Genomic DNA, 237635 nt, shown 5'->3' on the forward strand with positions numbered 1-237635 from the left:
TAGAAAGCTTTGAATAAGAAATGAAAATACAGTGTTACAGAACAGACCCGGGGTGGGGGGAGGGGAGTGAATGATATACTATTACCAAAGGGATCCCCTCTTTTTTCTCCAGGAGTCCCCCTCCCACCTACTAGGTTCGCTTTGCCCACTGCCAGAGAAAAATGTCTCTCAATGCCAAAGATTGGTGAAAAGGAAAGGAATTACTTATTCAAAAGTTCTACAGACTTAGAGTAATGACTTAATGTCTTCATTAAAAATACTAAAGTCCTTTAGAATACCCACAGATGCACACAGTCCTTCGTTCCCCCTCTGCCCAGTCCAGGTACCGTATCTCAGGAAAAGAAGTAGAAGTCCGAGGCTCAGGCAGCCCCTTGGTTCTGGCACCATCGGCTGTGTTGCCGCCGCGATCTCCAGTTAATCCAAAACCATGTGGCACCTTCTCACGGCCCACCAGCAAGAGTCCTTTCACCTCTTTCCTTCCAGGCAAGGTCTCTCCTGCTGCCTAAGCCACATGGCAAAAGGGAGCACCCCAAAGCCGTGAGATCCTAATTCTCACACAAGCCGTGTGGTCCCAACCTACTCCGCTAAGCCGCACAGTCCTTTCTGGCATGGCTGCGGAGCCCGGGTTTAAATCCCAGTGCTAGTCTTCCTCTGCAGCCCCATTTCTGACTCCTCCTACAATCAGTTACACCTGCCAGCATTCCCTATTCTTCCAGCTTTACTTTGCTGCCATAGTAAGTCCGGGCAGGTGTGGCCCCGTTGTGGAGCCAATCATCTCCAAGCTCTCACATAGGCGCTGTAACCAGAGGGAGTTGCCTCCCAGTTACATCTTGGGTGGAAGTCACTCCTATCCCTCTGGCTCAAAGCTTGGCCACAGCCACTTAACATATCCATGAAGCCAGTTAAAGGTTACAGATATGTTAAATGACTGTGCCAGAGGTTAGCTGCACAGCTGTTGCTGTACAAAGCAGCTCTCAAGGGCCCTGCTCCACGTGTCCCATCCCCCAGCTCAGACTGGTGGGGGTGAGGACATCATATATATATTTTTCTCTAATATTTCCTGAACACCCTGAGTTCTGGACCCCATTAAAAATCCCTATTTGGGCACCCCCCTTGGCTGTACCCTGTTACAATAGCATATTAAGAAACTTACTTTAAATGAGATAATGTGTTGGCTTTGTAGGAAAATCCTCTTATTTTTTAAGATGCCTACCGAAGTTGAAGAATAAAGGCAAAATAAAGGTATTTTCTGACACAGTTAAATTGAAAGTTTGTAGCTACTAGATCATTATATTTAGTAGGGGAAAAAAATGACTCCGAAGGACAGATGTGAGACGCAAGGAGCAACATAAAACAATGAGAGTAATACCCACAGTGGTTTAAAAAGACAAAAATCAGATAGACTTCAAATACAGACGTAATAGGTGGGGGATACAAACTAGAAAGAAGAAGAGTTCTGCGGGCCTCCTCAGGCCTTGCAACCTCACGTGGGCTTCTCGGAGCAGAGGCAGAGCCCTGGCGGGGGCTCCATCAGCCTAGACCCACCGCACCGGCGCCCCGTTTTAGCAAGGTCTTTGAGCACTTCCTAGGGACCTTAACTTCAAGACTCAGTAAAGTCGGGAAGAGGGTAGAGAAATTGTCAGCGGCACCCTTTGAAGTGAAGTATGTGTGTAGAAGTGGCTGATGCCGCCTAGCCAACTGAAGAACAGAAATTAGATCTTACAATTTCCAGACCGGAAGAGGGAGAAAAATGAAAAGGATAACTAACTCGTTGTTCCTGGGTCCCTGTGGCCCCCGACGACATCCGTGGCTCCTGACCACATGGGGGAAGTCTGCCAGGGTTTCTCAGAACTACGTCCACTCATTGTCTCCCCTTCTCTCCACCCATTGCTCTGAGGGGGACAAAACAACCGGAATAAACGTTGTGGCTGACTTACGAATTCTCTGTCTGGTGGCCAGTACAGATTAATGTTGGATTCCTTTCTGCATTTTATAGTTGCCTTGTTTGGCTAAGCTGTCTGATATTCACTCATATTTTGGATAACCTTTTTAGTCTGAGGTGGGGGTAGAGGTTTAGAGGATTTTATTTTACCTGACAATTGCAAAAACGCTCTTGGATAATCCTCCTGTTATGTATGTCTTAGTTGTCTATTGTGTAACAAGTTCCCTCAGGATTTAGAAGCTTTTAAGAGAGCAGGCGTCTATGTCACGATGTCTGAGGGTCAGGGGTCAGGGGTCAGTGTCCTTCATCGGGTTGCCATTAAGATGTCCTCCAGGGCTGTGGTCTTCTGTGTGGAGCTGAAGGACGCGCTTCCAAGGTTATCGCCCCGCTGTTGTCAGGCCTCAGTGCCCCAGGGGCTGCTAGAGCGAGGGCCTCGGTTCCTTGTCCCTCCGTAGGGCTGCTGACACCACACAGCTTGTTTCCCCCGTGGGGAGAGACTAGAGAGACTCAGAGAGGCACTCCTTTTGACCTGAGCAACCTGGGCATGGAGGCGACCTACCATTTCCGGTTTACTCTGTGTTTTAGACGTGAGTCACTAAATCTAGCACCTACTCACAGGTAGAGAAAGTAAGCATTACGTCTTGAAGAAAAGAATGTTAAAGCATGTGTGGATATACTTTTTTATTTTAAATCCTCACCCAAGGATATATATATTTTTTTATCGATTTCAAGAGAGAGGAAGAAAGAGTGAGGGAAACATCAATGGGACAAACATTGATGAGTTGCTTCTCGCACACACCCTGACCAGGGATCAAACCCACAACCCAGGTATGTGCCTTGACCGGGGACTGAACCGGCAACATTTTGGTTACAGGACAATGCCCCAACCAACTGAGCCACCAGGCCAGGGCTGTGGATATAGTTTTAAAGCCACCACAGTGTATGTGAAAAACTGTGATGTAGGAAAACGACTAGATATTCTGAGAATAAAAATGAGGATGCAGCTATTCTAATGTGAGGATTATAAATCCAAAAGTGGTGGGTAATACCATTTTTAGTCAAAATATTTTTCAATAATTTCATTTTCTAATTACGAAAGAGCTTCATGTTCATTATAATGGAAAGTACATGAAAATCTGAATACGACATAAGCTTCTATTTTGACAACAGCAAATAACTACTCTCTACCTTTTGACCATTTTGCTACCTTTTCTTCCAAACATGTCTATACATACACGTGTAGGTATACACATACACCCATAGGCATATGGTGGGTTGGGAAGTCTCCTCCACCCATCCCATCCCGTAGCCCTATTTCTTCCCAAAGGTTTACGATTTGCACACTTTCACACCTCAAACTTTCCTACTCCTTGAAAAAGAACAATGACTTAAACATAAGTCTGAAAAGCACAAGATTTTTCCTAAAGAAATAATTAATTTTCGATGGCATTGTTTTCCTTGAAAAGATAAATACATATGAGCTGATTTGTGATTTTGGCTGACTTCTTTTTTTACAAAAGTGGGTTGAAATGGCAGCTACTCTTATACATTTCATTCCAATTTGGGTTTAATTAAGACAGACCTGTCGGAAAAAGGAAGCCAGAGGAAATTGCCAAAGATGAGGCCTAAGCACTGGCTCTCGCATGTACACTTAGGACGGTGCCGACCTTCTGGAACACCCGGGACGGGCCGGCCTCGGACGCCTCTCAGTTGTACTTCGCCCGTTGTCCTGGCATTCCTGGCACCCGTCTCGAGAGGAGGAATTTTTTTTTGAGTCTTTTTTTTTAATTTCAAGTGAATCCATTTCAATTTTGAAAGAAAATCACTTTACAGCAGCTGTTGTAATCAAGACATGTGAAAGCTTGAGTAGGGGTCATAGTGAAAATACACACATTGTCCACCTTTAGGTTTCTGTCATGCCCCCGTCCGCTTACGTGTGGACTAGCACACACACACACATACATGCACACATACATACACACACCTACATGCATACGTACACACATACACACATGCATACACACGCGCGTGTGCATACATACACATACACACACACACATACATACAGTGGCGTGGTGTTTTGATTACTGCTATTGTTTTTGTTTGGTTTCTGAGTTGGAGACGAGAAAGAGAACAAATAAGACTACTTTATGGAGGATAGTGTATGCTAGGAGTTCTAGTGAGCCGCCTGGAGCAGAGACCTCAAATACAACGGCAGCTCACACTTCATTTCAGAATGTCTTCTTCTCCCACACACCATGAGCTGGAAAGTGGCTCCATAAAGCCATCAGGGCTCAGGTTCTGATACCTTCCGCTCCACTGTCCTCACTGTGTCCCTTCCACCTCAGGTTCATGACATGGGGCAAAACTTCCGGAACGAATACCGCATCCCAGACAGGAGGGCGAAGGAACAGAGAAAAGCCAAAGCTTCCTTGTCAGTTCCAGAGCTCTTAAAGAACTTCCCCCAACGCTCTCTCAACAAATGCTGGTCATCCCATTAGCCTTCCCCATAAGCAAGGGAGGCAGGAAAACACTGTTTTGGGGAGGGGTGCACTGCTGCTCCCAACGATGCAGAGATTCTTAAAGATAATCGAACAGTAGAGAAAAGATATTGAGCGGGCATACAGATCATAGAGTGGAAAATATGATTTTAAGCCAAATAACCAAGGGTTGGGGAGAGTGAGGATGAATATCCTTTAATTGCCATCATTTGTAATAGAAGCTTGACGGCTATAACTTCACATAAAACTGGATTTGCTCAAGTATTGAGGTTACCTGTAAATTATGCAAACATTATAATAGCAAACATGTTAAAAGCTTAATCCATTGTCCATACAAGGATGACAACTCAGGGCTGTTTCGTTGCGATCTGATGATACACACTGTATGTATTGTCTTAATACCTGAAACCCCCAACCTGCTCAAAATGAGCCCGGCGCTGTACCTGCTAACTGGTTTCAGGAAAAGGACGACCAGTAGAGGGCGCTCACTGAAGAGGCAGTGAAATCACAAGGCCATTTTGCATTTACGTACGATTTTAAACAAAAACAAAGAAAACCTTCTTACCTGTATGTTATATCTTAAAAACACAAGACTCCTGTGAGATGGGTAAGTTTTCTTATTCTCTCGTCTCTGATAAGGAAAACAACTTACTCTCGGATGACTAAATAATTTGCATAGCACCATAAAACGTATTTGTGGTCTCGCTGGTTCTTTCATACAGATCATCTTCCAACTCCATGATTCTCACAAGAGCTGCTAAAACTCAGATCATTCTCTCTAAGAAAAGGAGATTCAAGACAGAATCAGGTACCTGAATTCGTGGCTCCAACGAAACCATGCAAGGAAGGCCGGCGCCGTGCTGCCTGCCGGGCCGGAGCTACGGGAGAGACAGGCTCCTCGGACCTGAGTCACAAGACTCTTTCGGTCTCAACAATCACTCGGGACGTGTGTGCAGTCAGCACAGACGCGGAGGATCCGCTGCAAAGACCGTGGCAGCCCTCAGACAGGAAAAGACCCGGATCATGTTATGACCTGGATTGCATTTTCACTGTAATCAGTGATGGTCTCTGGAAAGAGAGCCTTTGTTTTATAGTCAAAATTTAATTTGATAGAAAAACTGGTTGAAATGTAATTACACCAATTATAGCAGACAACTGCTGTCACGCATTTTCCAGTGCGAATGTGGATGAAGAAAAACAGCCACATTTGTCAGTGGGACTGAAAGTTCAGCTTTTAGAAGGCAATGCTTGTGGCCACACGGCTCCAAAAGGACAGCATAGATGACTAATTATTTGGTTACCTCTTTTAATAGGCTGAATGCAAACTCCTAACATCTGCTCTTGTCTGAAACTACGGAACCCGGCCATCCATCACCTCATTTGTTGTTCAGAGAACAAACAGGCCTAACACAATTAATCAAGAAAATGACTCATCGGTGGCCATGAATCGGTCATGGCCGGCCACTGTTAAAATGCAAACACAGTCCACACTCAGGCCCAGGCGGGAGGGACACTGCATCATCACTTTGTTGCACTAGGGCTTACCGCGAATGCTTGACAAATACCATAAACAACTTTACACAGTACTCTATCTTCTGTGTGAGGGGGACTTGGAAAGACTACAGAGAAAACTACCATAATGATTCCAAGGGCTAGAAAAGGCAGATAAATGATTGAAGGTTGAAATATTTATTTAGTTTTAAGCAGAAAAGTTCCAAGAGTACCTAATTGCGCACAGTATCTTCAAGCACATTGTATAATCATTGATTTTGACCATAGAGTGTAATCTTCGGTGAAAGGAATAAAATATGCATAATACGATACATTTAAAATATACATATGTAGAAAGCTCTTAACTACAGAGCTATTAATGGGAATAGTTGCCGAGAGAATCTGGAAAGTTTATGTCCTCAACTCACCTTATAAAGAGAATAGATGTTCAACAAACTAGAGCTTGTTGGGTGGACGATTAAGTTTGCACTGTGACCGCTGTGTGGAATGCCTGGGGCGCGGTGACTGAGAACCTGTTGGGTGCCATGGTGTGAAGGACCCCTGATATACTGGAAACAACGCAACAAGCGGAAAGTACTTGCAAACTAGAGAGTGGCATGGCTGACTTTATGGTAGGACAGTAACTTCAACAGAACCTTAGTCATCCTGTGACATCTAGGATTTGTTACAGTTATTATAGTTGTCTGGGGTCTCGACAAAAAACCAGACTCTGTATAAGTCAAAAATTCTGCCCATACAGGCAGAATTGTTGAAGCCAACCACCGAGTTCATATGGACGCATCCAACCATTTCCCCATGCTTGCACGGTAACATTTGAGGCCAAAGAAGTCTTTTTAATTAAATTGAGTGGGGTGACATTGCTTAGTAAGAATATGTAGGTTTCAAGGGCACATGTCCATGATACACGATCTGTACGTTGTCCTGTGTACCCACCACCCAGGTCAAAGCATCTTATATACATGGTCCCCTTTACTCTTCCTACCCCTCCACCTCCCTTCCCTCTGGCAACCACAACACTGTTGGCTGTGTCTATGAGTTTTTGCTTGGTTGTTTTCTTGTTTATTCATTTGTTGCTTTCGGTTTTATATCCCACATATGAGTGAAATCACATGGTTGTTAACTTTTTCTGTCTGACCTATTTCACGTAGCATGATCTTCTCAAGGTCCATCCATGTGGCTGCAAATGGCAGAGTTTCATCTTTCCCATGGCTGAGTGGTGTTCCACAGCGTATATGCCCACATCTTCTTCATCTCGTCATTCATCAAAAACCACTTGTCGTTTCCATGTCTTCGCTACTGTGAATGATGCTACAGTGAACAAAGGGGTGCGCGTATTTTTTTAATAAATGTTTTCAAATTGTTCAGATGTGAAGGAGCCATACACTGAAAACTACAAAGCATTTAACCAAGGAAATACAAGACCTGTGCTCAGAAAATTATAGGACATTGAAGGAATTGAAAAAGATAAAAATAAGTGGAAGCATATACTGTGTTAAGGGACTGGAAGAATTAACATCATTAAAAATGTCCGTACTACCCAAAGCAATCTATAGAATCAATGCAATTTCCATTAAAATGCCAATGGTATACTTCAAATATTCTAGAACAAATATTCTAAAAATTTATATGCAACCAAAAAGACCCTGAACAGCCACAGCAATCTTGAGAAAGAAGGACAAAGTTGGAGGGATCGTAACACCTGATATAAAACTACACTACAAGGCCACTGCAATCACAACAGCCTGGTGCTGGCGTAAGAACAGGCACACAGGTCAACGGAACAGAACATGGAGCCCAGAAATCAACCCACACCTGCATGGCCAATTACTATTTGACAAGGTAATGAAGAGCACACAACGGAGCAAAGGCAGTCTCTTCAATAAATGGTGCATGCAAAAGAACGAAGCTGGACCACCGACTTACTCCATACACAAGAATACACTCACAATGGATAAAAGACTTAAAATAGAAGTCATGAAACCATAAAAATCCTAGAAGAAAACATAGGTGGTAAAATCTCAGCTATCTCTTGCAGCAATATTTTTGCTGATATATCTCCTAGGGCCAGGGAAACAAAGGAAAAAATAAGCAAATGGGACCACGTCAGACTAAAAAGCTTCTGCACAGCAAAAGAAAATGAACATCAACAAAATGAAAAGACAGCCCACTGAATAGGAGAACATGTTTTCCAATGATACATCTGGTAAGGGGTTAATTTCCAAAATATATAAAGAACTCATACAACTCAACACCAGGAAGGTAAATAATACAATTAAAAAATGGACAAAGGACCTGATGAGACCCTTCTTCACAGAGGACATACAGAGGGCCCATAGACATATGAAAAGATGCTCAACATCACTAGTCATCAGAAAAAAGCAAGTTAAAACCACAATGAGATAGCACCTTACAACTGGCAGAATGGCCGTCATCAACAAAGCAACAAACAGCAAGTGCTGGCGAGGATGTGGAGAGAAGGGAACCCTCGTGCACTGTTGGTGGGAAGGCAGACTGGTGCAGCCACTGTGGAAAACACTATGGAGTTTCCTTTAAAAAATTAAAAATGGAACTGCTTTTTGACCCAATGATCCCACTTCTGAGAATGTACCCTAAGAATCCCGAAACACTAATTCAAAGAAACACGTGCACCCCTATGTCTGTTGCAGCACTACCTACAAGAGCCAAGATCTGGAAACAGGGCAAGTGCCCATCGGGTGAGGAGGGGGAAGAAAGTCACGGCACATTCTCTCCTTTCACAACAGCGTGGAGGGACCCGGAGATTATTATGCCGAGGGAAATAAGCCAGTCAGAGAAAGACAAGTACCTTATGATCTCACTTACATGTTGGAATCTAGAGAGCAAAATAAACCGATGAACAAAATAGAAACACAGGCATGGATACATGGAACTGACTGACAGCTGTCAAAAGGGAGGGGGGACTGGATGAAAAAAGGGGAAGGGATCAGCCAAAATATACATATACATGACCCATGGACACAGCCCACAGTGTGGTGATGGCCAGAGGGAAAGGGGGTGGGGCAGGTGGGGGTGAGGTAAGGGGTGGGGGGCATGCAGATAGAAAAAGACTTCACTTGGGATGATGGGCACATGATATAGTGTGTAGATGATATTATCGTTAGCTGTACAGTTGATATCTTTAAGGTTTTGTGAACCGATATCACCCCAATAAATTCAATTCAAAAAGATACCATGGAGTGAAAAGATATTTTGCATTCATGAATTGGAAGAATCAGTATAGTTAAAACATCCATATTACCCAAAACAATATACAGATTTCATGCAAATTTCATCAAAACGCCAATGACGTTTTTTAAAGAAATAGAACAAAAAACTCATAAGACATGTGTGGAACCACAGAAAACCCGGAATAGCCAAAGCAATCCTGGGGGGTGGGGGAGAGAGCCAAAGCTATCACACTCCCTGACTTTAAATTACACTACAAAGCAACAATAATCAAAACAGCATCATATTGGTAGCAAAACAGACACACACAGAACAATCAAACAAACAGGATTAAGAGCTCAGAAATAGCCAAAAACATCCAACAGAGAAAAGAAAGCCTTTTCAATACATGGTGCTGGGAAAACTGGAAAGCCACATGCAAAAGACCAGAAGTAGGAATAAGACTTTTCTTGAAGTACTAATAGTCAAAGGATTCATCCCTTGCAATAGTCCCTGTGTTAATTTTTCTTTAAGTCTACCTGAAATGTACTTTAGAGTCATGAATTGAGGTTCTGCTTCCTTTAGAAATCATTTCCATTTAGATGCCAACACCCGTCCACCTTTACTTGGGAGCATCAGCATGTAGACTGTCATGCCCCAGAGATTTAATAAAGCTTTGTCTTTTCACAGGTTTCTAAACAGGATCTCAAAGATCTCAAATTTCCTAATATTCTACCCTCGGGCACTATGTGGATTATCTACTGCAAAATCCTAAAGACAGACATAAAGCTCCATTATAATATTGCATGTCAACTATAATTGAAAAGTCAATCAATCAATCCATCAATAGGGAAAAAATAGCTCTAAAACTTACCTTCCCAAAAAGGACCACGAAGCGTCAAGAAAAATGAAACCCTATGATTTGTCACCGTGCCTGAGGCATGAGATGACTCAGGGACACAAGTCTCTTACCTGTAATTCACCATAAGTCATTGAGAGATTTCCAAGGCAGATACCTAGAAGACAATTCTGGAGAATCTAGTTTTCACCACGCTTTTCGGACATTGGGTTCCCACCTTCTCTTTATGTCCCCCATGTGTGGCTGCCTTTCGCAAACTGAGGTTAGCTCTAACAGCCCCTACTCCAGGTTTGCCCGGCTTCAGAGACCTTTCTCTCTGTGCATTCACAAACCACACGGGCAGGCGTATAGCTGGTCAGTCTTTCTCTTGACCCATTAACAAAGGCTAACCCATCTCTCCTTGAGGTTATAGAAGCTGCTAGAAAACGCATGAAGGTTTCTGCTAGCATAATTTTGGGGTCTTTCAGAAATCCAGTGATCTTCTGACTGAATAAACTTTGTAACTTACTGAAAAATACTTCTTTCGCCACAGGCTGACTCACATTTCATGAATATTGTTATGTTCTCCTTTATATGTTACTATTTATCACAATAGCACATAATCACCATCTCTCTCCTTCTCTTATCAAAAGAAGAGAAACAAACTACTGCTTAGCATCTGTCTCAGAATTGTCCGTGCCCCTTGCGCACTTACTAGAGCCACCTCGGGAAAATCTAGACGTGACTCAGCTGAGCAATGGGTTAGACAACTAATGGCAGAAATAGGAAATTCTGGTCCGGCTATTACCGATCTCCCTTAATCCTCAGAATGTAATCCCAGAATGAGGGGCAAATCGGTTCAAAGGACAAAACTGATTGCCTTCACCAGCAGTTTCCAATTGGCCAGAGAAAGAAAGTTGATTTATAAACAAACCATAGACATGTGTCTTGTGTCGGCGACATTGAGACGCGTAGGGACTCACGAGCCTGCCAGGTCAAAGGCTGGGCAAGTCAAAGAACCTCTAGACAAGCGAATGCCGCGAAAGTCAGCTCCTATCACAAAGGTGCTTTCTAGTCATTAAAAACTGGCTGATCTCAAGACTAAGGGAAATATCCTGGCTGGACATTACACTATCAGGCTGTCCTTGCAAAAGGAATTGTGACAGTCCCCCAAACCAAGTCTTCCAGGAGTTCAAAGAAAGCGTTATAAAACGCACAGTTGTGCCTCAGCATCAGATAAAAATATCATAAACGACCTGGATAAAAACCCGCATTGAAAGAGCCCCCAGCAGCCCCAGGCCAGAAATCTGACTGTGGCGGAGGAAGTCACGTGGAACCTCGCTGAGATCTACCTGAGATACGGGCAGCTCAGCAGGAACAGATTGGCCATTGTTCTAAAGCAGCACTGGCAGTAAGCGTTAGACAAATGCACTGGCGGAGTGCGCCTTTCCTGCCGGCCTCCCCTGCCAACGGCGCCATTCCAGCAAAGTTGTCAAGGCGGGGAACGGACAGTCATCAGACCTGAGGACCCACATCAATGCCTTCAAGTGGCCTCTGCGCTAGGGCCCACCTCCACTGGAATATGAATGTCCTTTGGTTGTTGTCTGCTCATTTTCAGGATGGGTCAAGCCCTTCCCTCTTGAAGAGCTGTAGAAACAGCAAAAATGCTACTCAAATGTACGGCTTGCGCTTGGGAAATTCTTGCCCTCTTTAGATTTACTGTCATGAACCAAATCTACAAAGTACTACCACTTACTCAAATACTAATCTTTCTATCCCGGGGGTTGATAAAACAATGACCTAAGGGACAAATCTAGTCTGCCAACCATCTTTGTAAATAAAGTTTTATTAGAACAAATTCATTTCATATTGTTTATGGCGACATTTATGCTACCGCAGCAGATTTGAGTAGTTATGAGAGAGACCACAGGGCCCACAGACCCAAATTATTTATTATCTGACTCTTCACAGAAAATGTTTGCTGATTCCAGGTCTATACCATCCTCGACCTTCAGGCAAATGGAAGGAATACTCATATAAAACTGAGCCAAACTTTCCAAAAACAGTTAAAACTGTGCAGACCCAGAGTTCCAGCCAAGATGGAAGAATAGGCAGAAATGTTTCACTTCCTCACACACCCAAAAGAAGGACAACAAATTTGAAAACAAAAAACAACCAGAACTGCCAGAAAATTTAACTGTATGGAAGTCTGACAACCAAGGAGTTAAAGAAGACGCATTCATCCAGACCAATGATCTGTGACCAAAAAAAAAAAAAAAAAAGGCCCAATGAAAGAACAGCTCAAAGCTCAGAAAAAATACAGCTAAGTGATGAAGAGATAGCCAACCTATCAGATGCAGAGTTCAAAACACTGGTAATCAGGATACTCACAGAAATGGTTGAATATAGTTGCAAAACAGAGGAAAAAATTAAGGCTATGCTGAGTGAAATAAAGGAACACATACAGGGAACTAACAGTGACAGGAAGGAAACCAGGACTCAAATCAAAAGTTTGGAGCAGAAGAAAGAAAGAAACATTCAACCAGAACAGAATGAAGAATTCAAAAAAATGAGGAGAGGCTTAGGAACCTCTGGGACAACTTTAAACACTCCAACGTATGAATCATAGGGGTACCAGAAGGAGAACAAGAGCAAGAAAATGAAAACTTATCTGAAAAAATAATGAAGGAGAACTTCTCAAATATGGCAAAGGAAATAGACTTCCAGGAAGTCCAGGAAGTTCTGAGAGTCCCCCAAAAATTGGACCCAAGGAAGCACACACCAAGGCACATCATAATTACATTACCCAAGATTAAACAGAAGGAGAGAATCTTAGAAGTAGCAAGAGAAAAGGAGACAGTTACCTACAAAGGAGTTCCCATAAGACTGTCAGCTGATTTCTCAAAAGAAACCTTACAGGCAAGAGGGGGCTGGAAAGAAGTGTTTGAAGTCATGAAAGGCAAGGACCTACATCCAAGATGACTCTATCCAGCAAAGCTCTCATTTAGAATGGAAGGGCAGATACAGTGCTTCCCAGATAAGGTCAAGTTAAAGGAGTTCACCATCACCAAGCCCTTATTATATGAAATGTTAAAGGGACTTATCTAAGAAAAAGAAAGTCAAAACTATGAACAGTAAAATGACAACAAACTCACAGCTATCAAAAACCAAACCTAAAAAAACAAAAACAAAAGCAAACTAAGCAAACAACTAGAACAGGGAGAGAATCACAGAAATGGAGATCACATGGAGGGTTATGAGAGGGGAGTGGGAGAGGGAGAGAGGGGGGAAAGGTACAGAGAATAAGAAGCATAAATGGTAGGTAGAAAACAGGGGGAGGATAAGAATAGTATGGGAAATGGAGAAGCCAGAGAACTTATATGTACGACCCATGGACATGAGCTAAAGCGGGAGAGATGCTGGAGGGTGCGGGATGGCAGTGCAGGGAGGAGGGGAATAAAGGGGAGAAAAAATTGGGATAACTGTAATAGCATCATCAATAAAATATACTTAAAAAAAAAAGAACTGTGCAGGCCCAATGGAATGCCCATAGCTATAGTTACAAAGAGATCAGACCATTTGGCAGTTAATTGGCTTTGTATAAGTTAGAAAAGGTCAACTCATAAATCCAGGAATACCACTTAAGATTTTTGCTGCACTTTGCTACAAGGAGACATGGTCAGATAGTGCCAGAAACCCATACAAAACACACAGTCTAATCAAAATATATGGACTTTTCCTCAATATCAAACAAATCAACCTTTGCATGAACTAAAACCTAGCAACTTGGTTTTCTGGAATATATATCGAGATAAAAACAGCCCTCGAACCCTTTGAACAGAACCTTATCAGGTACCCTGAACAACTGAACAGGGGCAAACCTTCAAGACTCTGGTTTGCAGATCAGTAAATTCCAATTAAAGAGACAAATATCATCCTTGGATTCTTACAAGGCCAAGTCGACAGCTCAACCTTAGGTGAATGAAACTGTGCTTTATATTTGGAAAAGATCATGCATACTGTTGGCTGGGAAATTACGTGAAGGGAGGAAAAGGTGGAAAAGGGAAATCACTAAATGGCTGCTGCACTGCCCAGGCAAGAGAGAGTTAGGTCCGGGGTCGGTCGCTGCCCGCTGCATTCATGGTAGGAGGGAGTGTAGTCTCAGAGAGATAACTGGGCGATTTTCAAGCAAAGTATCATGGGAAGGAAAACCAGGAAAAACAAACAATCATTGGAGGAGGAGCTACATTCTGAATCAAAAACCAAATTTTTTTCCCGTCCTCCTACTCCAGGCCCAAAGTCACGAAGCCCCAGATATCTGAAAGGACAAGTTCTATCAAATTATCAAAGAAAAAAATAACCCTTATTGTCTATACACTACTGAGGAGAACTACAAAGGAGAAAGAGCTAGCGGCTTCATCTTCGAAAGGTCCTATAACATCGTTATGAAGGCTGAACGAAGACTCTGCAATAAAAGAAACTGATAGCTCAGTGTTATTCCTTCAGCCACGAGTAAATTCGACATAACATATTGCCAGCTAGGTTTCTGAAGATTATTTTTAAACCACAGCATGCCCTAGTAGTGTTTATTCAAGGTAAGGTATATAAGGACATCTAATTTAATTTATCACCTAAAAAGATGAAAGGAGAAAAGTTTATATGATCTTCTCAGAAGTTTTCATACATTTATTTTTTTGCTAAGATTTTCCAGTAATTACATTAGGTCACGAAAGTACCAGTAAATGCTTTCAAAACAGCTTTCAGCAGCAGCCCTTCCCCGTCATATGGTTAACATGGGAATCACGTTGATGGATAAAATGCAAAAGACCAAATGTGATGTGAGCATGAAGGGGTTGAAATAGAACTTCTAGTGCTGTCTGGTACCGTAGTACCCAGGCACTCCTCCTGCCAGGGTACCACTACTTCAGATCTCTACCTAGTGGTAGAGACACCAGTACAGGGTATCTCTACCTCAAATCTCACTTCCAATGCATCTTAAGAAAAATCTTAAGGTATTAACATTTGCCCTGGCTGGGGTGGCTCAGTAGGCTGAGCGCAGCCTGCAAACCAAAGGGAGGCAGGTTAGTTCCCTGGTCCGGGCACGTGCCTGGGTTGCGGGCCTGCCTGGTTCCTGGTGGTGGCCTGTGCAAGGCAACCAATGGATGTTTCTCTCCCTCTCTTTCTCCCTCCTTTCCCCTCTTCTATAAAAAAAGGTATTAAAACTTTTATGATTACCTACCTGGCAGGGGAGACATCGTGATTGTGAAGGTGGTTTTCCCAGAGCGAGGCTCATCCGTGGCACTTTGCACGTGCTGACCCCCGCGATTTCCCCAAACGTGGGGAACTCGATGCACAATCGGTGGCAGTGGGGGGCTGTGCTTGCGCTCTCTCCTGAAACGAGTTTATGAAAACATCGTCACTGTCCCTTAGCAATATGCCAAGATGAACGTGAACCTGATCTATCATTCCAATGTCAGTTTTACTTGATGCCTCAGAGAAATTAAATAATTTGTGTAAGATCACAAATATATAGTATTTCCTAGATTTAAATGTTTATACGCTCTGCTCCAAAGCCTATGGTTTAACTACCACCCTGTATTGCATCCCTTTATTACTATGACTTACACATAACATTAGTAGGAATTTTTAAATCAAAACTTGATCATTTTCATACATTCTCCCAATTGTCAGGCATTTTCATCAATTTTTATCTTTCGTAAACAGTACTCCAGAGGAAAAACTTTCAGAAGCAGCGGCTTAGGTAATTTTACTTTACAAATCTAAGGAATTTAAATATTAAAACCTAGCCCGCTGGCTCTGTGCAGAATAGACAGTTAATGTTTATGGCTTTTTCTCCATCATTTTTCCATTTTTAGATTCAGTGTAGATGACTTCTCGCTGCACAGAGCATGGGCACCTCCATTTATTGGCCTCTGAGTACAAGGCATCGTGTTACATACGTACAAATAGATATTTTATATAAGTTCTATGGCAGGCTATCCGGTAAGTGTTACTTTCCTTTTACAGAAAAGAAACTGAGGTTTGGGAGGTGAAAAAACTGACCAAAGAAAAAGTGAAGCACTGAACAGTGTGTATCTGGAAATACTGAAGCTTTAAAATGATATGTTACCTGAATAAAAATAAAAAATGTTTAGTTCAAATACAGTATTTCCTTACATTTTCCCAAAGGAAAGTAAGCCATTATTCCAGCCATCCAATTCAGAGAACATCGTTAAAACTAGTAAAAATTTCCAAAAGTAAACAATCTATTGAAAATTAGTGTGTTATAAAACTACATTTCAAACTTTTATATAAATTTTACTACAACATAACAAAGATAGGCATTGCACAAATGATAAATAAAATATACAACCATTCCCAAAAATATTCACACGTATTTATGAACATACTTGATGCCTTATACTTTTCTAACTATCAGAAAGCTTTAAAATACGCAAAACCTTTGTCTAGCATCTGGGCTGTATATCACATATGAGGTCACTTAATATCCCCAAATGGTATAATCTTGCCAACAAGCCTGTGACGTTGGAACTGTTATTCCTGTTTTATAAAAGATCAGCCTAGAAAGATTAGGCATTCTGCCCAAGGATGTCCAGCTAAACAAAACTGAGATGTAAATGAAGCAGACCAATTTTTAAAAATCAACCTTAAAAAATAAATAAATTACAAAAAAACAAAGAACAAACCCCCCCAAAATCAACATTAAAATTATACAACTCACAAACCAAGAATGGTGGTCTATTGTGGACAACATGCAAGGTTTAATCGTGTTGGCTTAGACTTGATTTCCATCTCATCTTGGGTTAGTGTCGTATCCTTCAGCGGAACACAGTCTTTCTAAGTGTGACATCTGTGACACAGGAAGCCGGGGCTGACCAGGCAGGTGTGGGCAATATCACACGTGACCTGCAAAGGCACTCGCACACCCATAAGTGATTACAAGGTTGTTCATATTTTACTGCTATTCATATCACTTTTGAAGTGATAGCTCAGTCTTCCACTGGAAAACACAGGCAGTGTTTTTAAGGGAGAAATATCAAAAAAAAGACAATACTTTTAAATAAACTGATGAACAATCCCAGGAAGGCGGGTATTCTGCCTGTTTTGCTGTTTCTCTCTCTCTGTTGTTCACCAGGGTACCTGGCGCTTGGTGGGCGCTCGATAAAGATTTGTCATTACGTGGACTGTTTTATCTCGTGAAAAGGATAAAGGACAGAAACTACATTTGTGAATAAAGCTTTGGATAGATTGGGAATGTGGTTACTGATTTCTCATAGGCATTAAGTCAATGTTGAAGGCAATTAAACAATAGTAGCCTCATCAGAAACCTTAGTGAGAGCCATTTAAATCTATGGCACTTCTTTCCTAAGAATGAAGTGTCGTAGAACTGGGCTAGTTCAACAAAGCTGAACTCAAGGATGCCTGTGCTCAAAGCTCAGCTCAGTCCAAGATTTTGTCAATGCTTATTTTTCAGGGTTCTAAACTCTTACCTTTCCTAATATTCACTTACAAAAACAATGAACTATATAATTATTAAAACAATAAAAGAAGAGGTAACGTCTTTTCAATCTAAAAGTAAGTACAACCTTCACAAGTATGATAGAAAACTAGAAGCCATACACATGGTGCATTTTATCATATAAAAGTTGAAAATTTGCCCTGTCTGGTGTGGCTCAGTGGACTGAGCACCAGCCTGCAAACCAAAGGGTGGCTGGTTCGATTCCCAGTCAGGGCACATGCCTGGGTTGCGGGCCAGGTCCCCAGTAGGGGGCGCGTGAGAGGCAACCACACATTGATGTTTCCCTGTTTTTTTCCCTCCCTTTCCCTCGCTCTAAATATAAATAAATAAAATCTTTTTTAAAAAAAAAGGTTGAAATTTTATTACTGGCTCATGTAGAAAAATCCACCAGAAATAAATGGCAAAAGATAAAAGACCAACCGGGGAAAAAATTTGCTACAAATATAAGCAAAGGGCCTTGTTTTTGTTTCAGTCCCCAAGAAATTTTATTTCTAGGAATTTCCCCCACAAGCAGCCTAATGATTCACAAAGGTGCTTTGCAACACTCCTCTGAAAGAAATAGCCTAGAAACGGGACCAGCTGGATAAATCGTGCCGTCTCTATACCATTTTAAACTTAGTAGTCATTAAAATAAATGCTTCACCTATGAAAAGATTCACAAGGCATGTCAGACGAAAATGGACTTCCTAAACGTCGTACAGCGTGCTCCTACTGGCGGCCTGGGGGCTCGGAGAAGAAACCGCAACCCTGGCAAGTGGCCCGAGAGTAGGACAGAAGATGTATAATATTTACATAATACATACTTGGAGTTTAAGATTTTTTTCCACTTACTTCCATGTATTTTTTAAAAGAATAAAAACCATCTGTCATATTAAGTGGGAAACAGCATTCTATTTTCTAAAGTATATGGTTTTCTTTGATGATTTTAAAGTGATGCTTATTTCTTTCAGCCACAAGCAAGTTTAGAAAGGTTTAACCTCAAAACAATATTACTATGAAGGTAAATTTACTATTCAGCACCCACACAGGGGCCTGAAAATAACGCAGGTGTTTATAGTGATGATTATTTATGACATTCAGTGTAAGAATTTCTCCAAGGGGAACAATTCTTCTCAAGTGAAAAACTAATTTGAAATACATTCTCTCCCACCTGTCGGAAGTCTAAAATGTCTCTGACATCTTTTGTAAACATCACAAAGAACTTAATAGAATATTTCCCTTGGTCTTAAATTGAGTTGACTGTTAATTCACTCGAACGTTATTGATTATTTTTCCTTGTGTAACAGGAAGATTAATAACCACAGCGGCTCTAAAATCTATCCTTATTTTGATTCCGAAGTAACTGGAGTTGTTATTTCTTCCATGAAACAGACATTCTTGTCATGAATACACCATAACACTGCTTAAGATCGATGCTTTCAAGAACTATTTATTGTTTTTGTTAGTTATATGTAGCTTTCTGATTATAAAAAACTATTTTAATTTTGAAAAATAAGTGATTTTAACAAAAGCAATACATTTTATAGTAGTTTAAAACACCTACTCTAAAATGTTGTCAAATATAAAATAATTCGTAGGCACCCTTTCCCAAGCTAGCACAGTGTCGTGAATACGGCAGCGGAATATGGCGACAGCAAGTGTCTTCTGAGAATTCCAGAACAAGAAGAAGAACACACGCAGTAAGTCAATGATTTGGGGGAGCATTAAAAGTGTTTGCTGCTGTCTCAAAGGTCTTGCTCCAAAACAACAGTTAATTTAAACCTTATAGATGAGCTGGAAGTGTGATATGCACTGGTACCCCTTCCTGTTTGCTGACTCCCTTGCCTGAGGCACCAGCTAGCCCTCCTGTGTCTTCCGAAGAGTGGGAGCCGGGTTCCCTTACCCTTCCCTTCCCTCTGCTTGTCTATTTCTTGGAGCTCCTTTTGAAGAATCGGCCTCTGAATGGACGGTTAATCTCCCTTAATAAGTTCCTCTGATCAACCCGCTTGTAATTAGGAGCGGACCGTTCCTCCTGCTTTGGAACGTTTCTGTGGGACTTAGAAAGTCTGGTGACCGTCACCCACGAACAATGAACGCAACTGTGTTGATGCAATTGGCATCACAAAACAGGTCCTCCGATTAACACATTCAAAAACTATCCTTTCAACAGGATTTTTTAAGATAAACTGCATAAAACCTCAGGATTATTTTCTTTTATGACTGTCGTTTTCTTCCTCCTCTATGTGAATGGAGTCCCATCTCTGAAAAGCACAGCCTCCTTCCATTGCCCCGACGGGAAATAAGAGCAATCGGGTGATGTTCGTTTGGTGTATTTACTGGATAGAATCAAAATCCAGCCGGATGAACTCCATTTGATCTGAGCCAGAGATTAATTACATTGAAAATGTTTACGTATAACGCAGAATGTCCGCTTTTTTTAGAGGGAAGCCAGGTGTATGGTTGGGCAACCAAGGCAGGGTTTAGAACGGGACTTTTTTAAGCACATGAATTAATAGCTGATGAAAGACATGCCAACCTTGGGCCTGGAGTCATAAGTTCTACCTCTGGACTTTAATTAAGTCCAAATGGCATCTCCGTGTTACGATTATTTGCCGCTCAAAAAGTGTACTCAGCGTACATTGATGAAGTTACATCAGCATAGAGGTTCAGCCAGCGATAGTTGGTTTCCCTTCCGCTTGTCAGAGTGGGTCCCCGTCTCCTCACTCCCCTTCACCCTCTGTTATCACGTCTTAAAAGATTGATCACAATTAGCCCTAATTGTTTATTTTTCCAAAGACATCCAAATACTGTGAGCTGCTTAAGCACAGGAACTATGGCTTGTCTCGTTTTAACATCCTAGCAACTGAAACATAGGAGATTTAATACAGTTTTGCTGATCTGGATAAAATTACATTTCCTACTTGTCAAATAGCCAAATGCTCTTTCTGCCTAAATAAAAAAGTGTATTTAGAAGGTCACAGAGGTAGAAGAAGTGAGCGGTAGAAGAAATGGCCTCAGGAGACAAGTTACAGAGGCTACAGAAGGGCCCTTGGAGCTCGGGAGAGAGAGAGAGGCTGGGAAATCCTGCCTGGGGAAGAGAGTGGGGGGAAACGTCTGTGGGCTCCAGAGAGACCCAGGCTGGGCCCTGCATCCTAAGGTATTTTAAAGGCAGGGATTTTAGGGGAGGCCCCAGGGGCAGATCTCAACAAAATATTCAGCAGCTTTCCGAGGATGTATTTTCAGGGTCCTGGTCCTCACTGATTGGTCAGCACTGACTAATGACCCAGAGCAGAGGGTCACTACTCAGTGAAGCTGGTCCCAACGTCAGCTGTCTGGTTTTTCTGCATTTCTGGGCCTGCAGCTGAAACACAACTGAGGCCTAGATGTTATCTCCAGGGAGGAATGGTCAGGAGGTCCAAACCACAGGACCCATGACGTGCTGGGAGAGGAAAGCTGCCCTGGGGGTGAGGTCCTCGCTTTACCTGTTTTGCTCATTGCTATGCGCCCAGCGCCTTCCGCCCAGGTGACCTTCTGTCCGGGCCCACCGTTCTTGCTCTGCTTGTCTCTGTCTCACTGCCGAGCACAACACCTCATTTCTTCTTACTCGAAAAGAGCAGGGGATAATACAATTTGCCCCTGGAGCTGTTAAACAAGCAGCCTACTTTCCGTCATCCCTCTCCAAGGTTAGGCCAGCTGATTTTCCCAGATCACCACATCTCTCCATTCTCACACAGGCGTTCTTAGAGTTGTCAAAGGGTAGTGGAGAAGTCCTCCAAAATCTGTGGTCAGAACACAAATATTCTGTGATCTGGTCTCCTTCCCAGCCTGCTGCAGCTCTCGGCAACATCGCCAAGAGTCCTTCCCCGCCCCCGCCCAGTCCCCAGTATTTGGACGGGGAGGCCCTGGCCCTGGCCCTGACCCTGGGAGAGGACGGCGTGGGGAGGCGGGGCACCTCACGCAGAGGGAGGCGGCAGATGGGTGGGACAGCCTGGGTGACTCATCCGGGTGCACAAAGGGAAGGGACAGAACAGGCGGTGGCAATAAGACCCATGCGATGGAGGGCTGTGCGCCTGGGGCTCAGGAAGGCAGCTCGCCAGGCACCATGGTCCCCCCTGCCTCACGGACACCCCCATCCTGACCCTGCCTCCCACCTCTCTTCCAGGCTGGAGGATGTAGGCGGCCTGCTTCAGATCCCTCAGCCTCCCGTAGCCCCGGATGGAAGCCCAACCCCGAGGTCTTCAGGCTCCCAGCTTCCCCTGATCCTTGAAGGCTTTTCTTGCAGAGAAGGTGCCTCCTGCCACAAATCAGCTCCTCCAAGCAGAGAAGCAAAGGGATGGGGAGCAATGGCTCTGTGTGCTCATTCTGCACCCTGGACTCTCAGGTCCCCGCCTCTCCTCACCACGCTCGGGGTCAAGCAGGGTGCAGGACCTTCTCTTCTCCGCCCAGGGAGAGACACGTGTCCATGGGTGCAGGTGTGGCTCTACCAAAAGCACAGGGGCAGCAGGGAGGAAAAAGCACAGGAGGCAGCCCAGGAATCCAGTTCCCGGGGCTCCTCAGTCTCACGCTGCCGCTCACCTACCAGCGTGGGACTCGCTGCCTGGGCCTGGACCCCTGCACAGCTCAGCCCGCCCAGTCCCCACGCACACAGACCCCTACAGTCAGCAGTGGCCTGGCAAGTACACCCTGGTCTCCTGGCTGAGGAACCTCCCTGACACTAGAGCTGCCATCCAGGGCCACTCAGAGGGCTGGGGACGTCTAGGCCATTTCCATATTTCTAGGCTCTCAGTAAAATGCAAATAGAAGAAATGTGAAAATAGTGTTTTAAGAACTATGGCATAGGAACCCAAAAAACCCCCAAACTGAGGTCCTGAATGAGCACTTCTCCAAAGAGGACACACACACGGCCAACAGACATGTGGAAAGATGCTCAACACCACTAGTCATCAGAGAAACGATGCAAATCAAAACCACAATGAGATGTCACCTCGCACCTGTCAGAGTGGCCGTCATCAATAACTCAGCAAACGCATCGGCGAGGGTGTGGAGAAAAGGGAACCCTGGTGCAGCGCTGGTGGGAATGCGGATTGGTGCGGCCACTGCGGACTGCAGCATGGAGATTCCTTAAAATGTTACAAATGGAACTGCCTTATGACTCAGAGATTCCACTTCGGGGTGTGTATCCAAAGAAACCCAAAACACTAATTCGAAAGAATGTACGCAGCCCTCTGTTCACTGCGGCGTCTTTAACAATAGCCAAGCTACGGAAGCAGCCCGAGTGCCCGTCACTAGCCGAGAGGATAAAAAAGCAGTGGTACATTTGTACAATGAAATATTACTCGACCATAAAAAAGAATGGAATCTTGCCATTTGTGACAACATGGATGGGCCCAGAGGGTGTCAGGCTGAGGGAAACAAGCCAGGCAGAGAGAGACAAGTGCGACAGGACTCCCCTTGTATGAGGAATCTGAAGAACAGAGTAAATGAACAAACAAAACTGGAACAGACTCACGGACACAGAGACAGGCTGGCGGTTGCCAGAAGGGAGGGGGTTGAGGGGCTGAGTGAAAAAGGTGAAGGGACTAAGAAGTACGGATTGGGGGCTACAAAATATTCATGGAAATGTAAACCGGAGCTTAAAGAATATAGTGAATAACATTGTAACAACTGTGGGCGGAGCCAGGTGGGCACTGGGAGCAGCAGGGGCAGCAGGTGGTGAGTGGATGACGGCCTGACCTCCGTGCCGTGCAGTTGAAACTAATACAAAACAATATTGAGTGTAAACTGTAATGAAGGTATATTTCTCCTAAATAAAAGAATCTGCATCTACGCTGTTGGAGCTTTCCTTTTTCATAGAGGAGGCCCTTCTGAAGTCACACAACTGGTTTCCCCTCTGCAGGAGAAAATGCTGAGGCGTTGGCCTCAGACATTGGATCTAGAGTTGAACCCCAGTCCCATCCCTGTGTGAGCCTGACAGGTCCCCTCACATTCCTGAGCCCTCGTCCTCAGTGCGACAAGACAGGTGATACTAACCCCTGGATTGGTACAGTAACCACAGCACCAAACACACCTGCGGTATTTAGAAATAGTGGCTATTGAGAGAGAGGCTCATTCACTCAGCAACATTAAAGAGTCTTCTAAGAACCGAGCCCTGGGCGAGGCCCAGAGAATACAGCCAACCTCAGGGAGCCCTGGTCTTCATGGAGACAAGTCTTTTCAATGGTTGGTGTTCAGGTCGGGTGGGGTTGGGGGGATGGACCACAGCTTGTTTCAACAGCGTGGGTCTCCGCTTGGCTTCATCACCTTTCCTGACAGAGGCTCTAATGAGATCCTGTGACCCCCACCTCTCTCAGCCCGGGAGTCAGAACTCAGGGCAGGAGCAGGCAGCCTCCTGACTGGGGAATCCTCGGGGCGGGGGAGGAAGGTGCAGCTGGGGCTGGAGCAGCAGCTTGCTGTCTGGGTGTGGAGCGGGCGTTCTTGCTGCTGCTGCTCAGTTGCTGTCTGCTACCCATCTTGCCTCTTTGTCCTTAAAGTAATAATGTTTTACTGTGCTGACATCCTGCTTTAGAGAGAGTGAAGAGACATTTTCAACACCTGTATCGTATTTATAAATAGATCATTATCTTCCTACACCTGCTGGCTCAGTAGGGCAACAGAGTCAAAGCCGTTTCCTCCCACTGAAAATTAGAACACAGCTCAGTCGGCCACGTTTTTATTCTTCCACAGGAGAAAGTGTACAAGGAGCTGGCAAGTGTGAGTCTCTGGAAATAAGAAAAGCCGGATTTAACTGCACAGCTTCCAAAAGGAAGCTTCACTCATCGTATTATAACCAATGGAAATGGTATGAAATTTTACTTAGTGAGGATGTGTCTTAAATTACTGGATAAGTATGGGGCTAGATATTACATGTATAAATTCTGAGTAAACTAAACTTTTCAGTACTCAAGGGAAGATTTGATACTTAAAGTCATATAATTATTGTTTTTAATAAACAAAACCATATCCCTTATATTTCTTTCATGTAAATTCAGAATTACATATGTGTTAACATTTGAGAGTCAGAATTATATTTCTAAAAATACTCAATAAGAAAGAAACAACTCACATATTATATGTTTTTCCCTGAATGCTGTTACTCTGTTTTTTTCCTTTTTAAGTATCTTTATGCCTCTATGTATTTTCCAGGGTCATATTCCAACAACAATAAGCATGCCTATTCTTTTTGTTATGATAAAGCTACTATAAAAATAAATAAATATACATATACATGACATTTATTTTTATAAATTACTCTAATTTAAATTAATTTCATATTAATATTTTCAAAAAATGTGGACCCTCAGGTAGATTCAAAAACAGGCTGGGAATCATCTGATCCAGTCTCCCAACCTTCATGCACTTGTACAACTTCCTGCTCTTTTTGCCAAATCTGTGTATGACCTTCGTCATGTTTACTTTAAATCTTATCTTTTTACTTCCAAAGATTCATTGAAAATGAAAATTTATATCCTAATTCCACCTCAAAAATAATCATAATTATCAAGGAGGAAAGGAAAGCATAAAATAAATATAATTAACATAATAAATTCCAGCCAAATACTAATGCTTATTCAAAGGTTCTGACCCTGAGGTTTCTTTACTTTTTCTTTTGAAAAGAAGAATACCAGGAGTCTGAGGGGTTTAAAAATGACCTAGCACCCAACTGAGAGTTTCTCTCTGTAGTAATTGAAAACGCTGAGGTAGAATTGGGAAGGGAATTACATGATGACAGTGTGAATCTATGTCAGTGTTGACACCCTTGCTGCTCACAAACACTTCCTGTGCTAATACGTCTCCCAGGCTGTGGGGACCTTTGGTCTAAGCCAGCGAGGGCACGTGAGTGAGTGCGAGCGCTTCTAAAGACTCCAGAGCCGCAGAGCTCACCATTCTGTTCACGGTGCTTCACAGGGATCACCGAGGGGAACGTACACCCCAGTCCCTCCCATCCAATGTCACACTCTTGTCCCAGCACGATCCTTATTCTCACATTCCCTTTTCCACTCCACCGTGTCCTGACTTGGGACACTCTGCTGTAGAGTCAGAGGGTTGATGGTTCACCTGTCCATCCTTTTCTGAGCCCCTGCTCTGCACCTGGCTCTGGGGTAATGACCAGAATACACAGGTGAGTAAGACAGTTCCCAGCCCCCACACACTCAGGAATGGAAGATCAGGGCAAGGAGGGGCAGGGGCCAAATAATGAGGACACCAAGTGATGTGCTGTTTGGATCACAGAGCAGGAGGACAGATGAATCCAAGGAACAGGGCAGGTTCCTCAGTGCAAAAGGCAAGCAGATCAGCTACTAGGTGACGTAAGAACAATGAATCAGCTCCCCAGAGGCAGGTAGGTCTTTCCCGTTTCAAATACTGTATTGACTTGCATGTCTGCCTGTTCGGGGAACTGGGGGGAAAAGGATGAAAGTGAAACATCACATACACTTTCTAAGTCACATTTCTTCAGTGGTTCTAAGATAACCTGCCCTGCCTGGTGAATCCTGTAACATGTAGAGACAGATAAAAGTGGTCGCAGAGGAAGAATATTCTCCACAATTGAGTAGTTTTAAAACTTAAATCGGATCATATCACTTCCTTGCTTAAAACCCTTGGTGGGTTGACCATTATTCTCAGAGTCAAACCCACACCCCTCTGGTGGCCCAGGAGCTCTGCCCTTGGTCTGAAGCCCCATCTCCTGCTGCTCTCACTCCAGCTCATTAAGCTCGGGCAGACTCGGGTTTGGCTGTTCCCTCTGCCTGGAGCGCCCTTCCTCCAGAGCTTTACAAGTCTGACTTGTATGGAGGGACAGCCCCCCTGAGACTGACAGCAGCCCAGAGGGAGGCAGCAAAGCCAAGAGGTCAGGAGAGGGGTACCTGCTGATGTCACAGAGCAGCCAGCCTATGGGCTGTGTGACAAGAGAAACTCTGCCTGCTTCACCCCCGCTGTGCCCTGGTGTCTGGAACAGGCCCAGCATGCTGGGTGCAGGCCTTTTCCCTGCAAAACCACATCTGTTACTGCTGGGAGTAACCCTAATAAAGCCCAAGTCCTGCACCACTACCTGCTTCTCAGACTACAGGATGCCCCGCCCCAATTCTGTGCAGAGAGGATAAAAACAGAATGTCCAATACATCTTTCTGGAGCATCTACTTTGTTACAAAATGTAACAAAACCAAGTCCTTTAATAAGAACCCCCACAAACATAGGAGCAAAGGAGAGCAGGGGAGGGGAGAAGGTCTGGGAGAAGGAGTCCAGTCTCTGAGGTTTCATTAGGTGGGGGCTGAGGGGTGGACCCCCAGTGAGGGCGGCCTCCCTTCCTGACCCCAAGGGGCTCCAGGCCATCCTCCAAGCTCAGCAGATATTCTGGGTAAGACGCTTCTAAAGGCCGAGATGCCAATACCCGACTGATGTGAATCCCGTGCGGGAACACTGCGGTGGTTTGCACACATCCATCGTCCTCGGGACGAGTCCTCTCACCTGCGCACACAGCATGGGTGTGTCTGGCAGTGCTCTCACCCGCAGCTGTCTGTGCTGCCTCTGGCTCATCTCCCGCCCCAGTGACCCGCCTCCTTGGAGCTGAGTACCTTCAGGTTCAGCATTTGAAATGCAGGGAGTGTGGCCCTGCTGATGTGACTCAGTGGCTTGGAAGTCGTCTTGCAAGCCACAGGGTCCCTGGTGGATTCCTGGTCAGAGCACATGTGTGGCCAGGCCCCTGGTTGGGCCCAGGGTCCTCAGGTTCTTGTCAAAATGTATCTGCTATAGGCCGTTCACAATTTTTACATGTTACATTGGTGTAACTCTTCTTTTCTTAGTGGACGGCCAACAGCAGATACACTTTAAGGAACTTGAGGACCCTCCCAGCCACCCCCTGCCTGCCGTGGCGGGGACCAGAGGGAGAGCCTGGGGTCCCACCACCCAGCTCTGAAACTTGAAAGGACTTGCTGCTGCTGCTGCTGTGGGTGGTGGGGGAGCCCTCAGGGCCACGCTGGAGGGCTGGGCTGGGAGTGGCGGTTCCAGACTGTGGGCCGGGTAGCAGGGTGGAGGTCCTTGCTTCCAGGGCCGGTGAGTAAGCCGAGGAGCTGGATTGCAGGCTCGGTGGGGGGGGGGGGGGGGGGTGGGCACCGTCTCTCCTGGGATGCAGGTGCACGAGGAAGAGTGCAGGCTGGCGGGGTGGGGGGTGGACTTTCTCACTTCCACTCTGGGTGGGAGAATCTTTCTTCCTGGCTTCCTTGCTGCCTGGGGAAGTGCTGGAGCTTGACTCCAGGCTGGATGCAGGGCTGGTTGAGAGAACGGAAGTCTCCACGTCTTGGCTGCAGGAAGTGCTGGTACTGGGGTCAGAGGAGGGGCAGGGCCCTACCTTTATGGTGCAGCCCTGCATCTTGGTGGTCTTCATCCTGAGGATCAGGTAGGTCCCCATGACCCTGTTACAGTTGGACATTAGAATAAGCTCAGGAAGGAGAAAAGAGAAAGAATTTCAACAAAAGCTGCCAGTCTATGAGCTAACTATATCTACTTATAAAAATGGAATTAAGAGTTACTTAGAAAATAATACCAATAGAATAGGACGTTTTCTTAGCATAATGATGTGATTTCAGCAAAGTAAATACAGACTCAAATGTACAACATATAATTTAAAGCTGTCAAGGCAAAAGCCAAGCTCTGGAGACCTCTACTTTGAGGCCCCCCCAGACTTGGGGGTTCAATCCAGTGAATCAGGTGAAAGGTGGAGAGCCTCTGAAAATGAAAATCACAAATTCGTGGATCAGTGCCTGTTCACCTTGCCACTCAGGGATTAGTTAACAATACTCGGTTGGTAATAATATCTCTTAGTGACTATATATATATATATATATTCCTCAAGAGACCCATCTCAGAATGAAAGATACACACAGACAAACAGTAAAGGGATGGGAAAAGGTATTTCATGCAATTGGGAAAGAAAAAAAGTCTGGGGTGGCAATACTTATATCTGCAATATTAGACTTTAAAACCAAGGCTATATAGTAAGAGACAAAGAAGGACACTACATAATGATGAAGGGAACAATCCAACAAGAGGCTATAAACCTAGCAAACATTTCTGCACCAAACATAGAACACCTAAACATGTAAAGCAACTTTGATGGACATAAAGGGAGAGACTGACAGAAATACAGTAGGAGTAGGGAACTTTAATATCCCATTGACTTCAATGGACAGACCTTCCAGACAGAAAATCAACAGGGAGAGAGCGGCCTCAAACGACACATTAGATCAAATGGATCGAATTCATACCTACAGAGCATTTCAACCTGGGGCAGCAGAACATGCGTTCTTTTCAAGTGCACAGGGAACAGTTGCTCGGACAGACCACATGCTGGGACACAACACAAGTCTCGATAAATTTAAGAAGACTGACATCGTAGCAAGCATCTTCTCTGACCACAATGCCATGAAAGGAGAATTCAATCACAAGAAGAAAACTGAAAAATACACAAAGACAGGGAAGCTAACTGATGTGTTATTAAACAGTGAATGGGCCAACAGTGAGATCAAGGAAGAAATTAAAAGATACCTCGAAACAAATGACAATGAGCACACAGCAACCCCAAATCTTCAAGACACGAGGAAAGCCATCCTGGGAGGGAAACGCACAGCAGTACAGGCCTATCTCAAGGAACAAGAAAAAGCTCAAATAAACGATCTAACTTTACAAAAAAGGAACTTGAAAAAGAGCAACAAAGCCCAAAGTGAGTAGAAGGAAGGAAATAATAAAGATCAGAGCAGAAATAAACAAAAGAGTCTAAAAAAACAATACAGAAGATCAATGAATCCAAGAGCTGATCCTTCAAAAAGATAAACAAGATTGACAAACCATAGCCAGACTCATGAAGAAAAAAAGAGAGAGGACCCGGCAAATGAAATCAGAAATGAAAGAGGAGAAATAACAACTGACACCAGAGAAATACAAAGGACTGTAAGACAATGAGAACAACTATATGCCAGCAAAGTGGATAAATTCCAATAACTGTACAATCTTCCAGAAGTAAATCAGGAAGAATCAGAGAATCTGAACAGACAGGTAACAGCTCGTGAAACTGTAATAGTAATTAAAAAAACAAAACTCCCAACAAACAAAAACCCGGGACCAGGGAGCTTCAATGATGAATGTTACCAAACTTTCCAAGAAAAACTAATACTGCTCCTTCTCAAACGATTTCAAAAAACTCAAGAGGAGAGAATGCTCCCCAGCTCATTTTATGAAGCCAGCATTATCCGAATTCCAAAACCAGATAAAGACACTACAAAAAAAGAAAAGAAAAGAATAGGCCAATATCCCTGAAATATAAATGCTAAAATCCTCAACCAAATATTAGCAAACCAAATGAAGCAATGCATCAAAAAGATCATACACCATGATCGAATGGGATTTATTCCAGAAATGCAAGGTTGGCACAACCTTCACAAATCAATACATGTGATTCACCATGTAAACAAAACTAAGAGTCCTTCTTAAAAGAGAATATTTGAAAGGTCTTTACGAGAAATAAGAACAAAAACCAAAAGTCAGTTTTATAACCCATCCTAGACTAGTCAATTGTACACAAGTCACACACACGCTAGTATTTTTTTTCTCTATGCCATTAGAAGCCTAGGTCTGCTGGTGGTGACACTCCAAAAATTCATTAGCATCCTGTAAATGTACTGTAACACCCAATGATGTAGGAATGGGAAAAAGCATTTTAGAAAGGGTAAATTGCACCATTTATAGGAAATCAAGGCCTCATCATTTTCCTGGCCGGGAGGAAGGTCATTAAAAGTAACTTAATAAAAAGGGGGGGGGAGCACGAGAACTGACTGGATGAATGAACACAACGTCCGTACTGGCAGCAGCCAAGGAAGGAACTTTGCCAAGGGTTCTGGGGTGTAGAAGTGCGGAGGAGGGGCAGGGAATGACTTGATGACAAACTCTTCCACACCTTGGAAATTCTTTTGTCCTGTCAGGTCCCAGGGGCCTGTGGCTGGGGCTGCATTTGCCCCATAGTTCAATTCCTCCCAATGTGCGTACATTCTCTGAGGAACAAAAGTGGCTGGGCGATATCTTCACATCATGTGGTTTTACCGTAAGCGCAGCCCTGCTCTCTGGTTACTGACGCTCTCCCATCCCATTCCTTTCATCCAAATCTGGACAGGAAGAAACACTCAGGAAGGGATATCTGTCCTGTGGGTGGGTGGGGGCCGGAATCAGAGATCCCCAAGAGGCCGAGCCTGGATTAAGACACGTAATGAATGAAACGAACAAAACAAAACTAGGAAATCAGGAGGGAGGTGATCACTTACATTGGTGATGATGTCTGAAAGGAGGAGAACATTCCGGATCAGAAGAGTAGTTTTCTTAGATGCGTCTTTCAGATGTCGTGCCAAAGGACGGCCACGATTGGAAGACGTCCCCGAAGTCGTTTTCTGCTGGAGGATTATTCGTATGGGGCTGACTATAAGATTTACCCACCAAGTCTCTTTGGATGGTTTGGAGAAAAGAGGTCACCCAGCACTTCTTGGTGATGACGATCCTAGCTGAAGGCCCGCCTGGAATAACAGTCTGGAGTCACCATCGGATTGCGGGTTTTGTTGGGGGGGGGCGTTGTTTAGCTGGTTGTTTTCCCCGGCTTTGCCCTGAGCTGGCACAGACTGTTCCGGCAGTTGCTAGCAGATGTATTATGTTGCTGTAAATCAGGACGTTGCCTGGCTTATGAAGGGCAGAATGTCATTATCACCTGCTCTGTATGGTTTAAAAACAAACTTCATTAAGTGTCAGTGTGTATGGGTTACTACACAAAACAGGAGGTCAAGGGATTATACACACAAAACGGAGACTGTTGCCCTCACCGTGATTTGCCCAAGGACATGCAAAAGGGGATTTGAAAGCCTAGGGCCACACTCAGAGCAGCAGCTAGAATCAGGATATACTTTACTGGTCACCTCCTGGGGGCACTTAATCTTTGGGGGGAGGCACAATATACTTAATGCTTTCTGAGAATTTCAGTTTCTCTGCTCACATTCCCATCTGCCCTTGCTTATGCTGTCCTTTTCCATTAGAGCCCTTAGCATAGTAATCATAGTTGTTCCGAATTTGTGGTCTGATTGCGCCAACCTCCCGGCCACACCTGAGTGTTGGGATATTTGCTCTGTCTCTTCCAACTGTGTTTGTGCCTGTTGATCTGCCTTGTAAGCATTAGGTAGAAGCCAGGCACGCTACACTGAGTTAGAGAAACTCCAGCGAACAGACTTCTAGTGATGTGGGGAGGGGCCGGGGGAAGGGAAGCATTCGCAGCCTTAGGGCTGTGTCTCAGGCCTCCAGTGAGTCTGCATGCCGGACTGCGGACGGCCCGCGCCTGTCAGTCCAGGAGCTGGAGCTGGAGATGTCCCGCCCCCTGGTTCGCGAGGCTGTGATAAAGACCCTAAAAGGTTCAGTTCTAGTAAAACAGTTTCTCCTGAGGTCAGGCCTTGTTAAGAACAGAACGCTCTGGCATATTACAAAAGGGGTCCTTTTGCTGTCCCCTCATACAGGCATGGGGGGACTTTTCTCTGATATTCACCGGGGAGAAACTGGTAGAGCTCCAGCAGGTAAAGGCACAAAAATGCCGGAGTTCTCCTGGGGTTTTAAACTCTCCGTTGCCTGCTCCGAGCCTCCAGCAATTCACCAGGTACAGTTCCTACCCGGGTCTTGGTTTCCACAGACGGTCCTGCGCCGGAATTTCTACTCTGGCACGATGCAATTCTCTGTGTCCGCCTGTCTGTCTCTCCACTTCTCAGGGCCCTGGTTTGTCCTTTGACCCCACTGTTTCTGGCAGCTCTAAGGAGAGTTGCCAATTTTCCAGATTGTTCAGTCTCTTGCTGTGGTTAGGTTGGAGTGGCGACTTCCAACCTCCCCATGTGCTGAGTGGGAAACTAGAAGTCCACCGCCATGCAGACTTGTACCTGCACCCTAAGAACCGGAAGCAAACACTTACTGGTACTTCACTCCATACTGCCCCCAAGACAGCGGGAGGAAATTGGGGTTTGGGGGACCGGTGTATTCAATCACGGGACTGAATCACAGCAGAAATCTAGCTCTGAAAAAGTTGCACAGGCAGGTCAACGCTTCTGGTAAAACCTTGAAAAAGCTGCCAATAATTATTGCTAAATGGGGTGAAAATAGAATTAGTAGAGAAATATTAGGAAGTGGTGAAGGGGTATAATCAAAGTTCATATGGATTGGTTTTTTTTGTTTGGTTTTTTACCAACTTCATCGAATAATAGAGGTTCTGGTTGTTGCTGATGTTTTGATGTTTCAATATATTTATTTTGGTGCAACAAATATTGTAGAAGTTGCTGGTATAAGAACTATAAGAAAAAGATGGAGGAAAAGTGTCAAAAATATGAACAAGGGTGGGGAAGAGACTGGAAGGAAGGGGTATCAGTTAGGTCTGTGACCTTCCTTCTAGCCTCAGGGACACCTGAGAATAACCCCTGACTGAATCTTCCTTGTAAAACTAACTCACTGAATTAATGTACCTACCGTATTTTGCCGTGTATAATGCGCACTTCCCCCCCCCCCAAATTTTTGAGGGGAAAGTAGGGATGCACATTGTACATGGGTATAATGATTACATACCATGGGCATAATCATGGGTATAATAATCCTGTGTATAATGCGCACAAAAATGTGGGTGTGCGTTATTCACAGCAAATACGGTATTTATTCAAAGTGTACCTTAATTCAAGATAAACCAGAATCTGAGTGAGGATAATGTGCCAAACTAAGCATTTGTACCTCGTTACCGACACTGTTTTTCAAGTAACGAATAATCAGTACTGATAAGACTCAGTTGCCATCGGAGGAGGGACAGTGGCCGCGCTCACGCGAGGATGGCTTGTGACCCCAATAATGCAAAAGCTGCAGTAGCCCCGGGCTGACGGCTTCCCTGAACAGAGATCGTCTGTGTCCACGGAGCTCGTGTCTCTGACCCCACCCCCGAGTGCTGGCCATCAGACACGTGCCGGGGTGTCACAGGGCCTCGGCTGCGCTGTCCTTCCTGCTCCATAATTTCCCTTAGAGCTGAGTGAGCTTCGTGCTGCGTGTAGCCGCTGTTTTGTGAGTGTGATTGTCAGTCACACTCCAAGACCCCTAAAGCTGAAAGAAAATTTGAGCAGGAGGATGTTGCAGCGAGTATATTGAAAATCCTTTCTGTTCCCAAGGTCTGGGAGAGTGATTGGACAGATCCGAAGTGTGTGGGATGCAGTCTGCATCCTCCGTGCCTAGAGGTTTGGCCATTCAGTCAGTGTCTCCTCAAAGCATGAGACTGTGATTATGGATCCAACTAATATTCATTGAAAACTTTCTGTTACAGTTACTACGACGGGTGTGAGAGTAAAAATGCAGAATAAGAGCGACAGGGTCTCCCCACGTAAAACAGGCACTCCAGGGAGGATTCCTTACAAAAGGAATATGCAAACCAATAAAATGGTTATATCTCACGGTATTGCAATGAACTTCTGTCCAACAGGGGAAAACACTAAATAGAACACATTCTCAAGTAGAATTTAATACTGAAATTTTAAACAACCACTGTACTTAATGGTAATGAGAAGTGAATTAAAATAAATCTGAATGGCCAACATTTTTGCAAACATTCTGAAACTCACTAGAAATTTTGCGTCTTTAAGATTTTTGTAAGAGGAATTCTTTTTCTCCCCTAAGCATGGCAAAAATTAAAGAATTCAATATAAAAAAAAATAGAAAGCCTTGACTGCTCGTTAGAGACTAATTAGTGTATCAACCTCAAGAACCGCGTGGCTGACCTAAGTATGTTGCAAATGCCCACTGGCCCAGAGGTCCGGTCCTGCGTCCAGGTGTGTAACCTAGAAAACTCTCCTTCTCTCACATCTACACTGGGGGACGGCCACACGACGCAGGAAACTGAACAATGTAAGTTTGCCAGCATTTGACAGCTTATCCTTACAGCCATATACGGTTGAAATACATGAGAAGAACATACACGTCAACACAGATAAATCTAAAAAAACAGCAGCGAGTGAAAAAAAACTAGTTGCAAACAAAATCTAAAGTACATTTTTTTTTATTTGAGAAAATAAAAATTTAAATGTACAACACTAGTGGTGTTTATAGACACAGGGCTATGTAATAAAAGTATAAAAACCTTAACAGGTGGATATAACACGTTTCGCTTTGTTTTTTTATAGACAGAAAGTGAACTAGAGTTGCTGGCATTCGGGTGCACGTTTTCAGAGAACTGCAAAGATGTGCACGGAGAGGCAATACTCCGTGCTGAGAAGGTGCTGAAAAGGATGCTGAAAATGAGCACAATGTTGTCCAAATGCATCTGATTCTCAAAACAACAACGCGACTCTCACGAGCAGGGTGACGTTGACTTGAACCTACAGGATCCAGAAGAGGAAATCAGCCACAGTTTTGTAAGATTTTACGTGAATCCATTTTAAAATGTGAATAAGAAAGTCAAAATTTTATTATTTTTGTATTTTGAAAATGTTCTCTTTATCTTCTTCTCCTTATTAAACAAATTTACTTTTCTGGATTGCTAGAGTATCTCTCCCTAAACTTTCTGAAGCAGCTGAGACTGGACTTTATCCCTGCTCGGTTTTTCCCTTCCCCCTCCTCGATTGGACTCTCTTATCACATGATGCTCTGAACTATGTCATTTCCAGGATCATATGCTTCTCGTGGCAATAAATGTTAGCTGATGTAGTAAAACGGACGAAATCATTCCATGTCCTTTTTCTGTACTTTGTACAGCAGTTTTTAAAAAGATTTTACTTATTTATTTTTAGAGAGAGGGGAAGGGAGGGAGAAAGAGGGGGAGAGAAACATCAGTGTGTGGTTGCCTCTCATGTGGCCCCCACTGGGGACCAGGCCCACATCCCAGGCCTGTGCCCTGACTGGGAATCAAACCAGCGACCTTTTGGTTCACAGCCCACACTCAATCCACCGAGCTCCACCAGCCAGGTATTGTACAGCGTTTTAATACATACTATATCTAATAGTCAAAAACAGGTATATAAGTAATATCAGAACTATTATGGCATAGAGTAAAATTTAATCTAAGCCAGATATCTCGATACCAGTTTTGGAACAAACAACAAATTCACCCAGTTTTGGCAAAATCTCAGAACAACTCAGATCATGACTTGCAAGAATACACAGGAAATGAAATGCCTTATGAATATAATATAAAGGATAAAATCTCACCCATCACTTAAGTAACAGTATTGTACTCTAATGCTGTAGAGTATTAATTAAAACACTCATATTTTTTAAATTACAGTAAAATTTCAGGGTACCATCCTGATATGCTTGAAAAGCTTTGAAAAGTAATCTACCATAGCTTTTTTAAAATTGTGTTTCAGTTACAGTTGTCCTGAATTTTTCCCCATTGCTCTCCCTGCCACATCACCCCCCCCCGACTCCCAGTCAATCCCCCCCATTTTCTGTGCCCATGAGTCCTCTATTCGTGGTCCTTTTTTTGCCCCTGCCCCTTCTTTCCCCCATTATCCCCTCTGGTCACTGTCAGTTTGTTCTTTATTTCCAAGTCTCTGGTTCTATTTTGCTCACTTGTTTGTTTTGTTGATTAGGTTCCACTTATAGGTGAGATTGTATGGTATTTGTCCTTCACTGCCTGCCTTATTTCACTTAGCATAATGCTCTCTAGTTCCATCCACACTGTCGCAAAGGGTAGGAGTTCCTTCTTTCTTTCTGCTGCGTAGAATTCCATTGTGCAAATGTACCACAGTTTTTTGATCCACTGAATTACTGATGGGCACTTAGAGTGTTTCTAGCACTTGGCTATTGTAAATTGTGCTGCTATGAACATTGGGGTGCATAGGTTCTCTTGAATTGGTGTTTCAGGATTCTTAGGGTATAATCCCAGCAGCGGAATTGCTGGGTCCAAAGGCAGTTCTATTTTTAGTTTTCTGAGGAAATTCCATACCGTTTTCCACAGTGGCTGCACCAGTCTGCATTCCCACCCACAGTGCACTAGGGTTCCCTCTTCTCCACAACCTCACCAGCGCTTGTTTGTTGATTTACCATAGCTTTTTATACAATCAATACATTTAAGGAATCAATAAAGTCCAGACAATGTAAAGGCTATGGTGAATGTTTTTTCAAAGCTTTAAAACTATATATATGAGCCCTGGCTGGTGTGGCTCAGTAGACTGAGCACTGGCCTGTGATTCCCAGGCAGGGCACGTGCCTGGGTTGTGGGCCAGGTCCCCAATGGGGGGCGCTGGAGAGGCAGCCACACATGGATGTTTCTCTCCCTCTCTCCTGACTAAACATTTGACCAGCATTCATCTACCTGATAAAAAACAAAAGCAAAAGAGACACTCTGAAAACCAAACTATACCACTTGCTAGGATGGGATAGGCCTTTCAAGAAGAAGTAAATAAAAACACAATGGTTTCTGTGTAACAAAGTTCTGGAAGACGACACCTCAAGACTGAGTTACAAGTCAGCCAGTAGAGAGGACCCACCTCCACTGCACCCTCCTGTAGCTTGTAGCTCCTCTCCCCGTCACCGCGATGGTCATATTTATTATTTCTTCCCCGAAGCAGAAGAAGGTGTCTTGCACTGCCCCGATTGTGAAATCCTTCCCTGAACTGGCAGGAAGCTAGTAGGAGACTTCGGATCCTGGCCAGCGGTCTGGGGAAACAACCAGACGGTGCCCCTGATGAGGCCAGGTGAGACAGTCTGACGGGTAGCAAGGTCTCCAAGAATCGAGCAGCCACAGCCCGGTAACAACATCCCTGTGAGCGGGACCGGTCTGCTATTTTCAGGCTTTATGTGCACCAACGACACACTTCAAACAGGTGGTTTTACGTCGTTTTGGATGGGAGAACTTTAGAGGCAGGTACCACCAGGTGGTCCCTTTCTTCGAATGGAGCCAGTGCGATTATGAAGATTGCATTGGTCATACTTTAAAATTGATATATTTTGTTCACAACTGTATAGGAACTAACGTTTGGGCCCAATTATGACAGATTTCATCAAAGTTTCACCACCTGGCAAGTCCGCTCCCTGAATTAGGCTGAGCCAAAGTATCTTGAAACATCAGGTACAATAAGTTACAGAATAAGTTCAGCTGATTGGACAGTTGCCTAAGACTCTGCTTCTGCAATGGGCTTGAATAAGAAACTCTTCATGCGATGCCTGCCAGCCAAATCATTTTATCTTCACTGGCAAACCGAACCATCGCTGTGCGTGTTTTAAATGTATGCAGAACAGCTACGTGATGCTCACAGCTTATTGCACAACACGGTACCACAGGCTGAAAAGCCCGAGTGAACGCCTCTATTGCAAATATTCAACAACACAAGAGAAAAACGTTAAACCTTGTTTTCTGGGACCACCTAACTCGTCGTCTCTTTCTCAGGCTGTTGCGATTCATTTACTGTGATGTTTTTTAGATGTAAAAAAAATTCACTTTTCGATTGTCATTGGACGGGGAAAAATGTCATTCATTGAATGAACTGCCGATCAAGATCCTGTGCTCAGTGTCCTTCAGGGAGTGGGCTGCTTTCTCGACTCTCCAGGTGGCGAGACTTGACTCCAGTGCTGAAATCTGCCATCATTAGAATTCGTGGAGCGTGTTCAAAACGCACGCCCCCTGGGGCAGCCCTGCACGACTCTGTCCGGGCCACAGTGTCGTGAGTCGCAAGTTGCGTTTGCCTCCTCGTTTTTCCCTGTATTTGACGTGACTGTGGGTTGTGCCATCTCGTGGCTGATCTATGATGATTAAAATTACCGATCGCTGGCTAAAAATTTTCCCCCATGCACTTGTGTACCTTCTATTTCCGGTCATGCCTTTCCCATCTGCACCCACACCTACGGAACCTTCATGCTAAGCACAGAGCCCACAACATCTCCTTTAATACTCACAACGTCCAGATGAAATGTTTTAAAAAGTGGCTCTGGGAAATCAAACAACTCACCCAAGGCCACGAATCCAGTAGGAACTGGTTGAATGGAATGGCGATTGATATCCAGACGGGTTTATTCCGGCAGAGCTTGCACTTGTAGAGACAGGCGGAAGTGCAGCTCTGTGAATTCTTCCACTAGCCATCTGAGCCCTCAAGACGGTTCTGCGTAGTGACTTAGAGTACAGCTTCCCCCAGCCACACGCGGGGCACTGCCTGTAATGGGACCCTGAATCAAACAAACCTGATGCAAATTCTGTTCAGAGGAAAAATGTGGAAATTGGGGTATGACCCGGATATAAGTTAATATTAACGAATTATTTTCTTAGGTGGGGAATGGCATTGTGGGCATGTAAGAAGGCTACTCTCGGGAAATGCCTGCTGAAGTATATAGGGGTGAAATGTCACATTGTCCAAAATTATGAATGTTTACAAAATTTTCAAAGGCATGGATATACAGACACATAGAGGATGCAAATACTGTAAAATGTAAAAGGTGGTGAGTAAGCAAGCATTTATTATACGATGTTTTCAATTTTCAGTATGTATGAAATATTTCACAATAAAAAGTTGAGCAAAAAAGAAAAAAAGAAGGAGGGAGGGAGGGAGGGAGGAAAGAAGGGAGAGGGGAAGGAAGGGAGGGAGGGAGGAAGGGGAGGGAGGGAAGAAGGGGAGGGAGGGAGGGAGAAAGGAAGGGAGGGAGGGAGAGAGGGAGGAAGAAAGGAAGGGAAGGGAGGGAGGGATGGAGGGAGGGAGAGAGGAAGGAGGGATGGATTCTGTCCCTAGGGTCATACTCTCTGAGCTTGAGTCCTTCGGTACCCTTTTCTATCTTGAGAAATGTTGTCTTATATTTATGGACTTTATTTCCTCATTTGCAAAATGGTGATAATAGCAAAAACTACTCTATGAAGAGTCTGGCGCTCACGTACCCTGCAATTCAGCATTCCCAAATTATTCGCAGTACGTGCTTGTCTCTAGAGCCCATATCTGTTGATTTGTGTTATCTGGAACCCCTTATCTGGTCTCCCTGGATTATCTCTAATCCAGAGAGACCCTTAAAAACCAAAGTTAAATTCGTAACAATGACTATTGGGAGATTTTGTTTTCCTTTAATTATGTAAGAACCCCGAAGGTACGTGGTTCTCTCTTTTTTTGTTGTATTTTTTCCATTACCATTTAAACCCCTTATACACCCTCCCCCTGCCGCAATCCCCACACTGTTGTCCATGTCCACAAGCCCTTTTTCCTTTTTGCTCGATCCCTCCGCCCCCTTACTGCCCCCCTACCTTAGCTGTCAGCCTGCTCTCCATCAGTCTGTCCCCATGTTCCTTGTTAGTTCAGTCTGTTCCTTAGATTCCACATATAATTGAAACCATGTGGCATTTATCTGTCTCTGACTGGCTTATTTCCATCAGCATAATGTTCTCCAGGCCCATCCATGCTGTTGCAAAGGGTAAAATTTTTCTTCTTTTTATGGCTGAGTAGTATTCCATTACATAAATGTCCCATAGTTGTTTTAGCCACTCATCTATTGAGGGTGACTTGGGCTGCTTCCAAATCTTGGCGACTGTAAATAACATTGCAATGAACACAGGGGTGCTTATGTTCTTTCGAGTTAGTGTTTTGGGATTCTAGGGACGTATTCTCAGAAGTGGGATTGTTGGGTCAAAAGGCAGTTCCATTTCTAATTTTTTTAAGGTATCTCCATGCTGCTTTCCACAGTGGCTGCACCAGTCTGCATTCCCAGCAACAGTGCACAAGGGTTCCCCTTTCTCCACATCCTCACCAACACTTGTTATATTCTGCTGGGTGTAAAATTCAATAATTTTGTCTACAGTTTTTAAATAATGTATAATAAATCATTTACATATAGAACTTGGATTAACAAAAGCTCTTTACTTCTGATGAGAAATAATCCTAAACCAGACAGGTAATTCATGCACAGTTCTGAAGGTGATGGTGACCAATTTAAGCTCCGTACAAAATCTGAACACAGGCTCATACCTGTGAGTACTCAGAAGAGAAACTGATGGAGCTCATTAACATCAAAGGAACTCAGGAGCTAAAGGAAACACAATAATAATTTCTACAACTTAGTATAACATTCTTCCATCTTCTAATCGATAAAGCAGTCTTTTTCAAATTTAATGGCAGCATTGTTTAAAAATAAAAACCCTGGATGTCAGTAATTATTGACAAGGTTAAGACTCTTGTACCAAGTACTCTTTTGCTACTTTTCCAACATTCTTTTCCTCCTTCACCTCTTCTTCCTCCTCAAAAATCTCTAACTCCTCCTTGGAGCCCACAGGCTCTGGGGAGGTTGCCTCCAGCCCAGCTCCAAACCTGGTAGAAGCCAGTCAGCCAATCTCAGATCTCAGTGACTGGACGAAGCCGAGCGTGTGACCTGAGGCGATTCAGGTGGGAAGAATGTCGGGCATCTGCTGTGTGTGTGCTAGGAACGCTGTGATTGGCGGCCTTGTTACCCAGAGAGCACAGGGAGCTGCTGGAAGCCACCTCAGACCCCCAGAAGGAGTCAGCCAGAAACAAGGCTGAGTTTTGCAAGTTCCTAACGAGCCTCATCTGAAACCAGCTCTGCCTCTGGATATTTCACTTACCAAAGGCAACATGAAGATGTTCATTACCTCCCCTAGTGGAGCCTGATTTGTCCTTTGAAACGTAAAGCATGCTGACTAACACGTGGTATCGGGCGCCCTCGGAGCGAGGGCGCGAGCACAAGCCACACGGCCTTGGCCTCCTGGGCATCCGCGCAATTACGGAAATCAGAGTGCGACTGAACCTCATCCTTATTCGCAAACGCTTTTCAAATTCAAGGGTTCAGCAGTAAACAAATCACTCTAAGGAAAACAGTTTATTTTCAACCTATAATTCAAACATTTACAAACACCAAAGTTTAGGATTAAAAAATAAATGTTATCCCATCGGTATGCCATCATCTGTCGTGCTGCTGGTCCTCATTCCCCTTCTGGGTTTGGTTTTGCATTCTTCAAACTAGTATCAACACAGGCGATGAGCTTTTGCATAAGCCTCTAATCAGTATTATGGGAACCAGTGTTTGTTTTAGCAAGAGCTTAACTGCTGTCTGAGTTGGCATTATCACTCAGCGATTGAATCAAAGACATCAAAGGCTGGCCTTGGATACAGAAGTCCAGCTGCGCACCTAGCTGGTGTCTGCATTCACGTGTGCCGGCTTGAAGTGGACGGCCGCCTGGGCTTTCCGTCCCTCCATTCTGCTGCACTCCGACTTAAATCTCCTTTCCATCGGCAACTGTCCCCTTTAAATCTGCTCACAAGCTGATGCAGAAAACAGTTTCCTGAGACTTGGCTCGGAATTCGTCAGGAGCGAGTGCCAGTGGTGTGGTAATTGATAAAACCAAAAGTGGTCGAACTGGTTGTCACTTCACTCACGGTGCACTTGGGTGTCCTGTGATGGCTTTCTGGGAGTTCAAAGGCATTTTTGCTTCCTCAGCTGAAAACAGCCTCATTGAAATACCTTTTTTCTTTTTAAATTCCTCTCTCGGCCCCACCCCGACCTTGCAGCCCCTTTGCACCCCCAGGAGACTAAATCAGTCTGCAGTCTGCCCTGCAGCTCCAGCTCAGCGCCACACAATCAACGCAGAGCAGTCCTGAGTCCTTCCCAACTCTCCTTGGCTTCCGATCACAGGAAGCTTCCCTAAAGGGGGGAGAAAATGGGCTTTCAAAGATTAGACTGACCACTTAACAGATAAACCAGGAGCCAAAACCCACAGAAGAGGAGATAAAAAAAAAAAAATGGCTCCTGGTGGCTCCACTTTCTAATTTGACCAGGAGTCATTCCCCACCGCTGACATAGTTACCGGGCTGCCATCTTATTTACAGAATGTGCTTTGAAGTTTGGGGGTTTTTTTCTGTTTTAGGGTCTCTTTGTTTTTAATCTGCGTTCAGCTATACCACTGTTCCTGATGTATCATAAGTAAACTCTCACGTTTGGATTTGGAGCTCAGCAGGCCACGTGGGATGCCATGCAATGAAGCCAACAGAAAGAGAAACCCCGCAGAGGCGGACAGCCCAGGTTCAGCTGCCCCGACCGAAGGACGTCTGGAGCACGGACTCTGCGTGTGGCCAGGGTCTTTCCGATTCACCGTCCTGAGAGAGAAGGAAGAAGGGAAGCAAGAAAACTATTGCAGTGGCCTTTCTTAAAAGTCTGTAATGACAATGAAGCTTTTAAAAACAATTAAATCATTTATCTGTGGTTTTCTTTTGCATCTGTTTGCTTATTGGAGCTTCTCCGCGGATAATATGTATTATTTAGCTTGTTCTCCTGAGCGTCAAGTGTGAAACTTTTATTTATCTTAAAAATAAAACACAGCATTCAATTATTACTAACCGCATTGAGTTAATAACGTTTTTTATAAGGGCATAAAATGATTACCTTGTTACTTTTTATTTTAGGGTCTCCATCCATTCCATAAATATTTACTATAGGTCACTTCTGTGCCAGATTTTGTACTGAGAGCTATATATAAATTAAGTGTACTTTCCTAACACTGACTCACATAATTTTATATCATATTACTTTTTAAAAGCTGGTGCGATATCACGCTTTCACAAAGTGTTTATTCAAATTGAGCAAGCATATTCCTAAGTTGCTGAGTTAGAACGCAATGTCTCAAAAGTTTAGAGTGATACGCAGAACGTTAGGAAATAAGACGGAACTCTGGTTTTCTGATTTTCCTAACAGTACCGCATTTGGGTGGGAGAGCCTTCATAAATATTGGTCAAAATAAGGTAAGCATTTATAGTATGTAAGTATATGTCAAAATAATGGAAAACTAATGGCATCAAAAATTATGTGATTGTATAAGTTTTCCCCGTCTTTTCCCTCCACCACAAATATGTGTTTTTCTGGGTCGTGGGCTCATTTCTTGACTTCGCATCTTTAGAGCATGCCAGTGGGGGCCTCGCCGCGTGAGAGACAGCGACGGCAGAGGCCAGGCTGCGGGGAGATGTGGAGAAAAGATTTCTGAGCAGCTGCCGTATTGCAAGGGAGTGCTCCCCAAACGGGTTTGTAACGAAGCTCCCTGCGTGACCCGCAGCATGAAACTTCTCTGGCTTCCCCCGAACAGGAGCCCAAAATATAGTTCCGTATTTTCAAGACTGCGAGAGATGCACGTTTCCTCTGAGGTGAAGCCACTTAGAAGAGAATCCTCACCGGGCCGTGGGTAACCGAGCACTAGCAAAAGATGAGAAGGTTACAACATTGGGTAGCCAGCGTTAGTCTGGATCCTGCACCGATGGGCCAGAACGTCGGCGCAGGCGTCCAGCCGCTCAGCCAGGGCTGCGGAGAGCCGCCAGCCTTCCTCCAGCTCCTGCAAGAGCCATGTGCACCAGCCAGTGTCGGAGAAGCCAGCTCCGTCCGCGTGTTATCTCTGCCACGCTGGCCCTGCTCCAATTTGGCTTTAATTTGATCAAATGTGTTGGGGTGACATAGGTTAAGAAGACTGTGTTTCCACTGCACGATTTTTATAACACATCACCTGTGGGTTGCATTGCGTTCATCACCCAAAGTCAAGTCTCCTTCCCGTGACCTTATATTTGGCCCACTCCACCCTCTGCCACCTCCCCCACCCCCTTTCCCTCTGGTAACCACCACAGAACGTTGTCCGTGTGTGAGTGTTTGCATCCACGCTTGCTCCTCACTCTAGGTTTCAGACCTGAGGCTGTTTTCCACACTTACGGGCTCACAGTATTTGCTCGGCAGCATTTGCCCAGACCCAACTGATTATTGCCTTAGACTCTAGTTTCTCCCACCCACTCCAAGGGCCCGGGGCTCCCTAAGTCAGTCTGGTACTTGAAGGGCGAGAGCTGGAGGATGTGTGCCTGGTTGAACGGAAACTTTCCTCCATTACATTGGATGATTCTGGAAGAACAACATTCTGCTCAATTACGGAACAATTCCAAACCACTGTCTTTTACTACTTCCCATGTATTATGAAGCAACAGTGATCTCCCTCAGATACAATGTGTGAAATCAAAGCCTGCGAAGAGTATGTGATAATTATTGTTGCTACAACACCAAGCCAGAATTTAAGGCAACGAGTTTTAGGGAAATATTCCAATCCAGTGAGCTTTCTACCGACTACATAAGGACCTTATACATAAGTGTGAAATTTTCTGTTTACTTTTGGCTTCTGCTTAAATTATTTTGACTCCTTTTCCCTGGTTCGAGTCTCTGTATCAGGGCATGCGGAGAAGTTTCTGACACCCTGGTGATTTACGGAAAAGTGGTCCCTAATTGCTACAATTACACTCTCAACTCAAGAGCATTCATGCGCCTCAGTAACTTCCCATTTTCTCTTACATGTCCAGGAGACAGTTCAGATTTACATTTTCCAGGCGTGATCTCTACATTTTTACCCCAAAGTCAAATCTACACAAATGGTGCCCCCCGAGATCCACTAATACAGTCAGAAAATCATGCTCTCTGTACTGTTTCCATCACAAAAAGTTTAATTTCACTTCCAAAGGGTACATAAAATCACCCACTTCCCCCAGTCTCCACTCGAGTTCCAGTTACGTCGCCTGCATCCCAGACTGCGCAGCCGTCTCCTTTGCCGTCTGTCCGGCTCGGTGCACCCTCGCCCCCCTGCCTCCAGCCGTTACCCACACAGCAACAAGGGCGACCTTAGAATGTGACGACCTTCCCGGCTGGGAACTCTTGTTTCCTTCCCTGCCCCGCACAGGGCGGGGCCCAAATCTTCACCGTGGTCAGCAGAGTCTTAAATAAACTGCCCCAGTAATCTTTCCGTCCTCGTTTTATTACGTGTGCTCGGGAGCTTGCCAGCACCCACCGCGCGGATTTCCTTTCAGTCATTTCAAGGCCCCGGCTCTCTCCCCTCAGCATCCCTAGTTCACGCTGTTCCTCCTGCCTGGCACGCGCACAGTTTTTACCAGACTGACTTAAAACGCCACTTCCTGCCATAGGTACTGTCTAGGCCATTTTAATATTTTTGACTAGTAATCCTTGCCTAAGGATATCCCCTGGCCATCAAAGGCTGACCACTCAGCCCAGGCTAGAGGCAGGTCATAGTACTGGGGAACTGAGGTTTCCTCTCCTCATTCCAGGAGCAGCCTTCCACCACCAACTGATGGGTGCTGGACCACCCCGCAGCACCCCTGCCCCTCGGCTGCAATGAGGGGCGCCCCCACTATCTCTCAGCACCCCTGGAGGGATTTGGCTTGAGCTGCCCAAGCGGTAGCCTGTTTAATAGCAAGTCTTTGAATGAATGCTTCCTCTGTTCCCGTTTCAGGTCCCCAGTCTCCCCGCAGCGCACCACCCAGAGACACTCTCCACGCCTTCCTCCCTGCCTCGGCCGCTTCTGGAGGACTCTGACGGGGCACAGGGCAGTTCATCTCGAAGGCGGAATCTTTTCTTACCCTCATCATACATACAGAAATCACACTGGGAAAAATTGCATTCCCGATGTCTATTTTGATCAAAAAGAAAACAATCGAAAATTTTAGAATTATTCAGTAGTAAGGTCCATATAATCTGCAGTTACTCATTCCCGTATGTGCACAAATACATGTATATGAGCTAAATGTACGACTCTTTTATTAGTTATGTACGTGTGCAGTAAGTACAGTTGGAGTTACCTGGGGCTCATAAAGCATTTATTGCACACATAATTTATCTAATTACTGATTGTATACATGTGTGAACAAACATGTTTGCATGAGATACCGATGTGACTATTTACATGGAGAGTTTTTAAGAATATTATTTTATTATTTCATGGTAGGAAGACAGAGTTTGAAAACCATACTAAATATACTTTTAATAAGAATATACTACATTAAATAATCAAGTTAAACATTGAACTATTGAGTCCCAGGTGGCCAAAACAAGTGATGTGAAGGCTGGAATTACTAAATTTTATCTCCCTAAGTAACAGAAAGCATTTGAATCAAGTTCAGAGGCAGCCGCTGTGGAGGAACCACTGGGGTCGAAGGACCAAAACACCTTTGCGGCTGCTGCTCCCACCGTCCCTTAGCAGGCAGGCTGGTCTCCAGAGGGGCTTCCAGGTCAGCCTGCATCGCGCAAGGAAACTCGTCTCCGACACTCATTGTTAGTTTGCTGGCCATGAAGAAGCTGGGTGTGGTCCCTTGTAAATGAATTCATGATACAAGCAGAATCGATGGGTCACCCTTAAATACAGAGTTAATGAGGAGCAATCCATGGGGCCATGAAGAGAGCCCCCGTTCCATGAAAACAGTATTTTATGGCCAATTGTATCTGTAATTAAATATCTACTGTTAGAGATGCACGACTTTGCCTTTTGATTCTCCCTGTTCCCAAAGGGCAAACTTTACCCTCCTCCCACCCAAGGTGGAGTATTGGAAAGCTTATATGTGGCCAGGCAGTTGGGGAAGAGACCCAGGTACGTGTGCTGAGCTTTCTTGTTGACCCCCAGCGCTCCGTGCTGATCCCCAGTGCTCTGTGCTGATCCAATGCTCTGTGCTGACCCCCAGCGCTCCGTGCTGATCCCCAGTGCTCTGTGCTGATCCAATGCTCTGTGCTGACCCCCAGCGCTCCGTGCTGATCCCCAGTGCTCCGTGCTGATCCAATGCTCCGTGCTGATCCCCAGTGCTCCGTGCTGATCCAATGCTCCGTGCTGATCCCCAGTGCTCCGTGCTGATCCAATGCTCCGTGCTGACCCCCAGTGCTCCGTGCTGAACCCCTGTCCTGTGCCGATCTCTAGCGCCCTGTGCCGATATCCAGTGTTGTCTATGATCCATACGATTCTTGGGCTTCGTGACTGAGACCTACCAACATGTAGCTCGTCCATCTGGCCTCTCGGACCACTATGCCAGCACTCATGGTGAGGTCTGTAGTCCGTAAAATTGGCGTCTCGAGATCATCTCCTTACATTGAACACAACCTTCGATTGCTCCGTTGCTTGTCTCAGCACTGCCGTGCCTCAGGAAAGGCATGCGTGACCCTGGGCCCAGAACACATTTTCTAGGCTGCGGGTATCAGGGCGCTATCTCAAGCCCACGCCCGTAGACACCAGCCCCTGCCCTCGCTCTCCAGCACCCAGGCCCTGGTGAACTTGACAGTGAAGTGCAGCCCCAGCTGAATGCCCGTGGTCTTCCTCAGCTCCTCCAGGGTTTCTCTCATGAGGTTTGTCATCTGTTTCTCTACTTTTTCCTAGCACCTCCCCCCCTGTTCTTCCCTGAGGTGAACTCCCCACATGAAAAAGCCTTTGCTTACACTATACTTTGACTTACTGTTAAACACTATACTTATTCAAGGGTTGTTTTTTCAAATATAAATACGATTCAAAGGGAAATCAAAACATGAGCACCGTCTCTTTATGTCTGCTAATTGCAACAGAACCACAGATGCTCCTGAAGCAATGGATGCCCCTGAGTAAGAGAAAGATCCCATCCAAGAAAAACAACAGTAAGAGCCAATTACTGTATTTAAAAAGTGTTATCTGTATTATTTAACAACAGAGGGCACAGATACGCGCTGCTATCGCCCTGCCTAGAGCTTGAAGGCTGCTCACTTTCGGATGAGGCCGTTTCTGAAAACCTCTCCGCTGCTGCTGCAACTCTCCTTTTCTCTGTCAGTTGGCAGTAACTGATGGAACCCAGGCGGTCAGAGAAAGACAAGTGCCCTATGATTTCACTCCATGTGGAATCTAAGGAACTAGCTGAACCGACAAGGAAATCAGGGACAGACTCAGAGAGCAGATGACAGCCCTTGAGGGTAGGGTGGGGCTGAGGGTGGAGGGATTGAGCCAGAAAAGAAAAAAGAAAGAACTCATGGACAGGACCACAGTGTGGTGGCTGACGGGGAGAGGGTGGATGGGAGCGGAAGAGGGGGCAGGGAGGATAAATGGTGATGCAAAATAATAATAATAATTAATAATAACAATAATAATAAATTACAAATGGGATGATGGGCCCCCCTTATGTCATAGAGCACTTCAGTAGTAAAGCGAAGATTGTCATTTCCATTAGTTACTGCAAGTTATCCACTTCTATGGAAGAGAATCTGCTAGAGAAATGTTACAAGGAAAAAAACAGCAAGAATGGTTTGTCATAACCTTCCGTTAACAGCGGTCAACTACAGGACGGGCTCTGAGTTTGGGTGGATGATGCGGTTTGGGAGGGAGAACCAGGTGTTGCTTCATTATTAATACCACACCCAGCTGTTAAGAAATTGGGAATAAGCTGCCATGGTTATCCACTAAAAAAGTTATAAGAGAAATATCTGAAAGACTGGGGGGTGGAGGGACTGAAATAAATACCTAAAATAACTTAGAGCATCACTCAATAAATGCACTTCTTATGAACCTGTGGAGTGTGATCACATAAAAAAAAACTTGTACTATCTCTCTAGGAAATATTTCCTCCCCCTGTGCAGACCTGGGGTTGTCCCCTTCCTGTTCCCAGGCAACCTGGCTCCTCAGACAGACAAGAAATGTAGGGACCAAAGAAAGATGACCTTCTATATCCATTATAATTATGAACACACACATCTTGATATGAGTTTCTGTCTCATATAAGACCTTACAGATTTTGAATTTCACCTCAAACCTGAGTTGACTCGAGAAGAATGGCTCTTTTTATTGAACAATAGAAAAGTATCCTGTTTCTTATAATGTCAGAAACGAAAAGCCAGCCGCCATGTCCTGATGAAAAACAGATCAGGGTCCTTTTAATCATGTCATCTAAAAAAAGTCTTTACTTTCTTGTTACATCAAAACTATGAAATGACTTTATAAGATCCAAATGCATGTGCTGCACAATAAAAGCTGCCACGTTATTGTGTCCCCAGGAATGGAAGCCAAATGCTTTTCCAATTATACTTGTAGATTCTCGTTGACCTTTCTAAATCAAATCTTGCTTGTGCACCAAACACAAAATTTGGATTGAGTGCTGCCTGATACTTCAAGAAATTTGATTGGATTCCATTGAGATTTTGCCCTGAGACTGAATGAGCACCTAATATTTCTATTTTTATTGTCTTTTTCTGGTTAATTTTTGGAGGCATGTCTACAAAAAATACACTTGTGTTATTTTCCGTGAAAATAGTGTAAGGGGCCTGGTATGCCGCAGGTCCAGAGCGCTTCACCCTAAACTCATTCTTCCTGGGTGGAGTTCAGAGCGGTCAAATAGAATCTTTCTCCGCTTAGCATTTTTAAGACAATGAATAACATAGGCCACCCTATGTTGTCACGGGGTGCTCAGGTGAGTTGATTTTCATGGGCTAGTGCAGAGAGCGGAGAGAAGAGACTGCAACTGTGTCAGCTGTGTCTCACTGGTCTGGCTGTGCCTTTCAGAAAGCCGTCTGCATGCGAAATAACTGTGTAGGGCACCAGAGTGCCGCTGTTGAGACGATGAGAGATGATACATCTTGTCATGTCCTCCTTGTTCCTTTTCACATAAAATCGGGGCACAGCAGGGGCCCTGAACGGGAGGGCAAGTGGAAGAAAAAGCATAAATGGCTCGCTGTTTAGGAGCTCAGCTGTGCAAGTGACCTCGCCTGCCTATTGAAGTGCTGAAGCAGTAAATGCAAGAAACCGTGGCGCTCCCCACGGCCCTGGTCTCAAAGCACAGGAACCCCGGGCCGCCTGGGGGGGGCGGGGTGGTCCCAGAGGGATACCTCAGATCTAACTGCCTCGGGGGCCTGAAGAGCCACTTCGTAGAGCCAATCTGAGCCCGTAAGAAAGTTAGAAGGAAAGTCTATCCTAAAACACTTAACATGTAAAACATCCTGAAAAGGCTATTATTGAATCAAAAGCAAAATCAAAACTTTCGTCAGAGTAAAATCTAAGCAAGAAAATGCAAATAACCTACATCTGAAGACACGAGTAGATCAGGTAAACATTCTTGAATACATGCCACATTATTTAATGTATGATACTAAGAGCCAAGATAATTTTACTCATTCATTCATTCATTCATTCGACAAATATTTATTTACCAAGTGCCTACTATGCACCTGGTATCATTCTAGACCCTGGGAATATATCAATGATAAAAAATAGCAAAGCTCATTGTCCCTATGCGGATTATTTTAGTGGTGGGGACAGTAAAGAAACAACAAAGAGTAAATTATGTAGATGATGATAAGTGTTATATAAGGGGCCCCCCCAAAATGGAATGATCTTCCGGAGGGCGGGCCCCTTGTAGCACAGGCTGCCCCCGCTAGGTGAGTGTTCTAGGAACGCGTCTGGATCAGCGCACCAGCGGCGTTGGCGTGAGAGGCTACGGTCAGCGTCAGTGAACTTTTTTGAAGACTCATTCAATGCATTTGCCCATCTCCTGACGGTGATCGATGAGCGCACCTGCCCACACCGCGCTGCGTGCGGCAGTTTTTGCCCCAAAATTGGAATGACCCCCATGCTCCCTACGCACCGCATCTCACCCCAAGCGACTTTTTTGGTTTCTTCCAATGAAAAAAGTCCTCAAAGGGAAACATTTTGCCAATGTGGATGGAAGAGGTAAAACAAAAAACAATAGAAGCGTTAAAAGGCATCAAAATTGATGAGTTCAAAAACTGTTTTGAGCAGCAGAAAAAACGTCTCAATGTGGCAAAATGCAGTGCATCCAATGGAGAGTACTCTGAAGGTGAGTGAAGCTGGACCATATAAGAATAAATACACAATCTCTTATAAATACACTGCAGGTTTTGGGGAGTCTCCCCTCATAGAGGATGCACAGCAAGTTGGATACGGCGGATAAGAGATGTTGTGGGAAGGGAGTTGAATCAATAGTTTTCATTGACCTAATGGAGATAAGCAAGACACGCGGACTTCTGTGGTCCAGACAGAGAGAAAACCAGGGGTGAAATCCGGATGCAAGAATGAGCCTGGCATGTCTGAGGAAGAACAGGGAAGCCAACGTGAGTGGGATGGGGTAAAAATAGGTGAGAGAATCCGGGTTGGAGACGTAGAACTTGTAGGCTCATCAGCTTCTATGCTGAATGAGGTAGAGACCAGTGGAAGATTTTGCTTCGATACGTGAGATGATATTTCTTTATAAGACCACTCTGGATGCAGTGCAAAGAACAGATTATAAGGAGGAGAGAGTGGAAATAGGGACTCTCCATAGCAAAAATTCAGGTAAGAGAAGCCGGCAACAGGAAGTAGTACAGGAGGTGACGAGAAGTGATCCAATTCTAGGGCAGCATTTCTCAACCTTGGCCCTATTGAGATTTTGGGCTCGATAAATTTATTCTGTGAGGATTGTTCTGGGCGTTGCAGGGTGTCCAGCAGCATCCCTTGTCTGAACTGATTAGAGGCCAGCAGCAAACGCTCACCTCATTTGTGACGACCCAAAATGTTTCCAAACATTTCCATACGCCCTGGAGGAAAAAAATTGATCCTGGTTTAGAAGAACTATTCTAGATATATTTCACAGGCAAAGCCAAAACGGATTCAAAACAAGATGAGTCGAGAACAAACATGTTTATCAGCCAAATATGTTTGTTGCCAGGACACACACACACACACACACACACACACACAGACTGGCACAAATAAAAGAAATAATCCAGAGTGGGGGGGGGCACTATTCAACAGGGTCACCCCAGGCCCAGCCTGGACGGGTCCCTGCCACCCTAAATATCTCATCTATTTAGCAGCTCACAAGAACTAAAGCCAAATTTTGCCTTGTGGGAAGCGAGAAAGAAAATATGGAGATCAAATGACACTAATTTTAAGAACACAAATCCCTGGCCAGCGTGGCTCAGTGGGTTGGGTGTCATTCCACAAAGTGAAAGGTTGCGGGTTCAATTCCTGGTCAGGGCACACACCTGAGTTCTGGGTTCAGTCCCCTGATCAGGGGGCATATGAGAGGCAACTGATTGAGATGTTTCTCTTCCTCTCTTTCTCCCTCCCTTCCTCTCCCTCTAAAAATAAATAAATATAAATAAAGAAAATCTTCTTAAAATTAAATAAAGTCTTTTTTTTTTAAAGGACAGGAATTCAGCAGAAGAAATGGCATGCTTCACTTTTGTTCAGATCTCATGGAGAAAAACCTAGCCATAAACACGTACCTACAAAAAGTTTGAAGCCTAGCCTCTAGCCCGCGAATACACACGGCCAGTCAAACCGTGGTTGGAGTAGAGTCCACCGCTAAATGAAAGAAATGAAAATGGGGGCCAGTCGGTTGTCCTGCCTACAATGTCTCCCCAGCTTCTCGTTCTAATTAACAGGAAGGGCCCATGTTCCCATTGAGCTCCCCGGGGAAAACTGCTGGTGGAGCTTGTTTGTCTGGGAGGTGGTTAGAGAGGAAGATGAGGAGCTTGGTTGGGAACATACTAAGTTTTAAATGCTTATTCAACACCTAAGTAGAGATGTTCATGAGGTCCAAAGCAAGTTTGGGAGCAGAGACAGAAGTTTGGGAACTCTAGCTTGCAAATGGATGAGCTCACCGTGGGAGTGCTCAGACAAGAGTAAATAAAGAATTCCAAAAGTCCGAAGGTCCTCTGATGCTTACAATTCGGGAAGAAGAAAAAGAATCAACAAATGAGACTGTGAAGCAGCAGCCGATAGCGAGAACATCAGTCGAGTGTCCCAGAAGCTTAGAGAAAAAGTGCTTTAAGGAAAAGGAAATAATCCGTTATGGTAACCTCTGAGAAGTCAGAAAGATGAAGATGGAAAATTAACCATGCTGGTCTTGGAAAGAGCAATTCGGGGGATAGTGGACGTGAACAGGAGAAAGCAAATGGGAGAAGGGAATTAGAAACAATGATCATGGCAACATGTCCAAGGTGTTTTCCTGTAAAACAGCGCAGAGGAAAGGAGCAGACGCCAGGGACGGGGCAGGGAGGAGGTGTGACGGCGAACAGCAGAGGTTCTTCTGCGTTGATCAATTCTGTAGCACATTTGAGCAGAAGAGAGGGAGGAAATTAACATTAATTTTTGTTAGCCTCAAAAGTCAATCAGCCCGAGTTCTGCTATAAATACTATTCTATTAATTCTTTTTGTTTAAAAAGTGAGAGAGAGATCATGGAAATTCTGTATTATCATTACAATTTTGTATGGGATTTTTATTATTCGTGAAATGGACTAGGATCCCATCTCTTGTCACTGAGTTCAGGGTTCTAACATACACCTGTATCACGGCAATATTCAGATATCTGTAACCAGAAAAAAGTTCTAAATTGTTTTCTGAAAATTTAACATTTGCGAAAACTTAACTGTGATAGGTTTGCCTCTCTCTGTCTTGGAAAGACTTCCCATTACCAGTCCAAGGTTTTAGAACCATTGGTCTATTTGTGCCTCCTTCTTGTGCCAATTTTGGCATTTCATATTTTTTCCCCAAAAATGTTTAACTCTGGATTTCAGTTATTCCTGTGTGGCTGCTCATAGTGTTCTTGTATAATTGATAACTTCTGTTCTCTGAATAGCTCTTTATTTTCATTTTGTAATATTTTATATTTTCTCTTTCTCAGTCAGTCTCAGAGGAAATTTGTCTCTCTGCATTAATCTTTTCAAAAAGTATCAACAATTTCCTTTTTAAAATAAGAGACAAAATATATATTTTTCAATTTTTTATTTCAAATATTCCAGTGTTTTTCATAAAACATACGATTGATTAAAATGAGATACATAAACCTCTAGCACACACTTAACTACAAAAAAAGTCAAACAATATTAATACCATAAAAACAGACTGCAAAATGAAAATCAAGAATATGGTCCTTGAAAACTATTATTTAATCTATCAGGAAAATCATCAGTCACGAAGATGCATGCACTTATCAACAAAGATTTGAAATACAGATGCACACTTTACAATAGCCAAGTACTGGAAGCAACCTAAGTGCCCATCAGCAAATGAGTGGATCAAAAAACTATGGTCCATTCACACAGTGGAATTCTACGCAACGGAGAGAAAGAAGGAGCTTATACCCTTTGCAACAGCATGGATGGAACTGGAGAGCATTATGCTAAGTGGAATAAGCCAGGTGGTGAGGGATAAATACCATATGATCTCACCTTTAACTGGAACATAATCAACAAAAGAAAAAAGCAAACAAAATATAACCAGAGACATTGAAGTTAAGAACAATCTAATAATAGCCCGAGGGGAGTGGGGAGGGGACAGTGGGGAGAGGGGTTTACAGGAACTACTATAAAGGACACATGGACAAAATCAAGGGGGAAGGTGGAGGTGGGGGAGGGAGGGAGGTTCAGATGGGGTGGGGGGGAGGGATGGGGAGAAAATGCAGACAACTGTAATTGAATAACAATAAATTTTTTTCTTGAGTAATACAGATGCCCTTCAACTTCCAATGAGGTTATGTCCCAATAAAACCATTGTAAGTTGAAAATATCATTAAGTCGAAAATGCATTTAATGCACCTAACCTACCAAGGATCTTAGCCTAGCCTAGGCTGCCTTAAACATTCTCAGAACACAGTATCTTCCAAACAAACAAACAAACAAACAAACAAAAACAGCTGGCAACACGGTACTGCCGAGTAATGTTGTTTCCCTGCGTAGGGGGGCTACACAGGCTGCCACAGCCCAGCCGCACTGCAGAGCACGGCGCCACGTCTCACTAGCCCAGGGAAACACAGCACTCAAACTTGGGAGTGTGGTTTCTGATGAACGCACGGCACATTGGCGCCACCAGAAAGTCAAAACGTCGATAAGTCAAGCCATGATAAAGCAGGCCTGGCTGTATACAAAGCTAAAACTGATGGGGCTGTTCACAGGGCTGCCCGGCCTTTTGGCATCTCTGGGCCACACTGGAAGAAGAAAAGTTGTCTTGCGCCACACGTTGAATATATTGCAACATGTAATCACAAAAAAAATCTCATAATGTTTTAACTAAATTTACGATTTTGTGTTGGGCCACGTTCACAGCCGTCCTGGGCTGCATGCGGCGTGTGGGCCTCAGGTTGGACACCCCGGTACTGGAAGACATTGAGAAGTTTTACTGAGCAAATGTTATATAAATCATATAAAGAAAATATAAGTGTCTAAGAATCACACAGGCTCAAATTAAGCAAGGATAAAGAGGATGTAAATAATATACTTAATAAGATTTACAGCTAACTCTGCATCCCCTAGGAAATACAGTTATTTAAAGCCTATGTCAGACATGGATAAAAATTAACCCAGTAACAGGCTACACAGTAAATATAAAACCCCCCAAAGTTGATGCAGACGTGACGTTTGTGCAACAAAATGAAAGAACATCAGAAATGCACAGAAAGATAGGCTCACCCGCATACATACTCGGAGCTGGGCGTGTTGTTGGCTAATCTAGGCTGGCCGCCAGGGGTTGGGGGGGAATGAGATGACGTGGTTCTGCTGTTTGGCTCTCCCGGCGGCAAGGCCAGGCTTGTTCTCAGGGCAACGGCAAAGGGCCTGGAGTCAGAGGACACTCGTGAGCGCCTCTCGAGGCTGCGCCTGGAACTGTCACACACTCATTTCCAGCTGGTGGCGTTGGCCAAAGCAAGCCCAAAGGAAACCCAGGCTCAAGGGCTGGGGAGGTGGACTGCCCATCTCTATTGAGAGGGGCTAGGAATTCACTTGGCTACGAGGGGCTGCAGGGAAGCGTGAGGAATTGAGACTATTAACGCAGTCCCGCTTCCATCTGAGAGCCTAGCAAAGAGAACTCAGCACTTAGCAACCAGTAGGAGTGCGTGCAGTGCTTGTTGAAAGGACATGAGAATGAGAAAGGCTACCTACCTGTACCCTCTCCAAGGGAAATACGACCCCATGTAACAGGGTGGGAGGCTAGAGGAAAGTACTTTTTGTGGGCGAGTCACCCCCACGTGTTTGTAACACTCCGGGAAGATAAACAAATGCAGGCCTTGTTCCCAGTGGCAGGAACATCACTTGGCAGACTGGTAACACGGAATGAATAAGATTTCTAGTTGCTCTGCTACCGTGTCTCTTTTCCTCTCTCCTTCCCCATAACTTTCCTCTGGAAGAACAGCGAAGGGACTTTAAACATTCTGTGCTATTTTAGACTTTAGAGGAGGAAGGATTATTTAAACTGCTTCAGAGGATTCTTGAAGAGTAACAGCTTTTCATCTTTGCCATATCTATGACTTTATAAATAATGCTATTTCCCCATCTGAAGGAGAGTATAGCAGTTTTTAACTGGTTTCCCGCTCACTTAATTAAACTCTCACAGCAAAAGCTTTGTATACAGTTTGGGGAAAGACGGAGAGCGCTGAATGTCATCGCTAAGCTCTGCGAGCTAATAAGGAACTTTAATAATGGCCGATGAATATGATACTATCATATAATAATGGTTGAATTATGTTTCACAGCACTGCTGCCTATGGACCCGTGGCCATTTTTCATTTATACTACACCTCAATTCAAAAAGGATTTAAAGTTTTGAATGGTCTTGACTCATGAAAGTAGTTTGCAATGTTAAGGGTCCATTGTTTTATGATTAACTCCTGATATGAAAGACTAGAAAGAAGGAGGGGGGAAAAGAAACGTTCTCAGTCGTTCACATGCCGTATTGTAGCAGAAAGGAAAACGGCACCTACAGAGTGGAGGCTGTGAAACAGAGTTCTAACAGTAACACGAAGCCGTGTTTTCAATTAAAATCAGAATGCTCTAGGCAGGAGAATTGTTTGATTTTATGCCCTTGAAATATCAAAATAAATGAATTGTACTTTAGTTACATGTAAAGAACGCTTTATTTTTAGCAACTCTTAAGCACCCCGCATAAAAGATTAATAGGTGCAACGAAATGCATTGGACAGATGTGGCTGCGGAACCCGCTCCGAAGGCCAGCTGGGTCCGCATCGGCATTTTTGGAGACGCTGGCCTGCGGGGCTGCACCGAATGCGGTCTCTGCCTCATGTCCTGGCAGTGAGCGCTACCCAGAGACTCTCCCTTTTAATTAAAAAGGACATATAAGTACATGGAATACATAATGGATTTTATTACATTTAACAAGCATTTTATCAATTAAAGAAGATGTACATCCTTCTATTAAACTGACATAAAATAAATCAATATTAAGTACTAGGAACAATTTCCTGACATTAAAAAGGAATAGAGATACACTATTTTTAATGTAAGACTTAATCTCTACCACACTGGCCTTAACCAGAGACAGAGGGCAGTTCCTAGGAAAGAAGAAGAGACAGAACTAGCCCACAAATTAGAGAAGAGGTTTTTAAAAGAGTTCGATCAGTGGCGCTGCCATTTCCCTCATCAACCCAGAGACTGGACACCTTCACTTGCCGTTTGAACAGATCTGTAATTGAGAGACGAGGGCATTCGACAGGCGGTGGGGAAGGACAGGCAATTCCAACGTGCATGTAAGAGACGCCCTTCAAAGCCAGCGTGCTAGATTTCCACATCGCTCACGACCGTGGGTCAAATTCAAGGCCAGAAGATGACAAGGATTCGCGGCTGCCACGATACATCTAAGGAAGTGACTCTTGGAGGAGAAGGACAATAGGAGAAATTGTAAGCCGCAGCGTGCCCTCTGCCTGCTCCCTGCCCCCAGTCAGGGTCCTCCTCTCCCTCCACACTTGAAAAGGGAGGGTGTTGTCTCACACGCGTTCTTTGGTGCCCCCCCCACCGTCAGTCCTACACAGCCCCACGGCCACCAGCTCGGTGGTCTGTGATCACCACTCACTTCACGGCCAGTGCTCACAGGGACACCAGGGCTGCCCCTCCTTGATGCGATGCCCGCGACAGAGAGGACTGTGAAGATGGTGTCATTGCCTTCGCCCCATTGAACTGCCTTCTCCAATACGGAAACCTCCACTTCGCTGAAACATTGGGAACATCTACCAAGTCTTCCATACGCATGCGAGTAGGAGACCCCTTTAAGACTGCATGCTGCGAACTGGGAGTCTTGGGAGTCCAAGAACAAAACGTTGTAGTCCTGTCCCCTTTTCTAGCTTTCACCCTCCTGAGGGGCTGCCCTTCACTCCGGCAGAGGGACTTCCGTTTTCAATCCTCCCTGTGCAAACCTCCACTCCTTCCTTCCCTTCGGAGGAACTTCTGGCCCAGGACTCTGCCCCCTCACTCCCCCAGGAGTTCATGCATTCCCCCAAAGTGAATTCCTGAGTATAGAATAACACCTCAAATGTGTCAGCAGGGTACGTTAGCTGGGAAGTGGTACCCTATACGCAGGAACCCCCAAGTCCGGTCTGCTCAAGACTCCCCACTTCCGTGAGATGATGGGGACATGCTTTCTTGGCCTTCCCCGAACAGGCTGTGCTGCCTCTTCTTTAACTAGACTCTCTCTCTCTCTCTCTCTCTCTCTCTCTCTCTCTCTCTCACACACACACACACACACACACACACACACACACCTTATACTGTGAATGTAATGTTTTTCCATAAATAAATCACCATAGTTTCCCAATGAAGATAACAAATCACATTGTTAAATGCATTCGAGTCAGTTTCCCTTTGTTCAAACTTCTTTCTTCGGACAGTGTGTTCAGTGGTTTGGGAGGCCTAGAGGTTCAGAAGGTCAAACTCTTTTGAACTAATAACTGAGGTGTTACGTGCCTTTTCTACTCTCATCTGCTGCTCCATTGCCATCATCGTCCCGCCACCCAATGAAATACGTGCTTGTGGGCCCTGCGTCCTCTAAAACCTTCTGAAGTAAGCTCTGTGGGGTCTTTGCCAAAGTTTTCAGAGTCGTAAAATAGTTCCCTATGGAGAACCACTGGCATATTACATAATAAACACAAACCCACTCATTTATACCCCTTTAAGCCATAGACTGCTCCATTTCTCAGGGACTCCCTTCAGGTGTGTCCCAGGCGCTGAGGGCTTTCCAGTGGCCACTTTCCCTCACCTTCAGAGAACCAGAAAAACCCTTCGGCACAGGCAGCTGGCAGAGTGGTTTCCCTTCAGCCAGAATGTGGACTCTGGTTTTCTCCCACCTCCGAAGTCGAGACTTCCCTCCCCTAGGAGATATCTGTATGTCTCTATCTGCAATATCTGTTGCATGTAGTTCCAAAATAACTACATATGCGTAGACCAAATAGAAAGCCTTGTGGTGTCAGCTAACCATTCTTGCAGTAGACAGTACGTAAGAAATCAAGGAATTTCTGTTGATGTTCTGTCGTCTCTGTGATGGGTAAGCATTTGTACTCTGCAAAATGATAGTTGGTCTAAGGACCTTTACTTTACAAACACAAGGGCCCTTTAGCTTGCTAGAGAAGAAAATGAAAAATTAAACCAAAGACATCGGATTTTAAATGCTTTTTTCTTTTTTAATCCAGAATGAGCTCTAGCAGGTCACCACTGAGGAGCTGTGGGGGCTGTCATTTGCCATGAAGTTGGGCCGCAAACAGCCATCGACATCCACCCTCCAACTGTAGTTTAAAAATAAGGGGAAAATTTACTTTTCATTTTTTTTAAATTTCTGTTGCGCTCCACCTATTCTGGCCTCCTTAGAAACAGCAGGAAGAAAAACAGCAGGAGAGCTGCATCAATAAGCTACATCTCACCTGCCCAGTTCACTTCCGGTGCTCCTATCCCCCTCACACGGCGTCTGCGTGGACCACGGGCTTTCCTGTCATTTACTTACTAGGAAAGCTTTTCTCCCCTTGACTGCAGGGCCTGCCTGTATTGTTTCATCTCGGATCTTCAGAGGCAAAGCCCCCCTCAGGAACTTACAACACCCAGCTTCCTGTTCACAGGTCCCTACCACTTTAAAAGTTGCCTCCTGGTGCCAGATGTACCGAGAAACTGCCCAAAGTGGGTCAGAACCCCAAATGATGGGTCTGTAGAAAAAGACTTAGGGAACTATGAAAACTGATTGGCCTCTATTTTATAACTGATGACTTTGAACATATTTCTAAAACCAGCTTTGTTTTAAGATCACTCGGGCATTATAAAACCTAGTTGGAAGTTACTTCAAAGTCGTTTCCGCTGGCTTTTCGTTTTGTTAATGTTAATACACAGAATAGAAATAACAAGCATGATTCAGAACTGAGGACGAACTCCAGAGCCTACGCAGGCCCCAGGTGCCTATATGTTGGAAAAAGACCAGAAATACCAAACATCCCCTCCCTTGTCCCTTTGCCCTCGACACAGCCGTTAAAACTAAAGAAGCTTCTCTGTGGACCTGCGTTGTGGAGCGGTCTCAGTCTGCATTGCCACGGACAGTCTCGGGGGCCAGATGAGCCAGAACACCCCCAGTTCTTCACAACTGAGCTTTCACAGACGCTCTCTGCTGAACGCTTGTGGCCACGTGTCAGGGTTATGCCTTCTGATTGCACTTGACCTAGAGGGTTCTATAGGTGGAGCTGGGCTGATCAGATATTATCTCCCAAGAATTTTGACTAAGGGGGACAGATGGACTGACAAATACAACAAGCGGAGGGATAGCAGCACCCCCTCTCCACACACACTCACACATACACACTAGAGTTTATGCGCAAGCGCAGATGAGGTGCATGTCTTGCAAGAAAATACCTGTCCTCCTATGAATCCACCCCACCTTTCCTCCTGGTTACTACACCAACAAAACCTCAGCCCAACTGAGAAAGTGCTGACCCTACCAAAAGATAAAGGGATTGCTCACATAAGGATCTGCAAGACCTCGCGAGTGGGTTCCAGCAGGAACTCAGAAAACACGCCAGGCACGGGACCTTAGGCCACTGAGCCAGGGCAGAAAGTACAGCTGAGTGACGGAGCATTTGCGAATACCCTCCCGTGACTTGGAAACGACGCACTCACAACAGCCCCTAAAGGGAGGCCTAATGAGGTGAAGGAGCGGGAACTGCTCTGGCATTGTCGGCAAAGGAGAAAGAAGCACTCACAGAAGTAGCACGCGTCCACGGATCCGCTAGGGAAGACTGAAGAACAGGCCGGATGACTGTGTTCACCAGGAGGACTAGTAGAACACGCCTTGCACTAGCACACGATGAGCCAGTGACGAAGTCACAACATCACTGACAAGCTCAGTACCGGCTGTCCCCTGCTGGACAGGATGGGCGGTGGGGGTGGTGTCACACAACTGGGATCTCTAGCGACAGTTCAGATGGTGGGATTCTGGAGCAGAAGAGGCTGTGTAGCTGCACTTGACCATAAGACTCCAGCCTGACGTGACTGCTGCAGCTGGCAGCAAGGCCAGATTGCTCACCAAGCGACATCGACCCGTGGAGACCCCTGATGATAGCTAGTGAACACAAGGGCAAGACCAATGGGAGACCGCGGAGGTGGTCTCTTGTGACAGGCTGGTATCGTTCTCCCAACAGAAAGCATTGCAACACCCTGCTTGCTCAGTTTCCACTCCTGAACAAGTTTTAAGAGCCAATGTGGCCCTGGCTGGTGCGTCTCAGAGGATTGAGCACTGGCCTGTGAACCAATAGGTCACTGGTTCAATTCCAGGTCAGAGCACATGCCTGGTTTGTGGGCCGGGTCCCTGATTGGGGGCAAGCGAGAAGCAATCAACATCTTTCTCCCTCCTTTCCCCTCCCTCTGAAAATAAATAAATGACATCTTTACAAAAAAAAAATAGAGCCAGTGTAACTGAACACTGGGAAAGTGTCTAGATCATACCAAAGCTTTTGTGTAAAGGGTGATCTGATTTATCATTGATACTGAAGTGCCCCAAATGCTATCATAGCACCCCCCCCCATTTTTCAAGGACATTTTGAGGTCAGGTGACAAAGTGATGGCCAGGTCCATCTCATAGTGAGGCCACTGGACCCCAGCCTCCACCTGGTGGTCATTTTCCAAATGCCTAAACAGGACGGATACGCTAAAGAGCTCGCCAGACCCCCACCTGGGCTCTTTGTCCTCTGGAGTGAGGGCTGTTGTTGTAGAATACCCCAAGCAGAGGTCTCTGAAACTGTCCCCTCTGATGCAGATCATTAGTCCCAACATTCTGGGAAAACAGAGACAGCTGCACTCTCAATAACTTCAAGGTCTTGGCTGTGCTGTGACATGCCCCTCGAGGTCGAGGGCATGTCATATCACCTGTCACTAGAAAGAGGCACAGAGCCTGGCAGACGGCTCCAGGTCTCGGAGACAGTCTGTGCGCCCGGAGAACACCCTCTAATTGATTTTTACTGCAACTTTTGAGAGAGGCGCAGAGCAATGGGAGGTGATGGCATTCAAGTGGGAGGCTCCTGGGGCCACAGGACCAGCACCTCCCGTGGTGCTGGGCACCTCAAAGCTGCAGTATGGAGGCTCCGGCTTGCTATGAGAGGCCATTTGCACAGACCTCTGGACTCAGAAGCGAAGCTATGCCTTCAGATAGTATCTGATCCTAAACACCAAGTGCCTGTGCCCCAAAGCCACCAACTGTGAGCCATCGTATCTGCAAAGTTTATCATCTTAGGTGGCCACACAGCTATTTGTTGCATAACAGGATCGGCACATTTGAGATTAGGCCTATAAGGTCCGGGGGACAGAAGTAACTTCCCTCCACCTGCCCCCAAGGCGTCTATCTCTGTGGCACTAATGACTCTCTGTCTTCTACCAATAATCTCTGGGGTCTGGACGTTCCTAATGGCCAGTTGAATGGAGGACGAGAACACAGAAGGCAGATTCAAAGACGGGTCATCTCTATAAACTGGTGGGACTGGGAGATGAAAGACTTAAATGAACTTTGAGTATTTAGATAAGATTCCCCTTCAGCAACTCTACCATCCCCAGCAAAACATCACATTTGCGCTGTATATGTTCACACTACGGATACAACATATTTGCTGTTTTTAGATTAACTTCCTATTTTTAGTATAAGCCAAGAAGCTTAATTGAGCAATTTGGTCCCTACAAATTCTATGATTAAGAACAAGGAGCCATTCTGGACGTTACATGGAGGTGTGTGAGGAGAATCAACAGGGCCTCTCAGGTCAGTGGGTTCCCACCGTGACACACGCTCTTCCTCACATTCGGGAAGATCGCATAAAGACGTGCTTCACAGTTCAGCCGAGGTTACTAAGAAGGCACCTTCACGACCAGGAGACGGTCCTTCCAGTGAAAACGAAGTACCACAAACAGAACATACACGTGGAGGAGAGGAATCTTAAAGAAACCTGAAGAAGCCAAAGGAAATTCTGCAAAGAATAGAGGACCTTGAAGGCTGACAGTTTAAAAAGGAAAACAAAACAAAAACAAAAACAAACCAGGCACCTTCTTAAAATACTTGTTAGTAATACTGCTCAGAAGGCAGAAATTTTGTTGTGTTATTGTCCTTATGTTTAAAGGAAATTACTTGAGAAATTATTCATAAATGTAGAATAATTAGTAGATGCTTTTGGTGATGCACCTGGACAGGGGGAGCTGATGCCCCTGTCCTCCAGCGGCTGTAAGTGCGGCTGCCCACAGCTCACAGCTGCACCTTCCTCTGCGGCTGGACCCAGGCCCCGGGAGCGCGCCCGCAGGCCCGGCTCCCAGCCAGGACCTGCCTGACCAAGGGACGCGTAAGCTGGCCTCCCGCCTCAGAGAGAAAAGCCCCGTGGTGTCGTTTGGACATCAGACTCCCTGTGGTATCAGCCAAGGCAAGACGTCAGCTGAACCCACACCTTTGCCTCACTGCATCCCGTCTTACTGCTTGACTCTTCCAGCTTGGAGAAGCTGCCCGACGCCAGCAGTCTGATGCCAGGTGGCACCCAGAGGCCCCGTCCTCAACCAGGGTCTTGTCAGGGAACAAGAAGGAATTCAAGCATGTGACAGGAAGATCTCAGGAAGCACAGGACGCACATCAAAGCAACAGCACACACCTGAGAAGTGAGAAGGGACAACCTCAGAGAACAAGATGTGCGGAGGGGCTCTAGGGGGAAGGCTCTTATTAAAGGTGGGCAAGGGGCAGGGGCAGGGTGGTCTTCTGCTTCTAATGCTGGTGCGGCGACTGCCAAAGTGGCCTGTCCTTGTCTTTCCTCTCCAGATGGGGATTGGGGGCAGGGGGGAGGGGTCTTCCCAATGACAGGAAACCGGGGAGGGCGGAGCAGTCCAGGGAACAGGTGGTCTGTGAAGGTCGTGTCTGTGACGTTCCAGCCAAAACAAAGACGGGGAGGACTACAGCTGGGGGCCTCTCCCCTCTATGCTAAGTCTGCTGCCTCATAAATCCCGAGAGAGCCCTATAATCATAAGGGAAGAGGAAGGGTTGGTGGTCAGTCTTCCGTAGTTGCTTCAGGCTGAGACGAGGCATAGACCCTGCCTCGCTTGGGCTGGAAAAGCTCTCCCTGCCTGCTCCAGGGCCCGAGCTCTAAACCCCCTGGATGATGAGATATGGGCTAGAATCCTTGCGGTGTCGCTGTTTTCACATGAAACCACCATAAGCTAGAAGATATAAGCACAACAAGAAGATTTAAAAAGACCGGGACCAAATAATAAAAGAAAGACAATAGTTATTAATGGACCAGGGATGGGAAAGGGCCAGTGAGAGAAGGGATGGCCTGGCATACCTGTCCTGGGCCGATGACATATTACTGAGGAGTATGGCCCCACGTCACTCCGAGCTTAGCTTCAGTCATCACACCTTCTCCCGCTAAGCCCCCTCCTCCCTCTTATAAAGACCCTCGTGAATGCATTGCAGACACCTGCTCGACCCAGGATCCTCTCATCTCAAGAGCCCTAACGAACATCAGGAAAGTCTCTTTTAGCGCGTAAAGTACAGCCAGAGTCACAAATAAATGGGTCACACATCTGGGTCATTTATCCAGCCTGCCACAGTGCTGCATGAAAACACAGATGAGACGTTAGCTTCTATCTCCGAACACTTGCTGTTTTCTTCTGAAGCGGCAAATGGCCAAATCGGAGAATGAGGGCCACAGGGGTGGGCAAAATTCAACCCATTTGTTCTGCTTAATCAAGTTCAAAGACACACCGCTTCCTCACCTCTGCACAGCTCAATACACAGTCGCACAAACAGCCCAGGTGGGAGAAAACCCTTCTTCAGGTTCAAGTCTTTTAAGAGAAAATGTTTCAGTGATAAATGTCAGAGGCCTGACTTCCCTATCTAAAACTAGAGTAACTTAGGGTATTTATCTGCTGGTTTTCTTATGATATAACATCTATAAAGGAAAAAAATGATCATGAGTTTTGGAAAGAAAATAATACCTAACACCACAAAAAAATGTTCTCCTGAGAAGCGTTAAGTGCTTCTCATATGTCTCCCTCAAGCATCTTGGTGTAGTTATCGCTGCATTGCAATAAGCCCAGAAAACACAAAAGGATCTTCCAGTATTGTTCAGAGAGTGAGCGATACAGCTAGAAATAATGAAGTCTCTTGCATCGGGTCTGTGTGTCCACTGAGTAAAAGAGAGAGAGAGAGGAAGGAGGGGCGGTTAGAGTGGGACGACAGGGAAGCAGCTGGCCGGCTGGGCTTCTTGTGCACAGTCTCTGAAGTTCCAAGACAATGAGGCAGACAGACTAGACAAAGCCCATTGTCTACATGAGAAATGAGAAATGCCCAAACCTGTAGAGAATTCCTGTGAGTTAATGTCAGCCAGACCGACGACAATCATCGGGAAGCAAAATCTCAACACGGTGTAAAAATGCTCCGGGTGACGGCAGGGTTTGGTTGGGTTTGGTTTGGTTTGAAGGGTGCAGGTGCCAGGAAATTGAATTTTGTGGAAATTCAGAAAGATTTTATTCATACACTTTTAAATGCTCTCTGAAGAACTTTCTTAAATGAACCTTTTGTCTCCTACCAAGTAAGTCAATGTCTTCCCCTGGTTCTTTAGTCACCGAAAAACAGAAAGTTCAGGATTTTTTCAGATAGTGGCATTTTTGCGCTTTGTTTTATGCACTACAGTCAAAGGAGGAGGAGGAAGGAGGGTCACATGAAATTCGTTGGTAGTAGATCGGGGACAGAGCAACGCGGGGTTGTCTCTGAGGTCGGATAGGAAGCAAAATGGATGGACACACCCTTCCTTCACGTGGGCGGGCGCAGGACAGGGAACACCTGCGGCACTCAGAGATGGTCTTCTCAGGGAAGAGAGAACAGCGGGGCTCTTGGTCTCCTGCTCAGGTGCAAGGCTGTGCCCTGAGGGGCCTGGGGAACGGGGGTCCCTCTGACATTCCAAGCTCTGTCATCGTAGATGCAGACCGACGACAGACAGGCTCGGTTAAGGGAGATACTGACCTTTGTCCAGGAAGATGCCAGCCTGTGACATGACTGCCCACCACGACTCGATTTTAGTTGGAAAGGTCTCATTTCAGACCATCCCAGGAGGTTACTTTGGCCTCTGAGTCTGAAGGCCACCGTGCAGGCCGCCTGAGCTGGTCCGATTTAGTGTGTGGCCCTTTTTCGTGCACACTAAACAATCCAACCTCTAACTGCTGAGTGAACAAAATACTCCCAGTGGTGAAGCACAGGTAACAGCTGCTGAAGTTTGGCAAATATTATTTACCCTTCTTACAGCAGCTTTGGAAGATGGTGAGACATTGACTTACTATACGGATAATGAGTAACTCTCTGCAGGAACCGAGAAGGAACACAACACGCACTTCGCCCAAACCTAACATGGAGAAGAGAGGTCTTGCCCGTCCCTAGGGACCAGGTCAGTCGCTGGGCTTCCGTGGCCATTTCCACTTAGGTGGTGTTTCCTAGAGAACACCGTCTGTGGGAAGCCACGAAATCCTCAAACAGGCTTGACTCCCTGGGGATTAATGGCATGTGAGTAAAATCTCAGAGAACACAAGTTCACTGGCCCATCAGTTCGATTCTCCTATTAATATGTGCCTCAGGAAATCCAAACACCCTCGTTTTTCCCTCCTTGCTCCCATTTTCCAGTCTCCGCTTTGCCTGAGCCATTCTCCGTACCTGTGAGATCCGCGTCTCAGTCTCCTCCTTTTCCTGCCCTCACATGGGGATCAGAGATCCCCGTCACCTCTATGCCCTTTCAGATCAGAACTGCGCAGTGGTCCACAGGCAGAGGCAGGAGTCAGGCGGAATTTGACACCTACATCAACTGCTTCCTGGTTAGGGCCAAATAGACCTTTCTCAAACACTGCCACCGTTTCCTCCTCTATTAGGTGGACATTAATGGTTTAACCTACTGCACGATTATTGTGAGGATTAAATAAATTAACGTGTAAGACACTAGCTGCTGATTGACAGATGCATAGTGTGGGGGGTTTTTTGTAAGGGTCAGGGGTCAAGTGCCAAAAGTCAAACTAATCGCTTCCTCTTCTGGCTCCTACTGCACTTTTTGTTCTTCTTCACCGATCTTCCTGCAGCGGCTTAGTTAACGCTGCAGCAAACTGCGTCTCCTCTAAGGGCGGAGTGAAAGCCTTCTTTACTTCTTATCCTCTACACTTCCCACGCTCCAACGTCGGCAAAGCTAGCCTTCCGGGAGCCTGCGGTAAATGCCATAACTGTGTGAGCTTTTATATGCACTACCTCATGTGATCTTCACGACACCCCCGTGCGGCAAGGACAGGAGTCATCTCCACTCTACAGACGAAGAGACAGGTTTAGAGAGATCAAGCAACTTCCTGGATGGTGCATGGTTCATAGGGACTTTCTGATTCTAAATCCCAAACTCTTAACCACTGTGTTATACAATCTCCTGGTTGTGACACCATTCACGTGTTGAATGACAACCCTGAGTGACCACAGTCTTTTTTTTGGGGGGGGGAGAATGGGAGAGAAACATCAATGTGAGAGAGAAACATCAGTCGGCCGCCCTTCATACACTCCCCCCACCGGGGACCAAACCCACTTAGGCATGGGCTCTGACTGGGAATCGAACCCGTGACACTTTGGTCTGTGGGACAATGCTTAGCCAACTGAGCCACACCGGCCAGGGCTGATGACCATAACCTTTACCATAAAGATTGTGTAGCCTCTACTGTGTCAGTGGGCATATTATAAACACCCACTGCCTGCCTGGGAGAGTCGTGTTTGACCATTTTTACTGTGAAGAACATGGTTGACAATAAAGTTTAGAGACTTGTATCGTGGAGTCACGGGGGGAACTGTGGTACCTTTAGTCCGCACTGCTGTTGTGTGGAGCTTTGCCACTCAGGGGGCCCGTGCACCTGCAGCCTCAGCGTTGCCTGGAAGCTGCTGGAGATACGGAGTAACCCCGGGCCCACCCCCACGCGGGGAATCGCAGTCTGCCTCTTAGTAAGCGCTCCAGGTCAAGAATCCTTCCTACACAGGTCGTGAACCGACAATTCATCCCTTCTTAAGCATAGAATAAGTCAAACTTGTTTGGATTTAGATTTTCTATCTAAAAGTAAATGTTAACAGATCGTAGAATAAAATATGGAAGGAAATAGGTAAGAATGCCTTTTTGAGAAGTTATTTTTGGATAATAAAGGGGAATCTAAGAAACCTCACTAGGAAAGGGTCTTAGTTCCTGAGCCTAGGAGAGATTCAAATTCTAGAACATAAGCTTCCTGAGAGCAGTGTCTTTGTCTCATTTCTTACTGTATTCTCAACACATAGAAGAGTACCCGGCACGTGGCAGGGACAGACATAAGCTGAATGAACAAATGTGTGTTCTTAAGATTCTTAGGGCAATTAGAGTATATCCTCCAAAACGGTAGGATTGGGGGCAGGAATAAGCTCTAGCGTTCTACGGGCTCCAACTTTACAGATGCAGCCTGTCTTCCGTGTTCTAACCCAGAGAGCTTTTCCGGCATTAAGAAGGACAAAAGGAGAAGCGAACACAATGTTCGCACCGTAGTGCGTCTCCCATAAAGGACAGTTACAGATTACACGCCAGGAAGAAAAACATCACCTTCTCTTGCCGGCTGGGTATCAGGGCCATTTCTTGTGTTAGAGAACTCTTCGGCATAATAAACTCTGAAGCTTGTTTCTGGAATGCTGTCCCAAGAGTTTCGCTTGGGACAAGATGATGCATTCGGCATCTATTTCTGGACGCAGGGACCACATCCCGGGAAAGGCCCGGAAGGAAAGTCAGGCAGACCTCTAGCTCATTGCAAAGAGAATACCTGTTGTCACCCCGGCGTCTCCTCAGAATGAGCTTTTGCAATGCGTGCTAGCCTCTTTCTGAGCCAGCCTCGAGGCCAGGGACACAAGCCTGACCATGTTATGAAGGAAAAACAACAAATACGTGTCCAGAGAAACCACAGGCAGTTTGTAGCTAAATAGGACACGTGTAGACACAAAAGGCCTGTCTCACTAATGACGTCCCGGCCAACCAAGATTTCTCACTGTCCTTAAGCGTTGGTGACACCTGATTCATTTACCGGTGTCACTGTGAGACAGCTACAAGAGTTGTCACCTTCGACCGTCCTTATTCGGCGCAGTGAAGGAGGAGCGTCCCACTGCGGAGTGACGAGGCCGAGTGTTCGTGTCCCACTGTAAGCGGAAATGCTGGCGCGCTGATACTGAAATGGAAGCAGGACGACTGTTGTCCCACAAAGCCACCTACGTTAGGGACATCGTCAAGACCATAGCCAAATTTACTTAGTTGGGTTTATTTTAACCCAACTTTATTTCTTTCTAAGGAAGCTAAGATAATTCTAAGATTTTTTTTTTTGCTTAGTTCATTGTCATGATAAAAGTGAAATGTTTAAGAAAAGGAACATTTATTTTGTAAGAATTTAACACCAGCAACGCACGTAACCAGGGGTATAGCTGTCCGAGCTGCTCTTGGCAGTGACTGGCGAACCCGCCTCTCAGAGCCGTCTGCTGACCCAGCAGGACCCTCGTGGGCAAACCCGGGGCGGCATTTCCTACGACGAGCAAACTGGAAAGAGCCACCGTGGAATGAAGCAGTATTTCAGTCCACTGAACAAAGTAATTCCAAAGGGTTGACGGATGAGAGGCCGAAAATGTCAAGTGTTCCAAAAATTCAATAGTTCACTCGTAAATCATTCCACCCAGACAAGAGCAAACATAACAGTGCTTGTCCCAACGACCACCAGAGAGAAAGGACACATTCCAGCCACAGTGACAACACGGCCTTCCCGGTCACCCCCAACAGCAGCACCTTTGGGAGCAGGGGCAGGACGAAGAGTGGAAATACCCATCTCAGTGAACAGGGCCCCTCGACGTGCTTCCAAAGGATAACAAAATCAACAGCTCGTGCAGAGAGCAAGACAAACCAAACCAAAAAAGAGTTAAAAACCCCCCAAATCCCAGACCTGCCTCTTTCCACAGGAAGATCCCTGACTTACGGATACAACTAGGAGAGCGCCACACACAGCGGTCGCCTGGGGCTAAACAGACAAGGGGGCCGAAGGACAGGCCCGTCTTTCAGTGACGTACACACCGAGAAACCAGAAGACGTTAAACAGGTTCCACACACGCAGATGGCGGCTTAGTCACACAGGTGTGAGTGACCGAAAGCTGCCCGAGGCGACTTACCTAAAATGCAAAACATCTCCTTACCTCTTGTCTGATCTTTCTCTGCCATTGAAAAATAACAGTTACTTGAGTGTAAACTGTAATTGAAAAAAGTACAAATTAAAAGCCGTAGTCACTGTTCCTGGCATAATACTCTAAACAGTGTGTCTGTGTGCACGTCCGTCTGATTCGTCAGTTCTCTTCACAGACGAAGGCGCTCATTATATACACACCGGTACTGCGCTGAGCCTGGTCTCTCTCGGCCAGAAACACTCTTTGGAGATATTTCTTCGTCAGCCCATAAACATCTGCCTCACGTGAAGGGACGAGATACCAGCGCCTGGATGGGCTGTCCCGTCATCTGTTCGGCCAGCCGTGAAAACAAATAGTTTGTGTTCTTTACAATGAAAAGGAATGCGGGGCTCTCTTTCTGAAGCCATCTCTGGACGTCTGTATCTCTGTGCACATCTACAGGATACATTTGCAATATTAGACTGCTGGCCAAAAGCTGTGCTCCTGGTGTTGACAGACCTCATCGAAGTGTCCTGTGAGGACATTAACTGGTCCCTTGGAAAGGGCTGAATCCACGGCCCAAACTTTGTGAGGCTGTCCGTGTACACACCCCCTCATGCACCCCATATCTGAGCTTCGGGGAGTCTGATAGGTGAAATGGCGTTTCGGCTTTAATTTTTATGTTCAAAATTAGAAACGCTAACACCTATTCATGCGTTTGTATTGCTTTGAATGCGGACTTTTACTGACTTGTCACAGCCCATCATTTTCTACGTTCCATCACCAGACATCTTTAATTAGAGAAAGAAAATGAAATCTCTGCCCATTAAGAAACAATGCTTTCTTATCACCTATAATTTTTAATTTGCACGTATTAAAATAACCCTTTTTGCACTTAAATAGGCAGATAGTGTTGCCACCTTTCACTGTTCTACACAGAGATGGGAAAAAAAGCAAATGCCTCCAACTCAGCATCTGACTCCTCAGAACCACCTTGCGACACGGAGCCCCCCACGCCTGTGCTTTTCCAGTAACAGTGTCTCCAGTACAATCATGAGCAGGGACCCTGAAGCATTTTTAGTGAACAGTTCCGCCAGGAACCGAAAGCCCTCAGAGCCGGGCTGGTAGGCTGCCGTTGCAATGAAGCAGACTAGCCTGCTCTTGACCCCTCCGGCCGCGAGAATGCTGCTAAACGGGTCTGATAGCCCACTCCCCTCTCCCCGCCATCTGGCTCCTACCTGAGACCATGGTAACAAGCTTCCCCACACCCCCATTCTAGAAACGTTACAATGTGGGGAAGATGTGAACCGCAATGAACGAACTCCTCCGCAAGTAAACTAGCCTTTGCATTGGAGGTTGTAAATATCTTTCTCAGTTTGGCGCTTTTATTTTGACTAATATTTTTTTCATTGAAAACATTTACATTTTTGTGGGGTTAAATGTATCTTTTTTTTTCCTTTATGGAGTATGCCTTTTATGTCTTGAGCCTACCCACACCGGTATTATTTTTTTAAAGCCCATATTTTCCAAGGAACAGTTTTGTTTTGTTTTTTTAACTTTTAAATTTGTGATCTGATTTACTTATTGATTACCTCCGATAAGTCAACAAACAACAAGTGTTGGGGGAATGTGGAGAAAAGGGAACCCTAGTGCATTGCTGGTGGGAATGCAGACTGCTGCAGCCGCTGTGGAAAACAGTACGGAATTTCCTCAAAAAATTAAAAATGGAACTGCCTTATGACCCAGCAATCCCACTTTTGGTAATATATATTAAGAATCACAAAACACCAATACAAAAAAAATGCACCCCAATGTTCATAGCAGCATTACTCACAGTAGCCAAGATCTGGAAACAACCCAAGAGCCCATCAGGAGATGAGTAGATAAAAAAGCTGTGGTATATTTTTGCACAATGGAATACTATGCAGCAGTAAAAAAAGGAAGGCCCTCTTACTTTTACAGCAGCATGAATGGACCTGGAGAGCATCATGCCAAGTGAAATAAGCCAGTCAGGGAAAGACAAATACATGGTCTCACTTATAAGTAGAATCTAAAAAAAAAAATCAGAAAAAATAAAAATGAAAAATAAATAAAATTTTTTTAAAAATCGTGATCTGCCCGGAGATGGGGCATGTGCAAGGTTTACGTTCAGTCAAATGGCTAAGGTAGAACTCCAGCTTCCTTCCTCCCAGATAACAACCCACCATCATCATACACTACTGAATGTTCACACCTGTGTTGGTTTATTTTATAATGTAACTTCTCTTTTACACATCCATCCATCGATACGCTCCTAAAGTACAACAAAATTGTCTTCTCTAGTGAAACTTTATGAAATATTATAAATCTAGCAAGGCTGGTGAGCTTTCATTACTCCTTTAAGTTTTCTGCATTTTCTTCGAGTGCTTATTTCTCTGGAGCTTTCTAATCGGTTCCTGTTACAAAAATCACTTTCCTCTTTGTACTGTCACAACATTGAATTTAAATAACTTACAGTTGCAATTTCTAGAATTCCAAATTTACTGTTTCAGAGCCATGAACTGATTCTATTTATTTAAACCTCATTCTGTAATTGAGTGAAAGCTTGTTCCCCTTGCCTCACGACAGCCAGTAAGTGGAGGGACAAGAAGCTCGGGCAAGGAAAGCAACTTTATTTGAAAGCCAGCAGGCCGAGCTCATAGCAGACTAGAGTCCTGCAGAACCGTCATGAGCAAGTCCAGAATTTAGGCTTCCTGAACGCCAGGGGAAAGCAAGCGGGTCTGAGGTCAGGAGGTGAGTGATGGACGCAGGCATCTGGACGTCCGCAAGGGCGGGCAGCGACACGTCTCTTCTCTCCTCTTGGCTAACGAACTCCAGCTGCTGTGGTCCCAGTCATGAGGTGCCTGTAAACCTTTGAATAAACAATCATTATTTTTGCACATACCTTCCTTTCCTCCTTGGGGAGGTGGTCTCAAGCAGGGAGATTGTTTCAGTAATTCCTAGGCTACGAGTTAGATTCCTTTTAATGATTAGCATATCTCCTTGCAGGACTAAGCAGAAGCTGCTAACTGACAGGTCAAGCTCGAATAAGATGGGGTCATGAAGACTGACTATTTTATTACACTTTCCCACCGTCAGCTGGTCCATTCCACAGTTCCGTGCAATTAGGGATAAAAGGATGTTGTCTCTCATCTGGCTACTTCCTGCTGATCAGGGTCGGCGAGGTGAGGTTGTGGAATGGAACCATTTGACCTGATCTATGAAATATTCTTTAGTGCCCCTCTTAAACAGGGGGGGTTTAGAGTTATCATAGGTACGTCCCTGTCTGTCTTAGTAGGCCTAGCCTTGTTAACACAGCACTTAATTATACAATATATGAGTACTAGAAATAATATGGCTACAAGAAGGATAGCGAGACCTAACTTGAGAATACCACCTAGGATCGAACGTGCCCCATTCAGCTTCCGTGAGAAAAGGCCTTTGAACCAGTTCTTCATTCCACCTAAACTCACTCCGCTCTGACGCTCTGCGGTTGGCTGGAGCCGAGCGGCTTGCTGTCTAACTTTAGCAATGTGAGTCTCCACCTGGGAGGAGGAGTTGATATACACGCAGCAAGCAGTGTCAGCGACAATGCAGACTCCACCTTGTTCGGCAAGCACGTAATCCGAAGCCGTGCGGTTGTCAAGCACGACTTTCGCGAGAGCACCCGAGGAGGATGCGTGCAGCCCAGAGAGGGCGGCCGCGGTGTCATTTGCAATAGTAGCTAAGGTTTTTGACAGGTTCCTAAGCACATGTTGATGAGCTGCCGCACCCCACCACGGGAGGAAGGTGTTGCCGAAGAAATAGCCTTCTCCAGCGGGGACACCAGGAGCAATGCCAGCAGAGCGTGTCAGGGCAGCTTCTGAAACATTATGGACAGAGAATGGGGTTACCATGTAGCCTAACAGGCAGGTTCCACCTATACGCCAACTGTCGAGACATTGGTAGGCCCACGCCTCATCACGGGATCCACAAACGAAAATGTAACCCGTGGGAGCACATAAGACTCTGGTCATATTCTGAAAATTGAGGTTATCCCCTTGGGGAAGGTGGCCCAAGATGCTCTCCAACCAGGGGTCCGTGCGAGGCAGGGTCCCGGATGGGGTCATACGGCAACTCTGTAAGGGGGTGGGGGCATCCTCCAGATGGGTGGCACCTTGGCCCCTCCAGGTTCTGCACAGTTTAGTGGGAGCATAGGCGGAGGACAGATTTGCACATCGTTGTCGAATCATAGGGAGAGAAACCGGGTCAGTGAAATATGTCTTATTATACCGACACTCAGTCGCAGCGCCTCCATGCGGCGTGGGCAGGTTAGCGCGCCCCCAGGATTCAGGCTTCGTACAGTTGTTACCTGAAACCACGGCCACAGATCTCTCGGGTGGGGCGAGGAAGAAACAAGGAACAGGAAGCTCGTGATTAACGAGCCTCACGCGGTAAACCACCTGGGGCAATTTCACGTCGTGAGTGACTTGGAAAGTCGGTATCTGAGAGAAATTTAAAACGGGCATGACGAGAGGGTCCCAACGACCCAGCCCGGAGGAAGGCCTGGGGTGGCAGACCCAGCAGCGGGACAAGTTAGCAGAGGAGGCTATGGACTGAGCGATTCTAATCAAGGAGTTACCCTCCCACGCGAGGGCGAATCCCCAGAAGAGGGACAGGACGCACAAGGCAGAGCCGATCTTCATTTTACTTATCTCTCTCACGAAACAGTCGCTCTAGGTCTTCAAGGGCCTCTCAAGTCCACCGTTTACTTTCTTCCTGAGATGGGGTGACTTCCGGCGCTGCTGCTTTTCCTCCGGTGGGAGGTGTCCACGGCTCCTCTCCGGCCAGCTGAACAGACGGGGTGCTCAGCAGAACCTCGACGGCCCGGACCGCCTGGCAGCCAGTGGCTGTTCAGGTCCCCTGCTCTCTCCGGAACAGTCCCCCTGTCGTCAGGAAGACTCGATCTCTCAGGCACAGGGGGAGCAGGGTCACATCAGCGAGAGGGTACACCTGCTGGAGGCAAACTCATGGACAGACGTTCGTGGGGGGCCCAAGGTCTTAACATACGAATGGTTACCTGTTGCTAGATCTTGCAAAGCATCAGTGAGTCACCTGCCGGGGCAGAGGCCCACCATGGCTGACCACACAGAATTTCACGGGGGCTTAATATGAGCCTGTGTGGGGAGAGCCCCCCATCCGCCACAGAGCAATTGCCAGGCTTTATCCTGAGGCAAATGAGTTTCCTGACATAATTTGGCCATGCTGCTTTTTCAGAGTGGGATTCATTTTTCTCAGGTCTCCCTGTTGACTGGTCTCCAGGAAGAATGTCATTTCCAGGTGGTGTGCCCCGTGTTAGATACCTGCCGAGTGATGCTGGGAATGAACACGGGCCCCTTGTCACTTGGAAGGGTGTTTGGCAATCCACCTGGAGGCATGATTCCTTGGAGGAGGGCCTTCACTACTTCAGACGCCTGTTCAGGTGGGGCAGGCTTCTACCCATCCTGAAAAGGCGTCTACAAACACTAGCAAGTTCCTCAAATGTACAGAGGCTCGAGCCCTCTGAGTAATGTCTCTCTGCCGGTCCTCAGTGGGCGCATTCCCTTTGTCCTGCATCCCCACCTGCAGAGCCTCAGCAGCAGGTGAGCTCAGGTCACTTAACCCTGAGGAAGTTGTTGGACAGCCTGTTGTAAATCAGACCCCATTATACCCATCGTGCCTTCGGGTCCACCACAAGGGGGCGCCACCTAACAGGTGCCATTGAGCAGGTAATGGATCACAGCACTCAGCAGGGTCTCTGGAATCCAGAAGGTTCCCTGTGCGTTACATGTCTGGCCTGATCCAAAGTAAATCCCCATTCCCTGGCTCTCTCTCGGGCTTCAATGATACCAGCTGGCACTGAGGTAAGTCAGTTTGAGGGGGAGAAATCCTTCCATGGCTAGATAGTCGCCTTCTCTTGCTGCTGCTTTGTGGCCTGGGCAGCCAGGTGATTGTCTTTGACGGCATGGGTTTTCACCCCACAGTGGCCAGGGCCACATACGGTGGCCCCTGGTGAGGGTTTGTGACCTGCGTCTCACAGCAGCAGAGTCTCAGAAGCAAACGTAGTATCTTTATTTGGGGCAGTGACTTGCCCTCTTTCTTTCTCAATGGCTCCATGGGCACGTACCACTAAAAAGGCTTACCGGGAATCTGTGTATATGTACAGGGCAGGCAAAAGTAGGCTTACAGCTGTGAGTATGAGGAATAGAGTTTGTCCCTGTACTATTATTATAATCATGACCTGCATGCCTTTTTCCATACAACTGTACACCTGCTTTTGCCCACCTGTGTGTGCACCTGTTTTCCTTCAGCCAGAAGAAGGGCTCTTGGGAAGCAATGATCTCCGCCTTTTTTTGCTGAACTCCCTGGGGGTAAGGTTTTTGCCTCTAGAGTTCTTTGCAAAGTCACCACAGCATACCCGGCACAAAGCTTACCTTGGTCCATGAAGCTATGCTCATCGGTGAAGTTCCAACTCCGTTTCAGCTGACTCTGGTCAGTCAAGTCCCACCGGCTAGATTTTTTCCCAGCTCGATGACGAGTCCTAGAGTTTGTGAAGCCTCATTCGGGAGCAGGGCAGCTGGGTTTAAAGCTGATGTTATTTGTAGCTTTATACTTTCCCATTCTTCCTGACGTAAGCCAACCATCTCCCTTCTCTTCCAATACGGAGTGGACGCGGTGAGGATGTCTGTGGTGGTGAGCTGCCCCAGGGTAAATTTCTAAGCAAGCAGCTGCCACGACTTGAAGGCAAGGGGGCCACCTTTGGCTGTGTGGCCTAGCTGCCTGGAGGAGTGAGGGACTGGCTGTGGAATGTTGCCCAAAGTTTGTGTCAACATGCCAAGACTTAGCGTTGTCTCCCGTGGACACACAGGTGGAAGGAAGGCTGAAGGGCTTTTGTAATTTCAGCCCTAAAGCTGGGGCTGGGATTATCTTGTCCTTAACTGTCAAAAGCTGTTTGGCATTCTTTAGTCTCAGTGAGAGAGTCCAGATCCCGTCCTTTTAAAGCCCAATAGAGGAGTTTGGCTCTGAGTCCCTAATTTGAAATACAAATTTGACAGAATCCTGCCATTCCCCCAAGCCCCCACCGTCATCTTCAAGTTTTGGGTGGGTTTGGGCCTGCAATTGGCCACTTCTGTCAGGCAGTGGATCCCTTTGACCTTCGGACAAGGGCAAAACCCAGGTAAGTAACTTGCTGTTTACATATCTGGGCCTTTTTCTGAGAGACGTTCAGCCAAATGATTCCAAGTCTTGATAGTACGTTGCAGGCGTGTGTCATACGTGGAGCTTGCTATCAATACGTCATTCACGCACCGAAGTATAAGTCCTTCACCTAAGATAAGGTCCCCAAGACCCTCAGCCAGCACTCCCCCAAATACAGGGGGAGAACGTTTTTGTTATCCCAAGAGCGTATCTTTATTACAGTAACATTCGGTGCTCCTTTGTACTAGTTTCCGGTGCTCAGCACGGTGGCCAGTCGTCCACTTCACCGCGTGTCCCCCCAGTATTGCCAGTGCCCACCTGGCACCACCCACAGTCGCCACAATATTATCGCCGGTACTCCCTGCGCTGCACTTCCCCTCCCCACGACTGCTCTGTAACTACCAACTTGTGCTTCTTAATCCCCTCTCCTTTTTCTCCCAGCCCCCCAACCCCCACCCCTCTGGCAACCACCAGCCTGTCTCCGGGTCCATGAGAAGGTGGGGGAGCTTTTGAATCCTTGTGGCAAAACCACCCGGCACCACCGCTGGGTTGGCCGTGCGTTTCTGGGGCTTGCCATCCAAAAGCAAACAACCGCTGGGATTCTCCGGCAGCCGGTGCGCAGGAAAATCCAGCCTTCGAGTGCTGAAAACCACCCAAATTTCCCGGGATATTGGCGAGCAAAGCACGAGAAAGGCACCACAAGATGCAGGTCCCCAACTTTTTCATTTATAGCTTTCAGCTACATAAACACTGTGAGCTTATATTAAATTGATGTCTCAGGATTTTACTACTTTATTGCTGTTGTGAATAGGAGGTTCAGCTAATATATTTTTTTAACTAGTTATAATAAAAATATAAGGAAGCTATTGATTCTGTGACCAAGCTGATCACTTCAAATTCTTCTTTTTTAAAATTAAATATCGTATTGTTGTTCTGTTACAGTTGCCCCAACTTTTCCCCCTTTGCCCTCCTCCGCCCAGCTCACCCCAGCTCCCACAGTCAGTCCCCACCCCGTTGTCCATGTCCGTGGGTCATTCATACATGTTCCTCGACTAGTCCCTTCCCCTTCTTATTTTTTCTATTTATTAGTGGGAGTTTTACAAAAATACAATCACATTTTCTATAAAAATTATAATTTTGCTTCTACTTTCAGTTTTTAAAACTCTGGGTAAAACTTGTTGAGCCCTGACTGGTGCGGCCCAGTGGGCTGAGTGCCAGCCTATGAACCAAAGGGTCGCCGGTTAGAGTACATTTGTTGTGTTAGAGAGAGAGGAAGGGAGAAAGGCAGAGAGAAAGGGAGGGAGGAAGGGAGGGACAGAGAGAGAGAGAGAGGTCAGTTGCCTCCTGTACCTGCCTGACCGGGAATCAAACCTGTGACCTTCTGCTGCCTGGATGGCCCTCCATCCAACTGGCCCGCACCAGCCAGGGCTCCTTCCTCTTTATTCTTAAGATCTTTGTCACTTTAATGAAAGACAAAAACTCAATTTTAAATACTACGAATTTGCATCTAAATAATTCAAAAAGGACCTTAAAGAAAAAGTAACCTAAGATTTAATTGGTATCATGTGTATTTTAAAGTCTTATGAGGTAATTTATTCCAAAGTGCTACAAAATTCATAATTTTCACCAGTTTTAAAACTATTCTTTTCCTATATTTTCTTTTTCTTTTGCAACTTGATGTTTTTATTCTGTTTTCTTCCAACGTCTTTAATAAAGCTATTCGATAGTAGATTGGAAGGTTGGTAGACATTCCTAAAATGGTAAGCAGATTTCCTGAGACAAAATCAGCCTCTGGGCTTAACCTTGCAAACTCCAACATAAATATTGAAGTCAAAATAAACACTTATCACCATAAAACTAGCAACTAGGAAGAATCACATTTCTGAATGATATAATGGGCTAGTTGCCTGAATCAACCCTTCACCAAAACCAGTAACTATTCTCGACAAAATATGAAAAATATCTTCCATGAAACATTCGGAGTTAGCAGGAGAGTAAGAAATTCTCAGATCTAAGAAAAGAAAGCCGGCGGGCAGGGTGTGAGCAGAGAGCTGGACTGCAGCCAGCCTGTGGGTGTGGCCTTTGAAAGAGTGATAATCCCAGGTTCCTCCAGATGAATCTGAGCCGCTGGGCTCTACCGCCCCGTGGGCGTTACCCTCAAATCCTTTTACTGCCTTCAGAATTACAAAGAAAATTGATTCTTTAAACCTGGGTAGATGCTGAAAAAGGGAAATATCACTGTTGATAATTTGCAACCAAAATCTCTTCTTTTCCTATTTTTTAATTTAATTTTTATTGTATTTTTTTCTTTACCTTTTAGTCGCCTTATGCCCCACTCCCCCCAGCAGTCACCACACCGTTGTCCATGTCCCTCAGTCCTTTTTCCTTTTTGCTCCATCCCTCCGCCCTCTAACCACTGCCGACCACCTTGCCCCAACTAGCCGCCATCCATGAAGAGCAAAATCTCTTCGGAAGACCAAATTGAAATGATTCTCACTGAGAGAAAACTCAGGCAAAAGTTTCATTGAGAAGGACTGAGAACCGTTAGCATGTCTGGGCATTGAAAAGAACAAATAAAAATTCTCTCTGGAAAGGACCTTTCCTTCCAAGTCTTCAAAGATGGTTCAAAAATAAAATTCTACAAAAAATAAGCATCATATCAAAAGTAACTGAACACTCCAGAGCACTACAAAAAGGTACAGCAATCAACTGAGCCGGGCTAGATGTGGCCAACTACTCAAAGTGGAAAATATAATTCATGTAATAAGGCTCTGTAGTGAAAGATGAACGACGCACACAAACAGCTGGGGGATTTTCACAGGGAGACAGAAAACATTTCAATGGATAAAAGTAACATATATGATAACAGATAAAGAATAACTTCACCAGGCCCATCAGTAGATTTCACCTGAGGAAAAACAAGTGCCCCTGAAGATGAATTGATACAAATGACCCAGGTGAACTGATACAAGTGAACTTGAAGATGAATTGATACAAATGACCCAGGTGAACTGATACAAGTGAACTTGAAGGTGAATTGAAAAGCCAAGAGAAAAGTGAGTGTGTCGGGGAGAGGCTTGGGGGGAAATACGGAACCGCAGAATTAAGAACTGTGGGAAAGTATCAAATGGTGTAACATACTCGCAGTTGAAGACCCCAGAGGGTGAACAGAAGAAACAATTGAGAGCAAAGACTGGGAGATTTTATTTTAAAAAGCCATCAACCACAGATCTATAAAGCTCAGAGCCGTCAACATTTAAAAAAATCGTACTTACTCTGCTGGAATTTAGTATAAAAAGAAAACCTTGCAGGCAGTCGAAAGAAAAAGAACAAGCACAGTGAACCCTCCTCGATTCTCGAACTTAATTTGTTCTGGAAGGCTGTCCGGGAAGCGATGTTCGAAAACCGAGTCTCCTCTGTTTGTTGCCTGAGAGATGTGTGACTGATCATAAAGGCGTTGGTGTGAAAGGCGTCGTCGGGTCGAGAACTGAAGTTTTGTTTGACAAGAGAGACTCGGTCAAGAACCGAATTGTTCAAGATGGGAGACCGTCGAGAGCCAAGGTAGAGGGACGAAGGTAAGAGTGACAGCAGATTTCTCACCAGGAGCTAGGCAAGTCAGTAATAAAAACTTAACTCAGCGATCTGTACTTAGTGAAAATATCTTTTCAAAACCCAGAGAAATTGACTTCTCAAAATAAAGAAAAAAACAGAGCACCCATTATTACCATCACTGTTCCACAGGAGATGTTGAAAGTTCCAGAAAAATGAACGTGATATCAGAAACTTGATCCTGGAAATGGGTAAAATGAAGATAAATATAAAGTGCATTCCTTCTTATGTGTAAATGCTCTAAAAGATAATTAATTATCTAGGTTTGAAAATACAAGACCAACATATCTAAATAAATAAGTGTATTAGCATGTACTAGTCATAAAATGTTTAAAATTAAAATATATATATATATAAAAAGACAACAGTCCCATTCCCAATTATACCAAAACACAAGACATACTTAGGTACAAATTAGAAACACACCTATGGTGAGAGGAATTAAGAAGGCTACATAAATAAAGAGCTAGACCAGGTTTATTTGGAAAACTCACTATCTTTAAGATGTCAGTTCTCCCTTAACTAATCTATAGATTCAACATATCACAATCAAATCCCAGCAAGAATTTTTTAAGTGACACGCTTATTCCAAAACCCATGTGAAAACTCAAAGGAACTGGAATACACAAAACAACGCTGGGGGAAAATTCACTGCAAGCCCTGGCCAGTAGGGCTCTGTTGCTTGGAATGCCATCCATAGCTGAAGGGTCAGGGCACGTGCCTGGGTTGCAGCTTTGATCCCAGATCCCAGCTCATGTGGGAGGCAAGCAGTCACTGTTTCTCTCTCTCTCCCTTCCTCTCTCTCCAGGAGCAATGAAGGAAAGTGTCCTCCGGCGAGGACAAAAAAATTAAAATAAAAAAAAAATCATTGCAAGACTCACAATACTTGATTTCAAGACTTACTGTAAATCTGTAGGAATCACAACAGTGTGGTATAGGGCTCAGAAGGACAGGGTGAAAAGCCCAGAAACAGACCCACAGGGGATGAGAAGAACCTCACATAAAATGGACCCAAGTAAAGCCTAAGTTAAATTCACTGAAATTTCAAAATACCATTAATTATCGCTTCTTGGCCTTTTGACCAAGATCAAGTGTAGTATCTGTTCTTATCAGTTTAAAATACCATTGATTATACCATCGAAACATATGCCGAGTATTGGGGTAGACCTAACAAAATAATATTCAAGTACTGCACAATTTAAAAATATTGTAACGACTCAGGCTGGTGTGGCTCAATGGACTGAGCTCAGGCCTGCAAACCAAAGCATCGCCAGTTCGATTCCCAGTCAGGGCACATGCCTGGGTTGCAGGCCAGGTCCCCAGTAGGGGGCTCACAAGAGGCAACCACACACTGATGCTTCTCTCCTTCTTTTTCTCCTTCCTTTCCCCTCTCTCTAAAAATAAATAAATAAAATCTTTAAAAAGTAAAAATCTTGTAAAGATATTAAAGATGATCTAAGTAATGGGGGAGGTATATCATGCTCACAGTTCTGAACAGTAATGATTATTAAGACATAATTTCTCTTCAATTTGCTATGTAAATTTAAGAAAATATGCCAATTTATCACACTTATTCACATAAAAAGCTGATTCTTGAATTCATAGAAAAATGCAAAAGATCTACAATAGCCTACGCACATGTGCAAAGGAAGGATTAAGTTGTGGGGATTTCATTATCTTACTCAAAACTCACGGTAACACTGTAGCAATATCAAGACTGCATAAAAATAGTCCCTAGATCAACGGAACATAACAGAAAGTTCAGAAGTTCATTCGCATATATATGGGCAACTGATTCTTCCATTGTGTTTTCAAGATAATTCAATGTATTAAGGAAAATATGCCCAGTAAATGGTACTGGACCAACTGATGATTTATATGCTGAAAAGTAATAAAACTTGACCTTTACCCTACCACACATGAAAATTAACTTTAAATGTAGTATAGATTTAACATAAAAGCTATAATTATAAAACTCCTAAAAGAAAACAGGAGAAGACCAAGTTTCTTAGACAGGAAACAAAAACAGAGACCAAAAAGACAAAGTAATTTTGCTCTTTTAAAGTCACCATAAGAACATAAAATGACAAGACACAGACTAGGAGAAAAATTTTTGATATAAATATCTGTATACAAGTTATAGCTCAGAAAAATTTATAAATACCTAAATAAACTTTGAAAAATAAAAGAAGAAGAAGAATATATTGCTGAGTTATTAAAACAAGTCAAAATGCACAGCAGCCACAAGTTCTTAATAGGTAAGGAAATGAATGAAGTCAACACTTTCCAATACTGTTGTATTGTCTGCAAGGGAACTTTAAAAACTGACTTCAGATTTTTATATAGATTAAGATGGAACCATTTATATTATAGAAGCAGATTTGATAACTTTTAAATCAGCATTATTTTTAAATTGAGAAAAAAAACATTTAATTATCCTAAAAAGTCAAGAAAGGAAAGGAAGAGAAACTTCCACTATTCAGATGTCAAAAATTACAAAATAAGTACAAAATTATGAGACTTAATCTTTCAAAAATCAGTGTTAATATACTCATAAGAAGATTCATCAAAACCTAAGGGTGGAAATAGAAGGATGGGACGAGTTTCACCATGAAAATTATCACCAGAAGGCAGCCATAGTATTAACGAAGACAAAATAGACAGCAGTGCAAAAAGCATTGCTAAAGCTAAAGATGATCACTCCGTGGTGAAAAAAACCAATCGTATTCCCTGGGGAGATATGAATTCTAAATTTTACATCTGGATGAACCTAGTAACACAGCAAAATACATAAAAACTTAGTGAGAGAGAAATAGAATTTATGTCCTTACCAAGTTGGTCAGGGCTCGATGTTCTAAAAATAAGTTTTGTTTTCTCCTGAAAAATGCCAACTACATTCTAGTGAAATCCGATACTCTGATTTAAGGATTTTCCCCGCTCACACAATGAATAAAGCATTTGGTGTCCACTTGGCCCCAATAACCAGGCACCCCCCCCCACCCTTCACAAACGCTGGCCAGATGGAGAGCACGCAGCGTGGGCGTGTTCCCCTCCATTCATTCCCTCTGCTCTTACCCCAGCACATTCCGGGGCTCCGCCCTCGCACACGGACGGTGCAGAACAGCGGCAGCAAATGACTGACGTTGAGGCACTGACGCCCCAGGATGAAGAATGGAAGTTGACGTGTTTATTTTGGAGTCAGCGATGAGCATAGCGAAAAAGATTTACCAGGTCAATAAAGTAATTTTTCTTCCCTGCACCCCCGTTTTGTAACAGGATGATCCCCCTATAAAACACGTGGTCTGCCTGAATCCGTCTGGCGTGTCAACCAGAAGACAAAGAAACTCGCCAGTTTGGGTGGGATCTTTAAGTGGCGTCTCTGCTAGTGGTGACATAAATCTGGAAATATTTGAAATCTTTACTTGTTCTCAATTTTTTATGGTTACAGTTTTTTTAGTTACTACAAATACATTCAACGTGATTACCAAAATTCAGCTCTGGCAGCAATAGTCTGTATGTAGTTTTATGCCCTTTAGATAGCGAACATTGCTGAAAAATTGAAAAATTTTAGAAAATTCAATATTCTAAAGGACGCAATGTCAGTGGTTTTTTTTTCTGCATTGCTTTTGGTAAACCAAGTAATTCATGGAAAATAAGTACTCACCCCGTAATGTACATAATTTTGATGATGATATTTTTATATTATGTACATACTAAACATATATTAGTTTCTGTAAACTGCCAGAGGCTTATAGAAGTATAAAAACAGCATTTAACATGAAAGTTCATGTTTAATGATTTAAACATTCCTCTGCTAATCGGCTTGATTTTGATGTGGTGAAAACAGAACTTCATATGTTTATAATGACAATATTTTCTTTCACGTGTGTGTATGAACTTGTATTATTGAGACCTTCCACTTCTTTCCCTAGAAAACATTTAGAAAAATAGCAATCCTAGCTTTCAGTCCTTGGGCAGAAACACGACTAAATTATCTCCAAATAACCTATGTTATATTGAAAGACACTGAGAATGCTGGTTTTTGCTCCCTCGATACACTAAGATTTAAAACCCTCAGAGTTATGAATTAATGCCAAGCAAGGCTCCTTAAACCCCTCACCTCTTCTCTGAGACGCCCGCGAGGAAGAGATCCCCAGCCGTGGCTGTGAATCAGAGAGTCAAGGGAATTTTAACCAAATTCTGTTATCTCTGGAAAACAGAGCCCAAATCAGTACCTGCCTCTTCAGCTTCAGTCAAACACTCTCGCTAACGCTAGCACTCAGTTCAGAGCTGGGACAGAAACACGGGTCAAACTTGCTCAGTGGGCAGGTTGGAGTCACCCAAACGTCGCAGGAAGGGCAGCTTTCAGAACCTGGGAGGCTCGCGTCCCAGGGCCCCCTCCCCTTTCTCATCTGGGCTTCTGGTGTGTGCCAGCCTCTGATCTCCTGCCAGAGATTAGCTTCGTGCACACCATCCAGGACATGCCACCGGGTCCCCGGGTTCATGCCTGAATTACAGAAGGAGTGTGTGAAGCCGGCAGAACCACAAAGCGTGACATGCAAGTGCAAGACTTTCTCTCGTCTAAGGGGGAAACACACAGGCGATTTCATCAGAACTAACGGACAATGGCCTCAAAAGTGGCACTGGGACCCTGGAGCCTGGCCAGATGAGTGGAAGGAAAGCACGCGGTTTTACTGGGTGAATGATGAAGACCCCTGAGTCTGCAAGGGGTGCAGATGAGGACAGGAGCCTTGAAGGCTTTCGACTTGTCAACGGGACCCTGAGGACGAGATGGCCTCACACAGCCCAACACCTGCAATTCTGTGCACGTGCAAATGATTGCTCACGACAGAAGACAGAATGAAAATATTACACAGTCAAGTAAGGATTTCTTTAAAAACGCTCTCCCGGGCTCTCTCTTAAGTATTTACCAGAAGACATTCTCAAATGCAGCGTGGGAGTGAACCAAGAAAAGGGGAAGGCACAGATTAGCACAACTTCTCATCCAGCGCCCCCACCTTGGTTTCCAAAGCTACGTATTCAAGGTACTGGAAACGGGCTTGGTGCAGGCCCAGTGCCGGGGAGCTCCTGCAGGAGCGGAGCCAGGCGGGGACCCGAAGGCAAGCTCTACAGAGGCCGGGCCAGTGCCGGGCAGGAAGGCCTCAGACCCTGCACAATCACAGCTGACAGGCGTGTCGAACCTGTGTGAGGTCACACGCTACAAGGTGTAAATGGCACATACGATAAGGTACTTGAGTGAGATGCGTGTGCATTTGGGAAAAAAAATGCCCTAAACATAGAAAGCAATCGTTTACCACACGAAGCAGAAAATTGCAAATGTCAGGAAACAGCTACAGCGCGTTCCTGGAAGCCCAGTACTTCCGTACACATGCAAACACTGAGCACGGAGTTCACCACAAATGGTAATACCACAGCTAAGCCTTTATTCCAAAGAGAAGCTTTAGGTAATATCTAAACACAGCAGGGAAAGCCTGTCCTTTAGGAAAATTGATGTGAATACAAACTTATAGAGTGGTTTGAGTTACAGACTGATTTACTCATCGATTTTTATAAAAAGTAAAATTCATTTAAAATAAGCAAAAAGAGTCTTTCCCACATCAGCCACTGACAGCGGCGTCTATTTCCCTCACTCGGGCACTTACCGTTAGACTTTACATAACACGCTTGCATTGCATGTTTCGATTTATCAGAATTTGAGATGATACATTGATTCTCATATGTGAAATATAAGGAATTCTATACACTTATGGTTTTATACACTCATTCTACCTTCTGATTCTTCGGCTCCTCTCAATTTTTACCAGTCACATTACTACTTATTCATATATTCAAAAATATTTATTGAGACAGCATCAGACCACAAGCAACCACCCCCACAAGCGACACACTCAAGGGGCGAATTCGGCGGCCTCCCGAGCCCCTCTGAAGTCCTGCTCTGTGGGGGGTGGGGGGTCCCTGCACAGCAGGTCACCCACAGTGGTCAGAGGTTGGTGGTCAGTGGTCACAGCCAGTCCTCACAGCTGACTGGCCTGGGTAAATCCCTCCCACTGACCTGCCAACAGCAACCAAGGCTCAACTACAAGAGGAGGGAGTACTCAGTCCACACGAAGGGCACACCTTGAGTACCCAGCATGGGTGATAGGGGAGGCTGTGCCACTGGACCCTACAGGACACCTACTACATTAGGTCACACTACCAAGACAGGGAGTCAAAGCAGCTCTACCTAATAATACACAGAAACACACACAGGGAGGCTGCCAAAACGAGGAGACAGAGAAACACGGCCCAAATGAAAGATCAAAACTCCAGAGAAAGAAGTGTGTGTGTGTGTGTGTGTGTGTGCGTGCGCACAAGACAGCAATTCTACAAGTGGGTCACCCCGAGGGAGAGTGAGAGGAGCCAGTCTTGCTACTGCCCTTTTGGTTCCCGAAGCAATGGGCTCCAGTTAATGGGAAAGCACCATTTCGTATTGGCAATTGGCTCACAGAACATAGGACAGCAACCCAAACCACCACGGTTTTATCCTCAGGCTAGTTTCTTACCCGAGCCTGTAACAGACCATTCCACCCGCCTACTCCTCAGTCATGAGATACACGGGAAGATAAGGCGACCCTGTGGTCCTGGACCAATTATGACATCTCTCGATATGCTTCTTTGTCTGAGACTACGCTGTATATAATACCCATGACAGTAGATCAGGCCCTGTAAACCCTGAAAAGCTGAGCTCACAGAGGCATGGTGGGCAGGCAAGAAAAATCCATATTCTTATAAGGGTGAATCGCTGCCCCCTCGATGATGGAAGATCACACAGTCAGCCCACCGCTAAGTGGCTGGGTTAAGCCCTCGAAAGACAGTGTTGTAAACAAGGAGCAGAGTGGTCTCTCTTACTGATGCTCTGGCAGCTCCTAGGCGAACTTTGGTAGAAGGAGTCCCTACGATTGGCCATCACGGGCACTGACGTCGAGGGGAGGGCACCGCACCAGCACTGGCGTAGCCAAGTACGAGGCTGACTGATCCCGTAGAACGAGTTGTCTATCTCTCCCCTTGTTGACAACTTCGCGGGAGTGGAGGCTTTCTGTTGGACATTAACCGCAGGCACAAAAATCTGCATCTGGTAACCATTTCCATCCACAACCCAAGACCATCCACAATCTAATTTCCCAGACATGCTGGAGGCTGAACTTCCAATTTTAATCCTTCAAGGCCCCTGACAAACCAGCCAAGCCACTAGTCACTTGCCAGGTGTCCACACCTCATGCCACCTCTTCATTCATGCGGAATGAACCTCCAGGGCAACTTCCCCTCTCCGGTTGTCTGAGTCTCCGCCGGTGCCGGAGCTGCCTGACGGCTGCACCAACGCTATGGTCAGTTTGCGGTCTGGGATCAGACTCGCTGTTTCTCTCTCTGTTGGCTGATCATGGGTCTCATGCAGAAATAGAACAGCTCCGTATCCCAGTTCACTTGGAATAATTCTAGGATGTGCCAGATATCCCAGAGTCATTAGTAATAGTGGTTATAAGCCTGAGTTCACAGTAAGAAGTTGCCATTCCATTTGGTGTCTTGCAGACATTTAGTCTTTACCAAAGCCCAGTGATATTCCGGAAGCTATTTTGGAAGTGGTGATTAGTTCTCTGCTGCAGAAGAGACCCCACTCTAGAATTCTAGAAGCCTGTGCTACATCTGTCTACTGGGAATGGCCACTGGTACAAAAAGCATCCTTTTCTGTCATGGAAATCTCAGCACCATCAGACATTCTAGGATGCAAAACCTATTGTAGATTCTTCTCCTTCCCCTGGGCCGCACTCACACTTGACTAAGTCACTCAACAAGGGGGACCGAGCGTCACTGCGAAGTGCGGTACACCCCGTCACTCTCTCGGTGGCAAGCAGGAGGAATGATCTGCCAAGCTACGGCCTTCACTGGCATGGCTCGCCCCAGGGTCTCTGTGCAATTTATCGCCCACCCTCTGAACGCACGTGCCTTCCCGGTACCTCTGGCATACTTGCAACCTCCTGCCCCTCATCTGATTGGTGTGATGCCGTCAGTGTGATAGCTTACCAGCCAGATGTTCTGCAGAACATCAAGAGGACGGAGGTCCCTGCAATCTTTGTCATGGCATAAATCAGGGAGAATTAGCATAGCCCAAGTCAAAAGTATAAATGTCTCTTGCCGCCCTTCCCAGGTAAATATAAATCAGTGTTGATCCTCCTCCCTGGAATTGGGAAGAACACGGCACGTAGCACATTGCAAAGGCGAGAGGCGTGGTGTGCTGTTTCAGTGAAAATATCAGGCCTGGCGTAGCAGCTGGGACTAGCACTGCTACCACATCGGTGTAAGCCCCCCCCCCAGCACCTACCAGAATTCTTCCCTCGGCGGGGGGAGCGGGTAGCACGCAGATAAAGTAAAAGGAGATATATTGGCAATCGCTACTCCTACATCCTTTCAGTCTTTGAAGATTAGAATAATATCTTGAAATTCCTGCCAAAACAGGATTATACTTCAGACTTAACTTTCTGAAAGGACGGAATGTTTTCCACTTGGCTCTCCTTACATGGCACCGATTGGCTGTGACTTCGCGGGCCAGCACAACTAATGAGTGACTTCTGCCAGTGACGCAGTCAGGGTGTGCATCCCTATTTCCCTACGACAGGTACGCACTAGAACCACTGTAAGAGTAACTCCTGTGCCCAAACTCTATGTAACACCTCGGTAGCGTCTTCCCTACCTGGAGAACCACGGCGGGGTGTCGGCTCTCCTCGGGGCAGCGTCAGCTCCGAAGTCATATGCCAGCATCTTCAAAGAGTCTAGACACCCTGCTGACTCCAGCGCAGAGCTCGCCTGGTGAGCAGCTGTGCGTTCCTTTGCGAATGGATCAGACCGATGTTTGCTGTACGGGCTCGTGGTTCTGGAAGGTCCTTCCAGAAGAAACTCCATTCAGGGGGCTCACTCTGGGTCAGTGAGCTGGCTCTGATCTGAAAACGGGGTGAAGTACTATGATTTTTTCCATTGCAGTGGCTGACATCAGCCTTCTAATCAGCAAGATTTTATCATTACTATTATTAATTATCATTTGGCCAGACAAGCCAAGTCACATCCAAATTAGTCATTGACGTATCTCACCATACATGCCCTAGTACCTATTAGCCATCTGAAGATATCTGAGGGCACTCACGTCCACCTTGTCCCAGATAGGTAAGTGCCACCAGCTGGCTTCTGCAAGTCCTGGTAACACCATGCCCATCATACCAGGAAAGCTGTGCGTCCCCTAGAGTCACGCCAGACTACAGAGCAAAGCCATTACCAACTTCTCCGAGACACGATGTCTCCCTCGGACGCTCCATCACCTTAGTGAATCACATCTGTACAATGTCCTGTGTGTAGCCTTTGTAGTTACATGGGTCACGCTTTGTTACTGGCTCAGCTCCTTGCTGACTGTGACATCAACTTCTCTGGGCATATACGGAGACAAAAGTGTCCACCTGGCAGTGCCCGAGACATATAGGTGCTTGAAAAATATTTCTTCCCCTTCCTTCTGTGCTGTTAACAGGAAAACCGTACCATCCTCCCACTTGCCGTACCCACCTTTACCCATACACACGGTCTGCCCACCCGGTCTGTGCATTTCACCTACGATTGTCAAAGTCAGCGACTCCTCCCCTTCTCTTTCTGGTGTCTTTTCCCAGTTTGGGGTTTTTTTCCAATTTTCACTGAGAGTACAGAAAAATATGCCAAATTTGTAGTGAAGGCCTTTCCTACAATTATAAAATTAGAAAACTAAGACATTGTTAGAATTTGCAGACATTGCAAAAGCTTATGTATATAACATATTCTAGAAAATCACCTATTTTCTAAGAAATGGGAAGCATTAAAATTGAAAAATTTATCCTCTTGCAAATATTAATTCCAATGGATATATTTTTCTAAATACTATAATTAATTCATAGAGATTTTTTAAAACCATACTCATCCCTGGCTGGTGCGGCTCAGTGGACTGAGTGCCGGCCTGCAAACCAAAGGGTTGCTGGTTCGGTTCCCAGTCAGGGCACATGCCTGGGTTGCGGGCCTGGTCGTCCTCAGTAGGGGGTATGTGAGAGGCAACCACACATTGATGTTTCTCTCCCTCTCTTCCTCCCTTCCCTTCTGTTTAAAATTAAATAAATAAAATCCTTTAAAAAAAAATCTTAGTCTTCCAACAGACTAAGAAGTTATCTTAAATATTGCCTTGCTCTTTTAAATGCCATATATGAATGTGAGCACCCCATGTGCATTGCAGCATTACTTAAGATAGCCAAGACTTGGAAGCAGCCCAAGTGCCCATCAGTAGCTGCGTGAATAAGACAGCTGTGGTCCATTTCCCCAATGGAATACTACTTGGCTGTAAAAAAGATTTTGCCCTTTGCAACAGCACGAATAGATTTGAAGAACATTACGCTAAGTGAGATAAGCCAGTCAGAGAAAGACAAGTACTGTATGATCTCACTCATATGTGGAATCTAATGAACAAACTGAACTAACAAGCAAAGTAGAGACAGACCCAGAGGTGGACAGCAGGTGACAGCTCGGGGGCGGAATTGGAGGGATACTTGAGCAAAGAGAAACAGAACTCATGGGCACGGACAACAGTGTGCTGATTGTGTGGGAAAGGGGCTGGATGGAGGTGGAAGAGGACATAAGGGGCACAAATGGTAATGGAACAATGCAATAAAAAATAAACTATTGAAAACAAATAAGTACCACACATGAACACTGTAAATAAATGGCCAATTCCATGGGAAGTTCCTGAAGCATACTTAACGAAGTTCTAGCACACGCTTTCCTTTGTAGGATCGCCATGAGCACCCTCTGTAACCACGGCTTAGACTCTCCGCCACTCTCTGAGTTCTGGGATTTCACGGGAGGCCTACGGCCAGTGCTGTGAAGGCTTCAGCACTGCAGCGATAACGCAGAGGGGCAGACCACACAGGCCGCTTGCGACAACTGAACCCGGGTAATTCATGGAAGTGCTTATCCCATTTCCACCCACCATGCCTTGAAACTTACCAGTAAGACTCCCATGAATAAAAACGCTGCCCCTTGATGCTCCTGGCTGAACTTGGCTTCTGGTGATTTTTTGGTAGGGACTTTTTATCCATTGTCATTAGCTTGTCAATCTCTTGGAAATTCTAATTCCCAATTTGGTTTCTATTTGCATAATCTCACTGGTTTTAATCCCATTTCTCGGCAAAGGCTTTTCCTGGAACACAGGCCCCTAAAATCCAAAGCAGGCTTGCTCTGGCGTGGTTTATGAGGTCTTTCCCTCCCACTTTACTTCATTCCCTCTCCTCCTGCCTCCCTTCCCTCACGTGCTTGCTGAAATATTACCTGGAATAGATAACATCTGTGAAAAGACGAAATGATTACTCAACAAGTCAAAACCCACATCTAATACCAAGTAGAGAAGACGTCACTGGTTTTCATCAGTCAACTGGCCGGCAAATAAGCGGAGTCGCCGATACACTTGCAGGCTTGGATGGTCAGGAGAGACGGATCCCTCACTCGCACGGTGGAGAGCTCTCTCAGTGTTCTGAGCAGGCAGTCACCCAGGTGCACCGCGCAGCGCCAGCGACGGCGTGGCCTCCTGCTGTCCGCGACAGTCCCCCTGTGAGAATCCCGGCAGCATCCGACCCACTACGACCTGCCCTCCCCACGAAGCCCACTGCTCTTACCTACTTCACGCCCCTCCTGATTCGTCCTCATGCATGTAAATCCCACCTGCTCCTCAAACCTCAGAGTGGCCTGACACTTTCTCCGACCCCTCCAGTTCGTAACTCTCCCTTCCAACGTACTTACGATCTTATTTCTCCTTTCTGGCATGTTGTCTGATGTCTGGCTTGCTGTCCAGTTTCTTCCCCGATATTCTTAGCAACTCCTGGAATGACTCTGGCTTTTTCTGAGCACACGAATCCTCCCTGCTGTGGTCCAGGGCTCATGCTCCCACCCCTCTGGCAGGGGAAGCGGGGCTGTAATGATTGACAGCCCCAGGGAAATGAAGTGGAATTGCAGAAGCCAAGCTCACAAGGGGGAAAAGGATGTAAATTCAGGCAAAACTGTCAAATGCTAACAACACACACAAAGTTCTATATTCAGCAGACAAATCCTTCAGTGTTTGAAATAAAATAACCAGAATTAAGAATGAACTCAGAGGATTTTAATGCAGATTCTTCAACACCACAAGTACATTCTCAGTAACCAAGAAATCAGTCTAAATGACTGACGGCATTTTAAGAGAGGAGCAAGCATGACTTACCGGTCGTAAGTAGCTCACCTGCCAGCAGTGTGCCAAGTCCAACCATCCGCCGAGCCGTCCACTAGCCAGACTCCCTGCTCGCCTCCAGTCTCCAGCCCGGAGGTGGAACAGTAAGGTGAATGAATTTTAAGGATGGAATAAGGATTCTAAAGTCCCTTCCCCCTTTTTATTAGTTTTCTACTGTTGCTATAAAAAAATTACCAAAAACTTAGCAGCTTAAAATAGCACAAACCTGTTATTTTACATTTCTGGAGGTCAGAAGTCTGACACAGGTCTCATTGGGCTAAAAATCAAGGTGTCGACAAAGCCTTATTCCTTTCTGGAGATTCTAGGGGAGAACCAGTTTCCCTGTCTTTGCAATTTGCAGAGGCCACCTTCCTTCCTTATCTGCGGCTCCTCCCTCCATCTGCAAAGTCAGCAGCATCTACAAGTCTCTCTCTGACTCGGGCACTCGATCTCCCGCCCCCCTCTTTGCTCAGGAGGGCTCTTGAGATTACACCCGGTCCCCCTGGGGAACCCAGGGTCCTCTTCCCATCCCAAAGTCCTTAATTTCTTCACGTGCAGAGTCCAGTTTGCCAAATAAGGTGACACACTTACAGGTAGATTCTGAGGATGAGGATATGAGTTTTGCAGGGAGGGGATTGTCCGTGATTCTGCCCACTGTGTACTTCACTCAGGTAAATTTTCCTGCTGCGATTTTGGCAAATGTTAAAGTTATTATTGTGTGTGTGTGTGCAATTGTCATTAAAGAAAGAGGAGGGGACACAAAAGGCTGACGGTACTTCATAGGACAGTTCTTGGGGTACTCGAAGGCAGAGTTGTGACAGAGCCATTCTTCCGAGAACCCTCAGTGAATAAGGTGTCTAGTTTGAATGTGCAGGAGGAAGCTGTTGGAGTGCGTTCGAGATAAACAGGTTTTTCAGGTAAGTGTTTTCGAACCCAGAATCCAAATAGACACTGAGCGAAATCTTCCTCAAGACTAAAACTTTCCAAATCCAAAACCCCGATTGGAAAAGATACACGCCCCCCTGTGCATTAACTGCAGGTTACTTACGGCAGCTGAGATGTGGAAGCCGCCCAGGCGCCCATTCCTAGACGAGTGAATGAAGAAGATGCAGTATATTGTGCATGGAATATTGCTCAGCCTTGAAAAAGAATGAAATCTGGCCAGATGGTGACAACACGGGTGGACCTGGAGGTTATTGTGCTAAGTGACATAAGTAAGACAGAGAAAGACAGATACCCTGTGATTTACTTACCAGCAAAGTCTGAAATACAAAATAAACAGACAAGGCAGGAGCGAACCGATGGCTGCCATGTGGAAGGGGGACGGGCAAAGAAGGCGAGAGGACTGAGCGGTGCAAACTGGCAGCGGCCAGAGAGGCGGGGACATAACGCACAGCATGGAGAACATAATCAATAATGTGGCGATACCTGCAGGCTGGCAGACGGACGCTAGACTCTCCCAGGTGATCACTTCGTAAGGGACGTAAATGTCTGCGCTCCGTTCCGTGCACCTGAAACCAATGGAATGTTGTATGTCGACGGCCACTGGAAAACAAGTTGATTTTTTAAATCCCCAATGAGGGATTAGAAAACATGGTTCCGTAGAAGAGGCAGCTTTGGATTGGATATAAGGGAGAAAGGAATTGAATTATTTTTAAAATGCTATCGTTCCTCTATGAGCCTGGCCTCTTATGTAAACAGGGAAAGATTAGGTAATGCTCGAAAGTCTGAAAAAGGATGTTTTTTGCTTGTTAAAAGCGACAGCACGCAGAGAGGGCTGGGATTAAGCTGGTTGTGGTAACAAGATCTCCCTCCCCTTCGTTCCAGGTTGTAGAAGGGCAGAGTCGGAAAACCTACCACAGCCTAGACGAGCATCTCACTCCAAGTCAGAACCATAAGGGGCAGGCCAAGCCTGGAGCATCAGCGCCTCCGTCTTCTTCAGTAGCCAGCTTGCCCGTGCGCTGCCTGACCTGCGGCCTGCAGGCTGCCATGGAGCAGGGATGATACGTATTTTCATTCTTTTAATAATTTTTACATAGCAAACAGTATGACATAAGCACTTAAATTTTTTTTCTAAAAGATGATTGCATATTTAACACTTTAATATCTGAAAGAAACATTAAAAAGCTTTTAAAATGCTGTTGAAAATTTCAGATATGGTCTGGACTTCCCGATAAGTGAGACATGCCCATAAAGTAAGTGGAAATTTATCTTCACACCCACGTGTGTATTGAACAGAGCCACCACATGCCAGGTAGAATTAGGGACGTGTGTTATCCAGGACCGACACATCGCGAGGAACATCAGACAAATCCCCCAAACCGAAAACTTCTCCCAGCCTCCAGAAACTGGCAGTTAGGGAGGAAGACAATGCATCAGAAATAGAAGGAAAGAGTGGACGAACCGCCTGTGAGACGTCCTCAGCTGCCCCGGGGTCCCAGGTAGGTCCCTGTGGGGTCCTTGTTGATCAAACATCCCCTAAAAGGAACATGGAAGTCTCTTACCAGGTTAGGAGAAAATAAATAACCTCAGAGTGTTTTCAGATGCAGCGCAGTCCTGCGCTTGGCTGGTGCCAGGTAGCGAGCAGCTCGAGTTTTCTCTCTTTTCCGTTATAAGGATTTTGGCTCCGTAGCTGCACTAAGCTTCAAGGATGGTGAAAATGTTCCTCGCATCCAAATCTTGTTCTCTGGGAGAAGAGACCACAGGCAGGCAAGCTCTGCTTTATTAAAAGGGCTAATTTTTAAGTGTTCCCTGGAATATAAAGAGTTTAGTACTTGGAATTAATTCTCATAGCCTCCGTGCCATGAATGAGATTATTCCCTTTGCAAGTTTGCAAAAGGCTTTTAGTCTAGTTCTGAAAGTGTGGTTTCAACGGCACTGTTTTAACGACAGTCATCTACCACTCGACGTTTTTGAATATCAATCTTTTTCTTTTGCCTGGTTGCAGAGGTATAGTGACATGAAGTGTATAGCGTCTGGATGTATTTCCCTACCCTGCTAATAGACTGTTATTGCCAAGAACAAGAAGTGAATTTATCTTTATCTGCGCCTAGGCCTTTATCTATTTATCTAGATATTCAGACTCTGGAAACACACACCTATGCAAGCCCACCCTCCACGCCACTTTTTTCCTGGGCTTCCTCAGCAATGGCCATCTGCGCACAGACTGGGAGAGTCACCGCCGCCTACCATAAACGTCGTACGGCACAGTAGTTCCCCGACCGGTGAGAGAAGACAACCGTCAATCATCTGTTTCAGAGGCCCCGTCAAGCAGGAAGCCAGAAGATTCAGTGAAACACGGTTAGACCTACATAACAGCCAAAAATGTCTTGAATTACTGATTAACATTTAAAAATTGGATTGAGCCCTGGCCAGGTGGCTCAGGTGGTGGGAGCATCGCCCACCATACACCAAAAGGTTGCAGGTCTGATCCCTGGTTGGGGCACATACAAAAGGCAGCCAACTGATGTCTCCCCCTCTCTCTCTCCCCCCTTCCCCTCTCTAAAATCAATAAAAACATATCCTCGGGTGAGAGTTAAAAACAATAATAAAACTTGGATTGAACTCATATACAATCTATCTTCTCTTAAGGAATTGGAAGGTTGGCCAGCCCTGGCCCATGTTTTGAACTCTCTTTGATATTTGGATGACCTTTGACCACCCCTGGATGTCACTGTGCTTCTTTCTCCTCCGTGGTGGTGGCTGCTCCTCAGGCCTCCACCCTCTGCTCTGTTCCCCTCGCTCGCTCTGCAGTGGGCAGGGTTCCCTGCGTTCGCGCTAATGGACTCAGACGGACCCGATTTGCCAGTCTGACTCTATTTCTTCTGCATCAGAAAGTAAGTGGTAGTTCCTCTCAAAGAGGAAGTGGGGGACTAGCCTCAGGGTTCTGTCCCCCCATTCCCAGGCACCCCACTTCCAGGAGCGCGTGCGCTTGGAATGTCTTCTACTGCCTGACTTCACTGCAGGAAAACTTCAAAACAACTTAGCGTATTCATCAGGCCAGCGCGGAAATGGGAGAAACACTCGAGAAACTGGCACGCCGTACTCCTGCTTGTTTGCAAAGAAGGGTCGTGGATGATTGGAAAACATTTTCCCTGGCTATCGGCCACATCTACGCTTTTAAAAGGTTTTTTTTTAATCTTCTGAAAATGAAAAAAAAAACCATGCAAATGGTTGTATCTGACCCCAAATGCAGTTGGCAGGGGCTTTCGGCCCCACACCATCCATCACGCATCCCCGGGCTGGTCGAAGCCATAACTACTCGCCCCATGAGCACACATCCAAAGGAAGCCATTGTCCCCCCATCTGCTAAACAGAGTAGCACCCTAAGACCCTCACACACAGAAATTCCGGAGCGACCCCTCAACCGGCACTTCGACCTCTCAAAGGAAAAGCAGGTCCTCTCTCTGAAAGCCCCGGCCCCCCCTCCTCAAGGTGAGCTCTCACACACTCTTTCTACCCTGCTTAAAGCTTTTCTTTCTTAATTAAATGCAGGACCAGGAAATCACTGGTTCAACAACTCAGGGGCAATAAAAATTGTAGTTTCTCTCTGTAGCTGATACAATACTTCCTCTAAACTTTCACCGGCTAGGTTTTCGGGGGCGTGGGGCAGATTTTAGTCTAAACCGGATTTGTAGGCTGAATTCCCTAATTTGAACAATCTCTTCCAGTGTTGCAGACTATTGAGTAAAAGGTCAGTCTTTGAGCTTTCGCACGCTTGTCCTTGGATTCCCGAAGATGTTTCCTGAACTCTGTCGCGACTGGGAGGCTAAGGGCGGCCCCGTGTGTTCTTGAATGGAGACCGTGAACTAAGAGCAGCCTTCACCCAGGTGACTCCGGTCATCCGCTGCCGTGCAGTTCTTCCCGCAGGGCCTAGTGGATTCATCCAGGGCAGACGCATTAGCGACTACACAAGGCACACCAGGCCCTTCTGTAGGCGCTGGCTGAAGTGGTAAACAAAGACCCCCTAAGTCACAGAGGTACATTCTAGCCAAATAACCAACAAGTGAATGAAAGATCGTTCATTTAATTAGTGTAGGTGCAACAGAAGAACAAAACGTAGAGAAGGCTTAGAGGGAGCGCCATCATTGAAGGTCGTCAGGGAAGGCCCCCACTGAGCAGGCGACATTACAGCGACCGACCATGTGGAGCTGGGTGCCAGACAATTATCCAGAGAGGGTGTAAGAAGCGAGGTAGGTAGGCCACCCCCAACCAGCGCCTGTTTTTGTACATCCCCTGAGCTAAGAATGGTTTTTACATCTTTCAATTATTAAAAAAAATCAAAAGAATATTTTGTGCCCCATGAAAATTATATAAAAATCCCAACTTTAGTGTTCCTAAGTCACGTTTTCTGAAAACACAGTCACGCCCCCGTCTGTGTGCGGTCTATGGCCGCTTTCCCAGAACAACGGCAAAGCGGGTAGTCGCCACAGAGAGCTGGTCCGCGAAGTCGAAAACATGAGCTCCTGGGCCCTTACAGAAAAGGCTTCCTGGCCTCTAAGCTAGAGCACGAGGACTCCAGGAGCCCTGGCTCCTCGTTTTCATGCTGTTTTTCAGTACCTACAGACTTCGATTTGGATTGTTATTACAGGTTTGTCTTTCGCCGTCTACCTATATTTAGTGAATTTAATGACTTGCACTGAATGCAGACCTCTTTGGTGCTCATATCGCGATCCATAACTTAGTCTGGTTCGTTGTTACGCTGAACTGGCGACGTCTGTGCACACCCTGACTCTGGTTCTGCCTAATTCAGCTGCCGGGGCCCTACACCCAAACAGACCAGGGGATCACGGAAGCCGGGCAGGTCGAGTTTGAAACTCGGTGCCTGGGGTTCCCCACACCAGGAGGAACCGGGCGCTGTGAGTGAGAGGGGTGACAGGGTCTGGGCTTGGAAGCAGGCTCGGGAAAGGAGGGCTTGACGAAGGATTGTGGACGTCGCAAAGCGGGGCACTTTTATGATTTTATCTTTAACATTTTTATCTATAAGACACAAAGAAGGGAGCCAGGCTAACCAACAACTGGAAAAGCGGTAGTCACTCATACTGACCCTGTTCATCAGGAGGAGTGTATCTGAGCATGCTTGTGGCTTGGGCGATCTTTTCTTTTTTTCTTTTTATCTGTGCCCAGACACGACTACAAGGTGGTTTTGTTTGTTCTGATCCATTCCGATAACAGAGGACCTTCGGATGCTGGTGTTCGGTGAAGTTGTTACGTCAGCAGAAGAACTCTGTGGCTGCGTACGAGAAGTAGGCCAGATCCCCCCGCAACACTAAGGCCTGGATGACATAAAAAAGAAGGCAAAAGTGAAGAATTTTTTATTCAAACCGCTCTTCAAAAATGGAGACGTTAGGATATTTCCAAATAATCAAAGACTGAGACAATTCGTTGCTAGCAACCCTGTCTTACAAGAAATACTAAAGGAAATCCTTCAGGTAAAAAGGATACGACATTAGACCAAAAATTAAATCCACATGAAGAAATAAAGAGCATCAATAAAGGAAATTACTTAAATATAACAGAAAGTCTGAATTATATTTTTCTATTTTCTTCTCTTGACTGATGCAAAGTACATAAAACAAATAAAACTATTTATAATTTCTACTACGTAACATTTAAGGATGTAATATGGCAATAACAGCACAAAGGAAAAGAGAGTCATATTCGAGCAAAATTTATTTTATTGGAACTAAATTAGCATTAACCTGAAGCAGATTATTTTAAAGCAAGATGTGTGTTGTAATATCTAAGGAACCATTCAAAAACAAACATTTTTAAAGGAATTAAAGTAATATCCTCACAAAGATCTAGTCAAAGCTAAAAAAGGCAGTAAAGGAGGAAGAAGAAAGAGTTAATAGCAAGATGGCTGATTGAAATCCAATCATATCAATAATTACACTAAATGTAAATGTATTAAGCACCCCAATCTAAAGATATGAAAATAGAGATTGGCGAACTTATAAATACACAAAACGGTGCTGCCATATTGAATCCGTAAGATACAAACTTTAGTTGTAACAACACAAAGAGGCCGAAAGTAACAGAATCGGGAGGGCTGTGGTAGGTAAACAGCAGCCACAAGAGAGCTGGAAAGACGACATCAGTACCAAAGAAGAACACTTTCAGATAAAAAAAAAAATGCTATCTTGATCAATTCAATAGTACCTAAAAATATAACCCCAAAATACATTAAGTAAAGAAAATGACAACCGAAAGGAGAGAGATTTCAGCAAGTAGAAGCTTCAACACCACACTCTCCCAGTGAAAAGAGCAACTAGACAGACGCTCAGCAGAGACGCGGACGACGTGGACGACACGCCAGCTGGCGCTTCGCCCTCCACACGGCAGCACACGCATTCTTTTCAAGGGCAGACAGGACATCCTCCAGAATGAACCATGGCCTAGGCCCCGAGCCATTGCCTTCACAAATTCAAAAGAATTAAAACAAAACCAAGCACATGATTACAAATCAACAACAGAAGGAACCTGAGTCTATGTTCATTGATTTTTTTAGAGAGGGAAAGGGAGAGATAGGTAAAGAAAAGAAAGAGAGAGAGAGAGAGAGAGAGAGAGAGAGAAAGAAAGAAAGAAAGAAAGACAAGGAGAGAGAAACATCCATCAGTTGCCCCCTGCACGCACCGCAACTGGGTCTCGAACCTCCAACCTGGGTGTGTGCCCTGACCTGGACTTAAAACCACGCCCTTCCAATGTACGGGACACACTCCAACAACTGAGCCACCTGGCCTGCGCTGGGTCATCTTTTGATTTTGTTGATAGTTTCCTTTGTTTTCCAAAAACTCTTTAATTTGATGTACTCCTAATTGTTTATTTTTTCTTTTGTTTTCCTTGCCTAAGGTGATAGGTCAGAAAAAATATTGCTACAAAAAAATTGTGTGAGATTTTACTGCCTATATTTTCTTCTAGGACCTTTATGAATTCAAGTCTAACATTTAAATCTTTAATCCATTCTGAGTTTATTCTTGTGTATGGTGTCAGAAGGTGCCTTCGTTTCATTTTTATTGCAAGTATCTGTCCGATTTTCCCAACACCATTATTGAATAGGCTGTATTTACCCCATTGTATGTTCTTGCCTCCTTTGTCAAATATTAATTGACCATAAAGGCGTGGGTTTATTTCTGGGCTCTCTCTCTATTCCGTTCCATTGATCTATGTGTCTGTTTTTATGCTGGTCCCGTGCTGTTTGATTACTATGGCTTCACAGTATAGTTTGATATCAGGGAGCGTGATTCCTCCAGCTTGTTCTTTTTCCCCAAGACTGCTGTGGCTATTAGAGGTCTTTTGTGGCTCCATGTAGAATTTGAAATATTTGGTTTAGTTCTATAAAATACGCCATTGGTATCATGATAAGAATTACATGGAATTTGTAGATTGCTTTGGGTAGTATGGACATTTTAATGATGTTTATTCTTCCTTCCCATGAACACAGGATAAGCTTCCGCTCACTCATTTGTATTTTTTTCTTCAGTGTCTTATAATTTTTCAAGTACAGGTCTTTTACATCCTTTTTTAAATTTATTCCTAAGTGTTTTATAATTTTGATGCAGTTGTAAATGGGATTGCTTTCTTAGTTTCCCTTTCTGGTAGTTTGTTACTGATGTACAAAAATGCAACTGATTTCTGGGTATTTATTTTGTGTCCCATAACTTTACTGAGGTCATTGACCGGTTCTGGTAGTTTCTTGGTGGAGTCTGTAGGGTTTTCTATGTACAATATCATGTCATCTGCAAATAATGACAGTTTTTTTACTTCTTCCTTTCTCATACGGATGCCTTTTATTTCCTCTTTTTTTTAAGATTTTATTTATTTACTTTTAGAGGGGAAGAAAGGGAGAAAGAGAGGGAGAGAAACTTCAATGTGTGGCTGCCTCCCACATGCCCCCAACTGGGGACCTGGCCTGCAACCCAGGCATGAGCCCCGACTGGGAATCCAACCAGCGACCTTTTGGTTTGCAGGCTGGCGTTCAACCCACTGAGCCACCCCAGCCCGGGCTATTTCCTCTTTTTGTCTGACCCCTGTGGTGAGGATTTCCAGTGCACGTTGAATGAGAGCAGTGAAAGCAGACAAGCTTTCCTGTTCTTGATCTCAAAGGAAATGCTACCAGTTTCTGCCCATTGAGTACAATGTTGGCTATGGGTTTGTCACATGTCACCTTTATTACCTTGAGGTATGTTTCTTTGATTCCCACTTTCTTAAGAGTTTTTATCATAAATGGGTGCTGGCTTTTATCAAATGACTTTTCTGCATCTTTTGATATGATCGTGTGATATTTGTCCTTCATTTTGTTTATGTGGTGAATCACGTTTATTGATTTGCCAATGTTATACCAACCTTGCATCCCTGGAAGAAATCCCACTTAGTCATAGTGTATGACCTTTTTAATGTGTTGCTGGGTCCAGATTGCTAATATTTTATTCAGGAGTTTAGCATTTATGTTCATCGAGATTATTGGACTACAATCTTCTTTCTTTGCAGTGTCTTCATTTGGTTTTGGATGGGATAGTCTTGGCCTCATAAAATGTGCTTGGGAGTCTTTCTTCCTCTCGAATTTCTTGGAATAGCTTGAGAAGGATGGGTGTTAGTTTTTCTTTGAATGTTTGGTAAATTTCACCCGTGTAGACATCGGGTCCAGGACTTTTGTTTGTTAGTTTTCGATGACTGCTTCAATTTCACTGTCATCCGGCTGTTCAGATCTTCCGATCCTTCCGGATTCAGTTTTGGAAGATTGTATGTTTCTAGGGATTTCCATTTCACCCACATTGTCCAATTTGTTGGCACACAGTTTGTAATATTTTCTTAAAATCTTTTGTGTTTTTTCGGTGCCAGTCGTTACTTCTCTTTCATTTCTGATTTTATGTATTCGGATCCTATTTCTTTTTTTGTTTCTTCATGTGTCTGGTTAAAAGTTTGTCAATATTGTTTATTTTTCAAAGAACCAGCTCTTGGTTTCATTGATTTGTATTTTTTTTTAGATTCTATTTTGTTTATTTACGATCTGATCTTTCTATTTCCTTCCTTCTACTCATGTTGGGTTTTGTTTGTTGTTCTTTACCTAATTCTTCTAAGGTGTAAGGTAGATGGTTTGGGATATTACTCGACACCACAGGTGGGCCTGTAATTTTATGAATTTCCCTCTAAGGCCTGTGTTCACAGTGCTCCATGGATTTTGGTGTTCTCATTTTCATTTGTTTCAAGGTATCTTTTTGATTTCTTCCTTAACCTCATCGCTAACCTGTTCATCGGTTATGAACATGTTATTCACCCTTCATGTGTTTCGGGGTTTTTTTGGGTTTTTTTCTTGTTGATTTCTAATTTCATACCCTTGTGGTCAGAGAAGATGCTTGATATGATTTCAATCTTCTTGAATTTCCTGAGACTTGTTTCACGTCCTAACACGTGGCCTACCCTAGCAAATGTTCCATGAAAAGAATGCCCTTGAAAAGAGCATGTGCTCTACCGCTCTGGGATGAAATGTTCTGAAGACATGAATTAAATCCATCTGATGTAGTGTTTCATTCGGACTGCTGCTTCCCTGCTGAATTTCCGTCTGGAAGACCCATCCATTGATGTCAATGGGTGTTCGACCCTCCTACCATGACTTATACTACCGATCTCTCCCTTTACGCCCGTCAGGATTTGCCCTTATACAATATCAAGGTGCTCCTATGTTGTGTGAGCAAATGTTTACAGTGGCTAAACCCTCTTCTGGATTCCTCCCTTCGTCATCACTTAGCGTCCTTCTCTGTCTCTCACCACGGCCTTTGTTTTAAAGTCTGTTGCGTGTGATGTAAGTATTGCTGCCCCAGGCTTTTTTCTCCTTTCCATTTGCATGACACATCTTTTTGCATCTTGGTAGGGTGGCCTTATGTAGCAGGTGTCCTGTGGGACCCCATGGGGAAATCTTCTTGCTCATCTGACCTGGGTGCTCGGAGAGTGTCCCTTACTGTCACTGAGTCTTGATTTCTGTCGGCCTATTTGTGTGTGGGGTGAATCACTAGGACGGCTGGCTGAGAACTGACCCTTACCGCAATGTAGGAGCTGCTATGCAGACACTGGCCACTCGAAGTGGAATTTATCTCAGCAAGATCTGGTGCCTGCCGTGATCTCCCTTCGGATGCACTTGCGAAGCTTCAGGAAATGACCCTGCTTCAGTGTTGTCTGAAGTGGGCCACTTGGGAGGGACTCTGGTGCAGACCCATGCCAGATGCTGCCTGTGACTGGCTATGGGCAACCTGTTGGGAGCTACAAAGTGGTCCCCAGTTTGTGGCTGCCTCTGCTGGGCCCAGGTGGGTGCAGGCAGGATGAAACTGTGTGCTGAGGATGGCTTTTACCAGCACCTGGCCTGCGAAGGTCAGCTAAAGTCCCCAGGCACCGCGAATTCTGCCTCTGCCTGCCTCTGCCTGCACTGAAAGAGCCTCCAGCCGTATTCGAGTTGCCTGAGGTGGGTTCTCAGTGAGTCACCAGGTAGAGGTGAGTGGTGGTCACCAGATTGATACAGGTTCAAACGTGGTGCCAGGGCTGGTCTGAGGCCCCTCAGCAAATGCCCCAGGGTACACCAACTCTAGCTGCCACCTACTGGGTGCTTGCACACCTTTGTGGTAGGTCAGGGTCTCAGGCAGTGGTCAGGGTTGGAGTGAGGCCAGCAGAGTTTATCAGGGCCAAACGGACCAAGATTTGGCTGTATGAAGTGAGGGCTCACCACGAGTTGGGCATGTGAGGGAAAACGGCCCCCGTTAAAGCCCTTCACACAACTCGGCCTGTCCCAAATTCTGCCAAGAGCCCAACCTCACAGGGGGAGCCGAAGGTTGGGAGGACGGGGCTAGTGGATCCCCGATGAGAGGGAGGTGCTGGTCAGGCTTGGGGGAAGGCGAATGGAGTGGCCTCGCTCCAAAGCCAAACAACTCTGTCACTGACACCCCGAGGCTGCCCAGACCTCCACACCGCAGCCCAGGCAGCTGACTGCTCACCAGGGTGGGAACTCTGCAGGGTGGGGCGACAGGGAGTCCAGAGGGCGAGGCTATTGCTTTCCCCCAGGCTGATGCCATAAGGAGGGGAGTGCCCCACCCAAAAAAGATGGCGTCTGCAGTGTGGGAGAGGGCTCAGCACAGGGATCCTGGTGGCTGTCCCTTCAGCTCTCTCCGCAGAGCCACAAACCCCAGTCTCTCCTCACGGGACTCTTGTCCACCCTGCCATCTCTCCACCAGAGCCAGGGTGAGTGGCCACAAAAGAGATTTTGAGTGTTGGCCCTTTAATAGAGCTCCTAGGAGACTACAGTCCCTCCTTGATGGACAGAATCCCCACTGATGTTATATGGGCGCCTCTTCCCAGCTCTGGTCTCTGGGCTGGGGAGCCCGGCTTAGTGTGGAGACCCCCCGATGCTTGTCAGAGGACAACTTCACAGCTGAGAAATCCCTCCGGAATCTCAGCTGCCCCTCGTGGGAGTAGGGCCAGCCCTGTTTGTGTCTCTGCCAGTCTCTATGTGGCTTCCTCTGCAAATCTTTGGTTGTAAGACTTCTCTTCCGCTAGACGTCCATTGGTTATTCGGGTTGATTTATCTATATTTAACTGTAATCCCAGTTTGGTCCTGGGTGGAGGCAAGTGTGACATCTGCCTACTTCACTACCATCTTGGATCCCCTCAAGAACACAGTAATTTAATAAAGTACCTGCTACTTGATATTGCTGTGCATGCTCTAGGCGGAATACTAAATTAATCATAATGTGGTACCCTCAGGGATTTTAGTTCAGTTCAACGCACGCCAGGGGTTAAGGAGAACGGGAGGGACCTCGAGGACGTGGGGGAAGTGCTGCGCAGGCAGAGGCGTCTACTCTTCCAAGCTCACGTAAGCAGGGTTGGACTTGGACTTGCTGTGGAGCTGGTGCGTTTATCACTCCCTCCAGCGTTCTCTCTCCTTCAAGGATATTCTTTCTTGAAATACATTTATGTGATTTTTTTCCTTTTCCTTTTTTTGTACTGCCTTCAACCACCCTAGAGCAGCTGGTTTCAATGAGCACTTTGAAAGCCAGCAGATTGCTCCCAGCTGAGAGGTCCAGCCCTGCTCTTATGCCCTTCCTGACTGGCGTTGTGTGCCTTCTCACTGTTCTTTCCCATAAGAATAAATGTATTTGCTTTTCTTACCCATATTTTTTTTTTAAATACCTTTTATTTTTGCCAAAGATACAACCACTGCCCCGCCCCCATTTCCCTAGGCTCATGTTTTGGGAATAGCTGTTTAATCTTTCCTCCCCCTTGATCTCAAGTCTTTCCAAACACCGTCCCCTTTTCGGAGCTCCTGTGACCACACATCCGTCCTCCTGAGGTGACCTTTCTTCTCGGCCTCCACTCACCCTCTGCGCTGAAGCTGGCTGTGTGCCGTAGCACGCTGAAGTATCTTCTCACTGAAACCTCTCTCTGTACAAGAGTCTGCACTTCCCAGACTCTGCAGTAATGGACCTGAACTTCAGCGCTCAGCATTCAGTGGCTCGGATCAGCTCCTCCTCTGTACACCTTACGAATCTCACAACACAAAAGTCTGTTTGCTTCCCCCACTGAGAGCTTCCTGTGCACTGATTTTCACATGGGGTCCTCACAGATAAACATAAAATAGGCACTACAATCACCTCCATGTTCCCTCTGAGGAAACCAAGAATCAAAAGAATGAAAATAATTTGCTGCAGGCCACCCAGTGTGTAGGCGGCAACTAGTCATTACTTTACTGCACATCTCCTGACTGCAAAGCCTCCACAGTCTTCACCGCTATAACCCACCGCCACCGCATCAAGTACCCGCCTCTTCCTCCCGGAACCTGGCCTCGCGGTCGGTCTTCTCCGGGCGAGTCACCCAGCTGCTCATTCCCTTGCACGGCTCTTGCCTCTGGCCTGTGTCCTGCACAGGTGGATCCGCTTGCTCTGATTCATAGGCAGTCACCGTTCACCGCAGACATTGCAACTTGGAGAATTACGAATGGAAAGTGTCCAGTTTCTTAAACATGAACCGTAAACATCTGTCCAAAAAAATGAAAAGACAAAGAATGGAAGCTCTTCATTTTTAAGAGCCTCGGGGTCCTGTGTCTCTGAACGCTTTCGGTGGTTAGCGCCCTTCTCTGCACACCGTGGATGTTAGGCCCGGGTAAATTGCTGGCTCTCCGTGCTCCTTAGGCTTTGAATACGCCCGGGCACACAGATGCTGTTTCCTTTTGTAGAAATCCTTGACGTTATCTGGGTTCTGTGGACTCGTCCTTTTCAGGGCGCGGGTGCGCAAAGACTAGACCAGCAAAGGCTGTGAATGAAAAAGCGTCCAGAGGCTGGAGCTCCTTCCCCGGGGCCCAGCAGGTGTGGGTGGGGGCTGGGCATCTTCCCCAAGGCGGAAACGAAATAGCATTGAACATGGCTGAGAAATAGTTGGACGTGAGGAAAATTAGAAACCACTGAACACTTAAGGTCTGGCATGATGCCCGCCAGCGTTGCTAGTGGGAGGCTTACACGTTAAAGCCAACACCTGGATGGCAAGAACGGAAGCGGACAATGAGGAGTGGCGTTCGCGCTCACAGAGCACGCTGCCCGCCTGGCCTGTTTTCACGATCTCTGTTCCCACCCATGAAAACACCAGAAAACACGGGGAAATAATCACTGCCATTGCCCCAGTGTTGCTTACAACGCCATTTAAACACTGTGAGATCAAGTCGTTTTTGCAAAGCCAACAAGTGGTAGAACTGGGATCAGGAGCCAGGTTTTCTCAGTCGCCATCCATCCCCCTGACGACTGCGGCTGCGCTCTCAGCCCCGGTGGGACGCCGCGGCTCCGCCCGGGACCCGGGTTCTATTTGTCAGACAATGCTGCCACCTGCTGGTGAATTTTCCAAAAATGCAGGGTGACAGCAGACCGTGGAAGGGCAACAAGGTAAAATGCCCCAGGTATCACTACAACCACACTTGGCTGCCGCGCTCTCTGATGGGGCTCCCCTGTCCCGCGTGCCTGCTCAGGCGCTCCTTTCCGAAGCGGCCAAATGAACCCTGCAAGACCCGATGTCTAAACATTTACTCCTCAAGAATGTGTGATCACATTCATTTCCTCTACTTTCTGGAATGCGCCTGTTTGGGAGAGCGTTTCACCAAACGTGAACAGAAGGCGCTGTCAGATTCGGTGTCTACTGGGAATGGGAAGGAAAGGAGTGGCCCCGATTCTGTGCGCACCTGAAGCTCATCGGGCGGGGAGGCTCTTCTCCAGGTGCGAGGGTCGACCTTGCGTCCGTCGGGCGGGCCCCGGGGCGCCAGAACAAACCTGTTTCCAGGCGTGCCTGGGAGGTCGTGTCCAGATGAGCCTGGCATGGGGCTAGAGGACTCGGTAGCTTGCCCTCCCGGGGTGGCAGCACGTCGCTGGTTCGCCAAGCAGCCGCCTCCCTCGTCGCCGGCCTCGCTGACGCAGCTGCGGCCTTTCATCTCGTCCCCTCTGGTCCTGCTACAGGCCTGCGATGCGCACCGGGGGCTCCCCCAGCTCTCAGGCTGTAGAGCCCCGACCGAGTTAAGTCCCTGGCTGGCCTAGGTCTCCAGTTTGCAGGTCCTGAGGCTTCGCAGCCTCCATAATCCTGAGAGAGGATCCCATTACATACGTGAGATAGGGCGGGGTGGGGGAAAGCTGGTTTACAGGCGTCATACAAATAAGTAATACAATAGTTAATGAATAACAACACAAGAATAAATGCTGTTTTAGTACTCACAACTGTAAGCCGACTTTTGCCCACAAATACATATATATGAGAGATGAGATACATGTGAGACGTTAGAGCATACATGTAAGGCAAATGTTATATGTGAGATATGTGTGCTATATTGGTATGCATGACAGATTGGAATCGATCGCTGTGTGTCATGTATACGACACACGATGAGAGAGGATATGAGACATGTGACTTACTGGTATATAGCATATCGATGATACAGGCTGAGAGGAGAGGTAATACACACAGAGACCATGGCTAGATAGCTCTGTGTGTCTCCCATTGGTTCTGTTTCCCGGGAGAACCCTGACTAATCCCTATTTGGGGACCAAGAGTGGTTTTAGAACAGAATGCTAAAGCTGAGTTTTCTCCAGAACTGGCGATCTGATCTGATTAGTCCCAAAGGTGCCAATGGCCCAGTTTCTAGGAATAAAGGGGCACTGATAGCCCACAGCGTGACCCGTCGATAAAGACCCGCGAGCTGTCTGCACTGGACACTCCCAGTCCATGACTTCCGTACGGAAGGCGCCGGGCAGCTGCGTGTGGCCACTTTCTCACGTTTCTGTAAGCGAGTCTGACCATCTTGGGGGGCTGCCCCTGACGTCCGTCGTGGACACAGTGGTGTGAGAAGAGCAGAGCTCAGGGACCCGAGTTACCAGGTGAAGCACAGGATAAGGAAACATTATTATCCTTATTTATTCCTGCAACAAATATTTATGTGTTCAACACCTACAATGTTCTAGGCACTGCTATAGATGCTCGGGATTCACCAATTAAAGCAAAAAGAAAAAGACAAAGAGATCTCCATCTGCAGGGAGCTTATATTCCAGCCTGGAGAGAAAGCAGCGGAGAAAAACCGTGTTGTCAGTAAGCTATGTAATGTGTTAGAAATTAATACGTGCCTTGGGGGGGGGGGGAGAAAAAAGAATTTAACAGAGTAAAAGAGATCAAAAGTGCCAGGCTTGCGTGTGTGAGACCCTCATACCCATCGATGGGGTGCGTGTGCCTTCTCCTCACGCCCACATTTTAATGAGCCGCGTCGCAGCCTGGAGAATATCCTGTGTTAACAACGCCGAACCCACAGGCGCCCTCTGGCCGAGGTCCCCTGCAGAGCAACATCCCTTTGAATCGGCCGCTCCTTTGGAATTCCAGCCGCATTAAATTCCATTAATTTCTTCACAGCCAATATCGTGTAGTCAAAAGAACAGTCCAATCCAAAAATCACAGGACATCGAAAACTTACTTTCTCGTGAACATTTTTTCAGGTAGAACAGTTACGCTAAAACTTTACCACCATTTATTCCTTTGCTTGAGAAGCCAGAAAATTATAAGGTATTATTCAGTGTAAGTTTACGGTAGGAGATTAAGCTTGGACTGGATAATGTGATTATGACTTAGAATCACGTAACTTGTAAGTATTCTGATTAATGATTACGATTTAGCTCATGACACATTAGTTAATTCTGGCAAATTTAGGATGGTCAATAGAAGCTTAATACCTTAATTTTTACCAGCACTCAGGAATTTTCTTTTTAATTAAATTTATTGGGGTGACATTGGTTAATAAAATCATGTAGGTTTCAAGTGGGCAGTTCTATAAATGTCATCTGTATGTTACATCGTATGTTTACCACCCAAAGTCGAGTCTCTTTCTGTCACCATACATTTGGCCCCCTTTACCCTTTACGACCCACCACCGCCCCCCACTCCCCCCCCCCGCCCCCGTACCGGACGCTGAAGTGGCTCAGTTCCAGTTTTACAGTGGGCACCAGTCCCTGGCCCCAAGCAGTCACGAACGGACGTGTGTGTGAATGACTGCCCCCTGGGAATGACAGTTTGCCCGTCCAAATTAGGCTTCAGTCACCAAGGAGGTGGCCCGTCCTCTCTGAGAAGCTGCTGTTGTGACTAAACGTGACGATTTTGTGGAACATTCCTACTGCGATCTTCGGGCCGGAGGGCCCCTGACCCACAGACAGTGCGCAGGGGAAGAGGGACAGCAAGTCAGGAGCAGCAGCCCCAGCTCTACACGGCCCAGCGAGGCCAGGCGGCTCCGAGGGAGCTTGGGCACCAGCTGTTTGAAAAGCACCGTTCTGCCTGGCCAGGTGGCTCAGTCGGTCGGAGTGCTGTCCTGAACACCAAAGGGCTGCAGTTCGCTCCCCAGTCTGCGCATATACCCAGGTTGTGGGTTCAGTCCCCGGTGGAGGTGCGTATAGGAGGCAACAATTTTTTTCCTAAGAATTTTCACAACACGTGAAACGACTATAGAGTCTTTTTATTAAAACTCCTGAAACTTACTAGTGCAAACATCTGGGAGAACAAAAATACACATATTGGAAAGGACTCGTAGAACATGAAGTAGCTAGAAGCCCAGCATCTCCGCAAGCAGTCAGCTGGAAACGTGGGCTCCTCCCGCCGTGCTGGCCCCGACGCCTCCCTGGTCTTCACGCTCGTTTACTCAGTTCTCATGGTGCCTTTATTAACACCTCTGAGTGTGACCCTGAGGCCTAACCGGGCGGGAGGAGGCTTGGCCCTCGGGGAGTAAAAGACACTGAAGGGTGACAGGGCAGAAATGCTGCGGCAGCTAGCAGACTGCGGGCGTGTCTTCCCGCATGATTAACGAGATCCCGGTCACAGGGACACACCCATGCTCATCACTCTGCTGTCACTTTCAACTTCACAGTGAACGGATGTAAGGTTAACTTGTCAACTCAAGTTCAAAACCTACGTGCTCTTGTCAAAATCAGGAACGTTAGTAATCTTCACGTTCACGTCAAGAATTCCTGTAAAAACACGTGATACCCTCTTGGCCGACTGGCAAAGGTTCGTTGTCTTGCCCACAAAGTACAGAAAGTTGAAGACCTATCTATCTTATCCTCTACACCTGTGCCCAGTTTAGCAAGTAGCTCCAGATGTACAAATTACGGGGTTTGGTTTGGTTTTGTTTAGAGGGAGGAAGGGAGGGAGAGAAACATCAGTGTGAGAGAGAAACATCGACTGGTTGCCTCTCACGTGCTCCCTGATCAGGACCAAACCCACAACCCGGGCATGTGCCCTGACTGGGAATTGAACCTGCAACATTTCGTTTTACCAGACGGTAAATGCTCCACAAAACTGAGCCACACCAGGCAGGGCACAAACTTAGTTCTTGAGAACCAAGTGTACAGGGCGGGAAACAGGATGGAAACGAGCCTGGGAGTTGGCTGGGGGTGAGAAGCCTAGAGAAAGGGACTCTCCCGTTTCGGCCTCCCTGACCTCGAGATGCCTGCTGAGTGAGGAGCACAGACTTAGTTCAAATGCAGATTCCCTGCAGCTTTGGGACAGACGACCAATGGAAGTAACAGGGCCTCTCTCACAGTCTCCATGGAAATGAGAACCTCTGCAGAGTCCTTCTCTTTTGCCTCCTGGTTACTTCCTGTTTCTTCTGCTAAGCCATAATCAGTGTAAACTCGAGGACACTGAACTGTCTCTGTAGCTCCCGCCATCAACTCCGTGCTTTGCAAACAACAGACAGTAAAGAATAAAAAATGCTCAGTTATATGACCCTGACCCAAGCTGTCCCTCAATTATCAAATGTTCCCCTATTGCTTTTAAAAGGCTGATGCTAATCTTCTGCAACTTAGACAAAACATTAGTTGTTTTATTGTAAAAAATAATTTCAGCCCCTTGCCTCTGTATCATAAGACACCAAGCATGCAGTGCTCAAATGCTACAAAACTCCGCGGGACACACGACACCCTCGGCCTGAGGACGCAGTCTGCTCAGGTCACGCGGAGTGCTTTAGTCGTGAGTCGTATTGTAAAGACGCTCTGCTCAGATGTGTGCTCATAGTCCATTCAAATTCCAAAAGACTGACACATAAAGCCCTGGCCAGTGTGGCTCAGTTGGTTGGAGCATCGCCCCATACACCAAAAGGTCACCGGTTCGATCCCTGGTCAGGGCACATGCCCAGGTTGCGGATTTGATCCCCAGTTGGGGCACATGTGGGAGGCAACCGATCCATTTTTCTCTCTCACATCGATGTTTCTCTCTCTCTGTCTCTCTCATGAAAATAAACCTTTAAAAAATTTTAATACACACAGACTTAAAAAGGTCCATAGACAAGGGTTATGTTTAACCACAGTTACTTAATGGAAGGCAGATTGAAAACACAGCTATTAGAAATTGAGTTACGCATACGTCCGGACTCCACGTAAACGAAACCCGTCGCTGGAATGAATGCTTCGGTGCCGGCCTGCGCAGTCCCTGGGTCCAGCCAGGGCAGGGCCGCACCCAGCCCCAGGAGGAGGCTCTGCGCACAAATCCGAGGCTCCTGGCTTTGAAGTTTTTAAAGGAAAGCACTTTCTTCTTAAAATACTTTTGCTAGGAGATATTCTACTTCCACCCTCATCTTGCCAGTTTCTGGCCCTGTCTTTTCATTAATCAATGAAGAAGAATTTAAATGGCTTTGGTAAATGTAACCCACCAGGAAAACAAGTGATTCCATGAATTATTTAAGTAGAACCTCTTGTGGGGGCTCGGGGAGCGGGGGTTTCGGCGGCGATGTGAGGAAGCAGAGGGGCAATCTCTGTCCTCAGAAATCAGTAGCACGCTGCTGCCTGTAACAGCTCTTAACAAGTTATGTGGCAAGACATTTTATGCCTAACTGGCACAAAGAGGGAAGTTTTCCATAAGTTAAAAAAATAAATAACCGGCAGCCACATCTAATCTCCAGGAGAAGCAGTGTGAAGAGCAGGGCTCCTGCAGGATCAGTGTCAGATATGGTCTTATCTTTGTTTTTAAAGACCCGTTTGTTTGCTTGTTTTCAGAGAGAGGGGAAGGGAAGGAAACATCCGTGGACAAGAGAAACGTCAGCCGGCTCCCTCTCATAGGCGCCCCGGCTAGGGAGTGGACCTGCAATCCGGGTATGTGCCCTGACCAGGCATCAAAGCCGTGACCCTTCCGCTTGCAGGGCAGCGCCCAGCCGACGAACTGCACTGGCCTGGCCAGGGCTGGCCTTACTCAAGTTTGCAGATGGACACAGCAGATTCCCCAGGACACTGAGATGTCAAAGTAACAGGGGACGTGCTCTGCAGGCCAGGGTGACAGACTGAAAAATTCTAGGCAAGGTCAAATTAAGGTGCGTAAATATTTAGAGGGAAGGGACTTCAAGGGACTTGGAGCCCATTGTGAATGAATCGTAACCCAGGGCTCATTTCTATGGTTCCTGACGCTGGAACCCAACGCAGAACCGTGGCCTGAGAGTCACGAAGGAGACACACTTGGAAGGAAAAGGGATGGGAACCGTCACGGAGCCCTGGTCTGTGCCCTAAACAATGCTTCAGACAAACAAACAAAAACCACACAATTTCATAAGCCGTAATGGGATCACAGACTTTTTCCCTAAAGTAGTAACTGTTGAAAAACTTAAATGGCAAAAGATGTAGATGTGCATATATGTGTTGACGTCCTCAATGAGATATTAGGGGAATCCGAGGACTTTGGCTCTTCAAAGGAATTCTCTGAGACGAACAGCAAGGACACAGCCACCACGTCCACCCACGAGAGTCCTTTGGCGTCCCCGCCTGACAGAGCCCGGACCTGGCTGGAAATGATCATTCAGTTCATCCCCGTCCTGGAAACACATAAGGGAAGCTCTGAAGGTTGCGTCTCTCCTTCCGTTAATTGTCAATAAAAGTTCAAAAACACGTGTGTTGATGTTTGAGGTGGAAGTCCTTTATTTCTGCCGTGTAGGTCCTGTGTATACAGTAAGAAAACCACTTCCCCTCAGAGGTGCCGTCCCTCCATCAACCGAGTAACGCGGAAACGCGTCTGGCCCGCTAGAGCCCAGAATGTGCACCCCTGCTGGTGCGCGGGCGCCTGACTACGCAAGGGTTCGCCAAGTTCTCCTTCAGTCAGAGGATTGTGAAAAAGAAAAAGAAAGAAAGAAAGAAAAAGAAACCACAGTGAAATCAACACCGAGGACGAGCCCTACCAAGGGGCAGGACTTCGGACATGATGCTGCCGGTTCCCTCGCTGGCCGGCCGGCGCCCAGCCCAGCCTTCTGCACGGACGTCAGGGGCCGCTCCCCAGTGAGAATGGTGAAGGACTCTCAGACGTGTCGACGGCACACTGGACTATATTCGGCTTTCCTCGGCCTGTGGGCATTCTCCTGTGTCCGCTTATGGTTTTTGTGACAGAGGTTGTTTTGAAGTCAGAAGACAGTTTCGGGGGCTTCCCTGAGGCCTGCCTGTGCAAGCCTCTGCTGGCGGGGGTGGGGCGGGACAAGGACGGGAGGCGGGAGGCTAAGGAGCCCGAGACTGGCAGGGGAGAACGAGGGCTGTGAGCCAGCGCCTCCGTGCTCGTTCAAAGGTGTGCACGCACGCCTGCCCCTCGTATGATACAAAGAACCAAGACATGAATAAACGTGCAAGAGCGAGGAGATCTGTAGTTGGGCGTTTGGGAATTAGAGACTAAGTTTTTGGCAGTCTGAAAGTACGGCTGGTCCTTGAATACAGTCATTTTCACTCACTGTCATTTTGTTACAAAGCCAAGGAGATGCTGTGGGAACTTAACTCATGGGCATGAATTAACCTAGAGTAAAACTGGTTTCATTATCCGGCACTGCGCTTAAAGCCGGAGAACCTATCCGTGGAATGGACCTCTTACGAGTGTACACGGAGATCTACTCATGAGAAAGGAAGACCAGGAGGGGGTCAGACTGCGGGGGAAGGCCGCCCCCCCCAGTACAGTCACAGATGGACTAAGCGCAGTGTAGGCGGGCGTAGAGCACAGAAGGGAAGGGAGCAAATAAAGTAGTTTTTATTTAATGTCTCTCCATAGAGTAAACACACTGGCAAATACACCTACACGTGTGAGCACACACCCTGCACACACACACACACACACACTCTCTCTCTCTCTGTACACAGCCTCCACACAGTGCTTACCTCCCTCTTCCCATCATAAAACACACTTAGCCTCTTCTAAAAACAGTGTAAAGAACTGCCTAGAGAAAGCGGCAGCACTCGTGTGGTGTGATTACCCCACAAGTCCTGCTCCGGGACCCGAGCAAACTCCTCACAGGGCAGCACTCCGCCTCTGACCACAGATCCCGTCGGTCAACAAGACTCAGAGAAATAAGAGGAGTCAGAGATTCCAACCAGTCTTCTCATTCAGGGGACAGGGCTACTAGTAAAGCTCATGTACACACACATCAGAGGCCCAAACCAACACAGTCCCTCACTCTCACACACGGACGCAGTCCCTCACTCTCACACGCGAACGCAGTCCCTCACTCTCACACACGAACGCAGTCCCTCACCCTCACACACGAACGCAGTCCCTCACCCTCACACACGAACGCAGTCCCTCACCCTCACACACGAACGCAGTCCCTCACCCTCACACACGAACGCAGTCCCTCACTCTCACACGCGAACGCAGTCCCTCACTCTCACACACGAACGCAGTCCCTCACTCTCACACACGAACGCAGTCCCTCACCCTCACACACGAACGCAGTCCCTCACTCTCACACACGAACGCAGTCCCTCACTCTCACACACGAACGCAGTCCCTCACTCTCACACATGAACACAGTCCCTCACTCTCACAGTCCCTCACTCTCACACACGAACGCAGTCCCTCACTCTCACACACGAACGCAGTCCCTCACTCTCACACATGAACGCAGTCCCTCACTCACACACGAACGCAGTCCCTCACTCTCACACGCGAACGCAGTCCCTCACTCTCACACACGAACGCAGTCCCTCACTCTCACACGCGAACGCAGTCCCTCACTCTCACACGCGAACGCAGTCCCTCACTCTCACACGCGAACGCAGTCCCTCACTCTCACACACGAACGCAGTCCCTCACTCTCACACACGAACACAGTCCCTCACTCTCACACACGAACAGTCCCTCACTCTCACACAGGAAGAAGCGAGCACTGATTATTGGCCATGTGAAGATAACCAGCAGCGAAGAAGACAGACCTGATCACGGCCAACAGATAATTCAGGGACAAAGAGGGCTTTTGGAGTGTTCATCAGCATCCCAGAGACAGCTCAGGCTACAGCGCAGCCGAAGCGGGCGTGTGCCCGCCGGGCCGAGAATTCGAACTGTCCGAACTGGCACAGAATCGACTGACTCTACGACGTCTGCCTCCAAATAAAGATGCGGGGATCCTATTCGATAAACAGAAATAAATGTGTAAGGGGGTTAGGTCTGTCTTCTTGTTATTAGAGAAAAATGAAGGGTTTTTTAAGTACAATATTATTGACCAAAAACTAAATCTAAAGCAAACTGAAGTGAGCCACGATTTCTGAGCACCGAAGTGGGAGAAAGGAGAATTCACTCGACTCTCTGGGCTCCCAGCGCATATTTCAATTGTGCAGAATATATTTATGACCACAACAATTTACTCACTGTTCTCTTCCATTTAGAAGTCATCTATAGATAAGGCATAAAAGACAATGCTCACAGCAAAAGGATGTAAGTTTGCTTATGTTCATTATCTGCGTTAACTCCCTATAATGTTCGAAGTCATTCTCTACGGCTGTAGAACAAATTAACTAAAATCTCTCAGTGCCAAGAGGCCACTCTCACGTCATAGCCACACGGCCCTCTGATAAAATGGGGGCCACGTTTCAGTTCCCCCAGGAGGCTCTCCCCCAGCCTCACACACAGTCTGCGCACGGCAGCTGCTGTCCCCTTCCCTGTCACCGTCCCAGCAGATTCACGAGCCCAGGTGAAAAGGATTACACGGAGTTTATGCGGGCGGTCATGTAAAAACCCTGCCAATCTCGCTACTTCAAAGTGAGTGCGGGCCAGGGCTAAGGCCACATTTCCAAAGGACCGGAGGTGCACTATGGTGACTTGACAGGAGCGAAACCTGGAAAGACGCCCTTGACCAGTGCTAAAGGCTGACACCCCCAGGGGCGTCTACAGGCGTCACAGACCCCGACACCCTGTGCTGTGCACGCTGTACCTCTACGGGATGCCCCCACATCACAAAACCCCGTATAATCACGGCAAACTCCTGGTACGTTCTCCAAAACGTCCGACCAGTACTCCAAACCTCCGGGGACACTGAAAAGAAGGGAAGACGGAGCAACTGTCACCAGAGCAGGGGAAGGAGGCATGACGAGGACAGCACCCCGGCCTGGAACCGGGCGCAGAGACGGGACAGCGGCTGAAACCCCAGTGAGATGTGAGTCCAGTCGGGCGCTTGGTTGGTAGGCCTGGCTTCTTCTTTTCAACAGAAGTATGGTGGTTGTGTAAGAAGTTAATACGGGGAGCAGTACTCTCATCCCGGTGTTTCCGTAAACCTAAAATTCATTCGAAATAAAAACGTTCATTTAAAAAAACTGGTGTTATAGACGACGGCCCTTAAAATCGACAGTGAAACCAGCCAGCGGGAGAACACGGTGAATCCAGCAACAATTCGTTTTTAAAGGACAGAGGGATCGGCCTGCCTGCCTTTTAAAATGACCTAGAAAGCAAGCCCAATTCAGTAGGGCGCAAATTCACCTCAGTTTCAATATTTAGGTGAAATAATGTATACACACTAACTCTTTTACAAAACTTAAAGAATTCTCTCAGAAAAATTACTCCTAAATTTTGTTTGAAGAGGGTGTTTCTTTGTTTTTAGTAATCTGAAATCAGAGAACTACACCAGAATTTGCTGGAGGGAGAAAATGCATTGTTGTGCTATGGGTTTGCCCAAAGCGTTTGTCAGATTAATTCATGGTGTTTCCTTGCATTTCCTATACTGATTCAGTCCCTAACTCCATTTTTTAAAAAGTTGTAACATACTTCTGAATTCCTAAAATGAAGAATTTTCTTTCTGCTATGAGTGAAAAACTAGGTTTTTATCACACGTGCCAGTGTTCGCTACCAGTAGGAATCATGGGTGCCTCACTCTGGAGGTGACTTCCCTTGAGTAGGTAAATGCCCTCCGGTAGGACCATCCTCACTACATCTTCGTGTCCTCGGAATCCATCCAACAGGTACAAATACACACACAAAAGCGATGTTGAAGGAATGGCTCTGCAGAAAGAAGAATGACGGGACACAGAACACAGCCAGGAGAAAGAAAAATCAGCCCTAGGGAGCTCGGTTCCCGATTTCAGGCTAGGTGTCTGTAATGGAGGGAAGGAGACGATCGAATACCAGCGGGGAGGTCTGACAGCAGAACCCCCAGCAGAACACTGGAGCGGCACTGCCGCCGCTCGCTTCCTCCCGCACCCTGAGGCTTCCCTGTCCAGGCTTCGCTGCTTGCCCGGTGCACAGGAGGCACGGAACAGCCATGGTCCAGTCCGTGCCGTAATAAAGAGCACAGTGAGGGGTCTAGGGTCCTCTCAGGAACGTGTGTCACACAGCATAGGCTTCCGGTCAGCTAAAAATGGGAAGCACGCTAAGGCAGATATAATGCTCTACTTTATAAATTTACATTTTGGGGAGGTCGCAATATTTCTCTTGTGGCTGAGTCAACACTTACTCTAACACAAAAGACATTCTAAAAACAGCTGAGCATGAAGATTTCTGCTCCATAGTTTTAATGCTTTACAGAAACACGTGACGCTACGTCTCAGGTACGCAGTTCTCTTCACATTCAGCCAGTAGGCGCCAAAGCCAGAACATCCTGTGCTGGGACAGACCGCACGGTGTGTTGGATCAAAGCGTAACATATTTCACCGCTGATTTCTTAAATTCATCTTTCAGTTGCAGTTGACGTGCGATGTTGTGTCGGTTTCAAGGTGTACAGCAGTGATTAAATATTTCCATAGCTTGCAAAGGGATCGCCGCGCTAGGTCTAGCAGCATTGTGAGTTTGCTTTCTTTAATCCTCACCAGAGGACAGCTGTTGTTGTTGTTGAACTGATTTTAGAGAGAGGAAGGGAGAGAGAGAATAACATCACGTCAGCGAGACAAACATCGAACACACCCTGACTGGGCTCTAACTTGCAACCCAGGCACGCGGCCTGACCGGGATCAAACCCGCACCCTTGGTGTCCACGACTACGCCCAACCGGCCACGCTTGCATCGTGCTTCCGCAGACGTGTAGCCTTCGCTCAGTGAAGCGTCTTGAGCCTTGCGATTCCACACACTCAACTATTTCCCTATGTTCTCCAGCTCTATTCACATCAGTTGAAAGATTTTTGTTATCTTACAAAGTTATAGACACGTCCAAATTCAAAACTTAATATACTTAAATCAAGGCAGTTTTCCTATAATAATTAGGCCTAACGCCTTGCTTTGCATGACCTAAGAAAAAGGCAGGCAGAGTTCACAAACACGTCCCTCTGAACCCCAGTGTCGTGCTGGCCTTCCCGAACCTCCCACCTCACTCAATTCCATCCACATTTTCCGAGTTTCTGAGATCTGACTGTGCACCCAACCATCAGTTGCCCAGGGGCATCTTTGTATCCTCAACACACAGCACAATTGTTAGCACTTAGTAGGTTCTCAAATATGTCTCCAGGAGGAGCAGAGAAAATGCACGGTCCTGCTTTCAAGGAGCCTACAGTCCAGTGGGAAAGGTGGATCTTAGCCCCTAGAGCCCACGTCAGACTTCCCGCCTACAGAACTGTAAGAAGATACACGTGCGTTGTTTTAAGCCACTAAGTTTGTGCTCGTCTGTATGACAGACAAGGGAAATTAATTCACGGGCACAGAGTCGGTTCCGGCTGTGAAAAGGCTTCATTCACGATGGCGCTAGTTCGCGAGAAATGAAGGGCACGGGTGCAGTGAAGGGAAGTAGGGCTTGTTAGTGAAATCCTCGTCACTCAGTGTGGTCCCTTCCAAGAAAAACCTGTGGAAACTGGCCTTGGTTTAGAAATACAAAATGCCAGGCCCACCCCAGACCCTCGGAACACAGTCAGCCTTTTAACAAAATCCCCAGGTGACAGGCATTCTTATTAAAGTTTGAGAAGCGCTAGGTTGAATGTATTAAAAGCTACTTTAAAATGTGGAGCCACCTCTGATGCTTCTTTGACACACAAGTTTGCTGGGAAAAGATACGCGCACGAATCCACAAGAAGAACGCTAGGCTGCCGCTCCTCACCACGCACAAGAGAACACGCGTTTCTACCGCTCTTCCATCGCGAAGAAGACCTTTCGATGAAGCCATCTGCCCACCTGCAAAGGACTCCCCTGCTCTGAAAATTCCCAGGAGTTAACAGATTAGAAATGTCAAACATGTCGCACCTTCAAAGAAATCTTAGAATCCTGGGAACACTACTCGGAGAGCTGTGACGTGTAGGTCAAGATGATTTCCTTCCCATCACACATTTTATCTCATTAATACAAAAGACAGCAATGTTCCATATTTCACATAATATTTTAAAAGCTGCTCTAAAATCCTCTAATAAGTGTTTAATGAAAATAAATTTAGCGCAGGGTAGCCATGACTACAAAATTAATACTACCAAATCATCACTAATGTCTTTTGCATTAACGATAAGTGGAAGGTAGGCAGAGAAAGCATCAAACAAAAATATGTTTTGAAAGTACATATTATCCAGCCTTTATCTTTTTGCTAAATCTTGCGCGTATCAGAAGATGTATTCAAGATGGTTGTAGAGATATTCAGCCGCTATAATACTTCAAAGGTTTTGAAACAACCCTGCAGCAATTATGGGGTGTTGCAAATCACCCCATCAGTGTAAAATCAAAACAAGCAATGGTCTGATGAGTCTTTGTAGGTAAAAGTGTCAGCTGAGAAAAAGACCCTTAACAGAACTAGTGATGGTAGCCAGAATATGACAATTAGCATAATCAAGAGAGATATATTACCTCTCAACATGATTTGCTCAGGTTAGATCAACGCAACACCCTCGGTCAGCGGGCTGGATGCCTTGGGAGGGAAGAAGTAACAAAAGCCAGAGCCCTGTTGCTAACCTAGCGGCCACCTGGCCGGGCTAGAGTTCTGCTTTTCAATTCTCATATAATAACCCTATGTCGACCATCCTGCAGAGTGAAACGCGCTGAGCCCACGTTAGCACTGACCATGCATCTTACACACTACAGGAGCCAAACCCTCTCCGGTCTACCTCCTTCCTTCCAGCGCACAACTTCAGAAAACGTCACAACTGCGCACTTTCGAAGTAACGTACACGGTATAGACAAAACAGGCACCTCCATCGTAATCTTTTTTAATAAATGAAAGCACATTAACAAGAATAAAAACAGCAGCGCCTGAAGCCTTTGACATTTGTAACCCAAATGTTCTAACCGGTTAAGTTTTAAGAAGAGCAAAGAAAGACCCAATTTTGACTTAACATCTTAATCCTAGCCAAGACAAGAGCTTGCCTGGGTACAGTCCTGTCACCTGACAGTGGACAGCACACCGGTCTGCCAGTCCTTCGCATGTCCTGCCCTTCGGAAAGCAGACCGACTCCGGAGCGCTCACCTTAATCAGCTTCTGAATGTCCCTGATTTGGGGTGGTCTTTTCCAGCCACCAGCTCCCACACAGTCACTACGATCCCAGTTCGAGCAAGACGCTTTAAAAGTGGTAAAGACAAATCAAGAAGCAAGCACGTGAATGAACACTATTAAAACAGAGAACAGTATGCCAGGACACAGAGTTCGTGTCCTCCTTTAAAACCGGGGTCCCCTGACCATCCAATTCAGGGGTGGGGGCAGATTCCAGACGAGCCACACCACAGACCCACCGTGGTTGCTCTCAGAGTTGCAATGTGGGCCAGAAACAGGTGAACGAAAACAGGCAGCCAGTATCATGACTCATATGGGCCAGGGACAGAAAGGAGATCAAGGCTACTCACTGAAACAATGATTCGTCATTTCTTTTTTTCTGTCTCCAAGCATCTGACGTATGCACGCGTGTCCTTCCCCTAAGTCAGGGGTCCCCAACCTCCAGCCCGTGGACGGGTACCGGTCCCAGCCTATCAGGAAACGGGCCGCCTGGCAGGAAGTGAGCTTGAATGTAATGCACTTGAATCATCCCGAAACCACCCCCGCCCCGGTCCCCGGTCCTGGGAAACTTGCCTTCCACAAAACCGGTCCCTGGTGCCAAAAAGGCTGGGGACCACTGCCCTACATAAGGAATGACTGCTGGTAGAAGAGCCCCGTGCGAGGTTCCCGAACACACCCCTGGATGATGATAACACAATCGCCGCCCCAGCCACCATCACTGAGCAGAGTAAGAAAGGGAAGGTTTGCATAAAGCTTCACTGTCAGGTCGAAGAATGTCCGTGTGCTCCCGTGGAATCATAATAAAGAACCAGGGACAGAAATCTCAGGGAGAGGGGGGAGGAAAAAGAGAGTGGAGGAGCGGGGAAGAGGCGAGAGGGAGGGAGGAGGGCAAAGAGGAGAAAGTGGGAGCAGAGGGGGAGGGGAGAGGGAGAAGGGGCAAGAAGAGAATCCTAGAGTAGAGACTCACTCTCTGGATGCACAGTATTTGTTATCAGAAGCTCTAGGCAGAAGGCAGGCCGACCGCTCTGTCGAGAAACACCCAGTGTAAGGACCGCGGAGGAGGAGCTGGTTGGAAAAACCCCGGGGCGGGGCAGAGGAAAGGACGCACCTCTGTCTGTCTCTCCTCACAGACAAGGAGCAGATACGGAATTAGCACTGCCCACGCATAACGCACATCCTTATTTTTCCACCAATTTGGGCAAAGAAGTATGCATTCTATGTGGCTAAATACCGAACCTAACTCAGCCACTTCTATCAGGTTCTTTGAAAAACCCTTCCAGCTCACCTTCTGACGGGCTCTGCACTCCCAGCGGCGCTGTCCCTGCAGGTCCAGTTCCCACCACCTGTGTCTGCACGGTGCCGCTCCGGGCCTTAGGCACCCTGCGGTGGCCTCACATCTTCGCCAGCTCCGCGTGATGGCTTCGTGGGGAGTGGGCTGGAGGGGGCCACAGTGGGACAAGGGAGCCCAGACAGGGGTAAGTGTGGGTACACTGTGGGCCTGAGTCTGGCCCACCCTCCCTCCGGACGGCCCCTTGCTCAGAGGACACCTGGGACCTGCTGGCTGCAGTGGGGGCTCCAGGCGGGTGCTTGGCTGAGGGGAGGGCTCAGGGGTGGCAGCTCACAAGGGGCAGGGGCACGGTGGCTGGGGAGCTTGCGTAGTCCTGCATGGAAAACTGGAAAGCTCTTATCAAAGAACTGGGTAGGGGGAGACTAATGGGCAACGGGGGGTACAAATGCTGCCCCGCTGCCCAGGGTGTGAGACAGTGAGAGGCCTGGGCCAGTGGCTGGGAGCAGGGTCCCCAGCCCTGTGTGGGAGCCGGGAAGGAGGGGCAGACGTCCCCTGGGGAGGCTCTCCTCTCAGGCCACAGCTCTGAGGGTGGGCCCTTCACCTGGCCCCTCACTCACCCCCACCCAGACCAAGGACCAGGCATCCCCAGGGTCCAGCAGGCTCCCTCAGCCCACCAGGACTCAGCCTCCCCAATGGGAGCCTGTACAAACATGAGGCTGTCTCATCAGATTCTGTTGCCAAAGTTTTTGAGAATCATCCATGACCTTTTTTAGTTAAGGAAATGGAGGCTCAAGAGTCAAGGAATCCCCCCCACCAAGGTCACAGGGCTGTGGACTGGAGCTGGATTCAAACTCAGGACTGTTTTAACACCTCCTAATCCTGCCCCGTCTGCAGGGAGGTCACAACTGGGGTGCATCTCTGCCCAGAGCCCCAGATGATGACGTCAGAGACTCTGGTTCCAAAAGTGCCCACCCAACACCCTGCCTAGCAAGCTGGGTTTCCTGCTTTCCCCGGGGAGGCCGCAGCCCCGCTCTGTGCAGAGGAGCCCCGAGGGAAGTGAGGTGCAGAAGGTCAGACGCACTGCCAGGACGGGACAGCCATGACCACAGCCACCCCCTGCCCCCCACCTGCGTCCACACCGCTCCGAGCACTTCACACAAGCACACGCCCAAGTGCTACAACGCCCCGGGAGAGAGGTGCTCTCACCCCCGTTTTACAAGTGAGGAAACGGAGGCACAGGTTAGGCAGCACGCACAAGCTCACGTTACAAAGCCAGCATTCAACCCCAGGGCCTATGTGCTCTCAGCGATGCTGCCCCGACTCTCACGGGCATCGACAAGGGGACACCTGTGTGTGTATGTACACGTCTGCATCCAGCCACCAGGGAAAATGCAGGCGACAAGCAAGCTGTTGACGTGGCTGCCTGAGGGAGGGCGTGTTTACGTTAGAGGATGGAAGGACGACGGAACAAACTAGAAAGTTCCAAAAGAGCAGGCTTTTAAAAAGTCGTCAAGGTAGTAGGCAGGTCAGGTGAGGGGACACAGGTAGGTGTAAGACTTGTTTAAAAACACGAGCGACCGTGGCTTTGGTCGTGAAAAAAGCCCCGATGAGCCCGGCCCGGAGCTCCGTGTCCCTGCACAGAGCCGAGCCCAGGACACGCTGTGACTGGATGGAGACAGGGGTGACCAGAGTGACAGCAAGGCCACCGAGAGGACAGGAGGCAGCAAGAACCTCTCTCTGCCTAGACAAAAACCGGAGCTGCAGAACCTGGAGTCGTTACTCTGCAACTCCAGAGTCTGTCTGAATGCTTGTGGCTCCTCGGGGGGAGCTCGGCTGGTAAATGGACTGACTTGGTCAACTCCAGCTTTTGGAGCAGCAGTGGCTGCCCGCGCCCCAGCCCAGCCCGTGGCAGGTGCCGCCCCCGCGTTCCCGGTGCAACTTGCTGAAGCCAGGGCAGAAAGTACGGCCCTGTCCTCCAGCCATTAGGTTCTGCGTTCTGATCGCTGCTCTGGACCCAGGAGGTGCACACACAGAGTTGGGCAGCCACTGTTGCCCCGCCGCCAGCTAAACAGGAGCACGGGGGACTTAAAGAACAGCCTCAGCTGTTTTATCCTTCCCCCTCTGGGGAGCCAAGCGTTTAGGAATTAGGATATTCAAAAGCAACTGTGCCGCCAGCCTCTGTGGACTGAAATGGCTTCCAGCCCAAAACTTGTAAGAGGCCAGGACCTTCCGTCACAAACCCACAAGAAAATGAATTCTGCCAACAACTGAAGGACTTGGGGGGGATCCTTCCCTGGCTCAGCTGGCACCTGATGCACCCCGTCAGCCCTGGAGCACAGCACCAAATGCGGCTGTGCCGGGACCTGGAGCTACGGAGAACGGGAGGCTGTGTGTGTGTTCATGCAGTCTCCCGTCGGGGCGGGGCGCAGAGAGCCACCCACCCTCACGCCCAGGGAGACAGGCGGGTGCAGGGAAGACCCGAGAAGGCCGAGAGCTCCTACCTCAGGTTGAGCAGAGACACTGATAGCAACTGAACGAACAGAACATGTGGGGAGAATCTGAGTTCCAGAGGTACACTGTAAAACTCGGGTGTTCACTTTTCAACAGAAACTCACAAGAACTCCTGGCTGAGGAAGCGCAGACGGCAGGCTTGCTGGGCGGCCGGGGCTGCTCGGAGGACTGGGGGAGGGCGTGGCGGGGACAGGAAGAGGACACCTCGTACGACAACCAACACGGAGGTCCCTTAGAGGAGTTCGACAGCATGTGTGAGCAGGCAGAAGAAAGAAACAGTGAACTTAAAAGGCAACTGAAATGCTGAGAAAAAGGAATGAAGAAAAGGGGTGAACACAGCCACAGGGACCCTGGGGACCCCATTCAGCAAACATGTGCACTGTGGGAATCCCAGTGGGGGGGAGTGAGGGGGGGAGTGAGGGGGGGAGTGAGGGGGGGAGTGAGGGGGGGAGTGAGGGGGGGAGAGGTGGGCAGGAAGAGTAGCTGAAGAAATAATGAGTGAAAACTTCTCAAATTTCGTAAAACACATGATACTACACACCCAGGAAGTCCAACAAACTGCAAGCAGAACAGACCCACGGGCACACCGAGACGCACGATAATCCAACGGTCTAAAGAAAACGAAGAGACTCTTGCAAAGCGGCAAGAAAGACTTGTCACATACGAGGAATCCTCAGCGAGATTACCAGCGAACTCTTCATCAGAAACCTCGGAGCCCGGAAAGCAGTGGCTGATCGACTCAAATCGATGAAGGCAAACAACTGTCGGAATGCTACGTCCGGCAAAACTGTTCTTTGAAAAGGAGGGAGAAACAATACAGAAAAGCTGAGGGAGCTCGTTACCGACAGGCCTGCCTTGCCAGAAATGCTAAAGAAAAAAACGGACACACACATTGAAGAAACTCACAATCCAACAAAAATAAATTCAGAGACCCCCAGCAAACGCTGAAAAACCGAAGGGCAAAACAGCTTCACGATAACAGGAGGAGCTTCCAGCACCCCACTGTCAGCCAGGCAGACCGACCAGGGCAGAGCGGGAAGGAACAGAGGACTCGCACCACACACAGCAACCAGATCTGACAGACACACACTGAACCCCCCTCCCAGCCACGGCATCACACGCGCTCTCCTTGGGGGCACAGGGACCAGTTTCCAGGGGGTGCATGCTGGGCCGTAAAACAAGTGTCGACACATTTTAAAAGATTGAAACCATACTAAGTGTTTTTCTTACCACAATGGAAGGAAACTGGAAATCAGTAATGAAAAACAATTCACAAATATTAATTGGAAATTAGGCAACACAAGGGGAATTCGAAAATCTGTCGAGACGAAGGACAATGCAACTGCAGCGTATCAGAACCAAGAGCGGCACCAGGGAGGAGATTTCAGCGTAAGAGCTTCCACTGAAACAGGCGGCGGGTCTCCAACTGGAAACCGCCTTCATACCTCAAGGAACTAGACAAACTGGAAGAAAACACTAAGTCCCTGAGCTCGCAGTGGAAGGGAGTAACATTACAGCAGAGATAAATGAAGAATAGAAAAATAACAGAGAAACCATTGAGGCCAAGAGTTGGTTCTTTAAAAAAATCAACTTAATGACAGACCTTTAGCTAAAAAGAATAAAAGATAAAATCAGAAAAGAGGGGACAGTGTTGTAAGTCTCACAGAAATAGAAAGGATTACGAGAGCACAGCTGACCCCTGAACGACGCAGGGATGAGGGGTGCCAACTCCTGTGTGGTTGAAAGTCTATGTACAACTTTTGACTCCTGAAAAACTTTACTAATAGCCTACTTTTGACTGGAAGTTTTACCAGTAACACAAACGGCCAATTAACATATACTTTGCATATGTATTATACGTTGTATTCTTATAAAAAACTAAGCTAGGCCCTGGCTGGTGTGGCTCAGTGGACTGAGTGTGGGCTGCGAACCCAAAGATCACTGGTTCAATGCCCGGTCAGGGCACATGCCTGGGTTGTGGGCCAGGTCCCCGGTTGGGGGCGCGCGAGAGGCAACCAATCTATATACCTCTCGCACATCAGTGTTTCTCTCCCTATCTTTCTCCCTCCCTTCCCCTCTCTCTAAAAATAAATAAATAACATCTCAAAAAGAATCAACTAAGCTAGATAAAGAAAGTGTTACTAAGATAATCATTAAGGGAAACTCGTTTCCAGCACTGTGCTGTCTTTATGGACACTGTACGTTTACTACTTACAAGAGGAGTTATCAGTAATGACATCGATACTGTCCTATAAAACACCAGGGAAGTTACAGGTATTACCAGCATCAGTCATCAGAGATGAGGTGGTGATGTGGAAAAAGGAACTCGCACTTACCTGCAGGTACAGCGGCCCGCGCGCGGGTGACGCGCCGCAATCCGAGGGCTCCAGGGCGGCCCTGGGTAATCAATGCAACCGCTTCACAGCAGTCAGGAAGTCTCAGAAAAATCTCCCATGTATTTGTCAGATAAAATCCAGGGTTTTTATTCAGTAAGTGGACCCAGGCAGTTCAAACCTACGCTGTTCAAGGGCCAACTGTGCTGTGAGTAACTGTACGCCAGCAAAAGGCATATACAAGGCTCCTAAAACACACGCCTTACCAAGACTGGGTCACGAAGCAGCAGAAAATCGGAACAGACCTGTGACTAGTAAGGAGACTGAATCAGTCCTCAAAACCCTGCCAACAAAGTGAGTCCCACCAATCGTTTAAAGAAGAAATGACACCAGTCCCTCTCAAACGCCTACAAAAATGTGAAGCGGAGGGAAGACTCCTAATTCGTTCTGTGAGGCCAAAGACACCAAAAGGAAACTATGGGTTAATATCGCTCGTGAATATTGATGCAAAATCTCCAACAAAATATTAGCAAATTGAATCCAACAGCCCCGGAAAAGGATTAGATATCGTGGCAGAGCAGTTTACTCCTGGAATGCAAGGGTCACTCAACGCAAAAAGCAGCAGTCGGCGCGCTGCACCATACAGCCGAAGAAGGGGAAACCACACGGTCGTCTCGACTGAGGCAACGAAATCATCCGACAAAATTCAACACCTTTTCCCGATGAAAACACCCAACAAACTAGGAACAGAAGAAACATAATAAAAGCCATATGTGAAAAATTCCACAGCTACTCTCATAACAGAGACAGACTGAAAGCTTTTTCTTCAAGATCAGGAACGAGACAAAGACACCCCCTCTCGCCACTTCTGTTCAGCACAGCACTGAAGTCCAAGCCCGGAGGTCAGGCAGGAGAAAACGAAAGGCACCCGGTTTGGAGAGGAAGAAATAGAATGATCTGTCTGTGGACAGCACGACCTTTCAGTACGCAGAAAACCCTAGAGAACACACACACTCCTTTACAGCGAACACACGACAGCAGCAGAGTTGAAGGGTAAAACTCGACAAACCAATCGCGTTTCTGTGGACTAACAACGGACAGTCCAAAAAGAAAATTCCGACGACAGCTCCATTTAAAATAGCATTGAAAAAAATACAGTTCTTAGGAATAAACTCAGCCAAGGAGGCAAAAGACTTAGCACACTGAAAACTACAGATCGCTGCTGGAAGAAATCAAAGAGGACTTCAGACCGCAGTCTTTCGTATCGCTTCTGGGAACTGCGGCCGGTCGAGTTGTCACAGGTAACTATCACACAAGTGATCGTTAAATGGATGGACCCACAAAACGACAAAACGCGGTACGCTCCTACAACGCAGTTCCACTCAGCCATCAAAGGAGTAAACTTTGATATGGGCTCTAACGCGGTGGACCCTGGAGACATTATGCTAAGTGCAATGACACAGGAGGACAAATACTGTGTGATCCCACCCGCACGACGAACAGGCAAAGGCATGGACAGAAAGTAGGAGAGGCCACCAAAGCCTGGGCAGGGAGTTTGGGGAGTGGGGGGGGGACGAGGGATGGGAGTCACTGGTTAATGGGCAAGGTTTCAGTTTGGGAAGAGGCGCGGGGAACAGACCCTGGGGACGGCTACGCAGCACCGTGAAATGTACTTAATGCCTCCGGACACACGTGCATTGACTTCAGGTTAAACTGACAACCAGCATGCATAACCTATCACGATAAAATACACCGAAAAGGAAAGTAAAAACCCAAAGCAGCAGCTGCGGCCAGTGAGTGAAGGAGAAGCCGACCTGCCAGGATCGCACGCGGGCCGTGAGTGCTGGATGGGGCGCGTTCGTGGGAGGCCTGCTTGCCTCCGTTTCTCCTGCAGGTCTGTCCCTGTGTTCGTCCGTCCCCGCACAAGGCCCTGGCCAGTGTCTCCCACCACTGACTTCCTTCCTGTGGCACCGTCAAGAAACCGGAACCTCAGTTCCACAGCAAAACAACAGATGCCGGAAATGTCACGTCGTGAGTTTATTGCATACGTAACAAAGCGGACCCGGCCTCCGGGCCCAGCCTGCTGCACGATCTCTGTCAGTTCTACGTTTCCAGCTGGCTCCACAACCACATTAAATAGAACTAGTATTTCTTTAAATACTTTTCATTTTGACATAAAACAGAATATTAGTGTACAACTTTCACAAAATAAATCAGCAATAAAAACAGTGGGAAGAATAACAAGGATAGCAGCAATACTTAAAAACAAGACATTACAAAATAAATTAAAAATACATTATAAAGTGGTTGAGAAACAAAAATAAACAAATTTTAAAAATTCATACTATGTATGCCTGGCTGCAGACGGGGTGGGCGGGCCTTTCCTCTGCACGAGGCCCCTCCCGACAGCGCAGAGGAGACCGCCTGACCTGAATTTGGATCATGAGGCCGAGCGGGCTCAGGGGCCACAGTTCCGGCGGGCGGGTGGTGGTTCTCCCTCCAGAGGTCGAGGGAGCTCGAGTTACTGGCCCCGAACACAGCCCCTTCACTCCTCCTACCTACAGCGCTGGCAGAGCGGTGGTCATCCCTGAGGGTCGGCTGCTGACCGCCAGTGGGGGCAAGCCTGAAGCATCCGGGCAGAGCAGCGGGGACAGGGTGGCCGGCTGGGATTATGGAGAGAATGGTAACACACAGGGGAGCTGGCGTCGAGGGGGGTCCTGCAGACCCAGAGGGGTCAGGGGAAGTGGTTACCAAGTGCTTGCTACACTATTCTTTGGGTAGTTCAAAAGGCCCAAACAACTGTCAATATTTAAGGTTCCAGAAGTACAGTGCCGCTGACAGAGGCCTGTTTGGCAAGAGTAAACAGGAGCTCTGGTAAGTTCCGCTCCTTCAGGCTCCTTGCTAACACAGCGGCTGAGCTGCCCACGCGCAAGTGTAAGTGGAAAGGAAGAGCCCGGGCCTCACGGACGGACGGGCACCGCATGTCCCAAGCAGCTCCAGGAGGAGCCAGGACGTGACCCTGTGCATCTTGCTGAGGGGACATCTGGTGCGGGGGCAGCACAGGGCTGGCAGGTGCAGAGGCTGAGGCGCGGTCTCGGCTCCCAACAGCAGGAAGGTCGTTCTAAAGGAGTCACCTGCAACATTCCTGCTTCCGAGTCTCTTCCACCAACAGATCCTCGCTGGGGCCCGGGCGAGCAGACCTCGCTGGTGGGAGGTCTGTGTTGTTCACGTCTCCCTTAGAGGAGGGGATTCCGAGGAGGGACTGGACGGACCCCTGGAGCTAGTTTCTAGAACACCCTCAGAAAGTATCACAGCAAAGGAGATAGGATGCGCCCCACTGTGACACAGCACACCTCTGGAAAGACAGAGCCCACGATCTGGCCTGGGTGTGCGAATGGACTGAGTTTTCCTTCTGCAGCAAATCACACCTGACAGCCCATCTGTCTAGAACCCCGGCATGCAGCCCGGAGGCTCAGCTCTCTGGAAGCCATGGAATCCGACAAACGGTACCCACCTCTGGGTAGGGGGTTCCAGGGAAAGGGTCTGAGTGCCCCCCATGTCAGCCTATAGACGGCTTCGGGGGCAAGGCAAGGAAACAGCGGGGTGCAGAAGGTAAGCGTGCCTCACACCCAGCCCCCGTCTGCAGGCGTTGGCAATAACAAGGGCACCAAAACAGCTTACGTTTCGTAACTGAGACGTTACGAAACGTCTCAGCTCCTTCCAGACCCAGCTCAGACCCATGGTGGGGACCAGCACCGACCTCAGAAGCATCAACAGTGAGATCTCAACAGTGATATGTCTCGCTAATAAATGACCCTGCACTTCCCCCAAACAAAAACAAAAACTGGATGGGCACCTCTGTGGCCGCCACCATTTCTCCCCGAAGGCCAGCTGTCTGGAATACCGGGCCGCTTGTCAGAACACCGCTCGAACCCATGTGCACCCTGGCCAGGGCACCGGCAGAGTGGTGGGGCTGGGGCGGCCCTCCTCTGCTGCCAGGCTTGTACCACACCCTACTTTTCGTGAGCTAGCAACTCAGGGTGGATTTCGGTCATGGAGGTTATCTGTTCCCCGTCTCCCTTTTAAGCTAGTTTTCACCAAGCCAGCAGCTGTAATAATAGAATTTTGTTTTATTAGTTTAGCTCTTAGCAAGTTTCCGCATTAATAGTTTGTTAGAACCCGAGCAAGCCGGCTGCCCTCTCTCAAACCAGGTGGAGCAGGGGCCACCGCTCGGGAGCCCCATCATGGTGGTGTCACTGGAAAAATATTCCCAACTGGATGGATAACGTGGTAAAAGGGATCTTTAAAAAGAAAGATCATTCTTCTTTATGCAAAACAAAATTTTCAACCAGGATACCCTAAAAAGAAGTACCCAGGGCCTCCAGCTAAAGCTGCCCCGATCCCTTTACTTCCCAAAGCAGCTCCAGCTTCCCGCTGGGGCAGGGCAGCAGGGCGCGTGTATCACACAGTGAGTTCTCAGGGAGCGGTCAACCTGCAACCCAGGGCGGGCTGCCAGGGTGTGAAGTCTGGAACTGAGCTCAACTGGAAAAGGGGCCCAAGGTCTGTGTTGAGACAGAACAGCTGGCACAGCGACCAGCTGCACGCCCTCCGTGGGCAAGCCCGGGTCCCGGCCCGCAGGCCGCCACCCCCGTGAAGACCGCAGGGCAGTGAGCCCGCCGTGCGCCACGCGTGTTACAGCCGTGGCAGGACATCCTGTGTGGCCGGAGCCCCATCTAAACCTGGCCGTGTCTGACTGGATGGGTGATGGAAGGGCGTGGGAGTGCTGTCGCAAAGGAGGAAAAGTATGGGTGGGTGCCACCAACCAAAGTCCCCCCGCCCCTTTCGCTCCCCCAACACAAACGAGGGGAGACGACCCTTTCCCTCAGGTTATCGAGAATCCAGTGCCTCAGCCCGCTTCGCGGGAGGCGCGGGGAAGGCGACAGGCGTTTGGTCTGGTGGTCGTGAGCTAGAATCTGTTGCCTTTGGTTGCTCTTCACTCTACAGCAAACCCGCAGGTCTCCTCCACGGCTATCAACAGCTTCTCATAGAGCTTCTCATAAGACTCGTAGGGTGGAATGTCGATCCGGTTAAAGCTGGAATGGAACCAAAGAGTGAGAGTCACTGCTGGCGGCAGTCTGGCCCTGGGACCTGCTTCAAACGCAAGGGCAGGCAGGGGCAGAGAGTTCACAGCCACCAGCCAGCCGTGTGCACGGGCGTGCCGGTGTGCGTGCAGGGGGTGGGGGGAGGGAGGGGGATCCTCTCATCCCTAGTTCTGCGGGGAGAGGTGGGGAGAGGTGAGTAGACACCCCCTACCCCTGCACTTTTTAAATCAACACACAGCAAAATAAATCTTAAGCTCTTTAGAACCAAAATAAAACCAAATTGCTATTCACTGGGGATAAGAGGGCAAAGCTCTAACTTGGTTGGCTCGCTCTTTGTCTTTGGGAGAAGTGACTGAGTACCAGAAGCATGGTCCTTACAGACCGGCACACCCAGACTGGACACAGTCGGTCCCCACTGCCACTGCTGTGTGCCTGTCTGTTCCTTTGTGACTCGACCCGAGACCAGAACAGGGCAGTCTGGGAAGCTCCCTGCAAAACTGAAAAATGTCGAGCCTCTCATAGGTGAAGTGAACCCTAAACTTCCAACTCGATGTTCCCACAGGGAAGTCCATGCCCAATGTTTGTGCAAAGAAAAAGACACCTCTAACAAGTGATTATTTCAACAAATCAAAAACCACAAACCAGTCACGACCCAGGGGACAGAGTAGCCTACTGAATTTGTAAGGGATATGCAAGGGTGCTTTTCGTGAAAAAAAGGGCAGGCACAATGGTGTCGCAGTCTTTTTTCGGGAGCTTTTCATCCCCGTTTCACAGCAAGCACTGACATGCTGGGGGAGCATAGGGCAGCCTGGTGCGCACACCCGGCACCCGGGCCTCCTCGCCTGCGAGGGGCGGGGCTCAGCGTCCTCCCAGTCCCGGGTGAACGGCCGATTCCACACAAGGAAGCCCAGTCAGCGTGGGGACCCACCTCCTCGGCCCCCAGTCAGGAGCCTCCCGAGCAGACCGCTGCAGTGACAACACGCGGGGCTGGTTCTTATGACCCGGAGGTGACTGTTCTTTCGATTTTTAAACCACAAAGGAAACAACCCACCACAAATGTTATTTAACTTGAAATTTAGGGAGGATGCATTTGTCAATAGGCAAGGCCCATCCATCAGGGGCAAAGCCCAGAGGGACCTCAGGGCCCCAGGAAGGTCAGATAAAGGGGAGACCGGTAAGACCCACTTAGAGGCTACAGTTCTCACTATGGCATGTGCACACATGGCCGAGGGACGTGAGGACCGGGACATCTCATGACAAACCCAGTTTCACAGAAGAGACTGCGGACGACTCTCAGATATGACACGCTGCCAAATGCTTGTCCCCGTGGACTCTGGCACCACGGCCGCCAGCTGTACCTGGGACTCAGTGCTACAGTCAGAAGCAGGTGAGAAAGTCACACGGACCAGCACACCCCACGGCGTCCTTACCAGGTGTGGGCCTTCGGGAGGTTGTCCGTGTTCGCATCGATGAGGTGGATGGTGAACAGCCGGGGCCCTGCGGCGCCTGTAGAACCTTACAAGACAGCATTCTAGTTACTGCGCTTCGGAGGCAGAGCCCGGCCCATGCCAACCCCCCCCTCAGCCCCGCCACAGGGTCCTGGAGTTCCCGCGGCAACTGCCTGGCCACCTGCCTGGCCACCATGCGACGAACCCCAGACATTTGTAAAGTCACAGGTGGGGAGCAAAAGCTGGTGAAACTGCCTATGTCCCTAGACCGAGGGCCTGCCCCAGTGCAGGCATTTGAAGGGTGAAACCCTCCATAACCAGGGACTTTTTTTTAAACAGAAATGTTTGGCAGGCAGGGGAGGGCCCGGGTGGAACAAAAGCAGGTCCGCAGTCACAAAAACTCTCCAGGCAGAAGTGCAACGGGAAAGTAAGAGACACCAGTGCCTGGGGCCAACGCCCAAGGGAACGGAGGTAACTCCTCTCACTCGTAAACCCTCAAAATGGCCCTGGCTGGAGTGGCTCAGTGGATTGAATGCCGACCTGCCAACCAAAGGATCACAGGTTCGATTCCCAGTCAGGGCACACGCTTGGGTTGCCAGCCAGGTCCCTAGTAGGGGGCGCGTGAGATACAACCATACATTGATGTTTCTCCCCTTCTCTTTCCCCTCCTCTAAAAATAAGTAAACAAAATCTTTTAAAAAAATAAATAAAGCCTCAAAATGAGGAAAAGTCTAACAGGGGTGCCCAGCCTTTTGGCATCTCTGGACCACACATTGAATACATTGTGACAAGTAACCACAAAACAACCTCATCGTGTTTTAAGTAATTTACGATTTTGTGTTGGGGCGCATTCACAGCCATCCTGGGATGCATACAGCCCGTGGGCCACAGGTTGAACACCCCAATGTTTTATACACAAAACATACCTGCTATCACTATTAATATGCTGAGTTCAATCTATTAAATTTTAACATATCAATATTCTTCACCTTACTCCTTCTTATCAGGGTTATCGAGAGACAAAAATCTGAAACTTCACAAATTGCAGAGCCAGGGAGAAGCCTGCGGGACTCTCTCCACCGCTCATGGCTGCCTGTGAGCCCCACGGCCTCCTCGTGAGGCACAGACTCCGGGGTGTCTACGGACTTCCCACCCCTGTCCTCCTCCACTCCAGACCAGGTGAGCAGGGACCAGTCAGCTCAGCAGGGATGAGAGGGTGCACGGGCACCAGCTGGACGTGAGCCTGCCAGGCAGCCCCCCTGTAAGGGTCAGGACGCTGAGCACCAGGGAGGCCACCAGGAGCCAAGGACCCACGTGGTTTGCTGATACTCAGGCCTGGCCCCTCTCTCCTGGACCTCCAGATGAATCCACAGTACACTTTAAAAACTCTGTTTCTTTCCCAAAACCTGTTGTTCTTTATACCTTCCCTTTGTCAACCAGTTCTGCAGAGGGAGGAGAGGCGTTGGGCTCCCTGGGCCCTATCTCGCCCAGGTCATTCCACATGCAGCCCTGAGTGGGCACTAAGCTGGCCGGCACCTGCCGCCGCCGCCTCTGCCTCTGCAAAGACCTGGGCCGCAGGCGGCGCATCCCGCCTGCTGCATCACTGGCTTGCGGAGACTCTGGCAAAGTGGGCTGGAGAGGAGGTGCAGCCCCTGCTACATACTTACAGATACTTTTCTTTCCGCGTGGGCAGAGGGGAGCAGAGCCTCGAGGGCTGGGAGCTGGCAGAGGTCATGGCAACCAAGAGGCCAGCGCTGCTGCAGAGGGAAGAGGGTCTCCGCAGCCCCTGGGAGGAAGTGCCCCCCGTCACGTGAGCACCGCCACAGCGCCGAGCACTGATGGTCACAGCACACCTGTCCGCTGCTCTCCGGCAGCTGTCTCAGGAAGCACCCCCACCGCATCCAGTGCCGACACGAGGTGCCAAGAGCCCCGCCGCCACGTCAGTCACCTTGCAACGCCTTGAAGCCCTGGAGCGGGACGCGCGTGGACCCCGTGACGAACTGCAGGAGCCTGGCCCTCCTCTCCTCGTCGAAGGTCTCCACGGCCTGCCAGAACCACCTGACGATGTTGCTGTCGGCCACACAGTGCTTCAGCCGAGTGTTGGACTTCCAGTCGCTCAAGTCTATTTTATCCAGGCCGCCAATTATCAGCTGGGAAGGGTCAGAGACAAGTTATTTCTAATGCGCACAACCAACATCGTGACCTGTGCCGCCCAATCCCAGCAGACACCTGGCCTCATCCTCAGGGCTCGAACACCCCACTCGCCCTCATAGCCTGTGTCCGCCTGGGAGCCCCGCCAAGCGCCCGGACCTGCTGGGACGCAGCGCAGGCCTCCCCGTGCAGCCAGGCTGCGCACCAAAAACGTGTCCTGCCGGAGCCCTTGGCCATCATTGGGCTCAGCAAGTTGAGCGCATACCTCTAGTTCCTTCTGGTCGAAAGGCTTCAGTAAGTGCTGGGGAATGAGCTCGTTAAACCCTTTCTGAAGAGCCAAGAACTGGGCTTCGATTCCTCTCATAAACCTCCAGTTGACATATAACCTGGAAGAAAAATTCACACGTTGGAAGCAACACCAATGGTTCGTGAAAAAACTTCTTCTCCATTAGTAGGTTCTGACACCTGCTGAGTCTAACTCCTTGCCCACACGGCCTCCTCGACACTCACCAGATGGCAGCGCCTGACCTAACTTACAGGTTAACGTAAACCACACGTGTCCTTAGAGATTCCGATGCATTGCTAGAAACAGCAGCAGCACCTAACCTGACCTGTCACAGCAACTGCCACAATGTGAAAGCACCGTATGGTTGAAAATAAAACACGGGACCCTGGGAGCCTGACCTCAGAGGTGCCTGTGTTTCTGAATCTCCACTGTCAGCAACCAGCCATTTATTGCCCTTGATTTCAGGTGGGAGAACAGACTACAGTGGAGCAGGTATCTTGGAGACTGATCTCAAGGAATGTCTAGGCTTCCTCCTCTCTCCTGTGCTCTGGTGCCATCACACACAGAACTGGGGGGGGGGGGGGGGCACTTGAAAGTCTGCCCCCCCTTGAGGCTCCAGGGTCCTCATTCTCTCTTCACCAGGGCAGCCCTCCCCTATCAGCACTCCCCCACGCAGAGCTCCTACTGCTGAACCCGACGGTGTCGGGGAAGTCTCTTCAGTAAGGGGACTCTGGCCACAAGTGCTGGCGGGGACAGGTAAGCCACACACAGCAGGAGCCCCACAAGCAAACATGAACCCAGCTGGGACGCACAACAGCCCTGGGCACCTGGGCGTCCCCCCCCGGTGACCACCAAGGTTCCCCAGAGTGTTACCGGACATATTCTTTCTTGTTCCCCTCTGTGACAGGAACGTTCCTGCCGTTGGGCTTCAGTTCGTGCTGAAGAATCCTCCCGAAAGCACTGTGCTCCACACAGAAAGTGTGGTCCAGCACAGGGGTGATGTCGTTCTCTCTGTTGAAGTTAGGACAGAATACAGATGTCAGACCTTTGCCGCCACGCAGCAGCGAAGGAGACATCAGATGGAACAATCCGGCAGAGAGAGAGAGAGAGAGCAAGCATTTACTGACTGCCAGACCCAGAGAGGCGCGCCTCAGGTGGACACGGAGCTCCAGGGAGGGCGGGAGGGCACGGGCAGGGACAGGGACGGAGCCGGTGCCGCAGCTCCAGTTCCACGTGTGTCCCCGACTCTGTTTTCTCTTCCAAGGGTGGGGGGAGGGGGGGGACAGCACCTCTATGCACCTATGACTTCACAAGGCACCTGGCTGCTTTGAAAACAGTCTACGAGCAGAAAGAAGGGAGACATGAAAAGGGACGTCCGCCTGCAGAAAGCACGCCCAGGAAACGCCGTTCCCCTTCTTGTTCCCCTTCTAAGGCAGCCTCGTCAAGTCGTGGGTTCAAAGAAGCACTTGAAAGTGAAAACCAGCTCCTTGATCTGCCACATTTCTTGAAACGGAGTGGGAGACCCCTATAGGATGAAGTCCCTAGGCCCCTGCAGACGACCCATTTCAAGCTGGGACACGTAAATGAAGCCGACCGGACGCAGGGTACGGTCGAGAGGCCTGACTCCCGTCCACTCGTCTGCTCGCCCTCCCGTGAGACTGACCCGGGGGGCCCCTGCATTTGCCATGGGGCGGGGCCTGTCACTCTTACGATTGTTCTGGATAATTCTAAAATAAGGCAACAAAATATCAATTTTGTTTTAGTACTTTCTTGTAACAATGTGTTTGAAACAAGATACTACTTTGATACTAGGTTTGTTTTTGACACCTTCCCTCCAGAGATTAACTGTTGACACTTTAGAGTCAAAAACCAACCAACTGCCTGGCCTCGGGATTAACACAATGTTACTAATGCAAGGAAATAACAAAAGAACTGGTCCATGAAAAGACACTGGGCAAGCAGCATGAGGAAAACAAGTCAATTAAGTATTTTTTGTTAAACCTACTTTTATGTTTCTGATCATAAAGCACTGGTTTCTTTATTTCTCTTCTCCAATTCCACATCCATCCCCAAAATGCACACGAACGGAGCACAAACGTACTCTGTGTCCACTAGGACGAATGTTCAGTCACTGAACGAACAGTGAGTCGATACTTACAGAATCCACACTAAGCTCTTGTGTAGTTCGGGGTCCACTGATTCCAAGTCGGAGAGCTGGATGGGTTTCCCCAGTAGCTGCTTGTAGAAGGGAACCGTGAAACCCCCATTTATGTAGTGTCCGTGGAACACAGCCAGACCCATGATCCGACCCACAAAGTGGAAGTAAGACAGATGGTCCTGTAGGGGGCACCAGAGAACACAAACTCATTTAAAAGAAAGGGCCACCTGTCTGGCTTCTCGGAAGTGTCCCATAGCCGCCAACCCGGAGCCAGTTCCCACTGGCTCTGCTCAGGACCAGATGACAGGAGGCCGCTCGGTAAGTCTATGGAACAACATTTTATTTGCTCTTAGTTCAAACACCTTTCCTCAGAATTCCTACATAATTGGGGGGACCCAGTGCAAAATGAAAATGCAGAACCTCATATTCAAAAGTCATCACGAATTCTAACATGGAAACAGCACAGATCAAACCAAGCCCCACCCTCCCAAGTGGGGCCCTGTGCCCACGCGTAGGGTCGCACCCCTCCCTCCCACTGCCTTGAGAAGCAGTAAGTCGCAAAGGGCAACTCCCCTTCTTCCTCTGCCCGCCCTCCCCCAGTCCTGCAGGAAAGAAGGAAATCAAAGGAGGGGAGAAAGAACAGAGAGGAAAATAAGCATGAACAATCCAAGAACAAGAACCATTTTAAAACCAGAGTTGTCTGTTTAAGACGAAAAAAAAAGATTTTATTTATTTACTTATAGAGAAAGGAGAAGGGAGGGAGAAAGAGCGAGAGAAACATCGAGGTGCGAGAGAAACATTGACCGGTTGCCTCTCGTACAGACCCAACCTGCAACCCAGGTGTGTGCCCTGACTGGGAATCTAACTGTGACCTTTCGCTTCGTGGGATGAAGCCCACCCGGCTAAGCCACACCGGCCAGAGCCAGAGCTGTCTGGTGCTGAACTAAAGAGGGAACCTCACATTTCTACTTCCACGTTGGAATTATAATCAGACAATTAGTCAAAGCTGAGTTTCCTGTTGGTGCGGGCTCTGTCACACCTGAAGGCTTGCAGAGTGGAGCTGGGCTGTGACTTGCACGGCGCAGTGACCGCAGGACACGGCCCTGTGGGAGACTCCGGTCTTAGCTCGCTCGCTCCCCTGCACCCACTTCCTGTTCTCTAAGACAAGCAGCTAAGAGTGCCAGCCCTGGTGGCCAGAGAGGCCACTATGGGAATATTCCAGCTTTGACTGGGAGGAGGACAGATGCTGATACCGTAAGCCACTTCTCCGAATGACGCCGCGGACAAATGCAGGCACCGCCCCAGAGTCCCTCACAGGCAACGAAGTGCTGAGCGTACGAGCAGCCCGGGCTCCTCGGGCTCTCCTGGGGCACAACACACCCCGAGACCCCAGACCCCAGTCACTAGAGACGCGGCATGGAAGTCGTCTCAGCCCGGTGCTCACTCTGCAGCTCAGTGTTCTGTGTACCACAGGCCCTGAGGCAGTCCACAGTGAGTAAACCCAAAGCGGAGGCTGAAACCGAAAACCATTAGGGAAAAGCCCCAGCCTCTTCGCCCACTGACACTTACAGGGTTGATGGAAGAGTCCGGGTTGATCTGCAGCGTGTAGATGTTGTCCGTAGAGTACTGGAAGAGCCCGTAGTACGGGTTCAGCATCTCGTGGCACAGCAAGTACAGCCACTCCCTAGGAACAACAACAACCAACACAAAGCGTGTTACGTGTGCTCCCATCTCTGCTTGACATCACAACAAAAGGACCGGACGGGCAGAGGCCGGCACTGGTACAAACCCCAGGCCGTGCGAACGCACTCTGCACAGCTTGTAGGCCTAGGGAAGGGGAAACTCCTGAGGGCAGCAGAAATGGTTTTTCTGGCCAAAATGCCAACAGCTCTGAACCCAGAAAGCACTGTGGTTGACTAGAGTTCTGGGGTTTCCTCAGCTACTCTGCAAAGATCAGAAGCTCAGGGGACGATGTTAACGATATGGTTGTAATGGACGAAAGTGCAATACGAAGTGGTATGATCCTCCTTTTATTTAGGAAGTGTGTGCACACGCACACATGCGCACACACACAAAACAAACACACACACGCAGAGCACACAAAATCGGGAAGGACTTACACTAACATGTTGATAGTAGCTAACTTGAGAATTAGCATTCTGAGGCATTTTCACTTTTTCTTTTGCTTTCTAGTTTCCAAATTTCTGATCGACTGTAACATAACATAATGTTTAAATAAGGAGAAAATATTTCACAGTCCAGAGAGGCAGGGATTGTTTAAGGATGTCTTTTCCCCTTCATAAGTTTTTGTCCTACTGAACTCTTTATTTTTTTGCCATTAACACTTACCATGTTTGTAATTTAAAAGCTAGTTTAAAGCTTATATATTAATTCTAAGAACTTAAAAATCTGGACAGGGTGTATAAGAACGAAATTACTTTCTGAATTCCTTTATGTTTGAGTAATTTCCGTATTAAAGAAAACCCCGAATCACAAACAAATTTAAAAGGCACTCCAACTGGAAGCCACATGCTCCGATCGCTCCGGCCAGGCTGCGAGAAGCCCGGGTGTGGGACGCTCACCAACACGCCGCGGCCGTTCTGTGTGCGGCCGTTTACTCTTTCTGTTCAAACTCCTTTCAAAGGGACACATCTCACTAAGATAGCGGCCCCAAATTTTGTTCTGGATTTCTTTACTCTTTCAAATAGAAAAGACAGAGACTTGAGAAAGAATAGCAAAGGACAAGCACAAATGCAAATAATCTAAGAAAATTGTGAGAATTCACAAAAAACGATCAGGCCAGAACAAAATTAATACATCAAAATCCAAAGAACAGAAAGGCACTGCCAGGCAGATGAGACTCCAAATGTTATAAAGTCTCTTGACTAGAAAGGCAAGTTTTCCCAGTGACAGTCCTTTGACCCACACCCCCAAGTTTGGGGGTCTGGATTTGAGAAGAATCATTTTCATAAAAACCCGGGACCAGCGACTGTCTAGACAGGAAGTGATTAGAATACAAGCAAACGTTCTCACAAAGCCATGGACCAGGGGAAGAGGCATACTAGGAATGTTCCAGAAGTGGGAAGGGAGGAAAGAGCTACACGGCAGAAGAGAGAACAGAATCGGTTCAGAACCAAACACTGGGAAGCGGGTGCAGACCGGCTCTCAGGGAGCAGAGGATGAACACACACACACACACACACGCACACACACACGTGACTTCAGCCTCTCCCTCCTGTCTAGACAGGTGTGCTCCCATTTGGGCCTGAGGAGGAACCCGAGGGCTGACACAGCAGCGCAAGGTCCAACTGGAGGTGGCAGAGCCAGGGTCCATAGCTCCTACCACCAGGGCGCCGAGTTACTCCAGGAAGCCACCCAGTCCATTGGCATGTGGGAGACTCGGTGACTATGGAAAATGCAGAAGAACAGAGCTCCTGCCAAACCAAACCAAGCTATTCACACGTGTGCCTAGGACTATAAAATACCAGCCGTGCAAAGAAGTACAGGCAGATTGAAACAGTCTGGGACATTGAACTCCTGAGGCATCTTGAAACTGTACAGGAAACAGCACAGGCGTGGAAGCTGTCCGATCTGCACAGTCAGCACCGACGTGAATGACTAAGGGGGAAGGTTTGCTCCTGGAAGGGGGACTGAGCGCCCAAGCCCGTGCCAGGAAACGGAATGTGCTACCGCAGGCAAACACAAGTCACGTTTGCCAAAAGAAGGTGGCTTCTAGAATCAAGGTTGAGAAGATCGAGGAAGAAACTTGGGGCAATCTTGAAAGCAAAAGCATTTCCCGTGCACAGGCAGCACCATGTGAGCTCAGTTAAGAAAGTGCAGGCTTTTTTCTGCACCCCTTATCCCAGACGGGTTCAGAACTACTGAGTGGCAGGAGGGTGGGGCACAGGAGCAGACAGGGAATGGTGGATGTGGCCCTCCTTGGCCGCATCCACCAGGCTCGGGGGTTCATACTGCCTTGTGCAATTCTTTGTTGCCTGAATCTCATCAGACTGAGAACCCCTTCCACACGGGGTGCAGAGGGCACAGAAGGCAGCGAACATGTTACTGTGCTCACAGCTGTCTTCCTAATTATTTCCTAATACACGGCAGAGACTCAAAACTTAGAAGTCAATGAGTAAATATAATGACTACAGGGCACGCGAGCTATAGGAGGATTCCCCTTTAAGAAGATTCAGTCACATGACAGACACACCACTTCATTCTTTCATTTTATAGTTTATCACAATAAAATTTGATGAATAAGTACGCTACGGGGATTTAAAAAACAAGATAAAAAGTGCTGAAGCACTGGAAGAGAAGCTGAGGAAATCTCCCAGAAGCAGGGGTGGGAGAGGCGGAAAGGAAGCAAAGGCAGAAAAGCCCAAAAATGACAGACACAAGGACCAACCCAGGGGGCCCAAAACTTTGGGTCGCAGGGCTTTCAGAAAGACCACAGCAAGGAAAAGGGGCGGGGGGTGAGATCGCGGAGGAGCCAACTTCATTCACTGGGCAGGTATTTATGGAGCCGAGCACTCGCCAGGTGTCAGGCGCTCTTCCAGGAACAAGACCAAGCTCAGGACCACAGGCGTGTGTCTGCTGGAGGCGAGACAGAAGGAGGAAGCTCACCCAGGACCACTCACCGGGGGTCTAGTGGTCTGTCTGGGAAGGCCTCTCTGAGGGTGACAAACGGAGGAACAAGCTACCTGACATCCTGGGCATGAGCTCCAGGCAGAGGGAACGTTGAAGGTGACAGCCCCGAGGCCTGACACACCTTTTGGGTAGCAGGAACGGTAAGAGAGAGCGGAGCGGCGAGGCAGCTGGCCGGCTGGACAGGGCTCGGGTAAGAAGCTGCAGGGCAGTCGGCTGGGACGGGAGGCCTTTGGGGAAAGACTCTGGTGAGTGTTTAGAAAGATCACACTGGCTGCTGCTGGGAAGTGGCCTGTTGAGATGAGTGAGCCAGCAGGAAGGTAAGTGAAGGGACTCAGCAGCAGCCAAGAGCGAGGCAGAGGGGCAGAGCCTGAGCTGGGGGGAGGAGGAGGGGGAGAGAGATGCAGCAGGGGCAGGATTCTTCAGAGGGACCACAAGGCTGGGACGGGCACTGGGAGGTGAGTTAGGTCCCAGGAGAGTTAAGAGTGACTCCACAATCTGAACCAGAAGAACCAAGTGGGGTCGTTCAGGGAGGTGGAAAAGACTAGCGAGGAGCTGGTATGAGAGAGGAGGGTAGAAATGTTGGACTGTTAAGTCTAAGATGCTTTAAAAATATTCAAGGAGAGAAGACAAGAGGCAGTTCAAGGGGTAGACAAGGGTGGGGTTGAGGGGAGAGACATTCGCACATCACCAGAACACAGACGGCACTGAAAGCCGCGGGACTCGGCAGGTGCATCCCAGGTGCACAGAGGGCCCTCACTCAGGACTGAGCGTGGAGGCACGCCGAGGGTCAAGGGAAGGAAGCCACAGGAAACAGGGCTGCGGTCAAAACAGACGGGAAACGAGGAGTGTGTGTTTGAGGGACCAAGTGCAAAACTGTTTGGAGAAGCAGGGAGTGAGCGCCGCTGACAGACCAGGGGGGCGGAGACTGGGGGCACACCGGTGGGTCTGGGGAGGTGTGGCTCGTGGGCACCTTGACCCGAAGAGCCGCACGGGGCAGGAAGATCTGTGCAAAACAGGTGCAAGGGAAAGTGAGGCGTGTGGCAGGAACGGGGACGCACACAGCTCCCGGGAGGGGTGTCACTATACAGGGGACGGCAACACAGGGCTGTGACGGACAGTGACGCGTTCTTGGACACGTTTCTGTTTGTCCTGGAATTTGGAACTCTCTTTGCTATACCGTCTTCATTGCCTCCTTCAAGCTCAGACAGGAAGGGGCCTTGGTGTCCAGGGAAGGTTCGGAGGGCTGTCTGTGTCTTTTAAGAAGGGAGTTGCTGCAGCACATTCACAGGTGGATGAGACTGGGCCCAGAGACAAGGGCGCTTTGAAGACAGGAGGCAGATGTGAAACGAGAGCAGAAGCGCAGGGCCTGGGACGCACTGTGCGGGCGCAGACCTGGGCTGACGGGATGTTTGGTGGCACTGAGGAAAGACCCTCCAGACTGCTCTGTTTCCTCAGTGAAAAAAGCAAAGCCGGCAGCGAAGAGCGATGCTGGGAGAAGAGAGGCCAGACATCTGACAAAGGGCAGCAGAAGTGCCAGGGCTGGGCGGCTCAGTGGGTCGGACTGTCGTCCTGTGCACCAAAGGTTGCGGGTTCGATCCCAGGTCCAGGCATGTACAGGGGGCAACCAACTGATGTCTCTGTCTCTGTCCCTTCTTCTCTCTGAAGTCACTGAACACGTTCTTGGGTGAGGATTTATAAGAAAAAAGAGAGAGAATAGGAGGAGTGACAAGAGAACTGAAACCTCCTTGAGGTTGTGGCCATTGATGTAGAGAAAGGCCAGCAGCACATAAGTGTGTATTGATTTTTAATTCTTAAAAATTAAAGGTAGACAAACATGAGATACTTAGTTTTGGATACAAAACAGAACATAAATCCTTTTTTTAAAGAATTAATTAACTAATTTTTACAAAGGGAAAAGGAGGGAGAAAGAGAGGGGGAGAAACATCAATGTGTGGTCACCTCTCCCACACCCCCTACTGGGGACCTGGCCCACAACCCAGGCATGTGCCCTGCCTGGGAATTGAACGCGTGACCCTTTGGTTCACAGGCCGGCGCTCAGTCCACTGAGCCACACCAGCCAGAATATAAATCTTAACCTTGACATTTTACAAGTAATATCACAGGTGACAGAATGTGAGAGAGAAAAGGGGAAGTCAGGAGAACTACTATCCTTTTCTTAGGAAAAGTAAGAAGTCGAGATAATGCCTCCGGTTGATGAACCAAAAAATAATGGCAAAAACACATTATGCAAAGTTACAAAGATAATAATGGAAGGTCTAGAAATATTGATACTACTAAACAGGGAGATGGGAGTGTTAAATCAGACCCTTACCACAGTCACCGGCCAGCCAGTTCACCTGTGTCTGTGACTGTAAGTCATGAAATCAATAGGTATCTGAATTTGATCAATTTGTGATACAAAGATATCTATTAGAATAAACAGTTGAAAAAGCAAAAAAAGCATTGCCAAGAGATAAAACAGGAAATAGATGCTTTTCATTATTACATAGCCCATTAAAAAAAAGTTATTTCCATAAATTATTTTGACCAAAATTTCATTTAAAAAAATTCCTTTGACACAAATGTGACGCCTCGGACTTCTCCCAGGCCCGGGAGTCCCGGCGCGGGAGAAGCGGGGCCCCCGGCCCTGCTCCCATCAGCCCTTCGTGGTTCCGGTTCCGTCATTCCGGAGGAGGAAGGGGCTGTGTGTGGAAGCTCGGTCCTCACTTCCTAAAAGTAAACGAGCGGCGAGGGTCACGGGCATTCTGATGGGCATTCTCACGGGCACGATGCTGGCGCTCTCAGGCATGCCTGCGCTGAGAGAGCTCGCTGAGGCAGCATTCGAAGCCCTGACTGTTCCAAGACGAGCACAGAAGGAAGGTGGCAACCGCCTTCTTTCTGTAAATACTTTAGTACAGTCACGCTGAAGTCCACGCAGGGAATGGGTGAGCAAATCAGCATCTCACCTCGCCACTCCACCATAATCCAAACCTTCTTCTCCGCGAAACTTCACCATCAGTCGTTTCTTCAAGTCCTTCGGTCGCATCTTCATTATCTGGCGGTAAGACTCCTGCACGTCAAAACGACAGTTTTAGAGAGAAGAGCTTTTCTTATTCTAATGTAATAAAAAAGCAAGGGTACTGATAATGGAGCCTGATTCAAATAAACATTCGTTCAAAGCCAAGTTCTATCCGGTCTCTCCTCAGAATGTTTGCACAGGGTGGGGCGAAAGCAGGTTTACAGGGGTCATATAGAAAACGCAATAGTTAAGAAGTGAAAATGCAAGAATAAAGTCTGTGTTCTGCTGCCTCACGACCGCAGACCTACCTTTACCCCACCCGTACTCATCACCTTTTCTCCCGTTTCTAGCTCACAAACCACAAGAAAACACAGGCGCGCTAGGCAACACCACACCCACAGGAAACGCGCATGAGTGTGTCAGTGAGTGTGTCAGCACACGCACCAATGACTGCGGAGCAGACATCCCCGTCAGAGCTGATTTTCTCTACACAGAGCAGTTTCGGTGTGTCCTGTAGACGCTGTGTATGTTTTAACCAAAATGAAGACATCACGGGAGAGTGAAGATTAAAAGACTCCTGAGCCTGTTTTCGTATCTGAAGTGAAAAATCACACAACTCCCACTGAGTCCAAAAGCAAGCAAGGGTCTGTGTGAGACATGAAGGAGCTTACCCAAAATACAGAAAGCACGTGGCCAGCCCCACGTTCCCTCAGAGTCAGCATCTTGAGGCGAACTAGCTAAGGGTGTGTAGGTATTTCCAACTGATAGGGCGCTGCAGAATCTCTTCCTGCTCCACATTTCACGTAATTCAAGCTCCGCCATCCCGAGAGGGAAAGAAGAGGTTGAGTGGAAATGAACCTGGCCGCAAAATGCCAATAATTCAGCTCTTTTCTAATCCTGGCAACCACTTAAGACAGCCGGACAGGCCAACCCGGCATGTCGGTAGATCCACTCGTCCAACCCCAGCTGCGCAGGAGGACCAGGCACAGCCTCTGCGGTGGGGAGGAGCCGGGCCCCCTGCAGCCGGCTCGCAGGGGAGAGCCTGCGCTCGGTTCTCATCCGGTCCCATCCGCCGGTGATGGGTCGCACCTGCCAGGGACTCCACAAAGCCGGCCGGTTACGGCCCAAATGCAGCGGAGCTTCTACTTCACGATCATGTTCCTTGAGACACAGGCCCTATCTACAAGAGGGTCCTGCCTGTTCGGGGACCTGATCCCACAGGGGGCCACAGAAGGGGCAGAGAGCTTCCCAGGGACCATCTGATCTGCCTGTTTCCGGCAGAGACAACAAGGAGGCCGCTTGGCCACTGAGCCCTGCGGAGGCAGTACCATTCGACCAGGTTTCGAGCGCGGCCACGGCAGAAGGAACGACTGGGTCTAGGAATGGCAGCCTGCCGGGACGGATGACCTGCGTGACGTGGACGAGGGGTTACAGCACCCAGCTGCACCCTCTGTATCCATCTCCAGGTTTCACCTCGGAAACCATCTGAGTCTTTAAGATTTTACCACAGGAGGAAATACAGTTCCCTCGCTACACAGGCACTGGTCCTGACAAAAGCCTGCATTTCACAGAGCAGTAAAGTCAACACCTGAAACGGCAAACAGAACGAAGAGCTCGCTGCAATGCAGAGATGCTTACGGAGCAGCCCCTTCGAGCACCTCAAAAACCAAGGGCGCTGGGGTGGGGCGGGGGTGCTGACTCCTCAGGCCACGTCACCTGCTTCGTTGAACACGAATGCAGCCTACGCCTGACTGTGGGCTGCACTCCATCCCGTACCTCGAATATTTCTTCTCTGGAGACTTCGATGCGGCAATGGCCAGCTTGAGGTTGCTGCAGTGACAGCTCATGTCTGAGGACCTTCAGCTTCTGAACTAAATCTCTTTCGTATCTCTGAGCAGGAAGCTCCTCGTCCTCCATGGAGCCCTCACTGGGCAACGGCAGCGGCTGGCTGGGCTCCTTGAGTTGGCACTGGTGACTTGAGAAGAACAGAGCATCAGAGTCCCTCCAAAAGCGGCGGCCAAGGGGCTGCCAGCAGCGCCCCCCACACCAAGGGGAGCGAGAAGAGAGCTCGTCACACAGAACTCCCAGCACTTTTCTCTGTGACACATGGGCATGCAAAAACTGCTGGTGAACACCACTAGCCCAAACACAGGTCTAGGGTACAGTACAGGAGCTGCCCGCTTCCGGGCAGTAGCTGAGCTCACGTGTTATCACTGACCTCGTTGGGGCGGCCGCTGCTGTCAGCCAGCGCCCAGCCCGCGTCTGAGACTGACCAGCCAGGAGGGGGCCTCGGTGGACAGCATTAAACGGAGCTGACGTGAACCGTTTTCAAGACAGATTAGAGTGGACCGGGCTCACACACACGAGAGCAAATGACTCGGTGAGATCTGATGGCAACTAATCCTCACTTCCGAACCAGCAGATCGCTAGGCCCACTCACTAAAAGAAAACTTCAGTGAAAGAAAAGGACTAGTGCTAGCTGAGGGGCAAAATGGCACTTGTCTTGTTCAAGTTTGGCTGCTAATGCCAGCTGTCAGTGAGAAGAGCCATGGGGCGCTTCTGTTCTGAGAACACAACAAGCCTGGAGCACCGCATGGGAGCCAAGACAATTCCCAAGTCCCGGTCACCAGGAGGGACAGGCACGGGCAGAGGGCCGGCTGCGGCAGCCCTTCCAGGCGGGGATGAGCGGGCGCTAAGGGCAACCTCACTCCCCTCTTGTCACTCAGGAGCCACGCATTTCACCGCAGGGCTGCGTGTGGAGGCTTCATTAAGGAACCTGCCTGGTCCTGCCGCCTCGGGGACTTTAACTTCAGCTGCAGGCACGAAGGGGTGGCAAGAGCAGCAAGACAGGGCCTCAGTGGCTCCGGCCCACTGGGGAGTGTAAACATGCGACTGCCCACCGAGCAGTTATCACAGTTGGCTCACGCTTATTCTCCACTATCAAAACAATACAGTAGATACACTAAGAAAAATACTGGTAGAAAACAGTAAGTGATGAAGGTTAAGAAGCCAACAAAGACTGTGTGGAAGGAAGTCTTACTTCATGATGTGGTGTAGCCGCGGGTCTGTAAACTGGGTGGTTCGGTTATTGTGGTCTACGAAGTAAATCCTCCCGGAAACTGTGCTTCTGACTTCCCAGCCTGGCGGCAGTGGTCCAAGTTCATCACAATTCACACTGTTAAGGTCTCTGCCAAAACAGAAGGTACAGAGAGGTCTGTCCATCTGAGTATGGAGGTGCATGACCAAAACCTCAGCAAGAGGCACCACAGGAGTCCCTGTCAGGGTGGCCCATCCCAGTTCTGCTAAGAGAGACAGTCATGGTGCTGCTTAGCCAAACTGACACTGAATCCAGGCGTCTGTGCTGCAAGTGGCAGCGAAACCCACCAGATACAAACAAAGCTCTCCGAGCCTGTAACCACGAGAGGGAGCGTGGTCTGCCCGGGGAACAGCACTTCCCACCCCACCACGGGCCAGGCCCGGAAGGGAGCGCTCAGCCGCTGCTGCAGAGCTCCCGGCCAGAAAGGCTGCTTCACGAGTGAAAAGCCCCAGACAGCGCGAGGTTTCTAACCTGATGGGGGCGTAGGAGCCTGCCTTCGTCTCGCAGCTCTGAACTGCTGCTGGGAGGAGGCTCTCCCATTCTTCAGTTGGCTTCGTTAAGTCACTGTTTCTAATTTCAGCCTCCTGATTAATTATTTCAGTGTGACCCACAGTCGTATGGGAGCACAGCATTGGTGACCAAGACGCTCGTCTAACTGGCACAGAAGCCGGACGTTTCTGACTGCGGGACACCTAATCCATTTGCACGTAATAGTTCCATTCTAATTACAGATACCGAATCTCAACTTTAACACAGGTTGGAAATCAAAGGCAGGAGGCTTGTTCCCAGATGAAACAAATTATGAATAAAAAGTAAGCTAGCATTACTAAAAATGTTATTAGGTAGTAATGCTATTCTAAATAAAAAAAAATTTTAAAGAAGAGGAAAGAAAAAAGAAACAGCACTCGGTTACAGGGTGGGGGTACGGAGCTCTCTACCCGGGCTCAGATGTACGGCCTTGAACAAGGAATTCGTACAGAAAAGCTTCGTCTCCCCAGGAGTGGTCCCCGAGGGGCTGAGGCGATGGGGACAGTGAAGTAGAAGACAGAAAAGGTGACGGAGGCTTTCTGTTTCCTTTCTAACGCTTTATTATGGAAAAGGTAAGCATATAAAAAGGTAGAGAAGCCGTAACGAATAATCAACTGTAACAAGCACCACGGCATCCTTGTCAACCCGTCTCAGACACGCCCCTCTGTTCCCTGCCCCACCACCCCAAGCATGCGACGGAAATCCCAGAAACTGTATCATTTCACCCAGTGATATCCATAGTCAAAAAACCAAGAACACATCTTGAAGGGGGAGGCCTTTCAGGGTCGTGTGGCCTGGTTTCCAGATTCAGGCCTGCTTTCTAAAGGACCCTTGTCCCAGCAGCTGCCGCCTGGCCAGGGGGAGGGTCTGGAGAAGGCAGCAGAGCTGGGACTGACCCAGAGAGCCCGAGGCCAGAGCCTACGGCAGGCAGGCATGCTCTCAGCGCTGCCTCACGTCCAAGCTCACACCTTCCACCCTAAGGGGTCCAGTCAGGGGTGCAGACAACCACTGGAAACCTGGCTTGGTGCGCATTTGAGGAACCTACCTTGGTATCCGGGGGTCGTGCCACGTGCTAACTCCAGTCTGTGTGTGCAAAAAGTAAACTTGCCCCTGCACTGTTGTTCTTTGTTCTGCACAAGAAATTGGGGTTACAATCAGTTACATTCAATCCCAAGGAGAATTTCAATCAGTCCTCTGAGCACAGAGGCTAAGCTTCCTTTCGACACTGTCTAAAACCACCCAGAAAAGGACGGGAAGGGCAGTGGTGTCGTAAGCCCCACACAGGCGTCTGGGCCTGTCTTCCTCTCTCCGGTGCACACGTGGTGGCAGTGCTCTCGTTGGCCAGAGCACCGGATGGGCCTCAGTTTGTGTATCCACCACCTCGGCACCAGCCTCACCTTGACCTCACCTTGACCTCTGTTACCTGCACCTGCTCTTCCTTCAGGTATGATCCGCCACATCTATACCACATTCCTCCTTCACTGGGTTCGCCCTCTGCGGCTGTCCAGCGATCTCTTCTCTTCACCCATACCCCACCCTGTCCTCTCCACGTTCAAACCACAGAGCACCACAGACCCCCTCATCTAGCCCTCTGTCCTGATTTTCCTGGGTATTCACTTGCCTAAAATGTCCACGCAATTGCTAAATGGGAGACTGGTACAGTTGCTGACAAATTCGTGACGAGCAAGATTTATCTTTTTCCACCTTTGACCACCTTTCTCCGGTCACTCGTCTTTACACCAACACAACCATCGCACGCACAGCTCTGCAAGCAGCCATTCAGGCCTGGAGGGGTTACTACAAAGCGTTCGAAAACTTAAAGCTCTCTGACACGTTATAGAGAACGCTCAGGATGGCAGGCGAGTTCTCTCACCGTAACCCTCGGGCAGTTCTGGTGACTGGTGGCCGTGTGGTCGGTTCTGCGGCGTCTGGAGGGACCCGCGGATCTCGGGATTCCGCAGTCGCTGTGCCTGGAGTCTTTGATCTTGAGTCGGGGACTCCCCGAACCTGCAGTTCCCGCCCCCAGCAGCAGCACCGGTACTGTCTGTGTATGGGGCGGGCTCCTCCATGAAGCAGCTGAGCGGCCGTCCGGGCCCTGAGTCTTCGTACAGGGTTCTGGAAGGGGCAGAGCACAGCACGCGTGGGCACACCGGCCGAGGACAGGACCTGAGCTTTCAGCGTAGTACTCTCCCATCCACTCATCCTGCTTTTCTTCAACAATTTACAGTGTCCCAAGTGCTTAGCTTCTTAAATTCATCCCGCCCTATGTAAACAGAAAGACTTTTTCACAGGTGGCCAAAGGGAGGCACAGGTGGAGTGCCGCTGACACACCTGCAGGGCTTCACGCACGGAGAGAGCTGACCCACTGCACAACACCATCCTTGGGCTCCACGGAGCTCATGAGATGAGATTTGAATTTTCCTTATTTAAAGTCAAATTCAAATATTCTGTGTTCCTTTTTATTCTCCTCTTTAATAAAACTGGTTACACAAAACAGTGCAATGACTTTAAAGATCTTCACCCCCTGAGCAATTATGAAGACAATTTACCCTAATAGGCTGTTTTCCCTTAGAAGCCATACTTTTAAAAACACATCTCACACTTCAAACGTGTTCACCGACTGGGCGAGGGATCTCCCGGACTCCTCGCTCCGCCACGGCGCTGGCCATCTTGTGGCTACCCTTCCGACGCCCCCTCCCCACTGGGCACTTTCCCATCGCGCCCTGAAGTAGTCAGTCCAGCACACGCCTCTACAAGATACAGACCTTCCCTGTCATCGTGCCTCAGAAACGCGCCACGGTCTCGTAGAGGCCATCGAACACCAGTCAGGGTGCGATGTCCCCAGTCAATCCGGTCCTCAGACAGGATCCGAGTGCGGCCCGCACCGCGAGCGCGCAGCGGGTTTGCCTCTCACGGCTTTAACGGCCAACTCACGGGTTCTCTCCCTTCCTCGTGAGCTACCCATTCTCCTAGCACGTGTGGGAGAAGACGCTGGGCTGTCTTCTTCCCCCTACCGAGGGCCCCTTCCAGATGGTGCCAGTCGCATCCCCTTGGGATTGGGCAACACTCTCTCCCGTCCCCCAGATTTCCAAGAGGAAATGTCGGATTACCCGTAATTATCACCCAGCTTTGTTAATTCACTGGGGATCACAAAATTGTGACAGTGACCAATGAGAGTTTTCAGGGGTTTTTTAAAAAGTGTTTTAGGGTTTTTTTCTCTCCCTGTGCCATAAGGAGCACATAGCATTCATCTTTAACAGATTTGATGTGTACCAACCCCTTAGTCATAATTCTTCCTGATGCTCAAACTGTTCCGTCTTTGGCCAGTGGGAACCTCTTTAAATTGGATCCTGAGTCTTCCGGCCACGACCCCACCAGTCCTCACGCTTCCTCTACGAACAGGGAAACTGGTGCCAGTTGCACCCCACAGCCCTTCCCTGCACCTGAAGCACTGAGCCAGGGAAGAGGTGGGGAGGGCGGGCCCAGAGCGGCAGCGCCCACGGGGATACACACCCTTCGTTCTCTAAGAGTCCTCGGCAGTCCACCACAGACCCTCCAGGGCCCGTTCTGTCCCGTGTCTGCAAGCTGACTAAAACAGAAAGGAACGCCTTGAGTTAAAATCCAGGGGCATTTCATACAGCTGTAATCACAGTGAGCCATTGCGAACCCATAATTTATGCACAATATTGTCTTTTAAAAGCGAGGCATGTGCATACACACACACACACATGCCTAAGCTTTCAAGCAGGAAGCGTGTTACTCCAGTAGCTACACATCACCACATGTTGCCCGGAACATCCAGCACGCGTGGAGCAGAATGAGGTGCTGTTTTTCATACACCCCGTAAATATAACAGAACACAACATTCACTTCCTCTAAGTTACCTTATTCTGTATGGAGATTTTGACTTATGTTTAATAAGGACACAGAGAGCCCTTTCATTACTGCAAGGTCTAGATGAAGCCAAATATTTTATTCTTGGCCACTACTATGAACAACAAAGACATCTGTAAAATTGTTCCCAGTTATTCATTTTTCCCTCCACAAAGAAAAGAAGAAATCGCAAACCGAGAAGCACTCAGTGAGAAGTTTTTCATTGTGGCGGTTTTTAGGGTGCATACTCACTCTTCATTATCTTGGGTCAAGTCTGCGCAGGACAGTACCTAAAAGATCTGGGGTCGCTCTGCTGTGCTGCTGAGATACTACATTTTCCCTGATTCCTTGCAAGGCACACAACCAGCACACAACATTTTAGAGTTTCCCTGAAATGCCAATAAAAACTGGGTGCAGAATACAACGGGCTATTCAACAGATAAATCACCTCCCAGAGGATCGCACCAGGCAACCCTCTGCAACATCAGCACATTCACTTGGCCGTTCTAAATCAGTCGGCCCCCTAACTCTGTAAAATCGTGTTACAGGGAAGTCTTCAGAAGTCACTCTTGCTTTTTACATATCTGATGGGTTTTCCTGAAGAAGTTACTTCTCAACTCTCGCATACATGGCCACCATTCTTATCATCTACCTCTGGATAACAATGAATGACAAGTTAATTATCCATTCTGTGATGATTAAAATGACATTTAAAATTGTAACTCTAAATCCTTTTGTTCCTGAGTCCTTTTAACTCAAGTCGGAATGATAGGCTGAAGAGCATTAGCTAAAATAGTACAAACTACGCGAGAGCAAACTTCTCAGTGCTGAAGAGGTGGCCCTGTGTGTGGCTCGTCCTTCGCAGGACGTCAGCGTGTCAGCGCTTGTGTAAGTTTTCTCAGTGGTGAGAGCTGAATGGTAAGTTCTGTAAAAGCATCTCTTTATACAGATGAGAAAGTTCTTACCCACTATTTGGCCACGAACTGCATCAGTATCTGAGGGATTTAGTTTGCATAGATCCAAACGCTGGTCTGCAAACAAACAATTCAAAACTTAACCCAGGGAAACATTAACTAGGGAGGAGGGCAGAATTCTGCATTCAGTATTAAAAGAAAAAAATGACTCCTGATAAGCCTTCTTCAGCTGCACTAAGAGGCAGGAGAGCGTTTGGTTCTTACATCCAGTATCTTTCAGTCTGCTGATGGCGTTGGAGAGCAGCCGCACACAGCCCAGGAAGCCGGCTCCCTGCTTCTTGTGGATCTTCTTGTGGTTCCACACGCTGATGGTTATAGAATCGCTTTTCCCAACATATCTAAAAACAACATGCAACTCACTTTTAATTGTGCTTTTGAGTTATGAGAGCCCACTGTGATTTTACCTGCTGACTTGTTAGTACAGAAGAATCCTTTTAAAATAATGTTGGTTCTATATACCACATGTAGCAAGCACTCAATAAATATGTCTGCTAACTTCGACGGGCTGGGAAAAGAACTATAACCAGTTATGTAAGAAGCAAACGCAGATAACCACATGAAGGAATAATCTTTGAACAGAGATTTGTTATATTTTATTAGATCCAAAGGGCAGTGACATGATTCATAAATTCCCAGCGATGTCAGGCTTGCTAGTTTACTTTTTAGAACCTCACCTCAGGAGATGTCTATTGACATTATGGAGAGAGGAAGGGAGAGGGAGAAAGTGAAAGAGAGGGAAGGGGAGAGGGTTGGAGAGAGACAGAAGAGAGAGAAACATCAATTGGGTGCCTCCCATAATCTCCCCAGCCGGGGATGGAATCTGCAACAGAGTGCTGTGCTCTGACCAGCAACTGAACCCCCAACCTTTCGGCCAGCCGGACGGCAAGCCCCCGGCCAGGGCAGGCTCGCTGCCAAGCACTAGTTTACAACAGAGGACCGCCTACAGACCCACAGATCCATCCAGAGAACCCCAGTGGGCCCCAACTCAGACACTCGCCCCCACCCCGTACTCTCAGTGCAAGTCAGCCACAGAGGGGAGCGCTCTGCACAAGAACTGACAAGCACTTCCCAGGCCCCTAACGGTACTTCAGCACAACCGAAACTGAGTTTTAGACTCCAACTACTAACACTCCCACCCAAGTCCAGTACAACCTGGTTAATAAAAAACCAACAATCATGCAGTATTACTTTGACAAAAACTTCCTAGCAGGGACCTGAGAACATAGGTGCACATAAAATAGAGATTGTGAAAGTGCGATCGGTTTTATGAACAAATATAAGAAACCGCCTGATGGTAATAGATTTATATACACTCAATTATACCAAAGTATGTTGTCTCTTACAGAAAATACATTTGTACTAGAGAACAGTATTTAAAAAGCAACAGAAATATGTGCAATATGTATTTGCATAATAAGTATGTATAATAATGTACTTTCAAAGTAAAAACTCCACAACCTGGTTTAGGGTTTCACTGAAACAAATGAACAAAAAAGGCAGCGTACAGGAGACCCGGCCATGGCCCTTTTCCCCTGTTAGAGTGGCCCGCAGATTGAGAAGTTACAGAAGATCGCAATTACAGAAGCAAACCAGAACGACCTACGAAAGTGGCAAACACGAGAACTCCCAAGTACGTGAATTCTAAAAGTAGGTAGTATTTACTTAGCCATCTACTCTCGTTATCAATAACAAGTTAGAAGTCCTGTTTTTAAAAGAATGAAATGCTTCTCTGAAAAGCTAGATCCCAGCTTCCCTGCCGCTCCCCTAACGGCTCGGAGAACACGTCACTCACAGGTCATAGTGCTGGTTCCACTTGGGGTCCAACGTATTTTTCACGGTGTCCGTCGAGTGGCACTGCCCAGACCCGTCCACAGCAACCTTCGCGAAGGGGTCGGGGAGTCCTGGAGGAGAGGGGACAGCCGCCCGGATGAGACTACAGGCCTATCTGCCACGTCAGAACACAATCTGGGGGCAAACGGAGCTTCAAGACCCTCTGAGTCGGAAAAGAAGACTTTCCTGGCAGATTTCTTCCTTCTAATTTAAGGATAGTTTCGATCTATTTAGCCTTCTAAGAAAGGCAACCCAGTATGACACCACCCTCAGATTTTTGGAGGCTGGAAAAGAAAACCGGGCTTAAAGAAAACTATATAAATAGGCTTACATTCGAATTCCCACTTTTGATAATCACTAAGTGTGGCTAATTAAATGGAGGAAAAGGTGTCTATAATTAATTGTGTTTGTACTCTCTAAAGAAGTCATACCTAGAAACCTTGTTGACTGACTTTGTCTATTTTATCTCTGGAAGCAAGTACTAAATTAGTTAAGTTCCTAAATGAATCAGATGGTTTAAGGTCAGAGAGAGGGCAAAATAGGCTTCAGAAACAGACCTGGATGTGAGCCGCCACTCGGGAGCTCCCTAGCTCCCTGAGGAAGCCTGTGAGCCCTGGACTCTTCCCCTTTAAGGTGAGAGTAAGAACTCAGCAGCGCTGTGTGAGGATCGGGAAGAGGGTGAAGCATTCGAGCTGCCGCACCCACTTGCAAGTAGGTGAAAGCCTTGAGTTTAGGGATGATTCCTCTCTTTAGAAAAGGATCCTCTATTTTTTTATAATTCCTTTAATTACCAGACTTTAAAAATGCGATTTAATTCATAAAATTTGACCAACAAGTTTATTACACCCAGCTATTTGATAGAAGAGTGTCCCGTCTGTATTGGAGCTGAGAACACAGTCCAGCACACAGCAATGTGTTAATGGTTAATGGGGGGACAGAGAGCGCAGGGAACGAGCGAGACAGCTTCTCCTGTGTGAGCTACACATTCTTGCCTGGCAGTAAGGAGCCTGTGCTGTATTCTACTGGGAACGAAGCTTGTCAAGCCTGGGCTCCTATTCCATAACGGGCAGGAGTTTAGGAGAACACACCCTATTGTTTGTAACAAGTTTAAAATTCAGAAATATGTGAAAATATTAGTATTGTAAGAGAGCAAAAATAGGTGTTTACTTACTGAAGAAGTCTTTCTTTGCAAGGTTCTTGGCACATAACACTAAAAACAAACAAAAAATGCTAGGGTTAGCATTTATGGACAAGATTTTCACCACAGCTAGCTGCCATGGACTAAACTGTGTCCCGTCCCCAACCCCATTCAAACGTTGAAGCCCTATGCAGTGCGACGGGATCTGGATGGAGCTGGGGGGCTTTGGGAGGGGCGTAGGTTTCGCTGAGGACCGGAGACCGGGTCTTTGTAAGACCAGACCACAGAGCTCGCTCTCACTCAGCTCTCCCTGTGAGGGACGCTGCAAGGAGCAGACGTCTGCAGGCCAGGGAGAGGCCCCTCACTGTGAACCAGCTCTGCTGGCTCCTGGATCTTAGGCCTCCCAGCCTCCCAAACTGTGAGAAGTAAATAAATGTTTATTGTTTAAGCCATCTAGTCAATGGTATTTTGTTATAGCTGCCCAAACAGAGCGAGACAATAGTCTATATTTACAAAGGAAAAAATTCTAAAAATTATCTTTGTTAATGATTGCCTTTTAAATTTAGTATTACATTAAACAAAAAATTGTCAAGTAACGAAAAAGTGTTTTCTCCTCCAGCCGGGAATCAACTATAGCAACCAAAATGTTTCAGTTCAAACTTAAAATCTTACTTAAACACATACAGATAGATTTATTAATATGCTCTTATAAATGCTTAAGATCACATAAATACAAATTCAAATTAAGTCCTACAGTATTTACCTTTTTAGCTACTGTTTTTCTTTTAAAGATTTTATTCATTTATTTTTAGAGAGGGGAAGGGAGGAGGAAAGACAGGGAGAGAAACATTAATGTGTGGTTGCCTCTCAAGTGCCCCCTACTGGGGACTTGGCCCACAACCCAGGCATGTGCCCTGCCTGACGGAATCAAACCAGCGACCCTTTTGGTTCGCAGGCCATCGCTCCATCCACTGAGCCACACCAGCCCAGGCCTTTTTAGCTATTGTCAACAACAAAAGAAGAAACAAGCATTTTTCATATTCCAATATGATACAATTTTGTAAATGAAAATAAACTTTGGTATGCTGGGCCATCATTAGGTGTTATGAAAAACAAAGACAGCATGCATGCTAAGAATTTAGCAAAATGTTGGCATATAGAAAGGATGCAATAAATGCTATTATTATTCTCTTATTCATGAGGTGGTATCAATTACTGTCAAGAAATTCTGTCGCCAAATCTGTTCCATGATTAAAGCTATTACATCAAGGGAATGTACCCCGATGTCTCCTTTACATTGCTTCACAAATTTTGCTAACTTTTAAAGGATAACGTGTTTTGTTATGAACTTTTAAGTATATTATTTAGAAAATATATTCATATAATACACATTGTTCTGCAACTTTTTTACTTAGTATATTTTATATATATAATAGCTTTGTCAAGATATAATTCATATACTATAAAATTCATCCATTTAATACACATAATTCAATGGTTTTTAGTATAGTCACAGGGTTGAACCACCATCACCACAGTCAATTCCACAACTTTTTCATCATCCCCCAAAGAAATCCCATCCCCATTAGCAGTCAAAATCATTTCACCTCAGATCCCGCCAGTCCGAGGCAGCCACTGGTCTATTGTACTCTGCGTCCCTGTGGACGCGCCTGTTCTGCACCTTTCATATAGAATAAATGGAACCAGATGATACTTGGTATTTTGAGACTGCCTTCTTTCACTTAGCATGCTTTTAAAGTTCACCCATGTTGTAGTATGAATCCACTCCTTTCCGTAACTGAGTAGCATTGCACTGTGTGAACACAGCACATCTTCTCTCCCGATTCACCGGTGGGTGCACTGGGGGCAGTGTCTGCCTGTGGGCACGGTGCAGAATGCTGTGCACACGTTGCTGTGCAGACGCACTGTTTGATTTCTCTTAGGAACCTAGGCGTAGAGCAGAGCAGCAGTGCCGAGACACCCCGGCACTGAGGAAGTGCCAGAGTCTCCGCAGCGTCTGCGCCACGTACGCCCCACCCGCAGGGCAGGGGTGTTCGGACTTCCCCGAAGCCTCGACTGATCCTTGCTATTATCCGTCTCTGGTTTTATGTCTGTGGTTTTAACTTGCATTTCTCTGAAGACTTTGAGCATCGCCTCATGTGCTTATACTGTTCTGAAGAAATTTGTTTAGATGTTTTCGCCTATTTTCAATTGATTGTTTGCCTTTTTATCTAAAGACAAAATATACTTACCTATTTACAAATATCCTCCCATTCTGTGGGTTGCTTTTTCACTTTCTTGATGAAGTTCAATTTATCTATTTTCTTTAGCTGCTTGTGCTTCAGTGTCACGTCTAAAAAGGCTTCACCTTATCAAAGATCTTGAAGGTTTAGTCCTATATTTTCCCCCAAGAGTATCATGCTTTTAGCTTTCGTATACTTTCAGCTACTCAAACTACTCTAAAATTACTGTTACATCACTCTTAAGTAGACATTTATCTATGATCTATTTTGAGTTTGTTTTTGTGTGTGAGAAGGGGTCCAATTCATTCCTTTGCAGGTAAGTACACAGGCAGTGGTGCCAGTACCATCTGTTGAAAAGACCGCTCTCTCCCCACTGACTTGACATGCGTGCTGAAAACTGATCACTGCGAATGTGAGAGTCTGACTCCCGATTCCATCCCATGGACCTCCCTGTGCCCCCTGCGCCATGAGCACACGGTCTTGATCCCTGTCCTGGTCTGCGCAGGCTGCTACAACAGAAGGCTGAAGACCGGGTAGCTTACAAATAACGAACATTTACCTCCCAGTGGGGCAGGACGGAAGTCCAAGATCAGGGTGAGTGGCTGGGTGAGGCTCTCTTCCAGACTGCAGGCCGCTCCTGTGCTCTCACACGGCAGGCAGGCGGGCTAGGGATCTCTCCACAGTCTCTCTCATAAAGCGTTAGGGTTCTACCCTCAGGACTTAAGCACACCCCAAAGTCCCTACCTACCTACCTACTAACACCCTCACCTTTGGGGGCTAGGATTTCAACATACAAACTGGGGGTGGGGCACACATGAACACTCAGACCACAGCAGTTAGCACAGTTTTGTAGTAAGCTGTTAAAGTAGGAGGTATGAGTCCTCTAACTTTGTCCTTTTTTAAGACTGTTTTGGCTATTCTGGATCTGTTAAATTATCATGTGAATTTTAGGTTCAAGTTGCTGGATTTTCTTAGGAATTTCACTGAATCTGTAGGTGAATTTGGCGAGTATTGCCATCTTAACAATACTAAATTTTCAAATCTATGAACATGCAATGTCTTCCCATTTATTATACTTTTTATAAAACTTATTCCTAAGTATTTTATTCCTTTTCATGTTATTGCAAATGAAGCTGTTTTCTAAATTTCACTTTTAGATTGTTTGCTTCCAGTGTACAAGAATACGACTGATTTTTGTATATTCACCTTGTACCTTGCCACCTTGTTGAATTTATTTATGGGCTCTAATACTTTCCTTTGTGTTCTTTTGAACTTTCTATATATAAGATCACATCATCTCACAGAGAGAAGTATCTCTATTTGGGATACTTTCCCTTTTCAACCTGGGTGCCTTCTCTCTTTCTCGCCTGCCTGCTCAGTACCTCCAGTAACATACTGAAGAGAAGGGGCGGGCGCTCTGGTCTTGCCCCCGGTCGTGGGGGCAAAGGCTTGTAGTCTCCCACCCACTGAGTACGCTGTCAGCTGTGGCTTTCCACAGATGCTGTTTATTAGACTGGGAAGCTGTTTTTGCCGGTTCTGGTTTGTTGAGTGTTTCTATCATAAAGGGGTGTTAGCTTTTCTGCATCTATTGAAATGATAATGTGATGTTTGTCCTTTATTTACTGATGAGATATAGTCGTTAATTGATTTTCAGATGTTAAACCAACTCTGTATTCTGCAATAAATTCCACTTGGCTATGGTGCAGAACTCTTAAAGTTAAAGTGCTGCTGTATTCAGTTTGCTAATATTTTGTCGAGGAATATTTTTGTCTATACAAGAGATATTCATCTGTGGGGGGGTTGTATCAGGATGATACAGATTCCATAAAATGAGCTGGTAAGTATTCCTTCTTGTTTCATCTATCTATCTATCTGTTGGTGGGGGAAAGAGTTTGTGAAGAAATGGTATTCAGTCTTGTTTAATGTTTTGTAGAATTTACCAGTAAGTCATCTAGGCCTGTGCCGGGGTCCAGCCTCGGCGGGTCTCAGGGTCCCCAAAGGATGGACGGCGCAGGCAAAGAATGAGGGGTCGGACACCAAGTTTGATGCTGGAGAACGGCCAGCCCTTGTGGGTCTGACCGAACTCTCAGAGTTTAATCAAGCTTTATTTTTATAGGGATTTGTTATATGACATCAAAGGAACAGGTAATGGCATGATTTCTCAAGCAGAAAAAGTCTATACAGAAATACCAAGAAAATGTACGGGAAGTTCTACAGGTATTCATACTAGACAAAGGTTATTTTGACCAGGGGGGCTATCAATCAGACAACTACAAGTAACTACACGTACAAAGTTTCAAATGTCTATTGATCATTTGATGTCTAACAAAGTTTTCAGAATTTGGCATAGGTCAAAAAGATACGCTAGACTAGTCAGTGGTTATATGTAAACTATTAAAGGGCCTCTGTGGTTAGGCTCTCTAACTCAGCCATCCATCTTCCTGTCTAGGTTCTTTCTTTATGCACTTTGCAGGGGATGATCTTTGTATTTGTTCCCTCGTGCTTAAATCATAATAGTCCACCTATTTTCCTTGCCTTTTTACCCATCTAGTTCCATCAATTATTACTCCTGTCCAAGGTATAGCAGGGGATATCTAGTAAAATTTTTCTCCATTTTTCGGGCAGCTGGCCTGCCCATTGTCTAATATTAATCTTCCAATACGTAGGAGAAGTAGGCTGCGGAGGGGTTATAAGGGACTTTTGTTCTATGGCCAAGCAATCATTTTGTACAATTGCATTGGAATTCTGCAGATCAGTGGACCAGAAATACAAGTGCTCAAAAATCCCACCACCTAGTAATAGCAAAGACATGCGTGCAAGAAGAGATATACAGGAAGTCCAGCCACAGCTGCCTCTGCTGTGCAGACACATCTCATCCGTTCCGACTGTGTCAAGGGTCGGCTGTTGGTCGGCTCCTGACAGGCCGGGTCTTTTTTTTTTTCCGGGGGGGGGGGGGGGGGGGGCGCACTGTTTTTCAATTACGAATTGAATTTCTTTACTATCTTATAGGTCTATAAGATTTTCAATTTCCTCTTGAATCAGCTTTAGTAATCTGTGCCTTTCTAGAAGTTTGTTGATTTCACCTAAGTTATCAATTTGTTGGCATACAGTCATTTACATATAGTATTCCCTGATAATCCTTTTTAGTTCTGTAGAGTCAAGAGTAATATTTCCCATTCATTGTAATATCTATACACTTCTTTTCAATGTAAATATGCTACATGTACATACACATACCTATTCACACACATATACACACATTCTTCAGTCTTTTTTGTAGATAAATCATAATTTGTTACAGCTTCTGATGCTGTTTTATTTCGTTTCTCTAATTAGAAAAGTAACAACAGACTCACAAAAAAATGACAACGGGAAACGTGTAAACACGAAACCCACGTCCCGAAAACCTCCTCCTTACTCTCTGTTAGCGTTTCCCTGGCTCGTCGCTCTCGCGTATGCTTCCCACTGGACTTTAGAACCATTCTGAGCAAGTTTAAAAAAATAACTTCATCCATAAATTTGAGGGGAATTTACCTCTTTACAATATTGTGTATCCCCATTCTTGAATGTAGTACATCTATCCATTTATTAAATTTTTCTTTAATGCCCTTGAGTGAGGTTTTGAAGTATTTCATTAAAGTTTCCCACATTTCTAATTGGTTTACTCTGGAACGTCTTGGTTTTTGTTACTATTGTGAATAGCAGTGTTCCTATATTTGAATAAAGAAAAGCCGTTAATTGTAACTCAGCCAACTTTTTCTGCTCTCCTCAAACGGACCTGCAATCTCGTTTCCTTCCGCTTCCCTTCCCTTTCCGACAGCTGTGGATGTCTCGAGGCCCTCCTACCAAACTCAAACTGTCCAAAACTGAGTTAAACCTTCCCACTCAGCCTCAAAACCTGGGCCTGCCCCAGGACCCTTTACTTCAGAAGCATCGGCAGCACCCCCACCTGCCCAGCCAGACACCTGTGTGCCGTGCACTTACTTCTCGGCCTCACGCACGTGCTGACTTCCTGCCATCTCCACCCGTGTTTGAGCTCCAGGTATTAGCTAGCACAAGCACTTTTTAACATGTAAACCTCGTGTCTCATTCCTTTTAAAAATTCCACAGTGGTTTCCCACTGCCAAATTCCAGACTCTCCAGCCTCAATTACCCACCAGCCGGGGCCTAGTTTTTCTGAGGCACTGCTGCAGACTGCTTCTGACTGCAAGAATTCTCATCATCTCTCAGAAAGATTCATCTTTGTTCATATTTACAAGACCGGCAATGTTTTCATTTAAGGCTCATTCCAGTGGAATTTGGTTCTATCACAAGGTAGAAAAAGCCTAAACAGTGTCAGCACAAAGAGAATTTTGCCTAAGTTTTGTGCCAAGAGCATTTAGGGTCATACTGATCCTAGTTTAATTAATGGCATATGAGTTCTCCTACTAGTTAGTTTTGTGATATTGAGATAGAATCCTCTCTGTCCACTGTAAGAGATGCAGCGATAAAAGTTAGTTAGTGTATTACACAGCGTAAAACCCCACACTACTGAATCTACCACTCATTTTTAAACAAATGCGCGATACACCAATTATGAATTAGGTTCTGGGGATACACAGTGAACGAAAGAGACATTTACAGAAAATGAAGCTTAGTTTCCGCGTGGACCGCTGCACGGCTGTTCCAACTCCACTCCGAAGTGCCCCTCTGCTTCGGAATCGTTCCTCTCACATCCCCTAAGTTCCTAATCACGCGCCAGAGTTTCCCAATGCTGGGGATGAAGTCAGAGCGTTTTGTATGATGTTCACTTAGCATCTCAAAATACAAGGAAGGGCAGCGTTTCGCTAACTGGTGCCTTCCATTAGCAAGGCGCGCTTCTTTACCCGGTCCCTGACGAAAGCATGGGATCCCCCTAAAGCCATTTGTGGCTGTAATTTTTACTCCTCTCTCCTCTTGTACTTGTATGTGTCACCAAGTCCTACCTTTTCGTTCTTCTAAAAGTCTCCTGACCTCCTGCTTTCCCCACCTCCGTACCCATTCTCCAGTCCGTGGCCTCACCCATTCGTGGCTCATCTACGAGAAACGGCGCCCCCCTTGCTAACTTCTACCACACAGCCAGCCACCAGATGGACGTGACATTTTTGCGCTCTGAGGCTCAAAACCTTCAATGGCTCTGTACTGTATTTTACTACAAATGCAAATTTCTCCTGGGTTTTAAACTGTCCCGTTCCCCAGTGTCACTTTTATCTCACACTATTCTTCTAAGTATAGTTCAGTTCATGAGCCCCTCCTCTAGGCGATTGCTCTCGCTACTCTACCCACTTAACGGTCTGTCTCTTTTTGAGTCCCCCTCCGTCGTGGTCCAGGTGAGGCCCGCTTTCTCAGCGCAGCCTCACGCGGGCCAGTGTTTCCGGAATGCCGCTCTGGGCCAACATTTCCACTACTGCCAGAATTTAAAAAATAAGGACAATGTAGTGGGTTTTTCATGAAACTGAACTAATTAATTTTAAACATGTTTGCATTGGCCTTATGTCTTTTCTATTCTTTTCACGTTAAAATATTTCTTTCACAAAATGAAGTCAAAAAATTCACAGTTTCCACAATGACTTGGCAAAATCAAAGGTTGGCAATTTTATGTCGATAGCCACATTTACATAAAGGTTTTGACTGGCCTGGGAATCTCCACTCTTCTCTAGGAGCAATCTATTCCCTCCTTACTCCTCCTTAACTTGCACAGCCCTGCAGCTGAGAACACAGGACCCGCTGTACAGGCGGCTGTGCTCCCCAGCTGAGCTCGGTGCCCCTTCAGGGGCAGCCCTGGCTTCCACCCCTCAGACACGGCTTTACCACGACGAGCATGAAACAGAAACCACGCCAAGGAGAGTAACAGTGATAAAAACGTGGGAAGTTAAGCTATCTCAATAATTTAAAGCATCTAAGTAAAATTTTCGTTTATTAGATAGTATAATGTAACACCTAGGGCGGCTGCCAACACATGATATGCACAGAATGTACAGTATTAGCAGCCTGCCTCACCTAACTTGTACATCTGAAACACAGATTTTTTATCTACCTGGGTGAAAATCCTCTACGCTACAAAAAGGGGTAAAAAGAGACGCCCTGTTAAAGGCAGAGTCTGGTTTGCTGGTCGGTGCGTCCCGCCAGCACGTGGCCTCTGGGCCCTGGACCAGAGTCACCGACGGGCCCCGCCCGGGTCAGTTCAGGAAACCCTCGGATTTGCCGTGAGAGGGAAAAGTAAATCCCCTGTCGGTTACATCCACAGACACGAACTCTTCACCTCCACTCAGAACTAGACCCTACCCCGTTATCTGCCTAACAAAGTAACTTTTCCCAACCCTTCTCAGTAAGCTGGTACACAGCACCCAACAAACACACGTGTCACTCTTCCGACACACAACGCACACACGTCTCACTCTCCAGACACCGTTACAGGATAAGATGATTTCTCCCCTGCGGGGAAAACTGTCTGCGTCAGCAAAACACACTTTAGCGACCAGCAGCTGCCCCGCTGGCTTGGGGGGCAGGGACTCTGGTAAACTGACAATGCTTACAAAGGTTTTCCAAAAACGCCATTGCTTAAAATAAGTCTTACAGCTTCATGCTCTCTAAATGTATGGAATTAATTAAAAAATAAACGGCACAACTGTCTGACTTCATTTGAACCCAGTATGACAGAGATCAGCTCATAAGCCCAAACCCTGAAGGGTAAGGCAGGGTCCCCAGGGAGGCAGAGGTTGGCTCCCAGGACCAGAGGAGGCTCCTGCTCCCCTGCTTGTCCCCCTGGGTCCCCACCAGCCACAAATACGAACAGCATTCTTGTGACTATAGGAGGTCAGGTTTTTACACACATTTTCCCTACCTAGTCTGACCCGCTGAGGCCAGTGGACACACAGGGCGGGTGCCACTCTCCCACCTCGCTGGTGAAATTACTAGGACCCAGAAAGACTCGGCAGCCCATCTGACGTTACACTGCCACAGCAGCATCGCAGCTGTTATCAGGGTTTGAAATAAAACCCTCTATTTATTTATCCGCTGCTTCACGTCACCTCTCCCCTAGAAAAACGTCCGCTGGCACAAGCACTGTGTCTTCTGTGTTCCCGACTGTACCCCAAGGAGGGGGTGGTGCTCACAGAGGTTATTTTAAAATTATTTTCTGAAAAAATGAACCGGGTATTAACCGTTTTTTCCTTCTTAACTAACTACTCAGTAGAACATAAGCACCAAGAAGGCAGGGACTTTTCCTCCCAATGACTGCACTCCCAGCATGGAGCTCAGGAACTAGATGTTCGGTAGATATTGTTGAAATAAGTGAAGTGCCTGAATGAAGGAAGGAGATCATTTTCCAGGGCCTCCACCGCGGTGTGCCGGACTGCTATCTGCACGGCTCCGGGAGCCCAGGCCCGGCAGCTTCGCACACACACACAGCTGCCTGACAGGTCTTGTGCTTCAAGAAAGGAGTCCTGCTACTCCTCATGCGTGGTACATGCAGTGACATCGGTTGGCACTAAGGAAACAAAATGTTCCGCTGTGGTTTCAACCAAACGTGATAGTGCAACGAGGGTGAACTAAAGTCTGTGTCAAAAAAACAGGCCAAGTCCAGAGGGCGTGTGGAAGTTCTTGTGTGAACAAAGCTCTCATTAATAAACAGTCATTTTTACAACTAGAGCACGATTTCCAAGGACTGATTAGGCTACTACATTTCAAGAAAATGGATAACTAAGGGACATATTTAATTAAAATATTTTTATTGACTTTAGAGAGACGAAGAAACACAGAGAAACATCGATGTGAGAGAGAAATAGCAATCGGTTGCCTGTCATATGCACCCCAACCGGGGATTGAACCCACAACCTTCTGGAGTACGGGAATGACCCTCCAACCAACTGAGCCACCTGGCCAGGGCTAATTTTTATATTTTCATCTTAAATGTTGCTTTTCTTGACACCCTGGGAGTGCCCTGCAGAACCTGCAGGGTGGCCTTCTTTCTCCCTGGGTGAAGAAAGAAGGCCTCACAGAAAGTAACTTCCTGCTGTCTGACTTCTTCCCAAGTATTACAGGCCAGATACCTTTGCCCTGGAAGATAAGAAAGGTGTCTCATTTAAAGTCTGTCTCTGAGTAACTTTTATCTCCAGATCACGTTTCTGTCTTAAATAAACCAAGTGGGATGCTCTGCCATCACGTGAGAGGGGACAAGCGCACCAGGAGGCTGGCTGGTCCTACAGGTGGGAGGAAGCACCTTTCCCAGCCTGAGGACACAGAAAAGTCAGGTTTCCATCACAGAAAGTTTTATCTAAGTATTTAAAGTTACATCCCAAAAGTAACCAGTTCCTAGCTCAGTTAATTATCAATGTTTTCTCCCTAAACACGTTTATTTTTCCATCCGAATGCCCTATTCAAATGGCTTACACAAAGACAATGCTTATGAGCTCCAGCCTTCAGCCCCAGATGTCTAGTGCCTCTTCTCCTGAAGAGCACGGGGTGATTTCACAACCAGGAACCAAGGAGCAGTTTGCAACTGGAGCTCCTAGAGGCGTCCTGGAAAGCACACTGTCCCCCGGGCAACCACCTGACCAATCTCTCTGCCCGAACATCTGATGAAAGCCATCAGCAGAAGCACAGTGGACCGTTTGGAAGGACTGGAAACTTTGCCACTGTTTCATGAAACTTTAAAAATACAATCTATTTCCCTTTAGTATAACTAATAACAGCAGCTAAAATTTACCGAATATTTGTACACGGTAATTAATGAGGCATTCAGCTAAGCATCTGACATGCATAATTACATTTACTCGATGCCACAGTCCCATGAAATAGTTACTATTATATGTTCGTCTTCCTGATGAAAAAGCCGAGGCTTTAAAAGATCATATAACTTGATCAACCAAAGTCAGAGTTGGTAAAAGCCGTTGCTTCTGACTAGTGAACCTTTTTACCCATTTAAACATTTCTGATCGCCCAGCACAGGCCAAATCCTGCTCCAAGCGCGGAGGATTCCAGAACAGCAGGAAAAAAAGTTCCTTGTCCTTATAAGGTATTTCCTATGCTCAAGGGTTTGACTTTTACGGAAAAGAAACTACGATCATCTTTACAAAAAAAATATTTTAAGCATTTGTTTCAAATTGACTTTTCAAACTTCAACTATTTTCCTAAGGTTATGTAGTATAAAATAAAACTCAACTTCATCAGGAAAGAGATGAATTTTAACCCAAAAGCCTGTCATTAAACAAATACATTTGACGGTGGCCCTAAAAGGAAACTGAATGAACTCCATCAGCAGGAGAGAACCCAGGGTTCACAGGGGGAGAACCAACCAAACACCCTCCCTAGCTGACTCCTGAAGGCCCACTCACAGAACTGAAGCTGTGCCCTTAGAGGAGGCCACTTTAACAAGGTGGCAACTGCTGAGGGTAGAAGGGAAAAGGTGGGGGGGGGGGAGGGCTCTGGGAAGGAAGCCAACCTGATAATCAGACCAGACCTGAAGTAAATAGGCAAGGACCAAAAGTGTAACAGGGTGCAGAACTCAGGGTGTCCAGGAGATATTATAGAAAAATACATATATATATGATGTCCTCACCCTCACAAGTCTGAGCTGGGGGATGGGACACATGGAGCAGGGCTCTTGAGAGCTGCTTTGTACAGCAACAGCTGTGCAGCTAACCTCTGGCATGGTCATTTAACATATCTGTAACTTTTAACTGGTTTCATGGATATGTTAAGTGGCTGTGGCCAAGCTTTGAGCCAGAGAGATAGGAGTGACTTCCACCCAAGATGTGACTGGGAGGCAACTCCCCCTGGTTACAGCACCTGCCTGAGAGCTTGGAGATGATTGGCTCCATGCCATGGGGCCACACCTGCCCAGACTTACTATGGCAGCCCAGTAAAGCTGGAAGAATAGGGAATGCTGGCAGGTGTAAATGATTGTGGGAGGGGTTGGAAATGGGGCTGCAGAGGAAGGCTGGTGCTGGGATTTAAACCCAGGCGTGGCAGCCATGCTGGGTGGTTGGGACCACATGGCTTTGGGGTGCTCCCTTTTGCCACGTGGCTCCCTTTTGCTTTAGGAAGGAGAGACCTTGCCGGGAAGAAAAGGGGAGAAAGGACTCTTGCTGGTGGGCCATGGGAAGGTGCCACATGGTTTTGGATTAACTGGAGATCACGGCGGCAACACAGCCGATGGTGCCGGAACCGAGGGGCTGCCTGAGCCTCGGACTTCTGGTTCTGTTCCTGAGATACGGTACCTGGACTGGGCAGAGGGAGAGGGAAGGACTGTGTGCGTCTGTGGGTATTCTAAAGGACTTTAGTATTTTAATGAAGACATTAAGTCACTACTCCAAGTCTGTATTACTTTTTAAATGAATAATTCCTTTCCTTTTCACCAATCTCTGGCATTGAGAGATGTCTTTCCCTGGTGGCGGGCAAGGCAAACCTAATGGGGGGGGGGTGTCCCCGGAGCACAAGGGCGGGTCCATTCGGTAACAGTATATTGCTCACCACCCCCTGGGCTCTGTTCTGAAACAAAAGTAATACTAAATAATAAGAGAAAGTTCTGTCAACATTTTCTCTCCTTCAGGTACTGAGCTGATAAACAAGGCTTTATCGATTTGATGCATTACCAAAAAACAAGAGAACCCCCAAAGGAGAGGGCGAAATTTAGCAAGGGAGTGTAGCCAGTGGAAGTGGGGCTCTTCCATGGGATCCCGAGGAAGGCATTTCACGGATCAACGCATGGGAGGTGGCGGTGTGGCGAGATTTGTTTGAGTAGAAATGGAGGGCTGTCCCTGTGTCCCATCTCCGTCCGTCCTGCCGTGGAAAAAGCCCAACTGTGTCTTCAGCACGGCCAGAACAAAGGCCAGTGTCCAGAGCTTGTGGCATAGTAAAGCTCAGTCCCTTGGAGCCCAGGCGGCGGCCAAGCTGTCTCAGTCCTCATCCAGGTAGCTTAGTTCCCAACTGCGACTGCTCTAGCCAGGCCTCCACCTGGAGCCTGCATTTGGAGTCCCGGTGGCGCCAGGGCCCATGGTTATGGGGAGAATGTGGGAATGAAGGGGGCAAGCACAGGTTCCTGGCAGGGGAAGGGGCGGGGTGGGGGGAGGTGTGAGCAAGCACTAGTGCGCTACTTTATTAAACTGGGTTATATTATCTTGGCCTTGGGATGGACCAGGAGGTTTTCCTACTAACCAATCAACTTCCCAAGCTTTGGTGGGCTTCTGAGGGATCCACCCACTAGCCAACTGATCCCTTTCCCAGGTCAGACTGACAGGCCTCTATGGTTAAGCACCTCCCCCGTAGCCACTCTGACTTCTATTGTGCGTGTGCGTACCATACCTCCCCTACCCCACTTCCCGCAGTCTGACAATCTGGGACCAGAGGGTAGGCGCGCTCCCGGGGAGACTTCCTGCCTGCTCCCAGGATCAAGTGTCCTGGGCGGCAGTTCCCTGGGGTGGGCGAAGGAATCTGTAAATGCTGTAGCATCCTGGTGAAGCGAGCAGGCTTCTGCTCCTCGGTTGATTATGGGCAACAATATTTGATTCCCTTCGCTTCCTTCCTTTAGTAATAACTAGCTAACTACCTATGGTAACAGTAACACACTGCAAATACACAGGCATGATTATTAAAACCCGTATTACACAGTTTTCATAACACAACTGTCAACTGGCGTGCTGCAGTACTTTATAAAGCATGCAGTTGCTGACTGTTTGTTTAGTCAGGAACACTGACCTCCTTTCCCTCGGACTGTCAAACAAATGAATGACAACAGCCAGCACAACAACCGCTGTCCGGTGTGAACGAGTCAAAATTATATCTACATTTTTTGTCAGATGGACAAAAATGTATTTTTTGGAGTGGCACAGAATTTTAGTAATAGTTCACGTGTGCCATGAGATGAAAAAGGCTGAAAATCGCTGTTCCAGGAAAGTCCCTTATATTTCTTCCCTATTTACCAAATTATAGTGCTCGGTGCTATAGAACTGAAATATTTAAAGGTATTACTTTGCATGATTTTATCACAAACCTTTTTGTAATTACTTAGCTAGCTAATCCTTACTTACATCGTGGTGTAAGTCAGAGAGAAATCACTACAGTCAATTTAGATGAGAAGAGCAGAAGCACAGGAAGTTGAAACACTGGCCCACGGTGGCCCAGCGGAGTTGAGCTGGAGGCAGGAGCCCGACGCACCCACAACCAACACCACAGAGCTCACTGAATTAGGCCCTGCACTAAGACAACTGTCAAAATGAAACAGTTTGTAAAACATTAAAAATTTCAAACCAATGTGGCCAACACTGGATTCACGAAATTGTTTAAAATACAAAGAAAAGCCAACATACCCCAGAAAGCCCACCCTTAGGTACGTAATCAACAGAAATGCACACGTCCGTGTGTTAACCCCGTGGCTGAGCGGTTATGGCGGCACCGCTAGGAACAGCCCAGGACCGAGAACCACTGAGATGCCCGGCAGCAGCACAGTAAGAAAGCTGTGGTGTTCACAGGATGGAACATTATACAGCAGTGAGAAAAACAAACTACAGCCACGTACAAAGTTACGAATGAATCTCACACTGAGTTATTCGATGAAAGACACATCGAGTGGTGCATTATAGCACTGATATAAAGCACAAAACCAGCTCCAGTGATTCTGTGGGATTCAGGCACGACTCTCCTTCCGCAGGACAAGGGCACGACTGCAAGAGATCACGTGGAAGGTCTGGGGACTGGCTAGGCTCCTATTCTTGATCGGTGCTGTCAGACTGGGAGAGTTCAGTGAGTTATGCACTTAATTATTTTTAAATCATGCATGATACATGCAAAAGCATGGGTAAACCTCAGAAGTATTAAGAAACACTTAAGAGTACTATGTGATAGCATGTATATGAAACTTTAGGCGAAACTAATCGATACAAAAAGCAAATCACTGCTTGACAGAGTCCAGGAGCTGCGTGGGGAGACTGGCTATAAAAGGTCATCAGCAACTTTCTGGAGCAATGGAAATGCTTTCTGTCTAACTGGGGCGGTGGGCACAGGTGTGTCATACATTTGTCACAATTCACTGAACTACACACTTAAAATGGGTGCATTTTATTTTTATTTAAAGTGTTTTCCTCACATTTGTTGATGTTAAAGAGATACAGAAAAGGGCGGAGGGAAAGAGAGAGCAAAACGTCAGTTTTTTGTTCCCTTATCTGAGCGCTCACTGACTGACTCCTGTGTGGGCCCTGGCTGGGGTTCGAACCCACAACCTTGGTGCATCTAGGCGATGCTCTAACCAACTGAGCTACCTGGCCAGAGCCGTGAGTACATTTAATTACAGGTAAATTATATTTCAATAAAGCTTTTTTTTAAAGTAAAAATAGTCATCGTGTGGTACAAGAATATATAATGATATGGAAAACTGATATATTTAATTGGAAAACGTTATCTTTATCATCATGCATTAAAAGAAAAAAGGGCTTCGTGGAGAAATGGATGATTCTAGAACCGGGAGAAGCAAGACACAAGATGAGCATCTAACAACAACAGAAAGCAAGGAAGTGCTCAAAAACAAAAAAACCCCACCACACTGCTGGGGAAATGACGAGGGGCCAGGAGCCAGCGGGCAGCGTGACGCAGCTGAAGCGGGAACACCCAGCACGACAGAGTGCGTGCGTGGTGCTGCGTTACAGCCCCAAGTGCAGCATCCGCATCCCTGAGTCCGTGCTGGTACTAACATGACTGTGTAAGTCAATCATAGGGGAAAAGAGACCAATCTAATGTGTTGAAAACTCCAAGTAAATTACGTACAGTGTTTTTCGGACTATAAGACGCTCTTTCCCCGCCCAAATTTGGGAGGAAATGGGAGTGCGTCTTATAGTCCGAATGTAGCTTCCCTGGCTCGCTGTGGGGAGGGGGAGCGGCGGTGGAGCGGGGTTTTTTCTTTTCCTATTTTCCTCCTCTAAAACCTAGGTACGTCTTATGGTCTGGTGTGTCTTATAGTCTGAAAAATACAGTAGGTGCTCCCCGCTAAGGAAGGGGAGCACAAACCCCACTCCTTCAGGGTGGGCTGTGCGCAGTGACTTTCTTCTGGAGAGTGGAGTATGGAAGGGGGAGGAAGGGGAACCTCACGTGGAGAAGCCTGACAAACACGACCTCAGCCAGGTGACCAAGGTCAACAACAGTCGTCAGGAACCATGTTGACAGTATGTACTTGGATATGATGTGATAAAAATGCCGTTTTCCCTGTGATCTTCTCCCCCAAATGCAAAATCCCAACCTAACCACGAGAAAAACATCAGACAATTCCAAGGACAGACATTCTACAATACTCGAAGAGTACTCCTCAGAACTGCCCAAGTAACCAGAAATGCGGGAAGTCTAAGAAACTGCCACAGCCAGGAGCAGCCTAAGGAGCCATGACAACTGCATGCGATGCCACAGCTTGAACGGGACCCTGGGACAGAAGAAGTCCTTAGTAAAACCAGAGGACGTCCTAAGGCCAGTGTGTGCAGTGAACAGCATGTGTCCACGCCGGTGCCTCAGTGGTCACAAGCGGGCCGCGACAGGTTGGGTCACCGTAACCGGGGCAACGGCGGGCAGGGTGTGTCTGTGTGCGTGGGTAATGTGGCACTCTGTGCCGTCCTCACACAGCACTGTAAATCTAAAACTTCTAAAAATGAAGTTTTGAATAAAAATGTTAAACAAAAACAGGTCAAATACAGTATCACTCCCTTTTTTGGTCAAGTGGCACGAGTGATAATATGCATTCTTCTTTTTGTCAGGCTGCACTCTAAACTTTCTGTAAAAACTGAGTACATAAACACCATATGTAGGAAAAGTAAAATCTTTACAGTTAGCAGTTAGTGACTGCAAATGACGGTAATGACAGCAAGGGTCCTTCCCCCACTTCTCAGCACGGACACTGCTGCTGATGCCACTCTCCACTCTCCACTCCGTTAGTAAGGCGCCGTGACTTCAAAGGGCTGGAAACCAAGGGCCTTTCCCCAGTTGGTACATAAGGATGATAGGGGAGCCCCTGGCTGGTGTGGCTCAGTAGATTCAGTGCCACGCTACGAACCAAAGTGCCGCCCTGCGAACCAAAGTGTCGCCTGTTCGATTCCCAGTTGGGGCACATGCCTGGGTTGCAGGCCATGTCCCCAGTAGGGGGCGCATAAGAGGCAACCACACACTGATGTTTCCCTCCCTCTTTTTCCCTCCCTAAAAATAAATAAAATCTTTTTTAAAAAACTTGAAAGAAAAAGATGTTAGGGGAGATAGAAGCAAATGAAAAAGGACAGCACTAAAGTCAGTAACACCATAAAAATATAAAGCTTTGAAGACTGTCCTGAGGATGAATTTTCAAAAATTAATTCACAAACAAAATAGTTTTCACAGAGCCCCGAAAGGCTTCATTCCATCATTCCGCTCCCTGCTTTGCTTCCCGAACTCTTGTGGCTTCTCGTTTCTTTCTTTTAGGAAACAATGGCAGCACCACACTGCCCACACTCCCACCTTGAGCAAAAACGACAGGCTACTAGGCTTCCAGACTGACAGAACGAGCACAAGCTGCTGTCTGCCCTTCCCTCCCAAACCAACAGGAATAGTAAAACACACATCTAGGACATATGTTCACACAGCTCTGCTCACAAATTCTAAAAACCCCTGAAGGATGGAGAGCATACAAGGAGGAGAGGGAACCTGTAGCTGTAGACAGGTGACACAGCCTCGTGCAGGCAGGTGCACGGGTAGAAGGTGTGCCAGCACTCACAGCAGTCTGGGAGCGTGGTCAGGAAGGTGAGGCCCAGACCAGGCCACCACACGGCGAGTCGGGCTGTGAGGAGCTACTGCAGGAGGAGCGGTCAGGCCCTAGTCAGGCAGGCCCGCTGTCCAACGGGGGCCAGCGGCCCAGGGCCAGGCTCTGCCTCCAGCTGCAAGATGGAGTGTAGCCGCGTGGCCCTGGGACTCAGGATGCTGCAGTGGGCAGGGAACAGGTGACTGCAGGGCAGAGTAAGCCCCTCCTGCAGCACCCCTACCACCTCCCTCCATTCCTCTTGCACCCCAAGAAACCAGAGATCCCAGCTGCAAAAATGAATACATAGCAAAGAATCATCCGACGTTTATAGGAAGTCACATCATGAAAGAGAAAAATAAACTCAATGAAATGGTTTCATTAAAACAGAGAACACACATTCTTTTCAAACATGTGGAATTCAGAAAAGTCAAAGTGGAAACAAGGAACTACGCGCTTTTAGAATCAAATGAAAACAGAAAGTACTGTATGTTAAAATGCATAGGCTTAACTGCACTAAAACTCCAGAAAGAAGGTAAGTCTATGAACTAGGATTTTAACTCAAGAAAGATTAATAAAATAAGTCCAAAGAAAGAAGGAATGAATAAATATGAGGTCTGTCTGGAGAAGTCCAGCCATTGTTAATATGAGAGCGGTTTGTGCAACACTGATATCACCTGGCAGCCAAGGACAGTGGACTGGAATGCGCGTGTGTGAACAATGATGACTTCACTGTGCTAGTCACTGGGCGGTAGATGCCGTTGAGTGAGCATGCGTACTGTGTGGCCATTGCATTCAGAATGACTGAGTGAGTATAGCTTTAAACTTGAACGTTCCTCCATGGAAACTATTCAGATGATTCAGAAGACCAAAGCCATGGGCAACTGGTGATCGGCAGCTTCATAATGATGACGCGCCTGCTCATGCATCACGTCTTGTGCAGGGTTTTTTGGAAAAAGATCAAATCACCCAGGTGGCTCCGTCCCTCTACAGCCCAGACTTGGTGCCCTGTAACTTCTGGCTTTTCCCCAAAGTAAAATCACCTTTGAAAGGGAAGAAATTTCAGACTGTTGGTGAGATTCCGGAAAATACGACAGAGCAACTGATGGTGACCAGGAGAATTGTGCGAGGTCCCAAGGTGTCCACTTTGAACCCCTTCAAAGTACGGGGACTGAGGCAGCATTGTCCTATGTTGTTTCTTGCATCTTGTATCTTCTTCAATAAATGTATCCTTTTCATAATGCATGGCTGGACACTTTCTGGACAGGCCCCCCTCAGTGTGTGTGTATAAACATAAACACACACTGTATAAACATAAACAAACATAAACATACACACACACACATTTTTACACTCCCCCAAGGTTATTTTTCATTGCTTTTAGAGAGAGGAAAAGAGAGGGGGAAGGAGAGAAGGAGGGAGAGGGACTGAGAGAGGGAGACATTGATGGGCTGAAAAACATATTTTAAAAAAAGGAAACAAATATGACTTAAAAAATAAAAACAGAAATCTGCCAGACTTTGCTTCTAACTAGAGAAGGAAAAAAATTGTAGTTGTGTTATCTCATTAAGTATACATTTTCAAATGTAACAACTTGTTAAGATATAATCCGTAAGCCATAAAACTCATGCTTTTAAAATGTGAACACAGCCCTGACCAGTAGCTCAGTGGGTTAGAGGACTGTCCAAACACACCAAGGTTGCAGGTTCAATCCCTGGTCAGGGCACATACAAGTGTCAACCAGTAAGTGCATACATGAGTGGAACAACAAACGGATGACTCTTTTTCTCTCTTTCCCTCTCTTTAAAATAAATTAAAAATTTTTAAAGTGTGACTACAAGTCAATGGCTTTCAGTATAGTCAGAGGTGTACAATCATCATCACCATTTAATTTCTCAACATTTTCATAATGCCCCAAGGCAGCCCCGTGTCCACTAGCGGCCACGCCCCATTTCCCTTCCCCCAGCGCCCGGCAACCATTAATCTGCTTCCGTCTCCATGCATTTGCCCATTCCGGACATTTCACATAAATGAAATCATACAGTATGTGTGACCTTTTACGACTGATTTCTGTCAATTACCATAATGTTTTCAGGGTTCACTCGTGTTGCCGCGAGTATGAGGACTTCATTTCTTTTGGTTGCCAAATAATATTCACTTGTATGGCTACATCACACTCTGCTGAACCATTCATCAGGCAGCGGCCACTTCAGCTGCCGTCACACTCTGGCTGCTGTGAATAACACTGGGGGAGAAATGAGCACGCGTGTAACAAGGTTTTATGTAGACTGGGTTTCCAATTCTCTTGGATATACACCTCAGCGTGTAATTGCTGGGTCCTGTGGTAACTCTATGTTCAACATTTAGAGGAACTGCCAAGATTTTTTTCAAAGTGGCTACACAATTGTACGTTCCCAGCGGCAATGCGTAAAGGTTCCAATTTCTCTACCTCCTTGCCACCAGTTACTGTCTGTCTAGAACCATCTGTTGACAAGACTGTTCTCTCCTCCACCTAATTGTCTTGACAGAGCTGCCAAAAGCGGATTGACTGTAAACATGACGGTTTATTTCTGGACTCTCGATTCTATTCCATCAACCATATATATATATATACAGTTACTATGAGTCAAATTCCATGTCGATTACCACAGCGTAGTAGTAAGTTTTGAAATTGGGAAGTGAATCTCCAACTTGGTTCTAGTTTCCAAGACTTTTTTGGTCATTCCGGACCCCTTGCGTTTCCGTGTGAGTTTTAAGATCAGCTTGTCCATTATGCACATAGAGCCTCCCGGGACTCTGACGGGTGGGTGCTGTGTTGCACCCGCAGGTAAGTCTGAGGAGCACAGGGATCTTACCAGTGTTAAGTTTTCCAGTCCATGAACACGGGATGTCTTTCTACTTACTGGGGTCTTGGTCAGTTTCTTTCAACAATGGTTTGTAGTTTTCAGTGTGCAAGTCTTGTACTTCTATTGTTGAATTTATTCCTAAATATTCTTGATGTCGTTTTAAAAGTAATTGTCTTAAAATTTCCTTTCCAGTAGGTAAGTAGTGCACAGGGAAGGGAAGGGAAGGATGAGGGGATTTGGGGGTGACAGTTAAGGAGTATAGGATTTCTTTCTGGGGTATAAAAATGTTCTACAATTGATTACCCATTAAATGGTATGCTTAAACCGGTGGGTTTCATGGCACGTGAGTTGTATCTCAATAAACATGTCACCAAAGAGAGAGAAGGGAGAGAGAGAGGAAGAAGGAGAATGAGAAAGAATGAACCCTACGGAGCAGGTGAAACAAGCCCCTGGCATTGTGTGCTACCCTTTATCTCAGCTGAAAGAAGTGCTGCTTCCCTGGCCAAGGCCCAAAGACACTGTCAAGACACTGGCGATTTGCCTGGGAACATTAATACCTGTAAAGTCAGTATAAAACAAAGACGAATGTGACTGCCATAATATGAAACTACGGGAAGGAAAAACCTGCTGTTTACTTTTACAATGTTAAGCAAGAACATGTTAGATCGACGAGTAAATAACCTGCCCATTAAACTCATCGACTAAAGAGCGCTGCAATGATTCCAAAATTACTAGAACGTCTCTCAACTGGGATCCCCGCTTCCTATGATGATTCAAATCCAAATTATTCTTAAAACATTACCAAAATCCTTTCTTGCCACGTCAAGGGTCTCCACTGCCTACAAACTGCTTTCTTTAGAGTTTAAAATACAAAATACAACTTCTCTTGATATACTTCACCAACTTTATCACCAAAATACAGTTTGCTCAACTGTTCCCCGACCGCAAGGTGGCAATTTTTATCTCTGGGCCTTTCTTCATGTTGCCTGCTGCCCTCTTTCCACGACATCTAACCGGGATTCCTTGAGCTGGAAAGTGGGCTCAGCCACAGCGGCAGGGACTCCACCAATACTTGTAGAAGAGCTCTGCGTACTTTACGCCAGACCCCGCCCCAAGCACTTCGGGAAGAACTGAGAGTGGGGGGTGGCCTGCCAGAGGCTTCGCGGGTGGAACCACTGTCCAGTGACCGAAACTCTACTCACCCCCCTCCCGCGACTGCTTCCCTGATAAACCAACAGTGATTTCTCCCCTCTCTGAACTTCTGAAGTATTTCCTGCCTTTGACACATAAATCTATGCTACCTTGAATTGCATTTTTTTAAGTAGACTTTCTTTTTTACAGCAATTTCGCATTCACAGCAGAAGTGGTTTCCCACACACTCCCTGCCCCCACACAAGCACAGCCCCCCTGCTCCCGGCAGCCCCACCACAGCGCGGTATTCGTTACCTACGCTGACACATGGTCGTCATAAACGACGGACTCTGGAGAGTATCAGGACCTGCTAACAACACGTGAGAACCGCTGGTCATGTCGTGAAGCCTGCGGCCCTTCCTGAGTGCAGGGTGTGCAGCTGGGGGCATCCCGCCGCCTGTCCCCCTGTGTTCATGGACTGGCTTGGTGATGCCCCTGGGTTCAATAACAGGGTTCATCCTTAGTTTTGTACGTTCTGTGGGGTTTTTTAAAAATCATCATCTGAGGACATTTATTTTCACTGCATTTTCGAGAGAGGAAGGGAGACGGAGAAACGTCGATGCAAGAGCGGAACATCAGTTGGTTGCCTCCTGTATGTGCTTGGACTGGGGGTCATATGTGCCCGGACCAGGCTGCCATCAAACCTGCAACCTAGGTACGTGCCCTGACCTAGAACTGAACCCGCGAAGTTATTCTGAGTAGCCACAGTGCTCTCCTTGGGGAGTAATACCACCTACTGTTTAAAGTGATTTGAATGAAAACTCTCACCGTCCACATCAAAAGCAATGGGTGGCCTTTCTACTTAGTGCCAGTCACCAGCCAGGCCAGACGCGGCTCACAGCGCCCCGGGAGCTACGGAGGGGAACACAGGCCCCTGTGCTGCACGACAGCCCCCTGAGCTTCCGAGCCTCTCTAATCCCAACCTAAACGGGGAAGCGCACACAATGGGCACGGGGCTGGCCCAGGTCATGTCATTTATCAGACTTCTGTCTGCCGTAGTGGGTGCAAGTGCCCACCCAGTTCCTAAGGGCGCAACCCGCGGCAAACCCAGCCGTCACGGGGGCCAACAACCGCCATTTACCTGTAGCCAAACTGGACATCCCCAGGGCCCTCAGAGTCCTGAACTCTTACAAGGCTCGTGAAAATTCCATACACAAATCCTCTGAAGTTATCCCCACTGATGTAAACCATAAAGTTATCAGAAGTCAGGGGTATCAGCAAACCAATCCATAAACACAGGGAGACGAGTGGCACGAGATTCCCCGGCTCTGATACTCCCCAAATCCACCATCACCACTAACTGAAGCGACGTCTACAAAATTCAAACCCAATGAACAATTTTCACTTAAAATTGAACTGTCAGAACAGTAGGTGTCTGCACCTTATTTCAGCATGTGTTGTGCCCCTAGGAAAACTGGTATCTTATCGTGGCGCCATGCTGGTTCAGTAGAAAGAGAACAGGGGCGTGTCTTCACCAAATGACGCTGGAATGACTGGATGTCCACGTGCACAGGGATGAGGGGAGACCCCTGCCTCACACATTTATAACAACCAGAAGAACACGTCAATCTTCATGACCTGGGACGAGGCAGTGGTTTCTCAGATGCAGCATCAAAAGTACAAGCAGCAAAAGAAAATAAATAAATAAATTGGACTTCACCAAAATTAGAAGCTTTTCTGTTTCAAAAGATACTATCAAGAAAGTGAAAAGACAGCCCTGAATGGTGTGGCTCAGTGGGTTGGACGTTGTCCTGAAACAAACGGGAAGGTCACAGGTTCGATTCCCAGTCGGGACACATGTCTGGGTTGCAGGCCCGGTCCCTGGTTGAGGGCGTGTGAGAGGCAACCAATTAATGTTCATCTCATGTACTGATGTTTCTTTCCCTCCTTCCCTCCCTTCGTCTCTCTCTAAAATTAAATAAATAAAATCTTTTAAAAAATGAAGTGGAAAAAGATAAACTACAGAAGGGGAAAAGATATTTGCAAATCAAGTATCTGCCAAATCTGATAAAGGACTTGTATCCAGAATTTATAAAGAACACTTGAAAACCAACAATAGGAAGACAAATAACCCAGTTAAAAAATGGACAAGGAATCTCAACAGCTATTTCTCCAAAGAAGATACAGAAATGGCCAATAAGTCTCTTAAAAATGCTCAACATCATTAGCTGTCAGAGAAATGTAAGTAAGAACTATAAGGAGATACCACTTCTCACTCACTGGGATGGCTAAAATGAAAAAGACGGACAAATGTAAGTGTTGACAAGGATGCGGGGAATGTAAAGTGGTGCAGTCACTTTGGAAAACAGGTTAGCAGGCCCTCAAAGGTTAAGCACAGAGTTGCCATATGAAGCAGCAATTCCACTCCCAGGGGTACTCGAGAGAACCGAAAACAAAATCCTGCACACAAGTGACACATGCCACAGCATGAATGCACCTAGAACATAATATGCTAAGCGAAAGAAGCCAAACACAAAGACCACATGCTACGTGTGATTCTATGTATAGGGTACCTCCAGAACAGGCTAGTCTATTGCTATAGACTGAATGTTTGTGCCCCTCGAAATTCGTGTGTTAAATCCTAACACCCAATGTGATGGTATTTGGAGGTGAAGCCTTTGGGAGGTGATGTGGTCATGGCTTGAACCCTTATGAATTATTAGTGCCCCATGAAAAAGGGACCCCAGAGAGCTTGCTGGCTCCTTCAGCAATGTGAGGACACAGTGAGAAGACAGCTGTCTATGAACAGAGAAGCGAGCCCTCACCAGACACTTAACTGCACCAGCACCTGGGTCTGACTCCCAGCCTTCGCCCCCATGAGAAGTAAGTGTGTGTTGTTTATGATGCACTCGTCTGCGGCATTTTGCTGTAGCAGCCCAAACAAGTCAGTGAGACATCTATACACACAGAACGTAGACTGGGGACAGTAGCTCAGGGTAGATTAGACTGGGGATGCAGGGAACAGGAAGTGACCGCCAACCGACACGGGCAGTTGATTCTGAGAGTGATGAAAATACCCGGAAAGTAGATGGCGAGGGACATACAACTCTGTGAACAGACTAACAACACTGAACTGTACATTTTCATGGGTAAAGTTTATGGTTTAATACCTACATCTGAAGCAAAAAATAAAATGCAACAGTGACCTGAAGACTAATATGAGTGGTGTTTGCTTTGCCTAAGACAAACCCTTGCTTCTTAGTGAGTTTCAGGTCACTGTTTAAAACGGCATGCTGTGTGGGACAAAACGTGTTAAATGTATTCTTTAAACAGAAGAAAGAAAATAACGGGCATCTACTATAAAAGGAGCTGAAAATGTAGAGTCTATCCCAAAGGGTTTACCATTTAATTCGACGAACAGAACGTACCCACGAGGAAAGCAGACAGCAGTGCTAAGCAGACCGCTCTCACTGAGCACACTCAGACCCCACTCAGCCCTCCTCTGGGCGCACCGCTCGTCGTTCAGGGCAGCTGAGACCCACTCCTGCCAGGCCCGCTGCTGTTGCCCGACACCGGGGGGCTCTGTGTCACGTCTGAGTCACCGCAATGGGCTCGGGCATCTCCTTCCTAATTCATTTTAATTATGAAGTAATTGCTTGTTGGGCCAACGAACAAAATTCTTCATTTTGTAACTCTCCTATACATAAACCTCTGAGCTCAGCAACACTTACAAAATGGAATATAAACTCCTCCCTGCTCCACGACTGTATACACAATAACCTCAGTGGACAAACTTCTTAGGGACTCACGAAGTACGAAAAACATATCCCCCCAATACCATCCTGGCTTTGGACCACTTTCTCATTTATTTATATGGATGTTAATACAAACACAATTTGGTGAAATCCAAGCAATGCATACTCACCAAACTTGAACCAGATGTAAAAACTATTCACTCCACAGGAACAAACACATGAAGCATTCCGATCAAATTGCTGTGCTGTCGTCTACTGAAAAGTATTTGCAGACTACAAGCAGAAAGTGATAGAAAGCTTCCATGTGTCTCCCCGAGGGTTCGGGCATCCACAGCACTGCTCAGCCCTGACTCAGAAACATCTTGAAGCCGTCGCTGGGAGGGGCAGGGAAAGTGCCTGTGGGAGGCCTTTGTTACCAAACTCTCTCGAGACCTGGGCGGCTCCCACTCCACCCCACCGACAGACTCCAGCTGTGTGAGTGTGCAGAGCCAGACTCCAACACCACCCACAGAAAGGACCCACCTGTGGAGTAAGACTGAAACAAATAACACGCAGAAGTCAAGTCATTTGGAGTACTTGAGAAACAAAGTTTTCACAAAATGCTAACTTTCCTGTAGCTGTATGGACTTATGAAGGGCAGAAATACACACAGGAAAGCCATTACAAGTGCTATTCTTTACCAGCCCAGTTCTGGAGAGCTAGGAAGACGTCCAACAGAAGTTGGTCCGATACCAGAGTCTCAAATCCACCCCCTCGCCCAAATACAAATATTCCTTGCCAAGGTCCTGCGCTCCAGCTAAACCCTGACTATGGCCTCTGCTCTTCCTAGCCACCCGGCTTCTACACAACCTAAATTACAAATATTTACGACTTTGCGTTTCAAGGCTCGTCACTTGGATCCCTCTGGGCTCGACCTCTGACCTGATCTCTCCCACTCCAGGCGGCAAGTGTAACCTCGTCCTTCACAAGGCACGCCTCTTTCCTAACTACCTTCTGTCCTCACCTGGATGTGCACGTCCCAACTGGACTGCGGGGACCGGAAGCCATATACAATCTTTCTTCACCACACCAGGCCAAAAGATTTTGAAATTATCGAGTCCTGGGTTCAAATTCCAGCTCAGCTGTTCGATAGGTAACGGGGTGGTGGGGGGGATGATTCAATTTCTCTGGCCTTACTTTTCTCATCTGTACCACAGAGGAAATGCTCCTCAGTTTTCAGGGTTATTGTGAGCATCAAAATAGCTACTCAGTAAAGATAGCTGTTGTCATTAACTTATCTGGGTAACGACTCCTAACACCACCTCCACTCATCAGGAATGTCTAGCAATGTGACAACCACTTGACTCATTTAAATCCACAAACTTCTAATGTATGTAATACTTACCCTCATTTTACAAATATGGATACAGATACAGAGAGATCAGGTAATTTGCTTAAGATAACATGACTATTTAGCGGCAGGTTCAGGCCTCCAATCCTAGTCTTTCAAGTACAGTTGATCCTCATTATTCGTGGACTCCGTATTGATGAGTTTGTCTACTTGTTCAAATTTACTTGTAACCCCAAAATCAATACTCCGTGGCACTTTTCCTGGTCATTTACAAACACGTGCAGAGTGTCAAGAAACAAATCGGGCACTGTGCACACTCCCGGCTGCGGTCGAACAAGGTGGCATTCTGCCTCATCGCTGCAACTCTCCTACTACAAACACGCGCGCTTTCTGAGGTCTGCTTAGTGCCGCCTTTTTCAATTTTGGTGCTTTTGTTGGTGCTACTGCTATTTGAAATAGCCCCGAAGTATAGAGTTGAAGTGCAATCTACTCTTCCTAAACTCAAGAAAGCTTTGATGTGCCCTACGAAAAAAAACCCACATGTTAATATGCTTCATTCAGACGTGACTTACAGTACTGCTGGCTGTGAGTTAGATGTTAATGAACCGACAGTATATATTACATGAGATGTCTTCAAACAGAAGCACACGTGAAACAAGCTTATGTTTTGATTGGCTGACTAAAGTGTGGCCAGAGGCTCACAGGAACCAGATCCTGTACTCATTACGAGCGATGGTTCAGTATCCACTGATGCAGTGTTTGTGAGGGCTTCGAAGAACACAGCTGCTATGAGTAACAAGAATCCAGCGCACAGTAGTTTTCCCGCTCACGGGCAGGCGGGTCTGGTGTTATCCACACCTCAGGTACGACACACAGACTCACACCGTACCTTTATATTCCCATACCCACAGCACACTATCCGTCAGACACAGAAGGAGGAACAAGCGCAGAATGAAGAAAAGACGAAGCAAATGTGGTGCTCCCATAATCTTACATACAGTAGCTCGGAAAAGAGGAGAGAATGCAAGCTCTGCACTAAAAACTCTCTGCTCCTTCCTACTTCCAGATCTATAAAAAACTTTGGTGATCTCTGGAATCCCTAGACTCAGAAAACATTCCAAAAAATGAATTACAAATTAATGAATCAAGTTCAAAGCTGCCTCAGCCTGGCATTCTTGAAGACTGTCAGATTTCCTCCCCTCTCATTCCAAAGCCCCTCTCCGACTGGTCTGAGCTCTAGCCCTCGGCAGTAGGCGAGAATATGGATGGTCTTAGTGCCACAAAGACTTATGGTGTCATGTCCTGGTAAAACAAAAATTCACCTGGCATTTGCTGGCCAGAATTCAACATAATAAAGTGCAACATAACAACCCTATAATGACATTAAGTTATCAAATTGCCAGAATCCTACAGAAATGCTACCCAAATCCTGAGTTTTTGCAGTTTCATTCCTAAAAGTCTCATGCAAAAATCATTTTAAGTGAACCTAAACATAGCTTACGATTTCATCTCTCTTCACATAGTTACTCTTTAAGACATTTTCTTTATTTAGAAAAATTAATCTACTCCAAAGTGTATTGTCCTACATATACACTCTTCTGTACGTATATCTCAATTTTTTTAAAAAGCCAAGTATATATCTCCAGGTTGAACTCAGATAAACCAATTTTCAATTATGAACTGATTACAAATAATTTGCTGAACTAAAAGCTTTGCAGTCCAAATATTAAAGTTTTGATAAACATATTTTCTATGTTGTAATTCATTAATTTGATTTTCAAAAATAACAGATAACAAAAGTCAAATTGTAAGTTTCACTAATAGCCTGTTAAAATTTATGCACAAGATTAAAAATACCTGAAAGACAGAAGTTATTTGGAACCATATACGCACTATCTCAAAATTAAAATCTAACAGCTGTTAGGATGGGAGGCCCAGCATGGAGAGGAGGGGAGGACTGGCAACCTCTCAATGCCAAGGCCTCGGACACACCAGAGGCTGAAAGGACCAAGGAAACCTTCTCTATCGCCTAAATTTTCAAAGTGCTTGGGACTTCCAGTCAAGATGTAGGCATAGGTAAACACAGCTCGCCCCTTAGCACAACCACATCAAAATTACAACTACAGAACCACCATCACTCAGAACCATCACAAATTGAGTTGAATGGAAGTGCGACAACTACAGAATTAAAGATACCGCATCTATCCAGACTGATAGGAGGGGTGCAGACACAAAATGGGCTGGTCCCACATCCACGTGTGGTGGATAAAAATTTGGGAGGGGTATCTCAGGAGCCAGGAGTCCCAGTCCCACACCAGAACCCTCAGTCTAGGGTTCCAGGACCAGGAAGATAAGTCCCTATAACTCCTGGCTGCAAAAACCAGCAGGGATGGAGTCAGTGGAAGAAACTTCTGGAGTCCCAATCAGTTCCTCTTAAAGAACTGACACACAGACTTGCTCAGACTCACTCCCTCTGAGCTCCAGCACCAGGGCAGCAGTTTGAAAGGCACCAGTGGCTTACAGGGACCCAAGTGTCAGGAATCAAGGTGGGAGACAGGAGACAGCTTTGTCCCAGACAGAAAGGCAGGCGGAGGTCATTGTTCCTTTCCTGAATCCTACCCCCACAGAGCTGGCAGGTGGGTGGCACAGCTGAGACTCTATGACCCTGGCTAACACTGTTTGCTGTACCCTGGAGAACCCCTGAGGCTCTATGCCACCCAAGTTATGGGCCCACCCAAGCTGTTAACAGTGGCTTTTCCATACAAATGGCTGGTCTTGGCTCATGTTTTACAATTTCCTAAATCCTCTCAAACAAGCAACAGCTGACCTCAGTGAGCCCCCAGCCACTGTACCTCTTGCTAAGTGGCTTGAGGTCTTGGACTAACAGCAGCCAGCCTAGGTTCACAGCTTGGCTTTGCCTGGGAACCTCCAAACCCAGCACTAGTAGCAGCCATCTCAGATTGGCTTACAACTCAGGCAGGGTGGCCCCAGGCAGAACACAGGCAGGGGCTGACCATGGCCTGCACCACCCAGGTAACCCCAGAGCCTGTGCACCCGGTGGACAGCTACAGACCACGTTGGAATACCACTACCCTGCCCCTGCACAGCTGATCCTCCACAGAGGGCAGAGGTTGGTGGTCAGTGGCCACAGCCAGTCCTTGCAGCTGACTGGCCTTAGTAAATCCCTCCCACTGACCTGCCAACAGCATCCAAGGCTCAACTACAAGAGGAGGGAGTGCTCAGCCCACACAAAGGGCACACCTTGCGTACCCAGCTTGGGTGATAGGGGAGGCTGTGCCACTGGCCCCTATAGGACACCTACTACATCAGGCCACACTACCAAGACAGGGAGTTATAGAGGCTCTACCTAGTGCAGAGGAACAAACACAGTGAGGCTGCCAAAGTGAGGAGACAAAGACACACGGCCCAAAGGAAAACTGATCAAAACTCCAGAAAAAGAACTAAACAAAATGGAGATAAGCAATCTATCAGATCCAGAGTTCAAAACACTGGTTATAAGGATGTTCTTGGAACTTGGTGAGGACATCAACAGCATAAAAAAGATCTAGTCAAAAATGAAGGATATACTCATTGAAATAAAGAACAATTTACAGGGAAATAACAGTAGAGTGGATGGAGCCAAGAATCAAATCCATGATTGGAACACTTGGAAGCAAAAAACAACCAGTCAGAATAAAACAGAAGAAAAAAGAATCCAAGAGACCGAGTACAGTGTAGGCAGCTCTGGGACAACTTCAAGTGTTCCATCATTCGCCTCATAGGGGTGCCAGAGGAGGAGGAGAAAGAGCAAGAAACTATTTGAAAAAATAATAAAAGAAAACTTCCCTAATTTAGTGAAGGAAATATACACTCAAGTCCAGGAAGCACAGAGTCCCAAACAAGACAGATGCAAAGAGCCCCCCTGCAAGACATGTCATAATTAAAATGCCAAATATTAAAGATAAAAAAGATAATCTTAAAAGCAGTTAGTTAACTACAGGGGAGTTCCTGTAAGACTGTCAACGGATTTCTCAAAAGAAACTGCAGCTAGAGGGGATTGGCAAGAAATATTCAAAGTCATGAAAAGCAGGGACTACAGCCAATTTTGTTCTATCTGGCAAAGCTATCATGTAGAATTGAAGGGCACAAAAAGTGCTTCCCAGACAAGAGAAAACTAAAGGAGTTCATCATCACCAAACCATTACCATAGGAAATTTTAAATGGACTTACTTAAGAAGATCAAAACTATGAACAATAAAATAAAATGGCAATAAATATGTATCTATCAGTTGAATCTAAAAATCAAATTAAGCAAACAAGAAGAACAGAGACCAATACATGGATACCAAGAGCATTTTCAGGGTTGCCAGATGGGATTGGTGTGGGGGGAACGGGTGAAGAGATGAGGGAATTAAGTAGCACAAATAGGTAGTTACAGAACAGCCATGGGGATGTAAAGTACAGCACAGGAAATGGAGTAGCCAAAGAACTTACACACATGACCCACAGACATGGATAATGGTGGGGATTGCCTGAGGGATTGGGGGGTGCTAAGTGGAGGGGGGCAAAGTAGAAAAAATTGGGACAAACCTAATAGCATAATCAATAAAATATAATTTAAAAAATAAAATAAGATGTAATAACCGTTACCCAAAAGTAACCTGAAATACTCCAGGACAGCAAACTAAAAACACTAGAAATACAAACAGGATCAAACTAAAAATTCATAAATAATCCCTTTTGTATAAAAGGAAACAAAGAAAAACCATAAATTGCTTTATATATGATAAAGAGACTATCTCCTATTTATTGAAAATGTTAAGACGGAACAAGTTTAGGACAATATTAGCAACTTAATTTTTAAATAACTCCACAAGTAATTTTTAAAATACAGTTCTGACCAAAGCAATGTCTTTTAAGTCACTTAAGTTTAACATAAGCGGCCGTGCAGGAGACGAGCAGGTGGACCAGGAGAGTATAAAAGGGAATTTGAGTCAGTCCAAACAGCATCTATCCTGCTGTGAGCTTCTCTAACACAGGGGAGCTCAGGTTACACTGTCAAGTGCAAGGGACATCCTAATGGCCTGGAGTCTCATTGATCCATTCCTGAGTTTCCAAAGCAAAGAAGCAGAGGCAATGGAATTATCTGAAATCTCAGGCAAGAAAAGAGAAAGTCCTCACCTGGGTGGGCCTCGGCCAGAACCTGTGCTTCAGGAAAGCTGTGCAGGAGAGCCTGCACCCGGGTCTCGCCGCCCCGTGCGCGCCCACGGCCAGGCCGCACGAGCGGGCTCGCAGCTTGACCGCTGCGCTGGCTCCTGCCAACGGCCCCGTAATGCCAGAACTTCGCTTCTGTTTGCGTTGTCTCAACACCCGCCATCCTCACACCGATCCAAGCACTCCCAGAATTTCCACTTTGCTGGTTTTGTATGTTTTTAGTGTTTATTTTAGCAACATCCATCCACACTGAGATGTCTACCCAGGAGGTCCAGGTAACCTGAGGTACAATTATTGCTTTTGCTAGTAGTTACCAAGTTGCACAGATTTGGAGAGATGTCACAATCTCACTTTTTTCAGCAGATGCTGGTTTTTAGTGCATGATTTGCAGGAGGCAAGATTTTTCAGGAACACACATATCTCGTCATGGCAAAAAGAGCTATAAATAATTATCGACTGCCTGCCTACCTCTACACCACCGATGGGGCTGGTCCTCCAAGTCATATTCAGGACCCGAAAGCACGTGTTTCCTAAAGATCCCGGCTTAGGGAAACAAACAGCTCTTTATCAGCTTGCTAGCGCTGCCGTAATAAAGTGCCGGGTGTGGGTGGCTTAAACAACAGAAGCGATCGTCTCGCAGTTCTGGAGACTAGAAGTCTGAGGTCCGGGCGACAGCAGGGCTGGTTCTTCCTCGGGGCTGTGAAGAGGAGCCTCTCCCAGCGTCCACTGGTGTGCCAGCAACCCCTGGTGTTCCTCAGCCGACTGACACAGCGCCGGTCTCCACCTTTGTGTTCCCATCCATCAAATTCTGCTTCGTGTGTGCCCGTGACCCAACGTCCCCGTCTGATAAGGGTACCAGTCCTGTCGGAGTAGAGGCCCACCCCACTCCACGTGACTTCATCTTAGCTAAGTACATCTGCAAGGGCCCCTTTTCCAAATGGATCACGTTCTGAGGTACTGGGTATTGGGACTGCAACACATGAATTTTGGAGGGACACAATGCAATCCGTAACAACCTCTAATTCATAAACTGGAACACCAGAAATCATCATGATTTCCAAATCCTGGTAATGGCAGATGAGAGGTAAGTCAGTCTGCTGAAAACAACAAAAGCTGAAGGAAATACAAAAATTGCCTTCCTAAGAGCACCGCACGCCCTCACGGGGCTCAGTGAGGATGCACGGAGCCCAGACCCCATCAGTACTTGCGCCCAGCAAGGACCTGGAAGTCCAGCAGCTTTGCTGTGCAGTCGTTTGCTGAGAGGGGTCCTTGTAGGGGTTGCAGGGTGTGGGCTGGAATCTGTTCACTGCCAAAGATGGGGCCCTGGTGAATTCTCTCTCAGGTCGGGCTAGCCCTCAAAAGGCAGCACATTGGGGACTGGCAGTTCAGACTGCAGCCCAGCTCTGTGTCAGCTGAGTGGGCAAGAAAAGCTCAAGCCGTGGTCCTGGGCTACCGTGGACTAACTTTCAGGTGCAGATGTCAGCACACCTGATCTCAGGGTAGACTACCAACCAAGTTCCAGGCGGTCGCCAGTGGCACACAGTAGGTCAGATACAAATAGCACTGCACACGCAATGAACACAGAACTGACATTGAAACCATGACCGACAGAAGGCTGGGTAGAACACAGGCCCCAAACCCCACTAAATCAGTGCCTGCTACAAGGAACCCGGGGTGGAGCAAAAGTAGGTTTACAGTTGTGAGTATGGGAAACAGCTTATTCTTGTGTTATTATTAATTATTGTATTATTTTCCATATGAACTGTAAACCTAGTTTTGCCCCACCCTGTACATCAACATTAACCACAGGATTTAAACAGCCACAGAGTCCCATGACATCACACTGAAAATGTCCAGGATATAATACCAAGTTACTCAGAGCAGAGAGAACCAGAAAACTTGCACCTCACATGGGTAAAATGACATCCCAACAAACAATAACCCTAAGAAAGCCAGAGTGGTTGTATTAATATGAGACGAATAGACTCCAGAACAAAGAAAATTACAGAGGATAAAGGAAATGACATAATTGACAAAGTTAAATTTTCCAAGAAGCTGTAACAATCCTAAATGTACATACACCTAAGAAAAGAGCTTTAAAACACATGGAGCGAAAAACTGACAGAACTGAAATAGAAGTAGAAAAACTTCTGACACCCCTCGCGGTAACCAGCAGAACCAGCAGACAGAAAGCCAGCAGCAAGACAGAAGGACTGAATGCCACCGACCAACCGTGTTGCTCTGACACGCACAGAACGCCGCACAGCCGCCGCCGGGCGCACACTCCTCGTCCATGTGCACGGCACACTCGTTAACCACATTTCAACGAGCTTAACTGAATCGTACAATATTTGTTCTTGGATCGTAATAGAATTTAAGTAGAAAGCAATACGAAAAGATACAGGAAAATCTCCAAACACATGGATAGTACACACCTCATTTCTAAATGATCCCTGGGTGAAAGGGAAGGTCTTACGGGAAATTAAAGAATATTTTGAACTGAAAGAACAATTTAAAATTAACATATCAAAATTTGTGAAATTCAGCCACGGCAGTACTTACAAGGAAATCTATAAGATAATTTTTTTCTCTATTTTTCAAATGTAAAGGGCACAGTGGAGGGATCTCTGAAAACTAAACTCCAGTCGCTTTCTGGCAGTTGGTACACAGTTCTATGAAGCTGGGCAAGGACCCACCAGAGGGGAGCCACATTAAGCCTAAAAATCAATAACCACTAAATGTAATTTACACCACACTTCCACAGCTTGTGAAGAGTGGTTAATACGCCAAAGTCACTGAGAAAAGCTGTACCAGGGCATTTAATGTATCTATGAGTGTGTGCCTCAGTGTCCAAGAGTTCCCGACCGCTGGCTTAAAATTTTCAACTCAAGCTATTTAATAGATTATGTCTCCACTAACTAAATAAAATTAATAGGATAAAAGTGATAGGAAAAGATGGTAAAGGAATTCTGAAAAAAATTCTCAATTATCTAGCTTATTTTGATAAAATATACAAGTCAACTAATTCACATCTCTTAAAATATATTCAATAATCAGAGTCCATGATAGTTATCCACAAAATGCTACATAAAAAAAATTTATTAGAAAAGCTGTAAGTGAAAAGAACTATATACCTTAAGAAATTAGAAAAAGAGCAAAGTACACTGTTACAGTGAGACGCTGCAATTCAAGGTGAACTGCAGTCCTTGAACGATGCAGAGAGAGGGGCAAAGGCAACAGTGAAAAAGATCCCGGCCGAGAATCCTCAGGAAGCGGCGACAAACACCAATGCCTAAACTCGAAACGCCCCAGCGGAATAAATAAAGAGAAATACGTGCCTGGCTGTATCACAAAGACACGGTGGGAAATGAAGGACAAAAACGAAAATCTTACAAGTAGCCATAGAAAAAGGGGAGATCACTTCCCACGTACTGACGGCTGACTTCTCCAAAGCAACAATGCGTGTCCTGAAGGCAGGGGAGTATCTTTAAGAAAACAACTGCCAAGTAGAACTCCCTACCAAGCAAAATCGCTTTCAAGAATCAAGATGAAATAAAGATCTCCTCAAACAAACAAAACCTGAATTAACTACTGGTAAAATTTTAATTGTTACCATCACAATGTGCTTTTATTTAAAATACACATAAAACAAAAAACAAAGGCATTCCTAATCAGTGAAAGTTTTCTCAATTCTACAATAAGACTAAATTTACTAAAAGAATAAATAAAATCATCTGCTCCCTTTCCCTGACACTGAGGAGTTAAACTGGCCCTAGAATTTAAAATGTAATACACGATCACCTTATTCTTCAGTAAGCTGAAGAAACCCAAGGCCTCCGGTCAAGGCGGCGGTGTAGGTAAATGCAGGTCTCACATCCTCCCACAACCACATCGAATTACAACTAAACTACAGAACCACCATCATTCAGAACCACCGGAAATTTAGGTGAATGCGAGTCCTACAACCAGGGAGTTAAAGAAGCCACGTGGAGACTGGTAGGAGGGGTGGAGATGTGGGATGTGCTGGTCCAAAAAAATGAAGACATTGTAGGAACCCTCTGGGACAACCTCGAGCATTCCAACATTTGCATCCTGGGGGTGCCAACGGGAGAAGAGAGAAGAAATAGAAAACCTGTGTGAAAAAATAGTGACAACTTCCCTAATTTGGTGAGTGAAATAGCATACAAGTCCAGGAAGCACAGAGAGTTCCAAACAAGCTGGACCCACAGAGGCCCACTCCAAGACACATCATAATTAAAATGCAAAAGGCTAGAGAAAGCAGAGAATCTTTTTAAAAGCAGTAACAAAAAAGCAATTAGTTACCTACAAGGGAGCCCCCGTAAGACTGCCAGCTGATTTTCAACAGAAACTTTGCAGGCCACAAGGGAGTGGCAAGAACTATTCCAAGTCATGAAAAGTAAGGACCTATAACCAAGATTACTCTACCCAGCAAAGCTATCATTTAGAATCAAAGGACAGATAAAGAGCTTCCCAGATAAGAAAAAGCAAAAGGAGTTCATCATGACCAAGTCCTTATTATATGAAATGTTAAAGTCTTCTTTAAGAAGAAGAAGAAAAAAAATAAAAAATTTGAAGAATAAAATGGCAATAAATACATATCAACAATTAAATCTTAAAAATACAGAATAAATGAATAAGCAGAACAGAATCAGACTCATAGATACAGAGAATGTTTTAATGGTTGCCAGATGGGAAGGGGGTTGGGGGGCTGGGTGAAAAAAGTGAAGGAATTAAGAAGCACAAATTGATTGTTACAGAATAGTTATTGGGATATAAAGTACAGCCTAGGGAATATAGTCAATAATACTGTAATCACTATGTATGGTGTCAGATGGGTGTGATATTTATGGAGATGATCACTTAGAAAAATATGTAATGTCTAATCACCAGGGTGTACACCTGAAACTAATACAATACTGTATGTCAACTGTAACGGAAAAATAAAAAATGATTAAAAATTAAAAAGAAATAAATTGAAGCTGGGGTAGGGGAAACTATCATATTTTAAGCCCCAAATGAATATCTTCTCATGGGTTACAATGACAATTAAGTTAGAAGGTCCTCTGCCTATAAGCACACTAACGAGAGAGAGAGAGAGAGAGAGAGAAGAGAAGAGAAAAGGAGAGGCAGCCAGATAATAACAAAACAATACCAGGTGACTCACAGCGTAGGGGGAATATTTTTTTTAATCTGACATGACTGTGCCTACAATGGAGAAGAGTCTACTTTCTTGTTTTCATCATTAATTGGCTCATATTTCTGTCCTGTGGCACCACACGAGGCCCCTATTGCCAGGCTCTCTGCCTGGAGCTTTACTAAACACAGGACAAAAACACAGAAACAGCAGTGCATTGAGAAAGGCACGGAACACTAAGTCATGTGGTTGGTTAAAACTGCACGGTTTTACATTAGTGCCGCACCCAGCAGAGTCTAGCTGAGTAATACACAGTTCTCCATTCATCCACATACTCGTGATTCTCAGCCCTTTGAATGTCTTCCCTCCCCATCAGATTAGAAGGTCCTTTAAGCAGGTACTCTACCTCATTCATTCAAAATAACATTTAAGAACTAGTATGGCCAGACAATGTGCCACCGCAGAAAGAGATGACCTGAGTCTCTGCCTCTGATCTTTAGCAGCAGCAAAGACAGGAAGGTTCTGTGGGAAGAGGAGAAAGGTGACTAGCCCCTGGCAAGCAGGAAGGCCGGGGCGGGCATTCTGCAGGGAGGAAACACATATAAGGGTACATCTGAGAGGCACCCAGATGTCTCTGGGCACCCAGGGAAAAGGGCATGCTTCCACAGGACGCCAGGTTCAGAAGTAAGAGGAAAGGCTAGAGCCAGACTACATAGGTCTCACCAACAAGGCTCAGGACTTTGGATTTATCCTCTGGGCAACGAGGAGCCAAACAGGGCCAGGCTGGGGCTTTGAGGAAGCTATGAACTCTGGCGCTAGAGTAGAAAATGAGGCATGGGGAGAGGCGGGAGGCAGGAAAGCTGACTTATTTGGAGGTTGTTTGTCTAAGAAGGATTTATTCTACTTTTTCCTCCTCTACAGCAGCTAGCACAGTGCCTTACATATGGTAAAAGAATAATAATGTTGAACTAAATTGACTCTAAGAGAAAAATACCTAAAGTTCTTACCAAGTGTTTTCCTGCTTTCTAAGGCAACTCCTTTCTCAGGGTAGGACAGGTGGAGATAGGAGTCACACCACACACACTCTGAGAAACCGCCAATGAATGCCCTTCACTCCACCCTACTACACAGCCGAGACCCAGAAGATCGCTGGTTCTCACAATTTTTCCTTGTCTTCATTTTATCATGTTTTTACTGATCTCAAAACATTGGTGGTGAAGTTAAAAAAAAAACAAACACCAAAAATCTGCAAATACTCTGACCAGAGGATGCCACACACGTCTTTTTAATAGTGAGACCAAGGAAAGGATTCAGTGTATAGATAGTGCCAGCGTAGTGGTTCCTCGAATAGTCCAGTTCTGGGTTTGTACTGATTTTGCCACCAAGACACAAATCTACGCGTACTCCCCCAACTGAGCCCTGCTCCAGAGGTCGGCCGTGATCAACGACAGACATGTGAAATAAGGTGGCGTCCACCCAAGGCAATCCCTATAAAAATTCCAGCTTTTTCCCACATAAATTGACAACATGATCCTAAAATTCATATGTAAATTCAATGGACCCAGAAGCCAAAATGATCTTAAAAAAAGAACAAAGTGGGAGACTCACACCAATTTCAAAATTTACAACAAAGCTCTGTAATCAAGGCAGCGTGGTACTGGCATAAGGCCACACGCACGCACACGCACACACACACACGGAATATGTACATATATGGAATGCACATAAAAATAGAACTGGGAGTCAACAAATAAATAAGCCTTTACATTTATGTCAACAGATTTTGGACAACCCATCTTACAGTGATGGAAATGTTTTAAATAAGATAGTGCTGATGGTTGCACAAAAATGGAAATATGCTAAAATCTACTGAAATGTAAAATTTTAAAAGGTGAATTTTATAGTGTGTGAATTCTATCTCAATAAAGTTGATGTGTGTGTGTGCGTACATATATATACACACATATATATTATTGTTTATTAATTAGATTGGCGCCTGCGTTGATTGGTTATTTTTCCTGTAAACAATCAGCTTAAAAATTATTTGGAAAAATACTGAACCAGAAAATCATCACGGAGGTAGGGTGAACAGCACAGAGATATGCCTCTTCTGAGAGATGTTTAACTTTACAATAATGCCAACATGCAATAAATACTCTTTCTAAATATACAGGATAAGATGTATTTAAAAACCGACTCAGGGTAACCTCTACAGTTCGCCCAGCAGCCCCTGTTTCTGCAAAGTCCAGAGCGGTTCAGGCAGGGGCTGAACCACCCCCAGGGAAGGAGAACCGCGAAGACAGGCTGCAGGGACCTCACTGGGGGGCAGACGGCAGCGCAGGCATTCACTTCCTGTGTTTGGAGGGTCTGAAGCAGATTAGGCTTGAGACTAGAAGGGATTCTGCTTTTTATTTTAAACAATTGGTCCGGGATCATTATTAATATATAGTCAAACATTCCCGTAAGTACAGGAAGGTTAATAATAGGCCAGATGGCAAGAAATCTATGAGTTTAGTGCTGGAAAGATGTTGCATTTTATCTAGAAAAAAAAAAGAGAGAGAAAGAGAGCAACCAGCACTTCAATCTAAGAATGCAGTTGCAAGTTCTGGGCCCAACAGTATAGAAATATGTATCTAGTCACAGTTTTAAGGTGACACTAAAAACACCCTACCAACGGTCAAACCGAGACTGAAATAGGGAGGCTGCACGACCTGAAGATGAAATTCAGACACGCCCTGTGAAGCAACAAGAACACTTAGAGTCAAAAAGAGATACACGATAATCACCAAAATTTAAACCCAAATCTAAGAAACAATGGGCAGAGATAAACCTGGCAGGAAAAAGAACTCTTTACATAGTAATTACTCCAGTTATTTACTTTAATAATTAATTACAGGAAGAGGTGACCAGTTTTTAACCGCACAATAAATGTTTCAGCCAGCTGTTTTCATTTTAGAACTCAGTTCCATTTTCTGAAAGTTACCCATGAATGTTATTCTTGATAAGGAGCAACGCTATTATTGTGTCCTGAAGAAATCTGGGAGGGGGCAGGAGGAGGGCGTAGTCTTAAGAATGTAACATGCAGTTTCCAGTAATTTAAAAACTGAGATACAGTGTTCCCGGCTCATAGCTGGCAGGGAGGCTTAGACGTGCAAATAGTACACTACAGGAGACATGCACAATTAAATGCAAACTGAAACACAACACATATATTTAATTTGTGGTAGGATGTGCAATCAATTTTTGTAAACCAGTGGGAATTCCACATCTGAAGGTCAAGACATTTTAATCTTACACTGAAGGGGGACAATTGATACATACAAAAGTATCAATAATATACCAGTTATTCTTACTTTGCATATTCATGCCCAGGCAAGCTCAAAGATTATTTTAATATGATATTACTGGAGGGAGGGATAAAAGATAGGATATTATTGATGCATCTGAAATTTTAAAAGGCAAGGCATTGTAAGTGAGCTACCCTTCCACAGGCACGCACTAGGATTCAGGGTTCTGAATTTTGATCCCATTTACCTCTCTGTTCTGCACAAATACAGACAAAATATGATCTATAAACAGTAACTTAAAATTTTCATATCTTATTCTAAAATCTCTAACATTTTAATGGAGTCATCTCAATACTTTTTCTGTTCTTTGTACATATTACTGGCATCCTATACATCCGTCTCTAAAGAATTCTGAAAGAGAGTTTATTTTCTCAATAGTTACATCAGTATTATATAAAGGCATGCTATACTAATGGGGGGGTGCCTAGATTCACTGGATAAAGAAGTCAAAGGAAAGGGAGAAAAAGGTCTTGCAGAAACTCAGTACGAGGCAGGGACTACTTCCAGCCTGGTCCACGGTGCAGACGTGATACTTACAAGTGGAAGTCCGTGGTGGGCAGCCACGCAAGGCAAAGCTACAGCTGCCAGCTACCTTTGAACGACCTGTGCAAACCTGGAGGTTTGTGATCCCTTAGTCCACAGCATTCTCCCTCTTAGCCATCCGTCTCATGGCCCATCTTAACAACCAGTGGGATTTGGGATTTGAGTTGAGACTTCATAAAAAGGATGGGGAAACGGAGATGTGGAGTTTTTCATTTCCAAACACCAATGTATACATCACTCACAGCACTGTGTACATACGTGTACACGTGCAGGCCCTTTCCCTAACTTCCTGTCAAGCCGAACACAAGTTTTCAGTCCAATAAAGTAATTTCTAGAAAGTAGAAAAAAACACAGCGGAAAAGAACTGAAAAGCTGTTCTGTCAATCCAGCGTGTTTGCTATTGCAGGGACTAAACCAAACGTGCCGCCTTCATGTTAAGGCGCGACCGAGCAGAGATCTAAGGCAGGCACGACGTCTGGCACCCGTTCGAGCCCATGACTCAGCGTGTTTTAAATACACCCATGGAAACCGGGGTCTTGTCATAACCGGACCTTACAAATGGGAGACTCGTGCCGAGACCTGACAAGCACAAATCTTAAAAAGCTTCACAGATTTAAATCTTCCATTTAAAACACAAACTATTTCAATAAAGCTTTCGTGTAATCCTGAAAATGCAGCAGCACAGGGTTTAAAATTTCAATGACATTTTCTGGTTTTGATGATGGTAATCATTTGTCCCATTAATGGTAAAAACACACTGTATGACACATACAAGTTCAAAGGGGAAATTCATATATTAATGAAGTTAATTATTGGACCTTCTTGTTATATGAAATTTGCAGTGGCAATCTCTGAACCCAACAATTCAACTGGAAAAAAATGCATTCTAAAACTACTTTCCAATAAATTCTCTTATGCTTCAATTAGCCAAGGTCGGTTTCTGTTTCTTATAACCCAAACACTTTACTGATACACAAGATACTATTCTCTTCCCTAATATCCATTAATTTCAAAACTGAGTCACTGAAAACCTCTGATACACGCACAGGTGTGTGCGTGCACACACACGTATGAGCTACACAACCCACCAGCCTTTGCATTCTGCTACGTCCCAGGAAGCAGTAGTAAAACCAGACAGCAAAGCACAAAGGCTCTCAAAAAGCAAGATACTTTTATTCCAAAGAAAATTCTGCTATGATAGTTTTCATGCACTGTCAGGCCTCAGTTGCTACAATTTCATTACTGCAACATTACACAGACTATATAATCTACTGAAGACTAATCTAATCTTTCTCAGAGAAAGAAAAGCCAGTGGCATATTACACCCAAATACTACTACTAATTACTGATGCTCACAAACCACTCTCCTGCACACCAGGCTCTATTGTAACTGCCTTACACACTGACCCTTGCAGTCAGCCTGTAGGTCGGTAGTATTAGCCCCATGTTGTACGTGAGGAAATGGGGCATCCGTGAGATTGACTAATCTACCCTAAGGTTACACAGCTACTCAGGATTACACAGCATCAGCTTCAAATCTGTGCTCTTAACCACCATACACGCTGCTTGATTTCTGTCTTATAATGACAGGTTTTCTATTTCTGTTCATATTATTAAATTTTTGTTTTTATGTGTCACAGCTGGTGCCCAAATGGTAAGGGAATGTCTACCACACAGACAAGACTCCAATAAACACCCCGTCTTCTACTACAGCTTCTCCCACTACGACCGTGATCCCAGCACACAGAACAACTTACCAGCCCCTTCCCCAACAAACGCCAAGTGCTGTTCCACTCGAAGCCGTGTCCATTACGTACACTGTCACCCTGACTGGTGCAGCACAGCTAGTGGGCATCGTCCCACAAACTGGAAGACCGCCAGTTCGATTCCCAGCCAGGGCACTGGCCTGGGGTGCGGGTTCAGCCTCTGGTTGGGGCACTTATGGGAAGCAACCTATTGGTGTTTCTTTCCTGCATCAACTTTTTCCTCCAAATATTTTAAAATAAATAAATAAATTTAAACAAATAAAAATAAAATCTTTAAAAAGTAATAAATTTTCTCAAAAATAAATAAATAAAACCTTTAAAAATATACAAATAAAAATGGCCTCCCAACCTATTAGATGTATGCCTATTTCCGTTCAGTAAGGTGATGCCAAGTTCAAAAGCCACATCTTCCATAACCCTTCCTCAAACCCACCCAGAAGGAATGAATCTGCCTGCCCCTCTATATTCTTACGACTCTGTTTACCTCCAGTGGGACATGTGTTGCAAACTGCTAATATTCTTCCCTATCGCTCCCTTCCCAATGTAAGAATCCAGAAAACCGTGACTACATCTGATGACATCCCTTCTTTTCTTTGGAATTCTCCACTGTATAGAAAAAGTTATTGCAAGAAGTAGTTGCTCAATTAATGTCTATTGAGGTTAGAATGGATATCGAGGAGTTGACCACTATCAAAATGCACAATCCCAAGGGAGTGAACTGGAAAATATCAAAGATTTTTTAAAAATTAGCTTATCATTAAACTACTCTAAGCCCCTGCAATATAAAAGCCTATCATTAAAAGACACTATCATTTGTGGAATTTTAACATTTATCTCAATAGGTCCTTTTATGGTCTGAATGTGCATGCACTGTGAGAAATGAAGAAAACTTTTTAAAACTATTCAAAATATTTGGTAAATACTAAGAACACAAAGTCACATGAACCACAAGGAAGAAGCCTAAACTGGCAGCCACTAGAGCCAGCAGTGAGGCTATAACTCGTGGCAACTCTTGATGGGTAGCCAGCTCTCATTTTCAGAATCCTGTGTCCTTCTGTGATCTCTTTTTAATTTTTAGTTTTTTTCCTTTATTTACTTATTGTATTTTATTGATTATGCTATTACAGTTGCCCCAATTTTCTCCCCTTGCCCCCCTTTACCCAGCACCCCCCATTCCCTCAGGCAATCCCCACACCATTGTCCATGTCCATGAGTCATGTGTATAAGTTCTTTGACTACTCCATTTCCTGTGCTGTACTTTACATCCCAGGACTATTCTGTACCTACCAATTTGTACTTCCTAATCCCCTCACCTCTGCATCCATTACCTTATACCCCCTCCCATCAGGCAACCATGAAAGCGCTCTCCACATCCATGAATCTGTCTCTGTTCTTCTTGTTTGCTTAGTTTGTTTTTTAGATTCAATTGTTTCTTTTAATATATTTATTGATTATGCTATTACAGTTGTCCCATTTCCCCCCCTACTCCACTCCATCCTGCTCACCCTCTCCCTCCCACATTCCCCCCCTATAGTTCATGTCCATGGGTCATACTTATAAGTTCTTTGGCTTCTATATTTCCTACTATTTTTACCCTCCCCCTGTCTATTTTCCACCTATCATCTATGCTACTTATTCTCTGTACCTTTCCCCCCCTCTCCCCCTCCCACTCCCCTATTGACAACCCTCCATGTGATCTCCATCTCTATGGTTCTGTTCCTGTTCTAGTTGTTTGCCTAGTTTGCTCTCGTTTTTGTTTTATGTGTGGTCGTTAATAACTGTGAGTTTGCTGTCATTTTTACTGTTCCTATTTTTGATCTTCTTTTTCTTAGGTAACTCCCTTTAACATTTCATATAGTAAGGGCTTGGTGATGATGAGCTTCTTTAACTTGACCTTATCTGAGAAGCACTTTATCTGCCCTTCCATTCTAAATAATAGCTTTGCTGGATACAGTAATCTTGGATGTAGGTCCTTGCGTTTAATCTTGGGTAATGTAATTATGATGTGCCTTGTTGTGTTCCTCCTTGGGTCCAGCTTCTTTGGGACTCTCTGAGCTTCCTGGACTTCCCGGAAGTCTATTTCCTTTGCCAGATCAGGGAAGTTCTCCATTATTTGTTCAAATAAGTTTTCAATGTTTTGTTCTTCCTCTTCTCCTTCTGGCACCCCTATAATTCGGATGTTGGAACGTTTCAAGGTGTCCTGGAGGTTCCTAAGCCTCTCCTCATTTTTCCAAGTTCTTGTTTCTTCATTCTTTTCTGGTTGGATGTTTGTTTCTTCCTTCTGGTCCATACCATTGATTTGAATCCCAGTTTCCTTCTCATCACTATTGGTTCCCTGTACATTTTCCTTTGTTTCTCTTAGCATAGGCTTCATTTTTTCATCTGTTTTTCGAACAGATTCAACCAAGTCTGTGAGCATATTGATAACCAGTGCTTTGAACTGTGCATCCAATAGGTTGGCTATCTCTTCGTTGCTTAGTTGTATTTTTTCTGGAGCTTTGAAGTGTTCTGTCATTTGGGCCATTTTTTTGTTTGTTTGTTTGTCTTGGCGGGTGTGTTACTTTAAGGGGCGGAGCCTTAGGTGTTCACCCGGGCGGGGTAATGCTGGTCGCTGTGCTGTGACGCTGTACGTGGGGGAGGGGCCGAGAGGGAGCAATGGCGCCTGCCTCACTCTCCTCCGGATTTCAATCTTTCACTCCCATACCCACAATCAAACTGGGCCACTCTGGTGCTGATTCCTGAGTGGGTGGGCCTGTGCAGACTCTAAGCCCCTGCGGGTCTCTCCAACAACCTCTCCTGTGAGGCTGGGAGTCTCTCCTGCTGCTGCCCCAACCCCCAGGGGCGCTTCCAATCAGGGGTTTGAGGCTTTATTTCCCCCCCCCAAGCTGGAGCCCTGGGTTGCGTGGTCTGCTTCGCTGCCCGCCGTTCGTCCGGTTTATCTGTGGGCGAATGTGGTGCCGCAGGGTGCTACCCGCCACTCTGCCTGCCCCACTCTCCGCCACTCTGAGTCCGGCCCTCTGGGTTTATCTGCGCAAATGTGGGGCCACAGGGTCTGTTAGTGGTCAGACTGCCTGCCCCGTTCATCCCACACTCCACCAGTCTTGGTCCCACCAGAGCCACGCGAGTCCTTTCCACCCCGGTGCCCGTCTCCGCCCCTCCTACCGGTCTGGATGAATGTTTATTTTCTATTTCCTTGGTGTCGGTCCCCCTTGCTGTTCAATTCTCTGTCAGTTCTGGTTGTGCGAGGAGGCGCAGTGTGTCTACCTACGCCGCCATCTTGGTTCCCTTCTAGATTCAATTGTTGATAGATATGTACTTATTGCCATTTTATTGTTCATAGTTTTGATCTTTTTCTTTTTTATAAATAAGTTCCTTTAATATTGTATATAATAATGGTTTGGTGAAGATGAACTCCTTTAGTTTTTTCTTGTCTGGGAAGCACTTTCTCTGCCCTTCAATCCTAAATGATATCTTGCTGGGTAGAGCAATCTTGGCTGTAGTCCCTGCTTTTCATAACTTTGAGTATTTCTTGCCAATCCCCTCTAGCCAGCAAAGTTTCTTTTGAGAAATCAGTTGACAGTCTTACAGGAACTCCCCTGTAGTTAACTGACTGCTTTTGTCTTGCTGCCTTTAAGATTATCTTTTTTTATCTTTAATATTTGGCATTTTAATTATGATGTATCTTGCAGGGGAGCTCTCTGCATCCATCTTGTTTGGGACTCTCTGTGCTTCCTGGACTTGAGTGTCTATTTCCTTCACTAAATTAGGGACGTTTTCTTTCATTATTTTTTCAAATAGGTTTCTAGTTTCTTGCTCTTTCTCCTCCTCCTCTGGCACCCCTATGAGGCGAATGTTGGAACACTTGAAGTTGTCCCAGAGCTGCCTACACTGTACTCGGTCTCTTGGATTCTTTTTTCTTCTTCTTGTTCTGACTGGTTGTTTTTTGCTTCCAAGTGTTCCAATCATGGATTTGATTCTTGGCTCCATCCACTCTACTGTTATTTCCCTGTAAATTGTTCTTTATTTCAATGAGTATATCCTTCATTTTTGACTAGATCTTTTTTATGCTGTTGATGTCCTCACCAAGTTCCAGGAACATCCTTATAACCAGTGTTTTGAACTCTGGATCTGATAGATTGCTTATCTCCATTTTGTTTAGTTCTTTTTCTGGAGTTTTGATCAGTTCTTTCATTTGGGCCGTGTGTCTTTGTCTCCTCACTTTGGCAGCCTCCCTGTGTTTGTTCCTCTGCACTAGGTAGAGCCTCTATAACTCCCTGTCTTGGTGGTGTGGCCTGATGTAGTAGGTGTCCTATAGGGGCCAGTGGCACAGCCTCCCCTATCACCGAAGCTGGGTACGCAAGGTGTGCCCTTTGTGTGGGCTGAGCACTCCCTCCTCTTGTAGTTGAGCCTGGGATGCTGTTGGCAGGTCAGTGGGAGGGATTTACTCAGGCCAGTCAGCTGCAAGGACTGGCTGTGGCCACTGACCACCAACCTCTGCCCTCTGTGGAGGATCAGCTGTGCAGGGGCAGGGTAGTGGTATTCCAACGTGGTCTGTAGCTGTCCACCGGGTGCACAGGCTCTGGGGTTACCTGGGTGGTGCAGGCCATGGTCAGCCCCTGCCTGTGTTCTGCCTGGGGCCACCCTGCCTGAGTTGTAAGCCAATCTGAGATGGCTGCTACTAGTGCTGGGTTTGGAGGTTCCCAGGCAAAGCCAAGCTGTGAACCTAGGCTGGCTGCTGTTAGTCCAAGACCTCAAGCCACTTAGCAAGAGGTACAGTGGCTGGGGGCTCACTGAGGTCAGCTGTTGCTTGTTTGAGAGGATTTAGGAAATTGTGAAGCATGAGCCAAGACCAGCCATTTGTATGGAAAAGCCACTGTTAACAGCTTGGGTGGGCCCATAACTTGGGTGGCATAGAGCCTCAGGGGTTCTCCAGGGTACAGCAAACAGTGTTAGCCAGGCTGATGGGTCTCAGACATGGTACACACCCACTGGCTCTTTGGCTCTGTGTAAGGAGGGTTTAGAAAAGGGATGATGACCTCCGCCTGCCTTTCTGTCTGGGACAAAGCTGTCTCCTGTCTCCCACCTTGATTCCTGACACTTGGGTCCCTGTAAGCCACTGGTGCCTTTCAAACTGCTGCCCTGGTGCTGGAGCTCAGAGGGAGTGAGTCTGAGTAAGTCCATGTGTCAGTTCTTTAAGAGGAACTGATTGGGACTCCAGAAGTTTCTTCCATTGACTCCATCCCTGCTGGTTTTTGCAGACAGGAGTTATGGGGACTTATCTTCCTGGCACTGAACTCCTCACTCCTGAGATTCTCTCCCGAATTTTTATCCACCACACGTGGATGTGGGACCAGCCCATTTTGTGTCTCCGCCCCTCCTAACAGTCTGGATGGATGTGATTTCTTTAATCTGTAATTTTCAGAGTTCTATTCAACTCAGTTAATAATGGTTCTGAGTAATGGTTACTCTATATTTTCATTGTAATTTTTATGCAGTGTGCAAGGAGGCAAGCCACGTCTACCTCTGCGGCCACCCTGACCAGAAGGCTGTGATCTCTTTTCTTCCTTCAGTTAGTTTTCTTCAAGTGGTTTATGAATTAAATCAAAGCTAAGATGCTCTTTGCACTTTTGAGTTACCTCTATCCCTACAGTGAGGATGAAATAGTCCTTCTGCATTTTTCCCATATTGGATAAGTAAATGTGGAAATGATAGGAAGAAATTCAAATGTATTATAATTATTAACCAAATGGAAATATTATACTGTAGATTCTCTGACAAGGGTTTGGTAAAGATATATTTCTGTGTCACCAAAAGAGGCAAGATTTAACCAAAGTCACTCACGGCCCACGTCACCTGCAGATCAAACACAGAGGGGCTCTCCCGTGCCATCTGTAGGAAGGGGGGTAGAATGAAACCTACCCTTACCACGGACATTCCCTCCCAGGCCACCATTGGGAGCCTGCAAGAAGGGGAACACTCAAAGAACACGTTCCTTTCAGAAAACTAAAGCCTCACTTTCGAAACTGTAAAACCTACGTGGCAAACCTCTGATTGGGCTCAGTTGGGTCCTTATGATCCCAGCTCATTGGGTGTTCCTGGAAATCCTGTGTAACACAACTAACAACAGGAAAACGACTACTCTCAGACACAGAGGTAGGTAGTTGGGGAACTACCTCCAGCAGTCTCCACTGGAAATGATCTTTAGGTCCTATATGCAGGGCTGCTCTACGCCAAATAGCATCCAGTTTTAGGAGGCAGGAAATATTAAGCTGGACCCAGCTTCCCCAAAGCCAGTTCCAACGTGACTTCAAACAGGATTCCCAGGGAAAAGAGGTGGTTACCTTTAACAAAATCTCACTTGTTCTTCAGCATAACACCGCCAGCATAGTGAGAGACATTTTACTGTTCACTTCAACAGGAGGCTTATTTGCATTTACCCACACCTGACCCAAAAAATATGTGACAAATATCCCCAAAGTGTGAAAAGGATGAAAAGTGTGGTTGTTAACCTAATCTGCCTGTGTGAGAATGCGTTCAAAAGTCATTCATCTTAAATAAAAATCATCCATAACAGACATCTCCAAACTCACTTGAAAGTTTAAGCAAATCCCTTGAAAGAATGTGAAAGGCACAGACAGAGCAGACCTAATCCTGCCACAATGAAGCTCACATCCTGCTCACAAGCTCAAGAACACTCGGCCATTGTTGCTCTGTGGAGTCTTAACGACGGGTCCATACCAGGCATTCCCTGTTACGCCTTTGCACTCAAGACTTTCCATTTTAAAGGGATCTCTCATCTTGAAAAGAATCATTCATTTAATAAAGAAAATAACACTTAGGCTAGAAAAAATCTCTTTGGAGATGTGCGTGCATTTGGATGCACGAGTATACGCACCCTGTGGAAGGCATACTGGAGACCCTGTATGGGCTATGCATATCTGTGTGTACACACACACCTTCGGTCGCAGGCCCCTCTGGCAAGCCCCACTCCGGGCTGCAGCCCCGCTCTGCAGGACTTCCTCACGTGGTGACCTACGACACTGCTGACCATCTGAGAGATCAAGCTGTAGAATTTCTAAGTACAGAACCATACCAGAGAAAATGGCCTGAACAATCAGAGAGGTAAGTTTTCTATCAAATGACCATATTAACCGAACCAGGGCACTTTTTAGAAAAAGAAAGTGTACCGTTATTAATTATGCCAGGACAACAGATCTAAAACAGAATCGTTCCAGGCAGAAGCAGAAAAGATGGCCACTCTAGAATATGCCTACCAGATAAAACTTTTTTTTCAGTTCCAAGAGATATTTGCACTGTTCTTGGGATGCCAAAACATGCAATCAGTCACCTCCTTTTGGGTATGTTATTTTTGACAATGGCAGAATAATAGGAACTAGGGCTAAGACCTGAAATACTTAAAATATGCTGTTTGTCCAATAAAGGAATGCAGGAAATGATGGCACCCTTACTCGTCCGAGAGTGGAAAGGACGCAGAAGCACTGACTAGCAGACGCGCGTAAATGCCCAGAGCCAGTCCTCAATTCGGTCACTAAAGACACAACTGCAAGCCGAACTAGCCTGCACACCTGAAATCCAGGGAGAAGGGCAGTAAGAACCTTGGATGGGAACCAAAGTCTACAAGATTAACAAATGTGTGATGTGACCTGTAATTTAGAAGACATTGATTTCTGCTGATATAGTATTAATAAGTAAATTTTAAGAAGCTGAAAATCAGTCTGTACATTTGAAAATAAGAGGTTAAGTGAATATAATGATTTCTTTTTTTTTCAATATTTTATTTATTTATTTTTAGAAAGGAAGGGAGGAAGAAAGAGAGGGAGAGAAATATCAATGTGTGGTTGCCTCTAAGAAGAAAGATCTTAAATTAATAACCTAACCTTCCATCTGAAGAAACTAGAAGAACAAGTGCAAGTTAAGTCCAAGGTAGGCAGAAGAAAATAATAAGGTTTGGAGCAAATGTAAGTGAAATAGAGAATAAAACAACAGAATCAACAAAACCAAAAGTTGGTTATTTGAAAAGATCAACAAAACTGATAAATCTTTAGCTTGACTGACCCCCAAAAAGATGACAAAAGCACTAAAATAAGGAATGAAAATGAGGTCATTCCTATCAATCTTAGAAATAAAAAGAATTATAATAAAATACTACAAACAATTGTATGCCTACAAATCAGATTCTAAGTGAAATTGACAAATTCTTAAAAACACATAAGTCACCAAAATGGATTTAAGAAACAGAAAATCTGAATAAGACTTTTATAACAAGTAAAGAGACTGATTGAGTAATTAAGAATTTCTAAACCAAAAACCTCAGGACCAGACAGCTTCACTGTTGAGTTCTATAAACATTTAAAAAAAAAATTAACACCACCCTTCATAAATGCTCCCAAAAACAGAATAAGAGGAACATTTCCCAACTCATTCTGTGAGGCCCGTGTCACCCTGGTAACAAAGTCAAAGACATCACAGACCAACATTCCTCCCGACTGCAGATGCAAACAGCCCTCGGTGACACACCGGCTAGTTGTAATGTACAGCAGTGCATTTCAAGGATTATACGCCACGACCAGGTGCGTTTCATCCCAGACATGCAAAGGCGGCTCAACAATCAAGTATCAATCAACATAATGTGCCATGTCACTAGAATAATGGGAAAAACTGCCGTAACATCTGAATTGATGCAGGAAAAAAACATATGACAAATTCTAATACCCTTTCATGATTCACACACACACACACACACACACACACGAAGTAGGAAGAGAAGGGAACTCCCTCAACTAGACAAAGGGCATCTATGAAAAACCCACAGCTCTAGCATCATACCTAGTGATGAAAGACTGACTGGTTTCCCCCTGACAACTGGAGTAGGACTAGAATGTCTCTTCTTGCCAAGATAAAAGGCATCCTGATTGGAAAGGAAGAAGTAAAACTATCTATTCAAAAATGGCATAATCTTATGTACAGAAAACCCTAAAGAAGCCACATAAAAAAGCATTAGAGCTAATAAATTAGTGCCTCAATATTATAGACCATAAGATCAACACACTAAAATTGGTTGTACTTCTATACACATACAATGAACGACCCCAAAATAGAAAGATAATTCCACTTACATTAGCATCAAAAAGTCAAAATACTTGGCAATAAATTTAACCAAAGCAGAACAAGACATATACTGAAAACTGCAATATATTGTTATAAGAACATTTTTGAAAGACCTAAATTGATATTCCACGTCCATGAACTGTGAAGATGGCAATCCATCTTATGTTCGTGCTAAGACGGAAATAATTTTCAAATCGATCTACAGATACAGAGCAATGTCTATCAAAACCCAACTGCTTTTTCTACAGAAATGGACAAGTTCATCTTAAAACTCATACGGAATTGCAAGGGACCTGAATAATAAAACAACCTTGAAAAAGAACTGAGAAGACTCACACTTCCTGTGACTACAAAGCAATACGTCTAAAACAGTGTGGGACCGGCATAAGGAGAGCCATTACAGACCATTATACAGGTCCATTATAGACCTGTATTAGGTGTATAGACCTATCATAGGTGCCATTATAGACACCAGCATGCAACTGAGAGCCAGCAGTAAAGCAGTACATTTGCGCTCCACTGGTTTTCAACAGGCGCCAAGTCCATTCAATGGAGGAAAGTCTTTTCCAACGAGCAGTCTTTTCAACATAGTGTTGGGAGAACCGGATATCCACTTGCAAAAGGATACATTTGGACCCCTACCTCACAACATACACAAAATTCAATTTAAAATGGGTCAAAGACATACATGTAAGAGCTAAACCAGTAAAACTCCCAGGAGGAAACTAGGGGACAAATTCCTCATTATTTTGGATTAGACAATGGTTTCTTAAATATGACGCCAGAAGTACAAACAACCAAGTTTGAAAATAGATAAGACTTCGTCAAAATTAAAAGCTCTTGTGCATGAAAGGACACTATCCAGAAAGTGAAAGACAACTGCAGAATGGGAGAAAATATTTGGGAATCATGTATCTGATAAAGGTCTAGTATCCAGAATACAGAAAGAACTCTTACCACTTGGCAACAGAAAGACAATCCAATTAATACACATTTCTCTAAGTGTCTATTTTAAGAATATATACAAATGGCCAATAAGCACATGAAAAGATCCTCAACATCATTAGTCACTAGGGAAATGCAAATCAAAGCCACAGTAAGATACCACCCCCACCCTTTAGGATGGCTGTAACAGTAACCTTAAAAAAGGCAGGGGAGGAGGGACCGACAGGCGTTGGCTAGGACGTGGGGAACCTGAAACCCTCACCCACTGCTGCCATGACAGTAACATGAAGCAGCCACTGTGTGAACGGTTTAGGAGTTCCTTAAAACTCAAACACAGGATTCCATATGACCCAGCATTTCTACCCCTAGGTCTACACCACCCAAGAGCATTGAAAACGTAAGTTCGCACAAAAACCTGCCCATGAACGTCACAGCAGCATTATTCACAACAGCCAAAAAGCGCAAACAGCCCACATGCGCACCGACTGCTGAAGGGGTAAACACAGCGTGGTCTGTCCGCACAGTGAAACACTCAGCCACAAAAAGGAAGCGTGAACGAACCTTGGAAACACTTATGCCAAGTAAAAGAAGCCAGGCACAAAAGGCCACATGCTGTACGGCATGACTGCATTTTTATGAAATGCCCAGAACAGGCAAGTTCATGGACACAGGAAGCAGATCAGTGGCTGCCAGGGATGGAGGTAGGGGAATGGAGAATAACTGCTTGCTGGACATTGGGCTTCTTTGTGGAGCAATGAAAATGCTCTGGAGTGAGAGGGTGGGGATGACTGTCCATCACTAGAAATGCGCTAAAAGCCACTGAATTATACATGGTGAATCTTTATTTCAATTAAAAACAAAGAACGAGGCAGCTCCATATACATGGAAGCTCTCCAAGATATATATATTATTGAGTGAAAAAAGCAAGATATAGAACTGTATATAATATGCTCCCCCTTTAAAAAGGGGGGTTAGAGGGAGAATACAAAAGCATTTTCATCTAACATACATTTGCAAAAATATGTAAGAAACTGTTACCAGTGCACTGTCTCTGAGAAAGAGAACGTGAGGCCAAGGGGCAGGCAAGTGTGAAGGGAACTCTTTTCCAAAATAAGCCGCCTTGTACAGTTCACGTGCTGTACCCTGTATATATTGCCTTTCCCCTCAAAAGCAAATTAGCCTTTTAAAAAGGGTAAACATTTAAATAAAGTAGTTGCAGAATGAGAATACGCTCCTGGGAAGGCGGCTGATCCAGGCCGGCGGGGAAACTCGGGGAATGGGAGTCGACCTGGGTCTATCTAACTATGAGAGAGACTAGAATACCTTTATAAGGACGTAATCACGCATTTCCCAAATAGAAGCTTGTATAAGCAGCGCGCTGCTCACATAACAGAAACTGAACGGCAGGGAAAGTGACGACAGGCAAGGCCAACGACAAACGCTAACGGCACTGCACACGGCCCGGCCCACCTGGGCCTTCCCGCACTGACAGGTAACGGAGCTCTCCAGATTGAAAAGCCTTAAGAAGCCTTTGTAATGATGATTCAAGGAGAGAGTGGGAGACTGTACAAGACACACATGATTAGAGTCCAACGGCCCACTTCAACTCTTTCTCTTGACTCTGAAAGTCTCCCAACTGTACCACTATCCTTAAACATTACATGTACTGGTTTAACTCCTGGCTCACTAGACTCCATGCCCATTTAGAAGTGTCAGACAAAAAGAGGTTTTATCTTTATCCATGACTACCTTCAACTTACAATACAAGCCAGAGGGCTTGTTTTACCCACACTCCCTGGGACTGGTGAGGGGTCGCCGCTTCAGTGAGACCACCACCAGATTCCCTCCCCTCGTCTTCAGATTCATCACCGAAGCTGCTAGCGATTCTGGCTACAAGGGCAGAGCCTTCTGAAGCAGCTGGGAGCGATCGCCAGTCCCTCCTGCCCTGTCGTCTTTATTTCCAGAGTAGAAAAAGTAACAAGCCTGGGAAGCCGCACGTAGCTGCAGTGTTTGCAGTCTGTGACTTAATTTAAGGAAGTGGTCTACGCAACCTCAGACAAGAACTCAAATTTAGACTGAAGTCTTTCACCACCGATGCCAGCCTCTTCTGCTAGGGAGCCCTCACTCAGAGCAGCACAGCATGTGTGTGGCGGGCGCGGAGACCGACTTTGAAATACATATATAAATGTGTCATCACCGCGGGAGGGGAGGCTGGCACTATTCAGGCCAAAGACATTTTCTTCTGGTACCACCGCCATCTCAATTCTCAAAGGACTAATGGCTACAAACACTTTTTAAGAAATATTTTATTTATTTATTTACTTTTAGAGAGAAGGGAAGGGGGAGAGAGAGGGAGGGAAACATCGATGTGTGAGAGATACATCTTGCCTCTCGCACACCCCCAACTGGGGACCAGGCCCGCAAACCAGGCATGTGCTCAGACTGGGAATCGAACCGGCAAACCTTAGGTTCACAAGCCGGCACTCAGCCCACTGAGCCACGCCAGCCTGGGCCGGCTACAAAAACTTTTAGGGAAAGCAACAGTGAAATAAGGGACCTAAGTTTTCTTTCTAAGATGCCTAACAGAGCAGGACACTGCTCCCTACACCGGGTGTTTGTGATGATCTAACCCGGTGTCGAGGAACTGAGACCGACAGTCTAAGAAGAGTCTGGAAAGAGTTCACTGACACTGAGTCACACAGGAAGGAGAAGCCTTCCACTTACCTGCCACTACTACTTCCTCAACACCTCACTCTTCCCAGATGTGGCAGTTCAGACCTTGAACTCGGAGATCAGTCACAGCAAGAAAAATTCTGGTGTGATGTCAGATTAATGACAATTAACAGGGAGATAATGTTCTTTTCTCTGCACTGAAGAATAAGACTGATCCATTGAAAAGTTAATCTAACTCCATGCTTCGTTCCCAAAATATAATTAAAATATTATATATAAATTTTAAGAATGTTTAACAGCCTGTACCACTTCATACTGCAAAAGCAGTTCTATTTTGCAAGCCGTATCTATAGACAGATTTCATCAGATAGATGTGTAAAAGATAAAAAGAGAGTGAGATTTTTCTCCCTTCTCCCAAACTAGCTCCCTCCTCTTCTCCCCACCCCCAGTCAGCTGGGAAACAGGCCCAGATTCTTTCCAAGCTCCGTTTTGGAAGTAAGGCCCGGCCTTGATAAACACTCAGCCCAGGAAATGCTTTGGATCCTAGACCACTTAGAATACTCAGTGTGTCCTTTCCCAAGAGGTCTCTTTCAAACTCAGTCTGACAGGCAGTTTGGCAGTCTTACCTTCTCCCTAAAACCTCCTAGAACGTTTCTGAGAGATACAATCACAGCAGGCTGCCAACTACACAAGCGGTGCTGGTGCAGGGAAGCGCCACACCTAAGGCCGACTCCCTCAGACTTCAGGGAAAACTGCTGTTCAGATGAGTGCCCCACAGTGCTTGCTCCCATGGGAATCAGGGGTGGGGAGGGGGCAGTCTCCACTGCCACCTGCGGCCTGTGCACGCTTCCCTCACAGTGCCACCACTGTGGTGGCTGTTTGCTGCTGTTAGAACACAATGGCAGCTACTGTAGAATGGCCTGGTTTTAGCACTTCTGAAGTGTTAATGTCCTTGTCCCAACACAAATGAGAGACACCGATCGTACTTGTTTTTTACATGATTATAATTTCATGTCATTTCTCTGTGTCTTTTGAATAAGCGCACTGGCCCTGCGTTTGGGTTCTGTTCAGAATGTCCCCAGGCCCCAACAATTGTCTGTACCAGCAAGTTCTCCCCAGAACGTGATTCGTGAGTTCAAAGGCTGCATAAGGAACACCATAAAACACTCCATCTCAAAAGTGACGACCAGCTGCATGACACCAAATAGAATGTCAAGTTCTTCCACGGAGGAAGGGTCGTGTGAAGGCCTCCAGACCAAACCAAGTAGAAAAACAACAAAGAATTTTTAAACTTGTGAAAGTCATCAAAATTTTATTTAATTTTTGAGTGGAATCGTAACTACCAAATAACATTCCAGTAATATATGTGTAATAAATAATAATAAGGCACAGTTTATTCTGACTTTTAGAAAATAATCAATAGGGGTGTAGGTCAAGTGGAGAACAGCAAAGTAAACAGGTTGGGAAGAAGTGGTGCACATTTGGGGAGAACATATACTCTCCCTTTTATGTTTTTACTCATCCGTGTCCCATGCCAGTGCCATTTCCCCTCCTCCATAAACAGTCTTTTTTAAAAAATATATTTATTTTTAGAGAGGGGTAAGGAAGGAGAAAGAGAGGGAGAGAAACATCAATGTGTGGTTGCCTCTCACGTGGCCCCCACTGGGGACCTGGGCTTGCAACCCAAGCATGTGCCCTGACTGGGAATTGAACTGGCGACCCTTGGGTTCAGTCTGTGCTCAATCCACTGAGCCACGCCAGCCGGGGCTCCTAAACAGTCTCTGAAGTGACTGCTTTCTGGGATGGCTGATTAGACGTAAGAGCTCCTAACTGAATGATGTTTAATGAAGACCTTGATTTGGAGACAAAAAAAGATGATTTCGAAGCAATATTTACACCAACTTAAAATAAGCAAAGTAGCATCACAAAGCAGTTAAACTTTATTCCACTTCCAAGGTACTCTGTGAAGCCTTAGGCAAGCTAGCCCCTTACCAGATGTTGGCCAACAGCTGGGTTGCTAAGTTACTTCATTTATTCCTTGCAACAACCTTATTGCACAGGCATTGTCTGAGGCTTAAAAATGAAGCATGTGATTTGCCCAAGGCTACTGGTATGTGGTGGAACTGGGTCCGCTGACTCCACTGTCCCCAAAATGGGGACAAGAACAGTCCTGACCTCGTAAGTTGATTGACAAAAGGAAATATGATAACTCATAAAAAGTGCTTTGTGCTAGGGAGGATCCCCGAAAACTAGAATTTATTTATTAAAAAGTGTGTATTTATTCCTACATGACTGAACTTCAGCCACCTTCAGCGCACTCCCCATTGATGCAGGGCACCTACGGAGATGTTTTCCACGGCTCAGAACAGCCTTTGAATTGGTCGGTTTTGAGGTCTTTTAGAGCTTCTGCCGTTTTTCGGTTCACCTCTTCTACATCGGCAGAACATTTCCCTTTGAGGACTCTTTTCATCTGGGAAGGTGAAATGGGGTGAACAGGGAGGGTGGGGCATGGGGATCATGTGTTTTGGTCAAAACCTGCTAAACACTCAGCGCAGTGTGGGCAGGTAAGCCATAAATCACCCATGACGAAATGGGCAAATACGCTGAAAGAATCTTAAAAAAAATTCATTGAAGCCAAACACAGCCTCGCACAGCAACACCAGCGGTGCACTGATACGGATGGGCGCCCAGACCCACCGGGGAAGCCTAGACTGCAAGGGGCACACCCTCCAGAAGATAATTCTGGGTTTGTTTGGATCTCCCCTCATATAGTCCCTGCTTGACAAGTAGTAAAAGCTTCAGGAATTGACGAATCTCTCTATTATTGTTGCCTAAAGTCACCCAGCTCCCGGGCAGCAAAGCTGGAACTGACACCCAGGTCGGCTGTCCTCTGGAGCGCGCACTCTGACCGCAGTGTTTACCCACGGTGTGGAGTTTGCATACCTGACCTAGTTTCCATTTAAAAAGGCCAAAGGACAGAGGGACACTCCAAAGAATTATGTCCCAACACTGAAGCTCTAAAGCTAGCACTTGGCAGATTCTCATTCTAAAATATTTCTGGGAAGACTCCAAACACTGGGTGTGAAGGTTGCGCAGCCTCCCCACGTGCCCCGGGGCAGAGCCAAGGGGAGAGAGCCGGCCCAGGATCCTGCCTCCCCACCCCGAGCAATTCCCTCCTGTGTGCTTTATGGTTGACCTACTTTGCCCACAAAAAGATTTCAAACAGTCCCTGATTGTAAATAGGCCCAGTGTCAAAACTAAAAAAAAAAAATCACTACACAAACACCAAGGTACCAACAAGACCCGAGGAGCCGCAGCTGGGCTCCCACTAGAACTTCTAAGAAGGTGTGAAGTAAGCACGATGCAATCAACCAGCAAGATACTAATGCGAGCACTTCCCCCGCATGCCTGCTGCTTTTTATCAGGACGTCCAACCTCATTTAGTACTCAGAACACTTCACTTGCTTTACAGACACTCATCTCCTCTAGTTGGAATGGTTTTTCAAGGGTCAAGTAGGGAATCTGATGTTAACTTTGTAACAATGCAGAGACAGGGTAAACCATAAACAATTAAATACTTCCTTCCTCTGGTCTTCACCCATTCTAGATACATGCTACTTTCCAGACACCCCACCACTTAGTAGTTACTCATTAAATGTTTGTTAAAAGAAACTTTGTAGACCATTTAGTCTAAACTTGGCCCCAATAAAGGATTCCTTGTAAAGCACCCTAGAAAGACTACCATTCATCATTTGCATAAACACAGCAACACAACACTTACCACTTTGTGAAGGGGCCTAATTTATTCCCTTATTAGAGCGTTTTCACGGCTACCGAGCTCCTTTCCAAGTAGCAGCAGCAGTTGACACCACAACTAACCTCTCTGAGCACTCAATCTGCACACCCTTCCCAGCACTTGCCACGGCAAGAAAGTGGCAAAGCCAGGACTGGAACCCAGGCCTCCAGCACCCAGGCTCTTAGCCACTGCCCTGCTCCACCCACTGGCTCCTGCGCTGCTGCCCTCTGAGTACAAAAGAAGCCTTCTCCCCGACAGGCCTCGAAGTTCAGGATTTTCCATGTCCCTTCCCGATGGAGAGCTGACATCTCACCACAGCTACCCACACAGACCCCCGGCCTCCCACGGAAGCCTGTGTCCTGTAGGCCCTCCACCTGCGTGGCATCTCTTACTTCAGTCTGACTTTCAGAAAGGCCACGCTCTCGTTCCACTCTCTTTACATCATTCCCGCATACCCCTCTCCCACCTGATCTTCCAGAGCCGCTTCAAACTAAGCCTCCCCGGAGACCTCTGCGGCCCCGGGACTGCCCTTCTCTGGAAAAGTCCAGCACTTTTCTTAATGAATGCCTCCCTCCCCTTGTGCTGTTACCTTCCCAGGAGAGAAACCGTGTTTCTGCAACACTCCTCTCGTCTTCACGCCTGCTGCTCAGTCAGTACTGGGTGGAGCTCGTGTACACGGCTTTGGCACTTCCCTCCTTTAGAAATAATCTGACTAGAAAATTAATATCAAATTCGGATGCAAAAAGTAGGAACTATAAAGAATCGAGCCCAGTTAAAATACTAATATGCTTATTTCTTCTTTATATTTTTCGATAGTTATATATTTCTTTAAAACAAACCAGACAGATATACTACATATGTAGAGTAACACTGGGGTAAGATGCATTTCTCTGGGATTTGTTTATTTAAAATGATTATTCTCTAATTGGGCACCTTTGTATTTAACAAGCTATCAGATTATCTGAACTGGACTCGTGCTAAGTGTCACGAAGTTCACATCTGTTAATAAGAAATAGGCTGCGTCAACCAGGAGAGGCTGATGAGATGTGAAAACAAATGAAGGACCAGAGGTTTGTTCCTTGCTCTCGTGACAGATCCAACGTAAGTTGGGTCAGGCAGAGGGGGACCCTCTGGTCCACTTAGTCATTCAGGGATTCTGGCTGGGAGGGGCGCCACCCTCTGACACCCAGTTCAGGATGCCCCACAGCAGAGCTGCAAGCTCTTACTGCTTCAGCCCCAGACTGGGACAAATCACTTCCTCTCACCGTTCTCTAGCAGAACCAACCACGGAGTGGTCCCACCTAACTAGAAGGCAGCTGGGAAATGGGACACTGTCAGTGATGTTTCCGCCACAAAGGTAGCTCTGCAGCAACCCCAGATTGTGTGAAAAAGTAAAGTGCCCAAGAGCGCATACACTATGCTATCGCCTGTGAGAAAGGGAGGGGAGAAGGCACCAGAAAACCTCTGGAAGAATACAGGAAAAACTAGTAATACTGCGGCAGTAAGAGTCACCTCTCAGAAAGCAGGCTGGCCGACAAGGGGCTGCGGGGTGGGGGAGACTTATTTTTAACAGGCATCCTTTCATATCATATGCACGCATTATCTATTTTTAGACTAAAATAATTTTTAGACTGTGATATACGTATTTCAAATGAATGAATTGGGGTTTTTTCTGAATAAATTTCAATGTATTCTAATATAAGAAACACCAAATCCTTGACTCATCCTGCCTAAAATTATACACCTGGCGTGACAGTGACAGAATCACACCCTTTGGTAAACCCTGAGACCCCGCACTGGCTTCTAGTCTAAAGAGAAACATCACTGCTAAGCACGTGATGGGAAAAGTACTTAAGTCGATAAACTGACTCCTTTTGGAAGTTATTTTCCTTTTATTTCAATTTAGCAACCATTTTCTAAAGTAAAACTCCTTTCTTAAAAGTATATTTTTTGCATTGTTAAGCTGAACCCTATACAAATTTCAGCAAACAAACCCTCCTGGGTTTTCAAAAAGAAATACAACACCACTGTTTCCCAATGCATTAAAATATGGAATGTACTGAGAGACGGTCCTTTCCAAAATTGTAACTGACACCCTCGAATAACAGCGAAATATTTGGGGTGTCAGACGTGCCAGGGGACAGACTTTGGGGCTCCTGACAAGATCGCCCAGCTGCATAGCGCTCCGTTCATGCGGCTGTCTGAACCAGCAGCAGAATCCCACTGACATTCAGCTTATGAAGTAAGCCATAAATTATGCAATAAGTAAACAAGCCAAGTCTCTAAAAAGACTTCCATAATTCATTTCAATTTTCACATAAAAAAACGGGACTAAAAAAAGAAAACCCAGGCTCATATCAACCCATTCACAACATTCTGAATACCAGGCTCCAAGAGAGACAGTATTCCATCAAGGTTATGTGATATCTTTACAGGTTTTATTTCTAAATTTATGCTAAGCATATCACACAGCTCTACTATATCGAGTTGGTACATAAATAGCCTGTGACTATGTCTCAAGCACAATATGCTGTCCACATTTATATTTTAGTGGAAAATCAACCACCATGCATTGCTTTCAAATATCAGCATTATGCTTTCTAAACTCAATGTGTTTGGGTGTATGAAAAGCGTTTTCCTTATCAGACTTGCTGCCAACAACTGAGGCTCTTCTGAAAGGTTCCAGGCACTATCATTTAACCTGTCTTTAGCTTCCAAATGGGTTCATTCAACCAATATTAACCATTTCTAAAAATGAACTGTTTCTCATCTTTCCCCTCAATCACTGCAGTAAAACAAATAACGGGCGTTGCCAAGCCTACGGTGGTCCTGTATAATCCGTTATTAACCCTATCAGGTAGGCCAAAAAGTCCGTTTAGCTTTTCTCCGTAAAATAAAAGACACGTTTTTTCATTTTCACCAATAACTTCATTGATTTGGATATTTTGAGTACGTCAGCTATCCCCCACTATTGGCTTCTAGTGGACAGAGGCCAGGAGCGCTGCTGAACATTTTCCACCGCATAAGACAGCCCCCCAGCAAAGAATCATTTGGCCAAAATGCCAATAGTACCAAGAACCTCCTCAAACCATTTCTGAAATGTTCGATCAGTCACAGCACCTTCTCCACACACAGCACAAACCTTTTTGTGTGTTTCAGTCGTGTTTTCACCTTCCTTGAAATAATAAAGCACAATACATCGAAAATGTTCCTCTCTTCTTCCATCTTCAATATTAAAATGGCTGCACATAAATTCACCAATTTTGATTTTTAAAAACGCATCCTGATATGACAGCTGTCACAATATGATCTAACAAAATTGTTCCGAATGAAGTTAAAGACAACTACTAGGGCCATTATAGGGAGAAAACAAACAAACCTTTTGGCCAACCCAATATATGATGAACCATTAATTATTACATTGCCAACACTGCAACACAAGACCAAATGCAACATGAATTTAAGACAAAAACTAAAATGAAGAAACTCTCCGCCGCACTCCGTTGTGTGTGAACTGAAGACAGACGGCATCGACTGGCGGGCGTGCAAACAACTGTCAGGACTGGCGAGTCGCAGGCAGCCACACTACCACGGGTCACTGATTCAGAGGCACTTTTTAAAAAACATTTTAACATCCCTGAAATCTTCAGACGAATCATATGTTATACTGTACCTACCGGTGTTTCTTTTTTAGTGGTTCATAAAGCAATGGTGTGACTTTCAATCAAAGCCGACTGAAGAGTCCCTGATATACGACAATGGTAATATTGGCCAACAAGCATCAGACACTGACTGTGCACCAGACACTACATGCGGGTTATTTCATTTACACCCTAACACTGTGAAGCGGCTCTCCTCATTCTCCCGGATTTTACAGTCAAGGAAACCGAGGGATGAGGTGACTCGTCTAAAGGCACAGGCTGGCTCCAGCCCAGCGCTTCCGACCCCGCCTCACAGACTCCAGGGAGGGAAGAGCTTTGGGGTCTGAGAGAGCCAGTCATTTCTTGAATCGTGGTTCAAAGCTCAGCCGAGTATTCTCTAGGCACATTGTTTTATACATATGGGAGTGGAAATACAGAGCTCCAAATATCAAGAACAGATATATTAATTTAAAGTCTTCATTATAGGGAAGAGTTGGTAAATCATCTATCTAATAAAAAATTATACTCTTGCATAAATCCAAATTTTTCGTTCTGCACAACCTGAATTCAATTCACAAACACTTAACATGCATTTTTCTTTCTTAAAATACCCTATTGTCTCTAGAGAAATGATGTAAGAATGCATTCCTACGATCTGAATTTTTGTTTAAATCTTAGTATTGAAACAACCCCAAATAAAACAACACTCTACAACAGCCCAGACATTCAATAATCCGGATCGACAGGGATCGAATTTGTTGGGATGAGTTTACATATAAAACCACCATTCCTAACTTTTGGCAAAAATGTCTGGCACTCTTACAAGAAACACATCTTTGCTTCACACTACTGCAAAGAAGCTATGCTTCCTCTTCAGAAGTTCATTACACGGCGCTTTGCACCCTGACACTCAGCACATGCAGAGCTATCTGTAAAAACCAAACGGGACTGTCTACCCGTTTGGTAGTTGCCTTCCTAGCGCCCAGGCTTCCTGCTCCCGCAGAGGCCCCAGTCCCTTGTGCTGGGCGGGCCTGACATGACACCACGCTGGTTCCCAGGACGGACCCAGCACATCCCATCACCCTAGTCACAGTGGTTGGTGCAGGGACGCACACGTGACCCGAATTAGGTCAACCAGACGAGAAGCTCCAACTCCAGGACTTCAGTCGCAGGAACGAGCTGCTCGGCTGGTTGAAGCTTGAAGCAAACAGCCATGGGAGCGGCTTGCTAGCGACCTTTCGAACACAAGGGAAGGAGCCAAGAATGGCTCTGCGGTCACAGCTCTGCGAGATGCAGGGACATCAGGTTCTTGGCCATGCCACTGGAACTACTTTTGGATTTTCAGTTAATTTATTGAATACAATTTCTTACTGAGCCAATTTAAGCTAGGCATTCTGGTAATTACACCCAAAAGCATCCTGTTTTGAAAAAACTAACACAAAAATCAGTACTGGGAAGTGTGGTGCTGTAAACAACATGGAAGTGAATGTGAAATTTGCTGAAGAAGGGAGGCAGGGTGACGTTCAGTGAACAGCCTACGGCCCCAGCCTGGTCATGCAGTAATGAAGAAAGAGACCATCGGACTGCGGCCTGGTGTGTCCACCAAGACTACGAGGAACACTAAGGGACTTTTAGGAAAGACTCGAGATAAGGAAAGGTTCCGGCTACTTCTCACACTATTTAGTGAGGACTCGTAAGGAGGGAGAGAAAAGGGAAGAAAATACGCCTTTGCTGATGAAGGCCGCTTTCGGCTACAAACTGCAATTGGAAGAGACTTGCGGAGAGAGAACTGGCCAAATTGTAAGAGAGGAAGGGAGGTGGTAGCCTGGGCAGAGGATAAGACTGTGGGGTAGGGTGGCCAAAAGACTCCTGACCCCCAGGCATCTGGAGGTCAAATACTCTTGTTAGGTATTCTTATCCTAAGCATGGGAAAGGTCATTCCAGATGCAACTGCACACTGAAGGCTGTGAACGTGGGCCAAATCCTAGGAACCCTAGGAACATTTCGGGCTTTGGTTCAAGCCCCTGGATCGCCCAGAAGCCAAGGAGACTAGGTTTTTTGGGTGTCAAAGAGGCCCCAAGTCTGGTGACAGCCTGTGATTACCCAGTCCCCAGCCCCCTAACTCACAATGGGCCAAAAAGGAGTGGACTACTGAAACAATGCTGCCTCCAGGAGGGGAACCCTCCGCGGGGACAAGGGAGAGGGCGACACAGAGGAGGTCAGACGCAAAGGGGACAGGATTACAGAGGGAGTCTGGTTTTATGCTGGGCGGGAAGCCACTGGAGGACTTGAAGAGAGGGAATGGCAGGGTCTGACTTACGCTTTGAGAAGATTTGAGACGGGAACAGATAGTGATTGCCAGGCACCCCAAGGACGGTGGAGAGGGGAGGGTGTGGCTAAGAAGGGAGAGCACAAAGGAGCTCTGTGGTAGCAGTACAGCTGTGACTGTGGTGGTTACACAAGTCTACACACGTGATAACACTGCACAGCACTCTCCACACATGCATGTACACACGTGAGTGCACGTGCGACTCGTGACGTCTGGATGGGCACCGTGAATCACACCAACCGGACAGTCAAGTCCCTGGTTTGGACAGTACACTGCAGTCACGCGGGATGCCAACACGCGGGAGGCTCAGCGAAGGGCAGCGAAAGGACCTCGCTGCACGTTTCTTTGCAACTTCCTGTGAATCTACGATTACTTCAAAATTAAAAGTTAAAAACATACTGCATATTTCAAAGTTGCTGAACTACATCTTAAAAGTTCTCATCACAAGAAGAACCAATTTTCTGTACCTGTACGGTGACAGGTGTTATTGTGGTGATCATTTCACAGTGGATACAAATGTCAAATTATGGTGTACACCTGAAACCAATATAAGTTATATGTCCATTAGCCCTCAAGTTTTAAAATAAATTTTTAAAACTAAAAGCACAACTAATAACAAGTGTTTTTACAATAATAAAAAATTAAATAGATAAAACTCACACATGTGTGAAAAGTATGTATCTGTCTCATTTTGGACCAGATAAACTGAATTTAGGTTTATAATACAGCAGTCGATATAACTCTCTGTTCATATTATTTTAACCCAGTACTAGTTATTTGAAAAGCGAACAAGTCCGAATCTACACAGGCGATCTCAGGAAAAAACCTGGTCTGCAGATAAACTATTATATAAGTAATAATTAGAAACTACTCACCAAAACAAGTTATTCAAGTTTTGACTAAAATTCTTTTTTAACCACACGTCACGCCCACAGGCAGACTAGATCTGTAAATACATGGACATACGTGCTAGAGGCCAGGAGGTGGGGGCTGCAGGCAATCTCAGTTTCAACAAGCCCGCTGGGCGACTGACGCCCGCCTGACACGCGCCAGGGTGGGCCATTCTTGCCAGCAGGGCGATCGGTACCGCCCACATGGGTGTAAAACGGTGTCGTGGGAGAGAAAACCCTAGGTATTTCAGTGTCTACACCAAAGCTGTGCCCTACAAAAAGAAGAAGAAAGTTGCCCTGGCCGAGTAGCTCAGTTGGTGAGAGTATCATCCCAATACGCCACAGTTGCGGTTCCAATCCCAGGTCAGGGCACATACAAGACTCAACTAACGAATGCATGAATGAGTGGAACAACAGATTGATTTTTCTCTCTCTGCCCCCTCCCACACTCTCTAAAATCAATTTTAAAAAATTTTTTTAAGTTAAAAATAAAAGATGTCTAAGGCTGCCATTTAAGGTATGGATTGGAGAAAAGTGAAAGTAGAAGCAAAACCACAAAGTGATACCATGCCAGCCCCACCGAAAGGGTTAACATGAAAAAGAAAACCCGAGTTGGCAAAGATATGGGGCCACCGGCACCGCCGCACGCTGCGGATGGGAGCCCGCATCAGCACGACCTCTCTGGTAAGGCGTTTGGCAGCTCTGCTAAAGCTGAACACCTCTGCCCCAGCACTTCCATCCCTGCCGGTACGCCCCGCGGAAATGCACACACAGCCCCACCAGAAGACACACGTGAGTGTTTCTAGCAATAATGCTCCTAACAGCCCAAACTAGAAACCACCCAATTGCCCATGATCCAGTAGAGGGATAAATTATGGTATACTCACATAATAGAATACTATTCTGTAAAATGGATGAATGACATAGAACCAAACACAATGATATGGGTAAATCGCATGAATATAATGTTGAGCAAAAGAAGCCAGCTCACGAAAGAACACATACCATGTGATTCCATTAACGTGAAATTCAAAACCAGGCTGTCGTGAGTCAGCACACTGACCACCTTTGGGGGTGGGGAGTAGCAACTGGGAAGGGAGCTTGTCGGGTATTTCAGGAACTAGTAGCTTTCTATTTCTTGATACAGACGGGGTCTTCCAGCACTACCGACATCCTGGACTGGACAACTCTGCTGTGGGGTCTGTTCCATGCACTGCAGGATGTTGAGCAGCACCCTGGTGCCTACCCACTAGGTGCCAGTAGCACCCACAAAGTTGTAATGATCAAAAATGTCTCCACACGTTGCCAAATGTCCCTTGGGAGGCAAAACTGCTCCCAGGTGAGAGCCACTGATGTAAGTTACAGTTACACCGGCACATTCAGTTTATAAAATGTCACCGGCAAACTGCACGCCGCTCTTATCTGTATGTATGGATAGTTCAATATACAGAAGCAGAAAACCATTTAGGAGACAGCTGTTGCAGGCATCCAAGTGAGAGGTGACGCTGCCTAGGACTAGGGTGACAGTGGTGGAGATGGAGGGAAATAAAAAAATTCAGGATATGAGGTAAGAGCTGACAACTTCTAGAGAACAAGAGAGAACAGAACCAAGGAGGACTCCAAGTTTCTTGTCTGAGCAACTGACTGGTCGATGTCATTTACTAAGAGCATCATAGGGAATGGTTATGGGGGATAATAAAATCATGAGTTATCCCGAGGCAACCAATGTGCTGTTCCTGTACAAGAAAATGTAACATGTAATCTGGACTACAAAGACTTCTATTTCCCAATCTCGACTCTTTCAAATATTCTTCTTCAATTTGGTCCTCTGATCTCTGTCTACCATTGTACACAATTACACTTGGCACTGGCCACCACTAAATCACCAGATCTTGAGGAGCTCCGTGCTACGCTGACAAGGCAACTGGCCACCCTCAGCAGCCAGCCTGGAGCTGGAGCTGGAGCTCCAGGCCATGGGCACAGAAGCAGGGCGGAGGAGCCACACCAGCCAGGAGCAAGAGTAACGTTAGCAAGTCACTTCCCATCCCCCCTGCAGGGTCAGCCAAAGGAGTACTTTTACAATCAATCTTTTTACATCTCTGAAATAAGAAATAAGTAATACTGTAGCAGAATGGTTTGGGTTGCAAGTTAACATTTAGATAAAAAAGGGCAAGAAGCATCTGCCCAAGCAAGAGGTGATCACAGTAGTGGACAAGGGGAGAAGACACAGCCCTGCTAACCTGTGGTGGCAGAAATGACAGGACTTGAGGATAAATTAGATACGAATGACAGTGAGTCTTGATTTTAGTTGAGCAACTGGGTAGACCTAATGAAATAGGGAGAACGAGGGGGAAGAAGATTTCTGGGGCGTGGGATCAAGACCATCCTGGACCTGTAGAGTGGAAGATGTCGACCCGGCACATTCAGGGGAGGACAGCAACGTCCCGTTTCCAGCCCTGCGTGATTCTGGAGGAAAAAGCGCCCTTACCTCTGAAAAGCTCATGTAATTTAGTGTGAATTAGCCTCACTAAAGCCCAACGAGGTCCCTTGAGTAAATGTGAGCCTTCTCCTGCCCGGGACTCCTGATTTTTTTGTAAAGCATGTGAATTTATTAGAGCTGGGTTAAGTGTACTTCTGAGCATTTCTTTAAAAATCTTAACATGAAATGGTTACCCATTTAGGACAAGAGGAACTATTTTCTCCTGTAAAATGTGTTTTTAAATAAGAAAACTGCATGCTAACATACTTAAAAAAAAAACCTATAAATAAAAACACATGGAAAAAAACCCCAAAACTTTTTTGAGCCTGGCTTGATATTTTGGCTCAAACGAGGAAATGTATAGGAGAACTCTTTGGAAACTATGAAACATACAAGATTTCAGGTGTTAATAACACTGACCTGTATAAACAGGCAACAAGCAATTCTCAAATCTATAATTTGTAGGTAATAATATGTAGAAATACAATCCAGTAAAATTTAGGATATTTATCCCAATGATCTAATAGGAAAAAAGGCAATAAATTACCTACAGTTACTTTTTCTTTTATAGAAAAAGCAAGAGGCAACCCCAAATGACACTCCAAATAAAAGATGCAAACCAGCACTGCTGTTCAGAATTAAGACCCCAGCCTCTCAAAGGCCTCACCCTAGAGAGTAGGTCTAAGGAGGACCAGATTTCGGAATCTGGAAAGAATCATTGAGGCTTACTTTAATACCATGCTGGAAGCTTTTTGGGGTTTTTTTTTTTTTTTTTTGGAGCTGGGGTGGGGGAATTTCAGTATCAGAATAAACATATGCTCTGGGAAAGTAAGTTCGTTCAGACCTACAGAGTACGCAAAGTATTTTACTCTCTAGAACCCAGGAATCTTCCCGGTAAGGAAATACACATAAACGCATGGGTACTGGACACCCTTAGAAAGTATTTTACATCTGTGAAGTACACTGGCGCAGTTACTTTGAATTTGCAGAGCACCTGCCGTTGAAACCAATTACTAGTGGCAATAAATGTACTAGTTGTTCTAAGAAACTCTTAAGAGCTGTAGAGTCTTTTTTTGTTAACATGTTTAACTGTTGGAAAGAAGTATATTACGTTCAAAAGGGGAAGAGAGGGGAGAGATTAAACAGTACAGAAGGAACACGGTGGAAAGACTCTCCCCTGGATGCTCAGGCTCCAGAGGAGATCACAGTCAATATTTTCAAGAGTATCCTTGCAGTGATACAAATACACCTATAAATCCACTTTTATTTTTGTTGTATTTTTCAAACAGCATGTACAATATCCACTCTTCTGAATCACGTTTTCCCCCACTCAATAGTATGTCTTGGAGAATGTTCCGCACCAGAATATAAAGCACTGTTTCATTCTTTTACCAACTGCCCACCCCTGGGGATCGCCCATAATTCATTTAACTAGCTCTCTGTGTATGCACATGTAGGTTGGGTTTAGTCTTTTACAATTTCAAACAATGCTGCAATAACACTGCACGTAACACTGCACGTAAACGTGTGAATACGTCTGTAAGAAAAACTCCTAGGGGCAGAACGGTGAGATCACAGGTACAGACATTTATCACCTGATACCCACAGTCTATTGTGTCGGTGTACGTGTCAACCACCAGTGTAAGGAAGTTTCTGCTCTTCTATACCTTTGTCACAATGACGTATTTTCGAACTCTGGTCTCTGCCGATCAGCTAAATGAAAACTGTTTCACCTTCAGTTCTAATTCGTATTTTGTTTAGTTATGAACAGGGCTGAGTCTTTTCATATATTTGAAATCTATTTTCACTCCTTTCTGTGAATTGTCCATATTCTTTGCCAAATAGATTACTGGTCTTTTACTGATTTTGTTTCTTTTTTTTTTTTTAAGATTTTATTTATTTTTAGAGAGGAAGAGAAGGAGAAAGAGAGGGAGTGAAACATCAATGTGTGGTTGCCTTTCGTGCCCCTGGACTGGGGACCTGGTCTGCAACCCAGGCATGTGCCCTGACTGGGAATTGAACCAGGGACCCTTTGGTTTGCAGGCCTGCACTCAATCCACTGAGCTACACCCACCAGGGCCTTTTACTGATTTTGAAAGCTCTTTATGTATTAAGGAAGCTAGACTTTCATTTTCATACAGATTGCAAGTTATTTTTCCCAGTTTGTTTTTGCATATCAATTTTTATCCATTTTATTTTTCCATGGAGAAATTTTCTATTCAAACACTTAACTAAAGGTTTCTCTCTCTCTTTTGCTTATAATTGTTTTTCAGCTGATTCTTTTGGATTCAAGAAATAAAATCATATCTCCTGCAAATAATAGCAACTTTGCTTCCTGCTTTCTCATGTTCTCCTCTAGTTAGTAAGGACTGTAGTAGTACACACCCCTGGATTGTTCCTGATTGGAATGTAAACGCTTCCAAGGTCTCATAACTGAAGATGATGCTGGCTGTGTCTCGTAACACAATTTCTCTCAGGAACTTTCTGAATGCGTAGAGAATTTAACAATTCGTTCTCGAGTATTATTTTCCCATGTTTATCAATAGGTTCTATAGCTTTTCTTCAGTGTCAATGTACATCATTAGCTTTAGCATTTATTCGATGGTTTCAGAATAGGAAGTAGCAGGAATCTAGGGTTCTGCATTCACACTGTGTCACTCTATAAATAATTCATAACTAACCCATCACACTAATTAATAGCAAGTCGTTGTGTAATGTAAAAAGGCAGGTATCTTGCACGACAGATAGAAAAACTGAGCCATCGAAAGATTGTAATTCCGCCCACCCCCCCTCTTCACTGTGGTACTTTTGTGAGTTCGAAGTACACAGACCTCTGATTCCCAATCCAGTGTTTCAGCCACAAGAAAGCACCGCGGCCCTTAGAGAATTTAGCAGATGCCCAACATACGAAGAAGAAAGCAGGCTGCAGCTACAACCCTCCGCTTCACAACGGTCTCTTCCAGGCTCACGAAAGCAGCCTCCAAGTTGGGCTCGGGAGCGTCAAACATCTGAAATGCATCACCCAGCAGCCAGCACAATAGGTTCATACTCAGTGATACACCATGTTGCCGACATTCCTCAGCCAATTAGAATTCCTTTCAGCTGCAATGGAGGTGAACACAGCTGGAATTACAGAGTGGGGTGCAACTCCAGCCGCACTGATTATACATTATTTAAGCCTTGTTTTAAAACAATAAAAGGATTTTTCCCCTTTAATCCAGAAATATGGAAACAACATTCCACTTAGTTTAAATATCTAAATGGAGTTCAATTGCATCTGTAGACACAACAGTAATTCCAACATTTTAAAAAGAGTTGCCTGATCCACATGGGTAGGAGCTTTCGGGTTTTTTCTAACATAGCTCTGCAGCTCTCCTCCGACCGGAACGGCCTTAGGGACCGGTCAGCTAGAGGCAGAGTGCCATGGACAGCAGGCCACTTTAAGTTCGGGGCTTTCTCTCAATAAAACGCACAAGTCAACCAGTAATTTCAGTTGCTCAGTGACCAAAACAACCCACACATTTTTAATTCTCTGTTTGTTAAAATGGTTTTGAAACTACAAAGATTTGATCCAAGTAAGAAAAATTTGATTCTGAAAAATTTGATCCAAATAAAATTACAAGAATTTGATCTAAAAGTTAGGATTTCTCAACTAGAAAATACAAAATTATTTTACCCATTTCAGAAGGCTTTTTGAACGTCCCTTTCAGTCTGGCACTCGCTAAAATGCACAACTCAGCTACTTTAACTTTTAACCAGTGCCCACGGGCGTGTTACACAACAACCAGTCTAGCTGCCTGGGTCATTAGCTGATGGGTCAGTCTTTCTTCCTTTTTCTAAATTCATGACGAAACACTCCTTCACCAGTGACTCAGCCCCCAGCACCTGCCTGGTCACACAAGGTCCCACACTAGAGCCTGGCGGCGTGGTCAAACAGAGAGGATGAAAAGCCGTAGAAGAGAAGGAAGAACCCCGAGTCCAGAACCCACTGTCATGGGTGCACAGGAGAGGTTTTGATCTGACAAATAACCTTGAAGTCACAAGTTCTACTCTGCCAGGTCACAACTACCCTAACAGTACAGACAGAAATAAAGCACATGAAGTATTTCACTTCTCAAGTCTGCTAGTTGGGTCAAAAAAATTAAAAAGAACAAATGAATTAAAAAACAGGTTTTTCTAAGACAACACAAATGTGATCAAATCACAAATAAAACCAATAACTGTCCTGCACCTGGCAGAATGTGACTCATTTTAAAGTATCACTGTAGCTTAAGTTTTGCAATAGTATTTGATTTAACCCACACCACATCCTTAAAGAATTCCGCTCAGAAAAGTGCCTTTACTGTACCTCATAAACTTGAGGCTGACCCTGAGACAAACACATAAACTCAGGTGCAATGCAAGGCTGAACACTGAAATTCCATCTTACCCGAGTTGCAAATTGTTAAAAGTTTTACCTGCCTGGAGTAAGGGAGGTTTTTTGCTGGCACAAACTGACACAGACAACACTGTTCAAACAGCTTTATCTTTCTTACGAGAGACATAACTATTTCTAATCAATCAGGTCACCTGACTGTCACTGGTCAATTAAAGTCATTGACTACTATTTCTCTCCAAGTGGCATCATCTGGACACCAAAACGCAGGCCAGCCTCACACCACCCGCGCTTCAACTTTAAAAATCGCCTCCCCCCACATGCTATCAAGGAAGGTCTCCCTCCCTCCCCTACGTGGAGCTGGGTTTTTACTCTCTTCACAATTCAGTCACGATCCAAAGATAAACAAAACACAATAGGGTCAGAGGACTTCAAGGCATGGAAACAAAAAAAGTTCAGACATTCGGTGTTTTCGACTAACTGGTTAATATTATAATAAAATGCAGTTTGTTTGAAGAGCGCTGTGGAACCCTTAGAGCTCAAAATTCCATTCTTTTACCCAAAGTGGCCTAAATAACATATCTGGGATTCATTTGTGTACCACATAAGAACAAAGTTTTTGCAAATCCTGCTTGAGTTGAAAATAAAAATGTTTCCCAAGTGTTTGATTTGCCAGCGAACTCTAAAATGTCTGTAAGGTAATGCTCTTTAACAAAGATCACTCTATTTTGAAAAGATCACGCTCCAAACCTACTGACACCTTTAAAAACTTTTATCCTGCTAAATTACCACAAAGACATTCATTAAGATTATATTCTTTTAAATATAAATACTCAAACATTTGCCCTGGCTGGCGTGGCTCAGGAGACTGAGTGCCAGCCTGCGAACCAAAGGGTCGCTGGTCCGACTCCCAGTTAGGGCACAGGCCTGGGAGGTGGGGCCAGGGCCCAGTTGGGGGCGGGCAAGAGGCAACCAACCCATCCATGTATCTCTCACACACAGATGTTTCTCTCCCTCTCTCCCTCCCTTCCCCTTCTCTAAAAATAAATAAATTAAACAAAAAAGACTCATTCTTCTACTGTTTAGGCCAAATTTCCAAAGCAGTTCAACAACTGCCCAATAGTTCTCAAAAACAAAAAGCGTTCCACAGGAAGAAAAGAAATCATAACTGTAATCAATACACAAAAGTAATGCTTGTCATAAACCAAACACAAATTTCTGAATATCAGGATGGAGGCCTAACAGAAAACATAAGCACCCAATGATAATTTGGAATAAGCCAAATGAATAAGTCCTGTAAGAAGGAGAATCAAAGAATGCTTTATATGAAGTTGAAATCTCATTTTATATATGAGGAAACTGAGGCCCAGGAAGGTTACATAATTTGTTCCATGCTGTGCAATTTATGGTAGATCTGACAAAATCGAGTCTCTTCGTTCTAAACCCAACGTTCTACTCACCACCGAACACAACTGCAGTTGTGGACCCCACAGTTCTAACTGCTCTTATAGCGCCCATGTCTTCATATGGAACAGCTCTCATTTCTAAAGGTCATTCTCTCTAGTATCACATGTGGAAATAAACTTTGAAACCTGTAACAAAAGTACACACTTTTGAAGAACGGCTAGCCAACTTGCCGGAAGTGAAGGTATTCAAACTTCCCCTGACAACCAGGAGGCCGAAGCCCAGCCTGCCTTCAACACGATACCCAGCATTCCCACCTGAGTTAACGTCCAAGAGACCGCTGGCGTCCCCTGGGCGCACAATCCTCCCGGACGCTCAACCCTGCTGCAGGGACAGCCGCCCTCCGCTGGATGGTTAACGACACCAGCAGGGGAAAAGGGAAAGGTTCTCTGGTCCTTCAATATTAAATGATATTAAAACTCTTGAAGCATTTCTGAAACATGTCCGCATCTATTAACATCTAAATTCCTGAATCAAAAGCAACTGGGGAAGACAAACCAAGCCCTCCCTTTCACGAGGAAAAGGCCCACACCCAGCCCTGCCTATTAGGATTAATACATGTACACCTGACACAAACGTTGCAATTAAAACCTATTACATCTAAAACATCAATTGCCTTTCTACAAAACTCACAAGATCAGTTACTTTTGCTTTTAACAAGAAAACTGAAACCATTCCGATGTCAATTATAGATTACTTCGTAAATGAAAGCCAAATTAAAGTTGTCAGTAATTAAAGTTTTACAAGCATTACAAAGTCAAAAAGTGGCTTTTATGTAACCATAAAATAACAATGTACATACTGCATCTACAGAGGAGGAGTGTTTCCTACCTGCCCCGGACTACAGGACCACGTTCCTCCGGGAGCAGAAACCCCGGAATGTGCCTGCTACCTTGCAAAGCCAAGGTCTGGGTGTGGGGCCAAGTCATCATCTGATCTGGTCGTATCATCTGATCACAACCTGATCTGATCTCTTCATGCCTAGAAATGTATAGCTCTTCTTGAAACAAAAAGAAGTGGATCATGCAACAACTGTGACTTTCAAAGGATATTTTAGTTTGAAACAATCACCCGTTTCTGTTTTCACAGATGTATCAATGATTTAAGGCTATGCATCTGCCACAAAATGTCCATGTGCTCACTGTCTCTCTGAAAGGGACTCTAACTTTGGAGTCCTCATCAGACGGGCCACTGAACAGAAAAAGCCAGGGGAAAACCCCCTACAGGGATTAGCCTAAACTTTTTATTTCCTTTTCAGAGCTGGCAGTATTCGAGTTTGGAAAGTCCCCCAGCAGAACGGTATTTGCAACACTACGGCCTCAGCTATGAAGTTGAACGGGGAGGCGAGCGGCAGCCCCGCAGGGGTGAGGAGGGAGAAGGGGCAGAAGAGGACGCGGACTGGCCCAGGAGCCTGGAGCCCATTGGCATCTGCACACCTCCACACCACCCACCACGCCGCAGGCCCGCAGCAGAGCTTCGCGCTCACCCTCGAAGGTGGCACTACAGAGCCACCTAGGAGACACAGGCACGCATCTCATTGAAGACTACATGCGAGTGAATCAAGGAGCCTGCAGTCGTGCAGCTGCCAAAGCCTCCAGAGTGTGAGTGTGTGCGTGTGTGTGTGTGTGTGTGTGTGTGTGTGGCGGGGGGGGGGGGGGTCAACGCCTAATCCGGGCTCAAGGGTTGGGGGTGGGGGGCGATGGTAAAGTGCACTGCAGACAATGCAGAAAAGGAAAGAATGGAAGCAGCACAGTCAAGGGCAGACGGCGGCCTGGCCTGAGAGCGAGGAAGTGGACTAGACCGAAGAGGGCTCGACCGAGGGGAGGCGAGGAGGACGGGCCGCGGTGAAGCTCCTGGGCAGGACCGAAGCATCGGAGGCCGAAGGAAAGGGTGGAGGCCGCCGGGCCCACCGAAGCAGGGAGGCGGGCCGGGTTGATAAGCGGGGGCGGGACTAAGGAGAAAATGAGGGGCGGGGTTTAGGAGAGAAAGTGAGGGGGCGAAACTCGGGGAGAAGAAAGGGGCGGGGCCCGAAGGGAAACAGCGAGGGGCAGAGGGGCCGACCCCGCGCAGCCGGAGAGAGGACAGGAGTAGGCGGTGAGGGGCGGGGGCGGAGCGGCCCGGCGGGTCGGGAGAGGCCGGGAGGCAGAGAACGGGAAGGTGGGAGAAGGACGGGGCGGGGCCGGGGGAGCCGCGAGGGGCAGGTGAGGGGAGAGGGAAGCGAGGGGCGGAGGGGGAAGGGGAGGCGGGGTCAGGAGGGGAGAAGCGACGGGACACCGGGGAGGAAAAAGAAGGGGACGAGCAGAAGGATGGAGGGGTTGAAACGGGGCGCCAGAAGGGGAGAAGCGAGGGGCAGGTGGGGGAGTGAGGAGGGAAACCAGAGGCGGGCGGCGGGGCGGGGGTGGGGGTGGGAACGAGGGGGCGGGGCCGGGAGACGCGAGGGGGCGGGGCCGGAGGGAGCCGCGAGGGGCACTAGCCCAGGGGGGACGAGGTCCTGGGACGACGGCCGGCGTGGGGGAGGGCCACTTCAGCAGGGCGCCCTGCGGGAAATTCCGGGACTGCCGAGGGGCCCGTGCGGGGCGCGAGTGGGCGCTGGGGGGCGGCGGTGTGGGCCTCCCACCGGCCGTACCTGTCAGACGGATCTTGATGCTGGAGCCGTTCCTGCGCGTCCCGGGGTTCGACATCTCCCGCCAACGATCGGGCAGCCGAGGATCCAGCGCCGCCGCCCCCCGGCCCGACCCGGCCCGGCCCCGCCGCCGCCGCCTCAAGGTTACGGCTCCGGGCTGGGCGCCGGGGTCCGAGCCGGGACACAAACTCCGCGGCCCAGGCGTCCGGGCGGCGGGCTGATGCTCGAGCCGAGGGATCACCGCTCGGCCCGGCGCCACCGACCCTCGCTCGCTCCCAGCCCAGTCCGGAGGCGCCGCTGCCGCCGCCGCCGCCTTCACCACCTCAGAGCCGGACGCCCGCCGCCCTCGCTGCTTCCGCCGCCGCCGCCGCCGCCTCCTCCCGCAGCCGCGCGCGCCCTCACCGCCTTGCCGGCCCGGCCCCGCGCGCGCCCGGGCTGTGCGCCCCCGCGCCTGCGTGCGCGCGCGCGCCCGCGGAGCACGTCGGGGCGGGGCGCGGCGCGAGGCAGCGTTGCTCTCCCAGCCTCCGGCGCGCGGGGTCGGCCCGTGGTGTTCGAGCTTCCCGCCCCTTCCCGGTTCGGGACGAAGGAGATCAGCCGCCGCGCCCGAGCGCTTCCCGGAACCCCGCGCTCGGAGGCCAGCGCAGCGGGCCGCGGGTGTACTGAGACCTGGCCGCTGGCCGCCAGCACCAGAAGTGACCGAGGCGGGCGGGACGGCGTGGCCGGCGCGCGGATCTCCGCCACATTCT

General features: G+C 46.5%; 1 protein-coding gene, 1 non-coding gene and 1 pseudogene across 6 annotated transcripts; 2 read left to right on the top strand and 1 right to left on the bottom strand.

Annotated features, from left to right (window-relative positions):
- Window positions 1-15207: 15207 nt before the first annotated feature.
- Window positions 15208-15370, top strand: LOC112320388 (U1 spliceosomal RNA). The gene has a single exon (XR_002976418.2). It is a non-coding gene; the product is annotated as a U1 spliceosomal RNA (small nuclear RNA).
- Window positions 15371-82668: 67298 nt separating this feature from the next.
- LOC112320392 (U2 spliceosomal RNA) lies at window positions 82669-82825 on the top strand (annotated as a pseudogene).
- Window positions 82826-133310: 50485 nt separating this feature from the next.
- On the bottom strand, window positions 133311-237292 carry SMURF1 (SMAD specific E3 ubiquitin protein ligase 1). 5 transcript variants are annotated; one of them, XM_053912563.2, is made up of 19 exons: window positions 236893-237292; window positions 234263-234394; window positions 159492-159530; window positions 158283-158391; window positions 156695-156828; window positions 156482-156547; window positions 155157-155232; window positions 153517-153758; window positions 152689-152773; window positions 151059-151205; window positions 149795-149993; window positions 147966-148069; window positions 141919-142033; window positions 140350-140528; window positions 139065-139202; window positions 138171-138291; window positions 137703-137904; window positions 135737-135812; window positions 133311-134297 (listed from the first exon to the last, which is right to left on the bottom strand). In XM_053912563.2, the coding sequence occupies exons 2-19, from the start codon at window positions 234342-234344 to the stop codon at window positions 134198-134200; spliced, it is 2214 nt and encodes a 737-aa protein (XP_053768538.1). In that variant the 5' UTR covers window positions 234345-234394; window positions 236893-237292; the 3' UTR covers window positions 133311-134197. The 5 variants fall into 5 exon arrangements, with proteins under 5 accessions (XP_053768538.1, XP_053768537.1, XP_053768540.1 ...); XM_053912562.2 differs by having other exon boundaries at window positions 135737-135821; XM_053912565.2 differs by lacking the exon at window positions 234263-234394.
- Between the last annotated feature and the right edge of the window lie 343 nt (window positions 237293-237635).

This window comes from Desmodus rotundus, chromosome 10, assembly GCF_022682495.2.
Source record: "Desmodus rotundus isolate HL8 chromosome 10, HLdesRot8A.1, whole genome shotgun sequence".
Taxonomy (NCBI): domain Eukaryota; kingdom Metazoa; phylum Chordata; class Mammalia; order Chiroptera; family Phyllostomidae; genus Desmodus; species Desmodus rotundus.

What these genes read in the sequence shown, in the direction of transcription:
- SMURF1 (XM_053912562.2), bottom strand. Translation starts at nt 234,344, where the DNA reads ATGAGAGCTGTTCCATATGAAGACATGGGCGCTATAAGAGCAGTTAGA. An exon ending in AAGAGCTTAGTGTGGATTCT is followed by an intron (nt 139,203 to 140,349) that starts GTAAGTATCGAC and finishes TAACTTCAACAG; the next exon opens with AGAGAACGACATCACCCCTG. An exon ending in GGGCTTCAAGGCGTTGCAAG is followed by an intron (nt 135,822 to 137,702) that starts GTGACTGACGTG and finishes CTGTCTTGTAAG; the next exon opens with GTTCTACAGGCGCCGCAGGG.